Source organism: Balaenoptera acutorostrata, chromosome 6, assembly GCF_949987535.1.
Source record: "Balaenoptera acutorostrata chromosome 6, mBalAcu1.1, whole genome shotgun sequence".
In the NCBI taxonomy this organism is placed as follows: Eukaryota; Metazoa; Chordata; class Mammalia; order Artiodactyla; family Balaenopteridae; genus Balaenoptera; species Balaenoptera acutorostrata.
Genome location: NC_080069.1, coordinates 92,817,213 through 93,061,406, shown reverse-complemented (window position 1 = coordinate 93,061,406; position 244,194 = coordinate 92,817,213). Strand labels below are relative to the sequence as shown.

The 244,194-nt window shown below is 38.7% G+C and overlaps 1 long non-coding RNA gene and 1 pseudogene across 2 annotated transcripts; one reads left to right on the top strand and one right to left on the bottom strand.

Moving 5' to 3' along the window:
• Positions 1–739: 739 nt before the first annotated feature.
• On the top strand, positions 740–187,523 carry LOC130708466 (uncharacterized). 2 transcript variants are annotated; one of them, XR_009008711.1, is made up of 3 exons: positions 740–812; positions 24,113–24,229; positions 79,326–79,465. It is a non-coding gene; the product is annotated as an uncharacterized LOC130708466 (long non-coding RNA). The 2 variants fall into 2 exon arrangements; XR_009008710.1 differs by lacking the exons at positions 740–812; positions 79,326–79,465 and adding exons at positions 14,693–14,770; positions 187,386–187,523.
• LOC103000641 (transmembrane emp24 domain-containing protein 2-like) lies at positions 19,735–20,331 on the bottom strand (annotated as a pseudogene).
• Positions 187,524–244,194: the final 56,671 nt, after the last annotated feature.

Below are 244,194 nucleotides of genomic sequence, written 5' to 3'. Positions count from 1 at the left end.
CAGACAGACATGGTCCCCATGTGGTCCGCTTGAATCAGACGTGACATTTATGTCTTTGACCTGTCACAATCTTTGCGTGTGTGTGTGGGGCGGAGCACACAATTCAGAATCGAAGGTTCGAGCTACCACAAGAAACTTGGAAACAAAACTAGAATTATACATATGCTATGGGTGTATTTCTTCGCCTCCACTTCCACTTCCACTTCAGAGAGGGTGGTGTGGAGGAGACCTGGAAGGGTACTACGAAAGTTGACCTAGCGGACAGGAACAGAGCCTCTGCACTGCCACGGGTTCCAATCCAGTCTCACAAGGAAGGAGGGCGCTGCTACATTGCATCCATTCAAAGGCGGGCGGGTGGGGGTAGCAGGACCTGGAGCCGCGCGGCGCTGACGCACACGAGGCGCGTGATTGACGCAGGCAATGTTACTAAATTCGGCGGTTGGCCGGGCCCAGCCGCCGCCGCCGCCGCCGCCGCGCGCGCGCGCGGCAGATAGCGGAGTAGGTTCCCCTCGGTCACCCCCGCCCCTTCTCCATTCAGAGCAGCTCTCGGCCGGGCGGGGCGGGGCGGGGCGGGGCCGGGTGCGCGCGGGGCGGGGCGGGGTGCGCGCGGCCGCGCCGGGATCCGGCCGCACCAAATATAGTCGGGCCTGGCTATTTTTAGCCGGGCCTAGGGCGCCAGCTCGCCGCGTGAGGGGGCGCCCAGACCCCGCGGGGAGTGCGGAGGGGGCGGGGGCGGAGTCGCCATCTTGGACTCGGCTCGACCCAGTCTGGTGACCGGCGACGGTGGGCCGGGTTCGGCGCAGGGGGTCGGGGTGAGTGGGTGTGAGCTGTGGGATAGAGTGGGACGCGCGGGCTGTGACTTGAGCGGAGGGCGAGTCAGGGCGCGGAGCCTGCCCTCAGGGGTGGCGCGGGGGAGCGCCCGGGACGCGCGGCCCATGGGGCGTGCGCGGGTGTGGGACGGTGATCCCCGCCAGCCGGCGGGCCCGGCCGTCCCGCCACCCCGCGGCCCGGCCAGCCCCGAGTCGCGTGGGGGCGGAGCCGCCCGCGGCCACCACTTCCTGAGAGCCGGGGATACCCCTCCCGGACGTCACGGAGGAGCCGAGGCGGCGGTGGCGGCCCGGGGCTCATCTTGCACTTGCATCACGGGTGCAGCAGCAGTTGCTCTGCTCCTTTGTGGCTTTTTCCCCTGTTGAGTAACTGCTTTGTTAAATGAAAATACCATGACGGGCCAGTGTGATCACCAGCTCCAGACCTCAAAGAAAGTGAAGCTGTCAGGCAAGAAGAGGGAGACTCCCCTAGCCGGCTGCGATGGTATCTGGTGGGTGGATGTGTATAGAAGCACTTGACAGTTTCCACGTATTACTTCTTGCCTAACTTTTCACCCCCAAGAAGGTTTAAAAATACTTTTATTTCCATGCTGTAAAAATTTCTTATCTTCTGCACCCCACCCATTCCCCCTTCAATTTGAAATCGCGTGCAGAACTGGAATCACTGAAAAGAACAGTTATTAGGTACAGTTTTTAGGAAACAAGACATCTTTCAGTGAATTTGTTGAGTAAACTACATTTTTAAATGTTAATATGTAAAAGATCCTTGCCCACTGAAGGTACTTATAAAGCTTCTAGCTAAGTTTGTTTATATGAATTGGGTTTCCTCAGTGACCGTTTCAAACCGGTGGTCTTATTTATCTTAAATTAAAAAAAAAATTCCATCCCTGTCTGAATATCTCCAGGTAAAGCAGTTCTCCCTTTGACTCTTGAGTGAATGTGACTTTCTGGACGTTTATGTTGGTTATATGCTTCCCTCGGCCCTTTTTCCCCTCCTCTGCCTGTAACGTCCTTTTCTTCCTGAGTATCGGGTCACCAATCTTTGTTCCTTGACTACTGTGAGGCTGAGGGCTGTTGTCTGATTGCACTGAACCAATCAGCTGGCTTAGTGCTCCGCTGGGTAGGAAGCTGGACTGACTGTTGGAGAGGTTCCAGTGGTCACTGATAAGTGGCAACATTTTTGCACTCAAATGGAAAGTCATGGAAGCAGAGACAAGGCTCTCTTACAAACTGGGACACCATCCTTTGCTTAAACCTAGGGCTGTAGTCATATGCAGTTCTTTAGGTGACCTCAAACCAAGTGAATCGTTCTCTTTTTCAAATTAATATCTATTGTTTTATACTGTTTCAAAAGTCTGATTTACTAAAAGTCAGGCATAATTTTCTGTAAGGCTTATGTAATATGACCATTTCAGTAATATAAAATACCTTTTTGATGACTTTTTTATTAAATGAAACAATACTTTATAATTAAATCTCTTCTTTTGGGAGATCAAATAGAATAAGACTATCTTAGTCTGTGAAATGTGGAAAACTTAACCTGGTTTGGTCCTTTTTCTAGAAGAGGGACATTCATGTGTGGCCTAGTTTACACCCAAAGCAAAGAAAGCAGTTAGTTTCTCCTTTCATGATACTTATGGCAGCCAATCTGTTAAAAATTCTTTCTATGAAGTAACTATTACAGATTCATTGGATAATTATCTTTCATTTTGTTTTGGTTTTGTAGGTGTAGTCTGTCTGCAAGAAAGAAAGTGCTCTTTCTCTTGGAAAATAAAATATGAAATTTTGGGGAAATTTATTGTGTATGATATAAAGCAGTTACTTTAACAAAATGGGATTTAGAATTGCTTTAAAGACTCTTCTGATTAATCACTGACATGTAAATCTTGTTGATTTTGCTAATATGTAAAGAATGATGATGAGTCTTGCTGATACAAAAATTGGGTGAGGAAAGGTGAAATGAAAATTCCAAGCCAGAAGTTGTTACCTAAGGTGAAGATAAGAGAGAAAATTAAAAGACTTGTGTGTAAGTCCATGTTTTCCTGAATCACTATAGAAGTTCTATACTACATTTAAGATATGTATATAAAATTTGGTAGCTTGGGCTGACATTGACTTATACACTTAAATTACTGGGCTCAGGAACATGGGACAATGGTAGTAGTTTTCTGTCTGATCTACCTGCATACCATCCCTTCCTTATCACTTCTATCGCCAGATTATTCTTCGTAAAATACGGCTTTTGTTATGTCACTCCTGGGCTCAAAAGTCTTCAGCAGCTGGATATGTCTCCAAAATAAAACCCCAAAGCCTCCACATCCTGGCCTCTTTATTTCCACAGAATTTTCCTATCCTGGTCAAACTGTTATCCTCACTTTTCTTCAGACATCCTTTTACCCTTCCACATTTGTTCATAGTTTTCCTTTTTATGGCATTCCCTTCTTCTCTGCTTATTGAAATCTTACCCTTCCTCTAAAACTAGTTCAAGAAATGAACTCAGATTGTGCTTTAGTCTTTCATAAAGTTCTTATTTTACTGCCTTCTTTTTGTGCTCTTGTGTCCACAGCTTATTGCCCTGTTGAACTGTAAGCTTCAAAAGCATGTCTCATATATCTTTGAAATTTCTGTGGCACCTAAGTTTAACAGAGATAGTAAATATCCATAAAGTATTTCCCCATCTAAATTTGAATATGAAGAGAGAGCAGCCATAATATAAGTAACCAGTTATATGGATTAGGATATTCTTGACATGAATGGACAAAATGATATCATACATTAGTTGTTTTCTTTACCTCAACTTTTAACACTCCTGATTTGAGTATAGTGCCCACCACAAGCCCAGACAGCCACATGGTGATACAAGGAAATTGCAGCTTGGCTTGTACCTATTATAGCCGTGTAGGAAGATTTGCTATGATTTTTTTTTTTCCCTGACAGACTTTTGGTTTGACTGTTCTACAGTCTTTCCCCCTCTTTGTGTACTTTCTCTTATGCTGCTTCCTCTCAATGAAGAATGGGATGCTGTAGGCTAGGAAATGTTAATATCAACTTATTTTGGGAAAATTTCTTAAGGTTTAAAAAATTGAGAACCATGGCACCTATGTATAACCAGTTAAACATATAAATTCTTGAGTTTCTTATCTTTTCTAAGATATGTTTAAATAGATTTGTATGACACTACGTATATGCAGAAGTAAACTAGGCAAAGAGATTTTGGAATTATGATTTCTTAGAAGTTTTAGAAAGAGGCTCATGTGAATTAGAATATTAATATTTAACAAGGAAAAAGTAAATAATAGATCAGGAAAGACTTTCTATGTTACAGAAAATTTTAGAAAAGAGTAAAAACCAGAGAGGGAAAGATTACTTAATAGTATAAGCGCTAATATTATTTTTTAATCTCATTAAATAATATTTTTCTATCCATTAGTAAATAACAGGACAGGCTTGCAATCTGGTTAAAAAGATAGTTTATTTCTTAGTCATGTTTTCCCCAGTCGTTGGTAAACTCTGATTTCCATTTGCATGGAATATCTTTTTCCATCCCCTCACTTTCAGTCTGTATGTGTCCCTAGGTCTGAAGTGGGTCTCTTGTAGACAGCATATATATGGGTCTTGTTTTTGTATCCATTCAGCCAGTCTATGTCTTTTGGTTGGGGCATTTAATCCATTCACGTTTAAGGTAATTATCGATATGTATGTTCCTATGACCATTTTCTTAATTGTTTTGGGTTTGTTTTTGTAGGTCCTATTCTTCTCTTGTGTTTCCCACTTAGAGAAGTTCCTTTAGCATTTGTTGTAGAGCTGGTTTGGTGGTGCTGAATTCTCTTAGCTTTTGCTTGTCTGTAAAGCTTTTGATTTCTCCATCAAATCTAAATGAGATCCTTGCTGGGTAGAGTAATCTTGGTTGTAGGTTCTTCCCTTTCATCACTTTAAGTATTTCATGCCACTCCCTTCTGGCTTGCAGAGTTTCTGCTGAGAAATCAGCTGTTAACCTTATGGGGGTTCCCTTGTATGTTATTTGTCGTTTTTCCCTTGCTGCTTTCAATAATTTTTCTTTGTCTTTAATTTTTGCCACTTTGATTACTATGTGTCTCGGCGTGTTTCTCCTTGGGTTTATTCTGTATGGGACTCTCTGCGCTTCCTGGACTTGGGTGGCTATTTCCTTTCCCATGTTAGGGAAGTTTTCGATTATAATCTCTTCAAATATTTTCTCTGGTCCTTTCTCTCTCTCTTCTCCTTCTGGGACCCCTATAATGCGAATGTTGTTGCGTTTAATGTTGTCCCAGAGGTCTCTTAGGCTGTCTTCATTTCTTTTTATTCTTTTTTCTTTAGTCTGTTCCGCAGCAGTGAATTCCACCATTCTGTCTTCCAGGTCACTTATCCGTTCTTCTGCCTCAGTTATTCTGCTATTGATTCCTTCTAGTGTAGTTTTCATTTCAGTTATTGTATTGGTCATCTCTGTTTGTTTGTTCTTTAATTCTTCTAGGTCTTTGTTAATCATTTCTTGCATCTTCTCAATCTTTGCCTCCATTCTTATTCCGAGGTCCTGGATCATCTTCACTATCATTATTCTGAATTCTTTTTCTGGAAGGTTGCCTATCTCCACTTCATTTAGTTGTTTTTCTGGGGTTTTTTCTTGTTCCTTCATCTGGTACATAGCCCTCTGCCTTTTCATCTTCTCTGTCTTTCTGTAACTGTGGTTTTTGGTCCACAGGCTGCAGGATTGTAGTTTTTCTTGCTTCTGTTGTCTGCCCTCTGGTGGTTGAGGCTATCTAAGAGGCTTGATGGGAGGCTCTGGTGGTGGGTAGAGCTGACTGTTGCTGTGGCGGTCAGAGCTCAGTAAAACCTTAATCCACTTGACTGTTGATGGGTGGGGCTGGGTTCCCTCCCTGTTGCTGTGGCGATCAGAGCCCAGTAAAACCTTAATCCACTTGACTGTTGATGGGTGGGGCTGGGTTCCCTCCCTGTTGGTTGTTTTGCCTGAGGCAACCCAACACTGGAGCCTACCCGTGCTCTTTGGTGGGGTTAATGGCAGACTCTGGGAGGGCTCACGCCAAGGAGAACTTCCCAGGACCTCTGCTGCCAGTGTCCTTATCCCCACGGTGAAACAGAGCCACCACTCGCCTCTGCAGGAGACCCCCCAACACCAGCAGGTACGTCTGGTTCAGTCTCCCCCAGGGTCACTGCTCCTTCCCCTGGGTCCCGATGCACACATTACTTTGTGTGTGCCCTCCAAGAGTGGGGTCTCTGTTTCCCCCAGTCCTGTCACAGTCCTGCAATCAATTCCCACTAGACTTCAAAGTCTGATTCTCTAGGAATTCCTCCTCCCTTTGCCGGACCCCCAGGTTGGGAAGCCTGAGGTGGGGCTCAGAACCTTCACTCCAGTGGGTGGACTTCTGTGGTATAAGTGTTCGCCAGTCTGTGAGTCACCCACCCAGCAGTTATGGGATTTGATTTTACTCTGATTGCGCCCCTCCTACCGTCTCACTGTGGCTTCTCCTCTGTCCTTGGACGTGGGGTGTCCTCCTTGGTGAAGTCCAGGGTCTTCCTGTCCCGTTGGTAAACTCTGGAAGGCCACAGTGATTTGGGAGAGAAAAGTTATTATGCATGTGTGATAAATAAATTCAGGATATTATTTATGCCTATGAAATAAGATCTGCATTTTAGCTAGGGTTGATGGAGCAAGTAAATATCTCTCCACATATAACTACATAGCCCTTTCCTATCACCCAACTCTGAAAAAAAAAAATTGCCTCATGTATACAAGATCGGTTCCTTCAGCATATTCTCCAGGAGTGGGATGCTGTATTTTACAGAAAGCACTAGATTGCTTCTCAGAGGCCTGGGGCTGGTTTTGCTGCCATGAAGCTGCCCAACCTTGGGTAAGTTAATTAATCTTTTGCGGGGGCCTAAATATCGTTATCTGTAAAAGGATAATGTTGGGCTGACTATATGATCTTTAAGGATCTTTCAGGTTCTAAAGTTGAATGCTTTTTAAGGCTGGTTAAATGTTGTAAATCATGAGTCAGCTCTGGCCTGGTCACCTGTCACTACTGGATTGCTGTAGTCAGGAGGCTCAGTAACTCTTTTGTATACTGTACAAATAGTAGTAATATTCGTAGTAATATTATATTAAACTTCTTTGGCCTGCTTGATAAATAACTGTAGCCACTGAGTGGGATCTTGGTGGCCTGAGAGTGTTTATGTGTTGCCAGCATCACAGCCTTGTCTTGTCCGTAAAGTGGAAACAAGCAGAAACCTGGGTAGTCCAAAAGTCATTTTATATTTAGCTTTGGAATTTGTTTTCGTTCATTCATTTGAATATGGATGAGTCACAAATTGACTTCATACAAATTAATAAACTTTCATTGGAATGGATACTGTTGTTTGCTCCTCCTGTTCTTTTCTGATTCTCACTGCATGCTAAGCATGAATCATTTCTTCTTAAATGTAGCAGCTGAGGCAGAACTGTCCTTTTTGCTTTTTCCTAGAAAAGGACTGGTGATGGTGGGCTTGTAAGTCTTTACATCTCCTTTTGGAGTATAAATAGAGAAAGTGAAATATTGAGAAGGCAGGTCAAAAGGAAAGTACCAAGTAGGTATTAAGTTGGAAAAATGTTAGCAAATCAAACAGGAAGAATACAATAAATTCTGTTTGCAAACTTGCTGGTTTGCTGTTGGATACATTTTTATGGATAAATAAGAGCTGACTTTATAGGCATTGGGAAATACCCGAATCTTAACACATTGCAGATTTATGTATTATCTGAGTTAGGTTTGGATAGTAAAAACATGGTTTGTCCATTAATTTAGGGCTACTTTTTAAATGCCTCTTCTACATATTTAGGTATCTGGTTTCTTACTTAGATCATGTAATTATAACTGATTCTAATTTTTTGCCATAATATGTTTTTCATTATTTGTTACTCATGTTTATAGTTCACTACTGGAAAAATTCTTCCCTGATATCTGTTCTGAATTAGTTCTCTTTTCCAGTTATGTTTTCCTGTTTTATCAATTGTAGTGATGAGAATAGAAAGCCATATTTTAAAGATTTATATTGATACTTTTTAAGTTTAGTAAAATTATTAAATTTTACTCATTTCTAATTTCTGAAAATGATTATCTTATTTTAAATTCATATGTTAAGTCATTAATTTCACTTTTTTAAAACAACAGGGTAACCTGTATACAATTTGAAATCCATTTACCATAGTTTCATGGCACTTTATAGTTGCCAGTTAACTTTTTAGTGACTTTTTGGTGTTTTTTTGTTTGTTTGTTTATTTATTTATTTATTTATTTATGGCTGTGTTGGGTCTTCGTTTCTGTGCGAGGGCTTTCTCCAGTTGCGGCAAGTGGGGGCCACTCTTCATCGCAGTGCGTGGGCCTGTCACTATCGCGGCCTCTCTTGTTGCGGAGCACAGGCTCCAGACGTGCAGGCTCAGGAATTGTGGCTCACGGGCCCAGTCGCTCCGCGGCATGCGGGATCCTCCCAGACCAGGGCTCGAACCCGCGTCCCCTGCATTGGCAGGCAGACTCCCAACCACTGCGCCACCAGGGAAGCCCCCTAGTGACTTTTTATATTTAAATTTTTTGTGTGTGAGAAGCTTCTATTTACCTCAGAATCTTTTAAAATGCCTTTTTGTTTAAATTATCTTGGACATATTTATTTTGGGGGATGAATTTACTGAGCCCACGGAGCAGTTCTTGGCACAGAGTAGGTGCTCTGTAAACATTTGATGAATGAATGAAAGCAGTTTTCAAGAAGCTTTATTCAAAATATTCTATTTTCTTTATCATAACCAGCCTTGTGGCCTTATTAACTTTTCTGAGAGAGTTTCGCTCAGGGGTTCAGCATGAGAGAGCAGCAGAGAAGACCTGCTGTACATCACTGTGCTGCTGCTTCTGAAACGCCTGTCCCTCCATTGCGGCTAGACTACAGACACATCTAGTTGTCCATATTGAGGGCAGTACCCCTGAGTCACAGCACTCTGTGACATCTGTGTTTGAACTAATGAATTCAAGTATCCTAAGGAATTATATCACCTTTTGATCCTAAACCCCCTCAAGAGTTAATCTCTGGCTTATCTCTTTATTTCGATGTGGCACTTTTGCTCCGATACTTTCACAAGGTGGTGTCCTTCCCTCTTTTCTTTACTGTCTCTACCCTGGGTCTGTATAACCTGTTCATTGGTAAGTTCTTCACTTCTAGTCATAAGATTTCCTACTGTAACCCTCACTTTGCTTTACAGTTCAAGGCCTCTTGTCACTTGTCTACCATCTATCACCCATAGACTGAGGGGCATAAATGTAGAATATTATCTAGGAACTCAAATTATATTTTCTAAACATTTAATATATTAAATCTTAAGATTTAACTTTTGAAAAGGTAATGCATTCACATGACTCAAACAACAAAATGTTTAGAAATAAAAAAGTTTCCCTTCCACTCCTGTCCACCATCTACTCAGTTCCTATCCTCCTAGAGTTTTTTTTTTTTTTTTTTTTTAAATTTATTTATTTAATTAATTAATTTATTTATTTTTGGCTGTGCTGGGTCTTCGGTTCGTGCGAGGGCTTTCTCTAGTTGCGGCAAGTGGGGGCCACTCTTCATCGCGGTGCGGGGACCGCTCTTCATCGAGGTGCGCGGGCCTTTCACTATCGCGGCCCCTCCCGTTGCGGGGCACAGGCTCCAGACGCGCAGGCTCAGCAGCTGTGGCTCACGGGCCCAGCCGCTCCGTGGCATGTGGGATCTTCCCAGACCAGGGCTCGAACCCGTGTCTCCTGCATTAGCAGGCAGATTCTCAACCACTGCGCCACCAGGGAAGCCCCCCTCCTAGAGTTTTAAAATGCATATCCAAGCCAATACAAATATAAATTCTGTTTTCCTTTCCTTTTTTATACAAATTGAAGCTTATGCTTCCATTCTGCCTTTTTCACTCAACAGTGTATCTTGGTGTTTTTTCCATAACAGTGGAAAAATATATGAGGTGTATTTCACTTTAACACTATGTCTTGGAGATCTCTTCCACATCATTGTGTGGCTATAGCATCATTTATTTAATCAGTACCATATTGATGGATATTTGGGAAGTTTTCAATCTTTTGCTATTAGAAACAATGCTGCAGTAAATACTTTTGTTACATAGATTATTTCACACTTGTACAAATATATTTGTAGGGTAAATTCCTAAAAGTGGAATTGCTGGTCAAAGAGTGTATCTCATAGTGGTTTTATAGGTACTACCAAATTGCCCTTCATAGAGGCTGTATAATTTATACCCCCACCAGAAATGTATAATAGTGCCTGACTACCCGTGTTCTTGCCAACAAAATGTGTTATTGAACTTTTGGATTTTTTCCAATCCAGTGGGTGAAAATTGTTATCTTAGTGTGGTTTTAATTTTTATTTCTTTTAAAGAGTGAGTTTGAATATTTTTTCATATGTTTAAAAGCCATTTGTATTTCCTTTTCTGTGAAGTATCGCTTATATTCTTTTCTTCTTTTGGGGGGGTGGTCATTTGAAAATCAACTTGTAGCTGAGGTTTATAATACGGAGGTTTGCCCTCTGTAAAATGAGTTGCATCATCCCCCCTGACCCCAGTTTGTCATTTGTCTTTGCTTGTAGTGTTTTGCCATGTAGATTTTTCCTAAAATGTAGTTGAATTTGTCAGTTTTCTCTTTTATGACTTTTGGGTTTTGTGTCATAGTTAGAAAAGCCTGCCCCACTACAAGGTTATAAAAGAATTCTCTCATATTGTCTTCTACCACTACTTTTATGGCTTCTATTTTACACTTAAGTTTTTTGATGCATTTTTCTTAGTGTATGGTATGAGACATAGATCCAAATTAATTATTTTCCAAATGGCTACTCAGTTGCCCCAACACCATTTGTGAATAGTCCCTCTCTACATTGTTTCGCTTTTTCCTAGAAACAAATTGATTCGTCTATCTTGTTTTTTCACACCTACTTTGCTGTGACTGAATATAAATGCAGTTCTCTGTTTTCCTTCCTACAGAATGCCTTCTTTAATGGCATAGATGTCTTTGCCTTCTACCCTGCTACCTCTCTGCTTACCTCAGCAACACCAGCAGCCTGACAGCCAGTTATTATTTGAATGAATACAGGCTGCTCAGAAAGCTCTCCAGGATTTTCCATGGAGCAATAATGGGCTAAAAAGAAATCTTAACTGTAATCAGGTTCCTTCGAAGAATGTTCAAGCCAGAGATGTCTTCTAACTCTCTCTGGCCATGCTACCCAGCTATTCTAGAAGCTGAAACCCACTACCTGGGTCTTTTACTCCTGAGGCAATCCAGTTCAGATTGCTTCTTTCCGTGCAAATTCACATCATCTGCTACCTCTGCTTGTCTGACAATATGGGATATTACCCTCTATAATTTGGGATAGGGAACCATAATATGCCCAAGAAGTGGTTTGGATTCCCCATCATGCAGTGGCCAGTTCCAGAACCTCATTTACTGGGAAAGTGATCGTGGATGAATGATTTGGGGAACATACATCCTCAATTTGAACTCCAAACAGATTAAGTTTTTTCATCTAGGGAACCTGGGGAAAACCCAGCATTGTTCTACCTAGGGGAGAGTGTCCAAGCAGGCAGCTGAAAGTGAATTTACTTGATATCCTTACTAGCACTTTCTAAGCTACTTGGACTAGTTTTATAGCTTTTTGATAAACACTTCCTTCTACTTTGAAACATTGCCCCAGGTGATGTTTCTCTTTCAGACTTGCCAGTTCCTTATTATTGAACCTTTTTGGGGGGTGTGTGTGGCTATTTCTTATCTCTGCATTTAGACTTTCCTCTGATGCTGGTAGTATACTCTGTCCCATACCAATTTGACTTAAAGTTATTTTGGCCAAAATCAATTTTGTCCAAATATAATTTAGTTGAAAGTAAACTGGTCAACTGGACAATTTGGTTAAAACAATTATTTGGTGTGAATATCCTAAGTTATTAATTTTTGAGTAGTGATACTTTTAGTATATTATGGGGTGTTTAAACACTTTTGGTCCATTTTCTAGAGATTTTTCTAATTTCCTTCTTTTATATTTCAAATTAATTTTCAACTACAAGAGCACTTTGTTGCTTGTGATACCAAAAGGTTAAGACAACCTAGCTGCCCAACAATAGCATAGTTGGACAAACTCGATCTTAACTACAAGGCAATAAGAGGTTAATTGGAACAACCAAAACATCGAGGGATAAGATAAAAACATGTTTCCATTATTGGTTTTTTTCCCCCTCATTAAAAAGGCAGTGTATGTGCAGTACAGGACACTCAGAAAAAATGTAGATGAGTAGAAGGACAAAAGGAAAAAAAAGCCATAAATTAATTTACCCAAGAATAACCAACGTTGTCCTTTCCTATCTTTTCAAATGCATTTTATACACATAAACTCTGCATACTGTTTGTAATCTGCCATTATTTAAGCATTCTCCAATGATTGATTAGTCACCTTTGTCCAGGTTTAGGCTTTGGTTCCTTTCTGCCTTTTGACCTGCAACTGTGGGCCAGTCCACATTAATTGGGAATAGATCGCCATTCTCTTTTTCCTTCTGTCCCTGAAGCCTGCTGAGATCCACAACTAGCCTGGGCCCCAAAGACACCCCCCCCTGCTTTATTTAAGTGAGACAGTTTGTAAATTAAGCCATTCTGCCAACCCTTTCTATGTATTTACAAAAGGGTCCCTGTGGAACGCTCTGATTATCTATAAAGTAATTTTTGGAGTTCATGCTTGATGTATATTATGTGTATAAATATATAAATTAGATGAGAATAATAAAGAGAGGGTAGGAATTAGATTGGCTCCTGACTAAAATAAAAATAAGGCAGAGAGATCCATTGTCATTGGAGGGAAATTATTTAAATAGATTTTCTCTAAATCAGGGTTGGCAGATAGGTGCTATGTGTTGTGCGCAAACTTGAGTACATGGTAGACATCACTAATCAGTCATGGCACTATTACTTATTGGGTCCAAACTCATCTTTGGATCTTTCTTGAAATGGGATTCTAAGTAGCTGTAGCTACTGGAGTTGCTGTGACAAACTTATTTACCATTCTTGCTCTAAAATATTGCATTAAAGTTTTTTTTTTTTTTTAAATAGTGGATTGACCAAGAAAATTGTAATAAAATGTTTTCTAACTGATAGAAAAGTTTATGATGTCAAATATGGAATGTGAGCAAAGTGTAATTATCTGAATTTCGGGCAAAGCACATGCCTCATCGTTAAGATCTTGGAAGCAACATAATAAATTATAGGTTTGTTATGGAGTGAAAACAATGCCACAATAATACTCATCATTATAACTTTCCCATGGTATGGTCATAGTGATTGACTACCCAGCATTAATTCCACCCTAGATGATGAGTCTAAGCAGTCATGGTTAATCCCATTTCCTCTGCTAATGAAGGGTTAGGAATGGCCTGTAACCTATTTTGGCCAATGAGATGTGAAGGGAAGCCTGAAGGAGGGCCGGGGTGCTTCTGAGAAAGGTTTTCTTGACCCTAAAAAGAGATAAAAGAAAGAGATGGTGCCTCTTCTTCCTCTGATGCTGTTATGTCTGAATATGATAGCTAGAACTGCTCAAGACATCTTAGGGTAATGAGAGAAACTAGCTTTGGAGGAAGCTGATCTAGAAGATGGCAGAACAGAGAGAGGAAACCTGAGCTCTTGATGACCTTACTGAACTGCTGATTGTATTGTACTTGGTCTGCCTTACCTCTGAACTTCCAGGTCTGTGAGATAATACAGTTCCTTATTGTGTAAGCCAGCATGATCTGGGATTTTGTCACTTGCAGCCAAAAGCATTCTGAGTGGTATACTCACTTTGTCCCAAGCAGATTCATGTCAAACGGTTTTGATTTTATTTTGATGAATTTCCTTTTATTGGGGCTCTTCCCTCCCCTGTCTTATGGCTTCAGAAAGTGGGTGCAGATTTTAACTGGCCAGTTCTTGTCTCAGTCTTCTCTAAGGGCCTCTACCCTTAGAGGTTCTTCACAGAAGAACCAGCGTTCTTCACAGAAAGCAGCAAGGAATCAGCCAGCTGCCATCATCTCTTCTGGAGTCTTTTTTTAAAAACATTTATTTATTTTATTTATTTGGCTGTACCAAGTCCTAGTTGCAGCACACGGGATCTTTGTTGCCACATGCAGGATCTTTAGTTGCAGCATGTGGGCTCTTAGTTGCGGCATGTGGGCTCTAGTTACCTGACCAGGGATCAAACCTGGGCCCCTGCACTGGGAGCATGGAGTCTTAACCACTGGACCACCAGAGAAGTCCCTCTTCTGGAGCCTTTTGGATCATTTGAATATCTGGTGGTGTGACTGCTTCTTTTTGTCATTCATTTGTTCTTTTCCTGATTCTGATTCTGATTCCTCGATGCATCTTGGTCCCTCTTCTTGTATACTTAGCATCTTATGCCTGGCCTCAAAATTGTTTAATAGATTTACTTTCATCTCTTCCTTCTCCCCTGAGCCTCTCTTTTCCTTTATCTCTCTCATCTACTCCTGTCTCACTTTGTGACTTTATGGCCAGTGGGGGCTAGTCTAAGACGTTTATAATCTTTGCCAGAAATAATAGTGAGTTAAGTAGTCACACAGCTGTTTGCTCTAGACTGGAATGGCAAAAGTAAGAGTAGGTCAGTTCTCAGTCCATTTTCTCATCTAGTGCCTTTTACTCATGGCATAGAACAGGTAGCACCAGAAATGTCTAGGGGTCAGGGCACTTGAGTCTTCATTATGGCTTCACTATTTGCTACCTGAAATCTTGGGCAAGTCACTTAAAGACATAAAGTTTCTTCTTTGGAATGTGTTACTAATTGTTCAATTCTTTTCTGTAGTTTTGTTGTGATTCAAATGAAATAATGTGAACATGGAAAATGAAAAAAAGCCTTTTTCCTGAAAAAGAATAAGCAAGGTTGGTTGCATTTTCTGATTTTTTTCAGATGAACTAATGTCAAAGTCTCTAGAATTAGCTCTGTGTATCTTGTTTGTTTGTAAAAAGGCAATGAAATATGACATGGGACATAATTGTACAGGTAATCAGGGTTTGAAGTTGATATTTTAGTGGTAGCTTACAGCCTGAAATAAAAAGAAAGGGCCACACAGTATGAAGGGGAAATAAAGGTCAGGATGTTGATCTTGAGGCTTATTTCTAGTTGAACCAGAAATTCTGGTAAGCCAAATTCGGGGAAAGAGAAACCAATAGAAGAAACACCCCCCTCTAGTGGCGAGGAGCCAGGTTCTACACTTGGTTGCTAAGATGGGTGACTGGGGAATGGACGGCTTCATAGGATGTTTTTTGTTTCTTAACAAGTACTCTGAGAATCCAGAGTTAAAATTCTTAATGAAGATCGTTAGTTCCAGTTTTCCTGATCAGGAGGATTAGTACATTTCACAGAATAAGTAGTATTTTGGCAGTCTCATGTGGGATCCGATTGTCTGAAAAATGTAGAGGCTAATGGTTGTTGGAAGAGGTTCACAGTTTACTTTTATGTAGGTCATTTAGAGACCAGAGAGTTAGGAAACCATTGTTACTAAATTTCTTATTGATCTGAGGTGCTATAGTAGGTACCTTTATAAACCCATTTGTAGGTGGGTAAAGCCTATATTTAAAGTTATGGATAATGCCATAGAGTAGTATTCATATGTATTTATACAAAATAATGGTTGTGGATTTCCTAAGTGTAACTTCTGATTTGAAATTTTTAGTGGTGATCCTGAGAACCAAGTGTTTAATTTACATCTTAGAAGTGATTTAACTTCTACTTATGGAAACGTAGTGAAGTATATTAAAATAACATACTGCCTACAATTCAGTGGCTTGGTAGGGACACCTAATGCGTTCTTGAAGGACATCTCATCTTAAGGATGTGTGTTATTGATAATAATAATTGCAAGTGATTATTACATTTAGAAATCTCAAAAGCCCATTCAAGTTTTTACTGTTTTGAACTTCTGTTTGGGAAAAAATCTTTTAAGTTACTCTGAAGAGACAAAATTTCAAAGAATAAAATGTTTATGGTACTCTGTGTTAGATCTAAGGAAAATTTGAATATCTTTCAATTCTGATATAGAAAAGAATGATTATGGCACAAGAAAATAAAGACTGCATCATCAGAGTACTATTTCTTTATTTTTAATGTCAAACTCTTGCACTGAAGGAAAGAAATTTTTTTTTTTTTTGGTTGTGTTGGGTCTTTGTTGCTGCATGCAGGTTTTCTCTAGTTGCAGCGAGCGGGGGCTACTCTTTGTTGCGGTGCACAGGTTTCTCATTGCGGTGGCTTCTCTTGTGGCGGAGCATGGGCCCTAGAGCACACGGGTTTCAGTAGTTGTGGTGCACGGGTTCAGTAGTTGTGGCATACAGGCTCAGTAGTTGTGGCTTGCAGGCTCTAGAGCGCAGGCTTAGTAGTTGTGGTGCACGGGCTTAGTTGCTCTGCGGCATGTGGGATCTTCCTGGACCAGGGCTCGAACCCGTGTCCCATGCATTGCCAGGTGGATTCTCAACCACTGCATCACCAGGAAAGTCCCCTGAAGGAAAGAAATTTGAAGCTTGCAGTAGAACTAGCATCTCAATAGTTTGGAATATGTTTGATGATGTTTCTTGTGAAATAAAAATGGAAAAATTCTCTAGAAAATATAAACTCGTACATGGATAAAGTGAGATTATAGAGTTATGAAACTTTTGTGCATAACTTGTGGAACGATATCCTTAGTTTATGGTTATACTTCATAAATATACTTGATTTCAGGAAAGGTGAAACTAGGTCTGGCAGTAGATCAGGATCCACCTATTGGGGAAAACCAGAAAATAGGAGGAAGAGGTTATTAATGATTCATTCTTAGCCAAGAAAAATTCAGTAAGGAATAATAATTAATGTCAGCTAGAGAAAGAATTATGATTGTGTTAAGTGAGTTCACAGATATTATTGAAGGCAAATCAGTTAGAACTGATTTGTTAATGTATATGGGGGCAATAAACCAATTAGATGGTCTCTTTTCTAAATTAGTGTGACAGTAGTAGAAGATATCTGGAGGGAAGTGAAATGGATGATAAGGTTAGTGGTAATTAGACTTTCTTCATTAAATCCTAGCACTAAAGAGGTACTATGTATATTAGTGATAGTTTAATTCTATAAATAAAATTTAATATTAGAAATTGATATAATGTTGGCATTGTTAAAATTAGACAAGTGCTGATTTGTGTAAAGGGTTGCAGCAAGTGGGCTTGAATAAAGAGCCTGGACTCCAAACCTCATTAAATTCCAGATAAAGTATAAGAATAATAATTCATATTTGTAAAGGATTTTACAGTATTCTGAATGTTTTCACCTGTATGATCTCATTTGATTCTTATCAGAACCCTGGAGGATAGCAGCACAGGTTTGATTATCCCATTTTTACAAATAAGGTCACGGAGGCTCAGAGAGGCTAACCAACTTACTAAAGAGCAAATAGGGACTGAATGACAGGAGTGGGGCTTCAACCCATGATTCCTTACCAAAATGCCTTTGTTCACTGTATTAGCTTCCTATGGTTGCTGTAACAAATTTCCACAAACTGGGTGGCATAAACAACAGATATTTATTCTCTCATGGTTCTGGAGGCTAGATGTCTGAAATCAAGGTGTTGTCAGGGCTTCACTCCCTCCGGAGGCTCTAGGGGAGAATTCATTCTTTGCCTCTTTCACCTTCTGATGGCTGTTGGCACTCCTTGGCTTATGGTCACCTCACTCCAGTCTCTGCCTTTGTGGTCACATAGCCTCCTCCTTCTCTATTCTGTGTCTTTTCCTCTTATGTCTGTCTCAAATCTCTCTTTGCCTTTCTCTTATAAGGACTCTTATAAGGATTGATTCTTATAAGGACTGACTTTAATACTTCACTTGTTATTGCATTTAGGACCCACCTAGTAAGCCAGGATGATTTCCTCATCTCAAGATCTTTAATTACACCTGCAAAGACTCTTTATTCAAATAAGGTAACATTCACAGTTTCCAGGCATTAGGACATGTATCTATCTTTTCAGGGACCACCAATTCAACCCACTATATTCATTGTATGCCATTTAATTTAATATCTTCCTTTTGGATTGAAGAAATAATCTTCTGTCTGAAGGTGGGAAAATGGGCTGGGGAATTTTTAGCTAGTATACAAAGAGGAACATTTAAAATATTTCTGGTTGGTGCTAAGTGCTTAGTAACTAGAATTGAACTAATTAACACAAGAGTTCCACCAAATCGTTATGCTAGCTTTGCATTTGCAGAACTATAAAAAAAGGGACTAAATTAAGTTAAAGTAACATCTGACTATTCATGATTAACAATATTAAAAGTTGGTTTTTTTTGTTTCTTGTGTAATTGGACTAAAAGGTGTGTGTGTATGTTTTGGTAATGGCTTAAATCAGTAGGATAGGTTTCTTACATTACGTGGGCATTCTCATTTGGGTCATATAAGTCAAGATCCATATGTAAACTCTTTTTTTTTTAAAGAATTGTTTATTTACTGAACCTGGGGCAGATTAGATACACAACCAATTTTAAATTTACATATTTTAACTCAATTTTGAAATGTTTTCACACACATGCGCACACAAATTGGAATGCAACAGTTGTCCTAAGGTAAAACACAGTCACCTGAAACTGTTGCAAGTATTTTCACCCCAGGTTGAAAAATTGTTTATCCTGAACATGAAAACCTGTAACAAATTTAAATTAATTATATAAAGCTCATTACTTGTAGTTTTCCCCTTGCAAAGATCCAAAAAAAAAAAAAGCACAAGTAACTAATATACATCAGTCACAACATAATTCTGGATCATCCCCACACCACAACTAGATGCTCCTTTAATTTTAAACCCATCATCAGAGAAAGTCATTTCGTTTTATACAAAACAAAGTTCAAAAGAAAAGAAAAACCCAAGAAAAACAAAAACAAAAACCCTGGTACTGACAGTGATGTTCAGTACCCTAATTAAACAGTGACCAAAATGCCACTGATCAAAAATGAAACGGTGGCTGTATATCACTGCAAAGAAATCCAGGAGGCTTTAACCCTTTGGCATCAGAAACCCAGATTTTTCCTAGTACTGAATGCATACCTCCTACGTGCCAAGAGTAGAGAAGTGGATGTGCCAGCACAGAGAGAAAAAGCGCTACCGTTCGCTGAAACACCCAGAGAACTGGCTTTAACAGAGACTTCTTACACGGTTAGGCAGAAACCAAAAAACGGTTATTAGCTGCTTGTGTCAACAATTTTAACTGGCGGTGACTGAGTTCTAAGGTTCAGAGTAAAACTTTGGCGGGGGGGAAAGGTTGTTGGTTTAAGACTTATCTTTAAAGCAAAAGCAAGGTAGACAAAGTATGAAAATACCACCTGGTAGCATCTTCTAAGTCACAGGGCTCTGCCATTTTCGGCTGGACAGAAAATGTCAAGATTCAGATTGTTGTTTCTCATAAGGACTCAACAAAATGAATCTTTAATGACTTGAACTGCAGGATTAGGGATCCCAAGAATTGCAGTCATTTTAGTAAAGTGCTATCAGTAAAGTACTATCCGGAACAAACTGCATTTTATTATGAAAGCAAAAGGAAAGAAGATATAATAAGGACTATACACCTATATTCAACTTAGAGCGTCTGAGTTCTGGAAGGACCTGTATAAGGGAGGAAGAATTCAAATACGAAATTATGCCAATCAAATGTCAAATTTTCACTCTAATTTTCCTGAAAAAGTGTTTTCCCCCCAATATCTATTAATTACAAAGAAACATAAGCTGTGAATGTACAGTTCAGAAAATAAAAACATAGAAAGTAATGACATTATTATGCCCAAGATGTTTGGTAAACAGTGAATTATGAGTTTGGGACCATCAGGAAAAGGCTTTTTAAACAACCTTCCGGACTACAAAAAATCTCTTCAGGTAGTAGATCCATCCCAATGTCATGGCAACTAGAACAAGAGCTTCAAAGGAGGACCAAAGGACCACTCTGCTGTTTGTGCTGTCATTGACTGCTCTGTGTATTCGCTCCTGAGCTTCCATGTATTCCTGTTCATGCTTTACAGCTGTCATTGCCACTGTGAGCTCATTAATCATTTCTTGTAGCTTGTTCTGGTGAGCTTCTGTTTCCATGTCTTGTCCTTTTGGGGCCTCCCCAATATCAACGGTGAACATCACTATCTTTGGAGTCATGTTGGACATTCTGCTGCTAAAACAAAACTTGTATGTTCCATCCATGTGAGCAGCAAATGTGTATTTCCCACTGGACTCCCAGTCTCCTTTATAAATTCGTTTATTATTAGGCCCTGTAATCTACACGTCAATGTCCAGGAAGCTGCCCTCAGCCACCTCGAAGATGAGGCCCATCTTGGTGCCCAAGGTGACCCGCTCGAAGAAGCACTCCTCGGCATGTGCGTCGATGCTGACAAAGTAGCCCGAGGCTGTGGCCAGGAGGGCGGCCAGGAGCTCAGCAAGTGCCACCATGATGGGGCTGGGGTTGAAGCCAGGACCGGGACTGCATCTCCAGAGCTGCCGTCGCTGCTGCCACTGCTGCCTTCTCCACAATATTGTGGGGTTTTTTTTTCATATCTTTTTTTTAAATCAAAAAAAAAATTTTATACAGCAGGTTCTTATTAGTTATCTATTTTATACATATTAGTGTATATACGTGAATCCCAATCTCCTAATTCATCCCCCCACTGCCACTTTCCCCCCTTGGTGTCCATACGTTTGTTCTCTACATCTGTGTTTCTATTTCTGCCCTGCAAACTGGTTCATCTGTACCATTTTTCTAGATACCACATATATGCGTTAATATACGATATTTGCTTTTCTCTTTCTGACTTACTTCACTCTGTATGACAGTCTCTAGGTCCATCCACGTCTCTGCAAATGACACAATTTCATTCCTTTTTATGGCTGGGTAATATTCCATCGTATATAGGTACCACATCTTCTTTATCCATTCATCTGTCAATGGACACTTAGGTTGCTTCCATGTCCTGGCTATTGTAAATAGTGCTGCAGTGAACATTGGGGTGCATGTGTCTTTTTGAATTATGGCTTCCTCTGGGTATATGCCCAGTAGTGGGATTGCTGGGTCATATGGTAATTCTATTTTTAGTTTTTTAAGGAACCTCCATACTGTTCTCCATAGTGGCTGTATCGATTTACATTCCCACCAAGAGTGCAAGAGGGTTCCCTTTTCTCCACACCCTCTCCAGCATTTGTTGTTTGTAGATTTTCTGATGATGCCCATTCTAACTGGTGTGAGGTGATACCTCATTGTACTTTTGATTTGCATTTCTCTAATGATTAGTGATGTTGAGCAGCTTTTCATGTGCTTCTTGGCCATCTGTATGTCTTCTTTGGAGAAATGTCTATTTAGGTCTTCTGCCCATTTTTTGATTGGGTTGTTTGTTTTTTTAACATTGAGCTGCATGAGCTGTTTGTATATTTTGGAGATTAATCCTTTGTCTGATGATTTGTTTGCAAATATTTTCTCCCATTCTGAGGGTTGTCTTTTCGTTTTGTTCATAGCTTCCTTTGCTGTGCAAAAGCTTTGAAGTTTCATTAGGTCCCATTTGTTTATTTTTGTTTTTATTTCCATTACTCTAGGAGGTGGGTCAAAAAAGATCTTGCTGTGATTTATGTCAAAGAGAGTTCTCCCTATGTTTTCCTGTATAGTGTCCAGCCTTACGTTTAGGTCTTTACCCCATTTTGAGTTTATTTTTGTGTATGGTGTTAGGGAGTGTTCTAATTTCTTTCTTTTACATGTAACTGTCCAGTTTTCCCAGCACCACTTATTGCAGAGACTGTCTTTTCTCCATTGTATATCCTTGCCTCCTTTGTCATAGATTAGTTGACCATAGGTGCATGGGTTTATCTCTGGGCTTTCTATTCTGTTCCATTGATCTGTATTTCTGTTTTTGTGCCAGTACCATATTGTCTTGATTACTGTAGCTTTGTAGTATAGTCTGAAGTCAGGGAGTCTGATTCCTCTAGCTCCTTTTTTTTCTCTCAAGACTGCTTTGGCTATTCGGGGTCCTTTGTGTCTCCATACAAATTTTAAGATTTTTTGTTCTAGTTCTGTAAAAAATGCCACTGGTAATTTGATAGGGATTGCATTGAATCTGTAGATTACTTCGGTAGTATAGTCATTTTCACAATATTGATTCTTCTAATCCAAGAACATGGTATATCCCTCCATCTGTTTGTGTCATCTTTGATTTCTTTCATCAGTGTCTTATAATTTTCTGAGTACAGGTCTTTTACCTCCTTAGGTAGGTTTATTCCTAGGCATTTTATTCTTTTTGTTGCAATGGTGAGTGTGGGATTGTTTCCTTAATTTCTCTTTCTGATCTTTCGTTGTTAGTGTATAGGAATGCAAGAGATTTCTGTGCATTAATTTTGTATCCTGCAACTTTACCACATTCATTGATTAGCTCTAGTAGTTTTCTGGTGGCATCTTTAGGATTCTCTATGCATGGTATCATGTCATCTGCAAACGGTGACAGTTTTACTTCTTTTCCAATTTGTATTCCTTTTATTTCTTTTTCTTCTCTGATTGCCATGGCTAGGACTTCCAAAACTATGTTGAATAATAGTAGTGAGAGTGGACATCCTTGTCTTTTTCCTGTTATTTGAGGAAATACTTTCAGTTTTTCACCATTGAGAATGATGTTTGCTGTGGATTTGTCATATATGGCCTTTATTATGTTGAGGTAGGTTCCCTCTATGCCCACTTTCTGGAGAGTTTTTATCATAAATGGGTGTTGAATTTTGTCAAAAGATTTTTCTGCATCTATTGAGATGATCATATGGTTTTTATTCTTCAATTTGTTAATATGGTGTAGCACATTGATTGATTTGTGTATATTGAAGAATCCTTGCATCCCTGGGATAAATCCCACTAGATCATGGTGTATGATCCTTTTACTGTGTTGTTGGATTCTTTTTGCTAGTATTTTGTTGAGGATTTTTGCATCTATATTTATCAGTGATATTGGTCTGTAATTTTCTTTTTTTGTAATATCTCTGGTTTTGGTATCAGGGTGATGGTGGCCTCATAGAATGAGTTTGGGACTATTCCTTCATCTGCAATTTTTTGGACGAGTTTGAGAAAGATGGGTGTTAGCTGTTCTCTAAATGTTTGATAGAATTCACCTGTGAAGCCATCTGGTCCTGGATTTTTGTTTGTTGGAAGAGTTTTAATCACAGTTTAAATTTCATTATTTGTGATTGGTCTGTTCATATTTTCTATTTCTTTTTTTTTTTTAATTAAAAAATTTTTTTTTGGCCTGTTGGGTCTTTGTTGCTCCGTGTGGGCTTTCTCTAGTTGCAACGAGTGGGGTCTGCTCTTCGTTGTGGTGCGCAGGCTTCTCATTGTGGTGGTTTCTTTTGTTGTGGAGCAAAGGCTCTAGGTGTGTGGGCTTCAGTAGTTGTGGCGCATGGGCTCAGTAGTTGTGGCTCACAGGCTCTAGAGCTCAGGCTTAGTAGTTGTGGCACACGGGCTTAGTTGTCCCGCAGCATGTGGGATCTTCCCAGGCCAGGGATTGAACCCGTGTCCCCTGCGTTGGCAGGTGGATTCTTAACTACTGTGCCACCAGGGAAGTCCCCATATATGTAAACTCTTTAAGGGAAGGGGCTTGGTGTGTCTTGTTTACAGTTAGATCCCCAGTGTAGTTCCTGACACATAGGTGTGCTCAAAGAATTTGCTGAATGAATGAAATAACTTTTTATGACACCCAAATCAGGCAGCCACAGGTCCCATACTGTTTCACTTTTTGGAGAGTCCTGAATAACAGTAAGACTGTAGGAGAGTCCTCACTGACTTCAAGAGATTCCACTGTGAGTCCATTTACTTTTGACAGAGCCTACAACTTCTTCTTCTCTGATAATCTTCGCTCTAGGCCAAAAACCTGTTGTCATTGCCTTGTTCACATTAAACAATCATCAGTGAGATTCCTTCCGCCCATCATTTCACTTCTCACTAGCATGGACCTCAGGTACCACTAGAGGCATTCTGGTGAGCTAGTCCAGCCACCTCTTCAGGTCATTAGTGCCACACATTAAGCTCTGGGGAGGGGGCAGGCTTTTGTCCTCTCAAAAGTGTGCAGAGTTTTGACTCTCTGATACAGCTTTCAGTGTTAACAGATAGGAATTGGGTGGCTCAAATGATGTGCCAGACCTTCTATGTGTTATCGCAAATACTGCTTCCAACCAACCTCAGAAGCTAAGTACGATCATCATCCCTGTTTTACAGAAGCGCAAAGAAGTTAAGTACTTGACCAAGTTCACACCAAGATTTGAACCCAGGTAGTCTTACTTCAGAGCCTACGTTCTTATCCGTGCCCATTGCCAGCCTCGAGCTCATTCGTTTGTAAGTAACCTGTTCTTTCTTTCTGAAAGCTTATATTTTTTCTTTATTCTTAAACTTCAGAAATTTCATGAGGATATATCTAAATGTACGCCTTTTTTCAATTATCCTGCCTGGCACTCAATGATTGCTTTTGTTCTGACAACTCTAGTCTCCTCCTGAGGGTAGTTTTCTTGTATTGTGTGTGTGTTTTTTTTTTTTTTTAATTCTGTTGTACTGTGTTTTGATTATTGCTTTCTCCAGTATGGTCTTTGCTCTCCCTCTGGAACTTCTTTTATTTATTTCCGCTTAGGCCTTCTAGGCCTGCCTTCTGTTTCCTTTTTTTTTTTTTTTTTTCATTCAGGAATTCCATTTCTTTTTATTTTTGCCCTGGATAGTGTGTTAACTCATTCACTTGCTTTTCCAGATAGCAAATTTGTTCTTCAGAAAGGTCTCTTCTACTTTTACTTCCTTAATTGAAATTTAAAATTTATAAATCATGTTTAAAGAATTTCCCAGTATATTATTTTATTCTGGTTATTTTTTGCATTCAATATCATATAAAAATACCATAACCAAGTAAACCCAATTTATTTTAGAAGTGTGAGGCTATTTCAATATTAGGAAATATTAATGCAATATCTCACTTTAATAGGTAAAAGGAAAAAATCTTAGGGTCATTTCCACAGACATTGTAAAGGTATTGGATAATCAATACCCATTCTTGATTTAAAAAAAAAAGAAACAAAACACAGCTCTTGGTAATCCAGGAAATGAAGGATACTTTCTTAATAGCCATTTTCATACTTAACATTGAAATACTTAAGCAGCATTTCCCAAGTGTATTCCTCTGGACTGTGGATCTGGTGTTTTATATAAAAAGGGGTGTCTTGGTATATTAGTTAGCATAAAGCAAGATATTATAATAAACACCAACATTTTAGCAGCTTAATACAATAGAAATTTATTTCTCCCTCATGTAATAGTCCAATGTGGATGTTTCCGGTTGATAGACAGTTTTTCTCTATATGGTGATTCAGGAACTTGGGTTCCTTGTATCATGTGGCTCTCTCTTTCCCTAAGGCCTTGAAATCTTCTGTTTCCAGCTGGTAGAAAAGCAAAGAAAGGGTGGAAAATGCATATTCTCTTCTCAGTTTCTGTGGCCTGGATATGACACACATTTCTGTTCACATTCCTTATTCCATTTACCAGACAAGTGACCTCACCTGTCTGTGTGTGGTCAGGGAGGGGAATGGAAAATAGTATCTCGCTGGGCAGCCACAGGTAGGGAATAGGTAGGCATTCTCATTTGTAGCTGGCAGGAGTAGAAATTAGGACCATCTGAATGGAGGACACTATGGTAATATCTATGAAATTAAAAATATACATATCCTTTGACCTTAAAACTCCACTTCTAGCAATTTTTCTGCAGATATATTATTCACAAATGTGTGCATGTTTACATTTTAAGGCTATGTCTAGCAATACTGTAATAGCAAGAGGTTGGAAATATTCTGAATGTCCATCAAAGGGTACTAGATGAATAAGTTATTATATATCTGTATAATGGAACACTTTGCAGCCATTAGGAGGAACAAGGCAATGATACGTGTACTGCCTAGGGGGAGAAAAGCAAGGTACAAAGCTGAGTGCATTGCTGCCATTTATTTAAAAAGAGAAATATATACACATATGCTCATATATTCATAGACTACTTGTGGAACCATCACAAGAAGCTGGTAACAGTGGTTGCTTCTGTTTAAAACTATAAGATAATGTGGGTGGGGTGGGAGGGAGACATGCTTTTACTGCATACTCTTTTTGTGATATGCACCTTTTAAATATAAAAGTCAGTTGCAGAAGTATAGTAAATAACATGGAAATATGGTTGTAATATATTATTGCCTGAAGCAAGCTGCTTACTGAAAAGAATGTAAAATATGTTCTTATTTTTATAAATAAATAAAAATTTTAAATGGTATATATTAAAATATAGTGGTTTATTTGTAGTTTTTGCTTATCTGTATTTTTTGATTTTTTAATAATGAACATATATCACCTTTGTAATTTTAAAAAATTATGAAAATAAAAAAAGAAATACAATGAAAACTTTTCATAGGAGTCCCAGTTAACCCTGCCATGAAATCTTCCTCCATTTTTCCTGTTAAGATTAATGAATGCTTCTTTTTCGCTTTCGTGCTACATTTTTCATAAATTTATGACACTCTGAATTGCATTATCATGTACACATTTGGCTCACCTATTCTGTGCATTCTTTAAGGGTCTGGATCATACCAGATTAATCCAGGTATCCCTGTCAGTGCCAACAGCAGTGTCTTTCCCGTTAACAGGTGTGCATTAAATATTGAGTTGGTGCTTAAAGCAGGGAATACAATGAGTACAGTGGTTGTGAATTTTGTTGCATGATGCAGCCTGTATTTAATACTGTATCAGATGCACTGACTCTTTAGTAATGTCAGTGGCTTATTGGGTGGAGTGCAGAGTACATGGGTCAAAAGGTTTCCTTTCTAAAATGATACTGGTTGCCTTCAGGGATCACTGTCTCTGCATCATAAGTTAGTGTGGGCCTGTTGTAGAAATTTATGTAGTAAAAAAATGACATCAAGTTAAATAAATGTAAGAGTAATCAAACTTCTGATGACAGTCCCTGATCTGATACAGGTGAGACACTCCTATCAGTTTTGTATTTTAATTTTAGTGCTGTTTCCTCCTACTCTTCATACTATTTTCCTTTCCCCATTTCTATCCTTTTGCTACAATCCCTCCTTGTACACATCCCTGTATTTTTGATGTGGTCATCATGGGTTGGTTATGAATGAATGAGAAGAAATGCAAATAGAAGAACTGGGAGTGGATAACATTACTTGTAGCAGTAAGATTTTTTTTTTTTAACATCTTTATTGGAGTATAACTGCTTTACAATGTTGTGTTAGTTTCTGCTGTATAACGAGGTGAATCAGCTATACGTATACATATATCCCCATATCCCCTCCCTCTCACCCTCCCTATCCCACCCCTCTAGGTGGTCACAGAGCATCGAGCTGATCTCCCTGTGCTATGTGGCTGCTTCCCACTAGCTATTTTACATTTGGTAGCGTATATATGTCCATGCTACTCTCTCACTTCGTCCCAGCTTACCCTTCCCCCTCCCTGTGTCCTCAAGTCCATTCTCTACATCTGCGTCTTTATTCCTGTCCTGCCCCTAGGTTCATCAGAACCTTTTTTTTTTTTTTTTAGATTCCATATATATGTGTTAGCATATGGTATTTGTTTTTCTCTTTCTGACTTACTTCACTCTGTATGACAGACTCTAAGTCCATCCACCTCACTACAAATAACTCAATTTTGTTTCTTTTTATGGCTGAGTAATATTCCATTGTATATATGTACCACATCTTCTTTATCCACTCATCTGTCAGTGGACACTTAGGTTGCTTCCGTGTCCTGGCTATTGTAAATAGTGCTGTGATGATCATTGTAGTACATGTCTCTTTTTGAATTATGGTTTTCTCAGGGTATATGCCCAGTAGTGGGATTGCTGGGTCATGCGGTAGTTCTATTTTTAGTTTTTTAAGGGACCTCCATACTGTTCTCCATAGTGGCTGTATCAATTTACATTCCCACCAACAGTGCAAGAGGGTTCTTTTCTCCACACCCTCTCCAGCATTTATTGTTTGTAGATTTTTTGGTGATGGCCATTCTGACCAGTGTGAGGTGATACCTCATTGTGGTCTTGATTTGCAATTTTCTAATGATTAGTGATGTTGAGCATCCTTTCATCTGTTTGTTGGCAATCTATATATCTTCTTTGGAGAAGCGTCTATTTAGGTCTTCCACCCATTTTTGGATTGGGTTGTTTGTTTGTTTTGATATTGAGCTGCATGAGCTGTTTGTATATTTTGGAGATTAATTCTTTGTCAGTTGCTTCATTTGCAAATATTTTCTCCCATTCTGAGGGTTGTCTTTTTGTCTTGTTTATGGTTTCCTTTGCTGTGCAAAAGCTTTAAAGTTTCATTAGGTCCCATTTGTTTATTTTTGTTCTTATTTCCACTTCTCTAGGAGGTGGGTCAAAAAGGATCTTGCTGTGATTTATGTTATAGAGTGTTCTGCCTATGTTTTCTTCTAAGAGTTTTATAGTACAGCAGTAAGTTTTTTTAATTGAAAATTTCTTGAAAATTTCTAGATTTGATGATCTGGGTTCTCCGCAATTCCCAGTTTTATTGCCACAGTGACCTTATCCTCTCTGTTTGTTTCCTATGTTCTAGTCATAGAGGTTTACTTATTATGCTCCAAAGGTTCCTTCTAGGGCCTTTCCTCAAACCTTTTCTTATTGGGAGGTCCTCTGCATGTATCCACTGATCCAAGCATTACCTTCCCATGAAGAGCCAATTCAGATGCCACCTCTTTAAAGAAGTCACTGCAGACCCTCCCAATCTGTTTCACTCTTTACTCATTCTACCATTAAATTGTTATACCTCCCTTAGAGCACTAATTACAGTTCACTAATGTGTTCATTCTATACACATTCATTGAATGTCTACCACGCATATGTTGTTTTGGGAGCTAGGATAGGAGACCACTACGGCAGTCTGTCCTCAAGAAGCTTACAGTATAGTGGAGGAGACAGATGAGCAGGACAGTTGCAGTACAATGTAATAAGTGCAGCGAGTGTGTGCAGGATTCTGTGGGAGCACAGAGAGGGAGCATCTAATCTAGCAGGGGATGGGGATTCCAGACAGATTTGAGTTGGACAGCATGTTGTAGGTCATGGAGATATGAAATGTCTTGCACTTCTGAAGAATGATAAATAGCTCAGTTAGGCTGAAGTGTGGATGGGGAAAGTGGCAGGAGATGAGGCCAGAGAGGCTAGAAGGGGTAGAATCCTGATGGGTCTTTTGTGCCAAGGTAGGGATATGAGCTTTCTGAAAGCAACTTAGAGCTCCTGAAGGATTTTATGTGGGGAACATGTGAGTAAGCTTTAAATTCTGTGAGTTTCTTGAGGGCAGGAATCAAGTCTTATACATCAATATATCACTTTAGCATCTAATACAGAGCTTAATACATAATAGAGGCTCAGTAAAGTAGAATTGGATTTGCTGGGTACTGCTCCAGTTTTTTTTTTTTAAAGAATCGATTTATCTGAAATAGTAATAGTGTTGAACACTTTTTGCACTCCATCAAGTCTGCAACCACTATCTTACTTAATCTTTACAACTATGGTCTGAGGTAGGTATAGTAGCTTAGAGGGTTTAAGTGAGGGAACTGTAGTATAGTAGTTAAAACTACTTAGGTTTGAATTTCAGCTCCTCAATTTACTAGTTTTGGACCTGAAAGTTACATACTTGCCTCAATTTCCTCATCTGATAATGATGATAATAATGTTACCTACCTCATACCTCATAGGGTATTGTGAGGATTAATGACACATGTAAATACATGTAAAGTGCTTGGCTCTGTAGTTGCTAGGTGATTGCATGCTCAATAAATGTAATTCTTAGCTATTAAGAAACATACCCCAGAGTCACATGAGCAATTAGTGGTGAAGCCCACAGTGAACAAGGCAATCTGATTTCAGAATCTTTACTATACTATGTTATAACTGCTTTTGTGGTTATAGAGAGATGACTAAAGATGGGTTCTAAGCAGTGGAACAAAATGGATTTCATTCAACATGGGAAATAACGATTTAGGGTAGGGAATTCTTCATAGGGGCTCTTCACATTATCCCCACTTAAAGAACTCTTCTTTGCTATCTTGCCTGCATATAGGGACTTATATGAGAAATACATCTCTATAATTTAGGTAAATGACATTAATTCCAGATTTATAATGCACATGGCTAATGAACCTGAAGAATATCTTACAAAGGTCTCACTCTAGGAGTTGGTCTACTAGTGCTGACTCCTGGGATACCATGTCAAGTCTTGTTGCTCTGTTCACCATCTCCATACTCCCTAGATTTTTCCAACTTTAGGACCCAAGTGGGAGTCTTATGTTGGAGGATGTTGTGCAAACCACATGCGTAAAGAAAATAATTTACATTTTTCCTTTCTTAGCTTCTGGAACATCAGTGATTCCATCCTCCCACTTCTATTGGGCAGAAATTGAGGTATTCTCCTTATGGTCCCTCATCTTCTCCAAAATCCACCACCACCACCACACATACACACACACAAGCACACACACAAACACACACACTGTCTCTCTCCTTGCTATACATGTCAGAGGGATCCAGCGTAACTACTTTTTTCTGATTCAAGGACCCAAGAATATGCAGATTTTGGTAATAAAGGAGCACACCTTTATTCCACCTTCTCCATTCCTACCCTTTCCACTCATGAATGTCTTTTAGCTTTCTTTTCTCTGTTTCTTTGCTCACCATTGTATCCGCCTAGCCCTTGCACAATGCCCAATGCCTGGTATATAGTAGGCATTCAATAGATAGTTTTTGAAAGAATAAAAAAAAACAAGATGCATTGTATATTTAGTATCTTAATGATATTCAATTACAGAAAAATGTGCAAAAATATTGCCTTGCTTTAAATGTTTTATGAGAGCAGACTGTTCTTAGCAAGTGGGCCCCACCTTCACCTCCACTGCCACATTAGAGCTCCCACAACTTCTAGATTTATTCAGTTACCCTGAATATAGGCCTGGGAAAAGGGTGGGATAGATGCAAAAAGGGAATTTCTTGGGGATATACCTTTTGCTTATCTGAACTGAGTCATCTTCCTTCAATTAGTTCCAAGACAGCTTACAATCAGGCTGTTCATTAGAATTTCAGGGTTTTCGCAAGCAGTGCATTCATTCAGATTGCCAAAATATGAGACCCAAAGTGCCTACATCACAATGGTAAAACAACCGCCCCTGACATCTATCTGCACAGATAGATACCACTCTAGGTGGTAAAGAAACTGAATGGATGACCCACAAATTCGGGAGGAGATCTCCGGGTTGGAGGCAGGTCTATCTCCAATGGGATTGGTTATTTTTCCAAGTTCTTTTGCAATTTCATGACTTCACAATGGAAAAGTTTCCACAGATTTAAGTTCATCAAGGAAATAAATAGATCATAGGAAGACATACTAGAAAGAGGTAGGAGAAAATAATCTGAGGAAAGTAGAAGATATCCAGAAAGCCCAAGCAACCTACTTTTTAGGTCTAAAGCCTCCTTGGAAATCACTGGCTTCCACAGACTTCCATCCTGGAGGGCAGCATATCTAATTCTCTTAGTTTCCAGTTTTTGAACCCCTTGCTTACATCGTCAGTTATATTTGAAACTGTAGTAATCTTTTCCCCTTGTTTTCTTTCACTTCAACCCTCACATATACCCTTTCTCCCACCACTCTGATAACCTGATAATGTTTTAGAATTTTAATTAGTTCAAATTGGTTGACATCACTTGTTTATCAGGGTACTAAAACCTGCAAAATTGTAGCTGTAGATATCTGGGACCACAGTCCAGAATAAATAACCTTCATAATTCTGGTACCTATAAAGAACTCAAATATATGTAGACAGTTATACTGAGGCAACTCTCATTTCACTGGTTTCCTAGGAAAACCTTTAGAAATGCGAAACAGAGGCTTAAACTTTAGGACCTTATCCTTGCCTGAAAGTCCAGACTTATGTTAGTCTGGGCCATGATGATGCACCAGTAGACTGTCCAGACATGTTCAAAGCAGTCGAACTGGTCCTTCAGGACTTTGATTGGCCCTGGATTACAAACGATGTATTGCAATATGGAGAAACACTCAATCTGTGTCCAAAGATGAAGAACATCTGAACATCTGCTACTAGAGACCAAGTATCGTGTGTGTGTGTGTGTGTGTGTGTGTGTGTGTGTGTGTGTGTGTGTGTGTCTACCACCTGGAGGTCGTCTCCAAGACTTCAAGAGAAAGTGATACTCAGGCTTGAATTTGGTGTCCTTCACACATAAATCTCGTTCATAGCTTGCTCTGTCTCCAATCCTCCTTAAGAAATTAGAAAAAGAAGACCAATTAAGCCCAAAGCAACTCAATAAAGAACAGAAATAGGAAAATAGAAAAGAGACAATTAATAGAGAAAATTAACAAAGCCAAAAGTTTTTCCTTTGAAAGTACAATAAAATTGATGAACTCTTACCATGACTGATAAGGAGAGAAAACAGAAATTACCATAATTAGGAATGAAAGAGGAATGTCACTATAGATCATACTGACATTAAAAGATTAATAAAGAAATATTATGGAAATTTGGTGCCAGTAAATTCAAGAAATTTGATGTTTTCAAATTCCTTTAAAACACAACTCACTAAAGCTAATACAAGATGGAATAGAAAATCTGAATAGCCCTATATCTATTTAAAATTTTGAATTTGTGGTAAAAAACCTTCCTGTGAAGAAAACTACAGGTCCAGATGGTCTCTCTGGTGAATACTATCAAACATTTAAAGAAGCAATAATATGAATGTTAAACAAATTCAGAAAATAGAGAAGGAGGGAACATTTTCTAACTCATTTTATGAGGCGAACATTATACCCAGATACCAAAACAGAAATAAATATCCTTAAAAAATATGATCAGGTTGAATCCAGGACTGTATAAAAATGTTAATACATCATGACCAAGTGGGGGTTAGTCCAGGAAACAAAATTGCTTAACCCAAAAATTAATTAATGTATTTCACATTTTAACATAATAAAGGAGAAAACCTATATAATCCTTTCAATACATACAGAAAGAGCATTTCACAAAATTCAATAATTTTTGACTCAGCAAATCAGGAATAGGAAGAAATTTCTTTAACTTGTTGAAGAGCATCTATAAACACCTGTAGCAGCATCGTATTTAGCACTGAAATATTGAAAGCCTTTCCCCATGACTGAGAACAAAGTATGGATGTTCTCTCTTAGTACTTCTATTTAATGTTGCACTGGAGCTCCTAGCCATTGCAATGAGGCAAGAAAAAGAAGTAAAAGATATAAAGCCTGCAAAAGGCATAATTCTGTACTTAGAAAATCTTAAGGAATCTGTAAAACAACTACTGGTACTTATAAATGAATTTAGAAAGGGCACAGAAACAAGTTCAATTATATTTTTATAGATCAGTTGCAAACAATTGGAAAATGCAATTAAGAATATAATTCTATATCAGATAACCCCCAAAACCATAAAATACTTAAGAAGTAGATCATCGACACAAATGTAAAATCAAAAACTATAAAGCTTCTAGAAGAAAACACACACCTGGGTTAGGCAAAGATTTCTTAGAGAGAGCATAAATAGCATTAAATAGAAAGGAAAACTGATAAATTGGAATTCAAACCTTTTGCTCATCAAAAGTTACCAGAACAAGAAATGAAAAGGGAAGACACAGACGGGGCGAAAATGTTTACAATATACATATCTCCTGCAAATCAATAATAAATAGACAACCCCATACAAAATGGGCAAAAGACTTGAGCAGGTAGTTCATAAAGGAATGTGTACAAATAGCCATTAAGCGCATTAAGTTGCTTATTACCATTAGTCTTCAGAGAAAATGCAATTTAAAATTACAATGAGATACCATTTCATATCCATTATAATGGCTAAAATTAAAAAGATAGACAACACCAACGGCTGGTGAGAATGTGGAGAAACTGCCAGCAGGAGTATAAAATTATACAATCATTTTGAAAATATTTGGCAGTTTCTTGAAAAATTAATCATATACCTGTGCTGTGGCCCAGAAATTCCACTTCTAGGTATTTATTCAGAGGAAATGAAAACATATGCCCACAAAAGGACATGCAAAAGAATATCCACAGCAACCTTATTTATACTAGCCTCAAACTGGAAAGAACCCAAATATCCATCAACAGAAGGATAAATTATGGTATAATTCATATAGAAGAATACTACTCAGCAAGAAAAAAGAATGGACTACTGATATATGCAGCAATAAGAGCAAATCCCCAAAACATCATGTTGAGTGAAAGAAGCCAGATACAAAATAACATACTGAATGATTCTATTTATATAAAATTATAGAAGAAGGAAAATTTATGTTGATAGAAATAAGAACAGTGGTTGCCTGTGGGGGCATATGGTAACTTTCTGGAGTGATGAAAATGTTCAATATCTTGATTGGTGTGGTAGTTACATGGATTGCTACATTTATCAAAACTTATCAAGATGTAGACTTAAGGTTAGGCATTTCATTGTATGTATATTTTACCTCTATACAAACCAAACCAACAGTTAGCTGTATGCCATTATAACAGTGAGCAAGGGGTGTTAAATTTGAAGTTGGGCAAAAATTATAGTAAAGAACAAACGAATAGGTGGTAGTACCATCAGACATAGATTTCAGGGCAAAAGCATTGTGTGAAATATTAAATAAAACAAAGTAATGCATTTTGTATTGATAAAAGGTAGAATTCATAAGAGAGATTTATATCTGGAGGATATAACACTGAACTATATAAACCAAAATATTACAAATACTAGGGGGATTTGAGATGATCACAGTAACTGCAACTCAGTAATTGAGAAGATAAATGGATAAAGAAATGAGGATATATAAAATACAGATGAGAAAAATTAATGATATATATTAAACTCTGTGCCCTAACAAAGAGACAATATACATTGTTTCCCAGTGTCCATATTAAACATTTATAAAATGTGATTATATAATGGGCCAGATAGAAAACTTAAATTTCTAAAAGCAGAAAATGTATAGGCCACAGTCTCTGACTACAGTACCATAACAATGAAATTGATTAAAGCCAAAAAATCTAAACTCTTGAATAAATCAAAAGACATTCTCCTAAATCACTTTTGGGACAAAGAGAAAATGGATATATTAATGACAATGAAAACTGCTCCTTAAAACTTAAGGGTATGGCCAAAGCAGTACTTAGCAGATTTGTTGCCTTAAACATATAAATATATGAAAAAGGGAAGAATAAATGATTGATGAAATTAGAAATAGAACAATGAGGATGTTCTATTAACTGAGGATGTAGGAGACAGAAACAAAGTTAAATGCAAAAATTACAGAGTTGGCAAACCTAAAGGGAAATGATAAATCCATTTAATCTATTGAGAAAAAGCAAACAAAACCTCTAACTAAGGCCAGTCAAAGAAGAAGAAAGGAAAACCAACACCATAGAATTGTAAATGAGCATGAAACCACAGAGGTGAGGCAGGTAAGTCACAAGTGAACATGATGCTCATTTTCAAGCTAATGGATCTGAAAGTCATGATAAAATGGATGGGAAAAAAAAATCAAGGTTGCAAAATTAATTAAAGAAGACCTGCATACACCAGGACCCGTACAAGGAATTTTAAAGATTGTCAAAGATCTATTCCACCCAGAAAGCATGAGGCTTTGATGATTTTATGGGTAATTCCTGGAAATGTTCAAGGAAAAGATATTTCTTTTGTTAAGTAAGTATTTTAGATATTAGAAATGTATAGAAATCTCCTCAATTCATTTTTTGAAGCAGACATAATTCTGATACCTAAATCTGACAAAACTAATGTACACACACAACTGTATAAATCTAACCTATGAAAATCGATGTAATTAAGCATATTATACTATAACCATGTAATGTAGGGCTTATTTGAGGAATTTATGGTTAGTTCAACATGAAATTTATTAATGTAATTCATTATATTAAATAGGCTAAAAGAGGAACAAACACGATGCCAGAAAGGCACTTAATACAATTTACTATCCATTATTGGTAAAACTCTTAGTAAGGTAGGACTTACTAAGGAGATTTTCTTAACATACTAAAGCCTAATCATGAGAAACTAAGAATAAACATTTAATGATGAGAACTTAGAAACATTCAATTAAAGGTGCCCTATACCGCTGAAAATATTTAACATTATTATGGGGGTTCCTAGCCATTGTTTTAAACAGAAAAATAAGTATATATTTTGGAAAGGAAAAGACAAAATTATCATTACCCAGAAAATACTTAGGAAATATAAGTGAAGCAAATGAAGAACTTTTAGAGTTAATATGAATTTTTGATAGGCTGTCTGGTTAGTGTGTGTGTGCCCATATATATACATACATATCATATCATATATACGCACGTATGTGTATACATATATACATAATGCATGTTGGTTTCCCATGCATATATGAACCAATACAAACTAATATAAGCCAACACAAACCAGCTAGAAAATTATATAGAAAAAAAGATTTCTTTCACAATTGCAATAAAAAACAGAGACCAAGGAATTAATTTAACAAATATGCAGGACTGTATGAAGAAAGCAACAAAACTACCCGAGGGCAGGAGAAGACTTGAATAAGTGGAGAGACAGACCATATTTCTGGATGAAAAGAGTCAAAATGATATAAATGTGAATTTCCTCTAAATTACTCTATAACTTCTAACCAAAATAAAAAGGACAGGTTTTGGGAATTTGACAAAATGATTCCAAAGTTTAGATGGAATTACAAACATTTAAAAATATCTTAAAATTATTTTTAAAAAGTAATGAAGGGAGACTTGCCCTGTAAGTTATTAAAACATATGGTGAAAGTATGATTTGTTCTGTGTGGAACTGGTTCAGAAATAGATATGCAGATCACAAGAATAGAATCAAAAGTCTAGAAACAGTCACAAGTGTATATAACTTATTAGAATATAATGAAGTTATAAATTCATTATAAATTCATATAACAGGAAAGATGCTGTATTATAAAGAAATAGCATTGGGTGGGTAATAGTTAATTACCTAGGAAAAAGCATTTTGGAGTTTTCCTGTTCCAATTGCTCTGAAGATGTCAAATTCCTCCAACTTACAATATCTTTTCCATCCTCTGCAGCCGCTTCCAATTAGCTCCATTACCTCTTTGTCCAAAATTTCTTTCATATTTTTTCTTGGACTTTATCTTTACAAACCAAACCAAAGATATCTTTATCTTCTTCCTCACCATCTATCTTTCCCTTTCCTGGATCTATTTCCCAGCTGGCAATTCCCTCCCTTTCCATTGTAAGACCTCACAAGTCTTTTCGGCTTCACGCACCTATCTACCTTAAAAAGGCCTTATTGGTGGATTGGACAAAACAATCCTTTCTTGAGGCATGTTGAGGGATGTGAGTGAATGTGGTCGGTTCTCATTAGACAACTGCAGAATTTTCTTTGTGGTCTAAAGGAGAAGAAGCTGTGAATACTCAGGTGTTGTCACCATGTGAGTTACCAAAACTGTGGGTCATTCATGAATTGAAATGCATTCATTACAAATGGAACCAAGATAGTGATTTTCAGACTGCTGGGGTCCTATTAAGATGGCTTTGAGGCTGCCAGAGGTGGACACAGAGTAGGGCTCACAGACAGGTGTGACTTCTTAAATATCCTTTAAACAGAGCAATATTTGTATATTGAGGGCTCACATAAAATTTTGTTTCAGGAAAAGTTTTTGCTACTAAAAAGTTTGAAGTTCACTTCTCATAAAAACAATTAAATAAAAAATATGTTCAATAGAAAATAACTGATTTAAAAAGCAGCATGATTTGTAAATTAAAAAAATACATGGCTACAAAAAGTACTTAACAGTAGTTATATCTGGTGGGAGTGAACAATTTTATTTACTCCTTTTGCTTATCTTTATTTAAAACATTCTATAATGATAACATATTACTGTTATTTGTTTTTTATTTTCATACTTTTTGAGGTATAATTTAGACACAGTAAAATGCACAAATTTAAGTGTACAATTTTATGACTTTTCATATATGTATACACCCAGATCAAAATATAGAATATTTCTAACACCCCAGAGAGTTCCCCCATTTCCTTTCCAGTCAATAACCCCATTCTCTATGTCCCATCAGAGATAACCACTATTTTGACCTTTTAGATTTGGTTTTGCCCATTCTTAAACTTCTTGTAAATGGAATAATACAGTATATACCTTTTGGGTCTGGATTATTTTGCTGAACATAATATTTTTGAGCTTCACTAATATTGTATATAAGTAAGTTTTCTTTAAATTTCTGGTTAATATTCCATTTTATGACTATCCTACAATTTGTTTATCCTTTCTTTTGTTAGACATTTGGGTTATTTACAGTTTTGCTATTAGGAATAAAGCGGCTCTGAAAAATCTTCCACTATTTTTTTGGTGGGTCTATTATCCACTTCTCTTGGGCAAATACCTAGGAATAGGATTATAGGATATGTGCATCTTTTAACTCTTCAAGATTTTGCCAAATTTCTCTTCAAAGTGGTTGCATGAATTTACATCTCAATGAGGAGTGCTTGAGAGCTGCCCATTCTCTTTTCCCTCTACCACTATAAAATAAATAAACAAGGCAGACTTTTTAAATGGAAAAACCAAACCTAAGCCTGGGGGAATGTGGTAAAACCAACTCGCATCTGATCCCCCCTCCCCCCCCCCCCCGTTGAATCCAAGGGAAACATGCAGAGAGCAACAGCAGGTCTTTGGGTCGGTAATTGTTCTTGGTGTCTGTGTGTGTCTGGGTTGCAAGCCCAGGAGGAGTATGGGAGACAGAGTGAGGGGTGTAGAAAGCCAGTCTCAGGAAAGGGCTACAGACATTAGAGAAGAGGTCATTAGTTCTCAGAGGTTCCCCAATGAACTGGTTAGGATTCCAGCTCCGGCGGGAAACCAGAGGATCTAGTGTAGAGGGAGTATATTCCTGAACCAGCTGTGTGCTGAATGTTTGGATGATTCAGGTTTCATTTGATGTTTACACCAGCATCAAGGTTGCTGTTGCTTTGCCTTTCTGGGCACACAGGGTAGGAAGCTCTTAATGTGCCACTAAATCTGGGCTGACTTGAACCTGCAAGTAGAAGAACTTACAAGCAGATAAGACAGAGCAGATACAGACAGAGATGCCAGTACCCCAAACCCAGTGTACAATTAAACCTAATCCTGGGGTACAGTCTGTGTATCAGTTTTCTTGTCAGGAACCTGTCTAAGTGCATGGGGGAAGCTGGGACTGTAAATGTGCTAGCCAGGTAGGTGCTGCTTGCCAAGACAAGTGGGACAATCTGAACTAAGTAGCTGTTACTGGGTCCTAATAACAACAGTGACAATAAGGCCAAGTTTTCAGGTATGACCCCTCCTACAGGTTACTCACCTTGGTCTGTTTCACGGTCAGAAATTTGTTACTGATGACCCCGATGACAGAGTTCACTGATTCTGACTGTACTTCCAACATATATCTTGAATCCTTTTGCTTCTTTCCACTTTTATCGCCATCACTTTAGTTGAAACCACCATGATATATAGTCTTCGGTATATTCCAACAGCCTCTTTACTGGTCTCCTCCTATCAACGTCTGCCCCCCTCATACTCATTCCACACAGCATTACTCATATGATCATATTATCCCCTTACTTAAAATCATGTTGGAATTTCCAGAGTATATATTCGAAGGTGGATAATATGGACACTAGAAAACGTGCCAGTTTGGGAGGTAGAAGACTTAGATTCTAATCTTGGCACACCCGCTAGTTAGCTGTATGACTGAGCAGTCCTTTCCCTATCCCAGTTCTCAGGGTTTTTTTCATCTGTAAATAAAAGGATTGGACCAAGCTAGGAAGTTTCTACGGGCCATTGTAGGTCTAACATTCTGTGATATTTTGTGGGACTGATTCAGAGGATTTTTCTTGAGTTCTTTCCTGGGAGGGAGAGAAGTGAGACCTTAAGATTGTATTTCAGTCAGCTCTCCTATCTTTCTTCTCAGAGATGGCTGGCATCTTTGAGGTTGTCAGACAGTTCCCATACACTGAGCATAAACCGTTTGAAAATGTTTCAAGAGAATTTCCCCATTTCAGCAGGTATGCCTCAAGGACTGAGAGTTCCCTGTGGTTTCACACTGCTGATATAGGCTCTTGTCAAGTTCTCTGTGCTTCACTGCATACTATATCTTAGGGTTGTGTAGATTCGTAGAAGCCACCCAATCAAGGCCTGTTGGTAGGTAAGTCCTTCAATTCCATGCAGTGCTGCTGCCATCTTTGTAGGATTCTGACCAAGTGGTGGACACAGACATATACATTTGTCTAGTTAGTTTTTAAAGTGTAAATCTCATGACATAGAACTATAAACACTTCTCTGTTTATATATGTTTATATTTGATACTTCTCATTCTATCTTTGCAATTTCCTATGAATATTCAATTATTTCAAAATTAAAAAATAAGTCTTTACAAGGTGGTTAATAGGACTCTCTAGGGCTGATTCCATAATGTCTTCCATAATTGTCTGAGTTGGGACTTTCTTTTTCCTAAAGCAAATGTAGATTACCTGACAATGCAATGGCTTTCATAATTTTGACTATGAAGTCTCTTTCCAAGGAATTTTCAGTTGAAGGCTCAACCCACACATTCAGCGGCCTGTGTGTTTATGTTGTGTTTGATCAGCAACAAGGCCAGCCTTAGCAATAGCACTGCGTGTGCTGGTCTTTCTGGGTCCTTGGATTCCATGCCAGGTCCTACCTTTCTCTTCTCCATTTCCAGGCTCAGCCCTCTGTAGCTCTATGCAGACAGAGGGTTGTGGAGTGCCCTGGCCAATGTCCTTCCCAGGTCTCTGAGGAAAGAATCCCCAAATGACCACTGGAAACATCTCTCCCCACAAGCCCCAGTGGTCATTCGGGGATTCAGTCGATTTAGAATCCATTCTTCTCTATATCAGGGTGGAGGGTGTCAAGGGATGAGGAGAGGTTGCTGAAGGGAAGAGGAAAGATTAATGGCCCCTCAAAGATGTCCATGTCCTCATGCCCAGAACCTGTGACTACATTAGGTTATGTGGCAAAGGGGAATTAAAGTTGCAGATGGAATTCAGGTTGCTCATCAGCTGGCCTTAAAACAGAGGGGTTATCCTGGGTTATTCTGGTTGGCCCAGTGCAATCACAATTGTCCTTAAAAGTGGAAGAGAGTGGCAGAAGAGGGGAGTCAGGAAAAGAGATGTGATGATGGAAGCAGGATCAGAGAGATGCTATGTTGCTGACTTTGAAGATGGAGGAGGAGTCCATGAGTTGATGAATGTGGGAGACCTCTAGAAGATGGAAAAAGACAGAAAATGAATTCTCTCCAAAACTTTCAGAAGGGAATGCACCTTGAATTTAGTCCAGTGAGATCCATGTCAGAATGTCTGACCCAAACAACTCTACAATAATAGATCCGTGTTGCTTTAAATCACTGACTTTGCAGTAATTTGCTATATCACAATAAAATACCAGTATAATAGAAAACTAATATACTACTGCAGGATACAAGGTGTTAGAGTAAGAATTGATTGAAGGATGCCTGGGGTTTAAGAATTAGTGAAGAGAGTCCTGGGACTGGGTGGCATGAAATCTGAGACAGGAGGTAGTCATTGGGAAGGACAAGTAGCCCAAGGTTTAGGGGCATGGTCTTAGGGAAAGGACAGTGCTACCAGGAGGGATTGAGTTAAGAATTGGGAAAAGAGAGTTTCAGCTCAAGCAGTCAGAGAAGCAGTTTTGGGGATTTGGAGTACATGGGTAGTAGCATAGAGGTGAGTCTTGGATGGGGAAAGTGAATGTGGGAACAATGGGTTTGTATTAGGCTGGGTAACAGAAAAAAAGAGTGGAAAGGGCACAGGGCTTGGAATCAAGGAGTCTGGATTTTAGTCATTTTGCTATCTGAGCTCTTTGACACAAGTCTCCTGGGTGTCAGTCTTCCCAAGTGTAAGATGAGGGGCTCAGAGTCTCAGGATTGCTTCCCAGATTCAAATAAAAATTACACGATTTGGTGAAGGACCTTAGTGAGCTCTTTAAGAGTAACCTGACTGTGGTTATGGTGTTTCAGCTCACTATGTCACTAAGTCAATGTCCTTGGACATAGCTCAATGCAGTGCATGTAAATAACAGTGGATTATGGCTTCCCCCTTAGCAGAATAACTTTGCTCTACTTCTGAGTGTTCATTGTGTTACTTCAAAACATAGAAATAATGACCTTGGCACACACAAGTCTCCTCAAAATATCTTGTATTTACAGATTTATATGTATATGATATTTTTTATGGGGCAGGTTCAAAGTCTTCGCAAACTGCCATCTCTGATTCCTTTTGGGGTAGGCAGGTAGTAGCCATTTTGAAGTTGACCAAATAGAGAATCACAGGGATATTGATCCCCAAATCTCTCTTAATTCTTAAGCATTAAGTATTCCAGAATCCTGAAATACCGAATTCAGTAAAAATGTCTTTGCATTCTGTTTGATTTTGTACACTTTTCAGTTTCTCACAAACCTTTTACTGACAGAGCATCGTAGCATCTGCCAGTGATAGGGCAACCAGAGGGTTTGGCAGCTTGTGGGTGGGAGTTTCAGGGTTTGGGGACTTGGCGGCAGTTAGATTGGGCTGTTGGTGTGGGAGGATGGAACTGTGTATTGATGATGGTCTTGGCTTTTTCTAAATCACAATTGCATCATATGAGATAGCTGAATTTATGTTGAGCTTTACAAAAGTCTCCTGGGAAAAGGGCAAAACTGGTTTTAGTGCGTAAGAAATTTATTTATGGCAATTATGGTACCAAACTGAGACTGGAGACTGTTGAGAATCTGGACCACTTTCTGGTGGAGAAAAAAAAAAAAGCTATTTTACTTTTTAAAGTAGGAATCATATAGTAGAATCACTTTGTAGTTACAGTGAATTTTGAAATTCTTCTTGTCCTTTCCATAGGGTGACAGGCTGGATATTCTTGTCATACTAATTCAGATAAGGATGGCTTCTGAAAAGAAATATGAGGGGAAAAAAAAGAGAGTGGAAATAAAATGGCCAGCTCCCAAGGAGGTAGTTTGAGGATGTCAAAGTATGGTTGGCCAGGTTTCTTATGACTCATCTGCACAGCAGAGCCACATGACTGGTCCTCCTGGAAACACAAGGTCACAGCTTTCCGTAGTATTAAGATGACTCACAGAGAAGGGGGCTGTAGGTCCCATTGCAGGTTTATCTGATGTGCAAAAATGTGACTTATGTCTTTAGTTTGACTTGATTTTTTTTAACTCCTGGTGCCCTGATTTCTAGTGATAGAATGCCATGGAAGGGAAATTGTATTAAGTGATTCTTTTTTAAACAAGAAGATTAGAAAACTAGCGTTAGGTACTGGAGTACCTCAGGCATCCTTGCACATCGTGGTCTAAAGTGGTAAGAATCTGGCAAGAGTTCTTCCAGTACAGTGTGGTGTAATGTAATTGATCTATCAACAGCACAGGTGGGATATATTAAGCACTTTAACTTTTTTCCAGTCAATTCTTTCTACTAAACTCTGTAGAATCTTCTTTTCCCTTCCTTTAATGGCATCTTAGTTAAGTATCAAAACATTCTGATCATTTTTGATGCATAAGCTCAGTCCAGTGCAGTTTAAAACTCCAGTATCATATCCAACTTAAAACTTTCCCCTTAACCATTGCTCAAGGGACCCAAAAAGTGGGCTGGAAGGGGGATTGGAGAAAGAGAGAGGGAGAGAAGGAGAGGGGCAGAGAGAGAGAGTTCTAAGATATCTTCTCTTTTTCTCTCTGTCAAGCAGACCATCTAGGATTGGGGCAAGGGGTGCTTGGATAGAGGACAGAGGAGGTAACAACAGTCCTCTATACTTGACCACCTGCCAGTTGTGGGAAGGTACCCATACTCACTCTGGTCACTTTGGTTTTATCTGCTTCTGGCAGCCTCTGCTGACGAAATGGTCTCTACATGATGGTTTCTTGTTCAGGCCAGCCTGGTCCACTCTGTCAACGAGGGCTTCCTTAGAGAGGGCAGCCCTCTTGCGGTCCATATCTTCAGTCCTCTCTCTGGTAGAGTGTCACCTCACTTGTCCTGGGTATCTGGCTAGCCCTTTTAGTTTCTTTGTCCCTCCTCTGTTCTGTAGTCCTTTCTGTGGACAGATGGAAACCACTGAGGTTTTCTTCCATACATTCTGCCGTGAAACCGGGGTGGAGGTGCCACACATCCTTTCTTCCCAGGATTACTACTCCACTTTCTCGGTGTGCTGCCACAGGGCTACTCCAGGAAGCCTCTTGCCTTCAGAAATCTACAGTGAGAAGTGAGCACAAGTCTCTGTGTTCAATTACACGTCCCCGTCTTCAGGCCAAGCCCTCCCTAGAACTCTCTCACCAGGCTCCCCTCTGCTCTACTCATGGCACAGTGAGATGCCAGCAGTCTCCCTTTCTGCAAGTGACTCCCAACTCTTGGAGCAGCACAGCCCTCCTCCCTCCAACAAACTTGGCGTTGTAGGATAGGGAAAAGGCAGTTTCCTCACAATGAGTACTGTACTCTCTGCAAGGATGGGGACCCTGATCACTCTCCTGTCCCTGCCCAGGCTTCTTACATGGCCTGGGAAGAGGTGTGAGGGTCGGTGGATTGCTCTCAGTCATAGTGTTGGTTTTGACTACTAGTAAGCCTCGAGGAAAGGTGCCTGCCCCTTTTGATACGGAGACTCAGTGTCTGTAGATTTCATCTGTAGATCGGTATCAGTTCTGGGCCACAGGAAAAGTTCCACTCAGCATCCTGGCATGCTAATATCTGGTTTTATATAAGACTGTATTTTCCTGTCAGTCAGTGGCCTTTCAGTGTTATGTGATGGTATGGTGTTTTGGTTATTTTTGTTTGTTTGTTTGTTTTGTATCTGTCAATTCTTATTACTAGAAAAGTCATAGAAAATAATGGTTTATAAAAAACAAGGCTCTATTTACTTCAGTAGTGACTTGTTTCCCAGGAGATATTTGATTTCCTTGGCTAGATGCCGTAAATACAGTAGGACTTTGCATTTACATTGTATTATAATAGGGATTTATTCTGTAGGTCAAATCACGGTCTTCATGACGTGCTCTGTCATAAAAGCCCAGGGAGGCAGTAGAGTGTGTGCTGGAGTCAGATCAGCTTGGCTAGAATCAGCAACTTTGTGAGGCTGATGAGTCACTTAACATCTGCCTCATAAGCAAAATAAAAATACTGCTACCTACCCACCTAAGAGGGTTATGAGGCCTCAGTTGAATAATGTATGTAAAGCACTCATGATTGCCTGGATCATAGGAAGTATATAATAAGGTTAGCTACTTTTATTATCTTTATGGTATAGATAATGCCATGTTATCTTTATGAGTATATGATTCCACTATAATTTGAATAAAAACGTATCAGCTTCGGTGGGGGGGTGCTGACACTGGGAATTCTGCTAGATATAAGGAAGTTTGACCTATATCATGTTAGAGGGAAAAGGAGTCAAGTTTAGAAGAATAGACAGCAGAGGTTAGGGACTCCATCTAAAAGATGGGGAGATACGAGATCAGGGAGTAAGGCAAGGTGTGTGGAGAACTAAAATTTAGGCATAACACAGCAAGGGTAAAGCTTGGTAGTTATGGATTTGAAAGATATAGTCCAGAACACATCTCAGAGGGTGGGCGACCTGGGATTGTAGGTTGGAACAAACCAGCTTGGGGTATGAGAGAAGGTAAGTTCCTGTGGCATTTTTTTCTTTTTGCCAGAGGGATCCCTTAAATATTTTTTCCTATGATCATCAGGTCTCATTTCCTCTGTTAATTTCTTTTCTACTAACTCTGGTAGGGGTGAAGTAGAATTGAGCATTAAAAAATTATTGCTAATTGGATAGGCAAAAAAAAATCTTATTCAAATTTCTACTTTTTGATAAGTGGAGTTTAACATATAACCCCTTATATGTTAGTTGTTTGCATTTCTCCTTTTGTGAATTATATATTAATGCCATTTGTAATTTGTTTATTGAAATTGTAAGGTTTTTCTTATTAATCTGTGCATGCTCTTGATAGATTGACTCAGTCATATTTGCTACAAGTATTTTTCTCCACTTGTATTTATCTTTTAACTTTTTAAAACTTTTTATTATAGTAAATTTCAAATATATATTTAAAAAAAACCAGACTATAATGATCCCCCCCAGACACCCATCTCCCAGCTTCAGTACGTATCCATTTCTGCCATTCTTGTTCATCTAACTCCACCCACTTCCCATTTACTTCCACCCACTCCTCCCCACTTGAGGTTGTTGTTGTTCTTTATAGTTTTTAAATTTTTAGGTATAGTTTATATACATATGCACAGATCTTAACCATTCAATTTGGATAAATGGATGCATTTGAGTAAAACATTGACAGGGCTAAGAATCATGCCCAGAGACTCTGGGGGAAAAGGGATAACGCCCCTGCCACTGCCACCTACAGAAAGAACAGAAAGAGCCAAGCAGGTGTCTCACATCCTGAGTCTCAGAGTCACTGAGCCAGTGCTGCATAAAGTCACACCGGACCCAAGAAAGCAGGGGATCAACATGACTTGGGTTTGTCTTGGCTGGGACAGGGCCTGCGTCAAGAAACCGGTTCTTAAGTAAACCCGGATTTTGATTGAAGGCCTTGGGGTCTGGAGGAGGCCACCTTCTGCTCTTCCCCCAATTGCAGGTTCATTTCTTTCTTCTTTCACTGTGTGTGAAAAGCAGATCCTTTTGGGAGAATGTCAAGATGGGCGCAGGGTAGGCCAGGCAAACACTCTGTGCTTGGTACAGTGGGGGCACTTTGCACTTGTAGGGTATATGGAATCAGCAAAATGAAAAGGCAGCCTATGGAATGGGAGAAAATATTTGCGAACCATATATCTGATAAGGGGTTAACATACCCAATATGTAAGGAACTCTTATAATGCAATAGCAAAAACCAAATAACCTGATTAGAAAATGGGCTAAGGACTAAAGACATATAAATGACCCATAGGTGCATGAAAATATGCTCAATATCACTAATCATCAGGGCAATACAAATCAAAACCACAATGAGATATCACCTCACACCTGTTAGGATGTGTTAAAGATAACAAGGATAAGTATGTGTTAGGATAACTTAAAAGATACAACTGTTTACAAGAACGTGGGGAAAGGGAATCCTTGTACACTGTTGGTGGGAATATAAATTGGTACAGTCACTATGGAAGACAGTGTAGAGGATCCTCAAAAAATTAAAATAGAACTACTATATGATCCAAAATTCCACTTAGGTATATAACCAAAGGAAATGAAATTAGTATCTTGAAGAGATATCTGTACTCCCATGTTCATTGCTGCATTATTCACAAGAGCAAAGATATGGAAACAACCAAATGTTTGTTGATTGATGAATAGATAAAGAAAGTGTGGTACATATAATGGAATATTGTTCAGCCTTAAGAAAGAAGGAAATCCTGTCATTTGCAACAACATGTATGAAACTGGAGGATGTTATGCTAAGTGAAAAAAGCCAGACACAGAAAGACAAATATTGCATGATCTCACTTATATGTGGAGTCCAAAAAAAAAAAACACCAAAGCCAACAACAAACACAAAAAGCTGAATTCATACTGACAGGGAGTAGAATGGTGGTTACCAGAGGCTAGGAGGTGGGGGAAAGGGGAGATTTAAAAAAAAAAAGGAAAGAAAGTAAAATGGTGCTTGCCAAGGGCTGTGGAGAGGGGGTCATGGGCAGTTATTGTTTAATAAGTACAGTTTCAGAGTTGTAAGATGAAAAGAGTTTGGGAGATGGATGGTGGTGATGGCTGTACAACAGTATGAATGCACTTAATATCACTGAACTGTATACTTAAAGATAGTTAAGATAATAAATTTATGTTATGTGTATTTTACCACAATAAAAAAATTGAAGAAAAGAAAAAGTTGGAAAAAAATGTGTTGAAACATAAAAAAGGGGCACCTGTGTTCAGACATTGCAGAAATTAAACAGAAAACAGAAAGATATTATGGCAGGAAACAGTTTGGTGTTTCCTCAAAAAGTTAAACGTAAGTTACCATATGATCCAGCAATTCCACTCCTAGGTATATACCGAAAGTAATTAAAAACAGGGACTCAAATCGGTATATGTACACCAATGTTATAGCAGCATTATTCACAATAGCCAAAAGGTGGAAACAGCCCAAGTGTCCATCAACAGATGAATAGATAAACAAAATTTGAAATGTACATGAAATGGAATATTATTCAGCCATAAAAGGAATGAAATTCTGACACTGTAACATGGATGAACCTTGAAATCCTAATGCTCAGTGAAATAAGCCAGACAAAAAAGGACAAATACTATATGATTCCATATATATAAGGTATACAGAATAGGCAAATTCATAGAGCCAAAAGTAGAATAGATGTTACCAGGGGCTGGAGTGAGAGAAGGAAGGGCAGTTATTGCCTAATGGGTAGAGTTTCTGATTGGTGTAATGAAAAATTTCTGGAAATAGTGGTGATGGTTATATAACATTGTGAGTGTACTTAATTCCACTGAACTGTACACTTAAAAATGGTTAAAATGGTAAATTTTATGTTATTTATATTTTGCCACACTCAAATTTTTTTAAAAAGAAAAAAGGTATAACAATCTATTACTTTAAAAACTCTTTCATGATTTTTAAGATGACTTCCATGACTCTTTTCCAATGTACATTTTTTACATATAATTATATTTTCTTCTAGGTATTATAAAGTTCAATTTGTGCATATAACCCTGTTATTCATCTAAAATTTATTTATGGGCTACAGATATAAATTTATCACAGCATTATTTACTGTGTATTATTTCTCTTCTGCACTGATGAGTGGCCTTTATTATATATTAAACTTATATATAATAAGCCCTTTTTATGTGTGTATTCTGTTATTGATTTCAAGAATATCAAAGGGACTTTTGCCTCATTGTGTTTTGAGTATGGAAATGTGGATGCTGAGCTTCTCGTTGTGTATTTACCTAAGACATCTCTTTTGGGTATCATGGTTATCCCATGTTAGTGTAAACTCAGTGTTTTTAGAATATAATTATCAAGTGACACTCTAGCTCACTCAAATTTATTTATTAGTCTTTCTGCATATGGCCAAAACGCAACATCAGTGGTGTTGACAAGAAACAATACATACCATCTTCAGTTTCATTAGCAGGGAGAGATGAATTAAAAAAGAAAATCTGCTTCTATACCGTTTGTAGAGCCATTAGTTGTTATTATGTCATATTTGTTCTTATAAGTAATGCCCTTCTACACTATCCTTCCAACTGGGCTGGTGGCTGTTAATTCAGCAAATTTAATTTTCCAAGTGAGAAGAGTCGCCCTCGCATCAATCTCATGAATATAATGCCTAGTGGTGAATATAATTTTTCCATTATCAGCCTCATTCATCATACTAAGGTAAGTGGTCAGAACTGTGAGCTTGAACATGGCAAAGACTGGTAAAGATTCCTCTAGCTTAATTTCACTAATAGATTTTATTTCTTCACTTTAACAATGATATGTCTATCTACATATAGGACTGTGTTTAGAGGGTATATATTTTCAGTATTAAGCCACTTCAGATCTTTTTTAGAATACTTTAATTGAAACCGTTCATCGATTGTCCATTTGAGATGCTGGTCTCTGGGCTGCTTGCTTAATGATACTGCATCTGAGTTTAGTAACTGTTAGATCATCCTGGGGTGTTCAGGCTCATAGAATGGGGGGCTCTAGTACTATCATTTCTTTTTGGGGATTTGACCATCCTAGACAATTTCTACTTCCATTTGGATTCTTATTCTCTTACATCTAAGGGATCCAAAGAAACATAGTCTCACTGTTTATTGCTACTGAGTACAGCATCAAAACTTAGTTGATTTTTTCTTAAATTTTTCTGAGCTTCCTTCTTTTCCTGGTGTGGTGTGTACTGATTTTTCTGGACCTGACCAAGTGACCAAACCATTCTACCTCCTCTTTCATTCCAGTGAAAGAAGCATAATACTAGACAGAGCAGGAATTCCAGGCCCAGTAGGTTAGGAAATCTGGCTGAGGCTTGATTCATGGGTTCTGTGGAGGAAGGATATTTTATTGGAGTCAGTGCCTGCAGATTTGGTAGGTTACAGGAAAAGCAACAGAAGGTTTCTGCGTAAAACAGGCAGATTTTTATGGAGTTCAGGAATCAGACAGAATTGGTATTTGAGATAGAGCTGTTGAGTGTTCAGGGATTTAAGTAGAAATAGGCACATATTTATGGAGCTTTGGCTATTTTCTAGGATTCATGGAGCAGAGAGGTTTTTATAACTTCATCTATGTTTCAAAACCTCCTTTAGTAGGTTCAAGACAGAATGGAGGAAACAGACAGAACCTCATGAGCAGTATGAGCTGTACTGTCCAAGCAACCCAGGAGGAATGGTTCCCAGCTCTTGGGGATATAACTGTGATTGGGCTCCTAGGCTCTGGTAAAGAAATGGCCAGAAGGGCGGCTAAGCAAGTAATGAGAGGGATGCATTGCTTCATAAGTTCAAATCTTGCAATTATATTTGATCTAGTAAAGAAGAGGGTTTTTGTTTTGTTTGTTTTCTCCTTTGTTAAGGGCTTACTCAGCACTCTATTCCATTGAAAGAGTCATCAGTTGAAGCTGAAAGGATCAGGTCTCAGCAGGGTCAAATCCCAAGAAAGGGCAGTAGGGATGGGATCCCAGGATTAGAGACTGAAGAATAAGGGTTTGAAGTAGAAAGGACTGCGGTACTTACATTAAAGTGGGACAATCAGCAGAATTAAGCAAGGTTATGCCTAATAGGCATAGGGTAGTAGCAATAAGAAGACAGGACTTTGGGAGACATGGATCTTGTTCAAGATTTTGATTTTTAGAAGAAAAGAGTAGTATGTATGAAATAACATATAACCCCATATAACATATAAATTATCCATTAGATTCATCTAATGGATAATTTAAAGTAAAATTCTGTCTCTATTCAGGCAGTAGCAGTCCTGTGCCAGTGGAAAAAAAATGGTCTCTAGAAGATTTAAGTATTAATAATACAGATTAAAAGCTAAAAAAAAAGCCCCCTCAATATCACAACATATTTGTGAATATTGTTTGTAAAAATTTATAAAATTGTAAGTATGTATTACATGCTTAAGACACAATATCTCTCATCTATGTATCTAACCATGGATGTATGTATGCATGTATGTTTATATGTATGCATGTTTATATGTATATGTTTATATGTATATATGTATGTATGTTTATATGTATGAATGTTTAGATGTATTATATGTATGTACATATGTATGCATGTATGTTTATATGTATGTATGTATCTATCTATAACACAAAATTAGCTTGATTCCTTCCCTGATGTTGTGCTTTTATTTTTGGTTTGCTATTTGTGCTAAATGACTCAGAAACGGAAGTGAAAAATCATTTTACAGTTTGACTAGATTTTTTTTTTCTGTCAGGGTTATTGTAATTCTTACATAATACTAATACAAACCTCTGAATTCTTATTAGATGTCTGGTGCTAGCTTTCTGTGTAAAACAACAATACCAGCCCCCTAACTTCCATGCCTCTCTAATTATATGTAAACTAGTTTAAGATCATCAAGTACAATGATTCATCACTCCAAGGTGCTCTGCGAAAGCCTACATTGTTACAAGACTATTGTTCCCTACTGAATATATTTATTTTGAGCTTTGGTTAATTTTTTATTTTTAACAAGCTCCAGATCTTTATCTGTACTTATTATGTAAGAAATAATAAACACTTGAATGCAGTTATCTACTTAAAAATTTTACTTCTTATGATAAAAAACAGAAGGTTACTGCGTTCTTAGAAATGTAAGTTTAGATTTATTGCTCTCATGATCTACAACATCATAATTATCTTCATCATCATCATCATCATTGTCATCGTCTGTTAATATTGGTTGCTAACCATTTAGTACATGGATTATTGTAAGTTCCAACAGCATTTACAAATAATATATATCAAATAACAGAGCCCTTGTCCTTAGAAAAAAAGAGAGAAAAATGAGTACTGGTCAAAATTATAAGAAGTTCCTAACTTTCAGATGGGTTGGTTGTCAAATTTTGTTTTTAAGGTAGTTTGTTTGAACTGGGAGCCCTTTTATTGATTGATCGGTGAACAATGTTATATATGGGGTATATGTATCCAGTTTTGCTCCCCAAAACCCATTCAAGAATTGAAACTCTGTGTATTTAACCCTATGATAGAGTATTTGAATGTGGGTCTGTTGGTAAAAATTTATCAAAACTCAATACAGAGCCTTCTACCAGAGTTGGTGGAGAGTAATTCTTCTCTTTCTGCTGTCTTTACCTACACCCCCAAGGGAGACGTGAAAACATATTTATGCCTTCTGTTGTGGGTTGAATTGTGTCCCCCCAAAAGATATGTTAAAATCCAGGTACCTATGAATGTAACCTTATTTGGAAATAGGGTCTTTCCAGATGTAATCAATTTAAGGTGAGGTCATATTAGATTAGGACGAATTCTAGTCCACTGACTGGTGTCCTTATTAGAAGAGGGAAATCTGGACACAGAGACAGGAAGAATACCATATGACAATGGAGGCAGACGTCAGAGTGATGCATCTACCAACCATAGAGTGACAAAGATTGCCAGCAACCACTTGACACTAGGAAGAGGCAATGAAAGAACCTTCCCTAGAACCTTCAGATAGCACACAGCCCTGTTGACACCTTGATTTGGACATCTAACCTCCAGAGCTGTGGGACAATTAGTCTCTGCTGTTTTAAGCCATCCAAGTTTGTGGTAATTTGTTTTGGCAGCCATAGGAAACAAAAATACAACTTCTAAATAAATAAAACTTGACCATTAGAAATTTCTCTTTCTGCTCCACAGTAACTGAGAATGGACTTATTACTAAAACAAAACTTGACATGTGTTAAGGACCAAATGTTCATGTCTCCCCAATATTCATATGATGAAATCATAACCTCCAGTGTGATGGCATTAGGAGGTGGGGCCTTCAGGACGTAATTAGGTCATGAGAATGGAGCCCTCATGAATGGGTTCAGTTCCCTTATATAGGTACCCCAGAGAGCTTTCTTTCTCTCTTTTCACCAAGTGAGGATATATGAGAAGACGGCTGTTTATGAACCAGGAAGCGGGTCCCCACCCGACATTGAATCTGCTAGTGCCTTGATCTTGGACTCCCAGCCTTCAGAACTGTGATAAATGAATGTTGTTTTGGCCACCAGTCTATGGTATTTTTGTTATAGCAACCTGAACAGACTAGGCATGCTTAAGTTTGTGTGTATGTGTTTTTTTTTTAACTTTTATTGGAGTATAGTTGATTTACAATGCTGTGTTAGTTTCTGCTGTACACCAAAGTGAATCAGTTATACATATACATATATCCACTCTTTTTTAGATTATTTTCCCATATAGGTCATTACAGAATATTGAGTAGAGTTCCCTGTGCTATACAGTAGGTTCTTATTAGTTATCTATTGAATATTTTATATACAGTAGTGTGTATATGTCAATCCCAACCTCCCAACTTATCTCTCCCCCTCCTATCTCCCCTGTTAACCATAAGTTTGTTTTCTACATCTGCGACTCTATTTCTGTTTGGTAAATAAATTCATTTGTACCATTTTTAAAAATTCCACATGTAAGCGATATCATATGATATTTGTCTTTCTCTGTCTGACTTACTTCACTCAGTATGACAATCTCTAGGTCCATCCATGTTGCGGCAAATGGCATTATTTCATTCTTTTTTATGGCTGAGTAATATTCCATTGTGTGTGTGTGTGTGTGTGTGTATATACATATATATATATATATTTATACACACCACATCTTCTTTATCTATTTGATATGTGGTTTAGATTGCCATCTTAAAATATAGCTGTGGTGATAATATTTAATTACTATATTATAGTGCTTTTAAAATATAACTTATTTAGTTCATTAAGAATTTTAAGATACGGACAATACATAGTAAGTACTATAATTTGTAGAATTACTATGACAAGATATGAATATATGAAAAATACTACACACCCTGTACAACAAAAACTTGTACATGTCAATTCTTGCTTTAAGTAGAGAACACATACTGAGTAAGGATAGATTAGATATAGTTAAATTTTTAGAAGATTCTTATGTTTACTCCTCTTCTATTTTTTGCAGTTGAAACCTTCCTAAGCTCCAAATTTCCACAGTAGCAGGAGTCTATTGTATCTCTAGGGTTCCCCCTCCCTCCAAAATGATCTAAGAATCTAGGGACCTTAATGAGTTCAAAGAGGCCAGTCATCTTTCCAAATACCTCTCAGAGAAAGAAAGAGAAAGAATTGGAAAATTTGATTAGTCTTCTGTTGGGTTCCAGTTTTCGTCTGTCATTGTTTCTGTTGTCTACAAGTTACTGGTAACAACAGGTCCTCATGGTCTTATGCATTTCTTTCCACTCCTGTGATGATGCACTTTCTGGTCAATAACCCAGTGCAGCAGTGTTGTGTTTCACACTTGGACCGCAGTACTTTAGTTCACACTCATTGGTTAAGAGCATGGGCTTGAAAGCCTGACAGTTCTGTGTATGAGTCCCAGATCTGCCACTTACTTACTGTGTGGCCTTGGAAATTTACTTAAACTCACTAGGCCTCCATTTTCAGAACCATAAAGTGGTTATACTATTGTATCTTCCTCATACACTAGTTGTAAGAATTGAATGAGAAAATTGCCCATAAAGTATTCAGTACTTAGGAAAGTGTCTGGCACACAGCATGATTGATAATAGTGAAACAATGACTAAGTAACAGAGGGTCATATCTATATGTTTATGAAGAGATTTAATGATGTGGAAAAATGCTTATAATTTTAAGGGCAAAGAGAGGAATAAACTTATACATAGTGTGTGATTTTTAATGTGACAAGGAGAATGGTGGTCACCAAACATTCCATTTTATGTCCTTGACATTTCCATCCTTCCCCCTATAGCTATGTAACTTGTTCCAGACAGTGGGCTGTGGGTAAAAGTTATGTGTCACTTCTGGGCTGAAGTATAGAAGATGTGGTGTAAAAGACTCCAGCTGTTGCTTTTTTCCCAAGGTGACTGAAGAGGTCATATGTTCCAGATGCAAATACAGGATGGTGGAGTTTCCTGATCAGCCTGGGTCCTTGATGGACAAAGGTCCTTGCTGACCCATGATGGACAGGTAGCTTGAGTGAGAAGTAAGCTTTAGTTGAGTTAGGCCAATGGGATTTGGGGGTTAATTTGTTACCACAGCATAATCAGGCCTATCCTGCCCAATACTCTTTATTAAAATATTAAATGTTTAAATATTAAAATATAAAAGACTTGAAGGCAATTCATCAAAATTGTAAAAGTGGCTAATGTTACATAGTATGATTGTGGGTGATTTTAATTTTCTTTAAATTTTTTTATGTATAAGAAAGCAATTTTTTTAAAGGGAGGCAGTGACGTATTTAGTTCATTTTAGAAAAATTTTGATCAAAACTGGTTAGATTAGAGCCACTGACTCAAAGGGTAGGTTTTAACTATTTAGCAACAACTTATCACTCTCTAGAATTGACAACTGAATGAGGATTTAGTATAGATTAGGGGTTAGCAAGCTACAGCCTGTGGGACAAATATGATCTGCAGCCTGTTTTTGTAAATAAAGTTGTATTGGAATACAGTCACAAGCATTGTTTTAAGAACTATTGTCTGTGATATTTTAGCTGTAGAATTGCAGAGTTGAGTAGCTGCAACAGAAAACACATGGCCCACAGAGCCTAAAATATTTACTATGTGGCCCTTTTCAGAAAAAAATTTCCAACCCTTTGTGTGGTTGTAAACTCTGAACAGGACCAGAACTAGGATGAGGAGAGTGAGGAAGTTGCCTAAGGTGCAAAATTTAAAGGGGCACCAAAAAAGTCAGTAATCAAGATTAAATAACATCTTAATGCAATTAAAAAAAATATTAATGAGAAAAATCCATGATGAACAAAATGTCAAAATTTTAAACAAAGGCAGAATCAGTAACAGTACTATGCCGAGCCACATTGGAGCCTGAGGCAATACTAATCCTGTCTTTATTTAGAATTTTGATATTTTGTTCATCATGTAGGGCAGAGGGGTGCCCTAAATTCCGTAGCACAAAGCTTAGCATATAGCAGGCTTGTAGTAAGTTTTTTAATTGATTATGAATTCATTAGCCCATGATACTACAAAAGAAGAATTAGGAAAACTGTGTTGAGTGAGAGCCATTTGACCTAGCTGTTCTGGTTCTTATGTACTTATGTGCTATGCCTGTTCAGCAGTTTGGTGCACCAGCAAATATTGGCCAATAGGTTTTGCCTTAGTCCTAGACCTGTGAGTGCCATCCTAATTTATATGACTGTTTTAAGGTGGTATTTGGGGGATTTATTATGCTTTAAGCATAATTTTGAACTTACTTTTTTGAAATTTAGATTGTAAAGACTTGCTTGTACAATCTAAATGCTTGACGTATTACTTTTTAGCCAACTATTTCTGGCATCTTCTTCCATTTCTTAGTTGATGTACTCATCAGATAGACAAATCTCATCCCCTCCTTCCAGGCTTTTCTTGTAATATCTTCATTCTGACTGGAAATTGGAATGGCCATTCCAAAAGCCAAATTTGTTGGGATTCTAAGCTACATTTTTCAGAGTTCAAAGGTTCAAGTACTGTGTACACTTGAACTTTTCTCAGTATGATATTTGGATGTAGCTGCTCCCAAGGAACGAACACTATACTGTTTACTCTTTGGCACAGAGACCCCCGTTGATCAGTTCAGAGGCTCGGACTAGGAGAGGGAATGTTCACCAAATACCCACTATTTGGGAGAGAGGGATAAATTTTGGTAAAGATTGGGGAAGGAAGCACTATGTGAGTGGATGCTGAAGTTACATGATGGTCATTAGACAAAACATTTTAAAGGGAGTATAATAAATGTAGAAAATGAGAACATACATTTAGCTTACCATTTAAAATCAAAATAAGTATACCCAAATGGACTACCACTCAAATGCAAAGAGAAAATTATTCAGGAAATTCTGATAAACTTACAAATAGTTTAGTCTGAAGTATACTTAAAATGTTAGCTGGCATTTTGTTAGATGTCTTTGTTACCAGACTTCTATTACCTAGAGGTAGAATTTGTAGTTCTTCAAGTAGGGAAGCAGAGGAAGAACAAGAAACATACTCCTTCTTCACCTTAGTTCTTTATGTGGATGGGGAAAGAGGCAGGAGAGTAGTAGGAGAGAGAGAGGGAAAACCCAGAAATGAAGTTTGAGGAAGGGAAGAAATAGAGAATGAGAGGGAGAGATTAAAGGAGAAATGTGGAGTGGAGAAGAGGTAGAGGGTAGAAAGAGGTTGTGAGGAGGGAACAAGAGACAGGCATCTGAGTGTAATAGCTCCATTTTGAGTACTAGTTGGAGGTGATATGATGGAAACAGAGACTTAACAACCTTTGCCAGTGGAGACTCACTGATTCACTATTTACTGTACAAGTGCCCTGCAAATCAGTTGTTTAAAGAGGGGGGATATATCAGGTCTGGTGCCATTATGATGATTTCTTCTAAAGGTACTAATAGTCTGAGGTTTGAGAAAATCCCTGGTGTTATAATAAAATGAACTAAGAAGAACTAAACATTTATCAAGGACAAATAGCAAGATCTGTGAGGAAGTTGCCTGAGAATTAAGACTTCCAACACTTCAGTTATTCCCACTATCCTAATTTTGCTTTTATTTTTCCAGTTTTCTGACATATATTTTGGTGAGGCCTGCCTATAGCATATTCTGTGGTATGTGAAAAAGTGGAAGAGTTTTTCTGAGGAAAAATTCACTGTTCTTTTAAACTTTACCTGATGGAATTAGTATCTTAATTTTCTCTATTTTTAATTTTTTTTGAGAGAAATCTTGATCTTCTTTTATGCAGAGGCAGTTTTCTCACATTCTGTAGCTGAGTCACGTGGAGAGACTTTTTCTACTATTGACATTATTTGTTTTCTTTATTATTATTATTTAGAAAGAATAAAAAGAATATTTCTTAGTACATCCTGTAGCAGCTAGTTACATACTTTGTTTACAGAGGGTTCTCAATAAGAATTCACAAAATTATAAATTTTAAGTTCTTTATAGACAATGGTATATACAAAAAAGGATTGTTTCTCTACTTAAAATTTATAAGAATTGTTTGCATTTAAGCCAACCTGCATATCTGTTATATATACATATATATTTTTCAAAAATATTTATTTATTTATTTATTTGGCTGCACTGGGTCTTAGTTGCAGCACACGGGATCTTTGCTGTGGCATGCGGGGTCTTAGTTGCGGCATGCAGGATCTAGTTTCCTGACCAGGGATCGAACCTGGGCCTTGCATTGGGAGCACATAGTCTTAACCACTGGACCACCAGGGAAGTCCCTCTGTTATATTTTTATATCTGAATTTTACTGCTGGTTTTATCTTTTTTTAATATATAAATTTATTTATATATTTATTTTTGGCTACATTAGGTGTTCGTTGCTGCGAGCAGGCTTTCTCTAGTTGCGGTGAGCAGGGGCTACTCTTCGTTGCGGTGCGCAGGCTTCTCATTGCAGTGGCTTTTCTTGTTGCAGAGCACGGGCTCTAAGGGTGCAGGCTTCAGTAGTTGTGGCACGTGGGCTCAGTAGTTGTGGCTCTCAGGCTCTAGAGCGCAGGCTCAGTAGTTGTGGCGCACGGGCTTAGTTGCTCCGCGGCATGTGGGATCTTCCCGGACCAAGGCTCGAACCCGTGTTCCCTGCATTGGCAGGCGGATTCTTAAGCACTGCACCACCAAGGAAGCCCCTGGTTTTATCTTTTTAATTTAATTTGTATCAAAAAAGGAATCTTCTCTGCCCACAGCCCTGCTCCCAAGGTGTCCCAAGGTGTCTCTGAACCTGCTGGCCTGCCCATCCCCCATGTGACTAGTTCATATCTGATTGGAATTGATGGGCATCTGATCCAAGTGTAGACAATCTATAGGTTGTTCTGTGGCATATCTGTGATCCAGCATGAAAAGGTGGACTAGGCCCTCTGGACTCTCTAGGGGAACTGGGAAATCAAGAGATTGAACCAATTAGCAGTGGGGACAGAAACTGCAAGGACGTGTTGAGAGTTGCCAAGGTTTAGAAGGTATTGGGAGTGGTCGTATTGTGCTAGCTGAGACTATGAGGGAATGGAAACTGAATAACCAGAGGAAGCAGGGCAATAGAGAGAAGGGAAACTGAAAAGAGAAGCAGAGGCACTGATAGAGTGGTTGAGTGTTAGAGCTTTCTTGTTTTCTGACAACTCTCAGTTGATCAGTGAGTATCCTTTGAAATGTTTTCTTTTCTTGAGATAACTTGAGTAGATCGCTAGTCTTTCTAAGCATATAGGTATTTTGGGGGCCATATTATGAAGAACTTTGGATGCTAGGGCAACATGTTTTTAATTTTCTAGGCCAGGGATACATCCTAACTAATTTTGAGATGCAGAGTAGTGTCATTAGAAGTGTGTTAAATGAAGATTAATCTAGAAGGAGTATGTAAGAGAGATGGAGAAACTGATTTGGAAAGCTATTACAATAAGATATGTGGGAGGTAACTAAGGCCTTGGATTGAAGGTATGATAGAAAGAAGGTAAATGAGTAGACAGATATAAAAACATAACAAAGGAAGAGTCACTAATACATGGTAATTTATTGGCTGTAGGGGGCAAGGAGAAAGAACATGTCAGAGTTGGAGCTGAGATCTTACGGCTTGGAGGTTAGAAGTGGGTAATGTGATTAAGGGAAATAGGGAAGTTAGGAGGCTGGCTTGTTTTGGGTTGTGGAGGCCCAGATAGCTGTTTAGTTTTGTGTCTGTTCAGTTTCAGGTGTTGATGGGAAGTACTGTTTAGTTCAGCTTAAATAAGTTTTATTGAGTTCCTACTACCCTGTTCCTAGCACTGATGGTGGAGGTGGGGGATTGAAGTTCAAGAATGTATAAAACATGGTTTATGCCTTTGAGGAGCTCCTAGTGTTATGAATGAGATTGTCTGTCAGGTAGAGACATATGTGTGGAGCAGCTTGAGAGAGAGCTTTTGGACTGGAGACCCAGATGTCAAAAGAGCCTCAAATAACTAGATTATCAAAGGATAGAGTAAGGGGATGTAAAGAGGAGGTCCAAGGGTAAAACCATGGGGAATACCTGGTGTCAGAGGGCAGGAGAAGGAAGAACAAGGGGGAGGCATGGCCAGGACGTTCTTAGGAGAAACAGGATAGTACAGGATCAGAAAACCAAGGGGAGAAAGGGTTTCAGAAGACACAAAGTCATCCACAGTGTTAAATACTGCAAAAGCTTTAGAGAATGAAGTTGGATTTGATGTGTAGGAGGTCATTGTGATCTTAGAAGGCATTTTTAAAAAAAAATTAATTAATTAATTAATTTTTGCTGTGTTGGGTCTTCGTTTCTGTGCGAGGGCTTTCTCTAGTTGTGGCGAGCGGGGGCCGCTCCTCATCGCGGTGCGCGGGCCCCTCACTATCGCGGCCTCTGTTGTTGCGGAGCATAGGCTCCAGACGCGCAAGCTCAGTAGTTGTGGCTCACGGGCCCAGTTGCTCCACGGCATGTGGGATCTTCCCAGACCAGGGCTCGAACCCGTGTCCCCTGCATTGGCAGGCAGATTCTCAACCACTGCGCCACCAGGGAAGCCCCTTAGAAGGCATTTGAGAGTAAGGGCTAGTGAAGAAAAGTAGGAAGCAAATGTAGACCACTCTTCTAATAATTTGGGTATTGATGAGATGATAAGAGGAGGAAACTTGGGGGAAAAGGCAAGGTCAAGAGAAGAATTTTGTTTGTTTATTTTTAAAGACTAGGTCTATCTGAGTAGGCAGAATAAGACATGACTGGTCAGGAGAGATTAAAAAATTCAAGGAGGAGAAGTGAAGGAGCAAAGTAAGGAAACGGTGGGAGGTTTGGGATCAAGTGTAAAGGTGAAGAGGATAACCTTATCAGAAGGAGAGACATTTCATCCTGGAGCCAGAGATTAAAAGGAGGAATACAGTTTACAATACAAAGGAGTTCAGAGAGGAAGAGAAAGGAAGTAACAAGAAAAATACCTCAGCTGTATTCTATTTTCTCAGAATATTAACAGGCTAGAAGTAGAGTCTTGTGATTGGGGATTTTAGGAACAGAGAGGAAGAGAAAGTTTTTGAAAGGCCACTAAAGGGAATGGAACAGGGAATTAATAAGAGGTGAATGAGAGGATTTTTGAGTGGTAATAAAGAGACAAATAAGGACGAGGAGGTGAGAGATGAATGAAGAAAATGAAAACTATTTCAAGTAGCAGTACTCAAAGAATTTCAGAGTTCCTCCTTCCCCCACCCACACTATTTTACAAATAAAGAATTTAGTTCCAAGCAACTTACTCATGGATCTGTTGGAGTTCCAACCCCCACTCCTTCTTTCTGCATGGAAAGAGATGTGGCAATTGATTATAAGGTTAATTTAGGGAATTGGTTAAATCTGAAATCTGTCTAACTCTGGAAAAAATATAAAATTGACCCAATCAAAGATCAGTGCTTATGTATGTTGAACAACTGTGATAGCTGGTTAGTCAGTCACAGGAAGTGATTCAGGAATATTCCTTAAACTATAGTGTCTGTGCTGGGTAAGAATATTTTTTCAAAATTCTAAATAATTCTGATTTTGCATATAAATATTTAACTGTTTGATTTATACAAAATGACTGCTAATTAACTTATTATCTAAAAGAAACTCAGTTGTCTTGGTGCCCATTCTATAATGAAAGACCAATTTTCAGTGTGAAGGCTACAGTTGTAGAAGGTAGTCTGGGAAAGTATGATACATTCAGAAGTAATCAACCATCTTAAGCAGTGGAACGAGAACATTATTTAAAATGTTTTAAAAATTATTTAATTTATTCCAGATCTCAAGACTTAGTCCCTTAAGTTTCTATAAATCTTCTTAAAGATGAGACTGAATGTCTGAGGACTTGTGTTTTACAGCAGAGCTCCAAGAAAGGTTGAATTCCCTTAAAGGTAGTAGTGAAGTAATATTCTTATTTGTCTTTGTGGACAGGATCAAATAATAACTTCATATTGAATTTCAGTAGTCACCATCAGGGGGCCTGATAAAGTGATCACGTCACGATTTTTCTGTGTCATTTTCCTGTGTAATTTTAATAGCCACAGACAGAACAGACAGAATTGCCACAGCAAAAGGCAGAATACTCCTGGCTAGAAATTCTCTAGACACTTTTTTTTGGTTGTTGAAACTAAAAACGATTTTAGAAAAAGATGGAAGTTTTGTGTTTTCAAAGCGTGTTGTGATTGTTGGTTACACTTTATCCTGCTGTGACAGCAGATGGGAATGCCATCAGTGATGTCCATAGGCTTCAGCGTGAAGTGGGGTCAGTGATCGTTTTGGCCTTTTGCCCAGGAGATGGAATGGAATGACTCGGTTTTATTGGTTGAATTCCAAGGAGGCCTCAGAAGAGCCCTTCACACTGAACTGGTACTAAAACCTTTAACACTTTTCTGAATTGGTAGAACTTGTCCTTGGGGTAGAATCAAAGCCAGTGATATACCTATCCCTAAGCGCGCACGCGTGTGTGTGTGTGTGTGTGTGTGTGTCTGTCCGTCCACAGCTGTTGGCAGTCCATACTCATAACCCCACAGGGAGACAGCTGCCTCTGACCCTTACTACCTCTTAGGTCTCAGTTTAGGAGGGGTTTTTCTACATTTCAGAGGTATTCCTAGCTAAAGAATCTGGCTTCTATGATGAAGTATTGGGTGGTTCTGTGGATGAAGACTTGGTTTGGCAGGTCAGTCTCCCTATCTGACTCAAAAACTTGGACACTGTCCATGGATGTCCTTATTGGGCCACATTCTAAAAAGAATGCCCCTCTTAAACTGTCTGAAGTGTAAGCCAAGATTGCCTGGGGGCTACTTTTCACTGGATCTCAAGTTACTTTAACTCCCCCTTAAATCTGCTCCAGACACATTTTAGTTCACTTCAAACTTCTGCCATCAAGATTTCCTTGGTACCTGGCTTGTGCCATCCCATTTGCTACCTCTGTGCCAGGGATTCTGAACAACTTTACAACGTACAGGTAAGAATTCTCAAATGGGAAGGCAGAAGAGCTACCCTGGCCCCCATGTTCTGTGCCCATCACTAGGATGGCACATGGTGGAGCTGGAACTGGTGTTTCTACTGCCACAGAACCAAAGCTGTTCTTTCTTTTCAACCCAAGGCTGAAGTTCTTTTCGAGTATGACAACACTTATGGTGGTGGATTTATCAGCTTTCTACACCTCCTGCAGGAGCTATCTTGGCTCTCTTTAATGAGAAAAAGAGTGGTGTTTAATTTTTCTAGAATGACAACTGTCACTTTAGCATGATCATATACACAGCCTGTACCAGCTCTCAGTAGAAGAGGCAATATAGCATAAAGCAAAGACCACCACAGACAGGCACTGGAATCAATAAGATCTGGGTTTGACTTCTGGCTCTACCACTTTCTAACTATGTGACCTGGAAGAAGTTGCTATAAGCATTATTCATCCACCATAGGGCTGTTGTGAGAATTAAATGAACTAACATATGTACAGTTCTTAGCATAGGGCCTGGCACATGATAGGTACTCAATAAATGGTAGTTATTATTATCATTATCATTGATCTTCCTGAACACGGGGCATAAATTTTTCTGAAATTTGACAGCCAGGGCAGTTATAACTTTGTTTTTTGGAGAAATGGCAAGTAAACACTATCCTTCCAGGCATATTTTGATGAGTCTGAATATATTGCAAAGCTGTTTGGCATCTGCACTCCTTGGCCATCTTCCAACACCCATTGAACAACATCTTGGATGACTGCTGGGACTGAGGAATCAGTCTTCTTGGGTGACATGATATACTTCTATGATTTACTGTCACAAAAGTCCCTTCTTTGGATAGTTTTTACAAGCCTCTTATAGTATCTCAAAGTCAACTATGAAAAATGTGTATTTGAGAACTCAAGGGTGAGACTCATTTTTCCCTTCAGAGATTTTCCAAGTCAGAGAGGTATATCATGTTAGTAAAAGTGTGGTTGGCTTTATGTCCATACCCAAATGTTACAACTATATAATGTAAACAATTCTACCTGTCATTGAAGCTACTGATATCAGTCCACAGGAAGTTTGGGGACCTACCTTTTTTACTGCCATAGAATTCTCATGCCAGAGTTTTTGTTACTCTTTATGGCATTCAGTTCCATAGTAGCCATTACTTGCAGCCCTGCTAATTCCCTTCAATTCACTGCAGCTCTCATATCATGGATGTCTTCCATGACCTGGGCAAAATGCGGGCCATTCAGAAGGGCCTTCAGGACACTCTCTAGCTATCAAAGAACTAGTACAAGAGGTTAGCCCTTGGCCTTCAAGAAAAATATCTGTGTGGGTTATGCCATCTGTCTATTCCTATACCCATTACCCACTTGAGCTGAAAGCAGAATATTTCCACTCAAGGTCCTTGGAGGGGGTTGCTCTGTGGAAGATCATTACCCCCCTCTAAGTGAATCAACCGTATCTTCTACTGTGTGTATATGTGTGTGTGTGTGTGTATATATATCTATATCTATATATACACACACACACATATATATGTATATACATATATTTAATGTTTAGCTATTTATATTTTTTCATATAAAAATTGTCCCTTTATGTCCTATGCCAATTTTTCAACTAAAGTGCAATTTTTCTTATATTTTTAATTTTTATAAACCAGAGTATTTTCTAATTGAGAAATAGGCTAAAGTAAAAACAAGTTGGATACAATCCAGGCTTCTGTCCTAGGGACTCCTCTTTTTTATTCTGCACACTCCCCTAGATTATTTCATCCAATTGCATGGCTTGAATTACCACCTTTCTTCTCATAGTTTCAAATCTCTTTCTCTAGCTCAGGCCTCTGCCCCAGATGATAGACATACAACTTTGACTGCTTCCTGGGCAGCTTCTCCTGGACCTACCACAGGAAACATACTATGTCCTAAACTGGGCTCATTATTGCCCCCTTACAAACATTCTCCTTCTATATTCTTGATCTTGGATTGTGGCACCGACATATTCAGCTGGGAACTTGAAAGTACTCCTAGTCTCTGCCCTTTCCCTCATTTCCAAGATTCAAATCCTATTATTTCTTTTGATGAAATATTTTGGAACGTCTCAATTTGGACCATTCATTATTTACCCCATGAATTAATATAATATTCACCTATAATGGTTCTTCTTAACTTCTGACCCAGATCTCTTCATTTTATCTCCTCAGTGCTTTCAGCAAGATTATTATAAAATGTAAAAACTGCAAATATGATCATTTTTCTTCTCCCTCACCCATTCTCAACTAAAAAATCTTCAGTCTTCCCATGTTTTCAGAATGAAGATCTAATTAGTTAACATGAACTATAAAACCCTTTATGATTCAAGCTCTGCCAACTTTTTTTATTGCCTCTCTCACCACTCTCCCGTTTGTATTCTCCATTCTTCTAATAGTTAACTAATTGGCATTCTCCTGCTTTTTCAGACCTCTGTTTTTGCACGTACTCTTCCCTTATCTACAATTCCTTTACTTACTCCATCCCCTTAGTGAGCTCATGATGCTCTTATTGACCTCCTCCCTAAAGGAAGAGTTAAGTTTTTCTTTCTTTCTGTGCCTATGGGTGCTGTATTACTTATATAATAAGCATTTATTGAGGATTTACAATACAGGAGAAATACAATGCAATAAATCTATCCAGAATAGATTTATTTTGGATTAAAATTTAGTCTAAACCACTTAAGAGTAGGATAGATTACTAAATTTTAGCCAAAATACCAACCTAATTCCTGTTTGATTCAACTGTTCCTACAAATTCAAATTTTTGCTTTTGATTTTAAAAATCAAATTCCTGGTTGATACAACTCTTTTCCTCCAAATCATTTATGATATGCTGGTGTCGCTGAAGAATAAATGCAACCCATCTTTAAGGTAGTTATTTTTGTTTTAAGCAAATAATGAGTTTTAAAGTTGTGACTAACTTCCATCCTTTTACTTACTTATAATTTTGTCAGAAAGTGGGAGGTTTAGCTTGTTAGACTACACAAAATCTTGTGTGGTATTTTGGCATATTAGTTGAGGAGAAGAAGCATAAGGATAGACTGGATTAAGGGGATTAGGATTTGGTCTGTATTGCAGTGGGTGCTTTGTTAGGTATGGGAAGTGAGGAGCTGGGACATTTTAGGACTAATATTACATATCTACAAATCTTATCTAGAAGAAGGCAGTGGAAAGAAATCTGTTTCCACATAAATAAGCTTTTGCTCTCATCATCACATGTTAAGCGTTTTCCCTCAATCTTTCTCTTCCTTTTGGCCTCTTTCTCTTCCTTCACCGGAATAGGTATTTTGGGGCTCAGGTTATACTATTTGTAGTAAATGTCTGTTATTTTGTCTGCCCACCAGGTTTCCCTTGTCTTCTGGGAACATCATCCACCCGTTCTGGGACATACTCCTTTTTTCACTCTAAGCAGTTGATTTGAATGTGAGCTGCTATGTTCTTACAGACCTTGCACCTGGTCACAGTTGATGGCTAATGGGTGGTCAGAACTAATCATTTGGATTTTTGAACTAGGGACTACTGAAAGTATGGGCTGTTCTTCTCTGGCTGTAAGCCGAGATGAAGTATGGTAGCTGCTGGCAGCCATTTTCCTCATCATATGCTTGCAGCTAGTTTAAATGAATAAAATAAACTTGCAGAAAAAAGCAATGATGAGATAGAAAATCCTGGTGGGACTCAAGTTTCTGGTTCCAAGGTTGCTTATATCCAAGTCTCTGTCTTTGTGGTCCAGCTGTAGTCCTGCCCTTCTTGTAGCACCCAAACCAATACATTCCTCCTTTTGCCTAATTGAATTTAAGCTGGGTTTCTGTTACCTTGCAACCTAAAGAGTTACAACTTTTCTCATCCTTCCTCTATATAATCTGTTCCATGCATTTCGTTAATATTATTTTATTAATGTCCTTAAGATGTTAGATGACTTGTATTGATAACACTTTTGCCGAGTGTACAATGAGTAGTCCAAGTTAACAATGTCATTAGAAAATCAGGTAGAACAAGTGAGATGATTTAAGAAGAGCTAGAAGATTGGTCAGGAGGGCTGATTCACATCTAAGGCTGGTCAAAATTTGTTCTCTAGAAGACAGAAGACCAGAATCTTGTCCAGAAAAAAATGGAAAGACCTGGGGTTTGAACTCTGAAGTTCAGATAATCTAGGGGAAAAAAAAAAGATTGTCAGAAGATTATAAGCACTGATTTATAATGTGGGGAAGTGGTAAGTATCGTTTTATAGAAATGTTTACATAGACCAGGGGTTTTCTCATTTGCCTAGGAGAGCTTACATCCCAGGCTCCAGTGTCACCACCTCTTTCTTTTGTCCCTCCACCCAGGGGTGGTAGTAGCTTCCTGTTGTTGCTAAGCTCTGAGTTGCTTCACTGTCCTCTGGCTTATCGGCTCATCTGTCACTTGTATAACCAATTCACTGCATTGCCTTCCCTCTTCTTTAAGTACTTAGAGTGGCTCTGTTTTCCTGTTTGAGCCCTGTCTGTTACATAATATAATGGAGAGAGATCATGGATGGAACATTTTTGTTCTTTAAACTGAGGACAGATGGCCATTTTCTGAAAGAAGGTAACTAAGATTCAGAAGCTGATGTTTGCCTGGAAGTTGTGGGCATGTGGCAGGGGGATGACCCTGAGATTTCCTAGCCCTGAAATGAATGGGTTCAGGGCAAGGACACCTAGGCGACAAAGTGCAATGGAAAAAAATGTATATACGTTCATTACAGCACTTAGCACTATGGTAATACAGTTGTCCCTCAGTATCGAGGGGAATTGGTTCCAGGAACCCCCCATGGATACCAAAATCTGCAGATGCTCAAGTCCCTTATAGAAAATGGTTTAGTATTTGCATATAACTTTTGAATATCCTCCCATGTACTTTAAATCATCTCTAGGTTACTTGTAATACCTAGTACCATGTAAATTCTATGTAAATAGTTGTAAATACAAGGAGGAACACCTCATAATGTTAAAAGTTTTAGTTAACCAGGAAGGTATATAAATCTAAATTTATATGCACGTAATAACAGCCTCAAAATGTATAAAACAAAGAATGACTTAACTAAAAGAATATACAAATTCAAATCAAAGATATTTGAAAACACCCTTCTCAGTAAATGATAAGCCCCCAAAATTTTCAAGGCTATACTTGTACCTCTTCTCTTCAGAATTTTAAGATCAGTTTATCATGCTCCAACTTGCTTTTGAAAAAATTTATTATCAGCAACTTTATTTCTACATCTGTTAAGGATCTGAGAGATTCTAGTGAGGGAGATGCTGAGACCTGGCCTAATGGAGGTGGAGGTGCAGAAGGAAGGCACAAATAGACACGGTAGAGACACCCTGTCTTGAAGATGTCACAGTTTAAATGCCTAAAGATTTTGAAGGACCGTTAAGTAACCGGAATTATTTTCCTTGGTGACCCAGGTGCCCCACCAAGGCTTGGATACCACGGTATCCGAGGCTGGATACCCCACCTGGCTTCCTTGTTTACTGACAGGTAATAAGTAGCTTGCCAAAGAAAGGAAAACAAAGTTTACTATTCCCAAAGTGTGGTTTTTCTTCTCTCTCTCTCTATTTTTTATTTTTCGTATCTAAATCCTGTTTTTGGTGTGTTAAGAGGACATGAAAACAATCTTGATTGATTTCCCTTGTATACAAGCAAATTATAGGCTAATAATTATACTTCTTTGAGTTGACAGATCATTATAGCTTTAAGAAACTGCTGTGATTTCAACTGGAGCTGGTAACTGTTTCAATTAAAAATTATTTCAGTTATATAAAAAAATACAATGTAAATGCTATGTAAATAGTTGCTGGTGTGCAGCAAATTAAAGTTTTGCTTTTGGGAACTTTCTGGAATTTTTTTTGAATATTTTTGATCCAAAGTTGGTTGTATCTGTGGATGCAAAACCCGTGGATGTGGTTGGCTGACTGTATAGTTATTTTAACTGCATAGTTCAAATGCAGCAGATTGAGATCCATCCAAAGCTCACAGTCAGCCAGAGCTGGTGAGTGGGACTCATCACCCTGTTTGCTTGTTCTTTCTATTATGATTTCCCTTTTCAACACTGTTTCCTTCTGGTAAGTAGGTTTGATCCATAAGGGTTGATAAAGGTGTGCAAGTAGAAGTGTTGGAGGTGCCACAAAAGTACTATGCTGGATGTGTAAAATGCTAATTCTCTGTAGTGGCTGATCTGATCAAGGAAATAAATGGTATAAGCCAGCAGTCCAGTAGGGCTTGCGGAGGTGGTGAAGAGGACAGGTTCTGTAGCCAGCCTGCCTGGTTCCAGCCATGGCCCTGCTGCTTTCCTGCTGTGTGTCCTTGTGCAAGTTAAGTGACCTCTCTGCCTCACTTTCTTGATCCATAAAATGAGTGTAATCATAGTACCTACTTCATAGGGTAATTGTGAGAATAAAATGACTTAGTACCTGTAAAGCTCTTAGCACAGCTCTGGGCACTTAGTAAATGTAAGCATCATCACTGTCATTATGAAGGGCTTCAGAAGCCTCACCGTAGCCTAGGAGGAAGTAATCAACAAATGTCTGAACAGGTGTGGTAAGAAATTATGGCCACAGGCATGTCATAAGTTCAGGGACTTTGAAGGGAATGAAACCATAATTGTCAATCTCTGACGTAGGAAATGTGCCTTCATGCAACCCCTGCGGTAATGTCCCTCTACAGTGCTGATAAAATCATGCTCCCTTTTCTAGGAATGCATTCCACTTCCTAAACAGGATTAACCTGGAGGTCGTTACTAAATTTTGGAGACCCCCTTAGCTAGAAGATTCTCAGGTTATAATTTTGTAGTAAATACATATCTTTTTTATTATGGTCACCCAGCATTCAAATTCACTTTCTGTGTTTGTGGAATCTTGGGTAGACTTGGGGAGAAGCAGAGCCCACCCATGGCAGAGGCCAAAAAAGCCAGTTATTTTTTTCTCCCTTGCAGCTTAAGTTTAGACTGGCTAACTTCAGCCATAGTCTCCTGCCCAAGAGGAGACTATGAATCTGTGGTGAGTTACCTAAAGAAGCAGGGACAGTTTAGCATTTCTTGTGGTGGTGGTGGTGGTGGCTGTGGCATCCAGTGTCCAGTCCAGTGATGACTGTGTCAGCAGTTTTAGCAGAGTTCCCTAAGCTGTAGGTGGTGGCAATCCAGCTGTGCCATCCAAAGTTTAGTGGTGATGGCTGAGCACCTAACCAGGCTATTCCTGGCATGTGACCTTGTCAGTGGTTCTGGTTACCTATATTTTCCTGGTTTCTGCTTATATTTTGAGCCTAGTTCTTCCGTCTTTGTGTTGATTCTGTGAATTACCCAGTAGTTTTCAGTGAATTCTCTTTTTTTTTTTCCAGTAGCCAATGTCAATCTTATTGTTTGCAACATGAAACTCTGCCTAATGCACTGATTTTCTGTGTTCCACTGATACCTACAACTACAGTGGCTGTTTCTTTTTTTGAATACATCTTTGTTTATTTTATTTTATTTTTTTATTTTATTTTTTTGACTGCACAGCACATGGGATCTTAGTTCCCCGGCCAGGGATCAAACCCACGCCCCCTGCAATGGAAGGGCGGACTCCTAACCACTGGACCGCCAGGGAAGTCCTGTACAGTGGCTGTTGCTTTATGTCAGAGCCAACGTATTGATTGTAGGAAAATCTAACCTTTATCTGTTGCAGTCCTTTAAGTCTCAATTTTTAAAGTATAGGCTTTGTGAACCCAGACATAACCAACTGTGTTTCTTGTCAGAAATTTGCTATGGTACTACAATATGCATTGCATTTATCCAACTCATTTCAATTTATCAAACACCTACTGAACATTTACCTTGTGCTAAGCAATGGTTAGGTTTTGGAGACACAAAGTCAAATATGACAAGGTCCCTCCTTGCACATATTTAGAAACCTGCCTGTTTAATGTGTGAGATTTGGGCAAACCAATTCAGCTATATTCAAAGGGGGAAAAAAAAAGAAAGAAGGGGTAAGAGTAAGGCAGTGTGACGTGGTGGTTAAAATCCTGATATAGAAGTTTGACCAACCATGGTTCATATCCAGGCTCTTATTTGCTGTGTTAAATAGGACAAATTACTTAACCTATCTAAACTTCAGTCTGTTTATCTATAGGGGTAATACCTATATCCTCATATTATTTTGAAGTTTAAATGAGATAATGGAATAAAGTGATTAGTCAGAAATGTATGTTTTCTTCCAGTATGGATAAACTAGTTTTAAATAGAAGTAGACAATGTTTTCTGCCTGTTTTTCTCTACTCGATGATGGTTAGCAGCATTTTAGTAAGAATTTTCACTATTTGCTATAGTAGAACTGACTTGTATGTTTCAAAAGTCATTTATGATGCATGAATCTCCCCCCTAGCATTTCTTTTCCCACGAAGACCAAGAAAAATGATTCATTTACTCAACTGCTGTCTGATCTTTTTCCCTGAGTGCACCTCTTTTAGACGCTGATCATTAAATTGTTACTTAGATTCTTCAGCCCACTTAAAAAATGTGTTATAAAAAGGGTTTTATTGTCTTTGGAGTTCTTCTTAAAGTACTTTTCAAATTATATTTGGTCTAGTTTTCAGTTTATGGCTAACCTGCTATGTTTTGCGGGCTTCCTTGTTTTCCTTAAATGGGCTAATTTTCTATTATTAGAAACTGTTTTTTTTAAAACCTCTGTAATTGTTGTTGTGGCCATCAATCAGACAAGGTGGGAGTTTTGTTTGTTTATTTGTTTATTCTTGGAAGAGTTTTTAATTAAAAAATTTGTTTTGGTGTACTCCTTTTCCAATCTTATATAAATTTTATTTTTGGCTTCTGATGAGGTGTTTGAAAATAGTCTCCAGGCTTCTATTTTATTTTCACTTTTCATTCACTTCTATCCCCACCTCAACATCTGCACTTGCTTCTGTTGAAATCAGCACAAATGATACCAAACGAGGGGTTATAGACTGAAGTTCTAAGTGCTGGGACAGCTTCAAAGTCACTGTGTGACCTTGGTTAGGTCATCTGACTGCTTTGGTCTGCAGTTTCCTCATCAGTATAATGAGGGGAGTTTATTCATTTATTACACAAGTATTCATTAGGCACATATTGTATGGCAGTCACTGTGCCAAATGCCGGAAAAATCTGCAACGAGCAAGAGTCGAGGTGCCTCCCCTCATGACATGTACATTCTAGTGCTGTTAAATTATCGAAACTCCAAGGCCCTTGTGAGTTTACAGCACTGTAAGTATAATGTTACTTCCACTTAGTTCCAGTTCTCTTTTGAATCAAATGGAAAAAAATTTGATATGTGTGAAGTTCGTTTTGGGCTTGTGGACATTCCTTTGACTTAAACACCTTGCAGTTTGTCCTACAGGGTGTTCCATGGAAACCAGTGGGAGATGCTCTCTCCAGAAAGGATTCAGGTCCAAAGCTGCCTACTACATCCCCCTGTGAAAGTGAATCTTAAAACGCTTTTGGAAATACACTTTAGATCTCTGCTTTCTGAAGCACATTAAAAAAAAGAATTACTGGAATAGTGACCACTGACCTTTATTTAGTTGTGGGAATCAGTCTCAGTCAAAGAGGAAATGAAACTTTTCTTGGTTGTGGCCAATATGAAAATACTTATTCAATTATAAAATTGTATGCAGTTATAAGACCATAAATCTCTTTACTGGGGATCAGTAATAATAATAAATAATAGCGAATAGTAAAAAATATACATTTTATTATTTGGCTGACAATATGGTATGTGACATATGCCTTGGAAAAAGAGTGGACTGGTAAACTTTTAAACTTACTTGCCAATGGCTTATTAGTGTTACAGGAATTATCACAATAGGAGCCCTTAAAAGAATAGTTAAGCCAAGTCTTCTTTCCCTTCATATTCCATTTAATTTAAAGTGGGCTATTTGTGGGATGATATATGCCAGGTAGTAAGAAAAGGTTGGAATTATATTGAGGTAATTTTGGAACTATTATCAAAATGGAGCCATCTGAAATGATTGTTTATAATAGATAATGGCTGTCAGGAAAAATAAAATAGAATGAAAGATGTAAGCAAAGCGACAGAAAATAACTGATGAGCTGGTGGAAAATCCAGAAATTGCATGAAAATCAACTCATAACAGGGTTTTGCTTGATTTTATGGGAAGAAATTAAGTAGTAAATATTAAAGTTAATATTTGAGTTAAGACTCAAAAAATTTGAGTTAAGACTCAAATTCTGTCTTAACCAGGATAATAATTCTTGTTTCAACTCTCAATTATCACACTTGTATCTTTTCCTGTTCATGAATTCATATTAAATTTTCTTAATATAATGGCTCTAATTTCATTTGTCTCCTTAGATTAATCTTCCGACAGTTCAGGAACAATAATCACAGTTACTGAACCATGGTTCGTGTATATACATATTTACACACATACAAAAATAACCATAAAATAACCATAAAAGAAAATAGAAGTCGTGCCAAAAGAAAATTGGAGGTAAAGTGCTATTAAGATTTCAGAGGAGGGGAAAGAGTACATCCAAATTGGAGGAAAAGGGGAAAATTTGTGCCTCAGATTTGTGCTGGCCTTAAAAGGCAGTGAAATTAGGGCCTTCAGAGATGCAGGGAACACCTTCCAGGTGGAAGGAATAGTAGCGCTATACAGTGGAATTATATTGGCTTGGAGTTAACTGAACTTTGGTTCAGTTTTCTCTCATTCCTAGTCTGACCTGTAAAAATTGGAATAATAACATCAAAACCTTGCTACAGGGTTGTTGTGAGGTTTAAATGGTATAATCCAGAGGAAATTCTTAGTAAAGTTCCCGGCAAAAAGTGGGTACTTGGGCAAAGACCCTCCCTTCCTTTTTCATGTGAATGTGGAGGCCATTCGATACCAGGCTAAGGAGTTTGCTGAAGCTATAATCCTGGTTCTACCATTTACCAGCTGCATGACCTTTGGCAAGTTATTTAACCTCGCTCAGAGGGATGGTGAGTTTTCAATAGAAGGAGCTAAATAGGAAAGGAAAATGATGAACTTAGTTTATCATGCTTTTAGGAGTTTTAAGTGATAGAACGGTGTAATGCCCAAGAAGTAGATTTATTGTCAGAAGAACTGGATTAAATCCTGACTTCAACAATTACTAGAAAGATGACTTTGAACTTTAGGTCTCCTTCTTCATCTCTAAATGGGAGACTACAATGACTACTTCAAAGGATTGTTGGATAGATGAAATACATTGTTGTGAAAACTTCTCTCATGGTGGCCAGCACCTAGGTGGCACCTACTGAATAAAAACGAAATTTATAGACTTTATGGAATTTATGGACTACTCCAGCTCCTCACAAGGCTGATCTAGGTTTTAACGTATATGCTTTTTCCTACAATGTGCATACTGGTACTTCAAATTGTACAGTAATTTGACAGCCTTCTGAACTTTATGTTTTCTAAGTATTCATTAGCTGACATAATTTCAGGGGATGTGAATGCCAGGATTGGCAGCGGGTCCACCAGAGCTACATCCATCAGAAACCTGCAATTGTCTAATTCTTCCTTTTAAGGCACTTCTCCAGGATAAACTGTCTGAATCAAAGAGGAAAATATCTGATCAAACCCATTTATAATCATAGTCCAATAATGGTAAATGGCAGGCTATGGGATAAGTCTGTGGACTTTCACTTAGTTTTCCAACCAGAGGCAGCATTATTGATGATTGAAGGATTAGCTCTTCAGAGCTTATCTACAACCTTGACTTGGATATTTTAGACTGGTTGAAAGTAAATACTTTTCTCTTAAACTTAATCTGAACTTTCAAAATGTCCTTGCATCTGTCCCTACATATAACTCAATCGGCAAGATTTTAGGAATGAAGTTAAACTGAAGTGAAAAAATGAATGTAAGACAACAAAGAATTTATGGCACATATTTTATTCTGGAAGTCTTCATGAGTAACTATTTATAATACTGACAAATTGTGATTATACTACTCTGCCACTGGACTATTCAAAAACAAGTGCTTTTATTGCTTGCTTTATAAGAGAGATCAGAAAGAAAAAAAGTTCCAGGCCATATTATCAAGATATTATCTCAAATATAACTGAGATCAAGTCATCCAAAGAGTCCTTAAATTATAGTTCTTTTAAACACAACTTGTCCTTTTCAAAAATTAAATTATTCTGGAATATTTTGGGCTTGACCACAGGGACACCAAGAGTACACATTTGGGGACTTTATCTTCTTTGGTATCACTTCAGGATGAAGAAATTCAGAATCATGTGCATGGATTGATTACTAAACAAATCATTTCGATGACTACTTTGCCTCTCTGCATTTTGTTGTCCCCAGTATTCTCCATAGCCAGAATCCATTATTTTCATCAGCTCTAAAAAAATCCAGTCTTTCAAGGCTGAAAAGAGCTCCAGAAGAAAATTTCTGCTGCCAGAATTATTTTGATCTTGCTTGAGTAGTTGGCTGAAGTCCTTGCCAACCTATTTACCTTAATTAACTCCGCAGGTATGGTTCCCTCATGATGATCTCTAAGTGTAGTTGACTCTAGATTAAAAAAGGGAAACCCTCCATCTCCTGAAATCACAGAACCATTAAGGCTCTTAGAGACTTCCTCAAAATAACATCACATTTTTTTCCCTTAAATTGAAAGACTAAGTCTCAATCTAATAGCTTGCTTGCATAAGGAGCTAACCAGCTCCAGGTATAAACTATTTTTTACAGATAATGGCTATTAAAATATTTGTTATATGAGTAGATTCTGTTATTTATCTCCTCCAGAGAATACCTGAGACTTTGTAAAACTTTTATATTTTATAGATATATTATTTTTTCCTCCTTAAATCTTTTTCTGTATCTAACCAGCATCCATCCAATAATCTGAACAAGGAACCTGGGAGTTATCCTGGAATCCTCCCTGCCCTTCCCACATCCATTCAATTCCCAACACTTGCTGACTTTTACTCCCTAAATGTGTGTCGGCTGCCCTGTCGATCCCTCTGGCTGTGTCTCATCCAGGCCCTCACACTCCTCTCTGGGCTTTCACAGCAGCACCCTAAGGGCTTTCTCTGCCTTCAGTAACAGTCTCCTCTGATTTACCCTTCAGAGCAATATATTTAAAATCCAAATTGATCAGGTAACTTCCTTTCATTGGCTCTCCATCATCCGCAGTAAAAAGAGACCCGAGCTCCTTGGCATAAAATATAAGGCCTCCCCCGATCTGGCTTTTTTTTTAATGAGCTTCTCAGGTTTATTTCCTACAAGCTGCTCACTGCCTAGCACTGCATGCTACAGCACGGGGCTCAGCCTCAGCACTACTGACATTTGGGGCTGGATAGTTCTTTGTTGGGGGGCGGGGCTGTCCTGTGCCATGGTAATATGTTCAGCAGCATCCCTGGCCTCTACCCACTAGATGCCAGTGGTACTCTCTTCTCCCAGTTATGACAACCAAAAATAACCCCAGACATTGCTGAATGTCCCCCAGGGGACAAAATTGCACCCTGGTTGGTAAATAGGAGTTGCATAATGAATCACTAACTCTTTGAACACACCAAGCTATGTAGTACCTCCACTCCTTTGTTTTTCTTGTTATTTGTTCCTGGAAAGCCTTTCTCCTTCTTTGCCTAATGCAGGGAGAGAGGAAAATATTCTGTCCTTATGTCCTCTCCCTTCTTTGTTTCCTCTGAAGAGGAGGGACTAGTGATCTGATTCGTCAGATTCCAGGACACACTGGAGAACAGGTGAGAGCATTTCTTTGAAAGGACTGCATATGGGTATAACCCACTCTTCAATTTTTTTAAAAAGAAATTAACCAATAATGCATGAATCCATGCTTATAAAAATTGAAACAATATAGAACATAGAATTAAAAGTGAAAGCTTTCCAGGGTCAAAGCATTCTAATTAAAAAAAAAAAAGATTTGATATATACTGCCCCAACATTATCAACACCAGACATCCTCCCCCTTTGTGGCTGTGGCCTCCTCAGGGTTCCAGGATTGTGTATAGAAGGCGGAAGCTAGGTCGGCTCACGAAAACACAAAACTATTACTTCTTGATGCTTGCTAGGGTTATCCGAGCAGGTGATTCACATTTTGGGTCTACCTAGCTCAAAGAAGGACGTTTCAACAAAGCTTCTATAGGCCGCATTCTTCTTCCATTCCTTATCCAAATCCTTACAATCCTTTTCCCTACCATCCCCGTAAAAATCCACAAACCATAACAGTCAGAGCTGTTATCAAGAAAGACAGAGACTTTTTGCCATTTTAAATGTACAGTGTTACAAACATCAGTCCAAAGACAGCCCCAGAGATTCTGCTTCACCTGATCAACGGTGAGCCCTGGGGTCTGTATTTTTTTTTTTTACTGACTCCCCACCCCCAGTCGAGTGATGTGCAGCCTGGTGTGGAAGCCAGAGGCTGAAGAATACAAGTTAAAATGTAAAGAGATGCATCCAGGTATCCAGTGTTTGACAGCTGCGTATGTCACTTCATGTTCATATGAATATAGCATGGAGTAGTAGCCACACTTAAACAATTCCAAGTTTCATAAATTCTTATAGCAGATGGAAGAAAAGATGTCTCTATATGCCTATGTCCTAAATACTGTGCAGGCCTTAAAAACAAACCAGGTAAAGAGAAAATACCTGCGAGGGCTCTTTATTAATATAATGAAAACATGCCTGATGGTGGGGAAATATAGCTATTTTCATAAAGGTTTCCAGCTACGGGAACAAAGGGTGAAAGGAATCCTTTCCACGCAAGTTTAATTCTAGAGACCCCATCCTTTACACAGGGAACTTATCCCTTTCCCCTAATTCTGTTGATTATTATTCTTTTTCAGCCTTCCTCAACACTTAGGATCCCACGGGAGGTCACTAGGGATGGTGGGGGTGAAGCGTTCCTAGTAGCAGAAATGAAGATGAGGGAGTGAACTGGAAAAACGCTTTAAAAACTCTAATTGAGACAAACCTGACTACAAAATTGTTTCTGTGCTATGATTACAACTGTAACAATTCTGTCTGCATATGGACGGGGACTGAAAGGGAGCATAAAAAAAATGTAAACAGTTTGGTTTGTAGGATGGCAGAATTTTGGGTGGATTTTTCTTTCTTTTGAGTTTTGTCAATGTTTTGGTAATGTTTTGCAATAAACAATACTATAACAGAAGCAGCTGAACCTGCTGACTAATTATTGTTAGAAAGAGCAGCCTAGCCTCAACTCCGTCAGAGCTAAAATCGCTGCCTTTGGCAGATGCTCTCCAACGTTAAAGTTGATAATATCAGCTAACCTTAACCAAGAAGTCAACTCCTTCTGGTCCAAAGGAGCATTTAAAAAATTATTTTATTTTATTTTATTTTTTGCAGCTAACTCATTCTGGCAGGCACACCAAATATTAGTTCAGTGGGGCCCATAGGAGGGTGTTTCATTTTGTTGCTTTTCTTTTCTTTTTTAAAAATAGTTGAAATGGTTGATTGGTTACACCTGTCCTAAGAAAGGTCTTGGACCAAATCATCTGCAGTATAGTGAAAAACTCAGGGTCCTTAAAAGAGTGTTTGTCTAAGTATGTGAGTGGATTCAAACTCCACTTTGAGGGAAATGCTGGTGTCACCTTCAGGAACCCCTGCAGCTTATCTTTGAGCAGAAATGGAATGGCAAGAATACAAGTCAGTTTCTTAAAAAATTGACAACAGAATGTCAGCCTGACTTCCTGCACATCTGGTGTTGAAAGCGTATGGATAATCAACATCAAAGACTATTGGCACTTCAGGCACTTGTCAGCGAATTCAGCCCTGAAGTGACTTTAACTGTGCACTTGCCAAAGGCTCACCTAAGACACGTAATATTGGAGAGAGACGATTTAATGAACGGGTGAGCTCTCCATTCCTCTTCTAGGGACTCTAATCCCTGTTCTTGTGATTCGTTGTAGTATCAGGAAGCAACATATCTGGGCTGGATAACCTCTGTTCCCGATAGAAATGCTCTCACCGAGTTAAAAATCTAGTATTATGCTCTGCGCCTTTATGAGATTCAGTATAAGAATTATCTATTGGAACATGCTTTTGCATTTTTTCTTGCAAATATTGCTGAGGATGTTGTACCTTATGTTACCTAAAATCTATTGTTAAAAAAATTAAGTGATACATTCTTTCTGGATTTAGAACATTAGCTTTGCTTGTAATACAAGTTAGAAACCAGGTGTTTGTCTTTGTGCTTTAGGGTACCGGGAAACTCATGCTTTATCCCTAGAACTCCTCCAATGGCAGTTTTGTACAGATTGGAGAAAGTGGTGAACTCAGACAGCAGAGTCAGGCACAAGAAGGAGGATATTATTTGGTGCCCATTCAGTTGCTGTGCCTATTATGGCTTAGGTAGGTACAACACTTTCAATTTTAATGATCTCATTAGAATTTTTTTCTCCAAGAATTTGCTGTTCCTGAAGTGCTAGATTTTCAGAAAGGAAGAAATGCATTTCATTTTCTATAAATATCAAAATTAATTACTCATCGTTATAACTGATCATTAAAATTCAAAATTAGATGAGAATGTTCTTAATAGATTTGTTTAAGCCTTGAAGAGGTCCATTTTATTATAACATCTACAGCTCTACTATTTGTGGAAATTTTGACATAAGGTTCATAATTGAATTAAGCCAATACCTTTGCCCAAATCCTAAGAAGAAATAAATAAAAGATTGTGGGTAAAACTATGGTATCTTATTAGGAAAAGTGTAGGCAATTGAGTAGAATTGTTTTTGTAGATCTCACCCTAGTTTATCTAGTTGGGAACATATTCATTCATTCACTCATTCATTCTTTCAGTCATTCAACATGCGAGTCTAATATGTTCCAGGGGCCATTTTAGGTCCCAAGGATACATCAGTTAACAGAACAGATAGAATTCCCTGCCTTTATAGAATTTGCATTCTAATGGGGAGGGGGGAAGACAGTCAGTAAAACAAATAAAAAATATATGGTGTAACAGTTGGTATTAAGTGCTGTGATGAAAAGTCAAGAGGATAAGGCAGAGATAGGGTGCTTTGGGTGTGAGGGTAGAATTTGCTATTTTAAATAGTGTGACCAGGTGGCATCTGAGCATAGATCGGAAGGAGAGAGTGATGTCTCTCCGGGAAGAGTTTCCATGCAGAGGGAACAGTTTGTGCAGAAACTCCAAAGCAAGGTTGTGCTTGGAGTATTTGAGGAAAGTGAGGTGACAGATGTGGCAGGAATGGAGGATGGGAGGAGAGTGGTGGGAGGCCATCGAGGGATGAGAGAGCCAGAGCATGCAGGCCATTTTAAAGGGCTTTAAAAATGAGATGGGGAACAACTGGAGGGTTTTGAGCAGAGGAATAACATGGTCTGACATGTTTTAAGAGCATCATCTGGTTGCACTGTGGAGAACAGACTGCGATGGGGAGATGTGGGACCAGTGGGAGCAGGAAACCTAGCTGGGAGATGATGGTCACTTGGACTCAGGTTACAGTGGTGAAAGTGGGGAAAAGTGGTCAGATTCTGATTCTGTTTTGAAAGTAGAGCCACTAGGGTTGCTGAGTATTAGAGAAGGAGTTAACGAAAGAGAGATGAGTTTTTGGTCTGAGCCAGAGCTTCAAGAAATGCAGTCTGGAGTTGCCATACATTGGATGAGGAAGACTGTGGGAGGAAGATCAGGAGTTTGGTTTTGGACAGATTAAGTTTGAGACGGTCCAAGTGGTAATATCCAATAGGTAGTTTGATAATATAAACATTAACTCAAAATTAATATTACAGTTACTAGAAATATTATATATACATATGTAGAAATAATATATTATTAATGATATTATTAAATTTTAATATGTTTGTGTTACTACATTTTAAGAGAGACACTAACAAGTTAAATATATTTTGAAGAGGATGACTGAGACGGCAAGCACAGGAAACCATATTGGATAAGCAGCCTTTGAAGGAAACGGAGATGTTTAGCATGAAGAAGAGCGGTCCTAGGGTAGATGTGTTTCTTTACATGCTGGAAGGGCTACCTTGAAAAGGGATAGCGAATGAACTTTACCTGTCATTCTCTGAGATGGATAGAAGTTATAGGAAGCCCGGTTTCAGGTCAATGTAAGATTATACACATGGACACATTTTTATGAGTAGAATTTCTGTGTTCTTCTGCAGCAGGATGGATTCTCTTCTGAAGTAGTGATGCCTTATTGCTGGAAATGTTTGACTGGAGACTTGCTGAGGATATTGTAGAGGGGACTGGATGGAGGGTTAGATTAAGGTTCATTTCTTTTTGTTTCTGTGTATTTTTCCTAGGGACCAAAGTACTCCATGTACCAATGCACCATCATGAATATTTTTTCTTGTATTGTGTTTTAAGATTTCATGGGTCTATGAGTTTCTCCCAAATTAAACTATAAACCTCTTGAGGACCGGAACATGTTTTTATCCTCTTTGTATTCCCTGATGCACTTGGTACAAGATTTTGTATATAACGATTACTCAGAAAAATATTTTTTGGTTGAATAATTTTGCTTCCAAGGCATCCTTATCCAAAATGCAAACACTACTGGGAAGGGGAATTCATACCCAGCCTAACACCTTATTGTGGCTAAATTGACAGGACCAGTTTAATCCTTGAAATTCTGAGGGTCTGGAGTGGAAGAAGGTTGTCAAATGAGGAAAAGCAAATTCACCAAAAATTCATCTTTGTCTATGGCTGATTCTGCCTGCATATAAAGTCTACCTAAAATGTCAACTGTTGTGGTATTGGAGTATTAAGAATACGTATTAGAAAAATGATACTGATGAACCTATTTGCAGGACAGGAAAAGAGATGCAGACATAGAAAATGGACTTGTGGACACAGGAGGGGAAGGGGTGGGGGGGACGAACTGAGAGAGTAGCATTGACATATATACACTACCATGTGTAAAATAGATAGCTAGTGGGAAGCTGCTGTATAGCACAAGGAGCTCAGCTCGGTGCTCTGTGATGACCTAGAGGGATGGGATGAGGGTGGGTGTGAGGGAGGCTCAAGAGGGAGGGTATATATGTATACATATAGCTGATTCACTTTGTTCTACAGCAGAAACTAACACAACGTTGTAAAGCAGTTATACTCCAATAAAAAAAAAATACGTATTAGAGTCCAAAATATCTGAATGATATTTTAGAGGTTTGAAAGAATTAAAGAACGTCCAAGACAGTTACTTCTTCTGCTTTCAGAGAGTACTTCCAACAGTGAGAAAATCTTGTTAATTCACGTCTCTTACTTCTATAGACTTCACAGAAAACTAGTAGCAGAGGTTCAATGAGTTCCTTGCCATAGAAGGTGTTAAATTAGAGGATTAATAACCACTCTCAAGCCAGCCATCCATTCATCCACCCATCCATCCACCCACCCATCCATCCATCCATGCGTCCATCCACCCATCCATCCATCCATCCACCCACCCACCCAATGAACATTTATTGAACACATACTGTGGACTGAACAGTGAGGGGTTCCGTGAAGGACTGTAATCTTGAGGAGCTCACGGGTGAGTAGGAGAACCTATCTAACATTATGGTACACTGTGTTAAATACTGTGCATTGGAAAAACAAAGTTCCATGAGGTCAGAGAGGAAAGAGCAACTAACTTCTCGGGGAAGTTGGGAAATTCTTCCTGGGGCAAATGCCATTTGAACTAACAAAGCTTTTTTGTGATCCTCCTCAACACCCCCAACCCAAGGCAGTGTATTTCTCTCTGCTGTCTTCCTGTGGCCCTTGTTACCTGCTTCTGATTACAGCAGTGCCCTGTTTATTGCAATTATCTGTTTACTGTCTACTTCTCTGCCTGGCCAGTACTCTTTAGTGGCACTGACTTTGTCTTATCATCTCTGTCCCTACCCAGTATCCAACACAGGTCGTAAGTTGTTTGTTAACAGACTCAAAATAAATTAATCTTGAAGAATAAGTTGAAATGTGCCAGGTCCAGGAGGAGGGAGAAGGGCGTTCAAGACAGAGGCATGAACCTGTGAGAAGTTATGGAGGTGTCTAAGGGTATAGTGTGTTAGGAAAATGGTGAGTGGGTTTGGAAGACTGACATGGAGGGAACATTCAGGGGAGGGTTGGGAGATGATGACCGAGGGATGAAGCATGACATTCTCATGGGTCCACTGGAGGTGAAATGACTCAGTCAGAACATAGAGCATTTTAAAAACCATCAAGCAATACATGTTGCAGCTGTCTCTGAACCCAGCTCCAGCCTCCGGACTCTGGCCTCTCTCCAACCGTCACTCCACGTTGAGGCTCGCTCATCCCTTGTGATCATGTTTGCTTTCTTCTGAGGGTTTGCAAAGCAAATTTTGCATTTTAGTTGTAGGTTTAACTACATTCTATTTATATCTTTCTTATCCCATGGACAGAGAAATATCCTTTGTTCCTTATTGAAATGACTTGATTGCATCTACTTTCTAAATTATTCCATGAGAAATTAAACAGTCCTTTTTTTTCAATCATTCATTGTTCCTAGTGACTGGCTTCATCACCATCCACCCAGTTTCCCCAGCTAGAAATCTGGACTTTATCCTAAGCCCTACTTTTCCCAAAGTGCTCTCTTCCGATCAATATCAGGTCTTCCTAGTCTAATGTCCAAACGAATCTTGACATTGTTTTCTTCTCTTTATTCATATAGCCTGAGTTCAGGCCACTTTATCTCTCACTGGATTATTGAAACAACATCTTAAATGGTCTCCCTACCTCTACTTTTCTGTTTATCTCTATCTATCTGTCTATCTATCTATCTATATCAATAAAAATCCAGCCACTGTAGTTATATTTCTTTTTTTTAATTTAAAAATTTAAAAATTGTGGTCAAATATACATAATGCAAGGTTTACCATTTTAACCATTTTTAGGTGTACAGTTCAGTGACATTAAGTACGTTCATGTTGTTGTGGTACCATCAGCACCATCCATTTCCAGAACTTTTTCATCACCCTAAACTGAAGTTCTAAACCCATTAAACACTAATTGTCCATCTTCTTCTTCCCCCAGGCCCTGGGAACTACCATTCTACTTTCTGTCTCTGTGAATTTCACTACTCTAGAAACCCCATTATAAGTAGAGTCATACAGTACTTGTCCTTTTGTGACTAGCTTATTTCACTTAGTATAATTTCCTCAAGGTTCACCCACGTTGTAGCATGTGTCAACATTTTTGTCCTTTTTCAGGCTGAATAATATTCCACAGTATGTATATACCTCATTTTGTTTATCCATTCATACACTGATGTCTATGATATTTATTAAATATTATTACTCTTAGAACTTTATTGTAACTTGTCCCTGTTACTCTCAGGATACAGCTAAAAGGCTTTACTATGGTTTACGGGGCCCCCACCTAACGCTGTAGCTTTCATTCTATTTATGTCCCCTTACACTCTCCACTTCAGTCAGGCGACCTGGCCTTGCCTCCATCTCTTTCACATCTGGGCCTTTGTCCCAGCTTCTTCCTCAGCTTACGATGCCATTTTCCAGGATGAGCCCAGCTTTTACCTCAGGACTCAGCTCAAGACATCACCTCCTCCAGGAAGCTTTCCTCCTCTCATCCAGGCTAGGTTAGGCATCTCCTTTTTTGTGCTCCTGGAATCCCCTGAAGTTCTCTCTACCAATACTCTTGTCACTCTCAGAGCAAAGACAATGTCTTATTTCCCATTTCATTCCTGGACTCTAGTATATTTTGAGCACTCAGTTCATTTCTTTGGAACAAATGCATAACCGTGTAGGCAAGTATCTGGAGTCATGGAGGAGGTGGGCGCTGAGGCAGAGGCCTGTGTGAGTGACTAACTCAAGGCCAACAAGAGTGAGGGCGTAATCCCGTGCAGCCTGCCAAATGCTGACTGCCTTCATGCCTGTGGAACCACTGGATGTGGCACTGGCTGCACACAGTAGAATGACAGGTGTGCACTGAGACGCGCATTCCCAGCCCTCAACTGAGAAGCCCGGTTAGGTGTTTTGGTACTTTCAGCACAGTTTTAATCTTTTGCTCTTTTGGTAAATGTGCTTACACCCTTCCTGCCTCTATTCTCCACCAATTCTCCTCCTCACTCTCCTCCCCCTACTCTGAACTTGGAAATAAATTCATATGTTTAGGTCACTTAAACAAAAACGAGATTTTATTCTGTGAAGAAAGTGTTTAGTTTGTAAAAGGATCAATGGGCTATTTTGGATCAAATAACTGTGTTTTCTTTAGCCATTTAAAATGGTCTATTTTCATTTTTTAAGCCATTGCCTTGTGAAAGGACCTAAGAATATCCCCAACTTAGTGTTAGATCCCGTAATTACATTTTCCCATTTTGAAAGCAGTTATGCAGTCCTTACAATAGAGTCAACGCGGCTAAAAATAAACTCCAGGCAGTTCATATTAACTGGGTAATAATAACAGGCAACAAGGAGGCTCCCTGTCCAAATATGATGAAAACAGGAAGTTCATTACACAAGCTGTTCTTTCCTGATAGATCTGAATTCTTAAAGCCTTAACTCAAAAATAATCTCTTCAGGTTAAAAATAAAAGCAGAGAGTTGTCTCTTACTTGCGGCTCAATGGAGATGATAACATTGTAGCTAAATAAATCCACACAGCCATGGGTAGACTGTAACTCCAGATCGCCTGTTTGGAGGAGGAAGGAGGAAGTTTGCAGACCCCTCTCCTGGCAGACAGGCGGCTGGATGCATTTGCCCGGGGGTTTACTGTTTTCTTACCCTGGCACAAGCTGCCAAGGAGATATTGCTTTACTTTGGTACGATGGCAGGAAGGCAGAAAGGCTTCCGGTGTGGAAAGCATTTTTATTTTTCCCTGGGGAGAAAATGGATGAACAGAACACCCCCAGCTCTGTCTGCCAAGTATTGTAAATTTCAATCCTGGTTTTTCAGGGTGAAGTGGGAATGAGGCCCAAAGGAGGAGGATAAACCCCCTTCCTTATGGAACTCCTTTTCTCTAGTGAGTGTCACTGATTGTAAAGATTCAGATTTTCATGATTAAAGCAAGGTGAGCATGGAGGAAAATCTTAATTTATGTAACTAGAATGAGCCCCACCAGCTCCCTTCCTGAAACCAAGTCCCAGTCCTCCAGGGTGTCACTGGACGCAGTGAGGGGGCCCGTGACCTTGCCATCCGCCTCCTCTTTGGGAATCTCACTACTTGTTACCACGGCCACCAGTAGGGTCACCCTGCTCCAAGCAGTCATCACATCTTTCCTTAATTTCCTGTAACATAGCGGAGACCAGGTTGGAAGTTTCAATAAAGACTTGGCTATAGGATTGAGGTGGGGAAGAGAATGGGAGTAACAAAGAGTTGTCAGTCACAGAGAGTGACAAGTGTGCACTGATCTGGCTCAGCAGATGCAGTTTTCTCTCCCCAGGCTGGGTCAGTAGCATCCTTAGGGTTTGTCTTGAGCAAAAGAGCATGCTTGGGGAGCACTCACCTTGCGAATGTCCCCAGACCCTCCCAGCTATTCTTATTCCACTTCATGGTGGCTGTACTCCATCTTCCTGGAGAGTGATCTTTGTTTCTTTAACCGCACAACAAATCTCGGAATACGTGCATCCTGGGAAGGGGGTTCTTGCCACTTTTGAAGTGATAACAGATAGGGCCAGTCACAGGAGGCATCAGGAGGGCCGTATTGCCAAGGCCTCACATTTAAGAAGAGTCTTACATGTAGACTTTTGATGTTATTTCCAAATGGGATTAGCATAGCCACAGGCATACACTGATCTAATTGTATGTTTTAAAAGGTATCACACATGACTTTAAACTCTATTCTATGACCAGATCACATTGGCTATTGGGTATGATAAATTTTATAAGTTGTAAACCTGCAGGTAGCACAATTATATTGGACTATATATATTTATTGAGTGTAAACATTTAGAATATATCACAATTTTTGTAATGCTCTTTTGGAATTTCTTCATTTTTCTAAAATACTGCCATTCTCAGGAATTGGAAGTGGTCTGGCCTCTGAGAGGCCCTGACCATACACCTTCTCCACCTGCGATGCTGCCCATGGGGAGTGGTGGACTTCTGTAAGGAAAGGAGGGAGGTTTATAGAGATGCTCTCTCGTGGTGGATGAACGCAGTGGTTCTTAAACTTGACCTGTGCAACAAAATCTCCTAGGAAGCTCATTAGAAATGACATACGATGCACTGAGAATTTCTGGCCCAGACCCAAGATCTTGACTCAGGGGGTTTGAGACTACTCCTTGAAAAGCCCTGCAACAGATTGTAGAGGAGCTTTTGGGGGAAGGTCAAAGGGTAAAAGAGGTCCCCTTTGGGAAATAAATAATGATTCCCTCTGGGGACAGTGAAGACTCTGTCAGAGAGAGAGGTTCTCCCGACTAGAATCAGTAAGGAAACAGAGCAAGGGACCTGGTAGTTGAGAGAGCAGAGGGTAGGCAGGGACAGCTGTCGAGCCTGGGTGCAGAGAGCATGGGGCCCACTGGGGAGATGTTTGAATGGGCACACCAAGGGATAGACAATTATGTCAGAGAGACATGGGAGGGGACAATTTCTGGGAGACCTCACTGGAGAGAAGTGGTGAGAAGACCTCAGGGTAGAGCCAGCATGTCCCAGAGAGTTGGAAAGCTGAGCACGAATCTGAAGAAGGGAGTGGAGGCTCTGGGCTTGGTGTAGCAGGAAGCCTGGAACCAACCACTCCCTCCACTAACTGTGAACAAGCTGTAATCCTCCCCACAGGTCCCTTAGCTAATACATGGACAGTGAAGACCGACTTCTTATGACATTTTGATTGATTTATCTTTTGTCAAAACAAGAGAGTATTAAGAGTACTGAGATAGCGGAGGGAGCTATCTTAAGCTGTGGGGTAAGGAGTGTTTTTATAGATACTTGAGTTATGGTTTGAGCTAAGTGAAGTGTGACATTCCTTCATAGATCAACCTGTGTCTCTCATACCATCAGCTTCTGCCACAGGGTCAATATTATACATTTAAAAATTATAGTTTAAACATATCCATTTCATTTTCATGGTCAACTTATAACTCACAGTGCTAACAAATCCAAAAATTCTTCTGTGTTACTTTTGTCCATTCCAAGAACCTACCACAGAACCCTTCCTATGAGTAATAAGGGAAATATAGCCACTCTTCATGTGATTAAATAATTATTGGGCTTTCTTTGGTTTTAAGTATCAGTGATCTTTGCTACATGTTTTTCTTAACTTTAAATTTCACTTCTTTAATTTTCACTGCTGATAGCTACTGTGCTCCATATTTTGGACTTATCTGTGTAGCAACTTGACTATGAGCCATTTGAGCTAACAGTACAATTCTCAAACTTTCTGGATTGCAAAGCTCTATTGTTTCTTGACTTCCACGTATTATCCATTTTTTTCCCTAGTGGAACAACATTAATAGATTACAGCAAAAAGCTGTAACAACCCGACTCCTATTTTACTTCTGTTGGTGGTGGTGGTTTCCAAGGTATAAAAAATAGAAACCATAGTGTTAATAGGGCTTTGAAATCAAAGATAGTTGTTGGATATGTATGTGTGTTTGTGTGGTTTGTGTGTTTGTGTGCAGAAAGTCAAAAGATAGTCTACTTTAATTCAACAAATTTATTTATTGCCTGAAATATGCCAGACAGTGTTTCAGTGCTGGGGATGTAAGAGTGTACCAAGCACTGATCCCCATTCTCAGGGAACTTACATTCTCATAGGAGAAGACAGATAACAAAGGGAGTGACAGGAGGTGGGATATGTGTGCTGTTTTAAAATAGGGTAGTTAGAGAAGGCCTCTGTAATAAGTGACATTTGAACAGAGACTTGAAAAGAGTAAGCAAGCCTAGTAGGTATCTGGGGGAAGAGCTTTTTTGGTGGAGGAAACATAGATACAAAGGCCTTGATATAGGAGATTGCAGAGCATCTGGAGGAATATCAAGGAGACCAGTGAGAGTGGAGCGGAATGGATAAGGGGGCAGTGAAAGAACTTAAAGTCAGAAAGTTAGCTGGGGAAGATCATGTAGAGTCTTTGAGGCCATGGTAAAGACTTTGGAATTTTTTTTCCCTTGGTGAAATGCAAAGCCAATGGAGGATTTTGAGCAAAGGAATGACGTAAACATTTTAACAGGACCACTCTGTCCGCTATAATGGGACTGTGTTAGGCTGAGTTCCCTAGAAGCAGAGCCTGAGATGAGGATGTGCATGTGATTTCCAGAGAAATTGGTAGGGGGTGAGGGAGCGGGCTAGAAAGGAAGAAGAATGGCAAGAATGTGATTTCGGGTGCTGCGTAGTAGCTTCAGCCTAATCCCATGGGGAGCTGTGGAGCATAAATTTCACCTTAGAATTTTTCCCACTTGAGACAAGGGAGAGAGGCTTTTTACCTTCACCCTGGTTATTGAGTAAAGACTCTGGGGAAAGGTATGGACAGTGTAAATTCCAAGCACTTCCAGGTGAGGTAGCTTCCATTGCCCAAGTGCAGTTCTCACTGATGTACCCACAGCAGCTGAGGGAAGGGCTCACCAACCAAATTGATAAAAGGGATTCCAGAGGGCCTGACTGAGCTATTAGCAACTTCTACATGGAATAAGGGTGGAGTAGAGATATCAATTAGGAAGCTAATGTAATAGTCCAGAAGAGAGTTGAAGGTGGCTTGGACTAGAGTGTAGCAGTAGAGGTGTTGAAAAGTGGTTGGATTCTGGAAAATTTTGAAGGCAGAGCCCACAAGATTTGCTAATGGATTACCTACAGCACGTGAGAGAAGGAGAAGAATCAGGGACGACTCTAAGATGTGTGGCCTAGCCATGTATTGAGATGAGGAAGATTGTGGGAGGAGCAGGTTTTAGAATGGGGTGACTAGAAGCTCCATTGGAGACATATTAAATTGAAGATGCCTCGTAGATGTCCAGATGAAAATATCAAGGAGGAAATTGGATGTGAGAGTCTGAAGCTGTGAAAATATGTTTCAGTTCCTAGGTTCAGATGACCAGCTGCACATGACACTAAAAGAAAGTGCGTATTTGTTTGAGGTGGCACTGTTGGAAACTTTTATTGGGCTTCTAAGGATGGTTGTGGAGTGAGAAAGCTGTAATTAGTTCCACTAAACCCCAAAAAGAACAAAAGGTGAATACTGGACATTATAGGTCAGTAAGCTTGATGACAACTTCAGCTACCATTTCTAAAACAGATCATTAAAGAGATGATTTTTAAGTAATTTACCAAAAGCTGTTATGATTTAGAGGTAACATGGATTCACAAAGAACAAATCAGACCATACTAGCTTTACTTCCGTTTTTGAAAGATATACTTAGGCAGAGAGGTTTGGGAAATTCTGTTGTCTTAGTATATCCTGATTTTTATACAGTGTTTGTTAAATTTTGTTATCATATCCTTCTGACAAAAATAAAGAAATGTGGGCCAGAAAATAGCTATAGTTATGTAGCTTTCTAAGTGGCTCAGCAAGAACAAAGAAGGGTAAACCCTTAGATTTTTTTTTGCTACCAATTAAGTTTTTATATTACTAGGCCCTTTGCTAAGTCATCACTCTTATCAGCAGCTTAAATAAAAAGCTAGAAAGCATATACATAATCAAATCTGAAGATGACATAACCTGAGGAAAACTAGCTAATATCTTGAATTACAGAATGGAAGCTTAAAAAAGGAGAAACCCAAACTCACAATCTGAAATTTAATAGAGATGGATGCAGAATAAAGCAAAACACTCCATTTTACAGGTTGTGAAAGATCTCACTTCACAGCAAAGAACAGAATTCACAATTTTTTATTCAGAGGTTTATTTTTCATTAAGTCATTTGTGGCATTAAGTTAAGACTGCAGGCTTTGGAGCCATCAGCCTGGGTGAGAGTCCTGGCTCTGCCACTTACCAGCGGTATGATCTAGGGTATGTTTCTTAAAATCTGTGTTTCATTTTCCTTACCTGGAAGAGGAAGATGGTGATATTAGTTCTAACTAATATTGTTGGAATTGTTGTAAGAATTAAACACATGTAAAGTACTTAGAACAGTGCCTGGGACGTATTAAGTGCTCAGTAAATAACTAATATAACTTGTTCAACAGTGTGATCTGGTTGCTAAAAAGGTAAAGCCATTTCTCTGTACAATGGTGGAAATGAGGTGTCAAGATAAAGGGAAGCTCATGGCCCACTGTACTCTTTACTGCTGGGATTTTGTTCAGTGCTGGGTGTCTCTAATTAAAAAAGTATCTTCAGCCTGTGGGAGAGTGAGTGCTAAAGGTGGTCAGGGTATAGAATCATGCCAAGTGAAGAAAAATTGAAAAGATGGGGGTAGAGAACGTGGCTTCTTCTTTTGGAGAAAGATTCAAAAGCTGAATTAAGGCTTTCTTGAAAAATTTGAAGGGTTGTCATGTGGAAAAGGAATTAGATAGAGTCCCTGTGGCTCTGGAGACAGAACCAGGAGCAAAGAGTAGGAATAAAAAGGGATGGGGTGGGGCACAGAAGTATTTTAACTTTTTTATGGGTTGAGGGATGACAGAAGCCTGTTCGAGCTCTGCCTCTAAGTTACTGTATGATGTCAAGTCTCTTCTGCTGCAGGCCTCAATTTCATAATCTGTGAAATCAGGGTTTGGATTAAATGTGCTATAAAGGGGAAATTATAGTTGGTCTCTCAATGGGCTGTCTTCCTAGACAGTGGGTTTCCTGTCAGTGGAAATGTTTCAGTAGAGGCCACAAGATATATTAGACATTATTGTATTTGATTGGAATTCAATCTAAATGACATTAAAGATCTCTTTCAATTCTGATTCTAGGAAAAAAATTTTTTTGTATGTTTAGGTGGCCTATCCATCCCCATCCTCAGCCCTTAGCCCTACTTTCTTTTTTTTTTTTTTTTTTTTTTTTATTTTTATTTTTTATTTTTTTTGGCTGTGTTGGGTCTTCGGTTCGTGCGAGGGCTTTCTCTAGTTACGGCAAGCGGGGGCCACTCTTCATCGCGGTGCAGGGACCGCTCTTCATCGCGGTGCGCGGGCCTTTCACTATCGCGGCCCCTCCCGTTGCGGGGCACAGGCTCCAGACGCGCAGGCTCAGTAGTTGTGGCTCACGGGCCCAGCTGCTCCGTGGCATGTGGGATCTTCCCAGACCAGGGCAGACTCTCAACCACTGCGCCACCAGGGAAGCCCAGCCCTACTTTCTTGATGGAGATATAGACTCTTAAGTGATTATGTAAGAACTCTATTGATTAGACTGAAGTGTGATTCTACCCCATTCACATGAAAACTCACAGAGAATTGAATGACTTCCTGAAACAACTCTGTACTAATTCCCTTGGTGCCTAACATGTTGCAGCAGAATTTCTATCGTTTCTCCCATTCTTTGTCCTGAAAGTGGAAAAAGTGAAAAGTACCCACAAGTCACAGGCTCCATATTGCACAGCCCCTAGATTCATGGCTTTGCCTTGAGAATTTGCTGCTGGGGGAGGCTGGGATGTGCAGCTGGGGGGTGGGTGCAGCAGGGAGGGAGGGGCTGAGCACAGCAATGGCAGACTTGACAGAAGCCGTGAGCAGCAGAGATGTGGGACACCATCATCTGTTGCCTGCAGCTGCCAGGCTGACATCATTCTTTTATGGCAAATGTTTATTGACTACTTATCACATGGAGGACACTCTACTAGGCACTCTGAGGGCCACCCAGGAGTAAGACACACAGCCTCTTTCTGGCAAGGAGTTTCTAGTCTGTTTGGAAGATAATTACCAGCTAGCAGCAAACACTTTGCATAGTACTTCATTGTTTGCAAAGTGCCTTCAGGCAAATCATTCTCCTTTCAAAAGCCTGTGGGATTAGACCCGTCAAGTACACTCACAACAACCTGTGGGGTACTGTTATTCCCACTTTTCAGATGGTAAATTGTAGCTCTGGACATTAAGCTATTTATCTGAGATCCCTCATTTGTGTTGTCTGAAGTGCCCTTGCTGTTGTTGCAGTAGACCTTGGCACATCTTCTGACTCCAATTCCAGTGTTCTTTCTACTACATCACACTAAAGAAATTAAAAAACTAATATATAGGTTATAGTATATATCAAGGGAATTGCCTGGGTAAGATGTGTTATAAGAATTCAGGAATGCAGATCATTGTAACTGGGTACAGAAGGGAGATAGGACTATGGAGATGGGTTAGAGTTTGACTGGTGGAGAACAAGAGAGGGTATTCCAGACAAAGCAAATATTTTATCAAAGGTTGGAGGTAAGAGAGCAGAAATGTAAGGAGATGTTCATGGGGCTGACATGCTTTGCCACATATTTATGCTGTGCATAACTCCAGGGGTATTGTTCACATAGACTGTGATATAAACAGAATTTCAGGGGTCGTTCAGTGCACAACCTGCACAGTAGTATGGGGACAGCCATGAATGTATGCATCAGTGGAACTGAGTTGGAGAGTTTAGTCAAGAAGTCAGATAGAAACCTGGAGAGATGAACAAAAGACTGATCATGGAGAGATGAGAGAGTTAGGGTAAGGGTTTTCCATTTTAATCTTTAAGCTTTGAATAATTTTTAACCAGAAAAGAGCCACAATGAAAACAGCGTTTTGAGAGATTGATCTGAGGATGTGCAGATTAAATTTGAAAGAAGAGAAGTTGGGGATAGGAGACCCATATAATATTTTGGTCACCTAAACATGAGGTCAAAAAGGGTCTGAACAATGATGGTGGCAATGGGAAGACAAAGAAAATGGCAAACATGGAAGACCTTCTTTCATTAATTCCACAAATGTTCTCTGAGCTTTTAGTAAGTGTAAGGCAGTGTGCTGCATGCCAGAGATTTAATAGTGAGCCAAATAGGCATGACTCTTGCCATTCTGGAGTTTATACACCAGTGAGGGAGTCAGACATTCATCAAATAATCACATAAAGATTAATTATGAACTATAATAATGCTGTGAAGGAAAAGTATAAGATGATATGGGAATGTATAGCAGGGTGGAATCTGATCTAGTTTGGGCCACTAGAAATCAGGAATGTTTTCTCTGAATAAAATAAATTTTTTTTGAACTGAGGGTGAAGAGAAGTGAACTATGCAAAGGGAGGTGAGGAAAGGGAGAAGAGCATTCTAGACAATGGGAACAGCATGTGCAAAGGCCCTGTGGTGGCAGGGAACATGCATCCAAAATGGTGAAATGTGATTAGTAGGGTTAGTCTATGGCAAGAAAGTGGAGAGTGCAGACATGAGACTGAAAAGAAAGGCAGGGGTAGATAATATTGGGTCCTTTGTTTTTATTTCAAGAACAGTAAGAAAACATTGGAATATTTTAACCCGGAGGTGACATGTTCAGTTTTGCATTTGGAAATGGATACTCTTGCTGCTATGTGGAGAATAGATGGGGGATGGACACTCAGGGAAACTGGTAAGAGCCTACTGCAGTCATCCAAGAGAGAGATCCTGGTGGATTGGACAATGGAGATGTCAGTGGAGAGAGATTATGAAAGAGGACTTACCAGGACTTGATGACTGACAGGATGTGGATGAAGAAATGAGAAAAATAAATCAGCAGTCAAGGTTTTAGAAAGAGAGTCTTACAGCCTGGTGATACAGTTAAGGGATATTATAGAAAATGGGGGGTGGTGCTGGCTTGATATGCAGTGTTGGGGTCATGATGGGTTATCCAAGTGAAAAGTAAACAGTAGGATCTGAATTTAAAAAAGAGAGAGAAAAGGATTATAGTCGTAAGATTGGGAACTATTGATAAAGTTGTGGTAGTTAAGATGTGAGTGGAGGGGTCTACAAGTGGGCGGGGGATAGTGAAGAAAAGTAATAGAAGGCTCAGGAGTTGAATTGTGTAGAGCAGCACCACTGGGTAAGGTGAACTGACAAAGTAAGGTGAACCTACAAAGAAGTGGTCACAGAGAAAGAAGGGTATGATTATAAGAAAATCAGAAATTTAACCACTAAACATCATCCTTTTTTATTACAACCTCATATATACTTCCCTGAATTAAATAACAATAGACATCTACCAGGAAAAAAATTACTCTGTGGACCGCAATGCTATAGTCCCCATAATGTGGTTGCTTTCAGAGTATAATACTTGTTTAGGGATGGATACAAATCAAGCTGAAGGCTAGGGCCTCCCCAACCCTGCATCTACTCATTACAGGCAGAGAAACTACATTTAGGTTGTAGCTTTTGTTAGTGAGGATTGTGATTCAGAATCGGATTCCACAAGACCTATCCATTTGTAAAATAAATAGACCAAGGACCTAAAATCATCAAAACACTTTTTTTCGACAAAAATAATAAGTATTCTGCTTCTATATTTAAGTCACAGTGTGTTCTTGTGACCAAAGAACACCAAACTTCCATTCTTATTCCAAATGTCTCTAAAATCCAGCAACACTAGTCTCAGCCCTGAATAAGCACATTAAAAATGAAGTTACCAACTTTCTCTGCTGAACTTTTTCATTCACTTACATGTTTGCCCAAAGACTTCAGTTCTGAAGGATGGTAGCATGCTCGACTTGTGCCAGCTCTTGTCAGGAGTTATGGGCCAAACTGGTTATTTTTGGATATGAAATCAACTTTAGCCTGGCATCAATGACTTAATGCACTTGCGAGACAAAACATTTAAGTGAAAGTCAACTGTGTTCCCTTTTTCAAAAAGTCTTTTGTGAGAGCAAAGATCAGGTGGCTTCTTCCAGCCAAGATTATATTCAAAGTTGAGTATTCGAAAGACAAAATGGAGAAGTTCAAGTCAATGAATTGGGTAATTCGTTTATTTTATAGTTAGTTGAAAAATTAAAGCAAGACATCCTTATTGTCCCTCTGCTTCTATGCGCAGAGGGGTGGGCGTGAAGAATCACTCCTTGATAACCCCCTTATAGAGTTTTGAACCTGGTGAGTCATCTCTGGATCACTGTCCCGTAGTAAGGTGGTAAAGGTCCCTTTCTTCTTGTAGTGTCCCTGGGATTTGTCTCACTCCGTTCTCGGAGTTTCTTCTGAAATGCTACTTCTCCCACTCCCCTGCCAAGATCTGAGGCCAGCATTTCAGCTGGGTAGGGGTGACCGCTCCTCCAACCTAAGTGCAAGGGGTTCATGGAAGTATAAGGAGAATCAAGCTCTATGTATGCCAGAAGTCAGTGCAGAGCCAGGACTTTATAAAAAGTTTACATTTTTATAAACTACATCTAGGGAGGTACCACCTGAAATATAAACCTTTAGCAGCATTTATTAACCTTTTAAAAAATTAAGGTATAATTTATATAATGAAATGCTCAGATCTTTAAGTTCAATCAGCTTTGACAACTGCCTATCAAGACATAAAATCTTATCATCAGCCCGCCCAGAATGTTCCCTCATGCCCCTTGCTGATCAGTTCCTATACTCACCCTTCAACTATTGAGCTCCTTTCTATCACCATAGGTTAGTTTTGCCTGCTCTAGAATTTCTTATAAATGGAATTGTACAATATGTGCTCTTTTGTGTTTTGTTTCTTTTACTGAGCATAGTATTTTCAAGATTCATTCATGCCATGTGTATCACTAGTTCAGTCCTTTTTATTGCTGAGTAGTGTTCCATTCATTGAATGTACCACAGTTTTAAAAAACTTCCTTCCCCTGTTGATGGACATTTGGATTGTTTCCAGTTTGGGGCTACTATGAATAAAACTGCTATGAACATTCTTATATAAAGCTTCATTTAAACATACATTTTCATTTCTCTTGGGAAAATAAAAATATCTATGAGTAGTGTTTCTGGGTCGTAAGGTAAATAGATCTATTTTTAACTTTTAAAGAAACCGCTAAACACTTTTCCAAAGTTGTACTATTTTACACTCCCACCAGAACAAATGAAAACTTAGGTTTCTCTACATCCTCTTCAACATCTGGCATTGTTGATAATTTTTTTTTATTACAACTGTGTGTGTGTGTGTATGTGTGTGTGGTCTCTCACTGTATTTTACTTTGCAGTGGTATCTCATTGTATTTTACTTTGCATTAACCTGATGACTAATGTTGTTGAATATTTTTACATGTGTTTGTAGGCCATTTGTGTATCTTCTTTTGTAAGCTATCTGTTCAAGTTTTATGCCCATTTAAAAAATTGAGTTCTTTGTCTTTTTATTATTGATTTACAGGATTTATTTTTATGTTCTAAACATACTTTCAGATATATGTATTGTGAATATTTTTTCCAGTCTGTGGCTTGCCTGTTTACTCTCTTGATGGTGTCTTTTGATGAGCAGTTTAAGGTAATACCATTTATCAATGTTTATCTTTCATGGTTCATGCTTTCTCTATCCTTCTTGAGAAGTTTTTGCCTACTGCAATGTTGTAAAGATTTTCTCCTACGTTTTTTTTCCCCTAACTTTATTGTTTTACCTTTACATTTAAGTCTATGACCCATCTCTGCAATGATATTTGTGTATGGTGTGAGGTAGGGGTCAAGATTCATATTCATTCTCTCTCTCTCTCTCTCTCATTTGCTGGCTTGCACTTGCTCTCTCTCTCTCTCTCAGTTTTGGTATGGATATCCAGTTATTCTAACCCAGTTATTGAAGGTATTTTCCTTTCTCCACTGAATTGCTTTGGTGCCTTGTCAAAAGTCTTTTGACTATATGTGTCTATTTTTGGATTCTCTATTCTATTTCTAGTCTTGCTTACTTTTCTAAGTGTTGGTAATGATTTTGAAATAGGAATAGACTGAGATTCTTAGGTATATAGAGGTGTATGAATTAGAGTACGAGTCCCATAGTAAGCATCTTTTACCACTTGAAGATTTTGTGTGTGTGTGTTTAGTGAACACAAGATCACTTATTTGATTCCCATGTGAGTGCCCAGGGGAAGTGGTTACAAAGAGCCAGAGTGTTGCTGTGTTTTGGCTTTTGTATACTTGCTGCTTACAGCAACATCTTTCAAGATTGAGATGCGCTCAGGCAAAGATTAGCTGATTTGAGAGCAGAAACAGAGGGAATAGAGAGAGTCTAGAAATGTAGGACCTGGCAGGGTTGGAAAAGCCAACTATTCCTGAACCCAAGTAAGCTGCTGTCTTTCTACTCAAGCCTATTATTTCAAATGGTTGCAGTGTAGCTGCCATGAGTTGAAAGAGGTAAAATCTAACCCATACGTGATCTTTTGCAACTAGTTTAAAAACTTAGCTGAATTCTTCTTATCCGTTACATGGTACCCAGTGTCTCTTCTTCTGTTGCCTTGGCTCAGATGAGGCAGTTCTTCTGTCCTGGCTCTCCTAGGAAGGTCCTGTCTTTCCTTAGAATTCAGGTTGCTTGTTTGTCTTGCAACTGCAGCTCTCTGATGGTTCAAGAGAAGTTATGATTTGTAGCCTGTCCAGCTTTTTATTGTTGTTAGGGTTGGACTGAGCTCTTTCCAGCTTTTTATATCCCAGGTAGAAACAGAACTCCCAAGAGGGTGATTTATAAATGTATTCTTCACTCTGTAAAATAACTTTTTGTAATATTCCTTTGGATCGCAATTCCTATTACCATTCCACTCCCCATTACCACTCCAGTGTCTTTCTCTATTGGATCTTACTCATCTGCCTCTATACCTCATACCTCCTGGAGGGTATGACTCGGCATTTATTTATATTCCCAGTCACTTGCACAGAACCTGGCACAACTAAAAGACCCTGTTTGTTGATTAACTGATGAAAGGAATACCTTGACCAATCTCACTTCACAGATGCCTATCTGTCTTTCAAGACCAAAAGCCATGTCACCTCCTCTAAGAAAACTCTGTAAGTTCCCTTAGGAAGAGTTAGTTGCTCCTACTCTGTGTCTCCTTAATACTTTGTACATTTCTCCACTGGCATTGTGTATGATGATAATTTTTATATCTTTTAGTCTAGATTGTGAATTTGTTGGGAGCACAAACCAGTTCTTAATCTATATCTTCAGGTACCTAGAATGATGTGTGGTACCTATAACTATGACTCTATTGAATGTATACATAAAATGGGTTTTCTAAATGTCTTTGTTGAATGATTATACAAAATGGGTTTATATTTATGCAACTTTTCGTTACACGATTAATAGCATAAAGAAGTGCACTTGTAACAGGATGCGTATATGTGTATGAGTATGTTTTACCTCCTAGTGATGTAGATAGTTGCAGAATTTGCTTAGGGCAAAGATGGAAATCATGTGGCACCTCTGCCACCATTTTCTCCTTGTGTGCCCGTGGCAGACAAACCATTTCAGGTTTGTTTTTCCTATTTGATCTCAGGTACGAACTCGACACCCTACCTTCCAATAACAGCTCCACCAATGGGTCAGATTTGGTGCATGAAGTAAAGATTATCTTCCCTTCCCTATTTTAAGGGGCTCCTGAGGCAACAAGCTGGGAGGTCACCTTTGATGCCCTTGCTGGATTGTACCTAGAGGGAAGATTCTAATAAGCTGCATACACTTTGCAGATTCCCATCTCTCAGAACTTAATCACATTTGCATTTGGCTATGATCAGATGGTGGAAACACAAACTCCAAACTGTCAATCAACTTGGGCTTCTTTTCCAACTTTTCCTGTATCAATTTCTTTAAAAAAATCTTTGAACACCAAAATTATACAGCTAGTTTTTAAACAATTACAATGTTTTATATCTATATACTTCATTATAGTTGGTAACCTAGAATTGTTAATTATTGAAAATATAGTTTAGGAGGTATGCGTATGAATATGTGTATGAGTTCATGCATACATGTGTGTAAACTGAGCTATTCATGAGATTTGGGGGAGAAAAGAGGGAAGATATTTACTGAAAATGTATTTTTTATATAGTCCGGTTTTTACCTTTAAATATCAGTAGAAAAATTTCTGAAGAATATAGATTCTGGCATGTAATTTATCTTCAAAACAGAAATTAAACCTAACCAGTTATAAATTTGAGTTTCTTTCTGAATTAACCATGTTGGCATTACCCCAGCTACCTCCTTATGTTCACATGGTTGCTTCCAGACTCTATGTAGAATTTTATGCCTCTGTAGTATCAAATTTGTTAAATGGCATATTTTTATATCAGTAATTTTTATAGCATATTGTTATTCCAGACTTTTACATGCCTCTAATTTATTCTTAACTTCAGTATAGCAGTATTGATTTTTTTCTTCTAAGTTTGATGGTATGAACACTTTAGTTGTGATTTAGAGTCATTTAAATACCATCACTAATTTGTACTTCATTTCCTATTCTTTTGCAAACTTTAGACATTTGAACAGGTAAAACAGTAAATATTAATGCTCCTCAAGTTTCTTCTTTATATCTCTTTGAGAGACATTTAGATTATTTCTTAATATGATTGAAATAAAGTGTTTCTGATAACCTTGGATTGTTCATGATACTTAAATGCAGGATGGTTAAGAACAGTTTTGATTGCAAATCAAATAGAACCTGGTGCAGTTTCCTTAAATGATATTCCCTCTTCTTAGTCCCCTAATAGTGAGTAAGTTGGTCATAATGTTTCTTTTCTGTAGAATTAATATCAATGCCTTTTATAAAATGAGGTCATTGGGTTACAGAGTTGGCCTTAAGAAAGATTTTGTGACAGTGTCGTTTCTCAGCTATCTGGGTACCATGTTTCTGTCAGGATTATGGTCAAAGGTAACATGGATGAAGAAGGCTGGTGAGGCATGTTTTGGTTGCTATATAAAGCAAGGTTCACAAGTGCAGCAATCATAAGATTGATTTTTTTCCTTGGATATTTTGTTTGCAGTTGAGATAAGCTGCCACCAGGTGAATAGTGGTATCTTGGTTATCTGGCCTATGGTGCAAATAGCTTTAATGGAAGACCTGTTCATAGTATCCATTTTCTGTTTTAATTGTATCATTTTATTATTGGCACAAAATTATGACCACATTAATGAAAATAAAAATAAAGATGAAAAAAATTAAACTAAAACTCAATTGTCTTTTCTTTTCCCTTGCTGATATTTTGTTTGTATCCATTTAAAACTATAATTTGTGTGTAGTTGTAAACATAGTTTTTTTTCTATCTGTCTACCCACCCACTCTATCTATCTATCTATCTATCTATCTCTAATTGGTAAACATAGTTTTTGATATGTAATCTTCTATTCTGATTTTAAAATAACATATCAAAAGCATGTTTACATGTTGCTACATAGTATAATTTGTAATGGTAATTTCAATATGCATTTTCACATCAGTATATATTCTTTTAACTATTCAATGTTGACTATATACAAAAATTTATAAATAACATATAGGCTGTAAAGAATCAGCAAATAATGAACACCCATATGCCTATTATTCAGTTTAAGATAAAGAACATTACCATTATCTTTGAAGGTCCCTGTGTGCCTCTTTCTTATCCTGTTTATTACCTCCTGGAGGTCACATGACCACAATCCTAAAATTTGTGTTTATTGTAACTTTGATTTTCTTTATAATTTTATCACATATTTGGTTGTATCCCTAAATAACATATAGTTTTATGAATATTTTTAATCTATATTTAAATGGACTCATAATGAATGAATTTTCTGTGTATTTTTTACACCCAATATTAAGCACCTATTTTTTTTCATGTCATTGTGTGTTTGTTACATTGTATTCATTTGCATGATGTAAATTATTCTATTATATGACTATACCACAACTTATTGGCCATGATGAACATCTGGGCTTATTCCAGTTTTTTTCCCCATTATAAATGGTAATGTAAAAAATATTGTAATACGCAATTTCTATTACAATTGTTCAAGAATTTCTTTATGGTGTATATCTAAGAGTGACTCTGCTGTGTCATAGAGTGACAAATAATAGGTAATTCCAAATTGTTTTCCAAAGTGGTTGAACCAAATTACACTCCCACCAGCAATGTGTAAGAATTCTGGTTGTTTTACACCCTTGTCAAAATTTGATATTGTCAAACGGTATAATTTTTGCTACTCTGGTGAGTATAAAATGCTTCTCATTGAGTTTAAATATGCAATTTTCAAATTGATAGTGAGGCAGAACATCTTTTCATATGGTTTATCTTCTAGTGAAGTGCTTGTTCAGATCTTTTGCTTGTATTTCTCTTGGGTTTTCTTTTCCTTATTGGTTTGTAGGAGTTCTTTATATGTTCTAGATATTAATTCTTTAGGTTACATGGGTTCAAATATCTTCTCCCATTCTGTTTTACTGTCTTTATGGTGTCTAGTGGTAAACAGATAATATTAATTTTAACGTAGTCAAATTTTTAAAAATTTCTTTTCAGATTTGTGCTCTTTGTGTCTTGTTAAGTAAAATCTCCCCCCTCCAAGGTGTTAAGAATATTCTCCTACATTGTCTTCTGAACATATTATAGTTCTATCTTCCACAGTTATGTTTTTAACTCACCTGGAATTGACTTTGTGTGTGATGTGAGGCAAAAGTACATTTTCTTTCTATCTTTTTTCTTTTAAATAAAGATAACCAATTGTCCCAGCACAATTTATTAAAAATTCATTCTTTTCCCACTGATTTGCAGTACTAGCCCTATCATAAACCAAGTTTCCATATATGTGTGGGTAAATTTCTGGGATATATAATCTGTTCCTTTGGCTAATTTGTCATTAGGCCAGTGTCACATTTTCTTAATTATGTCAGCTTTATATGAAGTTTTCATATCTGGTAAAACAAATTTTGTTTTTCTTCAGGAATGTATTGGCTAATCGTGGCCCTTTATTCTTCCATGTAATTTTTAGAAACAGTTCGGCAAAGTCAATGAAAAAAAACCTGCTGGGATTTTATTTAGAATTTTATTGAATTTATAGATTAAATTAGGAGAAACGGACATCTCTGGAATACTGAGTTATCTAGTCCAATGAATGTGGAATATTGTTTTAATTATTTAGGTCTTCTTGAATGCTTTTTATAATTTTTTTGTTATAATTATTCACTTGTTTTATTTTTTCGATTCCACATATAGGTGATTATAACATAGAGTATGTCTTTTTCTGCCTGATTTATTTCACTAAGCATAATACCCTCCAGGTCCATCCATTTTGTTGCAAATGGCAAAATTTCATTCTTTTTTATGGCCAAGTAGTATTCCATTGCATATATATACCACTTCTTCTTTATCCATTCATCTGATGGACACTTAGGTTGCTTCCATCTTGGCTATTGTAAATAATGCTGCTATGAACATTGGGGTGCATATATCTTTTCAAATTAGTGTTTTTGTTTTCTTCAGTTATACACCCAGGAGTGGGATTGCAGGATCATATGGTAGTTCTATTTTTAGTTTTTTGAGGAATCTCCATACTGTTTTTCACAGTGACTGCACCAATTTACATTCACACCAATAGTGTATAAGTGTTCCCTTCTCTCCACATCCTCGCCAGCATTTGTTATCTCTGGTCTTTTTGAGGATAGTCATTCTGACAGGTGGGATACCTCACTGTGGTTTTGATTTGCATTTCTCTGATAATTAGCAATGTTGAGTATCTTTTCATGTGCCTATTGGCCATTTGTATGTCTTCTTTGGAAAGATGTCTATTCAGGTCTTCATTTTTTAATTGAGTTATTTTTGTTATTGAGTTATATGAGCTGTTTATATATTTTGAATATGAAACCCTTATCAGTCATAACATTTGCAAATATTTTCTCCCATTCAGTAGCTTGTCTTTTTGTTTGGTTGGTGGTTTCCTTTGCTATGCCAAATCTTTTAAGTTTGATTAAGTCCCATTTGTTTATTTATTTATTTATTGCTTTTATTTCCTTCGCCTTAGGAGACAGATCAAAAAAAATAATTGCTATGGTTTATGTCAAACAGTGTTCTACCTATGTTTTCTTCTGGGAGTTTTATAGTTTCTGGTCTTCTGTTTAGGTCTTTAATCCATTTTGAGTTTATTTTTGTTTATGGTATGAGAAGATATTCTAATTTCATTCTTTTATGTGGTGCTGTCCACTTTTCCCAGTACCACTTATTGAAGAGATTGTTTTTTCTCCATTGTATATTCTTGCTTCCTTTGTCATAGATTAATTGACTATAGGGGGTAGGTGTTTTGTGCTCTCCATTCTGTTCCATTGATCTATGTGTCTGTTTTTGTGCCAGTACTGTATTGTTTTGACTACTGTAGCTTTACAGTATAGCTTGAAGCCAGGGAGCACAATACCTCTGTTCTTCTTTCTCAAGATTGTTTTGGCTATTCAGTGTCTTTTGTGTCGCTATTCAAAATTTAAACTTATTTGTTCTAGTTCTGTGAAAAATGCCTTTGGTATTTTGATAGGGATTGAATTGAATCTGTAGATTTCCTTGGGTAGTAAGGTCATATTAACAATATTAATTCTTCCAGTTCATGAACACAGTATATCTTTCCATCTGTTTTTGTCATCTTCAGTTTCTTTCATCAGTGTCTTATAGCTTTCTGAGTACAGGTCTTTTACTTCCTTAGGTAGGCTTATTCCTAGCAATTTTATTCTTTTTGATGTGATTTAAATAGGATTAATTTCTCTTTCTGAGAGTTCATTGTTAGCGTATAGAAATGCAACAGATTTCTGTATATTAATTTTGTATCCAACGACTTTACCAAATTCATTGATGAGCTCTAGTAGTTTTTTTGGTGACATTTTTAGCATTTTTCATGTATAGTATTATGTCATCTGCAAATAGAGACAGTTTTATTTCTTCCTTTCTAATTTGGATTCCTTTTATTTCTTTTTCTTGTCTGATTGCTGTGGCTAGGACTTCCAATACTATGTTGAATAAAAGTAGTGAGAGTGGGCATCCTTGTCTTGTTCCTGATCTTAGAGGAAATGCTATCAGCTTTTCACCATTGAGTATGATATTAGCTGTGGGCTTATCATATATTACCTTTATTATGTTGAGGTATGTGCCCTCTATACCCATTTTCTGGAGAGTTTTTATCATAAATGGGTGTTGAATTTTGTCCAAAGCTTTTTCTTCATCTGTTGAGATGATCACATGGTTTTTATTCTTCAGTTTGTTAATGTGGTGTGTTACATTGATTGATTTCCAGATATTGCACCATCCTTGCATCCCTGTGATAAATACCACTTGATCATGGTAGTATGACTTTTTAATGTATTGTTGGATTTGGCTTGCTCATATTTTGGGAGCATTTTTGCATCTATGTTCATCAGTAATATTGGCCTATAATTTTCTTTTTTGTGTGATATCTTTGTCTGGTTTTGGTATCAGCATGGTGCTGGTCTCATAGAATATGTTTGGAATTCTTCCTTCCTGTGCTAGTTTTCGGAATAATTTGAGAAGGATAGGTATAACTTCTCCAAATGTTTGATAGAATTCACCTGTGAAGCCATCTGGTCCTGGACTTTTTGTTGGGAGTTTTAAAATTACTCATTCAATTTCATTACTGGTAATTAGTCCATGTTTGTGGGGGTTTTTTGCAGTTTTTTTTCTTGTTGTTGAGTTTTAGTCTCATAGCATTGTGATCAGAAAAGATGCTTGATATGATTTCAGTTTTCTTAAATTTATCGAGGCTTGTTTTGTGGCCTAGCATATGATCTATCCTGGAGAATATCCCATGTGCACTTGGAAAGTGTGTATTTTTCTGCTTTTGGTTGGAATGCTCTATATATATCTATTAAGTCTGTTTGCTCTAATGTATCATTTAAGGCCAGTGTTTCCTTACTGATTTTCTGTCTGAATGATCTTTCCATTGATGTAAGTGGGGTGTTAAATTCTTCTACTGTTATTGTGTTACTGTCAATTTTTCCCTTTATATATCTGTTAGTATTTGCTTTATGTATTTAGGTGGTCCCATATTGGGTACATATATGTTTACAATGATTATATCTTCTTCTTGAATTGATCCTTTGATCATTATGTAATGTCCTTCCTTGTCTCTTGTAACAGTCTTTGTTTTCAAGTCAATTTTGTCTATTATAAGTATTGCTACCCTGGCTTTCTTGTGATTTCCATTTGCATGGAATAACTTTTTCTATTCCCTTGCTTTCAGTCTGTGTGTGTCTTTCGATCTGAAGTGAGTCACTTGTAAGCAGCATATATATGGATCTTGTTTTTGTTTTTGTTTTTGTTTTTTTTAAACATCTTTAGGATCTTGTTTTTGTATCCATTCAGCCACTCTATGTATACTGATTGGAGCATTTAGTCCATTTGCATTTATTTATTTATTTAAATTTATTTATTTTATTTATTTTTGGCTGTGTTGGGTCTTTGTTGCTAGGTGCAGGCTTTCTCTAGTTGTGGCGAGTAGGGGCTACTCTTTGTTGCGGCGTGTGGGCTTCTCATTGCGGTGGCTTCTTTTGTTGTGGAGCATAGGCTATAGACATGCGGGCTTCAGTAGTTGTGGCACATGGGCTCAGTAGTTGTGGCTCATGGGCTCTAGAGCACAGGCTCAGTAGTTGTGGTGCATGGGCTTAGTTGCTCTGCAGCATGTGGGATCTTCCCGGACCAGGGATAGAACCTGTGTCTCCTGCATTGGCAGGTGGATTCTTAACCACTGAGTCACCAGGGAAGTCCCCATCCATTTACATTTAAAGGAATTATCGATATATATGTATGTATGCCATTTTGTTAATTGCATTTGATAATTGCTTTTGAGGTTTTTTTGTAGTTCTTTTTTTCCTTTCTTCTTTTGTTCTCTTCCCTTGTGACTTGATGACTGTCTTTAATGTTATGTTTAGTTTCCTTTCTCTTTTTTGCTATTATTAATCTATTATAGATGTTTGGTTTGTGGTTACCATATATATATATATATATGGTAACCATATATATATATATATATATATATATATATATGTATATGGTTACCACATATATATATATGATTATATATAATATATATGTAATATATATGATTATTTTAAGTTACTGATCTGTTAATTTCAAACATATTTTATTCAAATGTATTTTAACAGCATGCATTTTTACTTTCCTCCTCTCACAATTATTGTTTTTGACATCATATTTTACATCTCTTTGTTTTGTGTATCCCTTAACTGCTTATTGTGGATATAGATGATTTTACTGCATTTGTCTCTTAACCTTCCTACTAGCTTTGTACATGGTGATTTACTACCTTTACTGATGAGCTTTTTCCTTTTGTAATTTTCATGCTTCTGGTTGTGACCTTTTCTTTTTTGCTTAGGGAAATCCCTTTAACATTTCTTGTAAAGCTGCTTTGATGGTGTTGAACTCTTTAAACTTCTTCTTGTCTGTAAAACTTTTGATCTCTCCATCAAGTCTGAATGAGAGCCTTGCTGGGTAGAGTATTCTTGGTTGTAGGTATTTCCCTTTCATCACTTTAAATATATCATGCCACTCCCTTCTGGCCTGCAGAGTTTCTGCTGAAAAGTCAGCAGATAGCCTTATGGGAATGCCCTTGTATGCAACCTGCTTTACCTGTTGCTTTTAATATTCTTTCTTTATCTTTAATTTTTGCCATTTTAATTGCAATGTGTTTTGGTGTGGTCCTCTTTGAGTTGATCCTGTTTGGGAATCTCTGTGCTTCCTTGGTTTGGATGGCTTTTTCCTTTCCCAGGTTAGAGAAGTTTTCAGCTATTATGTCTTCAAATATGTTGTTTGCCCCATTCTCTCTCTCTTCTGCTCCTGGAACCCCTATAATGTGAATGTTACTATGCTTGATGTTGTCCTATAGGTCTCTTAAACTGTCCTCATTTCTTTTCATTCTTTTTTTTTTTCCTTTAGCTTCAGTAATTTCCACTGAAGTAAAAGCTACTCTTGTCTTCTAGCTTGCTGATCCATTCCCCTGTATCATTCAGTCTACTGTTGATTCGTTCTAGTGTATTTTTCTTTTCAGTTATTGTAGTCTTCATCTCTGTTTGGTTGTTCTTTTTATTTTCGAACTCTTTGTTAAAAAATACTAACTTCTCACTCTGTTCATCCATTTTTCTCCTGAGTTCTTGATCATCTTTGTGATTATTCCTTTGAGCTGTTGCTCACATAGATTGTTTGTCTCCACTTCAATTAGTTCTTCTTCTGGGGTTTTATCATGTTCCTTCATTTGGAATATGTTCCTTTGTTGCCTCATTTTGCCTGACTTGCTTTTTTAATTTCTATGTATCTGGTAGGTTTGTTATGTTTCCCAATCTTGGAGAAGTGGCCTTCTGTAGGAGATATCCTATGCATCCCAGCAGTGCACTCCCCTCTGGTCACCAGAGCCATATGCTCTAGGGTGCCCCCTATGTGGTCTGCATGAGTCCTTCTGTTGTGTCAGGCTGACTACTGTGGACGTTCTGGTAGGTGTGGCTGGCCCCTGGTCCTGTTGGTTGCCAGACCCTGCCTTGTGCAGAGGCTGCTGGCTGCTGGTTGGCAGGGCTGGGTCGTGAGGTGGCTGTTTGTGGAACCCTAGGGGACCCAGGGCTAGTGCTGGCTCACTGGTGGGCAGAGTTGAGGTCCAGAAGATCCTGGGGTTGGTGCTTGCCCACTGGTGGGTGAAGCCGGGTCCTGGGGCTAGTGCCGTCCCACAGATGAACAAAGCCAAGACCTGGGGACTGGCTGCAGGGCCCAGGAATCCCAGAGCTGGTGTTGGATCACTGGTGGGTGGGGCTGGTTTCTGACACAGCTGGCTGCAGAATCTGGGGTGTTCTGAAGCTCGTGTTGGCCCTCTGCTCAGTGGGGTTGGGGCCCAGTGTGTTCCAGGGCTGGTACTGGCCTGCTGGTTGTTAGGCTGGGTCCTGCCAGGGCAGGCTGCAGGGCTGCAGATATCTTGGGGCTGGTGTCTGCCCACTGGTGGGTGAGGCTGGTCCCAAGGCTATAGTAGACTGGCTGGGTGGGGCCAGGGCCCAGGGGATTCTGGGGCTGGTGCCTGCCCACTGATGAACAGACTTGGGTCCCAGGGTCTCTGGCTGCAGGGCCCTGGGGGTCCTGGATCTAGTGCCTGTGCACTGGTGTGTGGGGTTGGGTCCTGGGCCTTCTGGTCAGCAGGGCCATGTCCAGGGCAGCTGTGGGCTCAGGGTGCCTTAAATCAGCCTGTCTGCTGGTGGGTGGGGCTGTGTCCCTGCCCATTTTGTTGCTTGGCCTGAGGCATCCCAGTACTGTTGTCTACAGGCTGGTGGGTGGGAGTGGGGCTAAGTTCTGAGGATAATAAGCTAGAAGGAGGATTCCACAATGGTGCTTGTCAGCAAACAGTGTCCACGTGGTAGAATGAGTTCTGCAAAATGGTTGTTGCCAGTGTCTATGTCCGCAGGGTGAGCTCCTGCTTCCAGTTGCCTCCTGCCTCTCTGGGAGACTCTTCAAGATCATCAGGTATGTCTGATCCAGGCTCCTTTCAAATTATTGCTTTTTCCCTGGGTCCCAGAGCATGTGAGATTTTGTGCGTGCCATTTAAAAGTGGAGTCTCTATTTCCCATTGCCCTCTGGGTCTCCCCAAAAGACCCACTGGCCTTCAAAACCAAACATTCTAGGGGCTCATCTTGCCGGAGTAGGACTCCTGTGCTGGGGAGCCCATTGTGGGGCTCAGACCCCTTGGCTTTTTATAATTTTTTAAAATAATTTTTTCCATAAAGGATTTGTACAACTTTTATTAAATTTATTTTTAATGCTATGGAAAATAGCATCTTAAAAAAACATCTTCTAATTACATTTCTTCTGTAATTGAAATTTAATTGATTTTTGTAGATTGACACTGTATCAAGAAGAATACTTAAATTTCCTTTTTAATTCTAATCATTCATCTATAAATTGTTTTGGATTCTATCATGTGCAAAAGTTGACAGTTCAAATTCTTCTTTTCCAGTTGTTATATTACTTGTTTCTTTTCTTCCCTTAGTACACTGGTTTGGATTTCAAACTAACACACCATTGTAAAGCAATTATATTCCAATAAAGATGTTAAAAAAAAAAAAAAAGAAGTTCACTTCTCTTTTTAGGCTACCAGGAGGTTTTCTTTTTTCTTTTTAAATCGTGGAAGGATATTGAATTTAAAAAAACTTTTTTCTTCATCTCTAGATGATCATATTTTCTCCTTTATTAATGTGGAGCATTCCATTGATTTTCTAGTTTAAACTAATATTACATTCCTGGCGCAAATCCAGCTTGATATTGTTAGATTTTCCTTTGTATATACTGATAATTGTCATATACTGTTAAATTGTTAAGATATTGTTTAGGATTATTGCATCCATGTTCTGGATTGAGACTGGCCTGTGCTTTTGCTTTGTCATAGGTCCTTGTCAGATTTTAGAATCAAGGCTATGCTATACTTATAAAATGAGGAAATAAATTGCAATGTATTCCCTTATTTTTAATTCCCTGGAAGAGTTTTCATAAGTTTGGAATTACATTTTTCTTGAATGTTTGGTAGAAATTCCTAGTGAAATCATTTGGATCTGGAGTTTTCTCCAGATGTGGAAGCTTTATGTCTCTGATTCAGGTGTTTTAATGGTTATAAGACTATTCCAATTTTAAAAGGTTGTAGTGTTCTTCTAGAATTTCAAGTTGATATATGCTCGGGTTTCAAATACATTCTATATTTTTTAACCTTTAGTTCACACTTTCCCTCTGCTTGTCCCTCTGCCCTGCATTCTGAATAATTCCTTCAGATCTATCTTCTAGTTCATTGATTCTCTTTTCCACTCTGTCTAATCTGTTATTAAACCCCTCCATTGAGATTTTAATTTCAAAGATTATATTTTTTAATTGCCATATGTTCTTTTTACTCTTTTTCAAATCTGATTGCTGTTTGCTCATATTTTCAAGTCAATTTATTTATCAACTTATTTCCTGAAAATATTAAATGTTCTTAGCTTTTGGTCTCTGTCTATTTATTTCAATACTTATTATTTGCAGTTCTATTATGCTGGCTATTGTTTATTCTTATTTTATTATGCATTTTGTGAATTTTGACTCTGATATGTGCCTTGGAACTTTGGGTAAACTCTGAGACTGTGATAAAGGTGGTTTTGTTCAGAGAGGATTTTCATTTATTTTTGTCAGGTGGCTGGGGAGTAACAGGTGTTTGTATGGCAGGGACATTTTAAGGTAAATTCTCACCTTGAGATTTAAAAAAATTATTTCTTTGAAACCTATCAAGTAATATAAATTTAGGTTGCAAACGTGAGTAAATGCTGGTTGTAATTACCAGTTCTCAGGGGAGATTTAAGTTTTGTTACTCTACTCATAATGAAGGTCTCACACAAGAAAATTTCTTTATAAGTTCTTTGAAGGTGGGAGTCAGTTTATTTCTGATTTACCTTACCCTGGTGGCATAACCCTTTGAGATCTCAACTTTATGGGAAGAGTTGTCCATTAGATTTCCATCCTAGAACAATCCTCATGAGATTGTGAAAACCTAAAAGTCAAATTGAGCTGATTTGGCAAATATTCTCATGATGAAAATGAGCTTTAGCACTCTCTTTTCTTCTCTGAGTTTTTGCTTTCACTTAGTCCTTGGATTGGGTATCCTATTTTCTTATCACATCATGAATTAATTTAAGAAGATATAAAAATTTTTACCTTTCAGTTTTAGTTGTTTTTTTTTTAAACTGGTGATCAGTTGCGGTAATTTTTTAAAAAGTATTATTTTTAAATCTGATTTTATTTATTTATTTTTATTTGTTTATTTTTGTTTTGTTTGTTGCCTTTTGTTTGTTTGACCATGCTGTGCAGCATGGGGATCTTAGTTCCCAGACCAGGGATTGAACCCATGCCCCCTGCATTGGAAGCGTGGAGTCTTAACCACTGGACTGCCAGGGAAGTCCCTAAATCTGATTTTAAATGACTGCATCATATAATAAAGTAGCATGTGAACATATCATCATTTATTTTACAATTAATATTTTAACATTTTAAATGAACTCATTCATCATGGTGATGTACCACAGTTTACTTAGCCACTCCTCTTTTATTGGGCATTTGCCTTGTTCCCAGTGTTTCTCTACTATAAAAATATTATGACGAAAGTTAAAAAATACTATATGTGTGCATGGTTCTCGTATGCCATGATGAATTTCCATTTTATTATGTAGGTTATGGTGACACATATACCTATTTTGAGCCAGGGAGTGACATGGTCAGATTTGTATTTTAGCAAGAGTGAAAGATGAACTGCAGGTGGTTGAGATTAAAGACAAAGAGATTCATAAGGAAGCCATTTGAATAGTCTAGGTAAGATTTGATGAGGATATGAACCAGCCCAGAAGCAGAGGATATTGAAAAGAGGGTCTAGGTTAGAATATACTTGGGGTTTTAGAATTTAGTGAATCATTGAATGAAAGGGGGTGGGGAGAAATATCAAAAGGACTCCAATGTTTCTGGTTTGAGCAATTTAGTGGATGGTAATTATCTTCACTAAAATAGGAGATACAGAGAAGGAGCAGATTATGGGTACATGTGTATATATGTTGAGTTTTAAGCGCCTGTGGAGATATTCACTGGGCCTTTGAATATTTGTGTATAGAGTGGTCTGGCCTGGAGATAAAGGTTTGTGAGGCATGAAGGAGCATGTGGTAGCTGAAATTTGGATCTTGAATGAGACTGTGAGGAAAAATGGCTTAGGGTAAAACCAGGGGAAACACCAATATTTAAGAGGTCAGAGGCAAAGCCAACGTAAATGAAAATATAAGACTCATTGTTCAAAACACAGGAAAAAAGTGCTACATAGCTTTTTCTTTCTTCTGTGGTTTCTCTCTTGACATCATGGTGGCTTTTATTTGCTGTTTAATGTCATTCCAATAAAGAAAAATTAAAACTTTTAAATTATTAGCATGAATTTTATCATTCATCTTTATATTGTGCAATGCCAGTTTTTTAACAGCTTTATTGAGGTGTAATTTGCGTACAATAAATTCACCCATTTAAAGTGCGCAGTTCAGTGGTTTTTAGTACATTCACAGAGTTATGCAACCGCCACCACAATCTAATTTTAGAACATTTTGCATCATCCCAGAAAGAAATCCCCCACACCCATTAGCAGTCCCAATTACCCCCTCCCCTAGCCCTAGATAACCACTAATCTGCTTTCTGTCTCTATAGTCCTGTCTATTCTGGACATTTAATATAAATGGAATCATATACGTGGTCTTTGTGACTGGCTTCTTTCAGCAATGCCAATTTTAAATGCAAATATCAGAGCATTTAGCTTATATGTGGAATTACTGAAATAACACATTTCATATTATTTCATGGCTCATTTATGGAAGGTGCCTTGAGCTGGGCAGAAGAGACAAATTCAAGCCAAACTCAGGAAGGTTGGATGAAGGAAGAGAGGGGATTCTCTTCCTTCCTCCCACCTTCCCATAGAGCTGGCTGAAGGAGTACTTCTGGGCAAGGGGATGCTTGTGTGTCAAGTGCAGGCCCTGTCCCACGATATGGGTACTCATTTGCTTGGTCCTGAAGAATGCTAATTCCTTCTGTCAATGTGGAATTTCCACACCACGCCCTGACCAACGGTGGGTTTTGGGAAGTTAAGCCAGTCATTTCCTTTATGCATGGTCTCCTGCCTCAACTCATGGCAAATGGGTGGCCCCCAAGGATCTTTAAACCTCTGTGCCACAGCACAAAAAAAGACCTGGATGGGGGTACCAAGAGTTTCATGAGCCAAGACTCAGCCTCCAGTTGGTCACCTGCCACACATGTCATGGTGCTGCTGTTGTGGCACAGGAATGGAATGTGTGCCCAACCCTGATCCTCCCAGTATGGTGCCCAGGCCTTTTCCAGGCGCAGGGAGTGACAACGGTCATGGGGTAGAGGCAGGGTGAGGGAGGCCTTGCAAGGGGGCATGGCAGTGGGCGGGGAAAACCCATTTCTGGGAGGTAGAAGGAGGCGGACGAACATGAGCTGAGACTCCAAGCCCAGTGCGTGTTCCATTGTCCCATTGGACTTAACTTACAAAACAGAAATTCAAAGAGAAAATTTTTCAGAATTTCAAGACAGTGACTATAGTATATTAAGCTCCAAGCAGGGACCGTTCTGAACACTGGGTTTTGTGCAACTGCATCGGTCTCACTCCATGAGGCTGGTCTTGGCCAGAGAAATGGAAAACTCAGAAGCAGCAGAAAGATAAGTATGACAGGCGCTATAAGAGAGTGATGTCAAAGAGCTGATGGAGGAAGATGTTCCAAAAAGATGATGAAGCCAACAATCATTGCAAGAGAAAAGTGTAGATAAGAAAAAGACTGAAAGCTATCATATGACAGTACTGATGACTTTGCTGAGATCAATTTCAGTGAAACGGAGTGGGTAGAAGCCAGATTACAAGGATTGCAGAGTAAATGGGAAGTGAAGAAGTGGAAACAACGAGTGGTGAGTTGTTCAAGAAACTTGTCTGTAAAAGGAAGGGATGAGAGTTGAATTCTGAGCAAGGGTCTAGAGCAGGGGGTTGTAAATGACAGCCTGCAGGCTCGTCCATGGCCTGGTTTTGTAAATAAAGTTTTATTTGAACTCAGCCATATCCATTCATCTACATAGTGTCTTTGGCTGCCTTCACACTACAACAGCAGAATTGAGTAGTTGCAACAGAGACCATATGTCCTGAAAGCCTAACCTATTTACATCTGGCCCTTGACAGAAGGTTTTTCTCCCCTGATCTAGAGCAGTGGTTCTTAAAGTGTGGTTCCTGGACCAGCAGCAACAGCATAACCTGGGAATTTAGAAATGCAAATCCTTGGGTCATACCCCAGACCTTTTGAATCAGAAACTTTGGGGTGGTAAGCAGCAGTCTATGTTTTATTAAGCTTTCCAGGTAATTCTGATGCACCTTAAAGTTTGAGAACCACTGGGATAGAATGCAGATGGAAATATTAGTTTTTCATGGGAGGAGAAAACTTGTTCTTCTGAGGCAAAGGGAAGGAAAAAAAGGATGGATGGGATGCATGGAGCTGAGTCCCACTCATTGGGTTCCATTCACTCCCTACACTATCTCAGGTTTGTAACATCCTGCTTTTCCAGATCCCATATTAGACAGAAGCAACCAGGACTGATTTCCAAGTGACATGTGCAACACCACCTAAGTCTAAAGTTAAACTTACAGGGAGGGAGATTTCAGTTTAGGATATGGAAGGAAGCTCTATTCAATTGTAAGGTGAGGCAGTCCCAGGAGAACTGCATGCTCACCTATCTGGAATGCCTTAGAAGCCATTCATGCATTGTATAGGTACTTGGATCTTATGACAGCCTCTTAGATCTTCTCCAATCTAAAATTCTATGATTCTTGCCTATGGTGAGCACTTTTTTCTAATCCCTGATTACGTATTTTATCTAGAGTCAAAATCCCTTCTTGGAACACATTCTGGTCTCCAGAGCTCTTTCCTTCTTTCTAGGAGTCAGATCACCCCTAGTTGTTCTCAGCTGCCTAGGGTTTAATTAAACCAGCTAGTTGGGGAACCCATTGGCCACTTACAGACCAGTCAAAGGGCAGGGACAAATTGGTCTTTTCTAATGGACCTTCTGTTCTATGCTAAGAATTCCTGTCACTATTTAGTGAACAATTCCTGTGTTCTGAAAAATTGTGAAAGTGTGAAAGCCAGGGTAGGTCCTAGATCAGCAGTATACTTTCTACATGCCTCAATGATTGTCTCTTACACTGTGTGAATTAGTAATTTAAATTCAGTTGAATCCTTAGGAAATCTGTTCACACAGTTCCAATCTCTTATACATTTGCTTTCTGCTATATGGTTAGAATCACTTTTTCTGAAAGAGCCAATGTGTTTTCAGGTATGAGATGCCTGATTTCCAGGCTTGTTTCCCTCTTGCTATGCTCATTATGAAAGAATACCAGAGAAAGAGATAGAGGGTATTCAGTGATGAAATAAAGCTGATAAACCTGATGTATCACATTGGGACCTATGGGCTCTGAGGGTTTCCTGAGAGCTCACTTCTAGGGTGGAGGAAGGGCTGGTGGCCCAAGGGGAAAAAAGTAAAGCAGATAGTGATCTAGGGCCAGGGGAGGTGGTAGGGAGGCTCCAAGGGTCTCCAGTTGCTAATCAGTCACTAATCCCTTCTAAAGGAGCACACTCTGCCTCAATCCTAGCTGATTTGGGGGACTTTAGAAGCTCCTTTGGAATGCTCAGGATGATTGAAATTATGGTTCTGAGGCTTTGAGAAATATCATTAAAAACATTTTGTTGGGAGGCCAAGAAATAAGTAAAATGTTGTTGCTTGTCTGAATGAACATTTTTGATGGACATTGTGTGTATGTGTGTGTGTGTGTTTTATAATAGTTGTATTTTCTATTTGGTTAATTGTCTTTTATGACTTTGTGTTTTCTTATCAATTAGTTTCTCAAACAACAACGATATGATCTTTCATTTTGCTGTAAATATTTTTCCCAGTTGGTTGTTTGCACTTTTATTTTGGCTATGATTTTATTTATAGAGTTAAAAAATATCAAGTAGTCAAGTCTGTTAGTTTTTCTTAAATGTGAAGGTGGAGAAATATCATGCTCACCTGTAGGCTAAAGGAATTCCCTGTATGTGGGAACTTCTCATGTTGTAGGAGTGCTGTAGTAAATGTATAGTATCCTGGCATGGGCAGAACTGCCATCTCTGGTTGGGGAGAATGGAATGAAGGGATTAGAGAGGGTCACATTAGCTGCTATTACTTGGATGTTAATCCCTTAGGTGCTCAGTTCTTGGAGGGTTTTGTCAGATCCTTCTTAAATAAGCTAGCATTGATGTCTTTCCAAGCATGACTCCTTGTGTATGGTTATGGTTAAGAAGACAGAATGACCACTGTCCATTCCAACTTATCAGACCTGCTGAGGCCCTGGCACAGTCTGTGCCCTTGTATGAGGAAGAACTCAGATAGTAAGAGGGGTCCTTCCCTCCTTGCATGCTTAATGATGGGCAACTAGCATGATGCTCTGTCTAAGCTGCAGTAATCCTAAACTCCTTGACCACTTAGCTACAGATGCTGGGTAATTTCTGAATTGTCCTCTAAAGGGGGAACTGATCAGGTTTAGCTTTGTGCCCTCCCTTCTTTCATGGCTGGCAACCTACTCTAGCGTGTTTCCACTGGCTTTGGAATGATGAGACTGCAACTTGCCCCCTGACCATGGCTCTGATAGACTATAGCGTCTTGGACAGATTTTAAAAATTAGGCTCTGTTCTTACCAGTGTAGCTTCTAACATAGCTGAAATCCCATGGGGGTAAGTGAATGCATCAATGGACAGCTACTGCTGGGAAAGCTTGCCATGTAAATGACTTTGCTCCTGGATATCCAGGCAGAAGGTCACATGGAGCTGTTCATATTTGAATTCCCTGCTTCCCATATTACTTTGGGTATTGGGTCCAGCCTGGATTGAGGACTCTGGCCTGGACATGACTATACTACCTCCAAAACTAATAGTAGGGGCTTCCCTGGTGGCGCAGTGGTTGAGAATCTGCCTGCCAATGCAAGGGACACGGGTTCGAGCCCTGGTCTGGGAAGATCCCACATGCCACAGAGCAACTGGGCCCGTGAGCCACAATTACTGAGCCTGCGCGTCTGGAGCCTGTGCTCCGCAACAAGAGAGGCCGCGATGGTGAGAGGCCCGCACACCGCGATGAAGAGTGGTCCCCACTTGCCGCAACTAGAGAAAGCCCTCGCACAGAAACGAAGACTCAACACAGTCATAAATAAATAAATAAATAAATAAATAAAAGAATGTGAATTTCTTTAAAAAAAAAAAAAAAACTAATAGTAGGTCTTGAAGGCCACTACATGGCCTGCCTTCCAAGAAGGTGGACTTTGGGTAGGTGTTCTCAGAGCACGAAACCAGGAATGGGGTTGCCTCCCATTATCTGAGAGTGTGAAATTACCATTGCACATAGAATTGAATTCCAACCTAAAGGAATATACTCCTCTTAAAACTAGAGCCCAAGGTCTCTGAAAACACATTGACAAAAGTTTGTGCTTAAGGTTCATTTGCCTGCAATATCCCCAGGAGTTCTGTTACACTATTTGTAATAAGAAGTAGGATAAACGCAATTCTGGTGTGACTGACATCTATCTCCTGAATATGGTAATTATTCAAGATTAGAATTCACTTGCAGTCATCCCTGATTTTTTGAACTAACTGTGAAGGGCTGGGGTATCAAGGAGCCTGCACCCTGGACCCCTGCTGTGGGCTGGGGTAGGATGGTTAGAATTTCATGTCTATCCATCTACAAGGGGGATGGATGGGAGGCCACCTTCAAATGACACCAGACTAGCTTGAGACCTGTCTCAGGCTATTTGGTTTGTACAAAGCCCAGTTGTCATATTTTAACACCTAATAAATGGCAGTCTGCATTCTGTATCCTACACAGGCTTGTGTATCAAGGGGAATTCTTCAAATGTTTATAGTGTATAATCATTTTTCACCTGAGTTTTCTTTTCCTCAAGTTAAACAAACTTCTTTTCCTTCAGCTATTCCTTATGTGAAAAATTCCAAGGAAACGTGGTGATTTCCACCTCACCAGCCATGAACATGCCAATAGAAAAATGGGCAAAGGACATAACTATCATAAAGAAATAAATAATTAAAAATGCTTGATAGCCATGTGTGAAAAGTTTTAACTCGCTTGTAAGCAAAGAACTCCAAGTTAAACAGGTTTACCTATCAGTTTGGCAAACGTTAAGATTATTAACTCAGTGTTGACGAAACTATGGGAAATAGGCAGTCTCAAATGGGGCTAGTGGGAAAGCGAATTGTACTTCTGGAGACAGTCTGGCAAAAGTTGCCGCAAGCCGTAAATATGTGCTTACCAGAAATTCCACATAGAGGAGTTTAGCCTGAGGAAATAATCAGACAAGCTGTACATTCAAAGATGTTCACCTCAGCACTGTTTACAATAGCAAAATAATAACAAATAATGTTCAGTACTAGGGAACTGGTCAAATAAATGATGATACAGCCACATAAGAGGATGATGTAGCTCTGTACTGAAACGAAAAAGTAAATCAGTAAACTGATTTACTCCCCAATATGTTTTGGAGAGTAAATCAGTTATGAAACCAAAAGAATAACATGATGTTGTTTTTGAAGGACATACATGAAAATGTGAATGGTAGTTTTTTTTAACTGGTAAGATTATGGGTGGGATCTTTTCTGTATCACTAGTTCTAATTTTCTCTCTGTGAATGAGTGTTACCTGGATATTAAAGAAATATTAAAGATATAAGCAACAAGGATATATTGTATAGCACAGGGAATTATAGCCATTATCTTGTAATAACTAATATAATATTGTAAATCAACTATACTTCAATAAAAAAGGAATATTAAAAGTTAAAAACATTTGCTAATTTGATAGGTAAATTGACCTCTTAATTTGTGGTTTTGATGACTTTAAACAATTTCTAAATAATTTTTCATGTTTATTAATTACTTAATATAATGAGTTTAAACAATTTTTCATATTTATTAATTATTTAATAAAGTGTAGTTAAATAGGGACTACATTAAAGTCTTGCATTTTCAGAAATAATGCTGAAGGGAATTCCGCACTATCTAATCTCAATCTTTCATTTCATAGATGAGGACCAGTAGTTAGTCCAGGGAGGTTTTATGGTTTGACCAAAGGTAAGACAGAATTATTACTGATATCTGAGCCCCCAGGCCACTGAACTATCTGTTATAGTTGGCTGTAGTTATAGTTATAGTTTGTTATAGTTCTCAGATTATGGTCTTGGTGTTTCATATATGCTTCATGGCAACATCAAGTGTTCTAGTGTATCAATTCAGAGATTAATTTGTGATTCATGATTACTAATGATTTTATGATAGATGTTGCAGGTTTTTGTTTGTTTGTTTTTGTGAGAAGAGTTTAAGAGGGGCATTCATTGTACAATTAAGTTTGTACAATTGAAGGAAGAATCTGGGATTTGGGTCAGAGGACCTGGATGTGACTCCATCAGTACCATTCCCTAGCTGTGGGCCTGGGTAAATTACTTACCCCTTCTGAACTTTGTGGTCAAGAATAGCTACTTCACACATTTGTAAAGAGGATTAAATGGGGTTCTAAGGAGAATTAATGTATGGAGAAGACCACAAAATGTGCTAAACTGAATTTTATATAGCTATTTATTCTCATTTGCTTTGTTAGACCCCACTTTTTTTTTTTCAAAAAGGATTCGAGAAGGCAGATGTATATCACATTTTTTTAAAAAAAAATATTTATTTATTTATGGCTGTGTTGGGTCTTCGTTTCTGTGCGAGGGCTTTCTCTAGTTGCGGCAAGTGGGGGCCACGCTTCATCGCGGTGCGCGGGCCTCTCACTATCGCGGCCTCTCTTGTTGCGGAGCACAGGCTCCAGACGCGCAGGCTCAGTAATTGTGGCTCACGGGCCCAGTTGCTCCGCGGCATGTGGGATCTTCCCAGACCAGGGCTCGAACCCGTGTCCTCTGCATTGGCAGGCAGACTCTCAACCGCTGCGCCACCAGGGAAGCCCATTTGTTTTTGATGTCATGGTTTCCACTGCTATGCCAACTCAGTGGGAAGGTTGGTTGGTAGGATGGACTGCAGCAAGAAAGCATAAATATTTACATACAACCTCTTTCAGAGAACCGGGGGTAGGGAGGACCTCCTTGGGTAGGAAAGTTAAGTTTCCGCCAGCCAGGAGTACGAGTGGGTCCATTAGTCATGATGGGGCAGGATGATCATCTGGACCAGGCTTATGATTTACTAAGCGCCAAACACTCTTTACTATGGGAAAAATGTTTCTTTCAGTGGAGAGGATTTTTAGGGGATACATGAAGGGGACTGACCCACCGTTAGCATATAAACTTCCAAAGTCCGGGATTATCTCTCTGTTTGCTGCAGAACCACCAATGCCTAGTCCAGGTTAATAAAGGTTAGTTGTCTGATTAACTTCTAACACTTGGGCTATAACTTGCCAAGGGGCTGCGCACATTATGTTGCACTCTTTTCAACTGGGAATCTAATTTTCTTCAGTTCTAAGAAATTTGCCTGTGTTATTTCTTAGATAATGTCCTCTTCTCTGTTATCTCTGTTCTTTCTTTGTAGAATTCCTATTAGTTATTTGTTAAATATTCTTCATTGATATTTTCACTTTTTCTTTTTGTTCTGCTTTCTGGATGACTTCCTCAATTTTATCTTCCAGTCTTTCAACTTACTTTTTCTTTTGTCATATTTTTTTTCTTTATAAATTTATTTATATTTTTTTGGCTGCATTGGGTCTTTGTTGCTGCGCACAGGCTTTCTCTAATTGCGGTGAGCGGGGGCTACTCTTTGTTGTGGTGTGCAGGCTTCTCATTGCGGTGGCTTCTCTTTGTTGTGGAGCATGGGCTCTAGGTGCATGGACTTCAGTAGCTGTGGCACGCGGGCTCAGTAGTTGTGGCTCACAGGTTCTAGAGCACAGGCTCAGTAGTTGTGGCACATGGGCTTAGTTGCTCTGCGGCGTGTGGGATCTTCCTGGACCAGGGCTCGAACCCGTGTCCCCTGCATTGGCAGGTGGATTCTTAACCACTGCACCACCAGGGAAGTCCTTTTGTCATATTTTAAAATACTAACAACTTTTCCTTATTTTCTAAGTACTTGAATATTCTTTTTTTTTGTGGCATTTTATTCTTGCTTAGTAAATCTAATAGTTTTTTTAAACAATCTCTCTGAAGGTATTAATTACAGATTTTGGGGGGAAGTTTCCTTTTAAAATTCCTTGTATTATTTTTATTTTTATTTATTTATTTTTAACATCTTTATTGGAGTATAATTGCTTTACAATGGTGTGTTAGTTTCTGCTTTATAACAAAGTGAATCAGCTATTCATATACATATATCCCCATATCTCTTCCCTCTTGCGTTTCCCTCCCTCCCACCCTCCCTATCCCACCCCTCTAGGTGGTCACAAAGCACCGAGCTGATTTCCCTGTGCTATGTGGCTGCTTCCCACTAGCTATCTATTTTACGTTTGGTAGTGTATATATGTCCATGCCACTCTCTCACTTTGTCCCAGCTTACCCTTCCCCCTCCCTGTGTCCTCAAGTCCATTCTCTAGTAGGTCTGTGTCTTTATTCCTGTCCTGCCCCTAGGTTCTTCATGACCAATTTTTTTTTTTTTAGAGTCCATATATATGTGTTAGCATATGGTATTTGTTTTTCTCTTTTTGACTTAGTTCACTCTGTATGACAGACTCTAGGTCCATCCACCTCACTACAAATAACTCAATTTCGTTTCTTTTTTATGGCTGAGTAATATTCCATTGTATATATGTGCCACATCTTCTTTATCCATTCATCTGTCGATGGACACTTAGGTTGCTTCCATGTCCTGGCTATTGTAAATAGAGCTGCAATGAACTTCCAATAATAGTGGTGAGAGTGGGCAACCTTGTCTTGTTCCTGATCTTAGTGGAAATCCTTGTATTATTTTTAGTTCTTCAACTTTCATTCTTTATTCCTTCCTTCCTCCCTCCCTCCCTTCCTTCCTTCCTTCTTTCCTTCCTTCCTTATTTTTTTCATGCTTATATTGGTCTCTGGCTTAAATATTGATTGAGGTTTTTTTCTGAAATGCGTGGTGATCCTTGGCTGTCTGTTCATATTTTAAAATGAGACCCTAAAAAGCTAATTGAAGACTACATATTTATGGGCAGAGCTTGACAATTGCTGAAGTGAATTTCACTCTCCATTCAGAAAGAACCCAGCTGTTTAGTTGGTGATTCTCAAATGTCAGTATCTTTTTTTTTTTTTTTAGGCATATTTCCCAAGAGTGTAATCCTTTAATCTCTTGCCCTTCTCAGGGGTAGAAGATTTAAGTCCCGCTCTCAGAATTTTGAGGGATGATTAGCGTAGGGGGGCTGGAGGTTGTGCACTATTTAGACTGTTGATCTTCACTTACTTCCTTTGTTTTAATAAAGACCTCATCCTATTCTCAAGATTTCTAATTGACCTCAAAACTAATATAAGCCAATAATGGGATGCAGTGAGTAAAATTAAATGAGAGTATTTCTGAAAGCACATTGTAAACTAAAAATAAATTAATGTAAGTACTTATTTAAACAAGTGACCATTTTGAACCACAACAATTGACTTATAGTATCCTATTCATGATGTTTAATAACCCTATTATATTTTTTACTGGTCCTGCCATCTTTAGAGCAGAGTGTTTAGCTTTCAATGACATATTTTAAAAGGGACATTGACAGGCTAAAGGAGGGTGGTGAGGACAGTGCAGCATCCAGTGTAGAGGCTGGCAAACTATGGCCTGTAGTGAAACCCAGCCAGCCCTCTTGTTATAAGTCAAGTTTTATTGGAACACAGCCACACCATACCCATTTATTCACATATTCTCTGTGGCTGCTTTCATACTAGAAATGTAAAGTTGAGTAGTTGTGACAGAGATGTATGGCTTTCAAAGCCTGAAATATTTATGGTCTGGCCCTTTATAGAAAGTTTGCTGACCCCTAATATATAAGCCACATTCTATGCTGCATGCTTGAAAGAAGTGGAAATGTAGTCTGAGCACAAGGTGATGAAAGAGCTATGTAATAGTTAATAAGAACGGTGTCTAATATTTATTGAGTGTTTACATGTGCTTGGCACTTGCTGGCATGCATTATCATATTTAATAGTAATTAAGGGTCATCTCCCTGACTAGATTTTGTGTTCTTCAATGTCAGCTTTATAATTCTGAGTTTATAGCTCCAGAATCTAGCAAGTATGGACTTTTAGTGAATGTTTGTTGAACTAAGTGAGCAGTGTTAACATGTAGAAGAGATAAAAACCCCTTCTTGGGGGTCAAAATAGAAGTTTCAGAGAAGCTTCAGAAGATTTCAAGTCATCGAGCACTATCAGCTCCCTCCCAGGTAGTGAGATATCCACCCCTGGGAGGTGTTCACAAGAGCTGGGTCACCCACCTAGTTGTTCATGGATATTATGTAGAGGTTTCGTTCTTTGGGTGGCAGGTTGAACTAAATGAAGTCTTGATTTCTAGGATTCTATTATTCAAACTAGGAGAGAGAAGACTAGAACTCAGAATTTATAGTTGATAAAGTTCTCTTTCCACTATATCAGAATATATCTGATATATCTCTTTCCTCTCTTAGAATTTCCATAAAAAGAACCACGAAGAGATTGTTGTTGTAGTGGAAAGAATATCTCAGTGAGCATCAGGAGGTTTGGGGTTATAATTCCACTTCTGCAACTAATTTACTGCATGAGCCCAGCAAGCCTTTTAATCTCTCAGGGCCTAAGTGTCCTCAAGTGAGGGGGCTGGACTAGATAATCTCTAAATTCTCTTTCAGTTCTAAAATAATTTTATCCAAGGATTAGCAGGGCCCCTCCTATTGAAAGACCAGGACAGACTAGTTCAAACAAGATGCTTCCTCGTTATGTGTTGCAGAGTACTGAGATTCTGCTTTTAAATATATTTTGTGTACCTCCTGATCTCAGCTGCTCAGTTTCCATCCCCTTTCTGTATCCCTGTTCCTATCTTGCTTTATGGTACTTCTTACTTGGGAAATTAGGCTTAAGCAGGCTGCAGTTTTAGCCTTTCTTTAGCATGGTGAAGGTAAGCTTTCTTGTTAAATTCTGCTCATTTGGTTGGTGAGGAACTTGGAGCTATTCAACTCTTGGAAGGTTGGGGATATTAACATTGACCTCAGAAAGGTGATGGGGCCTTCTTTATTTAGGGCACTAGACATGGGCAGCTCATATTTCTCATGGGGGAACATTTTATTCTTTGTGGAAGCAGTTTCAACTCCTAAATGACCCATCTACCCATTTCTTTATTAAGTTCTTTAACTAAAGAATTTAACCTAAATTCTTTTTTAAAATGACGACAAGATTCAACCTTAATTAGACCCTCATCTAGCAGCCTTTCCCCCACATTCCACTCAAATAGCCATCAACTATTGATACTAACTGGTCTCCTATTACCTCTAGGCTTTTGTTTGAACAAATTTTTAAAATTTCATTTGACTTAAGTGCTTAGTATTCAGCTGTTTTACAGTTGCCCATATATCACACTATTTTTGACCATATATCTCTTATCTCTGAATAGCTCTGAAAACTGCAGTGTCATGTTAAGTACTCCTTTTGGTCCAAGGCATGTCAATACATGTTGCCAACTTCCAACTTATTCTCATCCAGAAGATTAGCAAGGCTGCCACATGGTGTTCTTTTTTACAAAATGTTATTGCCTGCATTATAGCTAGGGCTCGATGTGGTGACATTAATCCCAAATCTGCAGAACAGTACTCTTAATTCTACTTGGGTGGACAGCAACTTGAGCTCTCAGCGTAAGCCTTTTATTTTGGGAATACCATTCTTTGTCATCATTTCTATAAGGAATCTTAGTCAGTTGTGAGGAATTTTATTTTGCTCCTGAAAAACAATATTTCCTCTCTTTTCACATTGAGATACCCAGATTTCACATCTTTAGTGAATAATCTCTAGCATTGATTTAGTGGCTGAATATCCTCCCCAGACATGTTTTAATTATTTATTAAGAAGCTACAGGCGTTCCAGCTAAAAATGGAGCCTGGCTAGAAGCCCCTGGTGAAGTCTTTCCCAATTTTTCTACTAAAATGCCTATGAAGACAAAGAAAAAAACATAATAAATTAAATATCAAAATAAAAACCATGGACAGCATAATCTCCAAATTGGGGAAGAATCTCTCCTAACTGTAAAGCAAGACTGAGATAAAACTACCCGAGTCTTTTTCTATGGCGCACCTACTCAGCTTTCCTACATGACACAAAAAAACCCTTTGAAATGAGGAGGGAAGGCACTGAGTCCTCTCGTCTGTCCATTATCAAGACAGCTGGGCAGGTGGGCTTTTACCCATGTGGGCTGAGAGTATTGTCGCATCATTCCACATCCAGAGAAATTAAAATTCTCAGAAAACAGCTTGGCTTCTCAGACAACAAGGTCAGCTTTGGCCGAGTCAGAGGACTGGTGGAGGGGTATTGCATTTTCAGGGGAAAATGTATCACAGGTAAAGCTCCTTAGGTTTAGGTTGGGTCAGAAACAACCAAACCAACCAAAACAAAACGAAAAATAAAACCAAACCACCACCACCAAAACCCTGGTGACAGTGCATGCTGGGAATTGCCGATTTTTATGTACATTGCAGGTTCAGAGGCCCAGGAAATTAGACAGTGTCATTGGAGCAATATGCAACCTCAGTAGAAGAAGGGAACATGAGAGGAAGTCATGCTGGAAACCAGGCCTCAGTCCAGAGGCTGTGCACGTCTAATAGTTAGAGTGGAGCTGAGAGTATTTCAACTTTCCTGTCTTTTGATAAATATCAAATATGAATAGATTTCCACTTGTACAAAGATCAATAAAGGGGGGAAAAACCACATGGAGTGTGTGAAAAAGACTTCATTTCAAGGGAAGAAAGAGTATCTAGGAGACCTAGAAGTCCTTCCTAGAGGAAGAACATGTTTCTGAAATGATTTACTGCAGTGTCCAGAAATTGGAGGATTCCAGGGAACTATTTGGATTCCTCCATAGATTACAAAATATAAGGATGTTAAACAACAGAGAGTAAATATATAGATAATTGGTATTCTTTTTTTTTTTTAAACATCTTTATTGAAGTATAATTGCCTTACAATGGTGTGTTAGCTTCTGCTTTATAACAAAGTGAATCAGTTATACACATACAATATGTTCCCATATCTCTTCCCTCTTGCATCTCCCTCCCTGCCACCCTCCCCATCCCACCCCTCTAGGTGGTCACAAAGCACCGAGCTGATCTCCCTGTGCTATGTGGCTGCTTCGCACTAGCTATCTATTTTACATTTGGTAGTGTATATATGTCCATGACACTCTCTTACCCTGTCACATCTCACCCCACCCCCTCTCCATATCCTCAAGTCCATTCTCTAGTAGGTCTGTGTCTTTATTCCCGTCTTGCCACTAGGTTCTTCATGGCCTTTTTTTTTTTCCCTTAGATTCCGTATATATGTGTTAGCATACTGTATTTGTTTTTCTCTTTCTGACTTACTTCACTCTGTATGACAGACTCTAACTCCATCCACCTCATTACAAATACCTCCATTTCATTTCTTTTTATGGCTGAGTAATATTGCATTGTATATATGTGCCACATCTTCTTTATCCATTCATCTGTCGATGGACATTTAGGTCGCTTCCATGTCCTGGCTATTGTAAATAGAGCTGCAATGAACATTTTGGTACATGACTCGTTTTGACCTATGGTTTTCTCAGGGTATATGCCCAGTAGTGGGATTGCTGGGTCGTATGGTAGTTCTATTTGTAGTTTTTTAAGGAACCTCCATACTGTTCTCCATAGTGGCTGTATCAATTTACATTCCCACCAACAGTGCAAGAGTGTTCCCTTTCCTCCACACCCTCTCCAGCATTTAGATAATTGGTATTCTTGAAGAAGATACTTAAACTAATGGGAAAAAAGCAATAATTAAAGATATAACAGGAAAAATTCATGAGCGGAAGTAAGACTCATATTGAAAAAATCATTGTGTTCCAGACAAGTCAATGCATGAAGGCACACATAAGGATGTATCCTGGCAACAATTTTCATTCATAAGCATAAGAAAACTTCCACAAGCATATAAGAGGAAGAAAGAGACTTCCTAAAAAAAAAAAAAAAAGAAAAGAAAAACAAAAATCTGGCCATTTTCTGGCTTTTACTCTGAAAGCTTAAATTTAGAAGAAAATGGAGTATTATATACAGAGTTTTGAGAAACAAAGTTTGTAACTTAGTGCTTTTATACCCAGCCTAGTCATCTTTAACTAGTGAATTATCAAAAAGACATCTCAGATAGGCAAGGACTCAGAAATATATACCCTCCTTGAAAAAAATTACTTGAAGGAAAAGCTGAAGAATGGAGAACTTAGGCTAGAAAAGGGCTGTCCTTAGGTCTGAAACCAATTAAAATAGTGATATGTCCGAATCCGTGTTTATCAAATGTGTTTTAGTATTTATCTGGAGATTAAAAATTTCTTCTTTGAAAACCCAAAATATGAGACACCTATAATTGTCATTCTCTGGTTAAAGAGGCATGAAGAACCAAGAGACCCAACCACAGGTAACCTGTGAGGGACCTCTTCAAAACCAGAGGACTCCATGGAACAAAGTTTGAAAACCACTGTTCAAAAATAAGTATTGTAAATCTGCCTATACAACTGAGGGCAGATGTCAAAAATTATTATCAAAGGAGATTTATAATGGATAAATAAATTTGATAATAATCTGGGTGTAAAACTCCAGTTAATTTTAAAGTAATTTATAAACTGATAGATTTGCTCTCAGGCTACTTGTGAGAAGACGTACAGAGTAGAGAAAGGTAGCAGATACCATTTTATATTTGACTCTAGCAACTAGAGAATAGAGACTTTTGAAAAACTAAAAGCAATCATTAGAATTAAAAAGCAGGAAAAAAAGGAACATGATCCATGCGAAAAACCCTACAAAAAAGGGAACACTAAGGAAACATGAAAACAGAAAACATCAAACAAGATGAAAGAATAAAGATCTGATATATCAATTATAGCTGTAAATTACTGAGATAAAAACTACATAATGAAAGATTTGAACCTTCAGATTGCTTTAAAACATTCTATGAGATTCATCTAAATCCTGTTTGTAGGAAATATATCTAAAGCAATGCGATACAAGTTTAAAATGAAAAAAGTTATTTTAATAATGGGTATAATTCCAAATGAAAATATATTTAAGCAGACCAAATATCCCTTGAGATATGTAGTGCAAAATTTGTTCAAAATATAAAGAAAAATTAATCATTGACAGAATATAGAAAAATATTAAAAATGGAATATTTTCTATTTTCATTTCTATTATATTTTTCTACTTTCTGTATCTTTTATAACTATTTGGATATTTCAGGTGTCCTTTTAAAAAAATGTTAATAAAGCCTTTATGGAAATTCATCATCCATTCACTCCAAAAGAAAAACCTTTATAAATATCAATAGTAGAAATTATACAAATTACATTCTTGACCACAATATACTAAAAACTAGAAATTAACAACTGTATTTAAATAACAAAAATTCAACTATTTGAGAACCACTAAAAAAATACAGTCTCCTAAATAATACATGTGGCAAACAGGAAATTAAGAGGGTAACTTCAGACAATACTGCTTAGAACAAGTTTCTGAAAATTTTAAGGTTAGGCCTCTTCAGCTATAAAGATTTGGCCAACTTTTAATTTAAAAAATTTATATTGCACTATCCATGCAATAAAGTATGCAGGTATTAAGTATAATTTGATGTATTCTGACAATTTATGTACCTGTGGTATATATTTAACTTTTAAAAAAAATGGACAAAATCTTCAAAAGTAGTCTTTAAATTGCACCAGCAGTGAATAAGAATTCAGCTACTCCACATTTTTGCCAACATTGGCTATTTACTTAAAAAAACTTTAATTCTACTGGGTGTGATGTGGTATCCCATTGTGGTTTTAATTCATATTTTCCCTGATAACTAATGATGTTGAACATCTTTCCATGTGCTTATTAGCTATTCATGTATCTCTAAGTCTCAATTTTTATTTATTTCTTTTACTGCTGATTTACAGGAATTTAAAAATACATATCTATATTTTGGATATAAATCATTTTCCAGATATAGATGTTGTAAATATTTTCTCCCAGTCTCTGGCTTGTATTTTTATTTAATGGTATCTTTTTTTCTTTTTTTTAAGATTTTTTTGATGTGGACCGATTTTTTAAAGTCTTTATTGAATTTGTTACAATATTGCTTCTGTTTTATGTTTTGGTTTTTTGGCCATGAGACATTTGGGATCTTAGCTCCCCGACCAGGGATCAAACCCGCACCCCCGCATTGGAAGGTGAAGTCTTAACTACTGGACCGCCAGGGAAGTCCCAATGGTATCTTTTGATAAGTATAAATTTTAATTTTGATAAAGTTCAATTTACTAATATTATATGGTTAGTGCTTTTTGTGTCTTGTGTGTTAGTCTATGCCAAAGTTGTGAAGATATTTTTCTATATTTTCTTCCAGAAGGTTTATTATTTTGTCTTTCGCATTAGGTATATTATCTATTTAATATAAAATTTTACATTTGGTGTGAGGTAGGGGTTGAAGTTCAATTTTTTTTTTTAGTACAGATATCTAGTTGTTTTTGCACCACTTGTGGAAAAGATTTTTCTTTTCCCAGTGATTTGCCTTGGCACTTTTGTTGAAAATGAATTGACTACACATGTGTGGGTTTGTTTCTGGATTCTCTTTTCTGTTTCATTGATCTTTTTGGCTGTCTTTATACCAATGCCACATGCAGTCTTGATTACTGTAGCTTTATAGTAAGTCTTGGTATCTGATTTTATAATTTCTCTGACTTTGTTCTACTTTTTCAAGATTATTTTGACTATTCTAGGTTTATTGCAATTCTGTATAAACGTTAGGATCAGCTTGTCAATTTCTTTAAAAAAACAAAACAAACAACACGCCTGCCAGGTTTTTATTGGAATTGCATTAAACCTAGTTATTATTTTGGAGAGAATTGACAACTTAACAATATTTATTGTCTTCCAAATCATGAATGTGATCTATCTTTTCATACTTTTAGCTCTTCTTTAATTTTTCTTAGGTGTATTTTTTAGTATTCAGTGTAGAGGTCTTGCATGTCTTTTGTTAACATTATATGTTTTTGACACTATTGCAAAAGATACTATTTTGGTTTTATTTTCAATTGCTAATATATAGAAATATGATTGATTTTGCATATTTGTATCTTGTTTTTATAAAATATAATTTCCCAACTGCTGTTGTACGGAAATGCGATCACTCTGTTTATATTTACTTAGTATACTGTGATCTTGGTAAATTCACTTATTAGTTCCAGTAGCTTTTTGGGAGATTTCTTAGCATTTTCTAATATACAATCATGTCATCTGTAAAAAAATACAGTACAGTATAAATTCATTAATACAATTGTATACTACTTTCTTCTTTTTCACTATTACAACCAAATTTTTAGTTTGAGCCTTCTTCACACTCGGTCTGAAATCCCTCCTGCATCTCTTTTTGCAGCCTTCAGTTTTATCTAACATTATGGTGACACACTCCTTTTCATTCCTGTTCTTCTGAACATAACCACTATTCACCTTCAGAGTTGACAGTTTAATTTGAAAGCATACTGAAAGGGGTTTACTTGCTTTTCCACTGGGTTAAACTAATAATTTTTTTTCCTTAATTGAAGTACATATAGCTGGATGACAATTAGCATCACTAGAAAGTCAGCCAGCATTGAACACACTCCTGTTCCTAGCTTTGGACATCTTATTATCTATCTGAAAAATTTGTCATTTTCTACTACCTTTAATTGTATTGCTTTGTATGAGACAGAAAATCATCTGCATACACAAAAATTTTCATTTCAACTCTGCTACATGGCATGATTTTGGATTGCATTTTAAGTAAAATGCAGAAATCATTTTTAAGCTAAAATTTAACCCCATGTTGGCTATCAATGTAAATAACTCATCTGAAGTGACAATGGATGAATATACCTTCCATGCATGGTTAAGATCGTGTGTATGTAGCAACTACAACTGTGCCTCAACTTGCTCCTCTAATTGGCCATTACCAAATGTCTTTGACATCTCTTGAAAGATACATTCAAATTTTAGAAGAGTTAAAATTTGAAAATAACACTAATGAATTGTAAAATGGAAAAATTATTGAATTGCTTAATAAATTAAAGAGCTCTTTTTAAAGAAACAATCAATAAATACACTTGCATCTTTGGCAAGTGTATTCAAGGAAAAGAAAAAACTCTTAAATCACTATAAAGTGTAAAATGGTGCAGCCACTGTAGAAAACATTTTGGGGGTGTCTCAAAAAGTTAAACATAGAGTTACTATATCACAAAGCAAAGACTTGAAAACAGGTGTTCAAACAAAAACTTGCGCACAAATATTCATAGCAGCACTATTCACAAGAGTCAAAAGTTAGAAACAATCCAAATATCCATCAAATAGTGAATGGATAAACAAAATGGATAATATCCATACAATAGAATATTACTCAGCCATAAAAAGAATAAAGGATTGATACATGCTGTAAGATGGATGAACCTTGAAAATATCATGCTAAGTGAAAGAAGTCACAAACAAAAGGCCACGTATCATATGATTCCATTTACATGAAAAGTCCAGAATAAGCAAATTGACAGAGACAGAAGCAGATTAATAGTAGCTAGAGGTAGGGAGGAATGGGGTTTCCTTTTGGGATGATGAAAATATTCTGGAACTTGATAGTGGCTATGGTTACACAACATTGTGAATGTACTAAATGTCACTGAATTGTATACTTTAAAATAGCTAAAGTGGCAAATTTTTATGTTATATGTATTTTAGCACAATAAAAAAGGAAATTTACCCAAGATCACACAGCTGGTAAGTGGTGGAGCCAGGTTTTTTTTTTTTTACATCTTTATTGGAGTATAATTGCTTTACATTGTTGTGTTAGTTTCTGCTGTATAACAAAGTGAATCAGCTATATGTATACATATATCCCCATATCCCCTCCTTCTTGCGCCTCCCTATCCCACCCCTCTAGGTGGTCACAAAGCACTGAACTGATCTCCCTGTGCTATACTGCTGCTTCCCACTAGCTATCTATTTTACATTTGGTAGTGTGTATATGTCAATACTACTCTCTCACTTCGTCCCAGCTTACCCTTCCCCCTCCCCGTCTCCTCAAGTCCATTCTCTACGTCTGCATCTTTATTTCTGTCCTGCCCCTAGGTTCATCAGAACCTTTTTTTTTTTTTAGATTCCATATATATGTGTTAGCATACGATATTTTTTTTTTCTCTTTCTGACTTACTTCACTCTGTATGACAGACTCTAGGTCCATCCACCTCACTACAAATAACTCGATTTCATTTCTTTTTATGGCTGAGTAATATCCCATTGCATATATGTGCCACATCTTCTTTATCCATTCATCTATCGATAGACACTTAGGTTACTTCCATGTCCTGGCTATTGCAAATAGAGCTGCAGTGAACATTGTGGTACATGACTCTGTTTGAATTATGGTTTTCTCAGGGTATATGCCCAGTAGTGGGATTGCTGTGTTGTATGGTAGTTCTATTTTTAGGTTTTTAAGGAACCTCCTTACTGTTCTCCATAGTTGGAGCCAGGTTTTTAACCCCAAGTCACCTGGCTCCAAAGTCTGGGTACATAAACCTACTCTATTCCACCTCTCAAACATTTAATGAGGGTATTCTAGCAAGTATTATATACTTAATATTACCTCCAAGTTTTCTACCAAGTTGTGTTCTGTGTCTGGCATGTTCTTCCAACTCCAGCTCACTGTACGACTGTCAACTAAAAAAATATTGAAAATATTTTCATCCATTGGAAATCTCAAAGTGCAACTTTTGAAACTCTTCTTCACCCTTACCAATCCTTCTGTAATAGTCAGTACTCTTAATTTCATGTGACGGGAGCTCATCTAGATTAGATGAAAAGAGAAATTTATTGGAAGACTCACAAAACTACAAGATGGGCAGGGGTAGAGCTGGGCCTTTGGGACCCCTTGAATCAGGGACTTGAACATCTGCAGGGCTTCCATGTTTCTTTCTCTTTATCTACTGTCTTTGCTTCTCACTATGTATTGAATTTATTCTCTCACTCTTAATTTTTTCCACTAGGCTTGAAACATAGCTACTAGCAGCTTCCATGCTCATGCTCCAACTTTGCTTTTAGAGAGGGACTCAATCTCTTCTGCTAGCTCCTGTTTGAAAAATCCTGAGTTGGTCACGTGCCCATCATTTGATCCAAAAACTGCACGGGCACGTGTGTGTATGTGCGTGTGCATTAAGGTTGGTAGCCCTCGCTAAACCTGTATTACTAGAGCAGGTTCAGTTCACCAAAAGAAGAGCCAGGCAAAGGAAACAATAACAACGTACAACACTTATTAAAACCATAAACGCATAACTCATACATAAGGTCCATAAATAACTTATGCATTTGTATTACACTCTCTCTTGGACTATAAACCCGAATTTCTTGGTTCAACTAAGTCATACAGTACCTAACCAATGCTACTAGCAAAATCCTTTTCTTGATCCAGTTTTATATTCAAGTTGCCATCTCCCCTTTACCCCACTTACTGAAAAAGAAGAGCTCTGAATATTCCCTTACCCCCCTTTCATTTCTTAGTGCATTTCAGTCAGACTTCCACACTCCCTGCTCTACTGGAGCTATTCTAATGAAGGTTGACAATGGCTTCTAAATATCAAATCCTACAGCCTCTTCTCAGTCTTGATCCTATGTGATATATTTTTCAGAGGCCCTTGTCTGTTGACATGCTTATAATTTTCTGTTCCCTTGAGACCACTGCTCCTCAGCCCATGTTGCTGGCTCCACTTTTGTCTCTGCCTCAGACTCAGGTATTCCCCAAGGTTCCACACTCAGTTTTCTCTTCCAGCTCTCCACTTCTGCCCTGTCAAATGGACCTCCATGGCTTTGCTTATCTCCATAGGTATGTGGCTTTCATGTCTGTACTTACAATCCTGAATTGCTAGCTGCCTCCTAGACATCTTCATGTAGACACCTGCAAACACAACAATTTGCATGTTTATTTTATTTTGTATTCATATCACACCTCATTTCTAAAGGAATCTCAGAGGACTCAAACCATTTTCAATTCCGGTTGAAATCTTACTCCACCTTCAGAGTTAAGTTGAGAGTTGCCTCCAGCAGGAAGCCTCCTCACATTCCTGCAGCATAATGAATTGCATCACCACTGAGACCTTATGTCATTTTAATTGTGCCATGGTCACAGGTTTCTATTATAAAAAGTTGTGTCTGCGTTCCCAATGATTTGGGAGTTGCTTGAAGGCAAGAACCAACGTTTTAGTCCTTTTCCTTTTACCTGCCTAACTCTGAGCATAAGCTCTTGCAGATGGGGAGCATTCAGAAACTGTTCTAATTCTGGCCTTTCTGAACTGAACTAGAACAGGAGGGCAGGGATCGATGCATCAAATAGGTAGTTTTAAAGCAAATAAAAGGGAAGCGTTCTTTTACACAGCAGGGAGCAAACCTGTTATTCATCTAGGTAGAAGAATATAGAAGATGAAAATACACATAGATTCTACAACAATTTAACCAAACTTAAATTTCAGTTTAGAGAGATGCATAATGTGTTACCAGGGGAAAGGAGGGACATGCCTTACCTTTCAAGTGTAGGCCATGCTTGACAATTACCATGATTTCTCAGGACTTTCTGGGCTCACACACGACATCTAGTCACCCACAGATTTGGCAGCAGTTCAATTATTCTGTTCAATTCAGATCACCAAGCTGGCTAATACATGCTTTCCACTTCACTGCAAGCTCTGGAGACACAAACGCTTGTCCACACCCCAGAATGAATCCAAGCTGAGGTTCAGCACAATTAGTTATTTGTTTCCTCTAATATCTGAACCTTGTGAGATTCAGCCACCTCCTGGGAACCAGCCGTCTGCCAACGAGGCATGAATAAAACAGAGAAGGTTCCAGCTGGCGTCACCTGCTGTGTTTTGCCTTATTTCTCTACACACATTTCTAGACTTCTGAAATCCAGGGGCCTCTCTCAAGAGGATGAGACCTTGATTCTGTTGTTGAATTTAAAATTTTTGAGTCTCAGTCTGACTCACGTATTAGACAATGGATCTGGCCCCTCATCCTCAGATTCTCACATGTTTCTGACGTCAGCTACCCTCACATTCAGACTCTTTCTAGGTAGCCCCCTGGATACTATTAATCTTCAGATCATATAAAATCTCTGTTTAAAAGCTCATCTTTTAAGGTACCTATACTCTGCCAAGATTTCTTTCTTGTCCTATAATATATGGTGGTTGGGTTCATTTTCACTATTGTAAGCCAAGGTATTGCTGAGTTTCCACTGCTCTTCTTTCATTTATAGTATCTCTCTGTGAATACACAGATGACCCTTTCTCTTCATTTCCACTGACGTCATCATAGTTTAGCCTCTTGTGACACCTTGCTTGCTCTCTTAATGACTGTGAAAGTTGTAGCGGTTAAATGCCTGGATTCTGGAGTCAGATGTCTAAGGCTTAAATCCTTGGTTTGCCATTCACTAGTTGTGTGGCTTTGGGTAAGTCACATAGTTTTTGTGCCTCAGTTTTCCCACCTGGGAAAGTAGGAATCATACGCATACCCATCTCTTAAGGTTATTGGGATGATTAAATGAGTTAATATGTAACATACGAAGTGCTAAGAGCAGTACCTTGCTTGTACAGGAGCTGCAAAAGTGTTAGTTGTTATGATTATTTTTAGTGTTGTTATTATTATCCTTCATACAATTCCAGATACTGCTTTGGACGGAACATCAGTTCAATTTTTAATGAAAATAAGGTTATTTTATAGCCATTCTCTATGTTGGCAAAGAGAAAAAAATTAAAGAGAGCACGTCTTGTAGATAGGATGCATTTGAGAGGAATTCGTTAATCATGAGGTATTCTAAGTACAGGTGATTCTCAGAGATGATACTGGAGAGGAAGAGGCAGGATAAACTGTAGGGGACCTTTAACACATGGCAAAGTTGCTGGAGGTTATGATGAAGGCAGAGGAGAACCCCGAGAGTTTTGAGCTGGGGAGAGATAATGAACACTGAGAGATTAATCTGCAGGAGATGCCTGATTCATTTAAAGGAGAATAGGGCTCCTTTGCAAGGCCAGCTCAATAGAGTCTGAGTTTCATTCATTCATTAAAAAGTTTCAGTGGGCATTTACTACTAGATGCCAGGTATTTGCTAGGTCCTGGGGATCCAGTGACGAGTAATACTGGCCCAGTTTATGTCCCCGTGGATTTATGGTCTAGAGGGGAAGAGACAATGAAAATAAGCAGCTACAACAGCATGGTAAGTGCTGTAAAGGGCATGGAGACCGCCTCTTCCCCATTCATCTCACCCATTCCTCTTCACACTAGAGGAATTACTGGTGTGGGTGGGATTGACTCTACTCTTAACTCCAGGAGTGTGGTTTGATTAATGTAAACCAGGTGCTTCTAACTCTGATGCACGTTCCAATTACTGGGGGACTTTAATAAAATTACAAATTGATCGAGGGTGGGGCCTGAGAATCGGTAGTGCATACACAGCTCACTAGATGATGTGGATATGCAGCCAGGGCCGATAGCCATTGGTCTAACCAAGCTGGACATTCTTATCCCTCTTGCTAGGATGTTTTGCTCAGGCATTTTTCTGGAGATGAAGGACAGAGACCTAAGATAGCCATAGCATATTATTGCCCTTGGTCATTGAGACTGGTTTAAAGGGAGTCATCAGAGTGAAACTTCGTAATTTTGTTTGGTGTCCTCTGAAGTGGCACTTTCTTTTTCCTGGATGTGAGCAATGACACAATTGCTTGTAACCACTTTGCAAAGCCAACTCACAGAGTAAAACATAGCCAACAGAATGTCAGAGAAATGGGGCTGGAGTCCTGAGCAGAGCATACTTGCTCCTTCCCTACCTCTGAACTTTCTAGTTGCATGAACAAAACAAACTTCCTTGAAGGTTTAAGCCAGTTTGAGTTAGGTTTACTACTACTTGGAACAGTAGCGTAACAGCAAAAGCATCCTAAGTCATTAAAGAGATATATTATGGAAAATTCAGGGTGCTTAACACTGAGAAAAGATCAGAGAAAGGAGTGGGTATTGGAGAGGAAGAGGATACTCTGTAGTTAGAGGGACAATGTGACACATTGGAAGGAGTATGGGCTTTAGAATTGGACATATCTGGGTTTCAATTCTAGTTCTGCTACATACTGGCTCTCTGACCTCGTTTCCTCATCTTTAACTTGAGGGTATTAATAGAACTTGTATGATTGTGATGAGCTCTAATTGAGATTAATTATGAAACTGGCTGAGCCCACTGCCTGCCTGGTACATTGTAGATACTCGGAATATGAAGGCTGTTGCTTTTGTAGTGGTAGCTGCTGCCAAAAAGAAAAAAATGGTGATATAAGGTACCAAGTTCTAGGGCTAGGGACTGAATGACATACAGTAGGGTTCCATAGGTACTATAGCCAACGGGATGAGGCTCCTGAAGTCTCACTAGGCTTGGGTCTGATTGGGTGCAGCCATTATTATGAATAGCTGGAATAAGAAGGACAAGACAAAAATGGAACAGAAAGTTGTATGCTTTAAAGGGCTATTTCTGTTAGGCAGAATTATCTGACTGGATTGCCCTTTTTGTGGTAGGTATTTTGTTGCTTGGGATGGCTTCTCCATTCATAAAATTAACATTCCTTACCTGGTTCTGTGTAAGGAACCAATGTGGCTCATCTATAATGCAAACACCCTCTTCCTTGTATACTGCTGGATAAAAATTGATAAATTGATGTTTGTTTTCTAGTTCATTCTTTTATCACTTCTCTGAAGTAACCTGTGCAAAGTAAGTAATAATATTATCAGATATCACTACTATCTTCACCTCTATTGCATTCTAGTCATGTCTTCCTAGAAATGTAGTCTAGTCATCATGAATGAGTTGGTGAAGTACTTTGGTATCTGATGGAGACTTGGGAAATCACACTCTTCTTCTTAGCAACATATTTATAAACATTTTCTTAGGATGGGTTACTTCTACAGAAAGTTATATTATCTATTACATATTAATTATTTACTAATCTCAATCTTATTTTTTAATTTTTTTAAAAAGATTTTTTTGATGTGGACCATTTTAAAAGTCTTTATTGAATTTGTTACAATATTGCTTCTGTTTTATGTTTTGGTTGTTTGGCTGTGCAGCATGTGGGATCTTAGCTCCCTGACCAGGGATTGAACCTGCACCCCCTGCATTGGAATGCAAAGTCCTAACCACTGGACCACCAGGGAAGCCCCCACTAATCTCAATTTTAGAAGACATCTTTGCTTTGCTTTTTTTTCCCTAGGTGCTGGGACAGCATTCTGTGCAAAATCAATGGCCCAAACTTCTCACCTGGGTTTGGGCACTAGAGTTAGCTTGAGAGAATTATGAAAGGAGAGATATCTGGAACCTACCCCAGCCTCCTGGATCAGTCTCTCCTATACACCCTACTGTTATGGCTTCAGCTGCAATTTAAAGCAAATGTAAAGAGACATAAGCAGCTAAGTATAGATACTAATTTTTCTTAACTAAGCTTTAATTGTAATGTCATTGCCTGATCTAACTTTTAATCGTTTTTTTCTTTTCTTCATTCTGCTCTGACACTTTCTGTCTTATTTTCTCATATTTAGGCAAGAGGGCTTAACTCTTAGTAAGAGAGTTTCCCCCTCAGCCTTTGGTATGAACCACCTTGCCAGCTCTTAGTATCCTGGTAAGAGAATATTTTCTTTGACATATACTAATCTTAGGGACTCAAAATTCTTCTTTCATATAGGTGTTCTTAGCTCCAGGCTTGACTTTTGTGCTGAAGGAACAAGATTACTAAGGAAGGCACAGAGCTCCTGGCTGTCATTTTCCAATCAGATAAAGGTTATGTCTGCCTAACCATTTTTACGTTATTCCTCCCAATTTCACATGTCTGATATGGGGGAAAGATATGGGCTTTGGGTTCAAGACCCAGCATTGCAATCTAGCTTTGTGATCTAGGGCAGCTACTTAACCTCTCCAAAACCTAGTTTTCTCATCTCTAAAATGGACAATAACTAAAATCTTATGATTATTATGAAAGTAAAGTAAGAAAACATGTAAACCACCTAGCGTGGTACCTATACATAGTGAGTACTCAATAAATGTTAATTCCCTAATATCCCTTATTCCTCTCTTTTGAAGCTTATAATTGAGGTAAAATTATTTGCACAAACTATTAATTATTATAATTTAACTGGTCTAATATCTTGTAACATACTTCAAACTTTATTCTCAAAAGAATGATGCCTAATTTTTCTTGGACTTAAGTATATAGTTCACTGCATTTATTACTTGCCCCAGAATACTGAGAGAACTGGCAGTTAAGAATTCACAGCTATTATCAGTGATTTTTGATAAGACATGGAGGATAGGAGGGATTCCAGAAAACTTGGAATGAGCAAATATTCCAGATTTCTAAAGGAAGAACAAAATATGTATCTCCCCACCCCAGTCTCACCAAATGACAGAGTAGCCAGCTTGATATCAATCCCTGGAAAAGTTCTAAAAATGCAACTACACTTACAATTTGTAAGCGTTTAGAAAAGAAAGCAGTGATTGTTAGGAACTAGTGTTTCACTAGAATTCAGTAGGACTAGGACATTTCCTCTTTCTTTTAAATGACCGTTAAGTCCTGTGGATCACATTAATGCTGTAGACATAGTGTATTTTGATTCAGCAAAGTATCTAACAAAATTCTCATGATATCCTTGTGGATAAAATACTTAGAGAAATGTGATCTGGATTATCTACCCATCTATGTTCCATCTTTAGTTTTGTTCTAACAAGATTTTTTGGTGGCTTTAAGAGTACGTAAAATTTAATAAAATGAGGGAGAGAGAGAAGGGGAGAGGAGGGGAGGGGAGGGAAGGAGAGAAGAGAGGAGAGGAGAGGAGAGGAGAGGAGAGGAGAGGAGAGGTGAGGAAGTTAGGATAAAGGAAAAACAAGGTTAGGGAGAACAAGATGAAACCATGAGTGTGTGGTTGGTCCATAAAACGTATGCCATGTGATTCTGTTATTCCATGCTCTGTACTTTTTCTAGAGGTGGCTTACAGATTTTGCTGTGGGCTTCCTAACAGTCCAAGCAAAGAGAAAACATCATAAATAAAAGTGTCTATATGAAAGAAAAACACTGAGAGCAGGAAGAAACTTCTATGGGTTCTTCCTAAAGAGGACATGTGTCATATAGTAAACCACCTGCTCAGTACATCCTTACATGAAATGCAGTGGTGAGTTTCAAGGACTGCTTCTTATGAAGTACCTTTGTGTAGGCCAAAGCACCATCTTATAAAAAAAATTTTTTGGAAAATTGGGGGTGAGGGGTCTTGAGAATTCCATCAAGACAAACAGTTCTCTGGCAGTTGGGGACTGCTTTTACCACTAGGCTCTAGTTCAATAGATGATTTATAAAACTCCAAAAATCATCGATTAAAGGATTGATGTCTCTCCCCCTCTGCTCTATCCTTGTATACCCAGAACTATCATCAAGATGAAGCCATTGAAGGCACTCCTCACATTTTCAGAGAATGAGAATTTGGGAGGGACAGTGGGTATAGTTAAATGGTCTTAATACCTGAAATGTTGGGCCTACAAGAATAAAACTTGTACAAAGCCTGCAAGATAAACACTAGATAGCTCTAAATATATAAAATACTGGATTGAGGTTAAAAAGCAAATCCTTGAGTTATAGAACCAGGGACATCCTGAAAGCAAAGCAGACTATTTGAAAAGGATCCCAGGAGCTTCTGTGACCGTAAACTTAGATGGGCCAATAGTGTAACATGGTTCCCAAGAAACCTAAAGTTGTATCTGTAGAAACATTGTGCCCACATAGTCCTGTCTTACTGTGCCCTGGCTAGATTGCATCTGGAACCTTGTGTTAAATTCTTACACCATTGTACACTATTTTCCAAGAGAGACATTCAATTAAAGAAGAGTGTCTGAGATACTGAGGGTTATAAAGTAAAATTTAGAGAAACTGCAAATGCTTATCCCAGAAATGAGAAGACGAAGCAAAACAAAATCTGCCTTTGGTGAAGATGTATTATGTGGATAAGAGCATAATTTCTTCCTGGATTAATCTATAAGGAAATATGAAAAAACCAATGATTCATATAGGAACACATTAAAGAAAATAGTCTAATGAGAGCTATCTGAAAAATCAAAATGTCCTCTCTTATGAGTAGTGAGCTTCCCATCACTGGGAGAAATCAAGGACCATCTGTATAGTTGCCGGGAATATTATAATAGAGAATAGTTTGATGAGGGTGAGAGATTGTTCTAAGTGACCTCCATGTTCTCTTCCACTTCTAAGATTTTATGTATCTTTATCTGAAATGGCAGAAATTTCAACAGTTAAAAAAAATCCACAAGTTATTTAAGGAAGAAAATCAATCTAGTCTCAGACTATTGTTAGTGCCTCAGAAGATCGGCCCCCAAATGACTAAGTTAAAATAACACAAGCAGATGATGAATCATGCTGCTTTTCCTAATGGTCTCTAATGTGCAAAGCCCAAGATCACAGCTGCCACTCTGAGTGACTTCGTGGGGAGGGAGAACTAAATTATGGTAGGTATAACACTGTAATGTTCCCAGTTGGTATTTTGTGTGGATGTGATTACCTAGTATTCCTTACCAGCTGTTTTTTAACATTAGTCATACTGATTTAAAACAACCACCTCTTTTCATTTATCTCAATAAGCACTGTTCTTTTAGAAGGAGTAAGACAATTCATTTAAAAGTGGAAGCTTTTCTTAATTCTTCAGTGCACATGCTGTGATTGTATATATATGTACTTCACAGGGTCATTGTGAGTCTCAGGTGAGGTTAATTATTGAGGCTCCACTCTCTTCTTATTCTTGACCCAGGTCATTGAGGTTGGGCAGAATCACAGGAGTGGGAAAATCGGTCTCTTCTTCTTGGGCCAGAATAAAGGAAGCCTTTAGTGGGTGGACAAGCTTTTGGAAGGGGCCCATGGAAGGTGAGAAACCAGGACAGTTGGTCTCCAACTACCTCTCCCTGTTCCCAGTGGGAGGGGTCTTAGACAGGTGAGTTTTCTTTCTTGGTGCTCCTGAGCTTGAACGAGGGAGAACTCTGACGTGTGCTGGACAGATAATAGGGATTTGATTGTGCCCAGTCTGGAATGGGGATTGGGTAACCAGAGGTAAGCAGGGTTAGGGACTGGAAAGAACCCTGAAGCAATTTAATCAGGAGTGGAGGGGGAAGGAGTCTCTGAAAACCTAAGTCCAAGGTCTAAAGCCAGAGTAAGAACCAATGGGGTGTCTGGATGTTAGAAGCTAGAAAAAAAATCAGAAGAAGGCTGTTCCTACAGATTCTGCTAAAAGCGGTTGTTGACTTCACAGGCTAGCTTTGTTATGTCTCTCATAAGACACCTATACTCTATTAGTGAGAATGTAAATTGGTACAACCTTTGTGGAGGCTAATCTGGAAATATATATTAAAAGTCTCTTAAAAATGTGCATCACCTTTAGTCTAGTAATTATACTTATAGAAATGTATTCTAAGAAAACAATTGTCTTCAAAGAAGTGTTTACAAGGATGTTTATTAAAGTCTTATTTAAAATAGCCAAGAGATATAAAAACATAAATTCCAGAAATAGGAAATTGTTTAAATAAATAAATAATTTTATATTCATATAATGGAATACTATGTGATTATTTAAATTACAATATAGTTGAATATTGTTAGAAGTGGCTTTAGTTGGAATTAACGGAGTTGTTCTGAAGTCACTGTTAAGTGATAGGGATGAGATCTTTTCTGGTCAGTGTTTCTTTTCTCGTCCAGGATCAGACACTGTTACAGTCCTGTATCATTATGTGTATCTCAGGGTCACTAAGCTGATAACGTGTAATTTCCTTTTTCTTAGGAACTTTTCACTTACACCTTTCCTAGAGTTAGCATAACGGTGTTATGCATATTGATATGTGACGCTTTTTCCCCCTTGCTGGTTCTGCCACATGGGCTCTGCCCTCTCAACATTGGCATGCCCTCATGTTTGGTTCTCGGACCTGTTTGTTTTCTATCTACACTTACTACCTTGGTAGTCTTTCCTAGTCTATGGCTCCTGATACCATCTATGTGCTGATAACTCCCAAATTTCTAACCTGGACCTCTCCCCTAGACTCAGACTAACATATCCAACTATTTATTTGACATCTCCACTTCGATGGCTAATCAACTCAAATGTCCAAAGCTGAATTCCTAATTACCTCTGCTGCAAACCTGCTCTTTCCACAGTGCTCCCCTTTTAAGTAAATGATAACTATTTTTTCAGTTTCAGGGACAAAACTTGGGTGACATCCTTGACTCTCCTCTCTTTCTCAAAACTGTCACCATATGCTGAGACTGCAGCTTCAAAATCTATGGAGAATCTGACTGCCTCTTCCCACCCACACTGCCATTCTCTGGTCCCAGCCACCATCTCCTGACTGTTCCAGCCTCCTACATGGTCTCCCTGCTTCCACTCTTGCCCTCTATAATCTATTTTCAACAAGATGATGTTCCAGAAACTCCAGTCATGTCATGTCCCTCTTCTCTGCTCAACACTCACCAATGGTTACCACCTCCTGCAGAGAAAAGTTCAAGATGTTCCATGATCCACAAGGCCCCATGTGATCTTGCCTCTGGCTACCTTTTCTGACCTCATCTTCTATTACTTTTCTCCTCACCCTGTTCCACCCACGTTGGCCTCCATTCTGATCCTAGAACATGCCCGCCCAAGTACTTTCCCGCCTTAGGTTCACTGCCTGAAATGCTCTTCCCTTACTGCCCTTACGGTTCACTCCCTTCCTACTTCAGTCTCTGTTCTAAAGCCACCTTTTGTGTCAAGGTTTTTCCTGACCATGCTATTTAAAATCATAGTCCCCTTCCTCCTTCATGTCACTACCTATCCTCCTTCCTTGCTTTTTTTGATAGTAGCTATCACCATCTAACATAGTTAATTACTTTTTATTGTCCATTTCCTCCAAAGAGAATAAAAGCTCCACAGAGATTTTTTCCTCTTTTGTTCACTGCTTTATCCCAGATGTTGAGAACAGTGCCTGGTACATAGTAGATACTCAATAAATATTTGCTGTCGAATGAATCTACAGATGCTGTATCTGAGGAAATACTAAGGTATTACCTTTGGTGCTAAGGTGGTGAATAAAGCTCAGAGTCATTTGGAAACTTTTAAGTGCTCATGGAATGAATGACTGCTGAAATATAAGATGCCCAGAGGTAACAAGGGAAAAGTAAGATGAGACCTCTGTGGCTCAATTAGGATGACAGGTGTTTTTTCACTCTTTTCTGATTATGTTCCGGTCTTTTGACTTGGGATGTAACTTGTTATGATGATGGAGGGAAGGGTGCTGAAACTGGCAGTGGATTGTGAAATATTATATGGGAGATGGTTCAAAATATGCCTTTTAGAGCTAGGTGGGAGACACTCATGAGGAAGACATTATCTCATTATTTAAATCTCCTAAGACTTTGTGTATCCTGCCAGTTTCTCTCTTATTTACATTACTCATTACTTCAAGGCTGTTATAGGGGCTGTCTATAGGGGGTTTCTGATTCTGGCAGAAAACATAAATCGACAGCAGAATATATTCACCATACACTGAATTTTAAAAGAAGATTATAAAATACTATAAAGATAGTAATCTTGTTTAGTTAGGAAAAAACCTGCTTTTTATTATTTACCTATCTAAAGATGTATGTGCCAAGAAAATGTAATGGAAGAATATATACCATGGCCCTAACCGTGAGTATCTCTGGATGTTAGGACTATATTTTTATTTCTTTTCCTTTTGCTTACCTGTATCTCTATTTTCTAATTTCCTACTGTGAATATATTATGCTTTTATAATAAAAATAAATTGTTAACATGGTTATGGAGTTATTAAGCTGTCAGAAGGTATGGGTAGCTTGTAGGCAATGACTGTGGAGTCTCAATTTTGGAAATGACTTTTAAGTTATAAAGCGAACCGCTGCAATATACTTGCCAAGTGGTTTTCTACTTGTACGCTTTTGATGGCGGAGAGCTCACTGCCTTCTGAGTCAGCCTATACAACATGCCTGCCTATGACTTCCACACAATGGAGGTTCTACCCTTTGGAGTTATGGATTCTGGATTTTTGCAATAGCCACCTACTTGGTCTTCCTGCTTCCACTCTTGCCTCTTTATAATCTATTCTCAGCAAAGTGATCCCCCAAAACCCAAGTCATATTATGTCACTCTTCTGTTCAAAACCCACTTGCCAGCTCCTTCAGAGAAAAGTCCAGGACTTTCCATGACTTACCAGGCCCTACATCATCTAATCCTTCTCCTGTATGAAAACCAGCTCCCTTAATAGTTGCTTATGTTTTTGACACCCATCACTTTTCTGGGCATTTCACTTGGATATTATTCTCCTTTTAGTTTTCTTTTATAGTGTTTGTTTTTTGAGGTGAACACAGTATTCCTGGGATTACTGAACATCACAGAGCAGAGGATAATGTTTTCCTCCGTGTTCTGCATATTTTACCTCTTTTAATTCAGCCCAAATTTGAATTATCTTGTTTTGATGACTTGTCAAGAGTACAAAGAAAGAAAGATCATGTTCTAGTTTCTCATTTATGCATGGTTCATGGCTAGAGAATTTTCCAGATCTATCGCTCTGTCTCTCTCACACACACACACACACACACACACCTGTATATAGTACTGGAAGGGGAAGAAGGGGAGAAAGAAAGCATGAGGAAGATTTGATAATAGGGATTGAAACTTTGGAAAAAACGAAAGCTGTCTTGGTGCTAGAAGTATCACTGATACAATTAAATGTATTCTAGTTCTTTGAATTTTTTATAGCTATAATCTATCTTTAATTTAATGAGATTAAATTGTCTTCTGTGGAAGGAACACTGTGGTAGGCATTGTTGGTGAAGATGGAAAGCAAAAAATATGAGAGGAATTAAAGAACGTTTTCCCCAGAAAACACATTGTCTAGTGAGGGGTAGCATAAATGTTTGAAACAGATATTATAAAACATCCTGAGAACAGACACAATGTACCATAAAATTAACCATAGACATAGGGCTTCAGAGGATTAGTAAATTAAGGTGTGATGAGAGGGCACTGGTGTTCATATTCTACTCAATAAATATTTTTTGAATACCTCCTCTGCAAAAGACTATGCTGAGTTCTACGGAAATATATAAAAAAGAATAAAACATTGACCTTACCCTTGGTGTCTATGGTTCAGTGGAATGCAAGATTAAACAGATATAGGAGTTTTTAAAGGCTTGGGCGAATGTTCATGATAAGTTTAAATAAATGGCACACAAAATTGCATATTCAGTATGATTTCAACTATATAAAAAGTTCCTAGAATATTAGAAGAAAATATGCTGAAATGTTAAAATTAAAAAATAAATCATATCAGCGTGGAATTATGGTGATTTCCCAGCACCCACCCCACCCAACTTCTTTATACTTTTGTGTACTTATCAATTTTCTGTTGTAAAATGTGTCCTTATGTTTTGCAATCATTAAAAAAAGTTAATTCCACCCAATTTACTGACATTTTTGTTTTGTACTTATTGATTGTCATAGCTTTTGACCAACTATTCTTTTTTAACAAATACTTGATTTGTGCTTTTCTAATTCTTTCACATCTTGTATTTCTCTTTCTGCCCCCCTAGCTCCCAACTTTGTGTTTCTAAGACTCCATCCTTAGCCCTTACCTCTCTCTGGGACTACTCTGTACACAGGCTAAGGGGTCTCTCTCTCTCTGGGACTACTGTGTACCATCTGTGACCTTGGCAGTACATCCAATTCCTGAATCATGACACTGGAATCCTGACCTCTCTAAGGGGTATCAGGAGCCAAAGGGCTCCTCTGTCACACACACGTGCTGTGGCCCTTCCACAACAGATCATTTCAAAGATAATGTGAGGCAGTGGGGCAAAGAGATGGAACTGGGTCTTAACTGATCTGAGTGTTTCTTCGTTTGTAAAATTGTAGTGAGGGTTATTATGAAGCTTCAAAGAGTTAAAACATGTGAAGCACCCAGCATGGTGCCCACATGCAACAGCTGCTCTAGGAAAGTTCTTTCCCATCTTTTCCCCCTTCCTCCACTTCTACCATCTGCCTGAAGACAAGAATGACGATCTTCAGGGCATACTGTCTGCAATTCTTATTATATACATCTATTAAAGATCCAGTTAATCTATTTTGGTTGCCATCAAATCAAAGGATTGCCATCAAAATGTCTATTTATGCAAACAAAATGGAGTACTTTATTGATCCGCCAATTAGTAGTGTTCTACTGTTTTGGTCTAGTCTCAGCTTTTGGGAATTTCTTCTGCAGTTAGCAGAATGTCAGTGAATAAACAAATAAAATAAGTGTATTTATGTGGGGGATTTATGTATTAATTTATGTATTTATGTATTAATGTGGGATTAAAACAGTAACAAAAGGGATTATTGAAATTACTTAGTCTCATTTTTTTTTAACATCTTTATTGGAGTATAATTGCTTTTCAATGGTGTGTTAGTTTCTGCTGTATAACAAAGTGAATCAGCTATATGTATACATATATCCCCATATCCCCTCCCTCTTGTGTCTCCCTCCCACCCTCCCTATCCCACCCCTCTAGGTGGTCACAAAGCACTGAGCTGATCTCCCTGTGCTATGTAGCTGCTTCCCACTAGCTACGTATTTTACATTTGGTAGTGTATATATGTCCATGCCACTCTCTTACTTCGTCCCAGCTTACCCTTCCCTCTTCCCATGTCCTCAGGTCCATTCTCCACGTCTGCGTCTTTATTCCTGTCCTGCCCCTAGGTTCTTCAGAACCATTGTTTTCTTTTTTTTAGATTCCATATATATGTGTTAGCATATGGTATTTGTTTTTCTCTTTCTGACTTACTTCACTCTGTATGACAGTCTCTAGGTCCATCCACCTCACTACAAATAACTCAATTTAGTTTCTTTTTATGGCTGAGTAATATTCCATTGTATATATGTCCCACATCTTCTTTATCCATTCATCTGTTGATGGACACTTAGGTTGCTTCCACGTCCTGGCTACTGTAAATAGAGCTGCCATGAACATTGTGGTACATGACTCTTTTTGAATTATGGTTTTCTTAGGGTATATGCCCAGTAGTGGGTGGGATTGCTGGGTTTTATGGTAGTTCTATTTTTAGTTTTTTAAGGAACCTCCATACTGTTCTCCACAGTGGCTGTATCAATTTACATTCCCACCAACAGTGCAAGAGTGTTCCCTTTTCTCCACACCCTCTCCAGCATTTATTGTTTGTAGATTTTTTGATGATGGCCATTCTGACTTAGTCTCATTTTAATCGTTTTCTTAGCGCCTGTTTTACCTGTTTTTCTCTATCATTTATGAAGTCTGAGGATAGTAGAGTTCTGGGAAACTGCCCCAACAATATCCACTAGAGTGTTGAAAATAATTATGATTTATCTTGCCAGAGAATACTTTTCTTTTCCCCACCCTTAGGTCCCTTGGCATTAAAGTGAGAGGCGGTGTGGTATAGTGGGGGATGTTTTGGACTTGAAGTCAGAGTAGCTAGATTTTCATTCAGGCTGCAAAGAGTGGGAAATAATTCCTGCTTCACAGAGCCACTGTGAGAGTTAAATGTTTACATCTATGAAGTCATTTTTTTTAAGCACTAGGAATGTAAGTCATTATTATTTCTTAGGCTGATACACAGATCATCCAGAAATGTCTGTCTCTAGCCTTCCTGATGTAGTTAAATATTTTTTCCCTGCCATGCTTGCCCTGTAAGCAATAGCAACAAAATAAAAAGAGATAATTATCTTTAAAAAATATTAGCAGCCAAAGAGCCTCAGCTATCATATCTTCTGTCACGTATGACTTAGCGTGGTTGCTCAATAAATGTTTATTAAATGAGTAATGAATGAAACAGATTTATCCCTCTCTTGTAATAAGAATTAAGTCATGGTGACTTTTTAACACAGAGGTAACCAAAATTCAATGAAGCTGTGATCAACTAGGACTAGAGCTCTTTGAATACTGCATACAATATATGCCATTAGATTTCAGCTTGGCTTCTAACTAATCTGTATTTTTTAACTAACGAGCTTTAACATTTGTTGAGTACTTTGTAGTTCTTGATGCACTTTCATTTCAATATCTCCTTTAACATTATAGTGTTGTCTTATTCGTGTATTAGAGATGAGAAAATACCATTTAAAGAAATTAAATAACTTGTTTAAGGTAACGTGGAAGGTAAGAAGAAGAATCTGGCTGTGAACATAGGTCCTTTGGGTCCAAGCCCAGGGCACTTTGACCTAGGACTTCTTTTGCCATGGCTGCTGCTAATATGGTACTGGAGTGGTTTGCCTCTGAGTATCCCCAGGACCTGGGATGAGACACTGGGAGGCAATTTGGTTCTGGAGGTGTGGAGGGGGAAGCTGGCTGTTCTACAATTGCTTGCTGAGCCATCTGTTCTCTCTTCCTCTTCAGAAATGATGCAGTTGTTACTGTGGGCTGCTTTTGCTGAATACTTGGATTATGTCATTTTCCCTGTATGTCATTTGTGGGGCATTTGGTGACATGCAACTCAACCTACATTGGTTTCCCTACATAATGTGATAGGTACACACATTTGCTTTCATTTCAGTGTCTGAGCAATTTTAATGCCATTTTGACAAGAGTCACATGTCTGTGCAACAATAGAAGCCTTCACATTTCCAACTTCCCTTTTTATATGATACTCACAGAAATTGGAGAAAAAAAACAAACACACAAATGCACACACACATACACGCAACAAAAACAAATTAAAGAAACCTATCGATTAGGTAGAACACTGGTCCACCATGTATCATTAGCAATAATTGTGTGTGTGGTGTTGTCTGTTGTTTTACAGCTTAGTATCCAAACTTACTGATGTTTAGTAATAATCATTAACAGTGGTCCTGGAACAATTTGTAAATGAACCAGTGGATGAAAGGCTTATGTGTGGGTGGGAGAATTAATTTTTATCACTGTAGGAATATTTGGTAAGATGATTAGAAATCAGCAGACTTTGGTTATCACTGTTGCTAATTTGCTTTATGAACTTAAGGGAAGTGATTTCACCTCTCTAGGCCTCAGTTGTCCCATCTATAAGATAATGATTGCAAAAAATTTCTGATAGTTTTAACTCTGTGGCTCTATGATCAATCAATTTTGTGATATACAGGAATTAGGGATGACATGCATGGGGCATGTTTTCAGGGAATAGAGAAATGGCTCCAAACATTCTGTTTTTTCCTTTGTGATTAGAAAGAAGAGTTACAAAAGTGTTGTCAGGTTGTGAAGATATCTCCAAGCATAGAGTATGGAATGTATTGTTTATATATAAAGCCTACATGAGGCAACATTTTGGCAACAAAAGATTGGAAAGATTCCACTTCTGAGAATGTATTTAATGCCCTCCTGGTTTATTAGGGTATTCAGAATCCCTGAATATTACCTGACCTTCATTACCTGACCTCAAGGAAGAAACTGTGTGGGGAGAGGGGTGAAAGGTGAGGGATATATGGGAACTCTCTGTACTTTCTGTGCAATTTTTCTGTAAACCTAAAACTGCTCTTTAAAAAAGTCTATTAAAAAACTGATGGAGATTTAGCAAAAGGACAGAGGTACCAGCTTGAAGGGACTTCCATTCTGGGACAATTAGAGCATCAAAATAATGATTTTGATTGATTATAATCCCTTGAATAAAATAGAAATCCATGAGTCCATACTGATTAGATAAATGAATAATTAAATGAGCAGGTGGAGATTGAAAAGCTCTCCCTTATATGCCAAGTAATAAATTTAGAAAGAATTATGTAATTAAAAGATCACCATTTGGCAATTATCAAAAAAAAATGGGAAATGAAAACTCATGTCACTACTGGCTGGAATTTACCTTTGTCAGCCATTCCACAAAGCAATGTAACAGTGTTTATTGTACATATGTACTATGGCCCAGCAATCCCACTCCTGGATAAATTCCTACAAAGATAAAATAGGGTTGATGTAAAAGAGTGTAGTAAACAATTGAAGATTAAGTTGACTTTCTTCCTGCAGAGAATGGATAAATAAGTTGAAGGTAAACTTGACTTTCTTCCTGCAGAGGATGGATAGGTATCATGGAATACTATGTGGTAAAAAAATCAATAAACTTAAACATATACAGCATAGAAATAGATTTTACACACACACAGACAATACATAGTGTTGAGTGAGAAGCTTCCAAACTGTTTTCCAAAGTGGTTTTGCCATTTTACATTCCAATCAGCAGGATGTATGAGTTCCAGTTCCTCCACATCCTTACTCACAGTTGATATGGTCATTTTATTTAATTTTAGCCTTTCTAATAGGTAAGGAATGGTATCTCATTGTGGTTTTCATTAGCGTTTCTCTAATAACTGATTATGTTGAGGATTTATTTTTTGTGCTTATTTTCCCTGTATATATCTTTTTTAATTGTTCAGATCTTTTGTGCACTTTTAATTGGGTTATTTTCTTTTTGAATTCTGAATGTTCTTTATATATTTTAGATTTAAGTCCTTGATCATATATTGTATTTGTATACATACTTGTATTTATATATCCTATGTATACTTGTATTTATGTGTTTGTATTCCTATATACTTGTATTTATGTCCTAAATACAAGTATTTTGCAAGTATGTTTTTGTAGTCTGTGATTTGTCTTTTCACTGTCTTAACAATGTCTTTCAAAGAGCAGAAGTTTTAAATTTTGATGAAGTCTAAGTTATCATTTTTCTTCTTTTATGGATTGTGCTTTTGTTTTCCTATATAAGAAATTTTTGCGTAACTCAAGATCACAAAGATTTTCTCCTATCTTTTCTTCTCCAAGTTTTATAGTTTTGGGTTTTACATTTATGTCTATGATCCATTTTGGGTTAATTTTTGTATATGGTGCAAAATATGGATCAAAGATTATTTTAAAAATATATAACTAACTTTTGTAGCACCATTGGTTGAAAATGATTTTTTTCTACTGTGAATTACCTTTGCATCTGTTAAAAAATTAGTTGTCCATATTCATGTTGGTCCATTTCTGGACTCTTTATTCTGTTCCATTGATCTACTTTTCTATCTTTTCATCAATAAACACCATTTTGATTGCTGTGGCTTTGTAATAAGTCTTTAAATTAGGCAATGTTAAATCCTCAAATTTTCTTTCTCTTTTTAAAATTTGTTTTGACTATTCTAGGTCCTTTGCATTTTCATATGAATTTTAGAATTGGTTTTGTCAATAACTAGAAAAAAGCACACTAGAATTTTCATTGGGAGTATGTGAAGTCTACAGATCAATTTAGGAAGAGTTGATCTTAACAATATTGAGTCTTCTAATTTATGGACAAGGTATACCTCTCCATTTATTTAAATTTTCCTTAATTTCTCTCAACAATATTTTTTATAATTATTGCTCATATTTTTTTTCAGATTTATCTGTAAGTAAGAAATCCTTTTTTTGACATAGTGAAACCATCAGTATATTTTTTTAATCTTATGGTTTGTGCATTTTGGATCTTATATAAGAAAGCATTTCATATCTCTAGGTCACAAAGGTATTCTTATATTTTATTCTGTTAGCTTTATAACTTTATCTTTTGTAGGAAGGTCTTTAATTCATCTTGAGTTCACTTTTGCATATGGTGTAAGGCAGGGGGTCCAACTTTATTTTTATTGATATAGTGAGCCAGTCTTTCCAATGTCATCTAGACAATTATTTTCCCCTTGTTTTGAAATGCACCTTTATTATATATCAAGTTTCCATACAAGCATAAATTTATTTCTGAGCTCTCCGTTTGGTTCCATTGACCTAATTGACCTTCACCAGTACCATATTGTTTTAATTCGATTATCTTTTTAGAATGTCATAATATCTGGTTAGCGGGAATCACTCCCTCTTTTCTCCTTTTCTTCAAAAATTTATAAGCTATTTGGGGACTTTTATAACCCCTTATAGAGTTTGGATTATTTGTTTAAATGTTTTTAAATGCTGATGTTTTCTTTGTGACTGAATTGACTTTGTAGATTAAGTGGGAAGAATTGACTAAGTTAATCATCTCTCCATGAATCTGATATATCATTCCATTTACTGAAATCTTTGATGTTTTTATTGGAGTTTTCCTTTGTTCTTTGTTAGGTTGACTGCTGGATACCTTTTAGCTCTTTTGTTGCAACTATGTTGTATTATTATCTAACACATAGTTGGTATTTGAATGCTATTGATTTTTATAGGGGTCTTGTTTCTGACAACCTTGCTGAATTCTCCATTTAGTTATATTTATCTATTTCATTCCATTGTGGTCAGAGAACATACTTTGTATTATTTCAATCCTTTTGCATTTGTTGAGATTTTTTTTTTGTAGCCTCATATATGGTCTATCCTGGAGAATGTTGAATTTGTGCTTGAGAAGAATATATATCCTGCTGTCGTTGGGTGGAGTATTCTGTTGATGTCTTTTAGGTGTAGTTGGTTGATAGTGTTGTTCAAGTCTTCTCTTTCCTTTTTGGTTTTGTGTCTAGTTGTTGTATCCATTATTAAAACTGAAATACAGAATTCTCCAACTAATACTGTTGAATTGTCTATTTCTTCCTTTAACTTTGTCAGTTATTGCTTCATGTATTCATTGTTAGGTTCATTTGTATTTATAATTGTTATGTCTTTCTGATGAATTGACCCCTTTCCCATCTAAAAATGTTTTTCTCTGTCTCTATTAACTATTTTTGACTTAAAGTCTAGTAGCTGTTTTTGTTTTTCTTTCTGATACTAGTATAGCCACTCCAGGTCTACTTTGTTTACATGGCATGTTGCTTTCTATCCTTGTCTCTTCAACCTATTTGTCTTTGAATCTTTGCATGTATCTTGTAGAGAACACATATAGTAGGCTCATGTTTTTGTTTTTAACCATTTTGCAGATCCCAGCTTTTTAATTGGAGTGTTTAATCTATATATAGTTACTGTAATTACTCACACAGTAGGATTTGTGTCTGCCATTTTATGTTTGCTATTTGTTTTCTACATGGTTTGTCTTTTTCTCCCTCTGTTCTTCTATTACTGCTTTCTTTTGTGTTAAATAGATATTTTTAAGTGTACCATTTTAATTCCTTTGTCATTTCTTTTACTACATATTTTTTATTAGTTTCTTACTGGTTGCCCTGGAGATTAACATGTTATAACAATCCACATTGGATTAATACCCACTTAATTTCAATTGTATACAAATTTTTTTTCTCCCATATAGCTTCATTCCTCACCCCCACCTCCTATGTGCTATTATGATCATACAAACTATATCTTTATACACTATAAGCCTATCAACACAGTTTTTAAATTACTGCTTTGTGCAGTTGTCTTTTATTTTTATTTATTTTATTTTATTTTTTTACAGCAGGTTCTTATTAGTCATCAATTTTATACACATCAGTGTATACATGTTAATCCCAATCACCCAATTCATCACACCACCACCACCACCCCCCCGCTGTTGTCCCCCCTTGGTGTCCATACGTTTGTTCTCTACATATGTGTCTCAATTTCTGCCCTGCAAACCAGTTCATCTGTACCATTTTTCTAGGTTCCACATATATGTGTTAATATACGATATTTGTTTTTCTCTTTCTGACTTACTTCACTCTGTATGACAGTCTCCAGATCCATCCACGTCTCAACAAATGACCCAATTTCGTTCCTTTTTATGGCTGAGTAATATTCCATTGTATATATGTACCACATCTTCTTTATCCATTCATCTGTCAGTGGACACTTAGGTTGCTTCCATGACCTGGCTATTGTAAATAGTGCTGCAATGAACATTGGGGTGCATGTGTCTTTTTATTTTTTTAATATACATTTTAAAGTAATAACTAGAATTATGACTTATAACATTATACCGAAACATATAAGATTTTTAGAAATTTCATGTAATGTCTGAAACATTTATATTAACATATTTCCATACAAATAACCCAAAGAAAGTTTAGTATTAGTTGTTTTTTTTTGTTTTTTATACTGCAGGTTCTTATTAGTCATCAGTTTTATGCACATCAGTGTATACATGTCAATCCCAATCGCCCAATTCAGCACACCACCATCCCCACCCCGCTGCGGTTTTCCCCCCTTGGTGTCCATACGTTTGTTCTCTACATCTGTGTCTCAACTTCTGCCCTGCAAACCGGTTCATCTGTACCATTTTTCTAGGTTCCACATACATGCGTTAATATATTTGTTTTTCTCTTTCTGACTTACTTCACTCTGTATGACAGTCTCTAGGTCCATCCATGTCTCAACAAATGACTCAATTTCGTTCATTTTTATGGCTGAGTAATATTCCATTGTATATACGTACCACACCTTCTTTATCCATTCGTCTGTCGATGGGCATTTAGGTTGCTTCCCTGACCTGGCTATTGTAAATAGTGCTGCAATGAACATTGGGGTGCATGTGTCTTTTTGAATTATGGTTTTCTCTGGGTATATGCCCAGTAGTGGGATTGCTGGGTCATATGGTAATTCTATTTTTAGTTTTTTAAGGAACCTCCATACTGTTCTCCATAGTGGCTGTATCAGTTTACATTCCCACTAACAGTGCAACAGGGTTCCCTTTTCTCCACATCCTCTCCAGCATTTGTTGTTTGTAGATTTTCTGATGATGCCCATTCTAACTGGTGTGAGGTGATACCTCATTGTACTTTTGACTTGCATTTCTCTAATAATTAGTGATGTTGAGCATCTTTTCATGTGCTTCTTGGCCATCGGTATGTCTTCTTTGGAGAAATGTCTATTTAGGTCTTCTGCCCATTTTTGGATTGGGTTGTTTGTTTTTTTAATATTGAGCTGCATGAGCTGTTTACATAATTTGGAGATTAATCCTTTGTCCGTTGATTCTTTTTGCAAATATTTTCTCCCATTCTGAGGGTTGTCTTTTCGTCTTCTTTATGGTTTCCTTTGCTGTGCAAAAGCTTTGAAGTTTCATTAGGTCCCATTTGTTTATTTTTGTTTTTATTTTCATTACTCCAGGAGGTGGATCAAAAAAGATCTTGCTGTGATTTATGTCAAAGTGTGTTCTTCCTATGTTTTCCTCTAAGCGTTTTATAGTGTCTGCTCTTACATTTAGGTCTCAAATCCATTTTGAGTTTATTTTTGTGTATGGTGTTAGGGAGTGTTCTAATTTCATTCTTTTACATGTAGCTGTCCAATTTTCCCAGCACCACTTATTGCAGAGACTGTCTTTTCTCCATTGTATATCCTTGCCTCCTTTGTCATAGTTTAGTTGACCATAGGTGCATGGGTTTATCTCTGGGCTTACTATCTTGTTCCATTGATCTATGTTTCTGTTTTTGTGCCAGTACCATATTGTCTTGATTACTGTAGCTTTGTAGTATAGTCTGAAGTCAGACAGTCTGATTCCTCCAGCTCCGTTTTTTTTCCCTCCAGACTGCTTTGGCTATTCGGGGTCTTTTGTGTCTCCATACAAATTTTTAAGATTTTTTGTTCTAGTTCTGTAAAAAATGCCATTGGTAATTTGATAGGGATTACGCTGAATCTGTAGATTGCTTTGGATAGTACTGTCATTTTCACAATATTGATTCTTCCAATCCAGGAACATGGTATATCTCTCCATCTGTTGGTATCATGTTTAGTTTCTTTCATCAGTGTCTTATAGTTTTGTGCATACAGGTCTTTTGTCTCCCTAGGTAGGTTTATTCCTAGGTATTTTATTCTTTTTGTTGCAGTGGTAAATGGGAGTGTTTCCTTAATTTCTCTTTCAGATTTTTTATCATTAGTTTATAGGAATGCAAGAGATTTCTGTGCATTAATTTTGTATCCTGCAACTTTACCAAATTGATCGATTAGCTCTAGTAGTTTTCTGGTGTCATCTTTAGGATTCTCTATGTATAGTATCATGTCATCTGCAAACAGTGACAGTTTTACTTCTTCTTTTCCAGTTTGTATTCCTTTTATTTCTTTTTCTTCTCTGATTGCTGTGGCTAGGACTTCCAAAACTATGTTGAATAATAGTGGTGAGAGTGGACATCCTTGTCTTGTTTCTGATCTTAGTGGAAATGCTTTCAGTTTTTCATGATTGAGAGTGATATTTGCTGTGGGTTTGTCTTATATGGCCTTTATTATGTTGAGGTAGTTTCCCTCTATGCCCACTTCCTGGAGAGTTTTTATCATAAATGGGTGTTGAATTTTGTCAAAAGCTTTTTCTGCATCTACTGAGATGATCATATGGTTTTTCTTCTTCAATTTGTTAATATGGTGTATCACATTGATTGATTTGCATATATTAAAGAATCCTTGCATCCCTGGGATAAATCCCACTTGATCATGGTGTATGATCCTTTTAATGTGTTGTTGGATTCTGTTTGCTAGTATTTTGTTGAGGTTTTTTGCATCTATATTCATCAGTGCTACTGGTCTGTAATTTTCTTTTTTTGTAGTATCTTTGTCTGGTTTTGGTATCAGGGTGATGGTGGCCTCATAGAATGAGTTCCAGAGTGTTCCTTCCTCCTCAATTTTTTGGAAGAGTTTGATAAGGATGGGTGTTAGCTCTTCTCTAAGTTGTGCAGTTGGTCTTTTAACTCAGATTGGAGAAGAGAAGATTTACAAACAATATACATTTATAGTATCTTTTATATTTACCTCTGTAGTTACCTTTACCTGTGCTCCTTTTTCCTCTTGTGGATTCAATTTATGGTCTAGTGTCCTTTAATTTAAGTCTGAAGGGCTGACTCTTTAGTATTTCTTGTAAGGTAGGTCAGCTTGTGAGCAATTCTCTGTTATTGTTATTTTGGGCGTGTTTTAATTTCTCCTTCATTTTTGAAGAATAGTTTTGCTGGATTTAGAATTCTTGACAGTCTTTCAGCACTTGAAAATGTCATACCATTGCCTTCTGTCCTCCCTAGTTTCTGATGAGAAATCAGCTGTTAGTTCTATTGAGAATATTTTGAATGTGATAGGTTCTTCTCTCTGCTGTTTTCAAGATATCCTCTTTGACTTTTCTTTGACAGTTTGATTATAATGCATCTTAGTGTGGATCTCTTTATTCTACTTGGAGTCCATTGAGCTCCTTGGATGTGTAAATTATCATTGTTGACTATTTCTTCAAATATTCTTTATACTCTTTTCTGTCTCTTCTCTCCTTCGGGGAGTCTCATATGTGTATATTGGTAGGCTTGATGGTATTCCACAGGTCTCTGAAAGTCTACTTATTTTTCCTCATTCTTTTTTCATTCAATTCCTCAGACCAATTTCAATCAACATAACTTCAAGTTCACTGATCATTTCTTCTGCTAGTTCAAATATGCTGTTAAGCCCCTTTAGTGAATTTTTCATTTCAGTTATTTTACTTTTCAAAGCCGGAATTTCTATTTGTTTTTTAAAATAATTTCTATTTTTTTATATTCTCTATTTTGTGAGACATTTTATCACACTTTAGTTCTTTAGACATGGCTTCCTTTGGTTCTTTGAACGTATTCATAATAGTTGATGTAAAGTCTTTGTCTAGAAAGACCAACATCCATGCTTTCTCAGGACAGTTTCTATTGACAGTTTGTGTGTGTGTGTGTGTGTGTGTGTGTGTATAGACCATACTTTCTTTGCATGTATTATAATTATTTTTGATAAAACTAAAAATTTAAAATAATATAATGTGGCAACTTTGGAAATCAAATCCCTCCTCCCCCGGAGTTTATTGTTACTGTTTGCTTACTTAGTGACTTTCCTGAACTAATTCTGTGAAGTCTGTATTCTTTGTTGTATGTGGCCACTAAAGTCTCTGCTTAGTTAGCTTAATGATCAGATAATGTTTGGACAGATATTTCCTTAAATGTTTTGCCAATAATTTTCCAAGCCTTTGCTGAGGGACTCAGTTTGTGTGTTGGGCACAGTTTTAACACAGCCAGACAGTTTACAATTCTGCCTTAGCCTTCACCTCCTGCTTGCACAGAACCTCAAGTTCAGAGGTGATAAATTACGGACTTCTTAGGTCTTTTCTGGATATGTGCATTGCTCTGTGTGTGCATGTAGCTTTCTGGATTCCAGGAATATGTTGTAGCTTTTCAAAGCCCCTTATGGATATCTTATTTCCCAGATTTTCCTTTTATGTCTTTATAATTGATTTATAATTCATGTACAATATTATATTAGTTTCAGATGTACAAGATAGTGATTCAATATTTTTATACATTATGAAATGATTACCACAATAAGTCCAGGTACCATCTGTCACCATACAAAGTTGTTACAGTATTACTGACTATATTGCCTATGATTATGTTATATCCTCATAACTTATTTATTTTATAGCTGGAAGCTTATACCTCTTAATCCCCTTCTCCTATTTTGTTCATCCCTCCATCCCCCTCCCCTCTGACAACCAGCACTTTGTTGTCTGTATCTATGATTCTGTTTTATTTTGTTTGTTCATTGGTTTTGTTTTTAGGATTCCACATATAAGTGAAATCATACAGTATTTGTTTTTCTCTGTCTGACTTATTCCATTTAGCACTAGAATAATACCCTCCAGGTCCATCCATGTTGCCACAAATGGCAAGATTTCATTTCATATATATCTCACATCTTTTTTATCCATTTGTCTGTCAATGGACACATGTTGCTTTCATATCTGGCTGTTATAAATAGTGCTGCAATTAACATAGGGGTACATATATCTTTTCAAATTAATGTTTTTTGTTTTCTTCTGATAAATACCCAGAAGTAGAATTGCTGGATTGTATGGTAGTTCTATTTTTATTTTTGGGAAACCTCCGTATTGTTTTCCATAGTGACTGCACCAATTTACATTTCTACCAACAGTGCACAAGTGTTTCCTATTCTCCACATCCTTGGCAACACTTGCTGTTTCTTGCTTTTTGTTTGGGTTTTTTTGATAATAGCCATTCTGATATGTGTGAGGTGGTATCTTAGTGTGGTCTTTATTTGTATTTACCTGATGATTAGTGATACTGAGCAACTTATTCATGTGCCTGTTGGCCATCTGTATGTCTTCTTTGGAAAAATGTCTATTCAGGTCCTCTGCCCATTTTTAAATTGGGTTGCTTGTTTTTTGATATTGAGTTGTATGAGTTCTTTATATATGTTAGATATCAACCTATTATTGGATATATCATTTGCAAATAGCTTCTTTTATTCAGTAGGTTGCCTTTTCTTTTTCTTGGCGGTTTCCATCACTATGCAAAAGCTTATTAGTCTGATGTAGTCCCATTTGTTTGTTTTTACTTTTGTTTCCCTTGGCTGAGGAGACATATCCAAAAAAATATTGTTAAGACTAATGTCAAAGAGCTTACTGCCTATGTTTTCTTCTAGGAGTTTTATGGTTTCTGGTCTTACATTGAAGTCTTAAATCCATTTTGAGTTTATTTTTGTGTGTATATGGTGGTCTAGAAAGTGTTCTAGTTTCATTCTTTTGCATGTAGCTGTCCAGTGAGCAGGGGCTACTCTTCGTTGTGGTGCACAGGCTTCTCATTGTGGTGGCTTCTCTTTGTTGTGGAACATGGGCTCTAGGCACGTGGGCTTCAGTAGTTGTGTCGTGCGGGCTCAGTAGTTGTGGCTTGCAGGCTCTAGAGCACAGGCTCAGTAGTTTTGGTACACAGGCTTAGTTGCTCCATGGCAGTGGGATCTTCCTGGACCAGGGCTCAAACCCATGTCCTCTGCATTGGCAGGCGGTTTCTTAACCACTGTGCCACCAGGGAAGCCCCTGCAATAGATTTCTGTATATTAATTTTATATTCTACAACTTTACTGAGTTCATTTATTAGTTCTAATAGTTTTGTGTGTGTGTGTGCGTGTGTGTGTGTGTAGTCTTTAGGGTTTTCCATATACAGTATAATGTCATCTGCAAATAGTGACAGTTTTACATCTTCCTTTCCAATTTAGATGCCCTTTATTTTTTTTCTTGCCTAATTACTGTGGCTAGGACTTCCAATACTATGTTGAATAAAAGTGGTGAAAATGGGCTTCCTTGTCTTGTTCCTGATATTACAGAAAAAGCTTCCATCTTTTCAACGTTGACTATGATGTTAACTGTGGATTTGTCATATATGGCCTTCATTATGCTGAGGTATGTTCCCTCTATGCTGACTCTGTTGAGCGTTTTTATCAGGTGTATCACATTGATTGATTCGTGGATGTTAAACCATTCTTACATCCCTGGAATGAATCCCGCTTGATCATGGTGTATGATCCTTTTAATGTGTTGTTGAATTAGGTTTGGTAATATTTTGTTAAGGATATTTGCATCTATGTTTATTAGGGATATTGGCCTGCAATTTTCTTTTTTTTTTTTAATTTTTTTAAAAATTAATTAATTAATTAATTAATTTTTGGCTGTGTTGGGCCTTCGTTTCTGTGCGAGGGCTTTCTCTAGTTGGGGCAAGTGGGGGCCACTCTTCATCGTGGTGCGCAGGCCTCTCACTCTCGCGACTTCTCTTGTTGCGGAGCACAGGCTCCAGACGTGCAGGCTCAGTAGTTGTGGCTCACGGGCCTAGTTGCTCCGCGGCATGTGGGATCTTCCCAGACCAGGGCTCGAACCCGTGTCCCCTGCATTGGCAGGCAGATTCTCAACCACTGTGCCACCAGGGAAGCCCTGCAATTTTCTTTTTTTGTGATGTCTTTCACTGGTTTTGGTATCAGGGTAATGCTGGCTTTGCAAAATAAATTTGGAAATGTTCTTTCCTCTTCAATTTTTTGGAATAATTTGAGAAGGATAGGTATTAACTCTTCTTTAAATGTTTGGTAGAATTCACCTGTGAAGCCATCTAGACCCAACTTCTGCTTTTGGGGAGTTTTAAAATTACTGATTCAATTTTACTAGTAATTGGTCTATTTAGATTTTATATTTCTTCATGATTCAGTCTTGGAAGATTATGTTTCTAGAAATGTATCCATTTCTTCTAAGTTGTCTAATTTGTTGGCATGTAATTGTTCATAGTGTTTTCCTATGCCCTGTTGTATATCTGTGCTGTTGATTGTAATTTCTCCTCTTTCATTTCTGATTTTATTTATTTGGGGTCTTTCTCTTTTTTTCTTGATGACTCTGGCTAAAGATCGTCAATTTTGTTTATCTTTTCAAAGAACCAACTTTCAATTTCAGTGGTCTTTTCTGTTTTTGTTTTTTGTCTCCATTTCATTTATTTCCACCTGATCTTCATTATTTTCTTCCTTCTACTAACTTTAGGCTTTGCTTCTTCTTCATTTTCTAGTTCCTTTAAATGTACATGTAGATTGTTTAATTGAGATCTTTCTTGTTTCTTGAAGTAGGCCTGTATTGCTATACATTTCCCTCTTAGGATGCTCTTGATACATCCCATAGATTTCGGAAATTTCTATTTCCATTTTCATTTGTCTCAAGGTATTCTTTAATTTCCTCTTTGATTTCTTCAGTGACCCCTTGGTTGTTTAGTAGCATGTGGTTTTATCTCCATGTGTTTGTGCTTTTTCAGTTTTCTTCTTATAGTTGATTTCTAAGTTTCATACCGTCGTGGTTGGAAAAGATCTTAAATTTATTGAAATTGCATGTTAGGCCACTTGTTTTGTGGCCTAACATGTGATCTATCTGGAGAATGGTCCATGTGCACTTGGAAGGAATGTGTGTTCTGCTGCTTTTGGATGGAATCTTCTGTATATATCTAGTAAGTCTATCTGATCCAATGTGTCCTTATTAATTTTCTGTCTGTGATCTATCCATTGATGTACATGGGGTATAAAAGTCCCTTGCTATTATTGTATTGCTGTTATTTCTACCTTTATTTCTGTTAATATTTGCTTTACATAGTTAAGTGCTCCTATGTTGGGTGCATAAATGTTTACAAATGCTGTATCCTTTTGTTAGATTGACCCCTTTATCATTACGTAATGCCCTTGTCTTTAGTTATAGTCTTTATTTTAAAGTCTATTTTGTCTGATATGAGTGTTGCTACCTCAGCTTTCTTTTTTTTTTCCATTTGCATGGAATACCTTTATCCATCCTTTTACTTTCAGTCTATGTGTGCCTTTAGATCTGTGGTGAGTCTCTTATAGGCAGCATATAGATGGGTCTTATTTTTTTATCCATTTAGCTACCCTATGTCTTTTGATTGAAGCATTTAGTCCATTTACATTTAAATAAATTATCGATATGTATGTACTTATTGCCATTTTGTTAATTGTATTCTGGTTGTTTTTGTAGGTCTTCTCAGTTCCTGTCTTCTTCTCTTGGTTTCTTCCCTTGTAGTTTGATGAATTATTTTAGTGTAGTGCTCAGACTCTTTCTCTTTATTTTTTGTGTATGCATTGTAGGTTTTTGGTTTGTGGTTACCATGAGGTTTATATATATAGACCTGTATATATAGCCATTGATTTTAAGCTGATAGTCACTTAAGTTTGAAAGCATTTTAAAAGCACTACATTTTACCCACCCCCACCAATGTTTTTTGATGTCATATTTTACATCTTATAATTTTGTGTGTCCTTTGACTGGTTATTGTAGTTATAGTTGATTGTACTACTTCTGTCTTGTAAACCTTATACTAGCTTTTAAGTGGGTGGTCCACTGTCTTTACTATATATTTACCTTTACCAGTGAGATTTTTTTCTTTCATATGTTTTCTTTTTTTTTTTTTCATATGTTTTCTTGTTTCTAGTTGTGGCCTTTCTTTTCTGCTTAAAGAAGACCCTTTAACATTTTTTGTAAGGCTGGTTTAGTGATGATGAACTCCTTTAGTTTTTGCTTATGTGGGAAACTCTTTATTTCTCCTTCAAATCTAAATGACAACCTTGCCAGATAGATTATTCTAGGTTGTAAGTTTTTGTGTTCTTTCTTTCAGCCCTGTAAATATATCCTGTCACTCCTTTCTGGCCTATAAAGTTTCTGCTGAAAAATCAGCTAAAAATTTTATGGGGCTTCCCTTGTATGTGATTTATCTTTAATTTTGCCATTTTAATTATAATATGTCTTGGTGTGGGTCTCTTTGGGTTCTTCTTGGTTGAAACTCTTTATGCTTTCTTACCTGTTTCCTTCCCTAGGTTAGGGCAGTTTTCAGCCATTATTTCTTCAAATAAGTTTTCTGTCCCTTTCTCTCTCTTCTCCTTCTGAGACCCTTATAATGCAAATGTTAGTATGCTTGATGTTGTCTCAGAGGTCCCTTAAACTCTTCTCATTAAAAAAAAAATCTTTTCTTTTTGCTGTTCTGATTGGGTGCTATCCACCATTTCATCATCCAGATTTCTTATTCATTGTTCTATATCATCTAATCTGCTGTTGCTTCCCTCTAGTATATTTTCATTTCAGATATGGTATTCTTCAGTTCTGATTGATTTTTACTTACATTTTCTAAGTCTTTGCAGCCGTTCTCATTGAGTTCCTCCATTCTGCTCCCAAGTTCAGTGAGCATCCTTATGACCATTAGGGTCTTTTTCATTAGGGTTTTTTTCCTGGCGTTTTATTTTATTCTTTCATTTGGTACTCATTCCACTGTCTCCTCATTTTGTTTGACTTTTGGTGTTTGTTTCTATGAATTAGGTGAAACACTACTTCTCCCAGTCTTGAAGAAGTGGTTTGTGTGGGAGTGTCCCCTGTGTAGACTGCTTGGGCTTTTTCGCTTTGGCAGGCTGGCTGCAGCTGGAACAGGTGCAGGCCAGAGGCAGTCCCTGGGAGTGCTGTGCTGAGGTTGCCTTGGTGGAGCTGGAGTGGGCATGGGCTGGAGGCAGTCTTGGGGAGCATCGCATCAAGGCAGCTGTGGCAGGACAGCTGGAGCTGGAGTGGATGCAAGCTGCAGGGAGTCCAGGGAGAAATCCAACAATGGTGCTTGCTAGTGCCTCTGACCCTGAAGAGGACTTCAGCAGTTCACTACACATTTGACAGAAGCCCTGAAGTTAGTAAATGGATTTCCTTCCCGTATAGTCTAGGTACCCTTTAAACTGCTGTTTTTCACTGTTTCCCAGGGTGAGCAAGTCTGTGCTCAAGCTCCTCAGCAATATCCCTCCCTACTGCAGGTCAGTGTGTTGGGGGTGGGGTTCCCATGGATACTGTGTCTGCATCTTTCTTACCATTTCTATGTGGTCCTTCTATGTGCAGAAGCTGTTCAATCAGCCCTTGGGTCTTCTTTAGGAGGAATTCCTCTATAGGTAGGTATAGATTTGGTGTTTCTGTGGAAGGAGGTGAGCTCACAGTCTTCTTATACTGCCATCTTGCACCCCTTCCTTCCTTTGACTTTTTTAAGATCAACTTCTTTTTGGCCCCAACTTTTATCAACATTGCAGGCAGCCATTTTGTTAAATGATGGTCAATTGATACTTTTTGACAAACGGCTCAGGTAAAAGTTTGTTCTCATTGACCAAGCCCTGAATCAAGTTGTATAAAGATGAGCTTTGAAAATGGGGGTTCCTACGGAAATGACTAGACATGGCCAATAGCAACAATTCTCTGGAGTTGGGGCTTTTGGGCAGCTTCAAACATGTCAGCCTTCTCCAGTGGCTGCAAAGCTGCTGGTTTTCACAGCTACCACGATTATGAGGCTGTTGGTTTTCAAGACTACCATGGAGATGGGAGAGGAGGATGAGAATAGAGCAAGGTAAAATACCACAAAACTCACTGTTTGTATTAAGCCTCAGCCATTTTGCTTGAATAAATGATCTTCAGATTGTTGCAAATCTTTGGTTAATCTCCAGAGTTTTGAAAAAGTTGATTTTGACTTTTTTTCCTGATTTTCTTGTTGCTTTTATGGAGGAGCATATTTTCAGAGGTCCTTACTCCATCATTCTGGAAGTCAGTCTCTTCCAAATGCTTTTTAAATACTCATGATTTTTCTCGTTTACTTATTTAGTATTTTGAATTACAATGACAGATTTCCTTTGAATTCCTAGGAAAAAATTCATATAATCATGGTGTATAATTTTTAAATATATTTTTGAATTCAGGTTGGTTAATATTTCACTTAGGATTGTTTGCATCTGTTATTTGTAGAGGTACTGGGACAATGTTTTTATTTTCTTGTTCCAATCTTATCCAGTTTCAAAAGTTTGATTATATTGAGTTGGCCAAAAGGTTCATTCATCTTTTTCCATAAGATGGCTCTAGTAGCACTTAGTTGTCTTTAACTTCATTCAAAACAATTTTGTTAGATTGTGTATGACAGCTGTCGTATCAGCACGCACTTAAAAAAGACATCAAAATAGGTGAATTTTTGCGTAGCCATGTTAATATTGAAGATGGAAGAAAAAATGCAACATTTTTGGTATATTATGCTTTATTATTTCAAGAAAGGTAAAAAAGCAACTGAAACGCAAGAAAAGATTTGTCCATTGTATGGAGAAGGTGCTGTGACTGATCGAATGTGTCAAAAGTGGTTTGTGAAGTTTTGTGCTGGAGATTTCTCTCTGGATGATGCTCCACAGTCAGGTAGACCAGTTGAAGTTGATAGCGATCAAATCGAGACATTAATTGAGAACAATCAACATCATACCACGCGGGAGATAGCTGACATACTCAAAATATCAAAATCAAGCACTGGAAATCATTTACACCAGCTTGGTTCTGTTCATCACTTTGATGTTTGGGTTCCACATAAGGTAAGCAAAAAAAACCTCTTTACAATATTTCCGCATGCAATTCTCTACTTAAACGTAATGAAAACGTTCCTTTTTTTAAAACAAATTGTGGTTACTGTACAATAACGTGGCATGGAAGAGATCGTGGGGCAAGCGAAATGAACCACCAACAACCACACCAAAGGCTGGTCTTCATCCAAAGAAGGTGATGTTGTATATATGGTGGGATTGGAAGGGAGTCCTCGATTATGAGCTCTTTCCGGAAAACCAAAGGATTAATTCCAACAAGTACTGCTCCTAATTAGACCAACTGAAAGCAGCAGTCAACGAAAAGCGTCCAGAATTAGTCAACAGAAAATGCATAATCTTCCATCAGGATTATGCAAGACCACGTGTTTCTTTGATGGCCAGGCAAAAACTGTTACAGCTTTGGCTGGGAAGTTCTGATTCATCTGCCATATTCACCATACATTGCACCTTTGGATTTCCATTTATTTAGGTCTTTACAAAATTCTCTTAATGGAAAAAATTTCAATCCCCTGGAAGACTGTAAAAGGCACCTGGAACAGTTCTTTGCTCAAAAAGATAAAATGTTTTGGGAAGATGAAATTATGAAGTTGCCTGAAAAATGGCAGAGGGTAGTGGAACAAAACGGTGAACATGTTGTTCAATAAAGTTCTTGGTGAAAATGAAAAATGTGTCTTTTATTTTTACTTAAAAGCCGAAGGCACTTTTTGGCCAACCCAATATTACTCTTAGAAAATGAGTTAGACTGCTTTATCTCATTTTCTGTATTTTTTGAAAAAACTTGTATAAGATAGAGATGATCTGTTCCTTGAAGGTTTGGCAAAATGTACCTATAAGTTCAACTGAACTGGGCAATATTTGGGGAAATATGTTAATTTCCTTAATGGTTTTCATGAGATTTAGGTTTATTTCTCATTCTTTTGTAACGTTTTACTTTTTCCCTCCCTTTTTTATTGCTCTCTGATCCTCCTTCATGGAGACCTAGTTTTTGCATCTGAGCAAATATCACACAAAAATTTCATCATCTGCTGATGATGTCTTCTGCTTCCTACAGAGGATTATTTTCAGAAAATTCCTTTTTCTTTTCATTTTTAGGATGATGGACTTCTTCCCTTCTTCTGCATTATTTTTTTACAGTCCTCATTGTGTGTGTGTGTGTGTGTGTGTGTGTGTGTGTGATTTACTCATTTTCAAATGAGAGAGTTATCCATATGGAAGTTTTTACAAAAGAGAGATGGCATGGCTTCTCCTTCTTCTGTCTTCTGTGCCAAATCCCTTCATAGTTCTACAGTTTGTTGCATGCAATTTTGAGCCCAATTCTAAGTATTTATTCAGAATTCATGTAGTGTGGCTTTGCTCACCAGAGGTGCTATCTTCTGTTCTCTCTTTCAAGTTTTCTAATGTTCTGAAACAATGGAATAAATGAAAAATTGTAGTTCCCCAAATGAACTGTACTGTACCAGGCCTCTTTCTTTTTTGCACCTCCATATAATCCTTTTCTTGAGAAGAATTTCCATTTCAGCGTATAATCCCTGTTAATTTTTCTTTTTTTGTGAAACATCACTCCCCCTTTTAACAATCTGTTCCTAGAAGTACCTCCTTTGAATGAATGTAGAAAGAAGAGAGGGTTGAAAGAAAAGTCATAAAATAGGAATATCATGATATCAGAAGGATGGATGCTCAACAGTCTGGTTGGCCCTGATCCTAGTTTTCTGAGGCAGAGAGGAGATTGTGAATGAGAGACAAGTGTCTTCACATTTTATTTCATGTTTGAACTTTTAAAAACTATTATGTTGTTGTAAAGCAAAAGGAAGTCACCAGTTGTTTTTTCTCAATCCAGCTCCATAGGTCTTATAGATAATGAAAATTCCTCCCAGATTCTGGCATCCAGCTTGTCTGCATGTCTCAGTTTTCAGAGTTGTTTTTAATTTTGGACTTATCCTCTTTTTTGGTAATATAACTGGGCTGCTAGAAGTAACTGCATCAAGGATTGCTAATTTGATTCCATTTTAAAAAGGAATTCCATTGCAAATGAATTTAAAAATATTTTTCAAGTTATATTAGGAATAGTTGAAGTTCACTTTCAAGTTGTTCTAATTTACAGATTAACCTATGAAGGATTTTCATTTCTGTGATATTTATGATATTTATTTTTCTATTCACAATTTAGCATAAATTTTGCATTCCTTTAAAACATCTCTATTTTATATTTTCATTGTTGGAATGAATAAATTGTTTTTAATTTTAATTTCTGACTGCTTTTAATGATATGGAAATGGTGTAGAGCAATACTATGGATTTATATATTTATGTTATCACTGACTATTTTGCTAAACTCTTTTAATAACTTTGATAATTTTATAGCTGATTTTAAAATATTGGTATACAATGATACTTCTGAAATTAACATTTTCTTTTTTTCTCTCTAATCTAAAATTATTTCCTTAAGTGTCATTGCATTTGTAAGAATCTGAAATGCAGTATTAATTAGTAAACAATGACAATGGGCATTTGCACTTTGTTTCTGTTGTTAATGAGAACATATTTAATGTTTTCCTCCTTTATGTAGAAAGCTAGTTCATGGGTTTAAGTAGATCCTCCTTTCAATATCTTTTCACATAGTAAGGATTTAATAGCATTTTTGTGAGGTTATAATGAAATATCTTTCTATTCCTGTATTTTCTGTTTAAGTAAATAAATTCTGGTTTTTTTTTTTTGAAAACCCTTTGAGCATATGTTTAAGTATGGGTTTTTTTGTTTTGCTTTGTTTTTTAATTTAATTTAATTTTTTTTTTGAATTTTATTTTATTTTATTTTTATACAGCAAGTTCTTATTAGTTATCTATTTTATACATATCAGTGTATATATGTCAATCCCAATCTCCCAATTCATACCACCACCACCACCCCCCTGCCACTTTCCCCCCTTGGTGTCCATACATTTGTTCTCTACATCTGTGTCTCTATTTCTGCCCTACAAACTGGTTCATCTGTATCATTTTTCTAGGTTCCACATATATGCGTTAATATACGATATTTATTTTTCTCTTTCTGACTTACTTCACTCTGTATGACAGTCTCTAGGTCCATCCATGTCTCATCAAATGACTCAATTTCATTCCTTTTTATGGCTGAGTAATATTCCATTTTATATATGTACCACATCTTCTTTATCCATTCATCTGTCAATGGGCATTTAGGTTGCTTCCCTGACCTGGCTATTGTAAATAGTGCTGCAATGAACATTGGGGTGCATGTGTCTTTTTGAATTATGGTTTTCTCTGGGTATATGCCCAGTAGTGGGATTGCTGGGTCATATGGTAATTCTATTTTTAGTTTTTTAAGGAACCTCCATACTGTTCTCCATAGTGGCTGTATCAGTTTACATTCCCACTAACAGTGCAACAGGGTTCCCTTTTCTCCACATCCTCTCCAGCATTTGTTGTTTGTAGATTTTCTGATGATGCCCATTCTAACTGGTGTGAGGTGATACCTCATTGTACTTTTGATTTGCATTTCTCTAATAATTAGTGATGTTGAGCAGCTTTTCATGTGCTTCTTGGCCATCTGTATGTCTTCTTTGGAGAAATGTCTATTTAGGTCTTCTGCCCATTTTTGGATTGGGTTGTTTGTTTTTTTAATATTGAGCTGCATGAACTGTTTATATATTTTAAGTACTTTTTTTTGGTTTATACTATTAATGTGATATATTGTTTTGGTAATTTTTCTGATGTTGAATATTCCTTAAATTTCTGTGACAAATCCCACTTGTTCATAGTGTATTATTTTTTAGTAAATAGCTGAATTCTCTCTGTTAATATTTTGTTTAACATTTTTACATGTATATTAATAAATGAAATTGGCTTATAGCGGTTTTTTTTTTTTGCTATCTTTATCAGGTTTTATAGCCAAGATCATAGTTTACTTATAGTTTTACCATTTTTGCTATGCTCAAAAGTGGTTTATAATAATTGATATTATTCCCTGATCATTTTATATAATTTATCTATGAACTCATATAATCCCTCTGCTTTCTTTGATATTATCTCCAATTTGTTTTTCAGTTTTTGTTTATAATATTTTGTAAAAATAAATTATTCATTACATAGAATTCATTTTCATACAACTGTGTATTCACTCTATTTTGTATTTTGATTTTATATTCTTTCTCACTTCTATTTAATTTATTTGCAGTTTACTCTTGATTTACTTCTTGCTGTTGGTCTATCTGTTTTTAGCAAGTAGGATCATGGTTTTATTTTTCAATTACATTTCTGTTCAATTTTCCAACTTGGCTATTTAATTTTATTTTTCTCTTTTCTTTCCTTTTTTTTGGTTTGAGTTGCCTTTTATCCTTTAAAATATTCAGCTGATTTTCTTTAACTTTTAAAGAAAGATGATTAACATCATGACTTTTTTCTCTGCAAGTTACTTTTGCTGCATTCAGTAGACACATTGACTTTTCAAGGGCATCATTTTCTATATTGTCTGCTATTGTATTCTTAATTATTGTTCTATAAATACATTGCATTTATGGGATTTTTAAAATATTCAATGGTGTTCACATTCTTGCTATTAACTTCATAATAGCAATTTTTGTGGCTTGTTCTATATACAACTTTGCCAAAGCACCTAAAGATTGTATGACTTGGGGATGGTAAGCTCTCTTCAAAAACTGTAGAGAGCAATGGTGAATGAAGAGCCTATTAAGCTCTCCTTTAGCTGATTTATTAAGGTCAAGGTTATCATAACCTTGTTATTATTTTTTTCATAACCTTGTTATTAAAGTTAATGTGTGAAAAACAGAATTACCAATGTATCTCTATGGGTTACACATACAATAAACTGTGGTAAATGGCTATATTATGCTGTAGGAACTTTCGTATAAACCTCATTTTCTTAATTCTTTATTTCTGTACACCATTTCATAGTTTTACAGAGACATTTTCATAGATACTTTCATTTGATCCCCGTAAGAACCCTATGAAACAGGCAAGTAGGCATGCGGTGTTAATGTATTTTACACATGAGAGAATTAAGGCGTATGGAAGCCAATGCTTTACTCAAGTCAGTAGGTTAATTAGTAGGATATCTGGATGTAGAACTCAAATCTCTTGCCTCCTAGTCCTGTGCTTATTGCACAATGTCACAGTGCTCCAAGTTGATCCTAAACTTAAACACTGCAATGTGGATTCTTTTCTAGTAGTTGGCTACAAATGGTATATAATTTTAATAACATATGCTTATTTCCAGAGAAAGGGTTTTACTCTCATTCTATGCCAATGTTATTTTAATGTGTGACATTACATAGCAGGCTGCATACTCTTACATGAAAAAATTTTGGGAAAAAATGTTTGCCTGTATCTATTTTTGCAGATCTATTCTAATTTAAGGAATCATGATGATTGAAAACCCACACTTCAGAACAATTTAGAATAAAATTTTTTGTTACATCTTGACTTTTACCTCCTTTGAAGCCAATGTAATTCTAATGGAAATCCAGGGAAATATTTTAAATTTCCACCCTGAATTCCATGAATGAAGTCACAGGACAGGTGTGTGTTGGAATCCTATAATTTCCTTCCTGTCTCACCGTACCAGAGAACTCATCAGTGGAGCTGCTTCTCAGGCATGAGACCTACTTTAACAATTGTAGTTGTAGTAATACCTATTCATTCCTCTACTTAGCACTTCAAAGTTTACAAATCCCATTCCCAGTTGCTCTTTTTAAACTCCTGTGTGAAAGATTGGTCAAGGGTTTATTAGCCCCATTTTACAGATGAGAAAATAGACTCAGGGGTATGAAAGGTCCTGCCTAAATTCATAATGGGTGGAGTTCTGGCTTAAACCCACATCCTTTGGCTCACTGTTTAGGACCCTTTGTACCATGCCATACATCCTTCAGTGTGGTCAATAGGGAGATCTCTTTGAGAACTGGAATGCTAAAGGTTTAAATTGTTCCAGACTATAGTAGCAAAGTCAGTGAGAACTTTGTAAGACTGAATAACAGAAGGAAACAATTTTTTTACAAGATGTTATGAAATACCTTAGGATGAAAATATAAAAGATTATGCAGTTCAATATCAGGACTTAAAAAACAAAAACGAAACACATGTATCTACCTGACTCTATTGGCATTATTTTGGTAGGGAATAGTCCATTTTGATTTTTTTTGTATGTAATGTTTTTAGGTATCTATTGCATTACATCAGCTAATGTGTCCACATGCATAAACACATGCACACACATAAGATAGATGCATATGTACACATACTCAGATATGCATGTGCTCATATGTACTAAAACATTTTCTGTTGCCGTTCCCCAGCAGCCCAAGAGAATTAGAACTGCCTCTAAAACAGAGTCAGAGGCTCGTCTCCCAGGCCATGTCCATAGGCAACATGAGCACAAAGACTGCCCTCCAGAGTTTTAGAAAAAATCTGGCCATTTCCCTGGACAGGCAAATAAATCAGGGCGTACTCAGCTTTGTTTGCATGAGGGTGAAGTGATTTGCGGAGGTGTCTTTCTCACTTCTGAATTCAGTCCTAGGGCTGCAAATTTATTTCTTTTCTTTTTAAACTTATTGCTATCCCTAACTGTCTAGCTGGGTGCTTTTTTAAAGTGTACACTTGGTAATACTCTACTTCACAATAATAAATGACAGAGAGGAGGCCCTCCACTCTCGAAGTCCTGGCTACACCAGCAGACAAAGACTGTCAGCGATGTGCAAGTGCTTTTGTCATCGTTGTTGTACCATTGGAATAGACGCCATTGTGTTCTTCTTCTGGTCCTTATGCCCGTGAGATCATTGATGTGGCAATCCTGACAGCTACTCAGTTGTCCACTGAAACAGCTGATAAGGTCATTCTCTTGAAGGTCAGTAATGATCCCCTAATTACCAAATCCAGCTCCCTATTCTTAATCTCCATACTCCTGGAAGTCTCTGGTTCTCCAGAGGAAGCAAACTGTAACCAAGAGGAGGAAACTTGGGTTTGGGAATGATGGATAGTGAGAGTGAAGGCAAATCTCTAAAGAGCCAGTAATCTGAGCCTTAAACATTATAAGGCAGAAATCAAGGACTCCAGATCATGTCCCAAGGTGGAGAAAGAAGAATGTGACAAAGATTCCCTATTTAAAATCAGATACCCAGTAAGAGGAATGTGATTCCCAAAGCGTTGAGCACCAAAATTGTTAGCAGAAGTTTTTAGTTCCTTAATAAGTCTTTCCGAAGCATTCAATTTAATTTGCATGGAAACAACAGCTCTCTTTTCATATTCATATTGGTTTATGTAGTATTTAATTAAATTATGTATTACAATGACGAATGCAACTGGCCTAAATAGGTTTGGCAAAAAAAACCCAGCTGGCTCTTCGTACGCATACAGTTCATCTGGTGGAAGTACATGTAGGCAGGTGTCCTAGAGTAGCCTATCAGCCCCGAGTAGTCAGCCTATGTTACAATATGTCTTAGAGACGAAATAGAGAACACAGGCTAACTGGGTGAGCTGGTTAACAGATTGTAGTGATCGTCCTGTCAATCCCTATTGGTCTGTCTTGCTCTTGGCCTGTCCCTCCTCCTGGAACCCTTTTCATTTCATCTGCAACCTCTTGCTGTGGGCAATCTTTGGTGGGCAGAAGACGGGCCCCCAGCAACGTCCACATCCTAATCTCTGGAACCTGTTACTATGTTACCTTACATGGCAAAAGGGACTTTGCAGATGTGATTAAGTGAAAGATCTTGAGATGGAGAGATTAATCCTAGATAAGCCGGGTAAGCTGATGTAATCACAGAGAACCTTTTCTAGTTGTGGTCAAAGGAATATAAAAAGAGATACTATATTGCTGGCTTTGCAGATGGATGAAGAGGGCCATGAGGGTGGTCTCTAAAAGCTGGAAAGACAAGGAAGTGGATTTTCCCCTACAGCCTCCAGAAAGGAATGGAGTCCTGCTCACACCTTGATTTTAGCCCAGGGAGAGCCATGTTGGTCTTCTAACCTACAAAACTGTAAGATAATAAATTTGTGTTGCTTTTAAGCCTCTAAGCATGTGATAGTTTGTTAGCAGAAATAGAAAACTAATACAAAATCTATTCAATTGTCCAGGCTCATCTTAAATTCAAAATCCTCTGTGAAGATTTCCTTAATACCTGTGATTTGGTATGAATTTTTCCTCTTTTTGACTTTGTGTCCTTTTTATTGTACTTCCCACAATTTTCCTTATATTATAGTAATTACTGGCCTTCTCTTAACACTCTGTGACTATAGGCTTTTATCAGCAGGGACTATACTTATTTTTGTACCATAAATTCGGATAGTCTCTAGGTTTTGTCCTTGGATTAATGTAGACTTGTGCTGTACAGTAGTGTAGCCACTAGTCACATGTAGCTATTTAAGTATAAATTAATTTAACTGAAATAAAATAAAAAATTCAGTTTCTTAGTCTCATTACCCACATTTCAGGAGCTCAACAGCTACATATAGTTAATGGCTACTATATTGGGCAACACATATATGAAACATTTTCATCATTTCAGAAAGTTCTATTGGATAGCACTGTTCTAGACTGTTTCTGTATACTTGAACAATATTTCTCACCTCTTACAGAGGTGTTTTTATTGGGATGTGGCTGAGGACTATTGTTATGCTCTGACTTTTCTTTTGAGAAGTAAGCTTTTGAAATAAGGCATTGCTGTAGGAATTCATCTGTATCAATCAGGGTCCTGGTAGGAAAGCCACACCATTCTTTCAAAGGAAGTCTTCAAGGACAACAAGTGTGAGTAGAGTTAAGAGAACTAACAAAAAATGTTGAGGTGCCAGAGGTTAGCAAAGTGGGAAGCTGTTACCATTTTGCACTGAAGGGTTATTGGAGTTGTGAGAAGTGCCGCCCAACATAGCTGTGGTCCTGAAGGAATGCAGCCTCTAACAGAAACATGGCCAAAGCAGAGAGGAGAGCAGGGAAGGAATCTCTAACCTCTCTCTTCTCCTGACCTCCAGTCTCCAGCCAAACCCAACCTGAAGCCAACCAGCAAGGAGCCTGGGAGGGACAGTGTCCTGCAGTACAGAACAGAGAGAAAGGCAGAGAGTGAATTTGGGGTGGAGGAAGAACTGGAAAGTAGCTAGCACCATGGTTTAGGGCATTACATCACATTCCTCAACCGCATTTAGAGATATTTATTTTAGAGGTAAGTGATAAAAAAAGATAGCTACATTTTAGCATCATGAATAATAAAAATAATGCTTCCCTTTTGCGTGGCATTCCAGAAGATTAGAGTGAACTTTATAGTCCACAGTGTGGGAGGGCATCGTGATTGCCTATCTGAGCTTGTTTTTTCCTGGCCTATAGCTCTTATTTGTATTTTATTTTGTCCTGTTGTTTTATTTTTAATTTATATTTTTCAATTCTATTGTAAGTATTTCTCTGTGTTTACATTGTGAAATGAGGCGAAAATAAAATAGACAAATAGAGAAATGCCTGTTTTTGTAAATTCTCAGAATCATGTAGCATTGTGTCTTGCCTAGAATTGGCTTGCTTAGTTAAGTGTGGAGTCAACCAGGCAGATAAATAATTTACATGGTAATTTCTATTTCTACCCATAGCTAATGCTGATTATTTTATTCCACATCTATTTCTTCTACCTGAAATGTCTGGATAACTTCTAACTTTCTACATCCTCAGAGGAGAAAATAAAAGGAACTTAAACTGAAACTCTGATACTTCAAGTGAAGTTTTAACTATATGAGTCACAAACTCAAAAAAAGAGTTCTTCCATCATGTCCTGACTGTTTTGGTGAGAGTCAGGGACTTTTATGAGAGAATTTTACAGAACTAGGCAAGATGAAATAACACCTGCCTAAAATATATATCATTGTAGCTTAACACTAGTAATTTCAACTATTTTCACATTCATTTTTTGTTTCACGATGAACTGTTCTGCTTAAGTCATGGATTCTTAGATATAAAAGAATAAAATAGATATCCATTCACCTTCCTCCCATCTCTTCATTCCTAAGTGTTCTACAGATTCATTAAATTATGCTTTCATATTTTTTTCGATGTTAAGAAACAACAAAAATTATCAAATTCAGAAATTTAGTAAAAATTATCAAAATCTCCCTTTAGTCATTTTTCTTTTCGGCAACATATTCTCAGTTCCCCTTTCCCATTTTTTTAGTTGGTCATATATTATAAATAGGTTAGCATTTTAGACATTTACATTTTATTCCATCTGGTCATAATTTTCTCTTTATTAAAAATTTGAGGGAAAATTATATTTGAAATACTTAATGGCAAGGCACATTCTATAATAATTCAGGTCCATCTTTTGGGAACTCATTGAAGGATTATTATGAACTATAATTCAGGTTTGTGAGATGGAATATTTGTAACACCTTGAATCTATACATAAGATAAATATATATTTTTTAATTACAAAAATACTTTACTTTGAAAAAAAGCAGTTATATTTTAGAAAATGGACTAGATAAATACTCTTTCCAGATTACAAAGTTACTTTTGTTTACAAATATAAAATATTTTATGCATAATTTCATTTATAATTTTACTTGATATATTTTGTGTAAAATGTTTCTATTAAGAATTTAAAATGGAATGATTAAATTCCCTTTTATATGTTTTCAATTTTGCTCTAAATGGAATTTCTAGCTGTTGAATTCTAAGGAAGAGGGTATTTCTTTGTTTTCCCTTGTTTATAGGAAGCCTTAAAAATTGAGAACAGTGAAAATCATCAACATTAGAGTACAGCATGGTAAATTCTTAAGTTTGCTGGAAGTAGTGACCTTCATGGTATCAAGCAGAAAGAGAAAATTTTCATCTTCAGGAATAGAGTTGTAGAGAGAAGGAGAAAAATGTGCTTGAAGCTCATTGAAATTTGTCCAATTAATGTTTTTTCTGAGCTGACATTAGTGGTAATATCTACTTCTTCAAATGCTTGCCTTTATCATCTTCACAGATTTCTATAAATTACAGTGCCCCCTCCCACAGATTGTGATGAATTCCAATGAATTTTCAGCAGAAGACATTTGGATTTGGTTTCCTATGTAGAACTATACGAAATTGCTGATATTTGACCATTTCTTTTGATTTTCAAAAGTGGTTCAAACTAATATTACAAAGTACCTCTTATAAAGACATGGAAGACATAGTGTTTTTTTTGTGGGAGACTTACCTACCAAGAGGGATTTTAACTAAATATTGTAGAGGAGAATAAAAATGCTAAATGTAAGAGCAACACAGATTCTAGTAGGTGGGACCTAGAAGAAGCCAGTGGGAGACAGTGCAGAAATTCTCAGGGGAAAATGACAGGTCAGGTACTCAAATATTTCCATACACATGCACAGAAAATGTGTAACTAATATACTAACCTTGAAAGACAATACATAGTGATTCTATAAACATCCCTCCAGGTTGGTACCACGTTTTTAGGGTCTGAGAGAACTGTTAGGAGTTGAAGCTAGTTAAACAATCTTTTACACCAATGGAGCTATCTCTTCTGGTTGACCTTAGTACACTAAACAAGACTCATTGGGCAACTATATGATCATTCAATCTGTATTTCTTCTTCCGATATATAAGTATATTATGAGACACTTGGTCAGATATAATACTGGTTGAGATATAATATTTTATATCTGTGGTCTTCTTCTGTATCAAAAAAGTAGGTGAGATTTTCTGTGTCTTGTTCTTGGTGAACTTATATGCTAGCTGTGTTCCACAGAGGGGACTCTGCTCAAAGTACAGTTGCCATCTTCTAACTCTTTCCTGGCTGCTAAGGGAGTAAATCCTAGCCATAGCATTTGACAAATTTGTCCTCCCCTGAGACCACCTAGCCTGACTTTTGCTCTTTTGGGGTTTGCAATATCAAAAAAAATTCCAAAGTAATTATGTAAACCAAGGAAGATGTAGTACTTTTAATCAAAAGGATACTTGCTACAGAGGTGAGAAAATGCCACGTAAGGTAAAGATAAGGTCTCAGCAATGTCTCAGTGGATGCTCAGGAACTCTTGATGATTTCATCTTTCTTTCCCATAGTACCACAAAAGTGAGACTGGCATTCAGCGTGCAGTTCAGGAAAGGACAGCAGGGATGGCACTATGCTTTGTTGATGAAGTGGTTAGTAGATCTCTACTTCCTAGAGCCAGGCAAGCCAGCAAATTTCTTTATGTGACTTGGTTTTATAGTTTCTGCAGAGCTGGAGGGTTTTCATTCTGAGTAGCTTGAAATACAATGGCTCTTCTAATTGTTCAAAATGAACAGAGGGAAGTAAAGGCAGCTGCAGGGTGGCCTCAGAGAGCAGAGAAAGTGGCCACTCGCCACTGCTAGTACAATTCATTGGAGTCACAAGTGTGTGCAGAAAGTAAGAGGTAGTTATCTATGAATAAAAGTTTTAAGGAATCAAGACATCCTTTTAATTTTTTTGAGACTCCTTCTTCACCTAGTTATATTTTTGAATTGATAGCTATGGTTTTGCTGATTACATAGGCCCAATTACTAGGGAGAAGGGTAGGATGAACATATCATAGGCATTCAAAGTGCCAAATTGCCGCGCGTGTGTGTGTGTGTGTGTGTGTGTGTGTGTGTGAGTGTGTGTGATAGATATGCATGTGCTAGCATTTTAAACATGGCTTCAGAACTTTTATGGAACTCATACTAGTTGCTGATGATCACACTTTTCTAGTACTTTCAAACAAAAATATATGTAGTGATCCTTTGTGGGAGCTGATTACCTTTATTCTGTTTCTCTTCTCTTTTTCATTTTAGCCAGTACATGTGATTAAAAGGCTTTATTTTCTGTCTCCATTTCCTTACAGAAAGGCAGATGCCAATGTTTACAAGCTTGTATGATCTTGTATACCCTTGTTCAGTGCCTTCCTCCACATAAGATACTTGTTGCCTTGACTATCTTTCTTCATTAGAGAAGTTGAATTAGTGGGAAATAGGGCAAAGAAAAGTCCTACTGGCTCAACTTGCCTTGCTGCTACTGGGGAGGAATAACTTGGACCACCCCTATTTAGCTGTGTTGATTCCAGTGGGGATCACCAGTATTTTACAGATAGGATCACTTTGTCAGAAATGGTCTATTTGCTGAATGAAAATGCAGCTCTGTTTTTATAGCAACCATGTTTAGTTTTCTGAAAGTGATTTACTTTTAAAAGAATCCTTGATCCATATTTCTTTTTTTTTTTTTTTTTTAATTATTTATTTATTTATTTATTTTTGGCTCTGTTGGGTCTTCGTTTCTGTGCGAGGGCTTTCTCCAGTTGCGGCGAGCGGGGGCCACTTTCATCACGGTGCGCGGGCCTTTCACTATCGCGGCCTCTCTTGTTGCGGAGAACAGGCTCCAGACGCGCAGGCTCAGTAGCTGTGGCTCACGGGCCCAGTTGGTCCGCGGCATGTGGGATCCCCCCGGACCAGGGCTCGAACCCGTGTCCCCTGCATTGGCAGGCAGACTCTCAACCACTGCGCCACCAGGGAAGCCCGATCCATATTTCTTAATAAGCTATGCTGTGTTTTAAAATATTCACCATCAATCTTACCTATTCAAGATACTAGCTTTCTATTCTTAATTTTGTCCCCAGATAAATGTTTTCTTTCCCCCTTTGTACCTACAGTGTTGCATGAGGTTGAGAAAGGATCTAGTATCTCAACAAAAAGAAACCCCTTCTGCAAATAAAGGAGATACAAAAAGGCATTTTATTAAACAAACAAAAATGCCATTGCACAATTGTGATTCTCCCTGGGAAACTTGTATTTGCTAGGTGCACTCTCTTGAAAATGGCATTAAAGAGGATTCACACATAAGCCCCAGTAGTTCAAGTGGGACTTAGTTCTTGGCATGATTAGCAAAGTGGGTTTTCCAACACATTTATTTTGGGGACTTTTTTCCCCTGTGAGTCTTTAATTTGGTTGCTAGACCTTTCACTAATTTTATTGTTCTGTGTTTTTTCTCATTGAGGATGTTATTGGGTAAAACTTACAGGCACATTACTCAGCCTGGCAAGAGTGAGGGATAATGACCATTTCCTGACATTCACTATTTAAGGAGATTTGCTTGTTTCCCTATTTGATTGAGTGCACTGACATTCTTCCTATGTGTTGCTACATAGTCTAACATTTAAGAAAGACTTCATTCTAAAACATGATATTTCATCCAAACACTCTCTTGGTGTAGCTATGTAAGTAAAACCTTAGGGCCCCTGCCATGGTACCACTCTTGAGGTAAGAGCAAACCTCCTACCCTTGTCCTCCCTCACCGTTTCCAGCGACCCCCCACCTTTTTGGTAGAAACTTCCCCTTCTGAGGCTAAATTAACATCTTTATGTATTTTTCTTCTGAATCCAGGTTCATTTGACTGACCATAGATGGAAAAAGGCTCATGGGTTAGCACAGAACCTACACCGAGTATCAATACAAACTACTTCCTCCCTGTAGGGAAGATCCTCTAAATATATCACCTTTCATTGGCTTCACCTTGCCCTCAAACTCCCTCAGCCAAACTGGTCTTGAGTCTTGTCTTTTGGCTCAAAGGATTGACCATTTTTGCTCCTCTCCAAGTCCACACGTCTACAGGCTTTTATTTCCATGCCCAGCTAAGTGCTACTTTATCCACAAAGCCTCTCATGAGCCTCCTTGTCCCTCATATGAAAGTAATCTCTTTCTTTTTAAAATTTTTAGCACTTAACAATTTTCTCATCTGTCTCTGAGTGTTTTCTCCCTGTTCTTGTAGTTATTTTACTGCATTATTTTCATATTAGAAACTAAGGTACTCAAACAGGAATCATGCGTGATTCTCTGTATCAGTCCTCGTCTCTGGCACAGACCCTGATACATAGGAAGTGCTCAGATATGTTGAATGCTGATGAAGAGATGAATACAAGGAGCAGGTCAGACCTTCCCTCAAAAATAATGTTAGGTTTGATTAGTCATTAAGGGGTGGATCAGGATCAGCTGTCTTCATTGAAGTCTTGTGAAGAGGGAATGAGCTTAAACCATGCTGGGAGGATTCTGATGCAAAATTCAAGCTGTGGAAGCCCATCAACCAAGGCCCAGGATCCTTTACTAGAGAGACTTGGAATTGCCTTTGTTAAAGTTTTTAAGGTAGGCTTTGGAGCTTTGGATGTAGACAGATGAAGCTAGGGTGAGGAAATTAGAACTAGCTTCTGGTTTTAGTGTTGTTTCTAGGAAATCAGTCCAATTCAGAGCAGAGATTTCCACAAAACAAAAATCATGGCCCAAAGAGTCATAGAGGGCTCCCAAGAATGAATGGGAAGCTTGATTCTACTTTGAGGAGATAGCTGCATGTGTGCGCTCTTAAATGCTGAATGAGATGAATGATGACAATTATTCATGACACTAGAACAGCAAGCCAGTTATAGTATTTCCAGGAGTCTGCACCAGAGTCATATGTTTCATCAAACCCATTGTCTTTTTCCTCAGATCTATCTTGTTGGTAGAATTGCTACTTTCCCCCAAAACAAACACAAATCCTGGTCTTCTTTGAGTCCTCCTCCCAACCATGTACCTCCCAATGAAAGATTTCCAGATCCAGGTACTACTTCTTCACCACTTTCTGTAGCAGTGAGGCCCTATATGCTGGGACCCTAAATCTGGACACTATATTTACCTCCTTCCTGATGGGTTTCCCTCCCTGCTATCTCTCCTCCCCTCTCTTCAATGCAGCATTCCTAAAGTCTACATTCATTGTTGCATTCCCATGCTCAATAACTTTTAGTAGTTCTCCGTTGCTTACAAGATCAATTCTAAACTCACTAAAAGGGCAAGCAAAAACCATCTGCAATTTGTCCCTTTGCTCTTGTTCTTTCCTATCAAAATTTTATCCATTCTTCAGGATCCCACATCTCTATGTAAATTTAAATTTAGTTGTTTACATGTTTGCCTTCCCCATTAGGTGGTAGCTCCTTGAGGGTAGGAACTGAGTCTGACTTATAGTTGTATTCCCAAAGTGGCTAGGGCAGTGCCCGGCACAAAGAAACACTTATGAGGGTAGACTATGTCTTACAGTGCACTATGCACTCACACAGTGTCTAGCTCTGACGAACGTGTTGAATTATGAATGAATGAAAAACAGTGAATTTCCATGAAGGAAGGTGTAGTCCATCCTGCTCCCAGTTCCTCTTCAGAGAAGAGGCAGTATGGAGTCAAATGGTTGGTTAAAATGTTGATTCTTCTGTTGTCTTCTATTGACCTTGGGCTTATCACTATTCTCTGGATCTCAGTTTTTATTGCTTTCATAAGAAGAAGTTAAGTCTTATATCTTAGTGTGTGTGTGTGTGTGTGTGTGAGAGAGAGAGAGAGAGAGAGGGAGAGAATGGTGTGGGGTGTAGAATGCCATTGGTATTTCCTTGGGGAAAGAGAAATAATCTTCCTCGCAATTAGGCTTCATTTATATAAATTACCACAGGGTGATACCAAGGCCAAGAGAAGTTGAAGTTTAGAGTTCAAAGAGGTTCTTTTATCTCCTGAAGCTGGACGAAGCATTGATTTATGTTTGCAGCCTTGACTTGGCTCCGCAATCTTGGGACCTAATAATGATAAATCACATCAACAACTGAACTCATCCTCTATAGTTTACAAAGTACCTTTGTTTGCCAGCTTCTTTCTGTCTTTCTGTTTTTCTTTCTTGTTTTGCTACAGATATTTTCCAAGCCCTTTCAAATGTTGAATCATTTCATTGGAGCTTCATAAACACCTTATGAAGTAGCTTGGGAAGATATGATAATGATCATTTTTAATTGTATTTTGGCTTTAGAATTAGTCTTTTAATTTTTAAAAACCTTTTTATTATGAAATATTCTAACCAACCTTGGTTTGGGATGCTAGTTTATTTCTTACTAGGAGAATGACCTGTGGCAGATCACTTAATCTCTCTGAAACCCTGTCTCTCTTCTGTAAAATGGAGTTACCTACTACACAGGTTTGTTTTGAGGATAGCCCCTGGAATTTTTTTGTTCTTGTTTTACTTTCTTCTTGGAGTTGCTGTTAAGCAGAAACTCAGAGCCAAGTCACTTTAAAGAGCTGAATCTCTTTATGTTGTTTTCAAGGTTCATGCAGGCTTTGGCCATTTTTATGTCGCTACATGCACCCTAGATCACTCTCTAAATAATGAGTTTAAAGAGGTCCTTCTACTTTTTCTATAGATCCTGATTTCCTTGAGGACACAGAGTATTTCTTGCCTGGCAGATCCTGGCCCTTGTCCAAATCCAGTCTTGTCCCATTCTTTACCCAAGTATGATTCCTAAAGAGCATTGATTAAAAAGTTTTTTTTAGAAGAAATCGCTTCTAAAAAATAGGATTATGTAAAACAAAGGTGGAAAATGTTACTACTGCAGTCATTATTGACATATGACAAGATTCTGTCCTTGCTACTCGCTACTCAGAATTCGGCCATTAGACCAGCAGCATCAACATCACTTGGGAGTTTGTTGGAAATACAGAATCTCTACCTGGCCTCAGATCATTTTAACAAGTTTCCCACGGAAACCTACACACATTAAAGTTTGGAAAATGCTGCTCTAAAAATATGCTCTTATCCGACCCAGTGATAGGTCATACCTGAAGGACACAATGCTCACCAGGTTAGTTCCCATACTGGCTATTATTAACTCACCTGATTCTTGATCTTATCTCATTTTGTTCTGTTTTGATACCTGCTCATTTCTTTGTCTTTCTATTTACACCATTTTGGCAACCCACTCAAATTTAACTTTGGGGATGCATGGCCTATCTGCTTTGCTTCCCATTTAACAAAAAGCATTCCCATTTCTGGCATGGTTTTCCTGCAGATTGCTAGTCCTAAACCCTCCATGTCTATCTGTTCTCATGTGCTACTCTCATTAGGTAATCCCTCAGGATTTCCTTGCTCAGACCTTAGTCAACAGGACCTTTCAAAAGGCATCTATTAAGAATTATTTGTGTGTGTTTGTGTAGTGCAAATGCAGCCAGATATACTGAGCCCCAAAGGAAATGTGCAGATATTAGTGAGACAATTTATGAAAGTGGTGATAACTGTTTCAAGAGATGGTGACTATCTTGTACCAGCTAGACTTTCTAAAATGCAGATGCTACATTTGTCATACAGAATTTTTATTAAAGAGGACTTATATGATTGATACTGTTACACTGAATTTTGAACATTCCATTCTGTTTTACTTAAATCAAGCCTCTGGGGGGAGTATATGATTTTTAAAGATTTTATTTTGGGGGAGAGAGACTTTGAATTTCTTCTCATTGAAATTTTTTTGTGTGTACAGCAAACTACCAAAAGGAAATAAATTCAGTGCAAAAAAAAAAAAAGTTAATTGACCATTTAAAAAAAAAAAGGAAATGAGGAGCTTAATGGCCTTGGATATTTTCATCATATTTTTTGAAATATTGTTCCTCCCTTTTGTAAGGTTTCAGAATGAAATAACACCCTTGTCAAAATGTCTAAGCGCTTCAATAATAGGTGATGGAGAAATGGTGACAGAGAGAAAACAGGTGTTTTTAGCTCACTAATATAGCATGCAGGCAAAGATTTCCATTTTTACCTGCTCCACAAGAGTAAATACTTTAGAACTACAGTCTTGATGAGAGCAAAAATGACTGTGAATAATGCCCACTTTCTGTGAAGGAGAATTTTAACTTTAATATTACTACTTAAAATGAGATTTCACCTATTTTTAACCTTCTCTTTGGTTACCAAGGCTGTAAAAAAAAGAATCTATTAATGACTATGTTAACACGTGCTAATGAGCTAAGAAATATTTTCTTCCTCCTAATATGGAAACCTCAATAAATATATGAGAAAAAGTTTTATATTAATGATGGTTTATGTTTCTGTCATTTAATTAGAATTAGGTGATATAAAGTGATCTGGTGCTCCTATCAAAACTTACAGATTTCTTTTTCCTTTCCCCAGTGCAATGATATATAATTATATTAGATAAATATAAGATAACAACAGAAAAATACTTGCAAACTCTACATTGTCATACAATGATGTTCTGTTCTGTAAAACTGAATGCATGATCTGATGAGGAAATTTAAACAAATGCCTTATTAGCTGATAATGGCTTAATATATTAGAGTTGGGTAAGAGTTGCTTTGTGACAGCCTCTTGCAATCTCTTACCCTAGAGAAGTGAGTAGTGTGGAGGTTTTAAGCCAAGGCACTCTAATTAGGAGTTGCTTTTTGTTCCGGGCAGCCTGCCTTATCATCCCTGAAGTCAGGACTACTGCAGTCGCACAGCTCCACACATCAGCATGGTCTCCCAGATTTGGACAATCTGGTGGCATGGCCTGAAAGCCCACCACCTAGCAGGGGACGTTTTTTGCCCTGGTGAAAGGGCCCACATTTTGCTGTGAACCAGACTTTCAATATGCTGCTTTAAAGAAGCCAGTTCATCTTTTTGTTTAAAAATCTTGATACATTTGACTTCTAGAGTTTTCAAGAGTATACAAGTAAGCTACAGGTTAGAACTGTGCTGTCCAATATGGTAGAACCTCTAGCCACAGGTGACAGTTGAGGACTTGATGGGTGGCTAGTCCCAACTGAGATGTGCTGTTATTGAAAACTTCACACTGGATTTCAAAGAGTTAGAAAAAAAAGAATTCAAATATTTCATTAACAGTTTCTTTATGTTGATTAATGTTGAAATGATATTTGAATATTTCAAATGATATTTCAACTATGGTTGTCATAGTTCTTTCAGGCTGCTATAACAAAATACCGTAGACTGGGTAGCTTGTAAACAGCAGAAATTTATTTCTCACAGTTCTGGAAGTTGGGAAGTCCAAGATCAAAATGCCAGCAGATTTGGTATCTGGTGAGAATTCACTTCCTTGTTCATAGACAGCTGTCTTTTCGCTATAACCTCACATGGCAGAAGGGGCAAGGCAGCTCTCTCGGGTCTCTTTTATAAAGGCACTAATCCCATTCATGGAGGCTCTGCCCTCATGGGCCTAATTACCTCTCAAAGGCCCCATCTCCTAACACCAACACATTAGCTATTAGGTTTCAATATATGAAATTTGAGGGGGCACGATATTTCAAACTTTTTCATTATTATGATATTTATTATAGTATCTGTGATCAGTTATCTTTGGTGTTACTACTATGACTCACTGAAAGCTCAGATGATGGTTAGCATTTTTTAGCAATGAAGTATTTTAAAATTAGGTATGTACATTGTTTTTTCAGATGCAATGCTGTTGTACACTTGGGACTACAGTATAGTGTGAACATAACTTTTACATGCACCAGAAGATTTGTGTGATTCGATTTACTGCTACATTCACTTTATTGTGGTGGTCTGGAACCAAACCCACATCATCTCTGAGGTACGCCTGTAATTGCTCCTGACTTGCTTTATTATCAAAGATGATTTCATAAGTGTATTGGCTTCCTACTGCTGCTGTAACAAGTTACCACAAACTTGGTGGCTTAATACAACGCACTTTTATTTTCTTACAGTTCTAGAGGTCATAAATCTGAAAATCAACTACACTGGGCTGAAATCGAGGCTTTAGGTGGGAACCCATTTCCTTGCGTTTTCCTACTTTCTAGTGGCAGCCAGCATTCCTTGGCTCATGGCCCCTTCAGAGCCAGCAGTATAGCATCTTGCTTCACTTGTCACACTGCCCTCTTTTTCTGTGTCTTTTTCTCTGCCTTCCTCATAATCTTCCTATTTTAATATCCTTAACTTAATCACAAAGTCCCTTTAGCCATGTAAGGTAACATTCACAGGTTCCAGAGATTAGGACATGGATATCTTTAGGGACCATTATTCAACCTACCACCATGAAAAAAACAAAAGACCAAATTTTAACTTCATATGATGAAGTCATCTGTCACCTAGTTTTGTTGTAAATGTTGTCTATGGATTTTGGTTTTGCTGTCTAGTTTCTCTGTTTTTATGTAGAGATTTGGTTATATCCAAAAATGATCCTACCACTGTCATCTTCATCTCCCCGGAATCCTCCCTTTCTTTCTAAGTTACATGTTAAAGCTTGTTTACATTATTGCTGTGTTCAAAGACCAGCTCTTGGGTTTATTTACCAATTCTGAGTACTGGGTATTTAGGGTTTTTTTTATCATTTTACCATTTTTTATGCTCTTTTATGTTTATTCATTCCTTTTATTTTTAAAATATAAAAAGTTTTTTTATACTGTTATACTATTGTTCTTTTTCTAGATTTTAATTCACAGATTAGTTCATTTTTCCCCATCTTGTTACACACTGAAATATTTAAGACTATGGACTCCTTTTACTGAGAACTGTTTGGGTATTTCATATAAATTTTTATATATAGTTTTCTCATCTTCATTTAAAAATTATCTACATTTATGATTTCTATTTCCTCTTTAGCAATTGTTTAGTAGAGTGATTTTTAAATTTCTAAGGGGCTGGGATTTTCTTTAAACTTTCATTATTAATTTAAAATTTTATGAAATCATATTCAGAGATACAGCTTGTGAAACTTTGGCTTTGGAACTTTGAAATTTCATCTATATACTAATATGTGATAAATTATTGTAAATAGACTATAGGTCTTGGAAAAGAAAGTGTATTTTCTGTTTGTGCAATATTGTTCACTTTTATAAAATCGTATATTGTCAGTTTTAATAAATAGATTAATCAGCACCTTTATATCCTATATTTTCATTTATTTTGTCTGTCAAAGACAGATGTATTAGCATTTCTGAATATAATCATATTTCTGTCATCTTTCTCATTGTATTTCTAACAATTTTTGCTTTACATTTGCTAATGCAGTGTTATTTGACATATAAATGTTCAAGACAATTATATTTTCATTGTAAATTGAACCCTTTACCAATATAAAATGATGGTTTCTTTTGCACTTGCCTGGTATTCAATGTTATGTGATAGTACTATTGTAGTGATGCTTTATGATTTTTTAGCATTTACATAATATTCCTTCACCTTTTCTTTATATTTTTGTGCTGATTTGTATTAAGGTGTATTTGTTAAGCAACAAATAGTTAGGTTTTGTTATTTGACCCAATCTGAGGATTTTTGAATAGGGCATTGTAACTCATTTACATATTCTTGTTAAAACAGATATATTTTATATATTTTTTTATCATCTTGTTTCATTAACTTTCTTTTTTCTACTTTTTCTTACCTTTTAGGGGGTCCTTTTCTATTTATGGTATATTGTTTCTTTCTTCTTAGCTTCTCCATTGTTTCGGGAAGTATGTATTTATTTTAAATTCTACATTACTTTTGTAACTAAAAAGCATTTTCTAACTTGTTTTGTCTAAGTTTTAGAGAAGAGAGTAAACAATATCTTTTGATTTTTTCTTCCTGGAGTCAAGGAACTTCACTCCTTAACTCATCTTTTATTCCTGCCTTCCATTCTCCAATCTTATTATAGATGTTATTTCAGGTTTTGATCCAGATTTTAACTGTAAGATATTCTTACATTACATATTTCTCTTAAATGATAATAAATATTTATTAATTAAAAATTTTTGATATCAATAATTTAAAAAAATGTTCAGTCCTGGCACAAAGGACTGGATAAACATCCATGAAGAAGATTCTAAACTTTATAATCTAGTAGGTGATGGAGACAAGTAAGTAGGTGATCATAATATATCAACTAGTGGCCTAAGTTCTGTGATTGGGTTGGTAAGAAGGTGCTGTAGGGGCACCTGGGAGGGACCCTAACCTGCTTTTGATGGGTCAAAGAAGGTATTCTTAATCCTCACAACCTTCAATTAGAAGAAGAAATGACTTCCCACATTTTTTAGTTTCCTTTACCTAATGGAGACATTCTCCAGATTTCTTCTGACTTCTTTGTTCTCAAGTAAACCTACAGGAATAGAGGAAGGACTCAGAACATCTTTGAGGCACAACTGTTTCAGAGGCATTATGCCAAGTGCTTTACATTAGTCGTATCTTTTGAAGCTCATAACAACCCTGTGTGAAAGATACTTTTTTTCCACTTCACAGATAAAGCAACTGAGGCTCAGAAAGGTTAGGTAATTTGCTTTTCAATGCATGACTTGAAAGTGATTCCGATCCAAGCCTGGATGGCCTCAGAGCCCCTTCCACTATAAGCTGCTGAGACTGAGTGTTTGAGTCTTGACAGGGTTCTTATTTTTGGAGGTAGGGCCCAGGAGTTTGATGCATCAGTTTCGGTATAGGAGGCACTTCTTGTTTTTTGGGGGAGGAGTTTTGTGTGTGTGTGTGTGTGTGTGTGTGTGTGTGTGTGTGTGTGTTAGAGGAGATGGTAACAAGATTCTTCCTATCTCCTGGTGCCTGAGACTCATTGAATTTGATATGAGGAATATAGATTGTTGCCTTTTTTAGAAAACTGGGACATTCCCATCATGGTAAGAATTGGTAGGAGTTTCATTCCTTTCTTCACCACTTTTTAGGCTACCAACATTGGTTTTGAGTCCCTGCCTCTTTGGAATAATTTTATTTGTTTCAAACTCAGCTGTGTTCTTGACTATAATTTCCCTTACAGGCCAGATATGCAGGGAGGTATTTCTTTGAGAGCCTTCACTGTGACTCCTGGGGATGGTGGGGGGAGACCATTTGTGGTATGGACCACAACAGAACACTTCTCTTCTGGCTTCACAGTGAGCTGGCCAACTTCTGTGCCCTCTCCCCACCAAAAATGTCCCTGTGTGTTGCCACAGAAAACTGCTCTGTCGGTTCAGTTCCTTGTCTTACAGAAGGGCTGATTTTAACCCTGCCTGGAGACTCTCCTTTCTTTGCTGTTATTCCTGTTAACCTGATGGTTTGCTAGTAATCAATTCTAATGAGTCCAACAGCAATTTCACCTTCCCTCCTCTGGTAAACATGGCCCTGGGTGTAAGTGTTACTTTGCAGTCTCTCTCTTTCTCCACTGGAGACCAGTACCTTTGCAATGAGTTGATAGGCAGCTGAGCTGTCATAGGAAGAACCTGGGCATCCTACTCCTTCAGATCCTCCATCAAAAAGGCTTTCTAGAAGAACTGACTTTTGAGCTCAGATCGGATCTGAAAGGTGAACTGAGGAAGCAGAAGGGCTGGGGAGTGGGGTGGGTGGCACAGGGAGGCAGGTAGGAGCAGAGAAGAGTGTGTCAGATCAAGGCAGCTCCTGTCCCACAGGATTTTTGTAGGGATTCATGAGGAACATGCCATGCCCTTGTCAGTGGCTAGGTCCCCACCTAGGTATCTATTGCGACTAGTGCTCCTGTGCCTGGCATCTGTGTATCTAGAGAAAATTGCAGTTGTTTTGAAATTTCACCTCTAGAATTTTTGGGATGAAAAGGTCCTCTTTGGGGAGGGATCATTTGTTCGTTCATGCGTTCATGGAGAGTGCATGGGACACAAAGAAAGGAGGGCCAGTCCTGCCAGGAAGGCAACAACTCTTCAGCGTGTAACACATTTTGCTCCAATCTGATAGGGTACTATCATGCTTCTATACACAGGGGGTAAATGTCATCTTGGTACATTAGTTTATCACTTACAAGCATCTTTCAAATCCATTTTCTCATTTGAATGATTATAGCAGTCATTTTATAGACAATGAAGCAGATATTGAGATGTTTAACAATGTGCTGGGGGCGCACAGCAAGAAAATGGCAGAGACGGGACTGAAATTCAAGACTCCTGACTGCCAGTCTTATCTTTTTGGCTGCTGGAAGGATCAAACTCTTTTGATCTGGGGGGGTCTTCACTGCCCTGGAGGGTTCATTCATTCATTCCTGCCTCCATATACAGGCATCGCACTTGGCTTTGAGGAGACTGCCAGTCTTCAGTCAGGTGGTCAGGCTTGGTGGGGGCTGGCACACCCCATGCCTTGAGAAAGGCATGCAAACTGCTGGAAAAGCGTGATGCAGTGGGGGCAGTAGAGGAGCAAGGAGAGCGCCTGGCAGTGGGTGATGGGCTGGGCTGAGACGACTCCCAACAGCATTCAGGCTGAGCGCTTCTCCTTGGCTCCCTTAATCACTGGGGCCGAAGCACCATGGCTTCTGGGGGCCAGGTCTACCTATCAGCTTCAGACCTTCCTCAAATCTACCCTCTCCCCTCCGCAACCCATCCAACTGGGCAGAGGCTGCAGAGTCGTCTCACAGCCACTCTGAGCTCAGCAGTGGCAGCCTGCTCTGGTCTCCTGTGACTGCCCTCTCTGTCTCCAATTTGGTGGAATATGCTGTCCCTAAAGAGTATCTGGGAACTTCAGCATCTGGCTTTGGGCGAGGTAGTTAACCACTCTAGGCCTCTGTTTCCTCATCTGAAAGGTGGAGGATTATTAGTGCCATCTCATGGGACTAAATGAGATAATACACATAAAAGGCTTAGCTCAGAGGCTGGCATATAGATGCTCCACAAACTGACAATAGAGCATTAATGAGTGGTCCTAAGAATCGCCTGGGGAAAGCTTGTTAAAAATACAGGTTCCCATTGGGAGATTGGGATTGACATATATACACTAATATGTATAAAATGGATAACTAAAATATATAAATAAATAAATAAAATACAGGTTCCCGGGCCCACTTTTAGTGATTTTGACTTAGTAATACTAATAGTTAACAATTATCAGTGTCTTACTGTGTCCCAGGAAGGCCCCATGCTAAGTACTTTGCATGAGTTATCTCATTTCCTCTTCACATGACCCTATAAAGTAGATACTATTATAATATGATGTTCAGTTTACATGCCAGGAAACTCAGGCTAAAATAGATGAGGCAGTTTGCCTGAGTTCACGTAGCTATCAAGTATGTGGGATCAGGATTTGAAACCATTAGTCTGACTTCAGGGCCTGGATCCTGCTTTCCACCTCTATACTACTTACGAGGACTGATTCTGGGGCTGGGGGAATCTACTTTTGTCACCATACCCTTTTGATTCAGAAACATATGGTCTGTGGATAATGCTTTAAGAAACACTGTGAAGGCTATTAATCTATCTCCTTCAGCCTCAGCCTCTAGCATCCCCCATGTGCTCTGGGAGCTGGCTTCCTATGACCCATCTCCCGCTACTGCCTCTCACCTGACAGGCATTTGTGCCCACAAGTGCTTGACGACAGTTTATGCAGAGGCTTCTGGGAGTGGGAGTTGACAACTCCATCTGTCTGTGGCCAGAGCCTGCAGGTGTCTTGTCTTTCTATACCCTTTCCTGTGTTTCCACTTCATCTTGTGCTGTGGCCTTTGGGGTTCCCTGCTTATCACTTCCTGTCCTGCTGTTTCCCTTTGGAGTTGGGTCCCTCCTGTTTACCTATCCCAATTACCTGGTACACCTGAGGGAGGAGAGCTGGAGGGAGGGTGGGTGGAGGGCTCCCTAAGGTCTCTGCTGGAATCTCTTCCCATAGTGAGGATGGTTACCAAAGCATTATTTGTGGATTCATGTTTCTTGGATACTTGGAACATTTGGTTGCTTTGGTACCCTGGGATACCCTTTTCCCTTGGGGCATGGTATATATATGTGGCCCTGGGAGGGAATGGAAGAGAGCTACAGGGGTTCTGACAAGTCCCTTAGAAACCTGACTTTAGACACAACAATTGAGAGAGGTTGATACCACCCTTCTGTCTGGTCACATCTCTTCTCCATTTAAAATCGATTAATGGCTTCCAATAGCCTTGAGGCAGAGTCCAAAAATCCTAATCAGGCCTCCAGAGTCCTACATGAGTTGGCCCTGCCTACCTCTCTGGTCTCTATTTGCCCATTCTCTGTTTATTCAAAGTCTTCTGGCACTTCGACCTTCCTTCCAGTCTTTGGATGTGCTGGACTCCTTACCCCAGCATGTTGTGTATTGTTTCCTCAGCTTGTACTCTCCTCCTCCCATGACCAGCTTACTTCTACTTTAGCCCTTAATGAAAATGTCACTCAGGATGGCCTTTCTTTTTTTTTAAGGATTTTCTTATTTATTTATTTTTGGCTGTGTTGGGTCTTCGGTTCGTGCGAGGGCTTTCTCCAGTTGCGGCAAGCGGGGGCCACTCTTCATCGCGGTGCGGGGACCGCCCTTCATCGCGGTGCGCGGGCCTTTCTCTATCGCGGCCCCTCCCGTCACGGGGCACAGGCTCCAGACGCGCAGGCTCAGCAATTGTGGCTCACGGGCCCAGCTGCTCCGCGGCATGTGGGATCTTCCCAGACCAGGGCTCGAACCCGTGTCCCCTGCATTAGCAGGCAGACTCTCAACCACTGCGCCACCAGGGAAGCCCCAGGATGGCCTTTCTTGACCATCCAGGGTAAGTGAGGCCCCCCATCATGACATGACATATTTTTGCCATTTAGCACTTATCACGTTGTTATTTGGATAATTATTTGTTTGACATCTGAGTTCGTTAGATAGTCAGTTCCATGCAAGCATGGCCTATGTTTCCCTTGCACAATTCTGTGTTCCTAGTATTTAGCATTGTGCCTCGCACACAGTGAGTGCTCAAGAGCTGAAAAAATGAGTCACAGGGAGGTCAGGGGCCTGAAGCATCTTCAGAGCTACTGAGTGGGTCTGAGGACAGCTGGAGGCATGTGATATTGCGGTGCTGCCAGAAGGCTTTCTTCCAGGGATCTTCGGTGAGTTCCTCAAAAAGAGCTGGGCAGAACCATAGCAGCAAGGGTAGGGGAAAACCTAGGAGCTAGGAAGCCAGGCCTTTTCCAAGAATGTATTTTTGTAAGTTGGTTTCAGAACAACAAAGGTTATCCCAAGAAAGAGAAACTTATTTCTCAGTAGGAGCAGTAGGTATACTCCTCAGGCTTATACTATGATGGTCAGAGCTGGAAGGAAACTTAGAGATGTCTAATTTCACAGATACTGAGCCCAAAACTCAGAGAGGGAAAGCACCTCATTCAAGAGAGACCATAACCAGATTTCTTGTCTTTCAGACCAATTCTTATTTCATTACAACATAGTGCACTTTGATTTGGGACCACTGTTGGAGGTGAAAAGAAATCATTAGAAAATGAATGTTTCCTGAAATATCACCTGCAATTTATTGCACTCAGAATTTCACACTGATAAATAACCTCTTTCTCATTAACATGCAGGCTCCCTACAATTAGCACTCTCATTTGCACTATGTAAACAGCTTCTAACTGTGCCTTTTACCTCTTTGTTCAAACAAAGATTTCTGTTAGCAAAGAAACAAGAAGGAAATTAGTAGCAGGTGAGAGCTTATTTTTAATTATATTGAGATTGACTGTTGTTCTCCAAATCTTCTCTAATTCCCCCAAGATATTTATTTGCAGACCAAATAATCTATTTCAATCTATTAAAGCAGCAGCCATTTCTGATCTTTATTTACTAAATGAAAACACAAATGGCAGCAGTGGATTTCTGGCTTGGTGCCAAGAGAGGCAGCTTTGGGGGATGGAGCTTGCATCAAGCTTTGATCTGAGAAGTGTAGCAATCACAGTGAAGTAGTAAGTACAGAAGATGTTTAAGAGCACCAATTTGGCATGGGATGGGCTTAGAGTCCCAAAGTCAAGGCTTTCTTAGTGGTAACTCCCAAGGTCTATGAAGTCAAGTTTATGTTCTTTAGCAGAAGAATTTGAGCCTGTCACCAAGAATGAGAAACTTTGTGTCTGCCAATGATGAAGGGACTGGCTTATAGCCAGTCAGTCTTACGGTCAGAACATTTCAAAGAATATCTATTGCAGCTTCTCACTAAGGGCAAGAATCCCTTTTGAAATATCTGGCCATTGATGTTGCAGGAGCTCACCATTTCACTTGTTAATGTACTCTGTTCTGAAATTTGTCTTCCCCTAATTGACATCTTGTCTCCAGTAACTTTCACATGTTGGGGAATGCATACTGAAAGAAACAAACTTCTCTTTTACATGACAATTCTATGTTACCTTATACATCTGAAGACCGGGGCCTGTCCCTTGAACTTGCTCCAGTCTATGGTTCCTTTAACTACTTTTAATGAGACATTGTTTCCAGGCCCCTTATACTCTGGTTGGTTTCCTTTGGACATGCTATAGGTGGTGAAGGCCTCCTACAGTGAGCTGTCAAGGATTGAATACAGTGCACCAAGCATTATCTGATCAGTGCACAGACAGTGTAAACACCCTGACAGCCAAAGGCCATACTCCTCGCTGGGACCTCACTCTGCACACTGCACACTGCCCTCTTGCAAGTTTCATGTGTTTGAGGAACACATTAGAATACTCTAGATTTCTTTTTAAAACCTACCGCTCCTTCCTTGAAATGGGAAAGCCCTCTTTGATGAAGAGTCAGTTATCACATTTGAGTATATTTTATTTAGCATTTCTGAGCTATTTCCATTAGTTGTTAAATAATTTACATCTTATAAAGCATTTCATTTTACAAAGAACTTTCACAATAACCCCAAGAGACAGGGAAGGTCAGGGTTCTTACCCCCTTTTCACAAATGAGGAAACTAGACCCACAGAGGTAATGACTTATGGAATGCCATACAGAGTTGGGATTCCAGCCCCCATTCTCTGGCTGTAGGTTCACGCCTTGTTGTCACTACATCACAGCTGGCTCTCTTTAGCAGATAATTGGGTTGAGAGGGAACAAGTGAGCTCATGAAGCAACTGAACACGGCCTTGGTTCCTCCACTTTGTCAAGTTTAGCAGTCCTTCTGGGCCCTTTATCCTCTGTCATTTGTCCAGTGAGTAGGTCGAAGGGAGCCCCATCATTGGTATGAAGTTGTAAAATGCGAGATTCACCCCCATTTATAAGCTGAATAGAGAAGGTGACTTTCTGAAATTTAAGGTAAAGTTTGAATTGGAATTATTTATATTGCACTAATTTGTAATTTATGCTTTGACTATTTCCATGTGACTTAATTTGAAGTTACATTTGAAAAGAATACTTCGAGAACCTAATAATAGAAAGGGAAACAATCGTACCTAGAAATCTAAACCAGGAAGGGTTACTATCAGCTTTCAGTTTCCTGGTGTCCACATCGAGAATGGAAACACAGTGGGTTACTAAACTCTCCTTTTCTTGTAAAAGGAAGCAAACAATTAGAGAGAAGTGACACCTACCCCAACTGGAATCTCTCCCTTTCATCATTATATAAACAATTCTGAACAGCAGAATGATCCATGACTTCAATCGCAATTTACAAAGTGCTGGAGATTCCATTCAGGTGGTCTGAGAATCTGCTCTTTGAAACTGCTCCCAGATGCTTCTGGTAATCAACCAAGTTAGGGAACTACTTAGGGATGCTCATTAGAAATGCAGATTTCTGGCTCTGCCCCAAAGATCCATGTGCCCCGGATTCTTACCTCTCTTGCTAGGCTTTTGATTAGAGCAGTAGTTTGTAAAGCTAATAATTGAGGCTCTTTAAGTGAGGTCTAGAAGGCAGGGCATTCTTTCTTTTTTTTTTTAAAGATTCTTTTGATGTGGACTAGACCATTTTTTTTGTTAAAGTCTTTATTGAATTTGTCACAATATTGCTTCTGGTTTATGTTTTGGTTTTTTGACCACGAGACATTTGGGATCTTAGCTCCCCAACCAGGGATCAAACCCTCACCCCCTGCATTGGAAGGCGAAGTCTTAACCACTGGACCGCCAGGGAAGTCCCAAGGGCGTTCTTCAGAGCAGCAAGGAAGCAGCAGCAATGAGGTTTTCATCTGACAGTTAAGGATTTGGATTTGTAACCTCACTAAGACAGAGGATCACTCCTTTTTGTGGACCAGTCAGGATTACCTAAAAGCATGACCCAGGCTTCTCTTACTTAGGTAGCAGTTTTGGTTCTGGTCAGTTGCTCAAGGCTTTTACGGCTGAAGGGTTTTATACCACAAGGCACAAGAGAAACACTTTCATCCAGGAGGATTTTGGAAGAGGGTCTTGTCAGTCACCTGGCTGTCAACAGAAGAAGCTTATTATGGATCCTATGGAGTGTTTGATACTGTGTAATACTGTAGTTATACGGTCCCTCTGTACAGCTCAATGCAGCTCTGCATAGCACGATAAATTCACCCGTTAGAGTTATTTAATGTTGTGCCTCTGAATGCTGAAGAATGTCTGCACATTAGAATTAACGTCAGTCTTGGACATGATAAATATGATTCTAGTGGCTCCTCTGAGAAGCTTCACTAGGGTACCGTTTTATTGTCTGCCGTCTCAGAGGCTTAAATCTTTTTTTCTGTCTTTAGTTCATAGGATAAAAACATGTGAAATCACTGGGATTTATATAGGCAGATTTGGCAGCTCTTTCATTTTTTACTTGGACTGTCAGATATAAATCAACGTTACAGCACTCTTTCCAAGAATGTGTTAGAATGTGCATGTGTTTGGGGAGCAGACATGGTATTTCTATTATAATTTTGTTTGTTAGGTGTGATCGGAATTGTTTGGCTTTGTTTTATAACATTCACAATTTGTGGTTATTTAATTGGTTCTCTTCTGTTATCCCTACCCAGTGACTGTCGAGTTCTTGTTTTGTCTGCCTCTGTGCCTTCATTCCTGCCCGGAAGTCCCACCCCTCCCTCCCATCCATTAAGACTTAACTTTGGCACCACTTTCTTGATAAAGGCTTTTCTGGTATCTCTACCCTATATTGATCTTTCCTTAAACTTCTTCATAATTTGTTGTCCTTATCATTTTACTGTTCATTTTCTAGTTATTAACCATCAGTCCAGCACTTTATTTTAAACTGCTCTGTTGGCCAACAGTTTCACATGTGTGTCTCATTTTCCCAATTAGATTTTGAGCTCACTGTGGCTAGAGTCCATATCTTATGTATCTTTTTTATATCACTCCCTCCCCAATGGTATGTACCCATGCTGGGCATATGTAGATGTGACTTAGTTCAGGCTGCTATGAAAAAAATACCATACACTGTATAGTTAAAACAATAGAAATTTATTTCTCACAGTTCTAGAGGGTGGGAAGTCCAAGATCAAGGTGCTGGGTGATTTGGTTCTTCGTCAGGGTCTGCTTCCTGGCTGTCTTTTGATTGTATCCTCAGATGTTGGAAAGCAGAGAGAGGATGTAAGTCATCTTGTGTCTCTTCTTATATGGGTACCAACCCCACCATGAGGACTCCACTCTCAAAGGCCCCATCTCCAAATACCATCACAGTGGGGGTTAGAGTTTCAAGATATGAATTTTGAGGAAACATAAACATTCAGTCCATAGCAAGATGCTTAGCAGGATGATTGATTGTTTTACTCCCTCACCACTACAGTTGGTGAAGATTTCTATTTTCAAAATCAATTGAAGGAGCAACAAGGACCATTTGATTATGAGCCCCACAAAGGCAAGAACCATGTATGCTCTATTTATCGTGGCATCTCCAGTATACATCCTCAACAACTTGAACAGTTGCTGAATTAATTGCTTGAATGACTTTTGTCTAAATCTGATCTCACATTTCACATGAATCTTATGTGCAGAAATGGAAAGCAAGGTATTTACTTCTGTCAAGGTAGAAGCTCCTGGAGTTTGAGATGAGCTGGAGCCTATTCTTCTCTTGCCACTTTCTAAGCCCATCCCTCCCTGTCACATCCCAAAATGGACAAAACAAAAGAGGCAAAGGGGAAGCTTTGATTCTATGCCATTATGAGGACAGTATCTTGTTCCTTGACGAAACCCCCAATAAAGTCATTTGTGTTTTTAAACATCTCTAAACATTTGGACTTTCCTGCACCCCATAGAATTTTAAATCCTTTTATATCCACCCAGTATCCAGTATTAAAGTAACAATATGAAAGACGAAAGTATTCAGCTACATCTTTGGTTTCTATGGCAAAGGCTTAAGAAATGACAATGACAAGAGTGGGGGTAAACCTTTCCCCTTTCAGAGCCTCAATTTCCTTCCTTTCAAAATGAGAAGGCTGGGCCACGGACCCTCGAAGTTCAGGTGGGCCCTCCATTCTGTGCTAATGATAACAATCCAGATAATTTACCATTCAGTTTTGAGGTCACATTGCTAAGAGCACATCCAGGTGGTGTGTCAGGTTCTTAAGTTCTTAATTCTTGTCCTTTGGGAGACGAGAGGGAGAAAGTTCAGCCTTGTTCCCATGACCTCATATGCTGTGTATCAAAGGCCTCGGAGATTTTCTTGGCTGCCTGCCAATTTTCTTGGTCGTTTTTACTTCCCAGCTTTGTCTGTGTGCACCAGGGCCTCAGTGAAGCCCCAAGAGACATCATTGCCCAACATGAGGGAGCTAAAGTCTTCTCTGAAGCCATCGAGGACTGGCTCTGTTCTAATAGTGCTGGGATTTTGCCTCTGATCATTTGACATGTTCTTAAATTGGAATTTATAGGAGCTCCTTTCCCCAGTCCTAGGATCAAGAGGTAGAAATGGATGAAAGAGAAGGCCCACTCTCTTTTCATAAAATCTCAGTGCTGGCAGATTACTCAAGCACACCTTTGCTTATTAAACTTCTTTTTTAAAGGTCCTCAAAAAATGAATCACAGAAATGCAGGATGCGGGACATACACAATCCTCATTCACTCATTCATTTAATCAATACCTGAGTGCTCACCATGTGCCAGTTGTTGAGATAAGCATTCTGTTGGTTTGCCAGGGCTGCCAAAACAAAATACCACAGACTGGATGGCTTAAACAACAGAAACTTATTTTCTCACAGTTTTGGAGGCAGGGAAGTTCAAGATCAAGGTGCCAGCTGGGTTGCTTTCTTCTGAGGTCTCTCTTCTAGGCTAGCAGACAACCACCTTCTTGTCCTCACTCAGTTGTCCCTTAGTCTGTGTGTTGCCTGTGTTCTAATCCCCCCTTCTTATAAAAACTCCAGTCATATTGGATTAGGGTCCACTCATATGACCTAATTTTATGTTAATTTCTTCTTTAAAAGCTCTAACTTCAAATAAAGTCACATCGTGAGGTACTGGGGATAAGTACTTCAGCATGCAAATTTGGGAGGGAACACACTGCAGCACAACACAAAATTGTGACTTAGTGGCAGATATAATAATAATGAAAATAAGATTTCAGCTGACAGGGAAGTCAATATGATTTAACTGACTGCCTAACGTTATGGCAATCTCAAGCTGTGTGACCAGATACATGACACAATATATGTTCTCTTAATCAGTTTCCACTTAATTAACTTATTGGATTCATGTATTCTCTTGATCACTTTGGTAGCTATGCCAACCAAGGCCCACAGCATGCTACATGCTGGTGGCCGGGGGGTTCTTTTTTTTGAATTTTTGAATTTTATTTTATTTATTTTTTTATACAGCAGGTTCTTATCAGTCATCCATTTTATACACATCAGTGTATACATGTCAATCCCAATCTCCCAATTCATCACACCACCACCCCCACCCCCCTGCTGCTTTCCCCCTTTGGTGTCCATATATTTGTTCTCTACATCTGTGTCTCAATTTCTACCATGCAAACTGGCTCATCTGTACCATTTTTCTAGGTTCCACATATATGCGTTAATATATGATATTTGTTTTTCTCTTTCGGACTTACTTCACTCTGTATGACAGTCTCTAGGTCCATCCATGTCTCAACAAATGACCCAATTTCGTTCCTTTTTATGGCTGAGTAATATTCCATTGTATATATGTACCACATCTTCTTTATCCATTCATCTGTCAATGGACACTTAGGTTGCTTCCATGTCCTGGCTATTGTAAATAGTGCTGCAATGAACATTGGGGTGCATGTGTCTTTTTGAATTATGGATTTCTCTGGGTATATGCCCAGTAGTGGGATTGCTGGGTCATATGGTAATTCTATTTTTAGTTTTTTAAGGAACCTCCATACTGTTCTCCATAGTGGCTGTATCAATTTACATTCCCACCAACAGTGCAAGAGGGTTCCCTTTTCTCTACACCCTCTCCAGCATTTGTTGTTTGTAGATTTTCTGATGATGCCCATTCTAACTGGTGTGAGGTGATACCTCATTGTACTTTTGATTTGCATTTCTCTAATAATTAGTGATGTTGAGCAGCTTTTCATGTGCTTCTTGGCCATCTGTATGTCTTCTTTGGAGAAATGTCTATTTAGGTCTTCTGCCCATTTTTGGATTGGGTTGTTTGTTTTTTTAATATTGAGCTGCATGAGCTGTTTATATATTTTGGAGATTAATCCTTTGTCCGTTGATTCGTTTGCAAATATTTTCTCCCATTCTGAGGGTTGTCTTTTCGTCTTCTTTATGGTTTCCTTTGCTGTGCAAAAGCTTTGAAGTTTCATTAGGTACCATTTGTTTATTTTTGTTTTTATTTTCATTACTCCAGGAGGTGGATCAAAAAAGATCTTGCTGTGATTTATGTCAAAGAGTGTTCTTCCTATGTTTTCTTCTAAGAGTTTTATAGTGTCTGGTCTTACATTTAGATCTCGAATCCATTTTGAGTTTATTTTTGTGTATGGTGTTAGGGAGTGTTCTAATATCATTCTTTTACATGTAGCTGTCCAGTTTTCCCAGCACCACTTATTGCAGAGACTGTCTTTTCTCCATTGTATATCCTTGCCTCCTTTGTCATAGATTAGTTGACCATAGGTGCATGGGTTTATCTCTGGGGTTTCTATCTTGTTCCATTGATCTATGTTTCTGTGTTTGTGCCAGTACCATATTGTCTTGATTACTATTGCTTTGTAGTATAGTCTGAAGTCAGGGAGTCTGATTCCTCCAGCTCCACTTTTTTCCCTCCAGACTGCTTTGGCTATTCGGGGTCTTTTGTGTCTCCATACAAATTTTAAGATTTTTTGTTCTAGTTCTATAAAAAATGCCATTGGTAATTTGATAGGGATTGCATTGAATCTGTAGATTGCTTTGGGTAGTATAGTCATTTTCACAATATTGATTCTTCCAATCCAAGAACATGGTATATCTCTCCATCTGTTGGTATCATCTTTAATTTCTTTCATCCGTGTCTTATAGTTTTCTGCATACAGGTCTTTGTCTCCCTAGGTAGGTTTATTCCTAGGTATTTTATTCTTTTTGTTGCAATGGTAAATGGGAGTGTTTCCTTAATTTCTGGTTCAGATTTTTTATCATTAGTGTATTGGAATGCAAGAGATTTCTGTGCATTAATTTTGTATCCTGCAACTTTAGCAAATTCATCGATTAGCTCTAGTAGTTTTCTGGTGGCATTTTTAGGATTCTCTATGTATAGTATCATGTCATCTGCAAACAGTGACAGTTTTACTTCTTCTTTCCCAATTTGTAATCCTTTTATTTCTTTTTCTTCTCTGATTGCTGTGGCTAGGACTTCCAAAACTATGTTGAATAATAGTGGTGAGAGTGGACATCCTTGTCTCATTCCTGATCTAGAGGAAATGCTTTCAGTTTTTCACCATTGAGAATGATGTTTGCTGTGGGTTTGTCATGTATTGCCTTTATTATGTTGAGGTAGGTTCCCTCTATGCCCACTTCCTGGAGAGTTTTTATCATAAATGGGTGTTGAATTTTGTCAAAAGCTTTTTCTGCATCTACTGAGATGATCATATGGTTTTTCTTCTTCAATTTGTTAATATGGTGTATCACATTGATTTGCGTATATTGAAGAATCCTTGCATCCCTGGGATAAATCCCACTTGATCATGGTGTATGAGCCTTTTAATGTGTTGTTGGATTCTGTTTGCTGGTATTTTGTTGAGGATTTTTGCATCTATATTCATCAGTGCTACTGGTCTGTAATTTTCTTTTTTTGTAGTATCTTTGTCTGGTTTTGGTATCAGGGTGATGGTGGCCTCATAGAATGAGTTCAGAAGTATTCCTTCCTCTGCAATTTTTTGGAAGAGTTTGAGAAGGATGGGTGTTAGCTCTTCTCTAAATGTTTGATAGAATTCACCTGTGAAGCCATCTGGTCCTGGACTTTTGTTTGTTGGAAGATTTTTAATCACAATTTCAATTTCATTACTTGTGATTGGTCTGTTCATATTTTCTGTTTCTTCCTGGTTCAGTCTTGGAAGCTTATACCTTTCTAAGAATTTGTCCATTTCTTCCAGGTTGTCTATTTTATTGACATAGAGTTGCTTGTAGTAGTCTCTTAGGATGCTTTGTATTTCTGCAGTGTCTGTTGTAACTTCTCCTTTTTCATTTCTAATTTTATTGATTTGAGTCCTCTCCCTCTTTTTATTGATGAGTCTGGCTAATGGTTTATCAATTTTGTTTATCTTCTCAAAGAACCAGCTTTTAGTTTTATTGATCTTTGCTATTGTTTTCTTTGATTCTATTTCATTTATTTCCGCTCTGATCTTTATGATTTCTTTCCTTCTGCTAACTTTGTGTTTTCTTTGTTCTTTCTCTAGTTCCTTTAGGTGTAAGGTTTGATTGTTTCTTTGAGATTTTGCTTGTTTCTTGAGGTAGGCTTGTATTGCTATAAACTTCCCTCTTAGAACTGCTTTTGCTGCATCCCATAGGTTTTGGATCATCGTGTTTTCATTGTAATTTGTCTCTAGGTATTTTTTGATTTCCTCTTTGATTTCTTCAGTGATCTCTTGGTTATTTAGTAAAACGTATTGTTTAGCCTCCATGTGTTTGTGCTTTTTACGGTTTTTTCCCTGTAATTGATTTCTAATCACATAGCGTTGTGTTCAGAAAAGATGCTTGATATGATTTCAGTTTTCTTAAATTTACTGAGGCTTGATTTGTGACCCAAGTTGTGATCTATCCTGGAGAATGTTCCGTGCGCACTTGAGAAGAAAGTGTAATCTGCTGTTTTTGGATGGAATGTCCTATAAATATCAGTTAAATCTACCTGGTCTATTGTGTCATTTAAAGCTTGTGTTTCCTTATTAATTTTCTGTTTGGATGATCTGTCCATTGGTGTAAGTGAGGTGTTAAAGTCCCCCACTATTATTGTGTTACTGTCGATTTCCTCTTTTATAACTGTTAGCAGTTGCCTTATGTATTGCGGTGCTCCTATGTTGGGTGCATATATATTTATAATTGTTAAATCTTCTTCTTGGATTGATCCCTTGATCATTATGTAGTGTCCTTCATTGTCTCTTGTAACATTCTTTATTTTAAAGTCTATCTTATCAGATATGAGTATTGCTACTCCAGCTTTCTTTTGATTTCCATTTGCATGGAATATCTTTTTCCACCCCCTCACTCTCAGTCTGTATGTGTCCCTAGGTCTGAAGTGGGTCTCTTGTAGACAGCCTATGTATGGGTCTTGTTTTTGTATCCATTCAGCAAGCCTGTGTCTTTTGGTTGGAGCATTTAATCCATTCACATTTAAGGTAATTATCGATATGTATGTTCCTATGATTATTTTCTTAATTGTTTTGGGGTTTTTTTTGTAGGTCCTTTTCTTCTCTTGTGTTTCCTACTTAAAGAAGTTCCTTTAGCATTTGTTGTAGAGCTGGTTTGGTGGTGCTGAATTCTCTTAGCTTTTGCTTGTCTGTAAAGCTTTTGATTTCTCCATCCAATCTGAATGAGATCCTTGCTGGGTAGAGTAATCTTGGTTGTACGTTCTTCCCTTTCATCACTTTAAGTATCTCATGACACTCCCTTCTGGCTTGTAGAGTTTCTGCTGAGAAATCAGCTGTTAACCTTATGAGAGTTCCCTTGTATGTTATTTGCCATTTTTCCCTTGCTGCTTTCAATAATTTTTCTTTGTCTTTAATTTTTGCCAGTTTGATTACTGTGTGTCTCGGCATGTTTCTCCTTGGGTTTATCCTGTATGGGACTTTCTGCACTTCCTGGACTTGGGTGGCTATTTCCTTTCCCATGTTAGGGAAGTTTTTGACTATAATCTCTTCAAATATTTTCTCAGGTCCTTTGTCTCTCTCTTCTCCTTCTGGGACCCCTGTAATGTGAATGTTGCTGCATTTAATGTTGTCCCAGAGGTCTCTTAGGCTGTCTTCATTTCTTTTCATTCTTTTTTCTTTATTCTGTTCCACAGCAGTGAATTCCACCATTCTGTCTTCAGGTCACTTATCCGTTCTTCTGCCTCAGTTATTCTGCTATTGATTCCTTCTGGTGTATTTTTCATTTCAGTTATTGTATGGTTCATCTCTTTTTGTTTGTTCTTTAATTCTTCTAGGTCTTTGTTAAACATTTCTTGCATCTTCTCGATCTTTGCCTCCATTCTTTTTCCGAGGTCCTGGATCATCTTCACTATCATTATTCTGAATTCTTTTTCTGGAAAGTTGCCTATCTCCACTTCCTTTAGTTGTTTTTCTGGGGTTTTATCTTGTTCCTTCATCTGGTACATAGCCCTCTGCCTTTTCATCTTGTCTATCTTTCTGTGAATGTGGGGTTTTTTCCACAGGCTGCAGGATTGTAGTTCTTCTTGCTTCTGCTGTCTGCCCTCTCTGGGGGGGTTCTTCTCTAGTGTATTCAGGCACTTGTGCCCCATCCAGATGGGCCCATGCTCACCAAGAATCACTTGCATTTATTCACAAATATGGAAATGCCATTTATACTTTTTATTGTAATTATAGAATTTAATCATATATTATGTAAACAAATGAAACATGAGAGCAAAAGAGAGTTGTTTCTATGGGAAATGTTTTAGAAACACTTGATAATGTTTAGCCACTAAAAGAACTGGTGTCAGTGAGGGTGTGGAACAGATGTGGTTCAAGCCCTGGCTCTGCCCCTTTCTAGCTGGTAATTTTGGACATTTTACTTTACCCCTGCAGGACAGTAACACGATAGTTGAGAGCAAGGACTCAGTCAACTATAAAAGACTAGAAGGATTTTATACTCAGAATCTGTACACTTGTTTCATAAGTCTCTTTAAGTTCTTAGCTTAGATTAGTTCCCTAACTGTAAGCTGTATGAGGGCATCAAATAGGTCTATTTTTCTTACCATACCTAATGAATAGCACAATGCCTGGCATATGACAGGTGCTCAGTAAATATTTCCTTAATGAAGGACGTGTGTTAACATTTTGGTGCATTTCCTTCCTGTGTTTTTTCTATGTGTGTTATATACATACATTATATTTTTTGAATATATTATATGTATTTTTGTTCTCTGTTTTTTTCCACTTAACCTGATTACATCCTAAAAATTTTCCTAAGTCACTAGAAATTCTTAAGGGAAAACCTTTGTGGTTTGGAATGACAGCTGGTTCTCTGGGAATTATACACAATATATACCACCTGTCTCCCTTAACTTGAGTATTCTAAGACATCATGGGTGTGGTTAAAGGGATGCTGTGTCTGTGAATGGCATCCCTCATATGTGTTGCTGCAGAAAAGAGGCTGCAATAGAATAGAACTGTTCTATTGGCTAGAACAGCTTACAAAGAGCAGATTGGCTTACTCAGTCCTGAAGGCTACTTAGGAAGGTCACTGCCAGAGACCAGGAGACTAAATAATTCTTACCTCCTCAAATGACTCTCTCCTGTTTAGCTTCACAGAGGGGTTTACATGTACCAGAAACTTGACACGTCTAAAACTTTCTTATCCCTCTGTGTTACCCCGGGCATTTAAGAGCACCACCAGTCTCTTAGTCATTCAAGCTACAAACTTCAGGTTCCTCTTTGACTTGTCCCTCTCCCTCCACACTGGATAAGTCCTGCCAATGCAGTCTCTGAGAACTCTCTTGAATCCCCACCACCACCACCACCATTCTCTGTTAACCATGACCTTGTCCTCTCTCAGACCTTCATCACTGGGACTTTTGCAGTATCTTCTTCATTGGGTTGGTTACTTCCTGCCTCACCCACTTCTCATTCATTCTTTACATTCTAGTGAGTTTTTTCCTACTCAATGCGGATTGAATCATATTGCTTTTTAAATTTTCTGCTCAAAATCCTTTGAGGGTTTCCCTTGCCATGGAACAGAGTTCTAACTCTTTACGTTCAGGGCATTTTACTCCAATTTATATTTCCACTCTATTTTTCTAATATAAAAATTCTAAAATAATTTTTTTAAAGGGCATTTTTTTATTACAGAAAGGCAGACATGGACCACCTTCTGCTCTGCCCCTTTCTAGGTGGTAATTTTGGCCACGTTACTTAACCCCTACAGAGCAGTAACATGATGAACTCAAGAGCCCCTCCACCCTGCTTCACCGCTTAGTGGTGGTAAGACCTTAGGCAAATGACTTAAACACTCCAGAACTCAGGTTCCTTTTCTCTGAAATGGGCTTTGCACCTGTACAGTTGAATTGTTTTGAAGAGTAAATGAACTAATGCATGTGTAGGTTTTAGAATAGCATCCAACACATGGTAAGTACTAGATAGGTGTTTGCTATTATCATGTGAGACCTGGTTTCCACATCTGTAAAATGGGGATAGTATTACCCATGTATCCCACAGGAGTATTTTATAATTGAATAAAATGATATGAGATCATCTATGTGAAAACACCTAGAACAACCTCTGGAAGATGTTCAGGTCTCTCTCTTATCCAGACCTCAACTTAGAATTCAGTTCCACCTCTTGGGGTCTGCTACAGCCCTTTTTAAATGATGTTAATACAGCACCAATCACTCTATTATAATTATATAATTTTATATACAGGCATACCTCAGAGATATTGCGAGTTTGGTTCTAGACCACCATAGTACAGTGCAGTGCAGTGCAGTGATTATTGCAATAAAGTGAATCACAAGATTTTTATGGTTTCCCAGTGCAGCTAAAAGTTGTGTTTCCACTAAACTGTAGTCTATTAAGAATGCAATAGCATTATGTCTTAAAAAACAATATACATATCTTAGTTAAAAATACAAAACAGAAAAGCAATTAAAATAGTAACATCAAAGATCACTGATCACAGATCACCATAACAAAAATAATAATAATGTTGTGAGAATTACCAAATGTGGCACAGACACAAAGTAAGAAAATGCTCTTGGGAAAATGGTGCCGATAGACTTGTTCCCCGCAGGGTTGCCACAAAACTTCAATTTGTAAAAAACGCAGTATCTGCAAAACTCAATAAAACAAAGTGCAATAAAAGAAGGCATGCATATATATATTCTCTCTATGTAAAAAATATATATGTAGAGGAGGCTGTGTATCATTAATTTCCATATTACTAACTCATGACTCAATACCAGGCACAGAAGGATGAGGCAGTATAGGTAATGATTACAAATGCAGCCTCTTGAGTCAGACAAATGTAGGTCCAAATCTCAGCCATGCCTCTTTCTAGCTGTACGTAGGATCTTGGACAGGTTACTTGCCTCTCTGCTGATACTACCCTCCATATAGGGCTGGTTGAGGACTGGGCAAAGTAATTGAACATACAGCACAGTGACTTGATCCTAACAAGAACTAAATAAATCCTGTCTGGTCATAATAATTTATAGACATTTGTTAATTTTAATTATTATCTTAGGAATAGCATAGGTGTCAATACTCTAACTAAAAAAAATTTTTTTTAATTCTTTTATATTATGACATTAGATAGATGTGATCCATGAATTTACCATTTAAGTTTCAGTTACTGGCTTTTGCCTCTTCCAGAAAGTTGAGACAAGAGGTAAGTGCTGAAATGGGGAGCTCTGTAGTGAAGGGCACAGTGAGGAGAACCTTCCCTATTTTCCTTAATAAACAACAGAGAGAGGCCACCCATGTGATAAAGGAACAACCTTTCCTATAATTTCTTTGTTGAAATTGAAGAAACGAAATGAGCACTGACGGAGATGGGTGACGTCACCTTGTCATCTGCCATTCCTGAAGTACCACTTCCTCTTCGTGGGGGCATGAGGACCCAACACAGAAGTGCAGCTCAGTCACTCATGGAGGGGGTGTCAGCTCTTCAGAGGTTCACTTTTAATGGAAGGGCGTCATTGCCAAACACCTGGCCCCCTGTTCTTGGGGGAGAAACAGACGTAAGATTAAGAAACACATGACACCAGCATAGGAGCGGTTACTTTTCAAATTATCCGAAAGGCCTGTTACATTATGTGCTCCCTCCATCACTCCCATACACATACGCTTCAATTCAATTCTACAAAAATAAATTCTGTGTGCCACATTCGTGCTAAGCATCATTCTGGATGCTGTGGGAAGTCGTGATGGGGCAAATGCGAAGAGTTCTCTGATACAGTAATGCCCTCAAGAAAGTTTATAATCTAGTAGGAAAACAGAAGTATTCTAAAGTCATGCGTACTTTGTAAGATAATGCATAATAAACTAATGAAGGGTAAACAGAAGCCATGGACACTGAGAGGGGAGGGGTCGCCCAGGAAAAGGGAGTTAACATTTGTTAAGCAGCTATCGTGCAGCACATGTTGTGCTAGGAATTTTACATATATTATTTCCTCCACAGAAAAATCAAATGAGGTCAATATTATTAACTCTTTTACAACTGGCTGAGTTAAATCTCAGTGAGGTTAAGTTAACTCGTCCACACCATACAGTTAGCGTTAGCCGGGGTAGCATCCAGATCCAAGGCTGTTTGATGCCAGAGTTTTGGCAGTCCCCTTTCTGCTAAAGAGGACAAGAGGTGGCTTTTGATTGGTGCTTGAAAAAAATTTCAACAGGTAGAAAAAAATGGGGGAGAGGGAACAAGAAGAGATGGCTTTCACCTGAGAAAAGGGTGGTGTGTCATGAGAGAACTTAATAACCATGTTAGAAGCCCACCTGTCTCAGCTGTCCCATCCAAAGCATCCATTCCGTCAAACAAATCATGCATACATTCTATGAGACAGGCACGTTGTACTGGTTACAAAGAGATATAGGTGCATAACACAGAAACCCATGACCTCACTCGTGTCATGAGTCAAAATATACCCTGGGAAATGCGCAAACAATACATAGTACAGTCAATGCCAATGTGGCACTGGTGTGTTATCGCTCATGATTATTTTACCTAAAAAGAATGACAGAGACTGAGATGACATATCATGAAAAGGCACTGGACTGGGATTTGGAGGATCTGAGTCTAGTCTTGCTTCTGCTACATCTCAACTTTGTGACTTTGGACAAGTCACATCCATTCCCTGGGCCTGAATTTCTTCATGGAAGGAGTAAAGGTTTAGTTTACATGGTTTTGAACGTCTTCCTTCCATCTCAAAGCATACACTGAGAAGCTTTGCTAAATTTACTTTGCTCTAGCAGGTTCCTTCTTCTCTTTCAAGTTTTCTCCTCCATGTCTTCCCTAAGATGGCTGATGCTCCAGTTATTATAACCTCTCAGAGTGAAGGAGCAGAAGATGAGGAGGGGAAGGGGAGCCAAACATAAACTCTGTCTCTGAGAAGGAAGGTGCAGTTGGACACTGGCTCAAGGAGGTCAGCTGACTGTGGCTGGGAAACCCCAGACTGGAAGATCTCTACGGCCCCTTCAGCTCTGCCCATCTGTGTCTCCATGGATGGAAGTGACACCATGGGCCTACCTTATTCATCCAGCCACTAACTGTGCTTACAAAACGTGACTGGTTGACGACTCCTGGGTAAGATAGAAAAGCCACCATGTCATTGTGCTTCAGCCCAGTGGAGATGACAAAGGTGGAAAACAGATTCATGAGGCTAAATTTAAGCATTTATTTAAATTTAGGTCATTTATTATCACCAAATCTCCAATTCTTCCCCTTTCTGTGTTTATAGTAAATGTCAACTTATTCTTGGACTGCTAAATACACAAACTAAATGATATCTTCCCAGGTACTCTTTTGGAAGGCTGGTTCCCTAGGAACCCTTGTGTGTTTGCATAGCATTCCACTCTTACCTTGGACACTAACTCTCTGTGTCATTTTAGACAAGCTACTAGCCTTGTAGTGCCAAGGTTTCCTCATGATAAGATGAGGAAGTTTGGTTTCATTCATTAGCCTTGATTACCTCTTTTTCTTACCATTGACCCCACATTTTAAAACATTCTCACTCTCAAAAATTTACGTAAGTAACAATCTGGTTTTCCTAGTGCTTTCACTTATCATAGATTGTATACCATTTCTTTTTTTAAAAATTAATTTATTCACTTATTTATTTTTGGCTGTGTTGGGTCTTCGTTGCTGTGTGTGGGCTTTTCTCTAGTTGCGATGAGCGGGGGCTACTCTTCGTTGCGGTGCGCGGGCTTCTCATTGCGGTGGCTTCTCTTGTTGGGGAGCACGGGCTCTAGGCTCGCGGGCTTCAGTAGTTGTGGCGCACAGGCTTCAGTAGTTGTGGCTCGCAGGCTCTAGAGCGCAGGCTCAGTAGTTGTGGCACATGGGCATAGTTGCTCCACGGCATGTGGGATCTTCCCAGAACAGGGCTCGAACCCGTGTCCCCTAAATTGGCAGGTGGATTCTTAACCACTGCACCACCAGGGAAGTCCCTTGTATACCATTTCTAGTCAGAACTTCTGGTCACAATGAAGTACCCAGTGTAACTACACTGAGATGATACGATTCCAGATGTCAGAGAAGAAACTTAGCTTTTGACCTCACCTGGGGAGCCTTACCACAGGAACACTGGTGATTTCTGGAAAGATGTTGAAAGGATGAAAAGAGCTGGGAGAACCAAATTGTCAAAAGCATAAACAGAGATGGGTTTAGATCCTCATTTTACCCTTTGCTAGCTATGTGACTTTGGGAAAATTACTTAACCTCTCTGAACCTCATTATTCTCATTTATAAAATGGAGATAATCATGGAATTGTATCTACCCTGCCAACCTCACAAGTGTTTTTTTTCCCTATGAGTTTAAATAATACACTTGGAAATTTGTTCAAAACTGCAAAACCTGATACAAATATAAGTTGTTATTCCTAGTATTATAAATCTTCCAATTCCATATATTATTAGAATGTTTTATTGCAACTGACAGCTTTTCAGACTTAGATTCCACCATCCAGCTTGTTAGATATATGAGATGATTTGCCTCATCTTTTTCTTTCCCTCATTCACAAGTGGTTCTTTTTTTAAAAAATTGTGGTAAGGTACATATAACATAAATTTACCATTTTAACTATTTTAAAGTGTACAATTCAGGGGCATTTTGTATATTCATAATGTTGTAAAACCATCAACACTAGTTCCAGAACATTTTCATCACTCCACGAGAAACCCCATATCCATTAAACAGCCTCTTCCCATTATGCTTTCCCCTCCTCCTCCAGCCCCTGACAACCACTAACCTGTTGTCTGTCTGTTTAGGTTTGCCTATTCTGGATATTTCATATAAATGGAATCATACAATATGTTGCCTTTTGTGTCTGGCTTCTTTCACTTAGTGTAATGTTTCTAAGCTTCATTTATGTTGTAGCATGTAACAGTACTTCATTTCTTTTTATGGCTGAATAATATCCCATTGTATGGATGGATATATCACACAAAGTGGTTTTTAACCTTCGAGTTGTTGCCTTCTTTGAGATGCTGACTATACACATAAATACACTTTTCTCCCCACACAACTGCATGCAATTTTAAGGCATTAACAGACACCCCTGGGCCTGTTCATGTATCCCAGATTGAGAACTCTTGCTCCGGTGGGTAAAATGAAGGGAGTCAAGAGGTACAAACTTCCAGTTATAGAATAAATAAGTCGTGGGAATGTAATATACAGCATGGTGAATATAGTCAACAATATTGTATTGCGTATTTGAAAGTTTCCAAGAGAGTATATCTTAAAAGTTCTCATCACAAGCAAAAATTTTTGTAACTCTATATGGTGGTGGATGGGTAACTAGACTTATTGTGGTGATCATTTTGCAGTGTATACAAATATTGAGTCATTATACTGTATACCTGAAACTAATATAATATTATATGTCAATTCTACCTCAATTTAAAAAAAGAACTCTTGCTTGAGTAAGAGACCATTCTCTGAATCCTTCCATTCATTCGTTCATTTTGATCATTCATAATTACTAATTGAGTGTAAGGCACTTTTCTATGCTCTGGGGGAAATAAAAGTAATTAACAAAGCAGACAAGAATTTCCTTTACCATGGGGCTTACTTTCTAGTGGTGGGTGACAAGCAGTGAACAAATAAATCATATAGTTTATAAGAAGGTCATAAATGCTACGGGGAGAAACAAAGCCAGAGGAGAGGAAGGTAGGAAGTGCTGAGGAGGAGGCATTGCAATTTTAAATAGGATAGTATGGGAAACTTCACTGAGAAGGTGATCTTTGGATGAGTATTTGAAGGTGTGAGGAAGTAGCCATGGGTTCACTCTTACCTATAGGAAGACCTGATTACCATTTGCAGATGTCTTAGCAAAGAGGCCTAAGTAATGTTCCTGTTACCTATTGCAGGGGCAATTCCATCTTTAAATTATCAAGTAAGAATTCACATGGATATGGATTTCCACAAGTTTTCCTTCCAAAAAGTCTGAAGTTTACTATGTTTCATGGTAATTTAGAGCGCAGGCTTGGGAGTCAGACTCCATCTTTGCCACAAAAAATCTCTACTCCTTTCCAGAAAGTCAGTTACCTCTCTTTACAGCCTTTTCATTCGTAAAATGGTAATACTAATCCTATACATCTTATCCTTTTTACAACACCCTATTCAATGAAATAAGGTATCTAAAATACCTACGACACTTCCTGGAGCATAAATTTTGCTCAGTAAAAGGTGGATAATTTTATTTGTTTATAGAACACTTGCTGATTGCTCTTCTCTCCTGCAGTAAAACACTTTTGCATGTTGCTTGACCATGGGGAAAAAAGGAAGTGTTCTGTTGCATGAGTTGTTTCAGTCAGAAAAAGAAGGAAGTGGGGCAGTGTATTACCGGGCTTGAAGAGAAAGAACCCAACTATTTAAGCCCCACAGATTCAAACAGTTGATGTCTCACTCTCTGTCTCTATTTTAGGAATCCTTGTGGATTTTCCTGGGATTTGAGTTCCCTGTGTCTTGTTTTGGACTCAAAAGCAGAATCTCACTTATCCTGCTCTCTCCCTTGATCATTCCAGGCCTCTCATTCAGAGACTCCTTCCCTGGACTTACTTTTCACCTCCTCCTCCCCAACCTAATTGCTCACCACCCTTTACGCTCATTTACTTTTCTTCATAGCATTCAATACAGTTTTTTTTTTTAATCCTCAGTACATAGAACAGAGCTTAGCACTAGCAGGCACTCAAGAAAATATTTATTGAATAGGGAAATTTATTCAAAATCTCAGAAGTTATGAATTTTGTTCTTGCTGCCCATTTGATGTTAGGTGTGACTAAATGACTTACTTTGACCAGTGGACTGTGTGAGTGGAAGTGATAACAAGGGACGAGCTTGGGTAGAAGCTTAAAGAGCCAGTGCATGCTCTGTTACCTTCTCTTTCCTTCTGTCAGGCAACTGGCAATGTTTGAGAGAGTCACTGCAGTGTCACCCTGGGTCCCAGAGTGATAACCTTGAATAGAGCCCCTCCCGATTTCTCCTGATGGGCATGTAATATGAGCAAGAAACAAACCTTTGTTATTTTAAGCCACAGAGAATTGTGGGTTGTTTGTTACTGCAGCATAACCTAGACTATCCTTACTGATAAAAGTACCAGCGTTATAATTTAGTCTTATTATTCTCTCTCCCCAAGAGTGGGATCTGGGTATCATTTACCTTCAAATAAAAGACCCATGATTAGAAAAAAATGCATGGTGTATTATAATATTGTGTTGGGTCACATCTGACTTATTCAGAGACATCTACAGGACAACCCTTGGTCAGCTCCTATTTCACATGCATTTGAAATGGCACTGGAGAATGAGATTGAGTTTCAGAGCTCAATCCCCTTCAAGGAGCAGAGGTCTCACCGTATGAGACAGCCCTCACCTAGCTCCAGACCCTATGCCATTTGTTCTTCCCCAGTTTCTGCTGCACTGACCAAGTGTGTGCTGCCTCTAATCCTTTTACTTCTTTTATGTTAATAGGATAAACAATTATCTTAATACTCAGTTTCAGATTAATTGAAGTTTTAGTGTAGTGGGGAAAATAAAACCCAAAAGATGTGTAAGCAGACAATTTTGGTTTAAGTATATACTTACTAGCACTGTGATATTGGCTAAATTGCTTAGCTTTCCTGAGCTAATAAAATTGGGATGACAATGTGAGTCCATGATCTTTCCAACCAAAATTCTTGGGGTAAGATGTATCTTAGAATCCTGAATTTTTCAGAATTTTTAGAAAGGTAATATGTTACATAGATTAACACAAACCCAGCAGGACCTGCTCAACCCCCCAAAAGCAATCATATTAATATTTATGCAGCAAAATATATCGATATTTAAGTAAATAGCATAAAGACTATGAATAGGCTCATTTTAGCTAAAATCGGGCTTTGTCATCATATGAGTTTCCCCAAACTTTTGGTATTTAGAGTTTTTAAAAAATTATGGATAATGTGTTGTGGACCTGTACCTATTTTTCATGTTGTTTTAAGGAATAGATTTTAAAAAGTGTATAAAAAGGACATTGTGTACAATATCACCATAAAATGAGAATTGTTATGTCCTCACAGCACAGAACAGTAGTTCATTCAACAACATTCAACAATAAAAATAATATTCAATGAGCATCTACTGTGTGCTTGTCATTGTTCTAGGTGCTGGTACTGATGTCATTAATGAATCAAGGATCATTTCTTCCATTCAGCCTTTCCCAGAGGAAGTACATGTTTCTATGCAATTCTTTCTCAAATGTGTGGGTGCATAGAGTCAGTCTTTTGATAGTTTCTTAGGCTTATTAAAACACTTCATTATTGGGGGCTTTAAAAATATGTCAGATAAATTAAATTTTCTACTTTTCAGAACAACTTAGCCCTAGAAGGTCTTCTGGTGAGTCACGTTCTGAGCTGGGAAATCTAGCATTGAGGCATAATTAACATTCTGGGTTGCCCCCAGTTTCTATGGAGATGAATATAGCCCCTCAGGGGAGGAGTGATGGATGTGTAACCTCCAAGATAGCTAACTGACAGGTAAGAAATTTTCCTTTCTCAGATGCATTAATTATTCACATTCATTATGCATCAAACACTGTGAGTTTCCATTTAGAAATTGGACCAAATAGTTAGAGAAATTGCCCCCTCTCCATCCCCTGTAATCAAATCCTTCCAGGGACTGCTGAGCATCTGAGTAGGTCTGCTGTTTGGTCTAGTTCAACAGCAAATGTTTGTCTTTTGTCTCTGGGACCTGGAATAAAGATTAAACACCTTGTTGACTGCAGTAGCAAAAACTTTTGGGGCTCTCAACTTTCACAGTCCCTGATATTTTCTTATTATCATTTCCTCCTTCTAGAATGTAAGCTTGGTAAGCACCCAGACCTTGCCTGTCTTGTTCATTACTGTGTTCTTAGCCCCTCGGACAGGATATAAACACTTGATAAGTATTTATTAAATGAGAGAATGAGTGAGTGAAGTTTAGGTCTGGGGATGGCAGAACCCATCAGAGTAACTGCAAATGTGAACTGTAATATGGGCGATCCAGCCTTAGTTCTTTGAGAAGGCTTGCTGTCCACATCCTCCTCTCTGTGGCTAAATGATAACCTACAGTGAGGCACAGAGAGAAGGCAGTTGGGGCAATACCCTCAGCCCATTCCAGGAGAGGTACTCCTTGACGCATCCTTTAAATCCTTTCTTATTGAGAACACTGCCTTTTAATCAATTTACTTGAACCTAGACCAGTTCTTTGCCTGAAGTGTACCCCAGAACCATGGTCAATCAAGAACTATGGGTTAACTCCATGGGCCAGGCTGTGAAACCCTACACAGTGCCTAGTCCCACAGTGTCCAGCCTTGGCTCAAGGTCAATTTTTTCAAGAACTAGTTCACAAAAAAAGAATTGCTAAAGGCTGATTTGTCAATGACTAATTTTCCAAAAACATGTTTTCTATGATCAGCTTATAAAGTGGATAGCCACTGGCACTCGATGGGATGGTTTCAAAGCCCTTGAGTTTTTCGATGGTGTCTTTTTGTTCCAAATTACTGTTAGTTCCATCAGAGCCATTTATCTATGACAAGTCAAGGTTTCTTGCTTTGTAGATTTTCTGTTCTTTGGATCTGTGGCTTTTGGGTATATTTCAAATCAGGCATTGTACATGTCTTAAATGTTAAAGATAGTATAGAAGATAGAGCATGTGTTTGCTGTCTAAATCCAGTTTACTGCCTAAATACTTGCTGACCTGTTCAAACAAGTGAATATTTTGATTGGGTTTTGAGCATGAGAGACATGCCTCAGGATCTGAATTACCGAATGCTTAAGAAACTTAAGAAGTTCAGTTCCCCTGAACTCAAAGGGCCAAGTGGCCGAAGAGAAACAGTTGCAGGAAAGCTAAAAACTAATTGTGCTTTGTAATGGCATCTCCTTTCATTCATTCATTAATTCGGCATGTATTGAGTCCTTTTTTAGTTCCAGGCCTTATTCTAGACACTTGGAATAAGAGAAAAAATAACACATGGTTCCCTAATTTAGAGACTGGTCTGCTATTTGGGAATCTCTTGGTGAGATGTAGGGCTCATTGTGTTGAATTCATTTGACATTAAAAAAAATTTTTGTGGTTATTCTTTTAATCCATTCTACCTCCTACTTTAACAGGTATAACTTAAGTGTCTTAACCTCACTGAAATAGATCTTCATGGCCTATCTTAATTCTCATGAAAGTGGCCTTTCTCATCTTATAAATGCTGACTGTATTGTTAGAGACTTCAGTTTTATTCCCTTAGCCTCCTTTTGCCCTCCCTTGCCCTGATAGCCCTGTCCTTTCAGAGGCTACATGATCTGAAGACCAGTGTTCAAGTCCTGCCTTTCACTTATCAACTGTGAATTTAGCAAATCATTTGACCTTTGGAAGCTCAGACTTTGCATCTGTTAAGTGGGCTAATTAAGATTCATGGTGTTATTGCAAATATAATGGAGCTAAGTGGACTTTGTAAGCAATATAGCATTAACGTGAGAGACTGAAATAGATTAGTGCAAGTCAGCTTCTAATGCATTAAATAAGGAAAACACCACAGGGACACAGAGGAGAAAGCAATTAGGGAGATCAACAAGGTTTTACAAAGCAGGTATGGTGGACTGGGCCTGAGATTAGGGGCTCTCTAGGTGAAAAAGATCATTCCAGGAAGAAGAAACAAACTCTCGGAGGCACTAAAAGCTTCCTGTGTTTTTGGCGACTAGTGAACAAGAGTAACTGTAGATTAGGTGCGACGTCATAGGTGTTGATAAATTAGGTCCAGACCAGTTCTGTGCACCACATTAAAGAGTTTGAGCTTTCTTTACGGAGCCACTGAAAAGTTTCATTCTACGACAATTTCTAGAGTGAGTCACTATGTGCCAAGCACTGTTTAAGCACTTGTAAAACATCAGAAGAATAATTAAAAGAACATCCATGTACCCAATTTAAGAAATAGCTTAGGGACTTCCCTGGTGGCGCAGCAGTTAAGAATCTGCCTGCCAATTCAGGGAACATGGGTTTGAGCCCTGGTCCAGGAAGATCCCACATGCCGCGGAGCAACTAAGCCCGTGCACCACAACTACTGAGCCTGCGCTCTAGAGCCCGCGAGCCACAACTACTGAGCTCACGGGCCACAACTACTGAAGCCCATGCACCTAGAGCCCGTGCTCCACAACAAGAGAAGCCACCGCAATGAGAAGCCCGCTCACCACAACGAAGAGTAGCCCCCGTTCACCACAACTAGAGGAAGCCAGCACGCAGCAACGAAGACCCAACACAGCCAAAAAAAAAAAAAAAAAAGAAATAGCTTAAAAAATTACCAATCCTTATGAAACTCTCTGGGTTCCCCTCCTCAATAGAATTTGCCTAATTCCCCAAGAGTATCTCAAACTCTAAATTTTGCGTTTGTCATTTCCTCATTTTTCATTACAGTTTTATTCATATGTGAGGAAACAGGCTCAATAAATATTTGCTGGATAGATGAATGAAAATACATATCCCTGTGTGGGTGGTCTCTCGTGTCCTTTCTTGCAGATGTTGCTTCTATTTCTGTTATCATTGTTATTCCAGTGCTCTTAACCAGTCTTTATTCCTCAGGTTTCTTGATTTACATGCCATTGTGTGTTTTTATCAGATAGTTGTATTTACTATCAAAACAACTTTATACAAATTACGCTCAGAACCCCTTTTCTTTAACATAGCAACTACTTATAATTCCTATCTCTTTTTCCCATCTTTATCCACATGTAATTGGAGTTATTATAATTGTAAATGTTGTGTTTTTTGCTTGAGCTTTTCACTTTGCATTATTCTGTAGTTTCTGTATTCCTAGATAGTCTTTGTGTTAATTATTTTTATGACTTACCAAATAGTCTATCAAGCAAATATATTATAATTTGCTTTATCATAATTAAATTGCTGGATATTCAGGTGGCTTTCAATTTTAAACTACTGTAAGTGACATTGCTGTGAAAGCCTTTTTACTTATAAGATTTTTTTCTTCTTTTGAATTATTTCCTTAGGATACATTTTCATGAATGAGAATACTCAGTCAAAAGCATGATTAATTTTGTGGTTCTTGTTACCTGGGGGGCTTGCTTTATATAAGAAAATTGCTTATTTTTCTGATTGTAAAAGTAATTCATGGGGCTTCCCTGGTGGCGCAGTGGTTGAGAATCTGCCTGCTAATGCAGGGGACACGGGTTCGAGCCCTGGTCTGGGAAGATCCCACATGCCACGGAGCAGCTGGGCCCGTGAGCCACAGCTACTGAGCCTGCGCGTCTGGAGCCTGTGCCCCGCAACGGGAGGGGCCGCGATAGTGAAAGGCCCGCGCACCGCGATGAAGAGCGGTCCCCGCACCGCGATGAAGAGTGGCCCCCACTTGCCGTAACCAGAGAAAGCCCTCACACGAACTGAAGACCCAACACAGCCAAAAATAAATAAATAAATAAATAAAGTAGCTATAAAATTTAAAAAAATAATAATAAAAATAAAAAATAAAAAAAAAAGTAATTCATGCTCATAACAACTGGAAGATACAAAAATGTATAAATAGAAAAACAAAAATTTCCCCTAATCTTATTCCACAAAGATTACTATCACTAACATTAAAATAATTTTTAATCCATCATTAACATTTTCTTCAACTTTTACAATATTGTTATCATATATTGTTTTGTATCCTGCTTTTTGAACTTGATCATCAGCTTTTCCCATGTCGCTGAATATTTTTCAAAGAAGTGATATTTTTTAATGGCCACATCATACTGTGTTGTGTGGCTAGCTATTAGTCCCTTCTTACTGGCCTTTTTACTGGCATAAATAATGCTGTTAACTGCACATCCTGATATTAACCTTCATGAGAATTCTGATTGTTCTCATAGGACAAATGTTTGGAGGTCAAGTGCTAGATGAAGAATACAAATATTGTCAGTTTTTGATCCATGCAAAACTCATGCATCTTGACTTCTGATATTCCTTTGCCACTCTGTGTTGCTGCTGTAACAAATCACCACAATTTAATGGCTAAACAAATGCAAATTTATTATCTTATAGTTCTGGGAGTCAGAAGTCCAAAATGGGTCTCATTGGGTTAAAATCAAAGTATCAGCAGGGCTGCTCTTCCTAGACAGAGGTTCTAGGAAGGATTCGTTTCCTTGCCTTTTCTTGCTTCTAGAGGTTGCCCGCATTCTGTGGCTTATGACCCCTTCTTTAGTTTTCAAAGACAGTAATATTTGGCCAAATCCTTACACTACCATCTCTCTGGCTCTCTCTCTTCTACCTCCCTTTTCCACTCTTAAGGACCTCTGTGATTCCTTTGGGCCCGGCTGGACAATCCAGGATAATCTCCTTATTTTAGAGTCAGCTGATTAGCAACCTGAATGCCATCTGCAGCCTTAATTCCCCCTCTGTCATGTAACCTAATATATTTACAGGTTCTGGGGATGAGGTTATGAACATCTTTGGGGGTGGGGGCATTATTCTGCCTACCACTCATTTCTTCCTTTGGGTATTGTCATTCTCTTTCCCATTGCTTTGTTTTAGTCAGGAGTCAGTTCAACCAGAATTTAACAGAAAGCCAAAAGTTTTTTGGTCCTTAACTATGTGTAAGACACTTTACCAGATACAAAGCCCTAAAAGAACTTTTTTCTCTGTTGGAGGAAACAGTTACTTACGCAAGGACCTTAGTTCAAGGCAGAGTATGATTAGTGACAAAACAGTGGTTCCATGTAACTCGAAGGAACACAGAGGACAGCAATTAATTTTTACTTAGGAAAGCTTCCTGGAGGAAGTGGCATTTGAATGGAAAATTTAACAATGTCTAGAATTCTTTTAGATAGAGATGAGGAATGGCATTTTAGACAGAAGGATCAGAATGACTAAAGGCACAGAAGTGAGGAATCAAAGAATGTGTTCAGAGACTGGTGATTAGTCTAGAAGGGTGTTGTCTGATAGAACTTTCTATGATGATGGATATGTTCTATATCTGTACTGTTCAACATGGTAGCCACTAGCTACATGTGGCCATTGGGCACTTTAAATGTGGCCAATACTCTTGAGGAATTGGATCTTTAATTTAATTTTAATCAATTTAAATTGAAATAGCCACATGTGGCTAGAGGCTACCATATTGGACAACACAGATCTAGAGTGAATGGAGCAAGGGATCTTTGGGGGATAGGGTTTTTGGAAGAATGCACTGGAATATTTATTGAGGCCAAATAACAGAGGGCCTTGAAAAACATGCACTAGGTAATGGGGAGTCACTAAAATGTTTTGAGCAGGAGAGGGACATGATCACAACTATGTTAGAGTTAAGATACTATTCTGATGGCCTTTGGAGGATGGGAAGGATGGAAGTTTAAAGCCAGTTGATAACAGGACTGGTATATGAGTCCTCTTAAGTTCTACATATTTCCTAGTCAATGTTAACATTTTAGGGTGACTTTGTTTATGTCCATACTCTGGGCACTGGTATGTAGATATCCAAGGATACCTGGGTTGCCTCTCCTATTGGATTCTCAGCACTGTTGGATACTTCCTATATCTTCTATGTAAAACTCTGTTATGATCCGATTTAGAATTTTCCTGGCATTTTTCTTCCTTTTCTTTGAAATTTTAACTTAAAGCAACTGATTGTTAGGGCTGTGAGGGCATAGTCCATGTTATTCACTGTTGTATCTCTAGCTCCTTGAAGGATACTTGACACAGCTTAACCGCTCAGTAATTACTATATGAACTGATGTTTTATCAGGTTGTTGAAGAATCTTGTGGTTTTGATAGGATTCCCTTGTACCTTTCCAAAAGCTCATTATCAACCAGATAATGAGAGTTATTATCAGAGTTAGGTCCTGAACACCTAACTCTTCACCCCTCTTATGTATCTAAATGTCCACCTCCTATAGTTGCTTGTCTTTCATGGTTACACATTTTAACTGGAAGAAGACGTGGGCCCTCTAGTCTTTCAGTTTTTATCCAGCACTTAAAAGTGACAGGAGAAATATCCATGGTCTTTTCGATACTTTGTGGATCTATAGACATGCATAGTGGTCGGTGAGCCTAGGAAGCCTGGTCATCTCTGTGACAACTCGTGACTGGGTATTCCTCACACCCTGTCCATCCAGGCCACCTCTATACCCCTTACCAGAGACAAGTCAACTTTGGTAATAGAATACTTCCTCCAGGCAGCTATAACTGATTTCTTTGCACTACTAATACTTTAGAATCCTTGTTTTATCAAGCAATTGACCACTCATTTTGGCAGTGTTTTGTAACTCTTGTTTTGTTTCCTATGTATATATCTTGTTCTTTCTTCTCTCCTCACTGTAGTATAAGTGCCTTAAACACAAGTGTACAAATAAACAAAGACCACCCCACCCAAATGAGAAGAAGAAAAGCTATTTATTCAGAGTTTGCAATAGCAAGGGAGTCAGCCACCATCACTTGGGTTTAGCAGAGATTCAAAGGCAGGCAGGGGAGTGGAAAAGCTTTATAGTGGAAAAAAGAAAAGGCTTGAAGCATGTCCTGATTGGAGGCTGTTGGCATGGGAAAGCTGGAGGTGGGCTAACTAGGGGTGGGGCTAGTAGGACATATTTGGCTTTTTCTGGTTGATCCTAAGTTGGAAGTCAGAACAAAAATTAGGGAAGCTGTCAGTTATCAATCAGTTCCTGCCACTTGGGGCTGATTGCTACAGGAGTTGTTGTTTGACTTCCTAGTCTGATGGCTGCAGATTTTGGGTCAGAGTTCTATCTATATTTGTGGTCTGGCCGTTGTCCATTTGTATATTCAGTTTCTCACAGGAACCATGTCTTATGCTTCTTTTACACCTGGCCTTCTTCCATGATCTTCTTATCCTCCAATGTTTGTCACATGCCCAGGTACAAAACAGGTGCATGGTAAACATTTGGTTGAATGATGTCGCAGCACATCAGGTAATGAGTACTGAGCTATGAGTTCTGTTGTTGTTACTTTCTGGCTTGGGCGAGTCACTCAGTTCTACTCCAGTGTATTCCATTCCATTCACATTTATAGCGTCCTTGTGATATGTCAGGCCCTAGGAAACATGCTGATGGCACAAAGAAGAGTGATACAACATTCCTGTTCTCAAACAATCCTCAAAATATACCTCTCTAAACTTAAGGTTTCATTTATAAAATGGTGACAGTAATCACATGGAGTTGTTGTGAGGGTAAGATCAGATAAAGTACATGAAAGCATGCAGTAAATTGTAAAGAGCTATAAAATGTGAGGAATTTTTGCTATTTTAAATGATTAACAATTGTTTCCCTGAAAACACAAAGTAACTCCAGAAAATGATGCATCTTGATAAACTTTTCCTTCATCTTCTCTAAGTATAATTTATGATACAACCACACCATTTACAGAAAACCTCTGCATTTCTTTTTCGAGATGTTTACTGAGGAATCTGGGGTATAATTATTATACTTCTGTCTTTTTAGAGGGTAATACACTTTCAAAAGCCTGTTTAAAGGATTTCTAGTTGCCAAGCTGTCCTGTGAACCGGCCAATACGATTTCTTGAATCATCGCCCAGTGCGGACCCAATCTATATTTGGAATTTCATGCCATCTTGAAGGAACATCATCCAGTGCCAGGGTCTTCTCTGAGCTAATTGGGCTTTGGCAGTGATGTCATTCCATAGTGGGCGTTTGTCAAGACTATGGCAATGATAACTCAAATCTCGTTTTCAGCAGCGTGTGCCCATGTGTGCAAAGAGGCTGCTCCCCTCCCTTACATGCAATTACTCCTCCTGCTGAAGTTTCACTTCTGGTCTCTTTCTGAAGATGGGAGATCAGTAGGCTATTTACACTCCATGGCTATAAGCATTCCTCTCCTTCTATTCTGTGTACAACTATTTCTCCGGTCATTAATATGGCTTAAAATAAAATCAGGGAGAGCAGTAACCTTACCAAAGCAGTAAACTTATCAAACTTTTGATCGGTAAGAAACAGTCATCGAACCACAGAGGGAAGTGTCTCCTAGGGTTAAACATTATAGGCATTGGAATTAAGCAGCTGTGTTTTGAATGGCTGCCCAGCCACTTTTAGCTGTATATGTTGGACAAGTTTGTTAATCTATATGAGCCTCGGTTTCCTCAACTGTAAGATGAGGGTGATAGTTTTTGCCTCATGGGGTTGTGGATTAAACATAACCAGATTTATGACTATTCCCCTATGTCTGCTGACTTTCTGACCTCAGATTCTCTTTCTAGCCTGTCAAATAATCCTCATGTCCCAAGAACATTGGGGAATAAGGAAGAATTTTCTGGTGATTTCCCAGGAGAGATGGGAAATCCCACAGTCCCCAAGATTCCTCCAGAGCACTGTCTTCAGCCTCTTCTCTATGATTTCTGAACAATTCAGTTCTGCCCCAAACTTGCACACAATTACACAGTCCAGAGTCATCTTGCTACTCAGCAGTTCAAAAGCCCTGCCATTAAGTGAACATCTGACTGTTTATCAGAAGAAAATTTTAGCACTCATCTGTTGTTACTTCAGTATGTCTTTTGGGGTCTCATCTCTCACTCAAATTGTCCATCAAAATATTGCTTACAATTATATTCAAGTTTTCTCTCTGAGACGTGTCCCAAGGGGGGATATAAAAACAACTTCCCTCAGGGTTGGGAGTTTGGGATTAGAAGATGCAAATTACTATACATAGGACGGATAAACATCAAGGTCCTATTGTACTGCACAGGGAACTATATTCAATATCCTGCAATAAACCATAATGGAAAAGAATATGAAAGAGAATATATATATGTTTATGGAATCACTTTGCTGTACAGCAGAAACTAACACAACATTGTAAATCAACTATACTTCAATAAAATTAAAAAAACAAAATGAACAACTTCCTTCATTTCACTACATTGTTTTTATATAACACACATAAAACACTTAGCACAATGCCTGCACAGAGTAGTACTCAACAAACAAAAGTTTGTTTTTTAGACAAAGTGAAAGCAATATAGTGAGATAACATAGTTTTGATATATGTGAACAACTGCTCGATTTAAGAATTTGTGTCTTCTATTTGTCCCTTAATTAGTAACATTAGAAAAGGTATTAGCAACCCTAAGCCAGAGATGCCCAAGGCCTGAAAGGCATCAAGGGCGTGTCACCTCAGGTTCAAACTCCCATCTGGAGACCTGGCACACCCCCACACAGATGGCTAAGTAAGCTGCTGTCATCTGTTCCTCCTTATACGGAGAGGCTAAATGATATTCTTGGCTGGTTTAGTTGAGAAGTCTCTTTCTGGTTATAGTAAGTCTGTTTGAACTTCTTCCTACCCCAGCATGGCTAGTCAGCTATTCTGCTGGCCTGGTGTTTTTTTACCCATTTAGCTACAGAGAATGTTGCTCTGGGTCAGACACTTAGCCAAAGGCTGGGGAAGTAGGGGAGAAAGCACCGTTCTCAGATGAACCCAACTATAAGTCACAAGGAGTGGTCAGCTGTATAACACCCGAGGCACTGAGTGTTCAAAGCGGGGCAGGATGGCAGGGATTTATGGAGTAGGGAGCCAGGGAAGGTGTCAAGAGCTCTGACATTTGATGTGGGCCTTGAGGAGTAAGTAGGGATTTTGCTAGGCCACAAAGCAAATGCTGACAACAATTCTAGACTTTTTGGGTGTGCCAGCCGGAATCAAAGTGAGAACTCCAAGAGAGAAAGGAAACTCAAGGGACAGAATTAAGGGCCTTTATTATATCATCTCTTTCCATATAGAGACCCAGCTCAAGTACCGGAGGGCTTTTTACTTCCCTTTAATAGGGATGACCATTCCCTTAAAAATGAGGGCTCTTTTCCTCCTTATATGGAGAGGTTAAATGACTTGTCCGAGTTTGTATATTTTGTAGGTAACAAACAAAGCCTAAATCCAATGCCTGTCCAAGGCCTAGCCCCTAATTTGTGGCCAATAATCAATATTTATTGCGTGAACAATGAATGAATGAATGAATACACCCAGTTCTCCTGACTGCCATAAAGTATAATTTCTGCTCCTTGGCACTTGTTTTTGTTGTTTGGTGCACTACTAGCTGCTTATTATCACCATCCGCAGAGGAATCCCATGGGATATACCTTGAGGCCTTTGTGAGTCCTCAGATTCATGAAAGCATCTATAACATATATTTTTTCTTAATATGAGAATTTTACACAGGGCAGGGAGTCCACCAAACAGTTTTAAAAATTGATTTCTATTCTTTTTACCTTCAGTCTCACTACCTTTCCATCTCTCCTGCTCATAGCCATCAGGAGCTTGGCCTAGTTGTACCTTGAACCACACCCCTCATATGCTTTCCATGTGGCCTTTTTATGGTTTAAGGCCTAAATTGCTCCCCAGCCCAGGGTTAGAAGCTCCAACCTGCCTTCTCATCCTTATCTTTCACTTATTTATTCTTGCATTCATTCAACAAATATTTATTGAGTACTTCTTAAGAATCAGACCCTGTGCTGGGTGCTGAAGATACAGGGGTGAAGAGGAAAGGCACACAGTTTCACTTCATGGAGCTGACTATCTAGTGGAAGAAACAGTAATAAATGAAAGTTATATCATGTAATGGTTTATATTATATAATGGTAGTTTTGCTAAGTGCCACAAAAGGGAAGTATAGAATGGTGAGGTTGTTCAGCAGGGGAATCTAATCTATTTGGGAGGGTCAGGACCAGCTTCCCTGAGGGACTGCATTTAGGGGAATAGGAAATGGCTCAGCAAAGAGATAGGAGAGGATACTCCTGGCAGGGGGCAGAGCACGGGTAAAGGCCCTGAGGTAGGACAGAACTTGGCTTTGCACGGAGATTTAGAAAGGTTCGAGTGGCTGTAATGGCTTGGCCCACAACAGCTTGCAGTGCTTCCTTTTGTGAGAGCAAAATCCAAAGTCCTTATTCTAGTGAACAAGACCCTACATGGTCCAGAGCCCTACTATAGCTCAGATCTCATTTCCTCACCCTTCCCCTCTCCTGCCAACCTCATTTTGCTATTCTTCAAAATGGCAAACATAGTTCATTTTCTGGGCACCTGCATTTTTTTCTCCCTTCTACCTATGACACCATCATACCAGTTATCTTCACAGCTCACTCCTTCATTCCATGTGAGTTTCTGCTAAATGTTATCCTATCAAAGTGGCCTTCTCTGATCACTCTTCCTATAACAGTGACCCTCCACCACTCTCAGTCCCATTACTCTGCATGTTCTTCATCACGCTTACCACCATGTGGCATATAATTTTTACTTGTTAATGAACTGTATCTCTCCATTACCTTGTAGGGGTCATGAATGAAGCTGTCTTCTTGATTGCTGTATCCTCAGCACCTAGAGCAAAACCTGACTAATAGTTGGCACTCAATAAACATATATTAAAAACAGTTGAATGGGAAAAGTGATACAAGACCAGACTGGAGAGAAAGCCAAGAGCCAGACCCTGGGGCACATACCATGTACTTTCATGCCCAGAGCGGCCTTGTTCATGCTTTTCCCTCCACTTGCAGTGCTCTTCTCCACCCCCTTCCATCACCGTCTCCACCAATGGAAGTGCCATTGACATAGCCCATTGCCGGAACTTCCACATAGCATTTATTTAATTCCTCTTTGGATTCTGGTGAGTGAGGTATATGTTTGACTCCTGTCCCCAGTGCAGCATAGAGCATGACCCAGAGTAGGTACTCAGAAAAATCTTTGCTTAATTGGGTGGCAGGAGGGTAATAATCCAGGAGAGCTAATAATCCAGGTTAAGGATCCTAATAAGGTCAGGGAGCTGAGCCAAAGTCATGACTGGATTTGAAGGAGCATATAGTTAAGAGCATGAACTCAGAGCTTAGTTTCCTGGGTTTTGAATCTGGCTCTGTCAATTACGAGTGACTTTTTGTCTGTAAAGGCCTCAGTTTTTCTATCTTTAAAATGGGCATAAAGAGTACCTCTGTCATAAAATCATTATGAAATTTACATTAATCACTATATTACACTATTCAAAATAGTGCAAGAAACATAATGAATACTATATACATGTATTGTTTAAAAAAAAAAAAGAAGCCTAGGATGTTGTTTATGGGCAGGAAACCTCAAAGTCCAGGGAAGGCCTGAACTTGGCAGAGAGACAGCATTTGGAGATGCACTTGGGAACCTGGGCAGGGCACTAGGAGAAGGAGATCTTGGGAGCCAAAGCCCAATCCCAGCCGGTGCTTCAGCCCATTTTACAGAAAGCGAGACTGAGTTCAGGAAGCACCTTAACTTCACGCCCACCACAGCACAGGAATGTTGATAACTCAAGTGGCTCCCAGAGTAATGCTCCCTGTGCTGTTTCCTCACAATTTATCTGTGGAATACAATAACTGGCATCCCAGATGGTGGTTTATTATGTATTTTATTATTTATTTCCTTCCTTGTTTCTCAGAGCAGTTGAGGTAGTTTATAGGAAGCAACAGAATGTAAACCATGGATTAAAAACAGTATTAGGGGGACTTCCCTGGTGGTCCAGTGGCTAAGACTCTGCGCTCCCAACGCAGGGGGCACGGGTTCAATCCCTGGTCAGGGAACTAGATCCCACACGCATGTTGCAACTAGGAGTTTGCATGCCACAACTGAAGATCTCACATGCCGCAACAAAGATCCCGCATGCCACAACTAAGACCCAGCACAGCCAAAATAAATAAATAAATAAATATTAAAAAAACAAACAAACAAACAGTATTAGGTCTAGGAAAGGTATACATTAAAATAAGAGGCCAGCATGGTGGTAAGTTAGGATAGGAGAGAGCACTGATGGCAGACTAATACAAGGGTCTACACTGTTGTTATTTTCATGTGCAAATTAAGTTCTGAGCTTCCCAATGGCAAAAGTGAAAAGACACACATGGTTAGTTACATAGAAGAGAAAACCAAAGTGTTTCCCTAGTTCTTATCCCTAAAAGAAATTTCTCATTTGTTCCAGGCTCTTTAGGAGTGACACTGAACGCTGATGTTTCCATTCTTATGCCCTAGGGCTATCTTGGCCCATGAGTTGGCCAGATTTCTTCCCTAAGGTGGTTATAACTTCTGAATTTGCTTGAAAAATCTTAGATCCTCATTCTGACTCTGCTGTGATTATGGGCTTCCCCTAATCAGCCAAGAACTACATTTGTGATTCAACCTCTTAGAATGTCATGGTTCTTAAAGACCTTAAAGGTCATAAGGTCTAACATCCCCATCCCACTCACCTTCTGATGTTTGAATCTTCTTTGCAACAGCTCCATCAAGTGGCCATCCAGCTTTTTCTTGAATGCTTCCAGTGACAGGGAGCTCATTACCTTCAAGGACCTCTCATTCCATCTGTCCATGAAGTTTCCTGTTCTATTGAGTTGACATCTGAATCCTAGCCATACTTATTGAAAGAGACATTTCATCACTGAGGAAAGAAATCAAGTCAAATTGGCCAGCAGGAAGCAACTCTGGGAATCCTAAGCTTCATTAGAAGTAGACTTTTGTTCAAATAAAGTGTTAAAATTAAAGCTGTATATATCTGAGTGGGGCCAATTGGCATAAACTCATCACAGCATATGGTGTGCTTCCTTTTATATGCACGTTTAGCAGCTAGTGGGTACCAAACCTCGCACAGCTCCCAATTGCTAGCACTAATGAAGGATCTGTTTGCTTTGGGGGATAAAGATGGTATCACTGATTCACAGTTGTTTTTCCAGGAGTGATGAACATATTTCACTTCCCCATCTACACTCTCTTGCGTGGTCCTTTCTTGGCCTCACTGCCACTGCCCTACTTCAGACCTCATTGTCTCTTGCCAGGACTGTTCACTTGTCTCTAACTGGCCTCCCTGCCTCAAGTCTGGCCCTTTCTGGCCTAAGATCACACCGCCAGAGAGGTCTTCATCAAACATGGATTTGCCATTTCACTTTCAGCTTGAAATCCTCAGTGGCTCCTGTTAGCTCCAGCATGGAGTCCAAGCTTCTTGGCATGTAAGATGGGCAGGGCAGGGTCGGGGGTTACTTGTGGCCATGAATAGGACAAAGATAACTGTCCCTCATTCAGGGACAGTTGAGACCCCAAAGTAGTGTAAGGCCTTCTGGAACAATAGCTCACATTCGTATAGCTTCACAACAGTCACAGTCTAGTCACTGACAAAAATTAATTTCATCCCTAGTTAACAGAGGAAGAAACAGAGCTTCTCTCAACACTACTCCTACTAGTGCTACTACTACTGTTAACAATAGTGAATGGGTTTATAGCACTATCAGTGTGCCAGGTTCTGTTTCTAAGCACTTTATTTCATTTAATCCTCATAACAAGGTAATTGCATGACCCTGAAAGTGAGCACCTCCTTAAGTTTGTGCCCTGCTGCCTCCCCCTCCTTGCCCTAGCCCCAGCTCTGGCAGGACTCGTGTGTCAATGACACAGGAGCAGAATTTGGGGGTACCCAGTAGGGGGATCTCAGACAGAAAGTCTGGTCCTAGCAGAGGTCCAGCCTCACTGCTGGCACCGGGATCAGAAGGTCCAGCCTAGAGTTTTGTAGTCAGGGTTGGAGAGCCAGGAGGCCATGACTACAGTGGGCAGCGTGGTGAAGAAAAAGACCGCAGGGCCCGGAGCCAGGTTCCCATGTGTGTGTGCCACCAGTGGGAGCTTGTGTGCAGTATTTCCTTTCTGGACCTCAGTTTCCTCCTCTGCACAATCAGAGTGTTCAGATCCCCGTCTCCTTCCCAGGTTCAGTGGGATGATGGCAGTGAAGGTGTCTGATGGACAGTAAAGTACCGACACAGCATGGGGTGGGGAGATGATAGCCAAGTGGGTATGAGGAGCCTGGGAGGGTCAAGCTTATCCCCACACAGCTTCCCCTTTCTGGGGAAGACTTCATATCTCAATAAGGTGGATGAAACAACTCAGCCTGATGAAGGCAGCTGTGCTTCATGCCCACTATTAAGAGAATAGCTCCTATCCTACCATCCCAGACCATAGACAGCCTGAAGCCAGGAACAGCATGGCCTTCAAATCCCAGCCCCAGCTCTGCCCTCGTGCTGAGCACCTCTTCCAGCTCAGTCGCAACGAAATGTCTCCTTCTTCCTTATAAACCCAGGGCTCTGTCCCCACCAGCCTACCCCATCACCCACACTTCCCCTGGGTCTGAAAACATGCCACTGCCTCAAGACTTGGAGGCCCACCTTAGGAAGTGTGAGATCCATGTTGATAACTAGCTAGGAGGCTAATTGAAAATATTTTGGAGTTTGCATGTTAGCTCTGTCAAATCAAGTAAAAAATCATTCTTATCTACTGCAACCAGCAGTTATGCAAATCTGCCAATGGCATTAATTAAAGGACTTCCTTACTTCTCAGAGCATTTATCATAAATGAGGAACAGGAACATTCAGGGGCCCATTTCATTCTCTCCCGCAGACACAGCCCCATCTGAATTAATGTCGTATGCAGAGAATCTGCCCTGGAGGGCGGGGTGGAGTTGGATTCCTTATGGGCAGATATTTGAGTTCTGTATTTGTGCAGCACTGTATGTTTACCAGGTGTCAGCTTAGATGGGACGGGCCATCCCTCAAGTGAATCTTCACACTTCTCACATCATCTCTTGAGATTTCCAGCCTCATCTTGACCCCGTGTGGTGGGCAGAGTGGATGCCCTCTACAGAACAATTTTACATCCACTATCCTTTTTGATCTTCACACAGCTCTGTGATTTTGGTTGTTGTTCTTGTTGCTATTGTTCCTGTGTTGTAGATGAGAAAATTTGGACTTCCTTGCTGTAAAACAGGGGTGACTAAAATTATTGTAAAGGGCCAGATAGTAAATATTTTAGGCTTTGCAGTCTGTGAGGTCTCTGTCATGATTCTCAGCTCTGCCACTGTAGCATGAAAACAGAAATAGACACTGAATAAACAAGCAGACATGGCTGTGTCCCAGTAAAACTTTATTTACAAAAGCAGGTGGTGGGTCTTGGTTTCTTGATCTCTGCTATAAAGCACTGACATTGTGGCAGGGAAAAGATACCTTTGGTAAATAGAGAACCTTAATGAGGGGATTTGTTTTTATCTCAATAAACTTTACTGAGCATCCACTATATGTCCAGCACTGTGAAGGATACCTATGTAAATCATAGATAAATCAAGGAGTGCATGGTATGGCAGGAGAAATATCTATATGAATTCACATCATAATCATTTAAGGCCCAGAGTTCTCAGGACCGTTAGAGGAAGCAGATGAGACTCAGAATTCAGAACATCTGGAACATCAAGGAGCTTTCTGGAGGAGGTTATATGCTAGCTGGGCTTTGAAGAACAACTAGGATGAAACGTGAAGCCTTGTCCATGGGCGCATACTTGGTGAAGGGTCAGTGTGACCGCGTTTCCCCTCCTCACTCTGCTCCTCCCACCAATAGAGACCAGGTATGTTCACAGTCAGTGCCCAAGCGAGGGCCCTTGTAGGGCAGGTATGGTGGTGAAAGGGGACCTGGGCTCAGGATGGTGCTCAAGGCATATATACGGAAAAACAGATCCAAATTAGGCCATGCGAGAGCCAGTTGGAGTGAAACAGGTAGTTATGGGCCTCAGAGAAAGAGAAGTTGGGGTGAAGGCGTCTCATGGCACTGAGTCACAGGGAGGGAGCTATGGCTGCTTGGAACCTTAGGTTGCAAGTTATGATGGTGTGGCTACAACCCCTGACTCCCCGTCTTGGGCCGGGGGAGTTCCCCACACCAACTACAATAAGCATGACCTCACTTTGGGCTAGTGCCTGTGATGCTTTGCGATCACAAGGCACCTTCACAACCATTATCTGTTTATCTTTGCAACAAATCCTATGCGGTTACTACTATCGTCCCCATCTTACAAGTAGAGAAACCAAGGCTCAGAATAATGCACTGCTGTGCCCAAGAATTTGAAGCTAGATCTGTGTGACCTCGAAGCCAGTGCTCTTCTCACTGCTCTCTACTGCCCCACCGTACATGTGCCGGGAGAGAGAGATAGAAGATAAGAGAATAAGCAAATATAGATCAGAATCCTAATCAAGAAAGGCCACTCTAGTGGACTTAAGGCTCAAAAGAGTACTATGGGAGGGAGACAAATTCCCACCTGATCAGCAGCTCTGCGTTCCTATGAAATGTGCTTTTATTCTTGCCCAGTTGGCTGGAGGGACTAAGTGATTCAGCCCCAGGCTGTCTCCTTAAAGTCTCAGAGCATATCCCCACCCATGTGGCTGCCAGCTGGTGGGTCTGGGGGTGCTTCTGGGCTCTACTTGCTTCTTGCTTCTTGCTTTTACTCTCAGCCTGGTCTCTCTGGCTTCTAGGTCTTTCCAGCCAGCACCTTTGGATTAATTATTTCTTTGGGCGGTTTTTTAGGATTCGACATCCACATCCAGGCCCCCGTGTCTATCCAGTGGACTGTGTGCCTAGGTCTCACATGCATGTCGAGCCCCCGATGTCTATTTTTAACCTCATCTCTAATCGGGGTTATGCACACAGTCTCAGCGAGACACTGCCAAGCCTGAGAGAAGACTCTCATCGTACAACTGAAAATTGCATCTCTTTATGAGACCAAAGCCCTGATGGTATAATAAATAAATTGATAATTTCTATGATTGCCTTTGAAGAGTAAACAAACATGCATTGCATTGTGCATGCAGTTTAAAAGCCATAATTTTTAAAAAGGAAATATTTCAGAGGTACCATGGTTTATTTGGCCCTGTTTTTGCATTTCTGTCTTTTTATTTAAAGCACCAAAAGCCTCAAACACGGAAATGCCCAGGATTTCTCTTGACCCCTGAGGAGCCCTGGTGTTCCAACAGCCCGGTTTTCTGGGAAAAGGGATCAGGTGGAGAATCCTGCCCCTCGCCTCTGTCCAGATCTTGGTTAACAGAACAGCTCTCAGCTCAGTCTCCCAAGTTAGGGCCCCCTCTTCAGTGAGCGCTTCTGCCCACACTGCCACTGCCTTCATCTGGTCGTCTTCATCCTTCTCTTGGACTGTTATTTAAACATTCTGGAATGTGATCTTTCTGTTACCAGTTTCTTCCCATGCACTCCAGTTTCCACACTGCTCTTAGAGTGATTGCTATATAAAGCAAATCTAATCATGGCTGGAAAACCTCAGTACCTTGGTTTTACTCCCAGCTTAGTTGGGGAGGGGTTTCTTTGCTGCTGTCATCGCCCAAGGTGACTTCTCTCACATAGGAACTCGGGTGGGGAGGTGGGGAAGGTGGGGTGGTGCAAGACACAGCGCCCCTCCAGTCCCAGAGAATAGAGGCACCTAAGACCTTCACCAGACCCGGGGTTCCCTCCCCAGCCTGCCCCACCAGCCTTCACCAGACCCGTCAGCCGGACAGTGGACAATGGTGTCATTCTATGAGGTTCTTTCCCAGATCTAAGAAGGGACATACAGTATCAAGACACAAAATCTGGATACTGATTCCTTGTTCTTTTACGCCACACAGGGGGCCTCAAGTCCTCCTGGACGATGTCTCCTTTCCACTGATGGGTTCCTGTCTCTGTGGAGTCCCCTTTCCCCACATGCTCTCCTCTGTGGCGTGGTGCCCTCACTGCACACCTCTGCCCAACAACCTCCTCCACCTCTCTCTGATCTCACAAATTTGAGTGACACCTCAGGTTTCAGCAGGTCCCAGAGTGAGAGGTAAGGATGGCTCTGGTCCCCTGGGTGATTGCGAGTCCACAGTTCCAGTTCAGATCATCTTTGCTGAGAGCGGTGGCTGATTTCTTTATGCTTACCTACCAGGCAGATGTGCCTCACCCAGGCAGCAGTGGGTTTTTGATCTGTTTTTAAAATGAGTCCACCCCATTTGAAGTCCTATAGAGGAAAGGATTTTCCCTTCCATTAGCATATTTTGGCCTTGCCTCTTTTAGAAACCTAGGTGTCCTCACTGTTATGTCTGGTTTTGACTAACAGGCCTTGGCTTTCCTTGTAAAGAAGCCAGGCTAGCTGTAAGTGGCTGCTTTCTTTGCTACCCAGGAAGGAGAGCATGGCTCAGATCCACATCTGATAGAAAAGGGTAACAGAAGGGTCACTGGTCACCCAGAAAAACATCCTGAACGCCTGCCACAATGAACTTCTGTCTATCTGTATTAGGTTCCTAGGGCTGCTGAGGCAAATTATCACAAACTTGGTGGCTTAAAAGAACAGAAATATACTCTTTCATACCTTTAGAAACTAGAAGTCTGAAGTCAAGGTTGAAAGGTCCGTGCTTTCTTTGAAGGCTCTAGGAGAGAATCCGTCCCTGCCTCTTCTAGCTTCCATGGCTCTGCAGTGGTGGCATCCCTCCCATCTCCGCCTCCATCCTTGCCTCGCCTTTGTGGGTCTTTCCCCTCTCTCCTGTCTCCAATCTCCCTCTGCCTTTCTCTCACAAGGATATTTGTCATAATAATCCAGGATGAAGTCATTTCAAGATCCTTAATTGCATCAGCAAAGACCCCTTTTCCAAATGAGATCACATTCACAGGTTCCAGGTGTGAGGATATAGACATATTATTTGGGGGCCACCATTCACCCACTGCACCATCCCAAGGCATACGAAGTCCTTTCACAATTGTGCCTTCACATAGGTTTTCTTCCCTCCACTTTTGATGTCCTTCACCATCCTCCCACCTGTCTGCCACCCCCATGCTTTCCTCACTCTGTAAACGCATTTGCACCTTAAAGTAAGAGCTCAGACATCCCTTGTGCATAAAACCTTCCCCTCCAGGAGGTACTGTCATGTGTCCTTTCATCTAGGACCCTGTAGCATGTGCTCACTAGCCTGGAAGGCATCTGCCAGCCCCAGTCTGGGCTGTGAGTGCCGTGCCAGGCAGGAGTGAGTCATCCCACTGAAACCTCTGCTCTCAAGGTCACCAGGGATTTCCATTTTGCTAAAGCCACTGATCACTTCTCTTCCTTTTTTTTTTTTTTTTTTTTTAAACTAAACTTCTTAGCAACACTTGACACAGTTAACTGCTCCCTCCTTCTTGATCACTTTCTTTTCCTGGGTCTTTGTGTGGCATTCCCCTTGTTTTCCTCCCACCTCACTGGCCACCCTCTCTTACTGTCCTTTGCTGGTCCTCCTCCACTGCTAGACCTCTGGATATTGGAGTGCCTTAGGGCTCTGCTGTTCCCTCTTTTTATCCTTTCTCCCCAGGAATTTCACTGCTGCAAGTAACAAGGATATATGCCAATGACACACTTACATTTATGTTTCCCCCAGACTGTCTGTTTACCTCTGGATTTATGTATCCAGCTATTGACTTGATACTTTCACTTGAATGTCTAGTGAACATTTTACATGTAACACAGACAAAGCAAAACACTTGTTTTTCTCCCACCTTTGTTCCCTTCTTGCCCCCACTCAAAATGACACCACCATCCACTCAGTTGCTCAAACCCCAAAACACAGAGTCATCGTTGATTATGTTTTTCCTATGTCCCGTGTCAAATCAATCAGAAAGTGCTATGAGATCTACCTCCAAGCTACGTCTTGAGCCTACCTGTGTATTTGCTTTTCTACCACTACTGTCCCAGCCTCTCTTCTCTTGCCTCAACTCCCACTACTCTCCCTTTAATTGTATCTTCCAGCCTCCTGGGCCTTCTTTGTGTTCTGCAAACAACCATGTTCATTTCTACCTTTTGGATTTCCTCCTTCCTTTGTCTGGAATGCTGTTCTCTTAGATCTTGGCATAATTTCCTTCTTGTCTCTAAGGCCTTGGTTCAAATGTGACTTACCACCAAAGTATCACTCCACCCATGTCACTTTCTATCCCAAGACTTACTTTGATTTCTTTCTATTACTAAGTTATCTGATTAATCTTGTTTATCTGTTTACTTGATTAACATTGTCTCCTCTCTCTAGACAAACACAGATACTTGCTTGCCTTGATCACTCACCATACCTAGGTAAGTGCCTGGCACCTAATAGCAACTGAATATGTTCTTGTGGAATAAATGAGTGTATGTTTTAGAAAAATCACTCTGGAGACAATTTGGAGAACAGACTTGACAGGAAGAAATCTGTGCTTTAGAAAATTCTCTCTGGCTAGAGTATGCAATGTGGGTTGGACTTAGACACCCCACAGTCGCTTGGAACACCAAACCTTATAGGATGTTTGGTGAGGTGAATTCAGTATGATTATAGCCTAGAAATGAATTGGAAGATTTCTTCATTGATTCTGACAAGTGGGCTTCTTTCCCTGCACTGTTGCCTTTGAGTAGTGAAAATGCGATTAAAATAGACCTCCATATTTGGGTTGCTGACACCACAAGTGTGTGAAAGTGGAATTGGATACTTTTCCCGTGGCAGCTCCTGACCCCAAAACCATGGAGAATTGCTGTGGGGACAGAGTTCTCTGAGAGTGTCATCTGGCAACAAAGATGCAAGGGGAATGAGGCTGTAGTGGGTATGGTTCACTCCTTGAGTCAGAGGTCCTTTTGGCTGGCCTAGTGGTGGATAATGTGGGGACAATTCTTTTCTTCCCATCTCTTCACTACTGCACAAAGGAGCACACAGAGCTTCACAGAAAAGGGGTTAGCCAGGCTCTGTAACTCTAGGATTCTTCTTTCTCTCTTTATCCCAGAGCCTGAGTCCTCTTGCACTCTTTTCAAAGCACAGTGGAAATAGAAAGGATGCTTAGAAAAGTGGATAAAAAGAAAACAGAATAGAAATCTCCTAAACCTGTTAAATTCTTCCCCTGAATCTCTTGCAGAATTTATATTCAGTAAAAATATTATTTTTCAGGGCAAATAAAAGCCATCCCAATGGCAATTGTTCCCTCTTCCCTGCTCCCCCACTTGTTTTTTTGGTAGATTTTATGGAGTGATTTGAATTCATAGGGCCTCTCTTTCATTGTGCAGACTGAGAAATTGTAAACCTCGTAATCGGGAGGGCTGGGTGATCTGAGTGGGTAAACCAGATTCGAGGAGCTGGCACAGTCCCCGTGAATCCGCATGGACGCTGAGCTTTGCCAGTCTGCATGGGCAGTCCCCGTTCTAAAAGGCATATGATGTTCTACTTGGCAGCACAATACAGCAGAAAAGTGTGGAGTTAGAAGGAGGAAATCTGGACTGTGGTCCTCACTACTTGGATGACCTTGGGCAAGCTATGTAGGTTTTCTGAGTCTAAGCTTTCATGTCATGAAGTGGGAGTAATAATATGTTCTTCCCCTATGTACAATGCCATGCTGAGAGTTAAATATATATGTGAGTGTGCTTAGGGAACTGGGAAGACCTCTGTGTATCTTAGTCATTATTTTCTAGTTTGTCAAATCAGAGTCTTAATCTAGAATGGATAAATCTATTCACAGTGAATGTTCATTCATTAGACAGACTGATTGATGATGAGTTGGGATTCTGGATTCAGACCAGAAGACAGAAATAAACCTACTCTTGATGATATTTTAGAGCCTCTCCAATCCAATATGACTTAATTTACACATTTAGTATAGAGCTTGAGTATTAGATAGGGCTAAAAATGAGATTTAGTGAGAAAAGATGGTTTTATCCATACAACATGCACTCAACAAATATTTTGGGGTGCAGATAAAATGTTTATAACGGTGCTTGGCACATGTCAAGTGCTCAATACGTTCCCACTGTTATTACCGTTGTTGCTCTTGTTGCTGTTTGCCAGGTCCTAGGCTGAGCTTTGGGGTTGCAAATATGCAAAGCCATGGTCTCTGCCCTCTAGCATCTCTGAGTCTAGTGCGGGAGATTGAGTTGACAATTACAAGAAAATGAAGCAAGTGGGGGCAGTCAGAGACTGATTCAAGTCAGCCTGTCTATATTTGAAATTTTGTTTTGTTATTTATTAGCTAGGTGAACTAGCTAAGTGCAAGTGACTTAACATTTCAGGCTTTATTTCCTTCATCTGTAAAAAGGGAGAATAATAGCACTGATTTTAAGGGATTGCTGAATGAGTGAAATTAGATAATTAATCATTCATTTATTTATAAACTATTTATTGAGTGTTGAGGTTGGCTGAATATTGGCACCCCCGGAGGTATCCATGTCCTTATCCCCAGAACCTGTGAATATGTTAGGTTGTGTGGCAAAAGGGAAGTGATGTTGCAGACGGAATTAAGGTTGCTAATCAGCTGACCTTAAAATAGGAAAATTATCCTGGATTAATGGGATGGGCCAAGTGTAGTCACAAAAGTCCTTAGAATTGGAAGAAGGAGGCAGGAGGCGGGGTGGGGGGCGGGCAGGAACGAGTCAGAGACAGATTTGAAGATGCTTTGCTGCTGACTTTGAAGATGAAGAAACAGGGCCACAAACTATAACTAGAAGTTTGTACCTCTTTTTTTTTTTTAATTTATTTATTTTTATTTTTGACTGCGTTGGGTCTTAGTTGCTACACGCGGGCTTTGTCTCTAGTTGCGGCGAGCGGGGGCTACTCTTCGTTGCGGTGCACGGGCTTCTCATTGCTGTGGCTTCTCTTGTTGTGGAGCATGGGCTCTAGGCACGCGGGCTTCAGTAGTTGTGGTGCGTGAGCTCAGTAGTTGTGGCTCCCGGGCTCTAGAGCACAGGCTCAGTAGTTGTGAGGCGCGGGCTTAGGTGCTCTGCGACATGTGGGATCTTCCTGGACCAGGGCTTGAACCCGTGTCCCCTGCATTGGCAGGCAGATTCTCAACCACTGCGCCACCAGGGAAGCCCGGAAGTTTGTACCTCTTAATCCCTGCCACCTGTTTAGCCTGTCCCCCCAACCCCTCCCCTGTGGTAACTACCAGTTTGTTCTCTGTATCTATGAGTCTGTTTCTGTTCTGTTTTGTTTGTTCATTTGTTTGTTTTTTTAGAGTCCACATATAAAGGAAATTACACAGTGTTTGTCTTTCTCTGTTTGCCTTATTTCACTTTGCATAATACCATGAAGGTCCATCCATGTTGTTGCAAATGGCAAGATTCATTCTTTTTTATGGCTGAGGAATATGTTCTTTATCCATTCATCTATCAATGGACACTTAGGTTGCTTCTATATCGTGGCAATTGTAAATAGTGCTGCGATGAACATAGGGGTGTATATATATATTTTAAATTAATGTTTCCATTTTCTTCAGAAAAATACCCAGAATTAGAATTGAGAAATAATCATTTTAATGCAGAGCTCACAGGATTTGCAAATGGGTTTCCTGGAATGGAAAGAGAAATGTCAAAGGCTGACTTCGAGCAAGTGGAATAGGGTTGCTAAAATGGGGGAAAATGAACTAGGGACAAGTTTGGGGGAGAACAATCAAGAGTTTAGTTTCAGGTATAAATCTGAGATGCATTAGCATCTTCAAGTAAGGAAATGTTGAGTTCATTGGCGAGATCAGGACTGGAGACATGACTGTGAGAAGGCCGTGGAACTGACCTCAGTCATTTCAGGTAGTGGATATAGGCAAAGAAGAGAGCCAAGATTGAGTCCAGGGGCACTCCACCAGTGAAAGATTGGAAAGATGAGAGGAGGCTCCGGCAAAAGCACAAGGCCTGGCATGTGGTGAGTGCCTAGTGTAAGGTGGCTAGCTGCTATGGTCTCAATTGTTTCCCTCAAAATCCATATGTTGAAGCCCTAACCACCCTTCCCCCAAGTGGCTGCATTTGTAGATAGGGCTTTCAGGAGGTAATTAAGGTTAAATGAAGTCATAGGAGTGGGGCCCTGAAATGACAGGATTGGTGGACTTATAAGAAGAGGTGGAGAGAGAGCTATCTCTCTCTTTCTGCCATGTGAGGACACAGCTAGAAGGTGGCCATCAGCAAGTCAGGAAGAGGGTTCTCACCAGGAACTGAATTGGCTAGCACGTTGATCTTGGACTTCCAGCCTCCAGAACTGTGAGAAAATACATTTCTGTTGTTTAAACCCCCCAGTCTGTGGCATTGTGTTACGGCAGCCCAAGTGTCTGACTGAGACACTAGCCATGGAGGTTTGAGAACAGGCAGAGGTGACTTAGGCCAGAAAGCACTGGGAGAGCTGGGAGGACATGCTCTGATCCTAACCTCCTGACTGACCCACATTCATCAGTGTCCCTCTTAGGGCCTCAGTTTCCTCTTCCGTAAACTAAGGGCTCCTTTCAGTTCCAGCATTCTACAAACTATGATTTAGAAATAGAATTGTTAGAAGACAGGTAATACTGCATTTATGTGGATTTTGAAAAAATATTTTTCAATTTTATCTTTTATTGGGGTAAAGTATACATAACATAAAATTTACCATTTTAACCACTATCCATCCCTGGGACTTCTTCATATTCCCAACTGAAACTCTGTACCCCTTAAACAATAGTTATTCCCCTCCTCCTCCCAACCCCTGGCAGCCACCACATTACTTTCTGTCTCTATGAATTTGACTGCTCAAGGTAACTCATATAAGTGGGATCATACAGTATTTTTGTCCTTTTGTGTCTGGCTTATTTCCCTTAGTATAATGTCTTCAAGGTTCACCCATGTTGTAACCTGTGTCAGAATTTCATTCCTTTTTAAGGTTAAATAATATTAGTCATGTGGATTTGAAATCATAAGATCTGTGCCCAAATTCCAACTCTTCTACTTACGAGCTCATGTGACCTTGAGTGTGCCCTCTGTTTCTCATTTCCTCATCCTTAAATAGTGAAAATAGTACCTACCCCACAGATGTGTTGGGTGGTGAATTTGATATAATGGATGTGAAACCACTTTAGAAAGATTATGATGCTACGGCTATTTTTAGCTGTAAGAGGCCACTAGGTTGGCTGCCAGGGGTGATTTTTTTCTCTTGGTCACTCTAATGACATCTTTCCAAGCAATTCCTTGGCCCGGCTGCGCAGCTGATCCAGTTCACTTATCATGGCAGTCAAATAAATGGACTTGGTTGTTTTCCTGTCAGCTTCTTGATGTGTCACATCAGCACAGCCAAAGATAAGGAGCCTCTGTCTCTGACCCAGACGCTTTGGACCTGGGTGCTTCCATTGTAAGCCAGGGAAAGTATAACCCCGATGGCTGGAGAAAACCCTCCTCCCCTTGGCTTTTTGTTACATTCTACAGCAACATCAGGCTCCCTGTTTCTGGGCCTGACTCCATGAGGTCATTCCACCCTAGAAAGGGTGGGAAGATGGATTAGAGGGAAGTGAGATGAGACAGCACAGCCTGGGAGTCTGGGGGCTGAGGGCCAGGCTGGATCTCCTACGGACTAGCTGTGGGACCAAGCGCAACGCACTTACCCTTTCTGGGTTGGTTACCCTCCTCTGTGTGGTAAGGGGTGGGACTTGAGGACCTCCAAGGTCATTTTCAGCTCTGGCCTTCCATGAATGATGAATGATATGTGAATTACCGTTCCACTTTCTGTCAGTGACTCTAGATCTTTCCTTCACCCCCACTATTCATGTACTTGTCCCCAAGAGCTACTCACTTCAGGTTCAGACTTAAACTTGATCCTTACTCCTAGCACTGAGCCTATCTCTTCCCTCCTCCCTCTTCACTTTGATTCCTTTCTGGTCCAATTTTCTGCTGTCTAGAGGAGCTGACTTTAGAAACATCTGCTTTCCTAATGCATGCTGAAAGATTAATGGCAGATTATGGCTTCAGTTCTCATTTCACTTGCATTTTAGGAGAGGGCAATACTTCAACCTCAAAAGAACGGCCCTCTCACAACAGAGTCTAGACACAGAGTGGGGAGACACGCTCAAAAAGTAAACAGGGGGCCATATTATGTAGACTTCCAAAGAGAAGTGAAGAGGTTTGGACTTCATCCAGTGGCAATGGGGAGCCACTGAGGGTTTTTGAGCTGTATCTGAGCTATATCTTCAAGTGATCATTCAGGCAACTTTTTGAAGACTGGATTAAAGTGGGAAGAGAACAGAGGCAGGCAAGAGAGTGAGTCCCAGATCCAGGTGAAAGAGTCCAAGAAGAGTGATAATAGAGATGGAAAGGAAGAGACCCACCTGAGAGGTTTTAGAAGAAT